At 45.4% G+C, this 238,388-nt stretch overlaps 3 protein-coding genes, 2 long non-coding RNA genes and 1 pseudogene across 20 annotated transcripts; 2 read left to right on the plus strand and 4 right to left on the minus strand.

The window, feature by feature from the left end:
* Window positions 1-62,681: 62,681 nt before the first annotated feature.
* On the minus strand, window positions 62,682-148,185 carry Pfkfb3 (6-phosphofructo-2-kinase/fructose-2,6-biphosphatase 3). 9 transcript variants are annotated; one of them, XM_076572833.1, is made up of 18 exons: window positions 148,071-148,185; window positions 87,972-88,110; window positions 83,791-83,916; window positions 82,246-82,342; window positions 79,919-79,985; window positions 79,354-79,428; window positions 78,435-78,491; window positions 76,138-76,262; window positions 74,655-74,862; window positions 74,201-74,347; window positions 73,935-74,039; window positions 72,400-72,529; window positions 72,007-72,069; window positions 71,830-71,894; window positions 71,089-71,175; window positions 70,074-70,247; window positions 68,797-68,819; window positions 62,682-65,255 (listed from the first exon to the last, which is right to left on the minus strand). In XM_076572833.1, exons 2-18 carry the CDS (start codon window positions 88,039-88,041, stop codon window positions 65,249-65,251), a joined length of 1,626 nt encoding a protein of 541 aa, XP_076428948.1. In that variant the 5' UTR covers window positions 88,042-88,110; window positions 148,071-148,185; the 3' UTR covers window positions 62,682-65,248. The 9 variants fall into 9 exon arrangements, with proteins under 9 accessions (XP_076428948.1, XP_076428947.1, XP_006990246.1 ...); XM_076572832.1 differs by lacking the exon at window positions 68,797-68,819; XM_006990184.4 differs by lacking the exons at window positions 87,972-88,110; window positions 148,071-148,185 and adding an exon at window positions 92,646-93,056.
* LOC121829541 (uncharacterized) lies at window positions 146,878-182,995 on the plus strand. 7 transcript variants are annotated; one of them, XM_076572841.1, is made up of 4 exons: window positions 146,878-149,504; window positions 149,630-149,722; window positions 152,467-152,538; window positions 177,940-182,995. In XM_076572841.1, exon 1 carries the CDS (start codon window positions 147,734-147,736, stop codon window positions 148,352-148,354), a length of 621 nt encoding a protein of 206 aa, XP_076428956.1. In that variant the 5' UTR covers window positions 146,878-147,733; the 3' UTR covers window positions 148,355-149,504; window positions 149,630-149,722; window positions 152,467-152,538; window positions 177,940-182,995. The 7 variants fall into 7 exon arrangements, with proteins under 7 accessions (XP_076428956.1, XP_076428960.1, XP_076428953.1 ...); XM_076572845.1 differs by having other exon boundaries at window positions 146,878-148,396; XM_076572838.1 differs by lacking the exon at window positions 152,467-152,538.
* LOC143273387 (uncharacterized) lies at window positions 148,800-159,317 on the minus strand. Its single transcript, XR_013051471.1, has 2 exons — window positions 159,125-159,317; window positions 148,800-149,039 (listed from the first exon to the last, which is right to left on the minus strand). It is a non-coding gene; the product is annotated as an uncharacterized LOC143273387 (long non-coding RNA).
* Window positions 180,481-204,839, minus strand: Rbm17 (RNA binding motif protein 17). Of its 2 annotated transcripts, XM_076572836.1 has the most exons (12): window positions 204,672-204,839; window positions 199,473-199,610; window positions 195,529-195,645; window positions 193,806-193,972; window positions 192,135-192,232; window positions 189,846-189,902; window positions 187,137-187,278; window positions 185,009-185,172; window positions 183,493-183,566; window positions 182,443-182,541; window positions 181,078-181,150; window positions 180,481-180,974 (listed from the first exon to the last, which is right to left on the minus strand). In XM_076572836.1, the coding sequence occupies exons 2-12, from the start codon at window positions 199,593-199,595 to the stop codon at window positions 180,871-180,873; spliced, it is 1,218 nt and encodes a 405-aa protein (XP_076428951.1). In that variant the 5' UTR covers window positions 199,596-199,610; window positions 204,672-204,839; the 3' UTR covers window positions 180,481-180,870. The 2 variants fall into 2 exon arrangements, with proteins under 2 accessions (XP_076428951.1, XP_076428952.1); XM_076572837.1 differs by lacking the exons at window positions 180,481-180,974; window positions 181,078-181,150; window positions 182,443-182,541; window positions 183,493-183,566 and adding an exon at window positions 184,440-184,711 and having other exon boundaries at window positions 184,892-185,172; window positions 204,672-204,828.
* A 3,862-nt stretch (window positions 204,840-208,701) lies between these two features.
* On the minus strand, window positions 208,702-212,509 carry LOC102913231 (26S proteasome regulatory subunit 10B pseudogene; annotated as a pseudogene).
* A 4,203-nt stretch (window positions 212,510-216,712) lies between these two features.
* Window positions 216,713-218,902, plus strand: LOC143273388 (uncharacterized). The gene is made up of 3 exons (XR_013051472.1): window positions 216,713-216,911; window positions 217,691-217,789; window positions 218,513-218,902. It is a non-coding gene; the product is annotated as an uncharacterized LOC143273388 (long non-coding RNA).
* Window positions 218,903-238,388: the final 19,486 nt, after the last annotated feature.

Here is a 238,388-nt window from a genome sequence, read left to right on the forward strand (position 1 = left end):
ATATATATATATTTCATATATTTATATATATGAAAAGGATATGACAAAATCTTGTAAAGAAATTGAGGGAAAGACAATAAAAAAAATGGAAGAAATCAATAAATCCCTAAAAGAAAGCCAAGAAAAAAACAAACTGATGACAGAAACGGTTCAAGACCTGAAAATGGAAATAGAAACAATAAAGAAGACAGAAAATGAGGGAATCCTGGAACTGGAAAATCCGGGTAAGCAAACAGGAACTACAGATGCAAGCATCATCAACGGAGTACAAGAGATGGAAGAGAGAATCTCAGGCATAGAAGATACTATAGACGAAATAAATTCACCAGTCAAAGAAAATGCTAAATCTAAAAAATTCCTGACACACAAACACAAAAACTTTCAACATCAAAACAAAAACAGAGCATGAGCCCTTCTGTCCCCAGCCCCCATGTCAGGGACTGGCGCCTCATCTTGCCCCATGTACCCCCTACCCCACCCCTGTTCCTGGTTATGTTGAAGCAAATGGCTTAGAAATCACCCATCACTTCATTCATAAATCTTTCAGTCCCTATCAAAAAACTGACTTATAAGAATATAATATTTTTTATCACACCTCCTTTAAAATAGAGTACTCCTGGGCCAGGGAGATGGCTCCACAGGTAAAAACACCTGCCCTAGTCGGGAGGGGGGTGACACACACCTTTAATCCCAGCACTCAGGAGTCAGAGCCAGGTGGATCTCTGTGAGTTCAAGGCCAGCCTGGTCTATAGAGCAAGACCCAGGACAGGCACCAAAACAGAAACTCTTTCTCGGGGCGGGGGGGGGGGGGGGGGGGGGGCACAACACCTGCCCACCAGCCTAGCCAGAACCTGAGTTTTAGCTCTGGGGCCCCCATAAAAGCAGAAAGAGAAAACCAGCTCCATTAAGTTACCCTTTGACTCCCTACATGTTCCATGGCACACACCAACACAATAATACTTTGATTAAAATAATTTTAATTTTAAAATTAAAATCAATGTCCTTATTACCAATAATTCCTAGCTAACTTTAAAAATCTAGTTGTTTCTCAATTTTAAATTGTCTCCTAAATGTATAGATTTGAATTTCTGTTTTCCTACCAACTTTTTCTAACTGTAATTGGGAGTCTATCTTGAGTGTCTCTGTTGGTGTCCCTATCCCAGCCCATCCTCACTTAGGTCATTGGTTCTGTGGGGTTTCCTATAATCTGGGTGTTACTGCCACATTTCAACATCTTATTTCTCTGCTCTGTGCATTTCTCATAAATCGCTGGCTATATTTTGTCTCAGGACTAGTTCAAAGGGATGGCTGCTCCACCTAGTTAGTGATGATTATGAAATGATCTTGTAGGAGATTCCAGAACAAGAAATTTTTTGCATTGACCAAGAGGTCAAGGTAATAGTCACAGCTAGATATATATCTACATAGTGGGGTGTGTGTGTGTGTGTGTGTGTGTGTGTGTGTGTGTGTGTGTGTGTGTGTGTGTGTCTGCTATAATGATTATAACTGAGTATCTTATAATTTCCCAATAAATTGGAAGTTTAGAGTTAAGTGCAATTATAGGCAATATTTTTTTGAGACAAGATCTCAGGCTGGGCTCAAACTCAAAATCCTCCCTGAGTGCTAGGATTGTAGGTATTCACCACCACACCTGGGTCTGTACTTGCTGATGTTCACAGCCCTGTGATGAGGTGCATTCACAAGGCTGATGTGTAGACATCTTTTGAAGTTTTAGAAAGAGATGAAAGGGTTCTGTTAGAATTGCAGCATTCCAATCAAACCATGAAGCTCTCTTCTCTGTGCTTTTTCCATTTGGAAGACTGTCTGGCTGGGACACTGATGGTAGTACTTTCATATTCTCGATTATAAAGACACACTTATGCTTCACATTGCAGAGCCATATTGTAGTTACCATCATGGTAAGGAACTAAGTTCCCCAGTTACTTCTTAATACCAATAGCTTGGTTATTTTACATCCTATTCCAGGACCTCATGGAAGAGACGTATGTCCTTGTCTTTGGATAGCCACTGGCACACACTGTCCTCCACAGGGCCCAGGCCAGAACCTTCCATGAGAGAAGTCCTGAAAAATAACCATAACACTGAATTACTATGGAATGGTCTTTCTGTGTGCTGTGAATATGTGTTGCTACCGTTGGTTAATGAAGAAGCTATCTTGGCCTATGGCAACACAGGATATAGACAGGTGGGAAATCCAAGAGAGGTACAGGGAGAAGAAAGGCGGAGTCGGGGGAGACACTGAGAGCCACCTAAGGAGCAAGATGTAATGGAACACAGGTAAAGCCACCAGCCACTTGGTGATACATAGATTAATAGAAATGGGTTAATTTAAGATGTAATAGCTAGCTAGCAATAAGCTTGAGCCATAGACCAAACAGTTTATAATTAATATTAAGCCTCTGAATGATTATTTTACAAAAAACAGCTGCTGCCCAGGCAGGACCAGGAGGGACTGAGAAACTTGAGTCTACACTGAATAATAGTTCTGTGGTAGGGGGTACAGGACCATCCTTCTTTGATCTACTGACTCAAATCTGAATTCATTCTTTTCAGGAAGGGGTCATTTTAGTTTTGCTGTTGTTGTTTGGTGTGTGTGTGTGTTGTGTATGTTTTATTTTATTTTTTGGTTTTTTTTTTGTTTGTTTGTTTGTTTGGTAGGTTTGCTTTTGGTATAGTAAGTAGAAAAATTCAGGTTTTTTAAACTTTTTTAGATTTACTTTTATGCGTATGGGTGTCTTGCCTGTGCATTTGTCGGTACACCATGTTAACACAGTACCATCAGAGGCCAAAAGAGGGTTTCATACCCTCTGGAATTGAAGTTATAGACATTTGTAAGCTACCATGTGGGTTCTGGGAACCACACTCAAGTTCCTGCGAGGGCAACAAGTACTCTTAGCCACTAACCATCTAGATCTCCAGCTCCAAATTGGTTAGATTTTAGAAAACCAAATTGACTCCTAAAGTCAATCTGAGCTGATGGACATCTATCATAGTGTTACTTTCACCTCCACCCTGGCCCACAAGCCCACCAAGATGAAAATCTGTCCATTTGTAGCTGCCTGGAGGACTAAATACTCCTAAACACACTCCCTGTGTAAATAACCAAACTCCAGGTCAATATTCAATAAGTATTTTCAGCACATCTCTGAGAGGTAAGGTATCATCAAAACCAGCTGACATCTTGAATGTCTGCTTTGATTGATGAGCCCAGGGACAGGAGATAAAGGTCCCCAAACAAGTCTGTCCAGCCCATAGCCTACAGACCATATGCACCTCGAATAACTATCAGTGTGACCCAACACAAAACTGGAAAGCTTTTTAAAACATTATGAGATTTTTTTGTGATACGTTACATTTTAATTATTTATTTAATGTGTGTGTGTGTGTGTGTGTGTGTGTGTGTTTCTAGCATGTTTGTGTGTACACCACTTGCATGACTTGTGCCCACAAGGCCAGAAGAGGGCATCACTGGAGAAACAGATGGTTGTGAGCTGCCATGTGGGTATTGGGAATTGAACCTGAGAGGAGCTAGTGTTCTTAACTACTGAGCTATCATTCCATCCCTCAGCGATTTATTTTCCAATTCAATTGCACAGTTCTCAAGAACCAACTTTGTAGATGACCAAGTCATGTCTCAAGACCAAAAGGTTAAACACACCTAGTAGAATATGCTCAAAGCAGACACAAAAATCAAAAACCTTGGCACGCCCACCCACCAAGTGCAGATCATCTAAATATGAGATGATACAAAAGAAAAGGAAACAAATCTTTGCCTTATCCCTGTTGGTAGCACGTGACTGCAACTGTAGCACCTGAGTGGCCCAAGCAGGAAGGTCCCAAGTTTGATGCTAGCCTGGACCACTTAGAGGTACCTTGTCTCCAAAAACAACCAAAGAAAAAGTCTATGTACATTGACATAAGGACTATATAGAAAGGAAAAAGAAATATAACCTTGGACAACATTAGCACAAATCAAATCACAGGCAGATTGCGTTATAAGAATTTGAATTACCCATGTGATGGGGAGAGACTCATTTGGGTATTTAAATTCAAAGCAGCCAGGGTTGGCAGTCCTTCCAGGAAACAGGCAGAAACAAATGTTTTCTGGGGAAACATCCTTATGCCAGGCCCTGAATCAACCCTGTAAATAAGTCAACCACGACAATGTACACCCCCTAGGGAAGGGTCTCTAAGCAGAGAGGAAGGCAGAGTTCAGCATGTTACAGTCCACACAAACAGCACACCACAGAATCAGACCAGACCAGCCAGCGCTTTCTATACCTGAACTGTCTTACACGGCGTCATTTAAGAATCTACTTTGCCAAAACAAATTAGTTAGAAGCTTGAAAATAAGAGCAAAAAGCAAGAGACTTCAAGGAATGACCAAGTGTGTTTGAAATGCAATGGATTCTGAAAATGTAAAAATACCTAATGATGTTGCACACCTGTGATACCAGCACTCAGGAGGTAGAAGCAGGACAACCAGGAATTCAAGGTTACCATTGCTTTTACCCCAAGCATATGAAGAGCCTAACGTACTACAAACACTGTTATTCAACGGACATTCTCGCATTAGCCTGTTTAAAAAAAAATCTAGGGGAAATATGCTCAAAGTATATTATATTCTTGCATAAAAATGACCTATATAATCCTGTATAATAACACCCCCCACCCCTTACTCAGCATGGTGGTTAATGCCTATAGCCCCAGCTCACGGGAGGCAGAGGCAGCAGGATTCCAAATTTGAAGCCAATCTAGGCTACATAGTGAGACACTCTCTCAAAAAAAAAGAAAAAGAAAAAGAAACCACCAAACAAGGCAGGCATGGTGGTACACATGTCTAACCCCATTGCTGAAGTGAAGGCAGGTGCATCCCTGGGGCTCCCTGGCTGGCAGCCAGCCTAGCCAAGTCAATGACTTCCAGACCAATGGGACGCCCTGTCTCAAACCTCAGTGTGGATGGTGCCTGAGGAAAGACGCTGCTGTACACGCTGGGTTTTATCAACGCACTGCAACATCAACCTGGGAGGCTTGAGTTCCAGCTTGTTCGCTCCCTTTGAGATCCTTTGCATGTCACTATGGCGCAGCACCTTGAGCAAACTTTGTGTTTACAAGGAAGGCACTCAAACGTACAAGCCAAATTATTTTCCAAATATTTCTGAACATCAAATTTGACTTTCTGAACTCAAAAGCCAAGAAAAGCACCTTTAAGACCCTTAAGGAAGAGAAGGAGCTTTTCGGTGTGGGGGAAAATCACATTTGTTAGCTTTGTGTTGAAAGATCATGCCAAACTACAACAATATGCACAGTTAATGCGTGTCAGCCTCTCTATATATTTATATTTATATAATAACTTCCCTATCTCTGACTCCAGAAGTAGATAAAGTAGGGTGACAATCAATCTCTAAACTATGTCATAAGACTTGAGTTTGAGTTTGGGGTTAATCACACCACAGAGAATAATCAAGCAAGTGTCCACAGCTCAGTTCTCTGGAACAAGGTGAACTCTGCGTTCCTGATAAGTAATCACAACAAAGGGGGTGAACTGGAACCTTGGCTTCTCTTATCTAGATAGAATGATTCAGATATAGAACATACTTCCCTCTGCTCTGGCTTCCAGTGTTCACAGCAGTCCCAGCACCAACCTTGACCTGAGCTGCTCCTAGGGTAAGCATGAGGACTGGCTAGGAGATTTACCACCCCGCTGGGTCAGGTGCTCACCAACAATTATATGCACCAACCTTGATCTGAGCTACTCCTAGGGTGAATGTGAGGGCTGGCTAGGGGACATACCACCCCGCTGGGTCAGGTGCTCACCAACAATTGCATTCATTCATGCTTCCCAAAGAGAATAAAAAGGAACTTTGCTGACTCTATCTGCTCTCATGGCTGGACAAACAACCTGAAAGCCCAGATTAACACAATTCTATCCAAAGCAAGGATTATTCACTTGAAGAAATGGTATATTTCCTTAAAACAATGCAAATCAATTTCACTATTTTAAAAAAAAAGTAGTTGCTTAACTCTCAACATTTTCTAGGGACATGTCTCAAATGATGGGAGAATATGCACTAAGCTTTAATCTACAATATAAGTAAGGAAAAGAATCTTTTCTCAAAAGAGTAATTTATTAATTTTTAGTGTATGTCTGTGTGTGTGTGCATGCGCACATGTGTGCAGATGCCTGCAGAGACCAGAAGAGACATCGGATGACTGGGCACTGGAATTGCCCATAGTTGTGAGTCACCCAAAATGAGTGATGAGAACCAAACTCCAGTCCTCTGCCAAGAGCGACCAACTCTCTTAACCACTGAGCCATCACTCTAGCCCAGGAAAAGGATCTTAATCAAGTCTTAAACATCCAGGGACCATAGTAGATGTCCTACATATGTGCATGTGTCCTGGGTAGAAAGTTTAGCAACCTAAGTGTGCGTGAATCTTCATGCTATATCCTTGCATCAGTACCTGCCAGCTCATCATTCTGCTGAGGTAAGGGAAAGCTCTGCCCTGGCTGCCTCCTTCTAGTCAAGGCCTCCGTAAGACTATAAAAGGGGACATAGAGCAAACATCTCCTTGTTCACACCCACATGTCCCTCTTGCGTTTGGTGTCCTGTGGCTTTTGTGCCAAGTGCAATAATCCAAATCTTCAGCAAGGTGGTAGGTAGCTTGGAAGGGCTAGGGCTCTAGCTCAGAGGCGGAGCACTTGCCACATGTGCCCGAGGCTCTGTGATCTGTCCCCAGCACCTGAAGATGGTGGCTTCAGGGTAAGATCCGCCTTCACAAGGCAACACCAAGTTAGTTTCCCCAGCAGTCTTATCTTTCTGCGATGTTGTTAGAAAGAGGAGAACAAAATTCTTTTGTTTCTGGGACCTATAGGTTATTTATTTTTATATTTTTATTAGCTCAATATGGTGGTGCAAGCCTTTTAATGCCAGCACTTGGGAAGCAGAGGCAGGCAGATCTCTGTGAGTTCAAGATCAGCCTTGTCTACATATCAAGTTCCAGGCCAGCCAGAGCTAAATAATGATACCCTGTCTCAAAACCTTCAAATATATATGCATATTATATTATTATATATTAATTATACACAGTAACGGTTTGCATTGTGCTATTTTTAGACCTGCATATAGTATATTTTCTCATATCAACCCCTGGTTGCCCTCTTGCCCCCTCCTGCTAACCCCTCTTCCCTCCTCCAGTTTTCATATCTATTTTGGGGGAGTGGGGTGGCTAAGTGAGTTTCATTAGGGATTAAGGTTATTTAGAGCAGCAGCATGTGTCCCTACCTCACTAAAGAAAATGTCTCACCCTCCTGCATTAACCCTCAACTTTGTATAAATCCCCAAGGAGGGGCCAGGCTCCATAAGCACCCCCTCCCCTGAGGGACTGTGGAGTCCAATCTCGTGCAGATCTTGTGCAGGTAATCACGGGCACTGTGAGTTTGAGAGTTTAATGGTCTCATCACGTCTGAAAATCAGAGTTGTGCAGCCTCCCCAACCCCTTCCTCCACCCCTCCTTCTTCAACGCTCCCTGAGTCTTTGTGTGTGCGGGGTGATACAATGGGACACTCTCAGATTTTTGTCCCTTTCTTAATCCTAAAAGATTGCCTTTCTCTCAAGACAATAGTATCTTCCCTCTTCTGCCTACAATACAATCCCCTTGCTAAGCCAAGGCTTCCTGAGATCAAAGCCGGGATGGAATCTGTAGGGAAGAAATCAACAGCAGGAGGTGATCAGACTTGATCTCCACCCTGTATCGTGAGCCTGGGTTTGCTGAAGTCAGGATTCCGTGGGACTGTTAACATTGAAGCAGTAGGAGGGGCTGAGGTGCTCAGTGGTAGAGCATTTACCCAACATGCCAAGACCTGGGGTTCAACCCCCAACGTGAAGAAGCAGGAGGATGAGGAGGGGAAGGACGGAGGAGGAAAGAGATGGAGACTCAGCTTTGCACTGTGTCTTAGGTCTGTTTTGACCCTAGGTGAGCAGAGGTGAGTGGCTTTCTAGGTTAGCCAGCCTCGGCATTTCAAGGTAGTACAAGCTGATAAACGTTTCACATAGATGCAGAAAGGGCCCTTGCCTGAGAACACTGAGAGAGCTTTGCTCATAAATCTAAACTTAGCCGGGCGTGGTGGCGCACGCCTTTAATCCCAGCACTCGGGAGGCAGAGCCAGGCGGATCTCTGTGAGTTCGAGGCCAGCCTGGGCTACCAAGTGAGCTCCAGGAAAGGCGCAAAGCTACACAGAGAAACCCTGTCTCGAAAAAACCAAAAAAAAAAAAAAAAAAAAATCTAAACTTGACCTTGGCTTACCAGGTCTCTAGAATCTACCACTTTGTCGATCTAGAGAAGCAGTTAAGTGCCGACCCACAGTGCTAAACTCCAACTACAATGAGAATCCTGAAAAGGCAGAAACTATTACAAGGGATCTTAATATCCAGCCCTAGTGAGACTTCAGTCAGGTGTAGGGGTGTGTGTGTATGTGTGTGTGTGTGTGTGTGTGTGTGTGTGTGTGTGTGTGTGTGTGTGTTGTACTTGAGTGTGCAGATGTATGTTTAACCATGCATGTACAGTAGGGTCATATATATATATGTATATGTACATGTAGAGGTCAATGTCAAGTGTCTTATTCTATCACTCTCCACTTGATATTTAAATTTTATTTCTCTGAGTGTGTGTGTGTGTGTGTGTGTGTTGTACTTGAGTGTACAGATGTATGCTTAACCATGCATGTACATGTAGGGTCATGTGTATGTATATGAACATGTAGTAGTCAATGTCAAGTGTCTTATTCTATTACTCTCCACTTGATGTTTAAATTTTATTTCTCTCTCTCTCTCTCTCTCTCTCTCTCTCTCTCTCTCTCTCTCTGTGTGTGTGTGTGTGTGTGTGTGTGTGTATTTTGCCTACATGTATGTCTGTGCACCATGTGCATGCCTGGTGCCAGTGGTGGCCAGAAGAAGGTGTCACATTCCCTGGGACAGTCTCCTGAGTTCTAGGACTGTAGGCCCATACCCCTGTGCCCAGCATCCACTTCTCCAGTCTTGCTCTTTATAACAGCTTGCTCTGGTAAAAACAATGAACTAACTCAACAAGAACAGCACTAACCTCTTCAGAGGGAAATGCTTCCATGTAAGGGCCTCCCACTAGGCTCCACCTCTTAAAGGTCCTATTTCTTTCCAACATCAGCACACTGGGGGTCAAGAGTCCACACATGAACCCCTGAGACACACACTCATGGAGGGATCAAGAGTCCACACATGAACCCCTGAGACACACACTCATGGGGGGGGATCAAGAGTCCACACATGAACCCCTGAGACACACACTCATGGGGAGGGTCAAGAGTCCACACATGAACCCCTGAGACACACACTCATGGGGGGATCAAGAGTCCACACACGAACCCCTGAGACACACACTCATGGGGGGGTGTCAAGAGTCCACACATGAACCCCTGAGACACACACTCATGGGAGGGTCAAGAGTCCACACACGAACCCCTGAGACCCACACTCGCGGGGGGAATCAAGAGTCCACACACAAACCCTTGAGACACACACTCACGGGGGATCAAAAATCCACACACGAACCCCTGAAACGCACACTCATGGGGGGATCAAGAGTGCACACACGAACCCCTGAGACACACACTCATGGGGCGGGTCAAGAGTCCATACGTGAACCTCTAAGACACACACTCCAATAGTATCTGAACCACAGCAGCCACAAGCCAGGTGCCTTCGTCAACACATTTCCAAGACTCCTCGCCTTGGAAATGGGAAGGATTCAGAAACGTGTCCTGCTCAGTACTGAGCAGTCAAGGAAGGACATCAGTTAGGCAGGAAAACAGAGAAGAGTTGGGGATTCTAACCCAAGCAAGAATCAAGAGTCTGGAAACCTGGGGCTGGAGAGATGGCTTTAGCTGTTAAGATTGCTTCCTGATCTTCCAGAAGAGCTGAGTTCAGTTCCTAGCACCTACTTCCAGGGGTTCATAACTCCCTGTAACTCAAACTTCAGGGGGATCCAATACCCTCTTCTGGCCTCTGTGGATACTGCACACACATGTACAGACACACATGTATACACATAATTACAAACAAACTCTTACTAGTAGTCTTAGGGGATGGAGAGATGGCTCAGGTGGTTAAAAGCACTGGCCGCTCTTCCAAAAGACCCAGATTCAGTTCGCATCATCCACATGGCAGCTCACAACCATCTGTGACTCCAGTTTCAGGGAATCTGATACCCTCACACAGACACAGCCATGTACAGGGAAAAAAATGAAAAATAAATTATTTGAAAACAAAAAGATAGTTTTAGCTGGTTGTTGTGGTACATATCATTGCTCCTAACACTCAGGAAACAGAGGCAGGTAGATTTCTGAGTTTGAGGCTAGCCTGGTCTACACAGCAAGTTCTAGGACAGACAAGTTTACATAGTGAGACGCTACCTCAAAAAACCAGACAGCAACAAGAAGGTATCTTGTTCAGCTGGGTAAACTTCTGGGAAGCCACAGTGGAACGAGCCTGCTTATGAAGCAGAACTGAGATACAAGGGAACAGCTTGAGGTCAGCAAAGCTCACCCTGTATCTCCCCTAACAAATAGGAGCTCACAATACATCCCTGTAATACACTGAGTCCACCGAGAGATTCGAGTTCACTGCCAACCAATCCATGACTCATTGCCCATTGACTCAGCTGCACCTCCACGGAGGTCCTTCAGGTCCATGAGAAGACTGCACGTGCCGATGAGTCACCTGCTGACTGTGGAAATGCCTGCCATCTTGATCACTTGAGCTCTACCTGCCTGAAAACCTTAGTCAATGGGGAAAGGGTAGGGAGGCAGATTTGTGAGTTTAAATCTTACCCACCTGAGTAGACACGAGCAAGCTCTACCTCATACACCTGAAGTACCATAGTCACGGAGAAAAGAAAATAGCACATCCAGGGCTAGAGAGATGGCTCATTAGGCAAAGTGCTTATCAGGCAGGCATGGTGGATTGAGCTTCTAACCCCGTCAACAGGGAGGCCAAGACAGGTGGATCCCTGTGCATCATTGGCCAGACAGCCCAGCCTACTTGGAAAGTTCCAGGCTGTAATAGCTGTAGAGAAATGTTTCCTTGATATTACACCACCTTCTGATGCTGAGTGGCATGCTGGCACCTAGGTCCTGCTACTGTACTTGGGTCAAAGTGTCTCACGGATGTGACCTCGCATTTCACTTCTGTGCTCAGAGTTTAGGGACAAGTATCATGTTCTGTTCTCTCAGAGCCTGCACAAAATTATGTTCCACGTGAAAGGCCCCTCCCTCATGCTCACTGGCCGAGGCAGACCCATGCACAGCTGGGTGGAGGAAGCCCGGGCTCACATATCGAACACACACACAGGAACCGAATCTCAGCTGAGACACAAGGAGATGTCACAAGGCAGCAAAAGTCCCACTTCTTGGAGCTGAATAGATGACCTCAGTCGTCAACAGCACCTGTTCCTCCTCCACAGGGCCTGGGTTCGATTCCAGCATCCTCTTGGCCTCTCACAACCATGTGTAACTCCAGTCTCAGGGACTCCAATGCCTTCTTCTGGCCTCCACCGGCACCATGAATGCACATGCTATACATATATACATGCAGGTAAAGCACTCATACACAGAAAAATAAATGATAAATTAATTTTTTTAAAAAACTCCCACTTTTTAAGTATGTCCAGGCAAGCCTGATCAGTGATGGGAAATTCAGGTCTTTCCTCAAGATTGTGTTTCTGGGGCCGGGACTGCGGCTGGATAGCTCAGTTAGTGGAGTGCTTACCTAACATGCATGAAGCCCTGGGTTCCATCCCCAGTTCTACATAAACCAGGTGTGGTAGTGCATACCTGTAATCCCAACATTCAAGAGGTGGAGGCAGGAGAATTGGAAGTTCAAGGTTAACCTCAGCTACATAGTAAGTCCAGGACCAGCTTGGGATGCTTGTGACCCTGTCTCAAAACAGGAAGAGGAAAAGGAGGAGGAGGAAAAGAAAGAGGAGAAGGAGGAAAGGAAAAATGAAATGAAATGGAAACCAAGAGGTTTTGTTGCCATTTTCCTCAAACTGTGGTCATGCACAGAAGATCTGGTTTAGTCTTCCCTTGCCTCTGGTTCTTTCTTTTCTTTTCTTCTTTTTTTTTTTTTCTTTTTTTTTTTTTTTTTGGTTTTTCGAGACAGGGTTTCTCTGTGTAACTTTGCGCCTTTCCTGGATCTCGCTCTATAGACCAGGCTGGCCTCGAACTCACAAAGATCCACCTGCCTCTGCCTCCCGAGTGCTGGGATTAAAGGCGTGCGCCACCACCGCCTGGTGCCTCTGGTTTCTTTACAACTAGGTCTTCCAGTGCTTGTGTGGGAGAGAAATACCTTCCAGGGAGATACAAACAACCCTTGCAGATATCAGTCTATAGTGGGTACAGATCAAAGTTAGGTGTACTTAGAAAAGAAAGATGGGGCCGGTCAGTGGTGGCGCACGCCTTTAATCCCAGCACTCGGAAGCGGATCTCTGTGAGTTCAAGGCCAGCCTGGTTTACAGAGCAAGATCCAGGAAAAAAGAAGAAGAAGAAGAAAAGAAAAAGGAGAAAGAAAGGAAGGAAGGAAGGAAGGAAGGAAGGAAGGAAGGAAGGAAGGAAGGAAGGAAGGAAGAAAGGAAGAAAGGAAGAAAGGAAGAAAGAAAGAAAGAAAGAAAGAAAGAAAGAAAGAAAGAAAGAAAGAAAGAAAGAAAGAAAGAAAGAAAGAAAGAAAGAAAGAAAGAAAGAAAGCAGGCCCTGGAAAGACGGCTCCACAGCTGAGAGCACACAGTACTCTTGCACAGTTGGAGACTTGTGAAATGAGCAAATGTGATGTTTGTTATTAGAAGGGGTGGAAGACAGAAACTGGGAATTCTCTGTGGATAAAGTACTAGTACTACCTGTGAAATGGTATGATGTTATTTGAAAATAAACTGGCATTATATGTAAATGTCTATTGCAATCTCAAAGGTAATTACTAGTTTTTTTAGTGTTTTATTAGCACGTTAATTGAGTAAAAGCGGGCTTCATTATGACCTTTCACCGACCCATATATAACCTACTTTGATCACATTTGCTCCCCTTTATCTCCTTTTGTCCCCTCCTACTCCTTCTGGTCCCCCTCCTTCTCTCCGCTAATCTCCCTTCCTTTCCTATCTTTATACTTTTGTGTGGACCACCCAGTGAGTTTCACTGAGGTTGCTTACTTAGGATGTGTGGGTGGTGTGGGTGGGTATGTGGGCGGTGTGTATGCCTGCGGAGGCTAGAAAAAGGCATTGGGGCCGGGCGGTGGTGGCGCACGCCTTTAATCCCAGCACTCGGGAGGCAGAGCCAGGTGGATCTCTGTGAGTTTGAGGCCAGCCTGGGCTACCAAGTGAGCTCCAGGAAAGGCGCAAAGCTACGCAGAGAAACCCTGTCTCGAAAAACCAAAAAAAAAAAAAAAAGAAAAAAAAGAAAAAGGCATTGGATCCCCTGAAGTCACGGGTGGTTTGAGCCACCTGACAGGGGTACTGGGAACTGAACTGCGGGCTGCTGCAAGAACACCACATGCTCTTTGGCGCTAAACTGTCTCTCCAGGCCCAGGGACACTCACAAAAAAAGTATATATAGTTAAGATTCTAAGAGGAGAAAATGGATTTACACAAAATTGTCGATTACAAGCAGAGATGGTGGGGAAAAAAAGAGCAATGAGTGGGAACCACAGCTGTACTGCAGATGCGATGCCTCTTTAAATGTGAAGAGTCTACATTTACCAATTATAAGACAAAGACGGTCAGAGCAGATGGAAAACAAGGCACAACCACACACTGTCTACCTGAAAGCCAAGTTAAATTTTAAAATGTAGCCGGGTGTGGTGGTGGCACATGCTACTTTCCAATTCCAGCACTTGGGAGGTAGTGGCAGGTGGATCTCTGTGTTTAGGGCCAGCCTGATCTACATAGTGAGTTCCAGGCCAGTAGAAGCTACATAGTGAGACTCTTCACACACATACACACACACACACACACACACACACACACACACACACACACACACACACACACATTGTTTTGGTAGGTTAAAAGTAAAGGAATAAGGGCTAGAGAGACAGCTCGGTGGTTAAGAGCACTGGCTTTTTTCCCAGAGGACTCAAATTCAATTCCCAGCACCCACATGGTAACTCACACACAACTCCAGTTCCGGGGATCTGACATCTTCTTCTGGCCGCTGTGAGCACTGCACCACACATAATGTGCAGACAGACGTGCATGCCAAACACCCATACATACAACAATAAATAAATAAATTTTAAAAGAACTTTTAAAAAACAATTACAGGGATGGTCAGCAGCAGGGTGGATTTAAAACATGATATCTGTATACAAAATATAGTTTGTCAGTTCCTCAAAAACAAAAGATCAAATGATCACATGATCCAGTGATTCCACTGCTAGGTTTACTACCCAAAACTGAAAAATGAAGTCAGGCATTCAAACTAATATTTCTCTACATTCATAGCATTGTTCACAATAGCGCTAAAGTAGAAACAGCCATAATATCTTCTAATGGGTGGGGGGAGGGCAGATAAACAAAATGTGGCATATATGTACAATAAGACACTATGTAAACTTAAAATGAAAAAAACAAGAGTTGTGCTGTATTATCTAGAGCTACTACTACTGTAATAAGATACCACAAGCAAGGCAACTTGTAAAATAAATAATCGGGCTTATGGTTTCAGAGGGTTCGAGTCCATGCTGCTGGAGTAGAGCTTACAGTTCAAACACCACTGGAAGCCTCAAAGCCCATCCTCGGGGGCACGCCTCCTCCAACAGGGACACACCTCCTACTGTTTTCCTAACAGTTCCAACAACTGAGGACCAAGCATTCAAACTCATGAGCCTATGAAGAGCTACCGTCAGATGTCTGCAGAGATTCCGTTTCCAAGTTCTGAAGAGAGGTACTGGTGATAGTGGCCAAACATGCAGAATGTATTTAGTGTCCCTTAATTTTATACATTAAAAATTGTCATAATGAGGTAGGCACTGGAGAGATGTTTCCGGGGCGAGATTACTTGTAGTTCTTTTAGAGAACTGGGCTCAGTTTTCATCATCCACACAGTGGCTCACAACCATCCATAACTCCAGTTCCAGGAGAGCCAATACCATCTTCTAATTTCTGTAGGTACCAGGCATGCATATGGTGCATATACATTCATATACATTCATGAGGCAAAGCACTCATACACATAAAACAAAACAAATATATGTTTAAAATAAATGGCTATACTTACACATTTTAGCTTACATGTCATTTATCATAATAAAAATGAGAAGTAAAGGGTGACATCATGTCTAGCGTTCTCTACTTTGAGGTTCATGTTTTGAAGAGGGATGATAAGACATGGCAGCTGGAGTGGAAGGCAGTGTTCCAGTCATACTGGTATTCACCAAGTGTCCACTCCCCTACTGACACTCTGCCTCTGAGGCATCCCTCTACTGGAGGCCCCTTCAGAAACCTCCCAGCATCCAAGCCATTTCCAAGTATTCAGGGGTCACGCTGCTACTTCTGACTAAAAGGAACACAAGAGTCTTCCAGAGCTGGTTCCGATCCCTGGAAGTCCTAGAAGTTTTCATCAATGCAATGGATTACCCAAGAAAATGGCTTCAGGGGGGATTTGTTTTGACTTACTGTGTGATGGTTAATCTTCTTCCTCAGCTTGATCAGATTTGGAGTCATCTAAAAAAATACACATCTGAGAATATCTTAAAGGGAGTTTCCAGAGAAGTTTAACTGAGAAGGGAAAACCCATCCTGAATATAAATAAGTAGCACCCAAACCATGAGCTGGAGTCCCTGACAGAATAAAAAGATGAAATGAGAAATCCAGACAAGTACCGCGAGTCCCCCTTCTCTGCTTCCTGATCCTCCAAGATGTGAGCAGCTCCAGTTACATGCTTCTGCTGCCATGAGCGCTACCATGTCCTCCCACCATGATAGATTCCAGCCTCTAAATCCATGAATCAAAATAAATCCTTCCTGCCATAAGAGGCCTCTCATCGAGTATCTTTCCACACCAATGAGAAAAGTACCTAACATGCAGTGTTGCAGAAGTTTCAACCCATGGCCATTTGGCTCCAACATAGGACAGAGAGCATCATGGCAGATAAGCATGGTGGGGGAAAGCTGCTCACCTCATGGCAGCTGACAGGAAGCAGAGAGACAGAAAGGGGGTCCCAAGGATAGAACCTACCTCTGGAGCACTCAGCCAGAAACCCACTTCCTCCAACCAGGCCCCACCCCCTGACAGTCCATTCAGCTATGGATGTATGTATACTGCGTTAATCTGCTGATAAAGTTGGTGCCCTTGTGATTCTATCGTTTCTCAAAATCCCACCAGCTGACAACTAAGCCTATAACACAGGAGTTCCTGGGAAATGTTTAGATTCAAACTATAAGATCTTTCTTGGAGTACCACAAGATTCTAGCCCAGGAATTGTACACAGTTTCTTTCTGGAGTATTAACTTTACCTTATTTTGTTCCCTGCTTATCCTTAGCTCTCTTTTTACCCTCCAGCCCAGAAACTGCTTTTTTAATTAGTAGGCATTAAGTAAAGGTAACCAGTCACCTTCTAGAAGTCCTGCCTCCTTGATGTTCCCATACAGACATGGGCTTTGAAAAAGAGAAGATAAAGAAACTCTTTTTTTTGTTTGTTTGTTTTTTTGAGACAGTGTTTCTCTGTGCAGTTTTGGTGTCTGTCCTGAGCTCTGTAAACTAGGCTGGCCTCGAACTCACAGAGATCTGCCTGGCTCTGCATCCCAAATGCTGGGATTAAAGGCATGTACCACTGCTGCCTGGCTAAAGAAACTATTATTCTGTTTTATGTCATGCTATGTCACCTACACACACATACAGAACTCCTACATTGATAGACCCAGAATAGCATTCAGGCAGAAAGACTGGTTCAGGAGGAAAATAGGTAGCATGGGGCAAAGTGGGACCTAAGCTTTCTAGTCATGCAAAAGCTGTCAGTACCAAATAAAGACACCCAAGTCTGACCCTAATCAAATGGATCCAGGGCTGAGGAGCTATCTCAAACCACAGAATGCTTGTCTCGCAAGTGTGGGATCTAAGATTGGTCCCCAGAATCTATGTTAAAAAAAGAAAAAGCGATGGCCCATGCTTGTAGCCCCAGTGCATGAAAACTAGAGATATGTGAACCCCTGGACTCACTGGCCAGACAGCCTGGCCTACTTGTTGGGTTCCAGGCCAGTAAAAGATACTGTCTCCCCACCTCCGAAAAAATAGGGTTCTATAGAAATGACTCATCTGTTAAGAGCACTTGATGTTCTTGCAGAGGATCCATGTTCGACTCCCAGCACCCACATAGCAGCTCACAATTGTCTGTAATTCCATTTCCACTTTCTCCTCTGACATCTGTGGGTACTACACACATGTGATACACATACATACATGTAGGCAAAACATTAATGCACATGAAATAAAAATAAATATTTTTAAAAAGTGGATAGCACCTGAGGAATGATACCCAAGGGTGTCTACTGGGCTGCACACTCACACATACATATGTACACACACATATACACACAGTCAAGAGAACATGCATTTTTACACTATCCATATACCGAAATCAAAGGGAATATTTCTGAAGTACACAGCCCACTGCATGGGTCGCACGAAGGCAGCTAGCCCACAAGGGTAAGTAACCACTTGCACAAGGATACTTGCCTGACTCCTGTCTCTTTCAGGGACTGACGTCAGCCGCTGCAATAAGCCTCTGTAATCAATGTTTTCTTAGTTGCAAAACTCCGTCTCTCTTCTGTATTTAAACACTTCTCTTGCCCCGGCAAGAGATGCGCCTTCAGTTTGATAGAGCACCCATCTCCCTGACTGCAAGCTGCCTGCTCTGACCTAACAAGCTCTTTTGGGAAAGCTGGTGTCTCTGTCATTTATTAAGGTGAACGTTAGAGAACTAAGAGTTGAAAGGCTGGAGAGAAGGTTCAGCTGGTAAAGCACTTAAGGATCTGAGTTCTAACCCCCAGAACCCACATGAAAACCAGGTGTGGTGGTCCACTTGTAATCCCAGGGCTAGGGAGGCGGAGACAGGTGATCCCTGAATGCTTGGAGGAGGGGCAGCTAACCTGGCCTATTTAGTGAAGAGTGAAGTTCTGGGCCAGTGAGAGACCCTATCTTAAGCAAAGCTGTGGAAAGCTCCTGAGAAGAATGACATCTGAGGACATCGTCTGACATACACACATTCAGACATAGAAAAATGGAATGTTTTACACTCATATAATTGAACCAAGCCTCTAAATTTGTTAAACAGCAATGATTTTGCCACTCGCTTACTTTGCGATTTTTTTATTTCTTCCCTTTTGCGTAAATGCCCGGGTTGTTTAGGGTTCACTTCTCATTTTTTATGTTCTTGGAAGTGATTGAAGTTATAACGGCCTGATTATGTTATGTGAGAGAAAAAGACACCTACTCTAGAATTGCCTTGGGTCTTTGCTGGCATTCCCCGGAGTCTATCCCACCTGATGATGGGTGCATGCCTCTGTTAGTAAACTTTGATGGTGGGCAACTGGACAGGGTCTAGAATCACCCCAGACCGTCACCCAGCTGGCCGACTTTGCTTTCCAGGCAGAGTCTGACCTCTCCTATCTGTGGCTCTGTCTCCTCCCGAGAGCCTGTGGTCTTTTCTTTCTGAGAGCCAGTGGAAGAGGGAATGGGACTTACACACAGGAAGTTGTTCTAGAGTGACTGGGAGTGATACAGACACATTCGATTTGCCGATGACTGACGCTACGGTCACAATGAACACAACGGATATGAGAAAACACCCTAACTGTACGTACGTCCAGAAGAGGAACTTTAAGACACTGGTTTGCCCTCAGGATGGCCACAATGTCCTCATCAGTGCTGGTTAACGCTAATTGTCATCTCAACAGGATTTTGAATCACCACATGTGGGCATGTAGGTGAGGTGATTTCTGGACTGGGTTATCTGAGATGAGAAGAGCCACCCTAAATATAGGCAACATCAACCAATGAGCTGCGGTCTCAGACTACATCAGAAGAAGGAAGTTAGCTGGCTGCCTGCGTTCATGGCTCTCTCTGCTTCCTGACTGTGTGCACCCAATGTCACCAGCTGCCCCAAGCTCACACTCGCATGCCTTCCCTACCACGGTAGACTACAGCCTTGAACCACAAGTTAAGATAACCCTGCCCATCCTTAACTTGCCCTTTGCTAGGGATTGTGTCACAGTAACAACAACAACAAAAAAGATAACCAGTATATCATCCAGTTGGCCCACCCAACTCCTCCACGAGGCCTGCCTTCCTTCAGGCAAGTCAAGTTGGCAAACAGTGGTTGGATGTCTTCCATGGATTTGAGACCACACACATTTTCCAGGGACAGAACGTGAGTCAGCTTTGCCATCCAGTTTGGTATCAGTTATGCGGGACAGAAGGATGGAGTACCAATCAAAATAAAATAATGTAGCAACTACTGCATACGGCATTCTAGATTTACCACAGGCAGAGAAAACCAAGCCTTTCCGCCTAGTAGAGTGAGAACGTTACTGTGGAGGAGGGGACAGCAGAGTGGATCTCGGCAGATGAGTGCTATGTCTCCAGAGCAGGACATTTTAGATACCAGAGGCAGCTGAGCAAAGAAATCACAGCTTGAAGTAAATTAGTCAGAGGCAGCTACTGTGTGAGCCACTGTGTGATAGTCAGCCATGAGGCAAGGCTCTGGAACCCTTTGCCTACCATATCTGGTTACTGGTTGCTTTTGCATCCATTTGCAAAGCTCAGATTCCTCCAAGAAGCACTCTTTATCAACTTTTTCTGCACACACTCATCCTTCAGGGTCAGGCAAAATGGCTCACTAATCTTAAGAAACCCAACAGAGCAGAGTCCAGCACCTCCCTTGAAGAAGTGCCCTGAGACGTCATGGCTGATGACTTCGGCTTCATTTATGTCCTGGCAAATATCACCAGTCCTGTCAAACAACTGGAAACTTTGCTCACCTCCTGCTACCCCGGGAGTCGATTAATGGTTAGTTTCTAACCGCCCCGCCTCATGATGCCTGGTGGGAGGTTGGTTCTCTATGACTCAGAGCGCTAATGACATTCCAGGAGGTCACAGAGAGACACTGCCTGCACCCCAACGTGACCTGAGGCATGCAGGCCAGCAAGCAAGGGGAAAGAGAGCCTCCCTCCCTCCCTGCCAATCAATCTTTTGGGGAAAATGAACCAGTGTCCTATTGCCAAAATAGAGGACTAGGAAAATAAATAAATAAATAAATAAATAAATAAATAAATAAATAAATAAATAAACTCTGCTAAACTCATTGTTTAAAAACAGATGCCATTTTCCAAAACTGACAGAAACACCTAATGGTTGTACAGAATATTGCCGTCCTAATAAATTTTTAATACTTTGAAATGCAAATATCATCATGCACATCATGCATTCACAGCAGTATAACATTAAGCTAGAGTTATTATTTTTAAAAGAAGGCAGTTCAGAATGTTAAATGTAGCCTGGGGATGTGGCTCAGCTGGGTACATCCCTGCCTCCTGCACACCGATCCTGGGTTTGGTCCCCCGCACTGCAGAACACTGGTTAAATGGTGTGTGCCTGCAATCTCAGCATCTGGGTGGAGAGGAAGAAAATCAGAAGTTCAAGGTCATCCTTGCTACACAGGGAGCCTGAGGCCAGCCTAGGTTATATAAAACCTGTCTCAAAAAAAAAGGGGGGAAATGAAAAAGAAATGGTAGCTGTTCACATAGACAAATACGAAACGTAAATACACGTTTATATAGGCTTTATAATGGTGTAGGGCTGGCGAGATGGCTTGGTGGAAGAGTGTTGGCCGCACAGAATGAGGATCTGAGTTCAGATTCCCAACACCCACATCAAAACCTGGTGTGGCAGTGCCCTTCTGTAACCCCAGCTTTGGAGGTTGGGGGTGCATCCCTTGGGGCTCCCTGACAAGCCAGTCTAGCTCCGGGTTCAGTGAGAGACCCTGCTGCAAAAAAGTCAGATGGAGAGCAGCTGAGGTAGACACCTGATGTCGGCCTCAGGCACACACAAACACACATACCCACACGTCCATGTGCACCCACATGCACACAACACACAAATAAAAATAAGTACATTTAAAAAAAAAGTTATTCGCTACCCTGTTATTATCATACTGGGTAGATTTGTGAGGTCTACTAATAGCAATAGCAACAGAATTAATTACCAATTGCTAATGACAGACTGCACTGAGTGCTTTGCATACTGCCTCCTTTAATTCAAACAATTAATTAACAGGGAGCAGGGGTTTTGATACTCACTTCATTTAACAAATGAGGAACTTTCCAGACCAGGCCTGTCTTGGCTCTCCCAGGGAGGTGCAGATAAAGTCAGGCCTCGGGTTCTAGTTTGTCTGAGTTGCGAAACTGATTTTAGCCATAGCATCGGACCATCTTCTGGAACAGTGCCTAGGGGTCCACTCATTCAAACCTCTCCTCAGTGTCTGTGTGAAAACTCTGTGCTATCCACCTAGGGGACAAAATGCTCTCTGTCCTCAGCAAACCTTTGGTCTGCAGGCTCATAACGACATTATCTTTTAAATTGCCATGCAGATAACAATTTTATTCATAATTAGCCTCAAACTGGAGTCCACCCAGATGTCCCTCAGAGGATGTGATTGAAAACAAACTGGCACATACTTAGGGAATGCCTCCTACTCACTAGCCTAAAACACAAACTACAAATACATGCAACCACTTGGACGAATCTCAATAGGAAGGATGCTCTCACTTTGTCCTCCCTCTGTGCCATACTGTGCGATGCCATTGGGAGAACATTGGAGAGCTGGGGAGCAAAGTGTCGGCTGCCAGGAGCTATGGAGAGGAGGAACAGTGGCTGGGAGGACCCCTGAGTGAGGCTTACAGGGATATAGAAGCTCTGGGCTTTGATCTGAACATTGCGGCGAAAGTCTATATATGGTAAAGCTGCACAGATCTACACATGCATACACACAGTACACATACAAAGTACATCTAAAACAAGAAGTCGGGGTAAGTGCCATCAACCAAAGTCGGTGTCCTAGTTGAAAGGGATCTGTCACCTTTTTCTGGCCTCTGGCATGTAAGTAGTGCACACACAGACAAGTAGGCACACATACATACAGACAACTAAAATTAAGCAAACTAAAATTGTATTTAAGGTTAATGATAATTATACCAGTATTCTTATTTATGAGAGACCTTTCAGCCCTGCCAATAGTTGCAACTTCTCAGCTAAGGCTGTTGTTCTAAAAAAGCCAAGATTTCATCAGAATTTGGCAGAAGTCAATTGAGATTATCATAGTTGATGTCTGAATTAACTGGTTACTGTCTTTCCAGACTGTCAAATAGCAGCCCTTAAACATAGATTGTTTTCCTCCAATAATGGGTAATGAAATCTAGATCATGCATACATGCTAAACAACTGTTCTATCACTCAGCTACATCTCCAGCCATTGGGGGTTTTAGTTGTTTGTTTTGGTCCAGTTTGGGGGTTTTAGTTGTATATATAGTACTGGCTAGCTTAAACTCTTTGTAAACCAGGCTGGCCTTGAACTCAGAGACCCTGACTCTGCCTCCAGAGAGCTAGGACTAAAGGCATACACCACCACAACTGGCCATCCCTTGGTTTTTTGAAACAAGTCTCATTACCTTGTCTCAGGCTGGGCTTGAACTCGACATGTAGCTCAGACTGGTCTCAAAGCTTGACCTACTTACCTCGGCCTCAGGAGTGCTGGATTAGAGGTGTGCACCATTATGTCCCGATAGAATTTGTCATTCATTTGTCCATTTACTGCTTAAAGTGTAGCACGTTTATTAATTACATCTTTTCTAAGTTACACCTTCCCTACGCTTCTGACCCATGCATACAAATACATGGCAGCCCCTTCCATTCCTGTGCTCTTTTCTCCTCCTGAAGAATCATTCATGTGTTCCCTTTTGTTTGTCTCACTATGCAGACTGGCTGGCCTGGAACTTGCTAGGTGGAACAGGCTGGCCTTGAACTCACAGAGATCTGCCTACCTCTGCCTCCCAAGTGCCGAGATTACAAACTTGCACCACTGTATTGGTTAGGTTATTTAAATAACATGCCACCCACAATCCTGATTCAAAGGCCAAAACTGCAGAAAACAAAGGTAGCATTTGGCTGCTGAGGTTCATTAAGTAACCAAAGATTTCTCTTGCTTTGGTCCTGTTCTTTCTAAATTTTCTGATTGCCTTGTTCGCTCTGGTTTTATTTTATGGGGTTTTTTTTTGGGGGGGATGTTGGGGGACAGTTCAGGGATAGAACCCAGTGTAGCTAGATTTTTTCGCCTCGCCCACAGTCAGGACAAACCTCTGTCACCCGCCAGTCCCACAGCCGCTCAGACCCAACCAAGTAAACACAGACACTTATATTGCTTTCAAACCGTATGGCCGTGGCAGGCCTCCTGCTAACTGTCCTTATCTTGCTAACTGTGCTTTTATCTTAAATTGATCCATTTCCATACATCTATACCTTGCCATGTGGCTGGTGGCTTACTGGCGTCTTCACATGCTGCTGGTCATGGCAGCGGCTGCAGCCTCTCTGGTCATTGTGGCGGCTGCAGCCTCTCTGGTCATTGCGGCGGCTGCAGCCTCTCTGGTCATTGCGGTGGCTGCAGCAGCGTCTCCTTCTGCCTTTCTGTCCTTTTATCCTGCCTAGCCACGGCCGATCAGGTTTTATTTATTAACCAATCAGAGCAACTTGACATACAGACCATCCCCCAGCACAGCCAAGTGCAGACCATCTCAAACACCTGCACTCAGGCCCATGGTCCTAATCATCCTCTATACGGACCTGCTGGGTAACGCCACAAAGAACCTGAGAATGGGCTCCCACAGGACATACAGAACATCCCACAGCAACCCAGGCCCCCACACATGCCAGGAAGCACTCTAGCCCTGAGCAGCCCCAGCCCCACACACACACACGCCGCTTCCCTCTTCCCGTACCTTATTTTATGAAATACAGGATGTCACGAATTTCAAAACACAACTTTATTTCAGAGATTCTGGGGCAGGGGGGCAGGGGACGGGGAGAGGAAGCATGCTCTAGACTCTCTGGGTTGAGAAACTGTAACTTCATTTCTTAAAGGGACAGAATCCTCCCATGTGCCATAAAGAACATATTTCCCTGTATGCTGATATAATCCCTTCATTCAAAACACAGGATCCAAACAAAAGCTTCTCTCACCATGCAAAGGCACTGTAAGGGCTGCATCGGGAATGAGGAGACTGTGTGGCTGCTGCATTCAAAGATGAGCTCATGGGAAAATTCCCAGAGACTAGCCCTTGGGTGACCCTGCGCAGGCAGAGCCCAGCTGATCTGAGTCACTGGTGGATGATCCATCACAAGGCATGGGATGGGGTTCCTGGGAGGGATCATTGCTACTTCCTGTCTGTAGCCCATCCAGGAAGGCTTGGCTGAGTCACGCAGCTGGTGGAATCCACTGCTTCTCACCACCCTTTCAATCCTTCTTCGCTGAGTCACAGGCAAGTTATGCAGAGAAATCAGGAGCAGCAGGATACTCCGGTCCCTAGGATACTGAAAGGTGGAACTTCTGGAATCCAGATAGGTCCTGTTGCTGTGACAACAGAGCATGCAGAGAAGAGAGTGGTTAACAGTGAGTCCCAGCCCTAGCATGAAGTCCCTAAAGCCCCAGACAAAAGGTTGAGGGGGTTGGGGGTGGGTAGAGAGAGACAGGCAAGAAAAACACAGTAATCAGCCTCATGGGGGAGTCAACCCAGCAAAACTAATGACAGATCTCAAAAGGCTCTTAGACATCATGCAGTCCAGAATGGGATAGAATTCTCTTTGCTCTCATGAACCTTTGACTTGTTCTTTGCATTCTTGACTTAGGGTTTCTATTGCTGTGACAAGACACCATGACCACAGCAACTCTTACAAAGAAAACATTTAGTTGAGGTGGTGGCTTGCAGTTTCAGAGGTTCAGTCCATTATCATCATGGCGGGGAGCATGGCAGCGTGTAGAGAGACGTGGTGCTGGAGTTGAGAGTGCTACATCTTGCAGGGAACGGGAAGTCGACTGGCTGTCACACTGAGGGAAGCTTGAGCAAAAGAGACCTCAAAGCCTGCCCCCACAGTGACACACTTCCTTCAACAAGGCCACACCTCCTAATAATGCCACTCCCTTTGAGGGCCATTTTCTTTCCAACTACCACAATTCTAATTATGAGCATAGGCAGCACACATTAGCAGCATCTATGCCTGTCACCAACCAGATCCTAATATGCTCAAGTCACATTAGGTTGGGGTAGGTACCTTAAAATGTCACTCAACCTTCTCCTTTGCTGTGACGTTATGGTTCTTGTTAGACCTGCTGCATCGTCTTGTGTGATGTGTTACTAAAGTAGCAGCATCTTCTAATCTACAAATGTCTATGTGTGGTGTTTGGGGTCATTCTTATAATAAACATCCTTTCCCTCTTAATCTAGCATATAATCCATCATACTCTATAGATTTTTCCTTTCTCTTTTGTGTGTGTATTTGCATGTGTGCATGTGTTCACGTGTGTGCCCGCCACAAATTCCAGCTCTTTAAAAATATGGATTGTAGCCGGGCGGTGGTGGCGCACGCCTTTAATCCCAGCACTCGGGAGGCAGAGGCAGGCGGATCTCTGTGAGTTCGAGGCCAGCCTGGGCTACCAAGTGAGTTCCAGGAAAGGCGCAAAGCTATACAGAGAAACCCTGTCTCGAAAAACCAAAAAAAAAAAAAAAAAAAAAAAATATGGATTGTAGGGACCAAACTCAGGTCCTTGTGCTTGCAGAGTAAGCACACTCCTGGAGAAGGTTTCTCCCCTTTCCTGTGTTATGTATTTAAAGCCCATAATCAGATGTTTGCAGCGCTGGTTCCTTTTACAACTCCGAGGAAGGACCTAGTCTCTACCTCTCCCCTGGCTGGTAGATATCATCTCCTATTTGTGTCTCTTCTCATTATTACAAAATGTCTAATTTTGTTTTGTGTTGCTTTCCAATGATCTGATTTTAATTTTACTCTGTGGGAAGGGTCAGCAGACAACAGGTAGTTCTCTACTTCTACCATGAGTTTTGGGATTGGACTCAGGTTGTCAGGCTTGGGGCAAGTGGGTGCTTTAATCTGCTGAAAATATTTATTATTTTGTATGTGTTGTACGTGTATGTGCACATGTGTATTTGGGTGCACACACCCATGTATAGCTAAAAAGTGATAGGAGGACACCAGGTATCTCTCTCTACCTTACTCCCTTACATCCTGTCTCTCACTTAACCTGGAAGTAGACTGAGTGGCCAACAAATCCCAGCCATCCTTCTGTCTCCCCTCCATCCCCCATGCTGGGGTTATATTCATACATGCATGTGTTTATGCTCATTTTTAATTTCATGCTGTTTTAAAGACATAGACCATATTGTATTAAGACCAATTAATAAGCTCATTTTAATTTAATTGCCTTTGCAAAGATCCCTTCTCCAAATAAGGTCACCTTTGGGTTTGATTCCAAAGCACCGCCCCCCCAGGCTCATCTTTTGAATCCTGTGTGGTGTCTGCCACCATGCCTCCATATTTCCCGCCATGATGATAATGAACTAAGCCTCTGAACTGTGATCCAGCCCCAATTAAATACTTTCTTTTATAAGTGTTGCCATGCTCATGGTGTCTCTTCACAGTAGTAGAACACTAAGAAGACAGTGTCATTCCTCTGGAACTGTCCAACTTGTTTCTTGACATGGGATGTCTCATTGGCTTGTAGCTCACCCATTGGCAAGGCTGGCTGGCCAGAGAGCCTCAGAGATCTTCCTGTGTCCACCTTCCCCACACTGGGATTACAAGTACATGCCACCTTTGTAAAGGAGCACTGGAGATAAAGCTCAGGTTCCCAGGCTTGTGCTACAAGCACTTTACCAACCAAGGTACCTTCCTAGCCCTCATTTTTACAGCAATTACAGTTATCTATATCTTCCATATAAGGTGGAAGTTACAGGGACACCATAAATCCAACAGTGGTTATCAAGAAAAATGCCTTGCAATCTTTTCTTCCCTTATACATTGAAGACATAGTAATACATTAAGAAGATGAAGAATTTTCTTATTCTGTATTTTACTGAGAATGTGTCTGATCACACTTGACCTCAGGCCTAGTCTCCAGATCTGAAATCCTGTCTCCTGCATATGACCTGCTGCTCACTCAAGAGCTGATATGAAATCTTTCCACACAGCCACCAGCGCGCATGGGATAAGAAACAAGTCAGGTGGAAATGAGCCCAAGCATAGATCTCTGGAGCCCAAGCAGACCTATTTCAGTACTGGCTGCAATCCATAAATCTGACGTGCTCTTCGGGGTTCAATTAACCTCAGTGTTCCAATATAATTAGGAGCCAATCAGAATGACAACCTCTACCAGAGAGCCAAAGGAAAGGACAGGGGAGACTAATTTCTGCAGGTTTCAAAGTGATATGAAGAACATTTATCATCTCAGCACCTGCCTCCACTGGCCAGTTGCCAAATCAGGTCAGCGGAAGCTGCCCATTCCACAAATGGAGTGCTCTTTATGCCTCTTCACAACATGTTCACCTGTAATACTCATGGCTTCACATCTGTCTTCTCTGCTGTTCACACATATATGAGGACAGGGCTTCATATCTATTTTGCATTCTCAGCTCTACAGATGCATGCCTGTTACAGAGACTAGTATGTAAGTCTACAAAAGTCCTGAATAAATAAATGAATGAATTCCTCTCCACTTCCACACCTACCTCTGTGATCTCTTCTTTTATATTTCTTCTTTCCCTTAAGCTTGCCAGAGTTCACTTGAACTTAGCTTTAACTATACACACACATGTCTAAAGTGTGGGAGCAGAGAGCACACAACAACTGCTTTATAGACTCCCATAGGCGACACCAACAAGCCACACCCACTCCTCATTCACTAGAGAAGGCCCTGGGCTATTTGAAGTAATAGTATTCCAGCGACCTTTACTGAACTTTCTTTTTTTTTTTTTTTTAATTAAAGGTTTTATATTCACTGACTCATTTAGTGCGAACAATAACCGTCTTTAGAGACTCTGGGCTTAGGACGTTGAACATCTTGTTCAAGGTCACGCAGTTAGAGGGAACTGAACCAGGAGTGGAGTTCAAAAGTATCTGAATGAAATATTGTGTTTAAACAGCTCTTTGTACTACCTGCTTAGAAGAGGCTTTGAGAGAACTCTTGGCTTCTCAGCCCTGCTCCGAGGACCAATCCCATGCTGTTCAGCCTGCTATTCAGTAGCCGCATCTGAAGCCTGACTTCTCGTCTCTTGGCTCCCATGCTCCCAGATAGCTGCCTTCAGAGTCCTTCAGTGGCTGAAGGAACCAGGTCTGAGTTCTGCCAACTATCGATCACCCAGAGCACTGGGAAATAAATTAACATGCGAATGCTTTTCAGCCCTCCACCCAGCTTTATCTGAGATGTGAGAAATAAAAATAACCCTTAGTTTGGTGGTTCAGAAATTTCAATAGCACTGATGTTTCCAGAAGAACCCAAACGCATTTTCTCTTGGCACTTGAAACTAGGTTCCAGATGGTAGAAGTGGATGAATACTAATTACTTTTAGTCAAGGACATTTGAAGATCATCTTTTCTTTCCCCACAATCTCAGTCATCTGTTTCTGAATTCAACTTTCTCTGAGCCTACAAAATGTCCAATAGATGAGCAAAGTATACAGTTAGAGAAAACTGATAAGACTTTTTTCTCCTTTTAGTTATTTGACAATTGTTTGCTGACGTTTACTACCCCAGGCTAGATGCTGAAGAGAGTGATGGATCTCCCTCAAGATGTTCAAGCCTAGTGAGAGAATGGAGAAGAATCAAATGATCTTACCAATGTGTGATCAAAACCCTGAGACTTATGTAAGATATGGGAGTGAAGGGTCCAGTGAATGCATTCAGAGGGTCTAAAGAAGATGTGGGTTGGGAATGCAGATGTAGGATGGGAAGACCTTCCTGGTGCCATGACCGTGAATGTATCAGGAACCACCTGGGTAAAGAGGAAGTAGGGATGCTTGTCAGATATGGGTAACACTGAGTGTAGTCGCATCCACGCAGGCCAGAAACAGCAGCATAAACCTGTGATCCCAGGGAAGCAAAGGCAGGAGCAGAAACGTAAATTCAAAGCCAGCCTGGTCTCCATAGTTAGACTCTCTTTCAAGAAGAAAAAAAAAGAAAGAGGGAATGAGGGGGCCAGAGGAGGAGGGAGAAACAGGAGGGAGGTGAGGAGAGAGGGAGAAAAAGAAAGAGACAGTGAAGTACAATGCCTAGAGCAGTATACTGTGAGTTGTGGTTAGGAGTCAGGTGAGGGCCAGACTCCCTCCTCCCAGGACACAGAGAGCTGAGTGTAGGGGTTTTATCAAGAACCCCAAGAAAAATAGAAAGCCACCAAGGGCTTTAAACATTGAGATGTCGCAATCAGCTATCTCAAAAACCTTACTCCAGTTTCCAAACAAGTATTTAAGTAGCTAACTGCACTTTTCATGTGAAATAGGAAGTAGGTAGCATTCTCTCCACCTACTGAGAAGCTACTTGTCACAGGTCATAACATCAGAGAGACAACACAGGATTCTTGTTCCATATTTTGAAATCTCTTTATATCTATATATTTTTAAGAAAATTTTTCCCCTAGCCGGGCGGTGGTGGCGCACGCCTTTAATCCCAGCACTCGGGAGGCAGAGGCAGGCGGATCTCTGTGAGTTCGAGGCCAGCCTGGGCTACCAAGTGAGTTCCAGGAAAGGCGCAAAGCTACACAGAGAAACCCTGTCTCGAAAAACCCAAAAAAAAAAAAAAAAAAAAAAAAAAAAAAAAAAAAAAAAGAAAATTTTTCCCCAAAGACCAAAGAGGAGGGATGTGAAGCAGAGAACTGAATCTTGAACATCAAGGGTCTTATCTCTGTGCATTTCAGGACTTCCAGGTTTCTTTCTTATCTGAAACCATAATCTAGGCTTCCGGAAGTAGACCTATCGCTACATCCACTGTGATCTCATCACACCTTCCTGATGTTTCCCTTAGCCAGATGTGCACAGAACAGTCTCGAAATTCCAAACATTCAGCAAGCTATGACAAAAGAGAACCCACGAAGCCCTCCCCAGATTCTCATGACAAAGACGGCAGTACTCTGCCAGTTAGTGGGACCGCTCTCTGTTTTGTTGGGCTTGTGATTTCTAGGATGCAGATCGGAGTAGAATGACACCTAGCTCCTATTGGAAGGTTTACCCCAACAGTGACCTAGAGAGCTAGCTTCTTATGTAAATGTTCTTCTGCTCGTTAAAAATAATTCATTTTCAATCCATTCAAAATACATTTAAAATATTTTTTAGAGATAAAAACAATTGCCAGATAGTGGTGGCAGGGCCACACACCTTTAGTCTCAGCACCCGGGAGGCAGAGGCAAGCAGATCTTTGAGTTCAAAACCAGACTGGTCTCTAGAGAGAGTTCCAGGACAGCCAGGGCTACACAGAGAAACTCTGTCTTGAAGAATTAAAAATAAGTAAATGAATAAAAGTAGAAACAATTGTCAGGGCACCAGAGATGTCCCAGTCAGCAAAGAGCTTGCCCTGTAAGCACAAGGACCTGAGTTCAAGCCCTAGGACCCACTTTTAAAAAGCCAGGCAAGATGGTGCATGCTATAATCCCTGCACTGGGGAGGCAGAAACAGGAAAATCCCTGGTGCCCCCTACCCAACCAATATGCCTACTATGTAAGCTCCAGGAAATGAAAGGCCCTATCTCAAAAAAACAAGATAGACAGCTCCTGAGAAACAACAGCCAAGGTTGTCCTCTGGTTTCCATACACATGTGAACACAAACCTGTGCACACACACACACACACACACACACACACACACACACACACACACACGAATGTAAGAGTCACAGCAGATGGGTCTGAGTCTTACACATTCTGACTTGCATTCTAATGTCCAGGTATCCTACCTCAGCCAGTGGCCAGACACACAGCTCACTTTACATCTGTCCCTAGGGAAGGTGAGTCTTCCCACCTCCTCTCTCCATACATTTATCCTCTCATTTCTCAATACTCAAACCCTTCCCAGCTTCTACATGCAATGGCTGAGTCCCCAAGAGACATATTACATATACAATACTCAAACTAGGACACTTAAACAAAATCTAATCATTAGACAGACAAGATAAAGCCCAAACTGGTAAACATTCAGTAAAATAACTGGACTGTGCTCTTCAAAATTGTCCATACTTGAAAATGCAGAGAAACCTTAAGGAACTGTGCTAAGTTAATAATGAATATTACCACAAAATAACAGCACAATATGTATCCTGAACCTGTACTACCGGGGAAAGAAGCTATAGAGGACAATGTTAAAACACTCTGGGCAGGGCTCACTCGGCAAGATGGCTCAGCATGTAAAGTTACAAACCTGAAGACCTGTGTTCAACCCCTGAGACCCACATGATGAGAGCAGAGAAGCAGCTCCTTCAGCTTGTCTTCTGACCTCCACATATGTGCCATGGTACACATGCTTGCACATACACTGCATGAATGAATGAATGAATGAATGAATGAATGAATAAATAAATATAAATAAAACTTTGAAAACACTCCTGACACTCAATGTTAAATTGCATTACATGAAAGAATTCTATCAAGGCTAAAGTTGCTGAATTCAATCATTTGTGGTATGGTTGTATGAGAAAGTCTCCTTATTCTTGGAAAACTTATACTGAAATACTAAACAGTAGAGTGGCCTGATCAATGCAATCTACTCTCAATTGGTTAAGGAAAAATAGACACTTGAAAGAAATATATACATGTGGATAATATGAAAAATAGAAGCTAACTAAGAGGATAGGGAAAATTCTTTCTTTATATAAACATTATATTTGGGGTTAAAAAAAAAAAAGAGCCTGGCGTTGGTGGTGCATGCCTTTAATCCCAACATTCAGGAGGCAGAGGCAGGCAGATCTCTATGAGGCTAGCCTGGGCTACAGAGTGAGTTCCAGGAAGGGCGCAAAGCTACACAGAGAAACCCTGTCTTGGAAAAAAAGAAAAGAAAAGGAAAAAGAAAGAAAGAAAGAAAAGGCTTCAACACAGTATTGTAGCTCTTCTTTAAGCTTGAAGTTGTTTCATGTTAAAAGTAAAATCCATGAGGCTGAAGAGATGGCTCAACAGTTAAAAGCACTCTTGCAGAGGACCTGGGTCCAATTCCCAGCACTCACATAGCTACTAATAATCACCTGTGACTCACATTCCAACAAATCTTGTGCCCTCTTCTGACCTCCATGGGCACCAGACCCAAATGTGGCAAACAGATATACATGCAGACAAGATAATACATAAAAAAATTAAAAATAAAAAGAATATGATATATAGGCTTATACTGGATGGGTGGATGGATGAACAGATGGATGGATAAGGTCAGTGAGTAGGTGAATATGTGGATTGATATGGGATAAATAGACGGTTATAAAATAAATGGATGAAGCCGGGCGGTGGTGGCGCACGCCTTTAATCCCAGCACTCGGGAGGCAGAGCCAGGTGGATCTCTGTGAGTTCGAGGCCAGCCTGGGCTACCAAGTGAGCTCCAGGAAAGGCGCAAAGCTACACAGAGAAACCCTGTCTCGAAAAAAAAATAAATAAATAAATAAATGGATGGATGGATGATATAAGATGGGTAGGTAGAAGGATAATATAAGATGGATAAATGGAGTGAAATAGGAGTTTCTGTAATGTGAATCTTTTTTTTAAAGATTTATTTATTTATTATGTATACAGCATATGTAACTGCAGGCCAGAAGAGGGGCCCAGATCTTACTACAGATGGTTATGAGCCACCATGTGGTTGCTGGGAATTGAACTCAGGACCTCTGGAAGAGCAGTCAGTGCTCTTAACCTCTGAGCCATCTCTCCAGCCCCCTGTAATGTGAATCTTTCAGTTGTCCTATCCTAGACATACCTGCCATTTTCTTTGCCTAGAACTTAACATGGCTTCATTTCCAGCCTCATATCAGCAAGGAAGTTGGAGACCATTTTTTGCAGACTTTCCCATGTTCTTTCTCAGCTGATTATAGACTAGGAAAAAAGATTTTGTCTCCAATCTATAGATAGCCCCAAGTAGAAGTAAGGAGAGACTATTTTACCTAAAAACGTCAGGTTCTGCTTTTCTGACTTTAGACAAAACACCAAACGGTCCCCTTTTCCGCTTAGACGGTCCCCTGCAGAGAGCAGAGGACAGACTAACAAACACCTAACAGTTATTCAAGCAGGAAGAGGAGGCTCCAGGCGAAGCATGTTTTCCCAAAGCAGCCTAAGATGACAGCCAGCCATCCAGAATGGAGACGGGTGAAGCCACAATTTCCAGTCCAGTATTATATCTAATTGCAGACTTCAGCATCTCGTTCATTCAAGGGAAACATCCGTAAGTTCACTCAGTATGGCCTGTCTGGTTTTTAGGACCAGTGACAGAGAAGTCCACCAGCTGCCCGGGTCATTGTCCCATCACGAGGCGGGGCCTATGTGCATCGCTTTACTTTTCATTCTAGTTATAAAATGAAATCTAAATGTCTCTGCACTTTCACTCTTATTCCCCAACCTTAACCCCTTCTGTGACAACAGAATTAGTGTTAGGGTTTGTTTCCTTTCGGGCTTTTTTTTTAACGTGCACAATCACGTAACAAATTTCTCATTTTAAAAACAAAACAAGATCAAGCTCAGTGAGTCTTTGTTTTTGACCAGTGTTCATAAAGAGCTTTCCCCTGGGCTAGAGAATGGCTCAGTGGGTAATGTGTTTGCTGTGTAAGCGTGAGGACCTCACTTTGGAGCCCTGGCAACTATACAGAAAGCCAGATAGAAACTATATAAAAAGGCAGTACAGGCTGTAACCTCAGCTGGGTGGGGCAGAGACAAGTGGATCCTCTGAGATCGCTGGCCAGCCCGTCCAGCTGAAACGGCAAGCTCCGAGTTCACCGAGAGACCCTGTCTAAAGAAAAGGGATAAAAACAGCCGGGCGGTGGTGGCGCACGCCTTTAATCCCAGCACTCGGGAGGCAGAGCCAGGCGGATCTCTGTGAGTTCGAGGCCAGCCTGGGCTACCAAGTGAGCTCCAGGAAAGGCGCAAAGCTACACAGAGAAACCCTGTCTCGAAAAACCAAAAAAAAAAAAAAAAAAAAAAAGAAAGAAAAGGGATAAAAGACATCCTGACATCAACCTCTGATGTCCACATGATTGTGCATGCACGCGTGTGTGCTCATGAGAGAGCATATGTGTACACACACACACATACACACACACACACACACACACACACACACACACACACACACGCACACACACACACTTTCTATGGTTATTCTCAGAGCCCCATCATACTTCTCCATGCTTACATAGTAAGAGACTCTGCCCTGTCCCCTCCACCCTTCCATCATTTCAACATGTCCCTCTCAGATTCATGGATGTTGTTTTTAGCTCTGTCTATCCCTAGCTCTTTCAAGATCTGCTCTTGGGCCTCTGGAAGTGTTTTTTTGGAAAGCACCAAGACCTAGGTAGTCTAGAAGGATTAGGAAACAGAGTTCCTGGTCTCCAGTGGATGCAGCTTGTACTAGAGCCCCCCAAAGGATTGGGTAGATGTCAAAGCTGCCTTGCTTCTTCTGCCTTCACGCTCTGCGTCCCTTCACCTTTACTAGGTTGCCATGGGAACTCTTCGTAACAACCACGTACACAGAAATTCTCATAGCAGGTGTGTCTGGGAGATGACCCAAGCTGTGTAATATTCCATGATACAGAATGTACAGGACATGCCGTGATTTACAGAGCTGGTATCCTGTGAACGGTTTGTTTGCTTGTTTCTGACTCTTCCCACCCTAGAGCACGCTGGGCATACATCTGCACACAGTCCTCTATAAAGGAGTCCTTAATTGCAACCCCATCTTGGCCACTCTAATGAGCTTGATATGACTTGGCCAAGTCATATCTGGCTTTTTGCTTTCATAGTTTCAAAATAAGAATGTAAACACTGCTGCCAGGAACCCACTACCTTTATTAGCTATGGTGAGGATGAATGACTCAGTGTGCTCGGTTTATTTTTCCTGGAGTTAAGATCAAAAAGTCCAACCCACACAACTTCCCGAACCACCCTGGTCTCGGATTCCTAGGTAATCAATGGTTATCACACGCTCTAGACTCAACAGACCAGATCCCGCTGAAGTGGGTTGGAATGTATTTGCTGGTACACATGTACACATGTGTAGATACATGTGGAAGTCAGAGGACAGCTTCAGGTGTCTTTTCTAGGGCACCGTCCATTGTGTAACTTTTTGTAATCTATGACAGGATTTCTCACTGACATAGGGTTCACCAACTAAGCTAGGCTGGCTAGATAGTGAGCTCCAGAGATCTGCAGTCTCCTCCCCAATACTAGGATTATGAGCACATACCACTATACCTAGTTTTAAAAGGGGGTGCAGGTCTTAGAAAAGGAACTCAGGCCCCATGCTTTCAGGGCAAGAACTCACCAATTTAGCCATCCCCCAGCCCCTAAAAAGGTTCAATGTTTATTTCTGAGTGAGGAGGGGAGACATGAAAACTATGGTTTCTCTTTCTCTCTCTGTCTGCTTCTGTCTTGCCACCAGGCTTCCTGCACATGGGTCTCCTGGTCCAGAATCTAGTGCAGTAAATTGACTTTGTACTTCCCGCCTTATGGGTAGCTAAGTGTGAGCAGCCTTCTCTGGCTACAGATTTGCACTCACTGAATAGTTTCTAAATGAAGTTTCAGGATTACAACAGCTTTGCTTGCATTAAATATACCTGGGAGGAACACCGCCTCGTTGTTGGAGTTTTCCTTACCAGGGCAATGATTGCATCCGCCCACTTACAACACACAGCATCACGTGAGAGAAGAGGTGTGACTATCGCCATCCCTGACTCATGTGACAGCGTATCTGAGAGACAGACTATGAGAAGGCATTACAAATCTGATGGCAATGTTATAATCCTGGGCCCAGCTGGCACAGGTGGAGGAGACAGAATTCCCTCTGTGTATTATGCACATTTTTTTTTCTTTTCTAATCAGGGATGACAAAGACTGAAACAGGTTGACTGACCTACATGTCTCACGGTCTCCTAGGGGTTCATCCCTTCCTATCAGAAGAAAAAAAAAAGGTTCAATTAGTCCCTGGGATGTCATATCCTCTGGTTTAAGAGAAATTGGGTCATGCCATCCAGGAAAAGAATTAAATTCTCTCCAGAAAAGTATTACAGATGTGTGTGTATGTGTGTGTGTGTGTGTGTGTGTGTGTGTGTGTGTGTGTTCATGTGTGTGTTCAAGTGTGTGTGAGCGAGTTCATGTGTGTGTTCATGTATGTATGTATGTGTGTGTGTGTGTGTATGTATTCACGCGTGTGCACACGGAGGCCAGAGGACAATCCTGAGTATCATCTATACAGGAAGGCCTCCACCTCCTTTGACGTAAAGCTCACCAATTGGGCTGGACTGGATGACAGTAATCCCCAAATCCTCTTGTCTCTGCCTCCTTAGTCCTGAATTATAAGCACCTACCATCCATGGCCAGCACCTTCCCATTGTTTCCAGAGATCACACTCAGGCCTTTGTGCTTACAAGAGAAGCACTTTGCAGACTGAGCCTCCCTCCTCAGCCCCAGCCTCCAGCAGCGCAGCCTCGATACTGAGACTAGGAAACAAACCGAGTTCAAGAGTCGTACATGGACCTTGGGTTCTTGAATTCAGAAGTGAGCCGGAGACTGAGTCATGATGAGGGGTAGTGAAAGACCAGTAATTTTTCTGGAGTTTACGTGGCCTACTCCAAACCAGCTCATTACTAGCAAGTCGGAGGCTGTGGCCTGCTTCCCTTACTCCTGGCCTGGGGCTCTTTCCACTAAAACACCGCAGCCAATGTTATTAGAAACACCGAGAGCACAGGAAGACAACAGACTAAATGTCAAGGCCGCCCCGCCCTCCTTGCCAACACCTTCTTTAATTATGCTGCTGCTGCTGCTGGATGGCTGCGGTCAATTTTTTAAACCTGGAGACCCTGACGAAGAGAAGCAGGGACGCCGTCACATCATGTTAGCATCAGGAGCATCATTAGCATGGCTGATGTAAAGAACGCAATGTTCTCCACTCCCAAATGTACGTCCCAACCGGCTCAGGGCAAGGCCTGTCCCATCAATCACCACCGTGACCATCTTGGCAGGAGCGAGGACACACGTGCGCCTCTCCCTTCAGGAATCAGACTGCTGAAACAATAGACTCCAAGAACTTTACATTTCTCCGTGAGTCTCATGATACCACAAGGAAGAGCCCAGGACCTGGTGTGAGCCAGAGAGGGAGAGTGCCACCCAGAAAGAGATTTCACAGTCCTGGTAACTTGTCAGAACACTTTGCGGGAAAGACTAGGAACCACGATCCTGATGGGTCCATATGGACAGAACTACACCTGACCAGGACTGTTATATATATACCTCTAGTCCTCTGTTGAGACCTAAATCTCATGTCAGGACCTCAGATATGGACTTCAAGAGTCATTTTATTTGCTCTTCTTCCCAGTGTCATCACAGTGAATAAGTCTGTTTTCTCTGCTTCTTGATAATATTTCTCTCTTGAGAATGAGTGGCTGAGTCCAGGCTGTCAGGCCTAACCATTGCCAGACACTAACAGTTCTGGTAGCTCTCAGAGGTTTGGCTTGGCCAAGTTCTGGATGCTAAACACCTAAAGAATTACTCTTTGGGGGCCGGGGAGTGAACTAGTAGGTAAAGTGTTCATTGTACAAGCATGAGGGGCTGAGTTCAATCCCACCCCATACCTAAAAAACCAGGAAGGGGTACATGCCTGGACAGCCTAGCTATACCACAAACTGCCTTCACTGCCCCCCACTCCCCTCACTGGGCTGGACCACATTTCTTTTCCTTTCTCTTCTCGACACCAGCAGCCAAGACGGAAGAGTGTAGAGAACCCCCAGCTCACAGCACAGAACATCCCTCACCAGCTGGCTGTTGGATGGCATTACCACTTGGCTTGGATCCAATCCAGACCCCTTAGGGTACCATATCCTGCTGTCCATGATGGCAAGACTATTGACCTTAACAAACGTGTACCTCACTGGATAACTAGTACCTCCAAGAGCAACTGCCTAACTAGTATTGCTTTCTAAGACCATCTTGGTCTTCTAAAAAAAGACAGCGAATTTCTTTTCTGGCTTTCAATGGGGGGCCCAGCTTCAAGAGCAGATATATAGAAGGAAACCTGCAGTTCGAGTTTCTTTCAAACGATGAAAGAGTCTATGGTTCTTAAGTACACAACAGATGTACATGTTCATAGTATAAAAGATCCTGAGAAATTCACAGAAAACAAAAAGGGCATCTAGCTGAGGAGCTTTGGTAGTTAATGGCTGCTGTGGCTGAAGATTTTCTTCAGAGCTAAGTTGTCCATGATTTAGTAAATAACCCCGCACCCTGCACATGCAAACAAGCCTAACTGAACTTAGTGCATTATAAAAGGAAGAAAACAGATATAAAACTAGGAAGAGGGGAAACCTTCTGGGTAGAAGAAGATTCAGGTCCCTAAGGGACAGAGATATAAGAGGAATGGTCGTGAATGTCATCAAAATATATTACAGACGTGTATGAAAGTAATACACAAAGTTATTTTAAAATACCAAAGGCTGATGTTACAATGGCCAACTTCAGCAAAACTAAATGAGCTCTGCTGATAGTGTGCCATGCACCTTTCTAGTCTTTTTTGCTGTGCATTGTAACGAAGACAGGAAGATGGCATCCTCCTATACAATTGAACATGTGTGTCTATTTCACTATTTGTAACTATAATATAATTTTCCATACTATAATCATAGTTTTTTTTCAGGTAAGAGGTTTGGTTGTTTGTTGTTGTTTTTCCTTGTAGTCCAGGCTACCCAGAAACTTGAAATCCGTATGCTCCCTGCCTCCCAAGGTCTGGAATTACAAAGATGGACCACCATAGCTAGCTGTACTTTATTGCTGTTTGGGGTTATTGTTGGTGGTGGTTTGTTTTTTGAAACAGAGTCTTACTATGTGGTTCTAGTTGTCCTGGAACTCACTACATAGACCAGGCTAGCCTTGAATTCACATGGATCTGCCTGCCTCTGCCTCCTGGGTGCTGGGATTAAGGGTGTGTGTTGTCATATCTGGCCTTGTAGACCTTTTTTTTTTTTTAACCCAGTCCACATCAAGGACCATTTGAATTGTTCAAATATATCTATACTATATTTGTAAATCCAGCCCTCGGGAGGAACCCTAGGAATTTGAGGCCAGCCTTGATTGCATAGCAAGATTCTGTCTCCATTTTAAAAAAAAAATCCAAAGCAAGGGTGGCCAGAGGAAAGGTCTCAGCAGTTAAGAGCACAGGGTTCGGCTAGGCAGTGGTGGCGCACACCTTTAATCCCAGCACTCCAGAGGCAGAGCCAGGCGGATCTCTGTAGTTCGAGGCCAGCCTGGTCTACAGAGCAAGATCCAGGACAGGAACCAAAACTACACAGAGAAACCCTGTCTCAAAAAAAAAAAAAAAGAGCACCAGGTTCCTTTCCAGCCACCCACATGATGGCTCACAACCATTTGTACTTCCATTTCCAAGGGACCTAATGCTGATGGGCACCAGCCACACCCGTGGTACACAGACATGCATGTAGGAAAGCCATTTTATTTTTTAAAAATTTAAGTCATTAAGGATTTGTGGATTCAGATAACTCCAGAGATGGGAGTACTCTTCCCAAGTGAAGGGAGTCAGGTGATGTTCCCTGAGGCAATGCCCAATGGGATAGATACAGATGACTAGGCCTACCACAGACTCAAGGAGAACCCTCTCCCTGCCCTCTGAATATCTGAAGTCTCCTCACACTGACTTCAAATTACAAAATATTAGTACCGGAAGGTATTTTAGGTCACTTCAGGGCAATGGTTGTTAAGCTTTGTTGCATACTAAAATCACCTAGGAAACTTCTAAAAATACCCACGAAGCCTGAGCAAAGGGTCAGCTGGACCAATCCAGACAGACTCTGTGGGTAAGGCTCAAACTCTAGAAAGATCACAGTTGACTCTGGAGTGTGACCAAAATTAAGAACTAACTCAGGTCAGCTCACTCATGCCGTCCCTCAGGCCACCTCTAGATTCCGAATCTCTGTCACCTCCACAGCATGAGGCACAATGCTTTCCAGGTAGCTGGCATCCAATAAATGGTGTTAAGACACCCCCAGAGTCAGTGTTTAAGTACTCAGTAACAGACATGAAATCATTTGGTGGTGGTGGTGGTGGTGGTGGTGGTGGTGGTGGTGGTGGTGGTGGTGGTAGTGGTTTTGTTTTTGAGGCAGAGTCTCTAGGTAGCTCAGGCTGTCCTTAAACTCACTATGTAGAACAGGCTGGCCTCAAACTCGTAAAGATCTGCCTGCTTCTGCCTCTCAAGTGCTGGGACTAAAGGTGCATACCACTACATCCTGCTGTAATATTTAAAAAACAAAAACAAAACTACAAGTCCATACATCAAGAAAAGAAAAGAAAACCAGTGTAGCTGCCCATGCTTAAAATCTCAGCACTCAGAAGGAGGCAGGAGGATTGCCAGGAGTTCCAGGCCAGGTTACAGAGTAAGACTGCCTCAAAAAAGTAATTAATAAATAATAAATACATATGTAAAATAAAAGGAGAGAATACCATTCCCAAGCCAGAAAAGGCGACACCTTACACCTTTACATCATCCCGGAATGTAAACTAGAAATGAATGATTCCCAGAGAAATATTGAGGAAAAGGAAGACACAGCCTGGGGCAGAGACCCAGGGAAGGCAGTAAAGGAGAGAGACGAGTTAGAATACAGATGCACAAAATTGTCACAATGAAACCCGTTACTTTGTATGCTAATCTAAATTTTTTTGAATAAATGAATAAGCCTGAGGGTATAGCTCCATTGGTGAAGTATTTGCCTAACATACACAAGCTGTGGGTTCCATCATCAACACCATATAAACCAGGGGTGCATGCCTCTAATCCAAGCACTGGGGAGGTGAAGGCAGGAGAATCAGATGTTCAAGGTCATCCAGCATAGTGAGTTGGAAGGCAGCCTAGGGTACATGGGACCCCTCCTCTACAATAACAATAATCAATAACTGAGACAAAAGAATAGGACAGTTTCCTCATCTCAGTAGACTCTGCTCCCCAAGGATTATGTTTCTGAAAACTTACTGACTAATCAAATCAGATCCAGCAAAACAAGAAAGACATTGGCTTCATGCTTCCCTGGTAGCTATGGTGTCATGGTTTGTTTACTGATGTACCTGTGATAACCTGTGTGATCAGAAGCAACACTTTTTAAACCCCTGAGCCTCACTTTTGTCATATCCTAAATACAACAGGCTCGAGCAAGCGAGATGATTAGCTCATAAGGTTGCAGGGAGGGAGGAACGCGGTGTTCTGAGACCAAAATATCTAGTGGGCAGCCAAATATTTATTATTATTCTTTTTCGTTCTTTAGAACCACTTCTTCCAAATCATAGGAAAGGCAAGGCAAGGTCACGTGAGACACCCCGAGTAAGAAGAGGGCCTTGGGATTCGGTCTAGAAAGTGAAACATGACAGTGGGAGATGGAGAGGCCTGGACCAGGAGGAGAGGGAAGCCACCCGAAGGCAGTCTTCCCTCTTCCTGCAGGGAGAGCTGAACTCTTGAACCAAATAGATGTGTCTGCTTTTGTTTGGCCTTGGCCTGGGCTAGCCAAAAAGCTGGGGGTGGATGGATGCCCCTGCCTATTTCCTCCCTATTGTTTTTACAGAGCAACGTTTTAGAGGGCTAATTGTTGGAGTCCTCTCTTCCCGACAAGAAGAGGGCTTTGTTATGTAGTTAAAATCAGCCATGAAGTCTTCTCATCTGGGGTCAAGATCCGGCTCTGAAAAGAAAAGAAATGTTACTTCTTTTTAAGTTTGAGGACAATGTTTCCTCCCCCCCGGGAGCTGAACTCAAGTTGTCCACCCAACACAAATGTTGGCCACCATGACGTGTGCCAGCATCCAAACACCAGGACATAAGGTCTTTTCTAGAAAAGCACAGGAGGAAGACTGGGTAGATCTTGGGGGAGAGAAGGGAGGAAGAGAAAGGAGACAGAGAGAGGAGTAGAGGGGGTTGTTCTGAAAGATAGAACGTCCTTCAGGAGAGAGCTTTATTAAGATAATTGATGCTACAGGTAGACGGGTAGCACCATGCTCTAACACAGCTGTTTTGACATCTCCCATTAAATGAGTAAAGCCAATGTTTCCCATGGTGTGGCTCTATAATTGCCTCAGCCCCCTATCTGCTTTGGGACCTATGACGCTTCCGTGTCTGTACAACCAGATGGGCATCAGCCTTTGGGTTTCATCTGCATATTGTTGCCTTCCCAGGAGTTGGCAACCAGCTCACAAAACTGACATGTTTCTCTGATGAGCTGCTGTCAAAACTGATTGTTCTGGGATTAAAGGATGGTGTTCTGTGGTTTTCATTTGAACAGAAACTGCTTCAGACTTTTCTTTGAGGGAAAAACTGCCAAAGTTTCTTCATTAAAGTACCATGGCAAACTTTTTTTTAGGTCCCCTGAGATGGGGCAATGTTCTGGGAAGTACTCCAATACCAGTTCAATGTATAGAATGGACACAGCACGCTCTTTGTCCCATTTCCCTGTCCAAAATCATTTAGTATGGACTGAGGATGTAGCTCAGTAAGTAGAGTCTTTGATTAGCATCCATGAAGCTCTGAGTTCGACTCCCAGCACATGAGGTTGGTGTGATGGGTTTTCAGATGTGTCTGGAATGCTTGCAATTGGAGGTGCAAACAGGAAGCTCAGAAGCTCAAAGCCATCTTCAATTCCTGAGTTGGAGGCCACCCTGTGCTACCTGAGACACAGTCTAAAAAACAGTAATATATTATCCTGGGACAACGGGCAGATCTGACTGATAGTAAACTAATGAGAATAGGTAACGTAGAGTTACTATTGCTGAAATACCATAACCAAAGCAACTTGGGGAGGAAAAAGTTTATTTGGCTTACACTTCCACATTGCTGTTCCATCACCACTGAAAGAAGTCAGGACAGGAACTCAAAAGGGCAGGAACTTGGGGGCAGGAGCTAAGCAGAGACCATGGAATGGTTCTCTTCACATGGCTTATTCAGCCTTCTTTCTTATAGAACTCAGGACTACCAGCCAAAATGGGCTGGACCTTCCCCCATCAATCACTAATTATGAAAACGCCCTACAGCCGGATCATATGGAGGCATTTTCTCAATTGTGGTTCCCTCCTTTCAGGTGACTCTAGCTTGTGTTAAGTTGACCAAAAAAACAAAAACAAAAATAAAAAACAAAACAAAAACAAACAAACAAACAAAACAAAAAACTAGACTGCACAGGTATTAGAGCTGACCCTAGCCAAAGGCCAGGAAGCAATTTCATATTTACTCTTTAAAAGAGAGATTTTGAGCAACCTTGGGTCTAGCCAGGTGGACAGACACCATGGAAAAGCAACCCCCTGGACCAAAGGGGAGAAAGAGGAGGCTGAAGGGATTGCGTGGGGAGTCTGTGAGAAGCAGTCCAGGCATTGGGAGCTGTCTCTTCATTGGCCAATAGCAGTTGCTGCAGGTGGCAGCCTCTGACCCATGGTGGGATGGGATACTGTTTCCAGGAAAGCTGCTCAACAAAAAGGGGGAGATCCAGAGTTTGTCGTTCAGGGACAGGTGCATACATCTGACCGGTTTCTTTGTGAGCCTTGGTTTCTCATCAGCCAAATGGGAGAATTGCATTAACAAACCCTGACGTTCTCATTTCCAGCCATCTGGACTTCTAGGACTAAGGAACGCCTATTGTGAGTATGTGCACCTTGTTAAGAGTTGATACTTTTCTTCAAGCACCCTTTCGGATATTAAGCCCAACACAAAACCCCTGTGGATGGATGGCTCTAATTCTATTTTTCAAAGTCACACAGAAAAAGTACAGCCCCTTTGTGTGTAAAATTAAGAGATTTTAAAATAAGTAACTTCTGCACGCTAAATTGCCCTAAGTAGTTAAACCTCATATACATAAATATTTGATAGACGTTCACCATCTTGGCTTTCTTGAAGCACAAGCATCAGTTTTAAAGGCTTGTTTTAATTGTAATATACAAGCCAAATAAATGTATCAGATACTACCAAAAAAAAGAACAGATACTTTGTTTCTGCTCTTATGCATTGGGGTGGGAGACGTCATGTAGCCCAGAATGACCTTGAATTTCTGATACTCTGGCTTCCATGTTCTAAGTGCTAGGATTATAAGCATATGCCCCCATATCTGGTTTTATGAGGTTCTGAGGATCAAATCCACGCCAGGCAAGCAATCTACCAAATGACCCACATCTCCAAGCCCTCTCTCGTCTCTTGCAAAAGCTCCTATTTCTTAGCACAATCGTGGACAATAGCAGGATCTCCATAAATCCTGAATGTGTGAATAAGTGGACCCGAGGGAACCCAGTTCTGACTTCTTGACGGCACCACTTTTGAGTGATGAAGGCATCTCTCCTAGACTCACATGCCTTTGCTTGAACTGCCCTCTGCATCTTCTTGTCTGAGCCTAGCCCTTTGTGAGCTCCTGATTTAAAGGACCAAGAATCGCTTGTCCAGATATGATACATCTACAATAGAATTCACTTACTCCTATGTGAGAAAGTCGAGGTTCCTGACTGGACTGAAGTATGCATTAGAGTCTAACCTGACTCAGAAGACCTGTTTTCATTCAACTTATGCCTGTTCTGTGCCCACAGTTGCAGGCCTGGTCAGAATTGGAATAGAGTTAAAATCTCTCTAAAAATGAGTGAGCCATGGGACTAGAAAAATGGCTTTGCCATTAAGAGCACTGACTTCTCTTCCAGAATACCTGGTTTGATTCCTAGCATCCACAGCTAACAACTGTCTGTAACTCTAGTTCCAAGAGACCCAATACCCTCTTCCGGCCTCACTACATGCACACATACATACACATGGTTTACACACATATATGCAGGCAAAACACTCACAAACATAAAATCTCAAAAAGATTAGCTGGGTGGCAGTGGCACACACCTTTAATCCCAGCACTAGAAAGGCAGAGCCAGGTGGATCTCCTTGAGTTCGAGGCCAGCCTGGTCTACAGAGCAAGATCTAGGACAGGTAACAAAACTACACAGAGAAATCCTGTCTTGAAAAAATATATATCTATATTTTAATGTGTAAGCCATGAAATTGGTTCAGAAAGACCAGAATGTCTACTGACATTCCCATCCACTTTTTGACCAAATGCATAGTCCTGTGGCCTGTGATGGAAAGACACCTTGGTCTTCACTGAATTTTCTTGCCCTTGCGTTTGCCATACAGAGTGTACCCACAGTCCTCCCATGTGAATTACTGTCTGCTCTGTGTTCCACACCTTGGGCCTGGAATGGCACAGACAGCTGAAAGAGACTCACTCCCCTGTTCCCTTCACGGCTGAGGACAAAATAAACAGACAATAAGCCCCCAGAATTATAAAATTACATTAACACTGATTTCTCTCCCTACATCTTCCCTAGTCCATTTGAAACCTGCAAAATGAACCATAGAGGAGAAAAAGAGGAGGAGGAGGAGGAGGAGGAGGAGGAGGAGGAGGAGGAGGAGGAGGAGGAGAAGGAGGAGCCAGAGAGTGGACCCCAACAGAAGCCTCAGCCCTCAGGAGAAACCTCAAAGGACGCAACTGTCTCCGGTTGATGGAATTCATGTGACAGCACCCACAGATGAGCTTGCTCAGAGTGACTGTGTTTCTGAAGCTGTTACGACCTGGTTTTACTGCTTTCTGTTTCTCTCAATCCTGAGTAATTTCATCCAGTGATGCATTATAGGATTTTTGAATTCCATTATCCCAAATCATGAAGCTATATCAAAGATGCTAAATTTGTTGTATCAAGACTCACTGCAAATTGACCAAACAAGGCAGGTCCATCTCTAATCATTGAGAAGTTTTGTACAAAGTATCAACACGTGTCAGACAAAAAGCCTTTGGGATTTGTTTTTGTTTTTGTTTTTTTGTTTGGTTTGGTTTGGTTTTTGTTTTCTCTTCGTAGAGCTGGGCAGTAAACCCAAGGCTTTCCACAGGCCAGACAAGCTCTGAACTATATCCTCCCACCCTTTATAAAATACCTTTTTAAAGTGACCTGCTTTTTGTTTTCCTTTAATGAGACAGAAGTTCTTGTTTTCTTCGCACAACTGTTTTGGTTGTTGACTTGAACATTTGCAGTGAATCAGCTAGATGCCTGATCTGACAAGGAATTGCCAAGTCTCTTCATATTTTCTGCCTCTAATTCTTAGTACAATGACTTGCATTCCAGAGATACTTGCTCGTGGGGGATAGCCTCCCAAGTCTCACTAGAACAACTAAAATTCACTGGTCCAGGCTGGGCAGTAACTGAATTTGCTGTGTGTGGGGGTGGGGGAGGGTGTTGTTTTTGTTTGAGACACTGTCTCACTGTGTGACCCAGGCTACCCTCTCTCTGACTAGCTCTGTCTGACTAACCTGCTTCTCTTGTGATGAGATGTCAGAGGTTTTTTACCACACTTTGATGAGTTGTTGTTGTTAAGATTTGTTTATTTATTTGTGTGTGTGTTGTCTACATGTGTACATGTGCACCACGTGCATGCAGTGCCCAGGGAGGTCAGAAGAGGGGGTCAGATCCCCTGGCACTGGAGTTACAGGCAGCAAAGAGCCACCATGTGAGAACTGGGAATTAAACCCTGCGTCCTTTGGAAGAGCAGCAAGTTCTTAACAGCGGAGCCATCTCTCCAGCTTATTTTTGTTGTCTTAACTGATTTAAGGGCATTTTAGTGAGACTATTTTTATACCACCAGACCACCTCAGCGTTCAAGAGTGTCATAACAGTTAAGCACAGAAGGACAATAGAGTGAGACCAACCTTTGTTGGTCTGTGGATCAGAACAAAATGGAGGCGTCTGCTTTCCCACTGAGAGATGACCACGTTCCCTGGCCAGGCCTGTCATAGTCTGGAATACACCTTAAATACTCCGGACGGTGGGAGCTGAGATCTTAGAAGTCAGAGAGCCACAGAGCTGATTCAGGTGTCCCAGAGCTCATCAGCAAGGAATAGTCACAAGTCCACAGTGACATGGTTAATTCATTTCCATTAACCAATAGAAAGATGAGACTATTTCCCTTAAGAAGAACTACAAAGACTAATTGGAAAAGAGGAAAAGGAAACAGAAATCACTCGGAAAGCCACAATAAGAAGGCCCCTCCTTCCTGTTGGAGGACATAGCTAACAGACACCTAAATTAGAGGGGAGACTTCATAGAGGGCAGGATACTTAGATATCCTCAAAGAAGTCTCCTCTAAAAAATACTTTCGCATAACTATAGTGGTTTTAAAACACGTCCACGGAGACAAGCTGGTGGACATCTTAATCCCAGCACTTGGGAATTATAGGTAGCAGGGTCAGGAGTTTCAGGGCCAGCCTTAACTACACGGTAAGTTTGAGGCTAGCCTGAGCTACATGAAACCCAGTCTCAAAAAAAGTGAATAAAAATACTTGCACACGTTTCTTTGCTACCGCTGTTTTCAGTCTTTGGAAAGTGGAATTAACTGTTTTCTCCTTGACAATAAGCTGAACTACACACTTCATTTCTAAAGAATTGAAGACCAGAAGGAAAAATATGTTCTTTAAATAGCAAAAAAAGAAAAAGATGGGTAAAAATAAAAGAAGTTCACATCAACTGTGAGGGGTTTTTCCCCCAAATATGATACCCTAAGATGGCACTTCCCCTCTGTGGAGTTCTCCCCACCAAAATCCATACACCGTCATTATGTCCTGACATGAAAAGACTATGAAAAGAGGAGAAAACTTGAATTGAGAAACAGTATACAAAACACCTGACTGTTCTTCAGAGCAGCAAGGTCACGAAAGATTGACTGAGAAATGTCACATTTCTCAGAAGGTTTCAGAAGAGGTGTGACAGCTCAGTCCTGAAACTGGACAGGACATAAAGAGGAAAACCCAGGAAACCTGAATAAAGTCACAATGTTGGTAATAGGATCACACTAATGTTAACTCGAAGTTTTGCTCCGCTCCTTTCTATATCGTGTTTACATTAAGTGCAGCAGGGGCGGGGTAAGCTGGAATTCTCACTTGCTTTGCAACCCTTCTGGATGACTAAGGGGATTTCAAAATAAGCTTTTTAAAAACCCAGCTCTTCTGATCTCTTCATTTTTACGTCTAAGGAATGCAACAATGAACTTGCCAGCCTGGGACACATAGTAAGTTTGCTCCCCTGTCTCAAAACAAAACACAATTGCCATTTGCTCAGGTGAGATTCGGAAAAGCTCTTAGCCTACTCCTCCCCCTTCCAACTGCCTGCAGGATCTTCTTCGATTTTAGCCCCAGCATTTATCACAATACAGTGAATGCAAAATCAGTGTGGAAATCCACCAGGGAAAGATTTAAACGTGTCCATGATATTTTTCTTACGTTTCTGTTTAGAAAATCACGGTCATTTGCATAAATGTTGCGTTTAACACACACACAAGCTTATCACTAATTTCAAATAATAATTAAGTAGATTTTTAAATTTTGTCATTTTAATTTCATATGCACTAAATGTAGATAGCAGTAGTTCACTTGTATTTAGTTCTTCAAGGTCTTTAATAACCCTTAAGAGTGCAAGAAGGGGCTGGGAGAGAAGCTTGGGGGTAAAGTGCCTACTACGTAAGCATTAGGACCTGAGAGCTGACCCCGGGCTCCAGATAAAAGGTAGAGGCAGAGATACATATTTGTAATCTCAGTGCTGGGAGCAGAGACAAGAGGATTCCTGGAACTCACTGACCAGCCAGTCTAGCCAAACCTATGTGCTCCAGATTCAGTGACAGACTCTGTCTCATAACATAAGACAGAAAGTTGGGTATGGTGGTGCATGCCTTTGATCCCAGCTTTTAAAGACAGAGGCAAGTGGATCTCTGATTTTCAGGGAAGCTTGGGTTACATAGTAAGATCCTGTCTGAAAAAAATAAACAAGCAAAAAATGAAGGAGGAGGAGGAAAGGAGAGGAAAAGAATGAAAAAGAGCTATTAAGGACAACATCTGACCCACACATGCAACATCCATTTGAACACGTATATACAACACACACAGCATAAGGAATCTACACACCAAAAGTTCTAAGAATTGAGGCACTAGCTTTTGTGGTGATGTACTGTGTCTCCCAATAAAACTTCCCTGGAGATCAGAGGAAAAAGCCAACCACTATATTAGATATAGAAGTCAGACAATGGTAGCACATGCCTTTAATCCTATCACTTGGCAGGCAGGGATCTGTCTGGATCTCTGTGAGTTCAAGGTCACACTGGGGAACAGAGCCAGGCATGGTGACACACACTTTTAATCCCCGAGCACCAACCATAGAGGTCTGGAGGTCTGTACAGACAGACAGACAGACAGAAAGTGACAGAGCTGGGCAGGAAGAGGAAGTGATGTAGCTGGGCTGAGAGAACCAATGAGAGAACAGAACAGAAAGGCATATGGGCGTGGTTAGACAGGAAGTAGCTTACTTTGGAGACTGAGGTATGGGTGAGGTGAGGTTAGTGTGTGGATTTTCCTATTCCCCTGATCTCTCTCGGGCCTTAACCCCAATATCTGGCTCCGTGTTTTTTATTTAATAAGACCGTTTAGCAATTTGTCTACAAGCTTTATTGTTTCAGTTGTTCCCAATTAAACCATCTGGGCTTTGTCTTTAATAAAGAAGACAAGAGAAAACAGAAATTCCTGGGATTTATAATAATGTTGGAATTAATAATGAAATGTTTGTCTCAAGGAGACTCCCATATTGGGAACAGTTCATTATAGTTAGTGCCTCTGGGGTGAATGTGAGGTTTACCTCTATAAAACTCAAATGTTTATTATTACACTTTTGTATTTGTGTGTGTGTGTGTGTGTGTGAGAGAGAGAGAGAGAGAGAGAGGGAGAGAGAGAGAGAGAGAGAGAGAGAGAGAGAGAGAGAGAGAGAGAGAGAGAGAGAGAGAGAGAGAGAGAAATGAGTCATATGTGGAAAACAGAAAACTTACAGAATCCGGTCTTTCCTTACACCATGTGTGTCCCTGGGATGGAACGCAACTTATCAGGTTTGGTGGCAAGCTCCTTTACCTGCTGAGCCTTTTTTTATTTTTTATTTTTGCAAAGCTGAGGAAGACTTTTCAAATGAGGGGTAACGTTCCCAGCCTGACTTTGGAAGGGGTGTCTTCAAAAGGTGAGGATACTCTTCTACAGATGAACCCCTGAAAAACATCCTAGAAAACCCAAGCTCTGCTCGGAGGTGTCAGAGAGGAGAAAACTCGGGGAATGGAGGGCAAACCTGTGCTAACCCTTTACCTTCACTTGCTTTTAGCGCCTTGCTCTATCACCAGGTGAAGCGGTCAAGTGGCTGACTCCTCTGCTCACACCAACCCGCTCCCGCAGATAGCACTCTGGTGAACCAGTCAGACCACAGTTGCTTAAGGTGTTTTTCTGGAACATAGAGGCTGCTTCTGTCTATCTCCAACTGTTGAAACCCATCTGTCCTTTGCTTCAGACTGTAAAAGTGTTCCATGGGTGACCTTCTCCTGGTAGAAAACCAAAACTGCATCCACATCGGATGCTAATGTTGACAATTTCTGGACAGGCATCCCATGAAGCTTGATTGCATGGGCCACCAATTACCTGACTTCTCTGCCCACAATCACCTCTCCTCATGTCTCAGAACACTATTTCTTCACCCATCAATGCTCCTCCGGCAGATAGGGTGGCTGCTTTCCACCTCCACATTCTTTTATGGTTCTTTTTTTGTTTGTTTGTTTGTTTGTTTGTTTGTTTTTGGTTTTTGGTTTTTGGAGACAGGGTTTCTCTATGCAGATTTGTGCCTTTCCTGAATCTCACTCTGTAGACCAGGCTGACCTCGAACTCACAGAGATCCCCCTGCCTCTGCCTCTGCCTCCCAAGTGCTGGGATTAAAGGCGTGGGGCTATCACCGCCCGGAGTACCTCCACATTCTTTCCCAAACCTGCAAGGCTCATCATGTCAATGGCTGGCATCCTGTGAGGGGCAGAACAGACTTGGGTCTGTAACACACTGGAATACTGAGAACAGGTACCTGGCCCCTGAGGTTCCACGAGGGTGCTGATTTATAACTCCTTTATGAAAATGTCTCGGCCACTTGCTGCTGACAGCCGCTCCACAGCACCCACTACCACCACCAAAAGCTTGTTGCTAATGAATATGCAGCTCAGCTCCCATTCCTGTGGTCTGGTGACTCACCAAGTGCTGCCTAGTTGGCTGTGATTTGCCTGGAAATACATCAGCCAGTCAGACCTGGGATTTACCACCAGATATGGATAGGCCAAATAAAGCAGGATCACAAATTCCACCTAGTTTCAACTGCCGTCTTTCAAGGGATAATTGTCTACCTTGGGCCGAAAGCACTTGGCACATATGATTAGGTTCTTAATTATTATTTCAGTGCCAGCTTCTGCAGGGAGATGCCCAAGAGCCTGTCATTCATAAGACTCAGTCCTCTCTATAAGTCTAAAAAATAACTTTGGCTCTCTGTCTCTCTCTCTCTCTCTCTGTCTCTCTCTGTCTCTCTGTCTCTCTCTGTCTCTGTCTCTGTGTCTCTGTCTCTGTCTCTCTCTCTGTCTCTCTCTCTCTCTCTCTCACACACACACACACACACACACACACACACACACACACACATACACACATACACACGGGGGTGGGGGTGGGGGTAGGGGAGCCTGATCTGGATTTTGGTGGCTTTTTGTTGTTATTTGGTTTTTGTTTTTGTTTTCCAAGACATGATTTCTCTGTGTAGCTTTGGTGCCTGTCCTGGAACTCACTCTGTAGACCAGGCTGACCTCAAAGAGATCCGCCTGCCTCTGCCTCTCGAACGTTGCTATTAAAGGTGTGTGTGCCGCCGCCGCCGCCGCCGCCGCCGCCACCACCACCACCACCACCAGCACCCTGACTTGGTTTTTGAAGGTGTCTCTGATTGAGGGACATTGAAGTGGAGATTAAAATGAAGTGTTGAAGGAGGTCCTTGGATATCTGGGGAGAAGTTCAGGGCAGAAGGAACTGGAGTACAGAGGCCCTGAGCTTTGGCTAAGGCAAGGTTGGCTAGAGCAGAGCAGTCAAGGTGGGTGAGAGGAACTGAGATGGCCAGCACACAAACACAAATCCACATGGAGGGACTCGGGAAGGCCAGGCTAAATTAGCCTGTGTCCTCTATCCTGAGCAAGAAACTGAGGAAGGCTCTTCAGCCAGCACTGTCACATTCTAGATCATGCTGGCTATTCTGTTAATCACAGACATTGTTGTGGGGTATCCACAAGAGAAGACTACTTGGACACAATAGAAAATCTTCATTAGCTAGCCAGCAACTACATTGGGCATTCAGGATCCCAGTGTAGCCCTGGGTCTTTCTCAGGGTGAGCTTTTAAGCACAAAAACCATATTCTGGGTTGACATACTTCGGTTAACAAGAACAGTTACCGAGAAATGGAACTACAGAAGCCAAAAAGCAAGGTTAGTACATTTAGAGACTTTCCAGAACTATGGATTTTGATGGATCAGGTCTTTGTTTCTATTTTGGCAGGTAGTGCTGCCTACGTGCTGAGTTTTATGGCCTGAATGGTGCTTCCATCATGGAGTCAGTTGTGCTAAGGTCTGAGAGCCTGTTAGGGTCTGAGGACCAGCTGATAGAGAGAGAGGAATGAACAGGAGATTAAGGTGTGGTGATTCATAACCTAGAATCCCAGCACTCAAGAGAATTGTCATGAGTTTGTCTTTAGCCTCAGTTACATAGTCAGTTTTAGGCCAGCCTAGGTTACAATGTGAGATCCTGTCTAAAAATAAAATTAAAATAAAAGACTGAATAGACAGTGGTCCAGGGAGCATGTGGTGCAATCTTAGATGAGATCACAGGTTTTCAGCCTGTGGGCTGTGATCCCTTTGGGGGGATCAAGTGATCCTTGCACAAAGGTCACTTAGACCATTGGAAAATGCAGATATTTACATTACAATTCATAACAGTAGCACAAATACAGTTATAAAGTAATAATGAAAATAATTTTATGGTTGGTGGCTACCACAACATGATTAAAGGATGGCAACATTAGGGAGGCTAAGAACCTCTGTCATGGATGAAGGCAGTAACCTTAGAAGCAGGGAAGTGCTTACTTATAGGCTGCACTCTTGTTTGTTCATTTGGGCTTTTTGAAAAGGTTTCTTGCAGCCCAGACTGGTCTCAAATTTGATAGGTAACTCAAGATGACCTTGAATTCCTAATCCTCCTACCTCTACACCCTAATTGCTGGGACTGCAGGCCTGCATCACCATGCCTGACTTACCTTAAGCAACTGTAAAGGTTAATTGTCAACAAGACAGAATCTAGCAGAACCTGAGAGCTGAGCCTCCAGGGCATGCCTATTGGGGCTATGTTGATTCCATGAACTGCTGTGGGAAGATCTTCTTGGCTGTGGGCAGGCCCATTCCTTGAACAGGAGATCCTGGACTGCATGAAGAAGAAAAAGTGAATGGAGCTGTGAGCATGCATTCATTTCTCCCTTCTCTGCTTTCTGAACATTGATATGATGTGACCAGCTTGCTTCAAGCTCCTGTGGCCCTTTAGTTTCCTGTTATGAACCTTGAGCAATGAGCTGGAATAAATCCTTTTCCCCTTAAGTTGCTTCTGTCAGGGTATTTTATCACAGCCACAGAAAAGTAACTAAGACAACAGCCTCAATGAACTTGGAGTAAAATTAAAAACTGACATTGAGGAATAATCCCAAATTCCTGGCCCCTGACTGAAGTAGAGCTGATGGCTTCTCAGTAGAGGTTGATTATTTATGTAGAAGACTCAAATTTCAGCCAAAAAGAGTATATATGTTATTACATTAGTATGATAATGTAATATGATATGATATAATAAAATGTCTAGTATTATTTTCCTCAAGTCCCCTGAAATTTGAGCCTTTTCAGCAATGATTATGCTTTTGTGAAACACAGGGAGTTCCTGCCCAGGAAATTCAAAACTGCTCAAAAAATTATTTTTTTGTTTTTTCAAGACAGGGTTTCTCTGTATAGTTTTGATACCTGTCCTGGAGCTCACTCTGTAGACTAGGCTAGCCTCAAACTCACAGAGATCTGTAGTGGGTAGCCATTCCAGCTTGGATCTGGAAGTTCCAACCCCCATTGAGACTCTGGCAACTGTCATGCCTACGAGGCGGGGCGAGGGGAGGCGCTGGAAACCCGAGAGCTGGATGGGCCAGCGCTCTCTCTGTGTGCGCTCTCTGTGCCTGGACCCTGGACAGTGGAGGTTGACTGTGCAGAGCTCCAGAGAACACCGCTGGATTGCGATACACCTTCCCCAGCAACCTATCTATTCCTTCACTTGTAAGTCATCCACTAAATAAATCTTCCTTTTAACTACGTGGAGTGGCCTTTATAATTTTCCCCAATAGAGATCCCCCTGGCTCTGCCTCCCGAGTGCTGGGATTAAAGGTGTGTACCACCACTGCCCAGCTTCAAATGATTAGAACTGAGATTCCATCTTACACCTGTCAGAAAAGCTAAGATCAAAAACACAGGTGACAGCTCATGCTGGAGATAATGTGGAACAAGAACACTCCTCCATTACTGGTGGGAGTGCAAACTTGTACAGCCACTTTGGAAATCAATCCGGCTGTTTCTCAGAAAATTGGGAATCAGCCAACCAGTGGTGGTGCACACCTTTAATCCCAGCACTCAGGAGGCAGAGCCAGGCAGATCTCTGTGAGTTCGAGGCCAGCCTGGTCTACAGGTGAGATCCAGTACAGGTACCAAAACACCACAGAGAAACCCTGTCTCGAAAAAACCAAAAGAAAAAAAAGAAAAGAAAAGAAAAGAAAGAAAGAAAATTGGCAATCAATCTACCTCAAGACCCAGTGATACTCTTGGGCATATACCCAAAGGATATTCAATCATACCATGAAGACACTTGCTCAACTATGTTCATAGCAGCTTTATTAATAATAGCCAAAACCTGGAAACAACCTAGATGTCCATCAACTGAAGAATGGGTAAAGAAATTGTGGTACATATACACAATGGAGTATTACTCATTTGTTGAAAAAAAAACAATGACTCATAAAATTTGCAGCCAGCAAATAGATGGGACTAGAAAAGATCATCCTGAGTGAGGTAACCCAGACCCACCCAGAAAGACAAACATATCCTCATAAGTGGATATTAGGTTTAAAGTAAAGGATAACCATGCCACAATCTATACCAGGCTTTTTCTTTTGGGCCACCAACCAGCTCCCAAATCATGACATGGAGACTTCTCATTAGTTATGAATGCTCGGTGTAGCTTAGGCTCGTTTTTTTTGGGGTTTTTTTGTTTGTTTGTTTGTTTTGTTTGTTTGTTTGTTTGTTTGTTTTGCTAGCTCTTCTAACTTAAATTAACTTGTTTCTTTTTATTTACTTTTTGCCTCCGGGCTTTGACCTTCTTTCTGTATGTCTTACTTTCACTGTTTGTCCATTCTGCTGGCTGGCGGCTGCCTGGCCCTGGGCATCTCCCTCATTCTCTCCTCTCCTCTCATTCTTCTGTCTTTCCTAAATTTCTCCTCCTATTTATTCTCTCTGCCTGCTAGCCTTACCTGCCCCTCTTCTACTTAGCTATTGGCTGTTCAGCTCTTTTTTAGACCAGTCAGACACCTTAGGTAGGCAAGATGAAACAGATGCAACACATCTTTACATAATTAAACACACACCCTTAAATCATTAAACAAATGCAGCATAAACAAATGTAACACACCTTTATATGGTTAAAATAATGTTCCACAACAGCAATCCACATACCCAAAGAAGCTAAGTAACAAGGAAGGCTCAAGGGGGTCAGGGGGGTGTACATGAATCTCACTATGAAGAGGAAATAGAGTAGACATCACAGTTGGACTTGGGGGAGAGGTCTAAATGAGGAAGGGCATGGGAACAGAAGGGATCAGGTTGGGGAGGATGGAGGAAGAGAGTACTGGGAAACATAACTGGAATTGGGGACATCTCTGGGATGAGTGGGTGCAATGGAAACTCCCAGGAATCTATGAGGGTGATCCTAGCTAAGACTCCTAGCAATGGGGGATACAGAGCCTGAACCAGCCATCTCCTATAACCAGACAAGACTTTCAGTGTAGGGATTGAGACTCCATCCCAGCCACATAAACTCTGGCCTATAATTTTCCCTACCTACAAGATATGCTGGGATAAAGGTGGTGCAGAAATTATGGGAGTGGCCAGCCAATAACCAGTCTAGCTTGAGACCCATACAATGAGAGGGAGCCCATCCCTGACAATGCCTGGAGGACCAGGACCCAGAGGCTGGACAACCCAGAGACCTAGGATAGAACCAAACATGACCAGCAAAAAAGAAGAAAAAAATCAATGAAATTATTCCTGATGATATTCTGCTATATTAATCAATCATTGCCAAGCCTAATTGTTAACAGAGAGGCTTCACCCAGCAACTGATGGAAACAGATGCAAAGACCCACAGCCAAACCTTAGGTGGAGCTTGGGAAATCCTATGGAAGATGGGGAGGAAGGATTATGGGAGCAATAGGGGCCAAGGACACCATGGGAAAACATACAGCATCAACTAGCTTGGGCTCATGGGGGCTCATGGGGGCTCATGGGGGCTCATGGGGGCTCATGGGGGCTCATGGGGGCTCGCTCATGGGGGCTCATGGGGGCACACAGGCCCTGAACAGACAACCAGAGAACTTGCATAGGACTGACCTGGGCTCTCTGCACATGTGTTGTAGTTGTGTGGCTTGGTCTTCTTGTGGGACTCCTGGCAGAGGGAGTGGGGGTGTCTCTGACTCCGTTGTCTGCTCTTGGGACCCTTTTCTCCTGCTGGGCTGCCTCATCCAGCGTTCATAGGAGGGAAAGAACCTAGTCTTGCTGTAACTTGATATCCCATGGCTGGCTGATATCCTGCACTTTTCAGGAGGGAAGGGAGAGGGCATTGATGGAGGGAGGAGGAGGAGGGAAGGACTGGGAAGAGAGGAGGGAGGGAGGGGAAACTGTGATGGGTCTAGGAAAAATTTGATTAATTAATAAAAAAAAATTAAGAAAAGAAAAAGACCAGAAGAAAGCAGAATAGTGGCATGTGCCTGTAGTCTCACATACTCAGAATGCCACGGCAGGGGAATTACTAGAACACAAGAGTTTGGGAAGAACTTAAAACACCTAGAGAGACTGTCCTGAGGGGCTGGAAGATGGTTTTATGCTTTGGGTTGTTACAGCTTAAAAGCATCTCTGACCACCTGACTTCAAGATGCATGTGATAAGGAAACAGACACTGGAGAAGGATGAGGTTGAGCTGTGTGGAAAGAGGCACACTGGCCTTTCAAGAAACATGTCTATGCTGTGATGAGCTCCTCTCATGGAAAGCTGTGCCCTGTAGGCAAGAAGGTTACCTTTCACATTAGAACCTACCTCTACCCTGAGTGCTCATTTGCAAGAGAATCTGGTGGGTGTTCAACAAATGTGTGTGTGTGTGTGTGTGTGTGTGTGTGTGTGTGTGTGTGTGTGTGTGTCTGTGATATAGTAGTGTACATGTTTGTGTCGTGGCGGAGGGAACAGAGGTTGGCATCAGGTGTCTTCCTCAATCTCCACATTATGTTTTGGTATGGGATCTGTCCTTGAACCTGAAGTTCACTGGTTCAGCTAGGCTGACTGGCTGTTGAGTTCTGGGAATCTATCTGTCTCTGTCTGCAGGTGCTGGGGATGTAGAGTGGTGCTGCTGGTCCAGGCTCTTACACAGACACCGGGGGACCAAACTCCAGCTCTCATGCTTGCAGAACCAGCACATTATCAAATAAGTTATTTCTCCAGCCCAGAGTCCGTTTTTGTTGTTGTTATTGTTGTTTTGGGTTTTTTTTTTTAACTTTGTGCATGTCTCAGTATTTTTTTAAACTGGATAATTGATCTATACCAAAATTTTTATCTGGGTGTGATTGTGTATGCCTACCATCCCAACACTTAGGCTGAGGTGGGAGGATCAGAAGTTTGAGGCCAGCTGGGGTCACATAAGGAAATTATCCACCTGCCAAAGGGTTTGCATACATTCCTGGTTCCATCACCCTGTCTGAGGTGCTGAGCACACCCATCTCCTCTCAAGTCTCCTTGAGCTCTTGTGGGGAACTCTGTAGAATGTTCTGTGTGTTAGGATTTTCGTATGTGTGTTAAGAAGTTCACTTGAAATCCATCTCTTTAACATATTTTAAAGTGCCCAAGCCATCGGATTGGGGATTTAGCTCAGTGGTAGAGCACTTGCGTAGCAAGCGTGAGGCCCTGGGTTCGGTCCTCAGCTCCAGAAAAAAAAAAAAAAAAGTGCACAATGTGGGACTGGAGAGATGGCTTGGTGGTTAAGAGCACTGGCTGCTCTTCCAGAGGACCCAGGTTCGATTTCCAACATTCACATGGTGGTTAACAACCAACTCCAACCCCGGTTCCTGGGGATCCAAAATCTCTTCTGATCTTCTCAGGCACCTGGGTACACGTGGTGCACAGACATACACACAGGTACACACACACACACACACACACACACACACACTAAATACAGTTTAAAAAATACAATACTGTATCATTGGCTTCAGAGACATCTTCTACAGCAGAGCTCTAGAACTTTTTATCTTCTGCAATAGAAACTTCATTCAACTGCCATCGTTCCCTCCTCCCAGCTCCTGCCTATCACCATTGTGTTACATGAACCAATGTTCTATGAATCATTCCAGATGTCTTATGTAGGTGAATACATTCCACTCTCCCTTACCTATGATGTTCATTCTGGACCAGTGATTCTGATTCTCTATCAATCTCTCTCAGAATCACACAGGACACTGAAAGCCCTCCTGCAACACAGAACACTTTGGATCTTCACATTATAAATCTCAATGGGGATTGAGGAGGTGACTCAGTGATTGCTACACAAGCCTGGGGACCTGAGTTCAAATCCCGAGCCCCACATTTAAAAAAAAAGCAGAGCATGGCTCACTGGGCCTTGGTGGCTCCTACCCTGCCTCCAGGTTCAATGAGAGACCCTGGCTCAAGGAAATAAAGCAGAGTGATACAACAGGATCCTCTGACCTCTGTGCACATGTACACACCACCACACAAACTCACACACGTAAATAAATAAATACATAAATCGCCTGGGGTGAGATCTTGCTAGGCAACTGTGTTGTGCAACTCTGATTAAAAACGACTGAATTCAAACTGACGAGCTGTGGCATCTAACCACTCCGACATAATCCAGTTTGGCTGGGATCCCAGCAGAGAGGTCAAAAAGGCTGATCAGTGGGGATTGGCCTAGTCAGGGCTGTCCCCAGGCAAGGCCCCATTAGCTATGGGGTAACGCACATTGTTCAAAGGACAAGGCACACATCACCAGGGCCAAAAGAACAATGAATACTCTCACTCCCAAAGGCAGAAACTGGTGTCCATGGCCGGTAGCTCTGGCTGACAGAATAAGATGTGAAGGCTTCAGTGAGTCAGATGGAGCAAGAGTGTGGAGTAAGCATGTGGCTGCTTAGAAATGCTCATTGGGGGGGGGGGGAGATGACGAGAGTATCTGTCTTTACTGGGAACTGAGTCTAGGCGGCTCAGACCAAGTGCTTCCTGCCCCAAGCTCGGGAGAAACCTCAGGCAAGATAGGTGCCTCATTGGATTTTCAGCCTCTCTTTCCATTCTTCACCAAGCACAACTGAGACTCTCTTTACTTGGAATTATTTAACGAACCATACTGGAAGACTTGGTCAACTACTCAGGGTAGCAGGGAGCATTGACTAGACCATAGTATCTCATAACACACATCAACGTGTGCCTGTGGGTTTTTATTTTAATCATATCAGACTATTGTTCTTTAAAATTTTAATTGGCATGTATTCATAGTACATGGTCCTGGGTTGCATAAGGACATTCTCATCTAAACATACACTTTGAGTATATTTCTCCCCTCCCCCCCCCCCTTACCTTCCTATTTCAAAGCTGCCACCTGCCCATTGGTTTTGTTTCCTTAGTGTCAGGGTTAGCGTTGTCAGATTGGTAGAATGGACACGTCTGTCAGAGATTATCTTTGTTATGTGGGAAGATTCATTTTAGCTGTGGGAGGGACCAATTCCTGGACAAGGGACCCTAGATTAAATAAAACGGGGAAAGCAAACTGAGCAAGCATCTGACTCTCCCTCTTGAGCTTGGATACAGAGGCAACGTATCCAGCTCCCTCAAGCTCTGACTTGTGCGGCACGCTGCCATAATGGACTGTATCCTGGTCAGCTTTCTATTGTTATGAGAAAACACCATGACCAAAAGCAACTTAGGGAGGAAAGGGTTTATTCCCGGTTACAGTTACAGTCCATCCATCACAAAGGGAACTGGGGCAGAATCAAAACAGGAACAGGGGTGAGGGAGTGGGGGTGGGCAGGAACTGATGCAGAGACCATGGAGGAATGTTGCTTATTGGCTTGTTCCTCATGGCTCCCTCAGCTTGCTTTCTTATATGATCCAGGATCAGCTGCCTAGAGGTGGCACCACCACCAGTAGGCTGGGCCCTCCCACATCGACCATTAGTTAAGCAATGTGCCACAGACTTGTCTAAGATCCATAAACTGGAGAAAACATTCAATGTCTGGGGCTGACTTAATTCACTTAATGTGATTTTATTTAGCCACATCCTTTTTCCTGCAAACAATATAACGTTGGTCTTTATGGCTGAAAAAAAATTCATTTTGTCTATAAGCCATATTTTCTTTATCCATACCTCTTGGGGGTTATTTATTTATTTTTATTTTTGCCAGATTCTCACTGCATAGCGCAGGCTGGCCTCAAATTCATGATCCTCCTGCCTCAGACTCCAAAGTGCTGTGATTACTCGTATATTCCATCACACTTTGCTCTTTTAAATTTATGTTAAACTTCATTTAATCAGGGAAAGAAGCACACTGGAGTCAAACTTAGGCCCTTGCAGAAGCAAAGCAAGTACTCTATCCACAGCCCTAGCAGTCTTTTCATTCTCTTGGAAGATAACCTAAACGATGGGACCAGAATGCAAAGCTCTATCTATGCCCCATATCCAACACCCAATGAGCAGCTTGGGAGCCAGAGAGCATGGAAGTCTACAGCTGTCTGTCCCACTTCCAGACGGCCACCTCAGGAGTCACTCCAGCATGGAGATGCCCCAAGGCTGTTCTCTTTGCTAGTTAGAAGAGTGGGAAGGATTTGGACATCAGGGCAACTTCTGGGGTATGTAAGGTTCACACTGGATATTCACCCTCATCCAGTCTTCAACTTTCCTCCATCTGTAAAGATGAAGACCGTTTCTCTTGGGAGTTAAACAACAACAACAAACCCTTAACTTTTGGCTATCAATAAGGACAAAGAAGTTGCTGGAGTTTGAAAAGTCATTTATTTGGGGGAAGAGGGGCACAGGCATGCTGCCAGAGGAGAACTTGGTTGGTAGGAGCTGGTCAAGCCCAGTGGGAAGCATCAGTGGTACAGCTCTTATCTAGCATTCGTGAATCCCTATTTTTAACCTCCAGTTCGAGGAGGACAGAGAGTGGAAGGATGGAGATGGGTCCGGGAATAAAGTACTTGTTGTGCTCCAAAACCAACCTGAGTTCAGATTCCCAGAACCCACATAAAGCTGGGTCCCAGTGCTCCTGAGATGGCGGGAGGGGGGAAATGGGGAACCCTTGGGTTGTGGGCTAGCTAGTTCAGCATGTTCAGCAGCAATCAAGAGACTTCGTCTCAAGCAAGGTGGAAGGCAAGGCTCATCAGCACCTGGAGTGGTCAGCTGACCTCTCTCCAGGAGGACACGCTCACACTTGCGCACACACATGAACACAGGATTTTTTTTTAATGGAGTCTAGGTGTGGTACTGTATGTCTATAATTCCAACACTTGGGAGACAGAGACAGGAAGATCAGAAATTGGATGCCAGCCTGAGCTATGTATATATTACATTACTCTGGAGAGAGAGAGAGAGAGAGAGAGAGAGAGAGAGAGAGAGAGAGAGAGAGAGAGAGAGAGAGAGAGAGAGAACACTAAACCAACAACAAAGTCTATTAATTTAAAATTAACACATTTTACTATTTCCCAAATGTATAAAGTTGACAATCTGTTGTGTCCTGTTGAAAGGAAAATACAGGTTCTGCGGGGGTGGGGGGTGGGGGGTGGCAACAGGTTCACCGGCCACGAATCTCAGCTAAAGACAAGGTGACTGACTCACCAAGTGAAGGCGCTGACATGCCTAAGGACCGGAGTTCAATCTCTGGAGGCTGGAAGAGCCCGACTCCTGCCAGGTTTTCCTTTACCCTCTACATGTGTGCACTCCTGCACACACACACACACACACACACACACACACACACACACACACACACACGCTTAAAAAGAAAACCGACACGTGTGCCTGCAAAAGGCCCAGAAATGAGTCTCGTCAGTGTATGTCAACCAGGTTTTATTGTTCTAGCAACTGCGAAATCTACACATTTCGGAAAGGCATATCCTGTTTAAAAGCTTGCATAGCTTCTTCCCAGGTCAATTGAGAGAGACAATTATACAGAACACGAAGAAATCAATCACACATTGAAAGGCCCCAAACCAATGAACAATTAAACCCAATCTATACAGCTTTCTTCTATTTTTAGGCTCCCTTATACTTATTAAATAAATAAATAGCACATCTGCTATCAAAATAATAAAAAAATAAATTTCAAGTATTACAAATGAAAATATCATTGGTGTGGTTCCAACAGTTTTTCTTCTCCCCACAGATGAAGGGTGTTGCCCACGGCTGAAGGGAACAGGAGAAATTTACCCCCAAAAACAAATATGCAAAGTTAAAAACATTGGTCCCCATTTTATTTTGTTGTTTTGGGTGGGAGTGTGGAAGTTCTGTGAGTGATGCCGCCCCATTCATCCAGTCACTGTGTTTCAAATCAAGCTGTGTCCCACCCCTTCAAGGTCTCCTGAGCCTGCTCTTAGCCACAGATCTTCACAGAGTGTGAAGTCACATCAGGCAAAGCTTTCGCTTGGTGGACTGACTTCAGTCACAGGTGACCACCCCTACCTGTGTTAGCCTTAAGTGTCTCTTTTATGTGCTAAGAGTTGGTTCTGTAACTAGAGAGTAGATATGCTCAGAAGGGAGGGGAACACCTAAAACTACCTTCAAGCTCAAAGCCACACTACCAGGCATGGTGGCTCATGCTTATAACACCCCAATGCTGGACTTGGGAGGCTGAGACAGGGGGACCGCCGTAAGTCTGAGGCTAGCTTGAGTTACATAGTTAAGATCCTGTCCATGCCCCAAATGCAATGCCGCAGGCCCCCGGGTCTAAACGTATTACCAGCCTGTGCACACCTGGGCACTGCATGTATCCTTACCAAGACTCAAGTCGCTAAGAGGAGGAAACAGTCCAAGTCTTATGTACATCGTCCTCTGGCGACCACAGGTTTAAAGGGTAGTGGGCTGGACTGAGAACTTGAGTGGTTAGCTGTGAAAGACACAAAGTGACTTTAAAGCCTCTGAAGCAAGTCCTTGTGTCCCCCCAGGACCTGTCTCCTGAGCTGGGGACGACAGGATTCCCCAGGACTCACAGGCAGAGACAGAAAGGAAAGGGACCTTCGGCCCAGCTGTGGGGCATCCTTATAAAGGCTCCTTTGGGCAAAAAAACCCACTGAGTTTCCAAAAGGTTTCTTCCAGGCTCAGGCTGGCCTCTCCTCCCCCCAGAACTTGGGTGGACAAAGGGGGAGGACAAAAGCAATAGGTAGTCACATCAGCACTGCTTTCAGCCCATGCACAACTGTCTCGGACATCATGAAGCCAACATGGACGAGTGTCTGCTCTTGGGAACCCCTGGAGATGTCCAGCAGGGTGGTATGGGGCCTACAACGGATACTAGGCTAAACCAACATGGAGGCAGTCGAGGAGCATGCGGCCTGGAACGAGCCTCTCGTGGGCCACCGCCCCCTTCTTGGGAAATCTGAGTGAAGTTGGAGTCGAAGGCTCTGGGCCTCCCCATCTCACAGACACTCCAGCTCCTTCCATTCACAGCTCCAAGCCTCCAAGGGCCAACACCCTGCCATCTAAGTTCCTGAAGGGAAATGTGACTTTCAGGTCACACTTCTGCCCAAAAAGAAAAAAGTGAAGGAAGGGAGGGGAGAGAGGGAGGGAGGGAGGAAAGTGCAAAACAAACAGCCAGCCACAGGGTTTGCTCAGGTAACTCCAGGCCCAGGGTGGAGAACAGAAGCCCTGGGAAGAGGGGGCCCTGGTGATTTTTTTTTTTTCAGCAAAATGCTTCCTTCTGCTGATGCAATCCCGAGACCTAGAAGGCATGTGGGCTTGTGGAGGAGCCAGGGCATGTCATTGCTCAGCTGACCAGTGAGCCTCAGCTCAGGAACTCCTCAGAAGGAGAACTGCCACACCCAGGGCAGCATGTGTCCAAGTCCCTTATCTTTGAGGCCTCTTCCCAGGCCAAGATGTATAAAAGCCACGTGAGTGTTTGAACATCCCTGAGCCTCTGGCAGCGGGGGGGGTCTAACTCACTCTGAATTTCAGGATTCTCTGCCAGTCTCGTCTCCCAGCTATCAGCATGCCAGGCCAGGATCCAGAGAAACAAAACAAAACAGCATGGTGCCATTCGGTACCCCCGCTTAGGGGCCTGATGCCATCATCTTTTCTAGAACTATAGTCCTCCCCATGCTTCAGAAGAGTCTGTGAGGTCAGACACCCTGGAAGTCCCAGGAGAACAAAGTGTGGGGAGGTCTGCAGCTTTGCCATGGGAAGCCGGGATCTGTACAACTTCCTAGTTGTCTCTGGCACCCCGGCGTCTCAGGGGGTGCTCCTACTTTTCACCCAGCAGACCTCCATTCTCCCCGAGTCCAGAAGTCCTTGGGGTCGCTTGGACTCAGGTAGATGAGTGGGCACAAGGAGGCCGTAGAAACGGAATGGAACCCACACTTCAGCTTGATTGCCTCTGGGAAAGGTCAGCGCCGCTCGGGGGGCTCTTCATGTTCTGTTTTCAGGAGAGAGAGGAAGGGAGAGTCAGGACCGCGTTCTGACTGTGCTTCTAGAGCAGAAGGCTCAAAGCCATGCCACAAGACACCCTCCTCCCTCCGTTCCCCAAAAGAACACACCCCTGGCAGAGGATGATCACAAAACATGTAGAGGAGCCCAAGTAGGTCTCAGAAGATGACAGAAAATACCCCAGGTTACAGAAGAAACCGGAGACAGGGGCCAGGAGTCTGCTTGGCACTGGGCTAGATTCCAGCCAGAAGGGCATGGAGAAGTCAGGCATGTGACTTGGGAGCCTGCAGCTCCAGGGGTCAGACAATGCTGCTTAGAGAGGACAAGATAGGAAAGCCATGCACCCTCCCCTTTAGGAACTGAGGGCCACTCTCCGTGCCACATGGCCGTCTCACATTGGTCACAGCCAGGTCAAGATCAGCTGGGACTGTCCGGAAAAGCAGAGCTCCTCTCTGGAATCGGCTAACAGAGCCTTGTACTCAGCTACATGGGGGTCCCAAGTCTGGGCACAGAGCTCCACAGAACGCAAGAGACAGTGGGATGCCTGGCCATCCAACGCAGGCCCAGCGGAGGCTGTCATTCAAGTCTGCCAGGCCTTAACCCGCCTACCCCTAGCAAGAAGTCTCACAAGGCATTAGCTGGTATCAAGTTCCCTTTTAAAGTGTTCTTAAGTCACCTGCCTTGAATACTACCACTGGCCAGCAGCCATCTCTCCCCTAAAACCTCCATATCTAACCCTTCAAAAAAGAAATGTTCGATAAAAGTATTCCACTTGGGCCCTCAAAACTCCAGGGGCAGGATCATGGAGAGATGGATTTCAGGCAGGCAGGGTGCAAGAACTACTCTCAGGCCACAGAATAAAGGAGCCTAACTGTGGATGTCTAGATAAGGGACACTAAGTTCTGAGCTGACTGAGACTCGGGGATCCAGGCAGTAGTGCCCTGTGTAAAATAGGGGTTCTTCTGGTAGTGCCCTGGAGTGTGTGTGTGTGTGTGTGTGTGTGTGTAAAGAGAGCCCCAGCCACATAGTGGGATCAAAGAGGGAAGGGTTATCATTCCTCCTACCACACCACAGGCCCAGGGCCTCCAGCATTCACACATGATGACAATGTAACAGTCACAATGAGGAGCTACATGGTGAGTCATGTCCACATCGTTCCCTCAGGGGCCCCTGACTCGGAACACACAGAGGCAGAGATGGATGGGCAAGGACCCCACATCAATGGCACTGCTTGAAAGACCACTGAGCACCGACACATGAGCCACATACTCCACAATGGCCAATCTGTACACAAGCCACAGTGCCCTTCGGCTGAAAGCCATGACTCAGATGCAGGAGGAAACAGAGGGACATGCACCAGCTCAATTACCTTTCCCAGGTTAGTAAGGAGAAAACTTTGAAAAAATGTGACAGACAGTTCGTCTTTCAAGCATAGCGGGGAAGAGAAAAACAAAACAGGTTGGAAAAGGAGAAAACAAAACCGACTTTCGTCTTTTCTGTTTGGTTTTTGAGATAAGGTCTCATTTGGCCCAGGCTGGCCTCAAACACTCTATGTAGTGTAGATGACCTTGATTTTCTGATTCTCCTGCCTCCTCCTGAGTGCTGGGATTATAGATGCATTCCACCACAACTCAGGGCCTCTTGCAGGCTAGGCAAACCCTCTACCAACTGAGCTACATTGCCAGCCTTAGTGGCCTCTTCATTTTAGTGTGCATCTGTGATTTTTAAAATGGAAGAGGCACTGAAAAATGGCAGGGGGTCCCTTGATCCCAACAGTTCCCAGGAAGATACCAAGAACAGAGAGCAGTGTCTGGGTATCATTCAGTTTTACCAGGAGACCAAGACGACAGGCATCATGCCTTTGGGGTGTCTCAGCTCAAGTCTGAGTGCTCTGGCTGCTCTGAGAAGTGAAAATCCAGTGGCACAGGGCAGAGGGCACAAAGGACCACCTAACTGCACACTCAAAGCTAGAGGCCAGAAGTGGTGATACTCTAGCCACCGCCCATCAGGCCCCTCCTAGGTGCCAGATATTTGCCATGAGTTATATGCATGATGAAGTTCAAGTCAGAAAACTGGTTTAACTTCCCTGATGTTCCAAAGACTGTGGCAAAGTTGGTTTGATCTGGCTTTTAAAATAAATCCTGGAAGCCAGGTAAGTTGGTGCATGCATACCTGTAATTCAAACACTCAGAGAGTGAGACAGGAGGATTGCTTTGAGTTTGAGGCCTGGGGTACACAGTAGGTTCCAGGCTAGATAAGACAACTAAGATGATACTATTTCAGTAAGACAATAATTGATTAATTTTGGTCACAGGATTGGGCTGGGCTAGATTCTGGGTCTCCAGAATAGAATCTGACCATAGCAGGGGTGATGAGTCTGTAGACTACATTTTTGCTTAACTAAAGAGATTCCAGCCAAAAGCACTATTAGATTCACATTAGAAACGAACAAGCTGAACCACAGGTCCCAACCCAAAGGTTCTGCAAGGAGAACCCTTGGTCCTCAAGCAGTCCACAATAGACACTGGATGGTGAGCATATGGTCCCTTTCTGAGAGGGCAGTTAACAGCCAGGCCTGCCCTCTCCCTTGGGAAGTGGCTGCAAGGGACACTGTGGGAGTTAGTTAACCCACAGGCCAGATGCTGCCCATGGTACCCCTCAGGCTTCAAGAACCAGATAGAAAAACAGCACCTGGGCTTTTCCAAGAAGCTTGCAGGGAGGAAGACACTAGCTTTCTAGGGCCCAACGTCTGTTTGAGGCCTGGCCCCATGCCTACCAGTTGGTGGGTGTGCCGGTCACTTGACCTTACTTGTTAGACAGGGTGAGGATTGCCCTGCCCATCTCTTATTTAAGGGCCAGAGATACAAAGGATGGGCCGTCCCGTTCTCTGTGAGTTACACAGCTCTCCTAAATGCCCGCCCACACCTGTTTCTCAAGCTTGACTGGCAGCAGTCGGGGCTGTGGATTCAGGGGCGTGGGATCCCAAGTACAGTTTCTATACGGACGTCTCCAGAGACTGTCCCTTGGCAGGGCGGACAGGCACACCTCCAGGCCATCAAGATAGATTCCCATGTTTGTTTGCTTTTTTCTATTAGGCTCTGGATAAATATTGCTTTTAGAATAAAAGGATGCTCCTCTGGGAAAGGGAGTGAAAAAAAAAAGACAGCAATCACTAGTTTCACTCGTCATCAGAATCTGACCCCAAATGGGAAACAAAATCATGTGAAGCCCCAGCCTAGGACCATTTAAGACACAACCTAGAACCCCAAGAGGGACTGGGGAGCAGCACCCCATGGCTGACGGCACTGGAGTGGGCTGAACAGTGTTAGTTTGGCCACAACACACCCCCTTTCTGCACCCCTTCTCTGTAAACTTTGGGAATTATCTCCTCCCATCTCTTTCTCTTCTGTGGACAACCTCGGAGTCTACCCAAACTGTCCTCGCCCTAAATACTTCAGCAGGCAGGAGACAAACTGGCAACAAGCAAGAGTGAATGCAAGTGACAGAATTATTGAGCAGGAAATACTTACAGACAGGCTTTCCCTAGCAAAGGCTGCAGGGAGACAAGGTAAGGGGAGAGAAAAAAAATCAGTCAGGAGGCCAGATGGCAGCTGGTGAGATGAGCCCCCCCCACCTCCCATGTCTGACCCGGCCAATAGATCCCAGACATCTGTTCCTGAGGATCTGGCAATCCTGAAGGGCTGTCCTAATAAATTCAGAAGCATCTGTGAAGGGGGAGATAAGGCTGGGTGCTTGCCAGAATCCTCCATGACCAGATCAAGGGTAGCTCTGGATGTCCCTGCCCCAGGCCCAGGTTAATGTCCTTGATCTTTCAAGCTAGTGAAATCTTGCTGGGTTCTGTTTATTTTTACTCTGATAATCTGGCTGCTGTGTGAAAAGGTGGCAATACTGGCGGCCTGGTCCTGTGTATGTATGTACACACGTACTGTGCCCACATGCATCCACGTACAGGGATGCAGATGAACACAAGCCTCACATGAAGGGATGTGAAAGGACAACCTTGGATGTCAATCCTCAGCAGCCTGCCACCTTTTGCTTAAAGGAGCTCTCCTACTGCAATCCTGGGATTTCACCACGGAGGCCAGGCTAGCTGGCCTGTGAGCCTCCAGGGATCCACCTGTTCCTGCCTCTCCTCTCACCAGTGACTTTACAGGCATGTCCCTCTGCTCTCAGCTTTTTGCCTGCGTTCTGGAGATCTGACCTTGGGTCGCCACAGTTGCATGGAAAGAGCTGTATCAATCCAGCTGCCTCTCCAGCTCTAGACTATTTCTAAGGGGGGAGGTATGCTGGTTGAGGAGAGGGAATAGGCTCTTCTGTGGGAATCTCAGCTTTTTTCTGTCAGAGAGGGGATAGCAAAGGAGTTAGCTCTGGAGTAAGGAGACATCACTCCCATGCTACGTTACAGACTCCTGACTGGGAATTGCTATTCACAAATGTACACAGGCCTGGAACATTTTACAATTTCTTTTACTCTGTCTGATTCTGCTGAATGAAGAATAAGAGCCATAACCTCGGAAAGGACAGATAGAGTCACTGTTGACCAGGAAAGACCTTCAGAGAGGGCATCTCATGTCCTGCCCAATGCATGTACACACTCTATACAAATGCACGTATACACACACACTATACACCCACAAAAACTGTCTACTGCACATCACACATACAGCCCACCCCAAACACAGGCACACATCCTCACGTGCAAACGCAAACACAGTCCCAGATCTGGGGATCGTCTCTCCCCTGTTCACTCTTCCCTGTAGGGAGTAATTAAAGCAAAATCACTGACTTGTCCGGGCAGCTGCGTGGGCACTTCCGGGGGCAGGCAGCTGGGCAGGGCAGCAGAAGTGGAAGCCACATGCTCCTCAAAGCTGTTGATGCGAGGCTTTTTGGTGGGCTCAGGGCTGGCTAGTGGCGTGACACTATTGCGTCTCATGAGCGGGTTAGGTCCCTTCTTTGCATCCTAAGCAGACAAAGACAAAAGAGAGAAGGCGACAGTTACAAGGAGTGGGTGGGGAGGGACAAAAGCCACACACACACACACACACACACACACACACAGTCCTCTGGTGATCTGTACAAGCACCACCAGAGGGACACCCAGGTGAGTGGCCTTGCCCCTGAGCTGTTGCTGCCACAGAACTTCTCGCTATGTGCAAAGCAGGGGAGGAAACAGATCATTACAACCACAGCAGAGAAGGGGGTCAGAGAAAAGATCCTTACTCCCAGCCACCCCACCCACAGAGGGCCCAGGAGAGATGGTTGGCTCCAAGATCACGGGTGTGGGAGGGGAAACGTGTCAGGGCCTACTCCCTTCCATCTGGGTCTGCGGCGCACACAAGCACCCATGGAATACATTGTGCTCCCCAAAACAGTACCCAGCCTCAGCCTAGGAGGTAGAGCAGGAGACCAAAGGTGCAGGAACCAGACAGTGGTCTGTCAGCCAGGGCGAACTGCCAACCTTCCAGTAGAGGATGACGAAACAGAAGAGTAGGCTTCTGGGGTCCATGGCATGGCCCAGCACCTCAAAGCCCAGGGCAGCTTCAGTCCCAGCACTCAGCAAGGAGGTATTCTGAGGGCCTTGGAGGCCATCTCTTGTCTAAACCCAGCATCGGAGCTGTCCTCATTCAGCTCAATGAGCTCCAGAGGGCTGGGGCCAGGAGACAGGGCGAGGCAGCCCAGGGACACAGTCCTCTTCCAGTGCCGTCCACAGTGCAAGCTGGGCAGTACGTCAACTGGCTGGCCCCCATGGACCCTTCCTACCAAAGTCTGACGGCCAAGCTCCTTGGGAATGGGGAAGTCACCTGTTTTGCGGACTCCACAGACAGAAAGTCAAGTTCGGTGTAAGAGGAAGGTCTGACTACACTGGCATAGTGGTGTGTTTTGACCGCCTGCATAAAGCAAATTTAAACCCACTTTCACAACACAGACCTGGACAGATAAGCCATCTGCCCAGTAAGGAATCCAACACAACCACACACACCCTCCCCGCAAAAATCTCAGACCTCCCTGATATGGAATACAATAACAGCAGCTGGGTACTCAAGTCTCCGAAGACCATTCCTCGGCAGCCGGTAGGATTCCCGCCTCTAGCCTGCTTCCTATCAACCTTTGCTAACTGTGAACTTGATGCATGCAGATGGTGCAGTTGACTGCCTAGTCCTGTCTGAGCCAGGCTCCTGGTACCTGAGAAGACACAGCTTTTGCTGCCGAAAGAGGCAACAGCTACTGCACTAGGGTAATATTTGAGAGAAGGAAGTAACTCCCTGTTTAACTCACTCTTCCCAGTCAAGTAAAAATGGGGGCAAGGGAGAGGGAGAGAGAGAGAGAGACAGAGACAGAGAGACAGAGACAGAGAGACAGAATGAGAGAGAGGACAGAAAGAACAGGACAGACCCATGAAGTCACAGGAAAGACAGGCTAGGAACAGAGGTTTGGAACATGGTAGCTGGCCAGTGAGCATCAAAGAAACTCAGTGAGAACCCTCTAGAAGAAAACCAGAGCCAGAGTTTCCCATGGGTCCCATGAACCTGAGCCGAACTCACCTCTGATCTCTCCCGGTGTGTGCTCACTGATTCCACATTCAAGTAGATGGACTCCACACGGCACCCTGGAGGTGAAAGGCGGGAAAGATGGCTTCTGTTAGAGAGATCGTCCTCATCGGCAGCCCCACAGCCCCAAGGGGACCTCAGGGTCGAGGCCCAGCCGGGGCTGCTACTCACCATAGGCCACAGGTGTCAGTTTCAGGACGGTGTGAAGGGGACACTTCAGGTATGGCATCTCCTCTGAAATGAGACATATGTCATCGCAGTTAAATAAGAGCCTTGAAGCAAAAGGAGACACTCAGGGGGCATCCCTGGGCTCATTGTGAGAGCCTCACGCCTAACCCAAGGGCCCTTGGTCACATGGAGGCTTGAGGGTTCTCAGGCTGGTTTATGACATGACGACGCCCACTGAGCGCCACACAGTTCAGTAGGGAGCAGGTACAGACCCCTCAGCGGGCTGTGAGGCAGATCCATATTCAGATACAAAGTAAGAAAAAGATGGGTCCCCTCCCACTTGCACCCAAGGGCCCATTTCCTCCTCCATTCCCGGGCACGGCTTGCCCTCCATACCTGCACTCTTGTCGAGGAAGTAGGCTAGTAGGCAGCGTAGGACAGCCTGGTGACAGATGACCAACACATTCTCTTGGCGTTCTAGTTCCATGATCACAGGCTCCAGGCGCTGGACAAGGTCCTGGTAGGACTGAGGACAAAGGGGTGGGACAGCACGTTAGGAGAGGGTAGGCAGGGAAGAGTCCTGCATCCCTTGCGCCTTCCTCGTAGACCAGCTTACAGCCCACCCCACCCCACCCACATGCAGCCATCCACCCTTCCTAAGCGTTCAGCTCTGCCTTTAATGAAATACTCCTAGGAAACATGAGGGAAGCCTACAATCCTGTCTGTCTGAACTCCTTCCTCTTGAACGCGGGAGAAAGACTCTATCATGGACAATTACTCAGGCAGCCATTGAAAGAAATGAAGTCCCAGCACATGCCACAGCCTGAGAGAACCTCAAAAATCTGTTATGTCGGTCAAGTGGATGGAAGACATCAAGCATCACCATCTGCATACACCAAAGGATGCCTTCAGTGCACCGTCCAGAACAGGCAACTCTAGATACAAGGAGTTTGTGGTCACCAGAGCTAGGAGCTCGGGGATGTTAGACGGGCGGCTAACATGTCTGCCATTTCCTTTTGGAATACGGGTGGTGCGTGTCTGTAATCCTCAGCACTCAGAAGGCCGAAGCAAGAGGACAGCCATGAACCCAAGGCAGCCTGGACCACACATTGAAGATCCTGGTTCAAACCACAGACACGTAGCCAGGTATGGTGGCGCACATCTGTGCCGCCAGCACTGGGGAGGACCGTAAGCAAGGTACTTCTGAGCTACACAAGGAGCGCAAAGCTGCAACATTAAAAAAGCAGCCCAAGTCCTCCTCACGCTGCACTGTCCGTGCTTTTTCTCCTTCTAACCAGAGTTACGGTGAGTGGAGACCAGAGTGAAACCAGAAGGCAGCATGGTGGCCCACTAGGCGTGGGAACTTGACAAGGGCTCAGGACACCCACTAGGTGTCCACACAGCCACCTGGCTGAACTCCCAGAGTACCACATGGCTCAGCAGACTTCATTCCAACTCAAGAGCAGCTGCCAGCTCAGCCATTCTCTCTACCAACATCGGCCCAGACCCGGGACAAGCCATCTAACGTGACATCCGCACAGCCAGCCTATCTACCATGTCTCCTGGCACCCAGGAAAAAGCTTTGGTCTGGAGTGAATCACCAGCCATCCTCTTTGCTCTCTCCCACATCACACACATCATTAGACAGATACACAAGAGTTCTCGTTCCATGTGGAACATACATCGCACTTCCCTTGGGGCTTTTTACAGGGTTCTCTTCAGTGAGATTTAAGACCAAAGTAGTAGTCGAGATGAGCTTACAGAACTGGTGAGAGATGGGGTGGGTTGTAGAGGCCGTGTGGGGACTCACCTGATCCTGCTGAGGCCCCCAAAGCCTTCTCTCAGCCACCTCCATACACGACACATGTGGCAGCTCCTGACCATTATAAAGAAAAGCCAACAGACAAAAGAATGGACCTTCTCTTGCTCACCTCGCCCGTGGGATATCGGTAGTAGTATTTGTCCTGTTCACGCAGTGCATACTCCTCAGGGTAGGTGTCTCTGATCTCCTCATAGGTTAGCTCCTCACACACACCCTGTCAGGAAGACCAACATTCATGCCAAGGAACTCCCCCATAGCACTACCTCAAATAAAGGGGGGTCTCAGGAAGCCACCAGGAAGGATTCCAGAGGCCCCTCGAGAGAACTCTCCACCCCCTGCCAGGCCTCCCCACAGCCATGCGGGCCCGTGACTCACAGCATCGATTTCGTTGAGTGCTTTCCACTGCTCATAGGGGAGCCTCAGTGCCTCCGCGGTCTGGATCGTGCTTTTCAGCTGGCTTGTCCACACACGGAGGTCCTTCAGATTCTGTTCCTCCACAAACTTGCTCAGGGCATTGGCAAACTGAGGAGACAGAGGTCACCCCAACTCTAGCTCCTTCCATAGGTTATGGTATATTCCAAACTTCCAGGGCCACTCAAACCTTATCAGAGACCAAGAGGCCTGACTCTACTTCTCCGTTTCTAGTCCACACTCCCATGTACACATACAGACACATGCAAATACCCACAGTATAGCATGGCAAAAACAGCAAAAAAATACACAGCATCCTACCCTTCTAAGGACCCTTCTACTCTACCACATGGTGGGAGCCAACCACCCTCCGGCCTCCAGTCAGTCCCTAGCCCGTTTCTTGTTTTCTCTCCTCTACCTTCTTGCCTCTGCTGGACAGGCCCGAGTCGCCCCCAATCTTGCCCTGCAGGTTGTACTCATTCTCGCCGTGCCGACACAGATAGATGGTCCGTGGCTGCACGTGGATATTCATCAGGTAGTACACAATTCGGCTCTGGATGTGGTCCTGCACTCGGTTCACCAAAAACCTCCGGCCCACGTCAATCACTTTGATGAACGACAAGTCCCTGCAAAGAAACATCATTGAGGACCACCATCCAGGCCTCCCTAGCCCTGGAGGGCAGCACACCTCACCCTAGGCCTAGCCAGCTTCTAGAATATTTGCTCCTGGGGGCCTGTAACAGTGATCGTCGTGAGTCTTCCCTAGAGTCAGTGAGTAAATGAAAGCAACAATTCCCACAGCCAGGCTGTTCAAGCCAGGCATCAGAGCTGGAGAGATGGCTCCCTCAGTGATGGATAAGCACAAGATTTGTACGTCAAGTGCAGATGCACCTTCTTAAAAAGCAAGGCACAGCCTGGTCTGTAATCCCAGAGCTGGGGAGACAGAGACAGGCTGTCCCCTGGAACTCACTGGCCAGATGGCCTAGACAAATCAGTGAGCTCCAGATTCAGTGAAAACTGTTAAAAACTATATAACTAGTTCCAGGCCCGCCAGGGCTAGAGTGAGACCCAGTCAAAACAAACAAAATGAACAAGCAAAAACCTAGTAAGTATCTTTTCAAGGAAGAGAGTAATTGAAGAAGACATTTTCTTATATTTATACTTTTTGGGGGTGGGTGGGTTGAACAGACAGGGTTTCCTGTGTAGCCTTGGCTATCCTGGAACTCACTCTGTAGACCAGGCTGGCCTCGAACTCACAGAGATCCACCTGCCTCTGCCTCTCAAGTGCTGGGATGAAAGGGGTGTGTCACCACCACCTGGTCTAAATATTTATACGTTTTAAAGACTTCTTTATTATTTTTAATTTAATATATATATATATATGTATGTATGTATGTATGTATGTATATATGCATACATCTGTGTGGGTCTGTGCACATAAGTGCAGGAACTTGTGGAGGCCAGAGGCATCCGATTCCCCTGCAGCTGGAATTACAATTGGTAGTGAGCTGCCTGATGTGGCTGCTGGAAACCAAACTCCTGTCATGCAGAAAAGCAGTAAGTGCTCTTAACTGCTGAACCTCTCATTTTGAACCTCCCCATTCACGACTATCTTCCTCTAAATGCCCCCATCTCCTGTGTTTTACTGTTAGTGCAGCCCTTTACACACAGAGGTGAGGCCACCCACTGAGGCAGGGCAGCCTAGCAGCAGTCATGTCCTCAAAGGACAGGCAGTCGCCAACAACTGCCAATAGCTCCTCCGCCAAAGGACAGGGCCTCGGGGACCCTCCCAAAGCCATTTCTAGAGTTTGCAGACATATTTCCGAGCTGTTTACGGGACCATCAAGATGACATTTCAAGCCCTCGTGTGGATAACTGAGGGGGTGAGCTCTGGGAAGCACCTGTCACATTTATCAGGGTCAAGAGGCTGGTAGCTGGCTTCATAGCAACTGATTCTCTTCATGAAGTCGTCCATGGCTTCTGCCGAGTTGCAGTCTTTGTAATCCGGGCTGGAGATTTTAACTTCCTGTAACATCACAAAGAGCAGCTGATGAATCACACTGGAAGGCTTTCTGCTGAGATTAAGCAGGATTTGGGCTTTCAAATGGGGAAAGCCCAGAAATTCTCAGAATAAAGACTATCCTACCCAGCATCTAAGAGGAAGAAAAAGAACGGGACGGTGGGGAGGGGTCAGGAGGTTTGACTGATGGCCTTACGGTTACACAGGGAGGATGTCTAGGAAGGACAGACACAGGAAACCCACAAGGTCCCATAAGGAACACATCTGGACCATACACGGAGGCGGAGGCGGGTCAGTCCAATAACTGAGTCAGCCTGGCCCTCAACTCAGCAGAACCCCACAGGAGCACACCGAGAGCAAGCCGTTGGTCCCAAAAGGCACATTAAGTGTTGCTCTTGGGCAGAGTCTCTCCACCTGTTCCAACAGAGGCAGCAGCCACCTGTGCTGGTCGGTGTGATGCCATCTAACTAGACCTGGTGCCTAGACCTTCAGATCTGCCCTTCTCGCACAAAGAGTCTCCTATAATTGGACAATTATGCCGAGAAACCCAGGTAGATGTTAGGGAAACTCAGACTGATTTTGGTCTTTTGAGGCACCGTCTTACTGTCTAGCTGTGACTGGGCTAGAACTTGCTATGTAAAGCAGGATGACCTTAGACCTTCCTAAAACCTCCTACCGCTCTCTGCCCAGTAAGTGCTGAAATGATTAGGCAGGCACCATCATGCCTGCCCTCATAACTGTTTTAATCCATGCTTCCACAACTATAAGGCAGACAGGAAGATGGACAGGCCTGGAGATGGACATTAGGGGGTTCCCAACATTTTTGCTGTTGGCTTTCTTTTGTTTGCTTGCTTTGAGACAAGCTCCCATGTACCCCAGGTTTCCCTTAAACCCACTACATAGCCAAGGATGACCTTGAACTTCCGATCCTCCTACTGAGGATCGGAAATCCCAAATGCTGAGATTCCAAGTATTCACACCACACCCAATTTATGCAGTGCAGGGAACTGAACCCACAGCTTTGTAGGTGGCAGACAAGCACTCTACACCAATAGAGCCACATCACATACACAGTTGCCCAAGAATCTGAATGTACTTATTGCTGCTGAACTGCACACTAAAAATAGCTATACAGGCCAGTTGCATATTATGTGACTTGTACAATAAAAACATAAATATAGGCCACAAATCCCTGGACCTAATCTGCAAAACTGCTTTTAGGTTTAATCAGGGAAAGATTTCTGAACACAGAGGATCAGGGCCTATAGCTAACCATGTGAATGACTAGAAAGCTACTACGAAGAAGACTCCTACCTAAGCTCAGGAGTGACCACACAATGGGAAAAGGATTTCACAGCTACACCATGCTTCACTATTAAGTGGAACAGGGAAAATAAACCCAAAGTAAAACAGTGAAGTCCTCTGTGGGCACAGCACTCCTGTTCCTCAAACTCTGAGCCTCTTCCTCCAGACCCACTCTTCCTCAAGTATGAGCTTGTTTCTTAGAAATGTTTGCAGATACTCCCACTGTCTCGAAGAAAAAGACCAATGAACGAAAGCAAAAATGTTTAGTATCCCTTTAAAAGTAAGGTGTATATTGGGCAAGGTGTAGTGGTACACACTTGTAATTCCAGCACTCGGGGAATAGGGTGCAGGATGTCTTGAGTTCAAGGCCAGCCTGGGTTACACAGTGAGATCTTTGGCATAGTGAGCCTTGGAGGCTTTGGTTAGTGTGAAAGCATTATTCCCTACTAGGGACTGGAAAGCGAAAGTGAACATCTGGATGGCCTCCCTTGTATGATGGGATGAGCTGCCCTTCATCCCTGGCTACTCCATCACCACTCACCTTTGGCCACCAGGTGAAACTACTCCGTCTGCCCCCTTTATCTACCATGCCCAACCAAGACTGTATACCTGCTGCTTGTCCTCAAAGTCCTTGGAAATGGCCTGGATGTCATTTAAGAGCACGTCCAGGTCACAGCCTATGCTAAGTTAATATCCCCATGTACTTCTACCGTCCCAATATCCACCTAAAGACACTCAGCCACACATGGAGCAGGGTGTTTGCTTCTCAGGGTGTAGTTACTATCCAGTCCTGACCTGGGTTCCCACCAGGACTGCAAATAACCTCACAGTATTAAGCGGCCATAGACAAACAGGGCTTCGTACTTGTCTTACCATGATGTTGGAGGCCACAACAGTAGGGTCATCACATACGGACTCAATGAAGAATACCTGGAGGAAGGAAGCAAGATAGAAATGTGAAAACAACCCACAAAAGGCCAACTTTGATGTCGCTGTGATACAAGAAAGGAAACCAGCAGGGAAGGGATGGGGCTGGGGAGATGCAAAGTAAGCCAGACTCAGACACTGCGTGCTTCCACTTACATGCAAAATCTAGATTTAAGTGTGTGTGTGCGTGCGTGTCACGACAGAGGAGGAAGACTAAAGGGAGGGGTGGGGAATGGCAGGTGAATGGAATACATGTACCATGAAAGCAGAATCCAAGGGACTATTTGGGGAGCGGACAAGGGCCATTATGTCAGAGAAAGGAGGGGCCAAGAGAAGACGGGAAAGCAAATAGGAACAAAGTGTAATGATGCCCATGTATGAAAATGTCTCGGTCAAACCCATTTTTTTGTGCTTTAGTACCAGAAGCACTTGCCTTGGTTTGTTAACCAAAATATTAATAAGGGGGAGGATAAGCACTGGGAAAGCATTACTCCATAAAACATCAACTTTGCATGGCCATGGCCTTCACCTTGTGCCAGGGAGGGAGGGCTCCACTGTCCCCAGGCACCTTGCCACAAGGAAGACCTTGTTTCAAAGCAGCAAAACGTGGACAACTAGCCAAAGGGGGGGGGGGGGGGAGCACCTCACACCTGCAATCCCAACGCTTAGCAGACGGAGGCAGAGGGATTGCTGCGAGTTTGAAGCCAGCCTAGGCAACAGAGTGTGTTCCAATGAACCTGGGCTACAGAGTGAGACCTGCCCCAACTACTCAAGACAGGAAGAGGCTGAAGCCAGAGTCAGGCAATCAGCTGCTCCCAAGGTGTTTTCCACTCTGAACTTGCTAGAGGAGGCAGATTTGGCTCACCTTGAAGTCATTTTCTTTGGCAAAATGAAGGATCATGTGTCTCCTCTCTCTAGTAGTGTTGGTGGCATCAAAAACCTGATAGAGGAGGAGAAGGCGGCTCAGAAAAACTGGTAAGAATACTTACCCAAGCCACAAAGAATTCAGTCTGTTGTTTCCAGAAATAAGCCCCAGATTCCTCCTTCTAGACACAGTTGTGTCCTGTCCCCTAACCTCTCCACAGTGCCCCCAGACTCCCTCCTCATCCTCGGCCCACAGCTCTCTCTGGCACAGCAGGGAAGCAGGGGTGGGGGTGGGGGTGCACCCAGGGACCTAGCAAGCAGTAACATACAAGGAGGGGCCAAAGAAGGACGCCTGGTTGCTGCTGTGGCTGGCAGCAACACAGTAGAGGCGGTGCCCAGATGCCCACTACACACGTGAGTGGCAGAGCTCTGTGCCAACATCCATCCCCGGATATGTTCCTGAGCCATGAGCTGCTCTGGGCCCTTGCTCCCTCCACCCTCAAGAACAGCCATTTGTCCCTGTTCTTACTGCACAGGGGGTCTCCACACTGCTCCCCCAGACTTACTGCAATCTGTCCTCCTTCCTTCGTCAGGTAACTCTTGACGTCTCTCAGGGCAGCCAAGGCACACTGTCTGCAAACGCACAGGAGGAAAAGCACGGGTCAGAACAGGCCCAGCCAAGCAGCCGCATCCCTAGGACACACACTGGAGCGCTAGTCCCAAGCTGCTCAGGGTATTCAGGTCTCTTTAGGTCCAGAGGCCTCCGACCTGAGCACCAGCACAGACACCCACCTCCACACAGCTGAGGGAGGCAGCCATCATGCCCGGCAACACGATGGGGTCAATGTGACCGAGAAACATTTGTATTTGGTTTTGTGGATTGTTTCGTTTTGCTTTGTTTTTCAGGCAGGGTCTAGCTGGGCTGCCCAGGCTGGCATTCAACTCTGTAGGCCCAAGCTGGCCGTAAACTCCCTGGACTCCTCTTACCTTAGCCTCTCCAATGTGGAGATTGCAGGCACCAGTTACCATGCATGCATGGCCTTCTTTTTTAATTTTTTAATCCTTTGTTCTTTGTCTTTCTTTCGTGGTACTGCTGAACTGAACTCGAGGCCTTGACAAGAGCTCTGGAGACAACAGCTCCAGACCTTTTTTCATTTTAGTTTGAGACAGGGTCTCACTAAGTTATTTAGTCTGGCTTTGAACCTACTCTGTAGCTTAGGCTGGCCTAGAATTTGCAGTCTTTCTGCCTTAATCTCCCGAATGCTGAGATTATAGAAGCAGCGCACCATGCTCAGCTTAAAAATAAAACCTGGGAGCGTTTTAAGAACTGGTGCCAAGGGCCAGGGACATAGCTCACTTGACAGAGTGCTTGCCTAACATGCATAAAGCCATGGGTTCAATCCTCGGCACTGTCTAAAACCAGGTTTGGTGGCACAGTCTATAATTTTCATACCGGAGCGTGGAAGCCGGAGGATCAGAGGTTCGACTTCAGCTACTTAGAGAGCTCAAGACCAGCCTCAGTGTCTGATCTGAGCTATATACATTAGTGCCAAGCCAGCCAGGGCTATATAACAAGACCCTAACTTAAAACAAAACAAAACAAAACAGTACTAATAAAATAAAAACGGATGCCAGAGCACACAGAGGGCCTCACTGGGCATGCCTGGGGCTGTTCCTGGCATCAGTGATTGGGACTTCTTCCCACGCCCAGCTGATGCCAGCACCATGCGGACCTGAAGAGCACCACCCCGTCCATCACCTGTAGCTTAAGAACTCTTCTGCAAATGGAAACTGATGGTTTCCAATGAAAGGGACTTTGTTCACTCCTGGCATGTGGCTGCTGCTCAACTGTCTCAGGGTGGCTCAGTTCATACTTCTGGGAGCAGATCAAAGCAGCCAGTCACAGAGAGGCCGAGAGACTTGTCCTACTGCTAGCTAGGTCTGATGGCCATCAACAAAGGACCAGCGTGCAGACTGACCTTTTCTTCCTCTTATAGAACCTGGCTTCAAAACAAAGGAAGCCACAGTAAAGCTCATAGTAAAGTGCTGGCCTTGCGAGCACAACGACCTGAGTTGGGTTTTCAGAACCTACAATGAAGGAAGAGGAAGAAGAGGAGGAGGAGAAAGAAGCAGCAGCTGCTGGATCTGGTGGTGTGCACTTGTAATCCCAGGGCCAGGGAGGTGGAGAGCCCTGGGGTTCACTGGCAGCCAGCCAGTCTTGTTAAGCTCTACAGTGACAGGCCTGGCCTCTAAAAAGAGGCCTCAGAACTGGTTCAGTGCTGCTAAGGCACTGCCAGCCTGTACACATGCATGAGGGCTTGAGTTTGCATCTCCAGCACTCACCTAAATGCCAGGCACGGTGCCACTTTCTGTAACCCTAGCACTGGGGATGAAGAGACAGGCAGAGCTCACTGGCCAGCCAAGCTAGTTCCGGATTCATCAGCAGACCCTGTTTAAGGGCTGGAGGGATGACTGAGCAGTGAAGAGCATGTGCTGCTGCTCTTCCAGGACCCAGGTCTGATTCCCAGCACCCACCTGGAAGACCACCACCTCCTCTAACTCCAGTACCAGGGGATCCAATGCCCTCTTCTGGCCTCCCCAGGCACCAGGCACTAACATACATGTAGGCAAAAGCCCATGCACATAAAAATAATTTTGTAAAGAGACCCTGTCTCAAAAGATAGAGAAGCAATACAGGAATATAGCTGATGTCCTCGGGCTTCCACACACATGGACACATACCACTTCACACTCACCTGTATCTATATATACATTGTATTGTAAAGTAGACAATGTCCAAGGAACATGCAAAGTCCTCCTCAGGCCTCCACACAATGTACACACACACACACACACACACACACACACAGGAAACACGGCAACTCAGGCTTACTTCCGGACTCTCATGGCTTCCTCATTGTCAGGGCGGAAGAAGTTGTAAGAGCTGTACTGCTTCACGGCTTCACGGCGATACTCTCCCACATTGAACACTAGAGGAAAGACAAGGACAGTCCTGGATGAGCCATCACGAACCAAAGAGAAAGCCAACCAATCCCTAGCTGAATAAGGAATCTCATATGCAAACAGTGTGGACTTCCCGCTTGTTATCCCCAGGTAACAGGGTCCAGATCAAAGGACAGCACCCATCACGCTTGCTGTACCTGAAGTTGTCTCCTAGGGACCAGACCCCAATCCCAGCCTCCCAGTGTGACCAACCAGAAACAGACTCTGAGAGCAGCCAAAATCCAGGAAAAAGCAGTTAAACTGTAGGAATAAGGATGTCACTCAGTTGTTAGAGTGCCTGTCTAGTATAGATGAAACTCTGGGCTGGATCCCAGCACCAACCAAAAACACTGGGCATGATGGTACATGCCTGTAATCCCAAAAACACTGGGCATGATGGTACATGCCTGTAATCCCAGCACAGAGATGTAGACAGGGGGGGTAAGAAGCTCAGTAGCTGTGTTGGAGACCACTGAGCTATGAAACATTGTCTCAAAATCATAGATAGACAGACAGACAGATAAAGACAAGACAGGCTGGTGAGTTAGCTCAGCAGTTAAGAGCACATGCTGCTCTTACAAAGGACCAGGGTTCAATTCCCAGCACCCACATGGAGGTTCACAGCCATCTGTAACTCAAATTTCAAGGGATCTGACTCCCTCTTCTGGCTGTCTCTTATGTCTGAGCATAAGGCATACCTATAGTACACATACATATATGTGGGCAAAACACCCATACATATAAAATACGGCGCATGCCTTTAATCCCAGTACTCGGGAGGCAGAGACAGGTGGATCTTTGTGAGTTTGAGGCCAGCCTGGTCTACAGAGCGAGATCCAGGAAAAGTACAAAGCTACACAAAGAAACCCTGTCTCGAAAAACCAATAAATAAATAAATAAATAAATATTTTTTACCTATGGTATCCCAACATAAGTCGGTCTCACTGGCCAGCCAACCTAGCCTACTTATTGAGCTATTAATTCTAAATTACCCCTGCCATGTCTAAATTAACCATGTTCCTGTTGGCACACCTATGGTGATGAGATCACATTTAATAGTTACTGCTTAGCATATGCAGACCTAGAGGCAAGCACTAGTATTAAAAAAAAAAAAATTCTTAGCACAGTGAGGGATACTAATCTTTATCCTCAAGATAATTCCCATTTAGTTGGGAAGACAGGGCAGAGGTGTATTAAAATGTCACCAATAGTACGCAGCATGAAGCTGCAGAGGACAGTCACTGAAGGAAGGCTACATGTGATGGGACTTTCAAAGAAAAAAGAACAAAGTCACCACAGGGAGCTTGATGAAGGTGAGGGTAAGTTGAGATAACCCAACTGGGAAACATGATCAGACTCCATAACTCAGGACAGTTTTATGCCTGTGAGCCACCACCGTGAGGGTACCAGCCATTAGCCTTGAGTCCTGGCTTACCTTTCGTTGGAACGCCTATCCAGTTGAGGTAGCGAGTCAGCTTCTTGGAGATGTAGGTCTTACCCCGGGCCGGGAGACCCACCATTACAATCACCGTTGGGGAGTTGGTCAGCTTCGGCCCACAGGCTGCAAAGACCAAGCCACAAGTCATCAATTAAAGAGCACAAGTTAATGGCCAGAGTCCCATGCCCAAAGACAGATTGTGAAGAATGGGACCAAAGTTGGGTATGGTAGTCCCAGTCCTTGGGAGACAGAGGCAGGAAGAAATGAGTGTTCTAGGGGATCCCAAACAGCTGAATTCCAAGCCAGCTTGGGTTACACAGAGAGTTAGTTCCAGGCCAGCCTGGGCAAAAATGTGAGCTATCTCAAAGCCAGCTTGGGTTACACAGAGAGTTAGTTCCAGGCCAGCCTGGGCAAAAATGTGAGCTATCTCAAAGCAACAAAAAAGAATAGCATTAAAGTTATGATGTCATTCCTGCCATCTGATGACCCAATGGGACTACACACTTCACCCCATCCCCACCTAGTGACCACACCCCTTGACCTTGTAGTTCAGTCTCACTTTTCAGGCAATATTTGGCAATGGCAGTTCCAAACATAAATGTACAATCAGACATGGAGGAACTGAGCCCCAGACGGTGATTCCAGTTCCTAGCAAAATAGTGTAATAACATTTCTTGGGGGTACAAGGATGGAACCCTAATGCCAGGGAGGGTAAAAATTTTTGTTTTGTTTTGTTTTGTTTTGTTTTTTGTTTTTCAAGACAGGGTTTCTCTGTGTAACAGCTTTGGCTGTCCTGGAACCGATTTTGTAGACCAGGCTGGCCTCAAATTCACAGATATACACCTGCCTCTGCCCTCCCAAATGCTGGGATTAAAGGCGTGTGCCACCACGCCCTGCCAGGGAAGGTAAAATTAGCAGTAGGGAGTAATGATTTCCTAAATCAGTATGTAAATTGAGCAAACAGGTGGGAAACAGACAGAAGTGAGCCCCAGAAACCGAGAGAAGACAACCCATTTACTAAACTCCAAAGACTTGAAAAAAAAAAAACAAAAATTAAACGGTAAGAGTTTATCAAGGGAAAGTAGGTCAGGGACCCAAAATGCTGGGCCCCCTGGCTGGGCACCATGCCTGTGCCTCTCACATCCTCCCTGACCACCCTCCTCCATCCCTCCATTCTGCTGCCAGGATCTGATGGATGCCAGGTTCAGAGGAACGCCTGAGTCTGCCAAGGTAATGGCCAGTCAGAGGAGCCTAAGTAAGCTGGTTACTAAGTCCTGGGCAGGCTCCCCAGAGACACTCTTGCTTGTGATGAATGAGTGCCCTGTCTGTCTTTAGAATCTCAATAAGATGGAACACCAGGGACAGAAGTTTCCAGAAAGGAGCCAAAAGAATCCTGCTAGACAAACTAAAGTTCCAGTATTTCCTTGGCTGTCTCTTCATCACTGAGTCTCTTGGGCGACTCCTGCATCCTGGCGACAAGTGAGCTTACAAGCCCAAGAGGCTGCCTGCCAACTCCAGCCCAGCTGGCCTTCTCCCATCCCAGACACAGGCTGCACAGCCTGCAGGAAGAGATGAGAGTCATGCCACCACCCTAGACAGATGTCAGATCTAGATAGAGGCTCATGGGAAGTCTAAGCATTAAGGGGGACGCCAATGTGGATCTTTTGCTTCAGACTAAGGTCTGATTAGAAGAAAGCATTCATGGCAAGGGGTGAGTGATCTCTTTGATAACAGGGACCTGGGTGAGGGGTGTGAGGCTATCTAGACAAGAGAATTCAGAAGCCAAAGACAGCCCTTAGGAACATTCCCCAGGAATGCATTCCAGAGGCCCTGGAAAGAACAGATACCTAGAAGACAGAAGCTCTTTCCCTCCAGCTAATGGTGGCTTCTCCTGCCCTTATGACGACACTGAGCCATTACAACTGAAAGCATCCAGAGATGCCTGGAGACAGGCAGCCCTACATGCATGTGTCCATGGGCAGTGTCTGCTGAAACTGTGTCAAGGATGCAGAGGCAGAAGCAGGCTGAGTTATCAGATCAGGGATTAAGTCTATCTACTAATCACAGGAACAAATCTCCTCTGGCAGTAGACACTCTGGAAAAGAAAAAACCATACCGTAGACTCAGGAGAGTGCTGTTGGATTTCAAGTGCAAATAAACCTAGATCACTCTCTTAGTTGACAAAGCACAAGTCACTCTTCCCATCTGCTCAAAGCTGAGGAGCTCAAAGGAACTGCCAAAGCAAGTGTAGCTTTGTCACCCAGACATCTGAGCAAGGGTCTCACTGAACAAATAATGTCCTGCCCCTGGCCACAGGTTCTTTTCTTCATAGACATTTTTACCTTTGAAGAAGAGACACCAACCATGACCCCTCACCCTCCATTTCACAACATCCCCTGGATCCAATCCTTAACTTGGATGCTTCTTCCCACAATCAACTCAATATATTGACTTCAACATAGGATTTCCTAAGACAAACATAATGCCTCCTTTCCTTTTATCTAAATGTTCAATGTTTTGTACCAGGGTTTTTAGCAATAAATCTCAGTATTAACTTAAATAAGGGTAAAGAATACACAGATGTTCCGTTAAAGTATGATGGCTGATCTCCATTTGTCAACTTGACTAGATTTAGAGTCACCATGGAAACACACCCCTGGGCTATCTATGAGAATGTCTCCCACTGGGTTACCTGATATGGGAAGACCCACTCTAACTGGGTGGCACCATTCCATGAGTGTGGGCAGGCCTGAAGAAAGGAAGAGAGCTGAACACCAACATTCAAATCCCTCTGCTTCTGGACAGAGATGCAGAGACCTGACTGCCTCACGGTCCTATTTCCACAACTTTCCAGCCACAGTGGACTGAACCCTCAAACGAGTCAAAATAAACACTTCCTTCCAGAAGTTGCTTTTGTCATGGCAATTAGAAAAATAACCAATATGTGGGGAGAGAAGCCATTGTCTAAAGAGAGCTAGGCCCCGGTGGGCCTAGATTCATACTAAAAGTATTGCCCATGGTTAAGGCCATGGTTCCTTAAGATTCACAGGAAGCCACCACATCCCAAGAGCGGAGCCAGCACTCTACAATGTCATTAGGCTTATTTGCTTATATACTCATGAGACCAGTGATCTGGATGCTTGGGGGAGGGAGGGGGAGATGACATGTGGACAAACTGAGGCCAGCATTCCTGAGGAGTCCCTTTGAGCTCAGACCTGCCTACCCACAGACTAGGTCCATCATTGTTAGTTCTTAACACAGCCTTGTAATTTATGCCAGCTTCCTGCAGGTAAATGCACACAAAGGAAAACCAGAAGACCAGCTGGGGAGCTACAGGATAGGGTGGCTGAGGGATAAATTATGGGAAGAAAAAACCTGACAGGTAGTTAAACCCCCAACTTGAACAGTGCTTGTCTAGCTCAATTGAGAGGCAGATGCACACCTGAGTCCTAACCTCAACACTTCTTCCTAAGTGATTAATATCTTCGATAACATGTGACCAAGTGGATCATTGAGACAGCCGACTTCAACCATCCCACCATCTGATGCCCACAACTTATTTTCCAAATATATACCTGGGAAGATCCTTAGCTGTGGCCCCCATACCTCATCCATGCTTGGTTCTACCCAGACAGTTTGCAAAATGTTATCATTAGAAAAGGATGATACGCCAGGTGGTGGTGGCCCACGCCTTCAATCCCAGCACTCGGGAGGCAGAGACAGGCGGATCTTTGTGAGTTCAAGGCCAGCCTGGTCTACAGAGCGAGATCCAGGACAGGTACCAAAACTACACAGAGAAATCCTGTCTCAAAAAACAAAAATAAATAAATAAATAAATAAATAAATAAATAAATAAATAAATAAATAAATAAATAAAGGATGATACATCCTCTCTATCCTCTTGTGTAAGCATGTGCATTATGCTTCACTACAAGCTCAAAGGAAAAACACAGAAGGATCTGTTTAGGACAGACAGACAGCTGTGAACTCCGAAGGGACCATCTCCCCAGCTGCTAAGAGAACTGAAGCCTTTCCACAGGAACCACCTCAGTCTACTTCCATCAAGCGAGGGGAAAACTGAGCTGTACAGAAGACTTGGATTGTATAGGTATACTACCACACTAAGACCTCTCGGAAAACGGGCTTAACCTGCCTGGCCCTCAGAACATAATAAATACCAGCAACAGGAGGAAGGCAATGCATGCCACATGGTTGTTCACTAGACGAAAGCATCTCTCCTGGCATCATCAGATCGGCCTGTAGCACCCTCCAAGTCTGATGGGGTAATATGAAGAGAGCGTGCCTCAGCAGAGCGTACTTGGCAATGTGGGAGCAAGGAAAATACAGTTAATAGATGTCTCTCTCTCTCTCTTTTTTTTTTTAAAGCTGTGATACATGGAAATAAATTGATGTTTTAAATTAAGATATTTTCTATTCATTTTACATACCAACCACAGATTCCCCTGTCCTCCCTTCTCCCGCCCCCAGCCTTCCCCGACCAACCCACCCCCCATTCCCACCTCCTCCAAGGCAAGGTCTCCCATGAGGAGTCAGCAGAGCCTGGTACATTCAGTTGAGGCAGGTCCAAGCCCCTCCTCCCTGCACTAAGGCTGCGCAAAGTGTCCCAGCATAGGCACTAGGTTCCAAAAAGCCAGCTCACACACTAGGGACAGGTCCAGATCCCACTGCCTGGGGGCCCCCTAAACAGTTCAAGCTAAACAACTGCCTCACTTATCCAGTGAGTCTAGTCCAGTACCATGGGAGTTCCTAAGCTATTGGTCCACTAGTTTGGCTAGTTGTCTCTGTACTTTTTCCAATCATAGTCTTGATATCTCTTTCTCATAGAATCCCTCCTCTCTCTCATCGACTGGACTCCTGGAGCTCTGCCTAGGACCTGGCCGTGGATCTCTGCATCTGCTTCCTTCAGTCACTGGATGAGGGTTCTATGATGACAGTTAGGGTATTCAGCCATTCGATCACCAGAGTAGGCCAGCTCAGGCACCCTCTCAACTATTGCCAATAGTCTATGGTGGATTCATCCTTGTGGATTCCTGAGAACTTCCCTAACACTCTGCCTCTCCCTATTCCCATGATGTCTTCATTTATCATGGTATCTCTTTCCTTGCTCTCCCACCCACAAGGGACAAGCTGGAATACCTTCGCTGGGCAGTTGTGGCACACGCCTTTAATCCTAGCACTCGGGAGGCAGAGCCAGGCGGATCTCTGTAAGTTCGAGGCTAGCCTGGTCTACAGAGTGAGATCCAGGGCAGGCACCAAAACTACACAGAGAAACCCTGTCTCAAAAAACCAAAAAAAAAAACCCACAAACAGCTCTCCTTCATGGTTACAGTGTACATGCTTACCATGGATCCCTTGTCCCCTAATATCTAAATAATCTGATGCCCACTGAATGGCCTTGAATTCACAACCCCATATCTCTGCCACACACTGCAATGGGGTGTCTTAGTGACTCAGTGAAAACTTTGGGAGGTAATACAATGTAAAATAGCAGTGCTAATAAGCATGCAGTGCCAAAAGTCCAGAACCCTGAGTTAAAAGCCAAGCCTCATCACCACCTTGGATCTTAGACACATTCATCTCTTGGTGTCTTCCTTTCCTTTTCTATACAATAGTGGGATGCTTCAGAAGCTGATCGTGACAATGAGCTGCCACATAACTCACCTGAAATGACTGCTATAAATATGCCTGGCTGGGCACCAACAAGATAGAATTTGGTGTATTACTCCCATGTACTTAGGAAAAATAAAACATTGAGGATGGGCAAGATGGCTTTGTGGGTAAAGGCGCTTGCCTCTCAAGTCTGAGGACTTAAATTCAATCTCTAGAACCCACTTAGGACAAAAGAACCAAGTCCACAGAGCTGTCCTCTGACCTCCACATACTCTCCATGGCATGCGTCACCCTCTTCCTCATAGTAAGTAAATAAACTCTTTTAAAGAAGACCTTTTTGTAGCTGCTGTTCCAGGCAACTCTGTGCAGTCAATTTTAATAATGTCCCTTTGCTCCTTTGTACCTACATCTACTATATCCCAAGCCACCCATCATACTGCCTGAGGCTGGGATAGCTCACGGCCCAGATGCATTGAATATACAAAAACATCATCTTCTTGAAAATGGGGAACTGGAGTTCAAAGCAGGTAACAGCACCCAACTATGTAGCAGGCTGCAAATTTTCAGTGCAGGTAACAAAAAAGGCAACTCTTTTTTTGGTTTTTCGAGACAGGATTTCTCTGTGTAGCTTTGCGCCTTTCCTGGAACTCAATTGGTAGCCCAGCCTGGCCTCGAACTCACAAAGATCCGCCTGGCTCTGCCTCCCAAGTGCTGGGATTAAAGGCGTGTGCCACCACCGCCAGGCCTTTTTTTTTTTTTTTTTTTTTTTAAATTTCAAAACCAGGCTAACCTTGAACTCAGAGATCTATTTGCCTGACCCTCCCTCTTGACTGCTAGGTTTAAAAGTATGCACCACTATGCCAGGCCTTTCAGATTTGTCTGTTCTTTATGACTATTCTTTTAGTTTTATCTGGACAATTTTCTTAATGCCCTCCAGCAATAAGCCTCAGGAGTTGGCTGCCAACCTCTGACATGGATGCAGACCGAATGGAAAGATGGTAAAAGGGCTGGAGCTGGAGCAGTTAGAAGGGTTCTTGCCCAACATTCACAAAGCCCTGGGTTCAATCCCTAGCACCAAGGAACTCCGGCATGGTGGTGCACATTTATAATCCCAGCATCTGGGAAGAGAAGGCAGGAGGATCAGAGGCTCAAGGTCATCTCCACACCATTGTGAGTTCAGTCAGATCATGTATGAAAAATAAGAAAAGTTTTAGGTGAATGAAAATTCACAAAATAGGCTGGGTGTGGCAGCACATACCTTTATTCCATCTAAGTGGAGGCCAGCCCAGTCTACATAGTTTCAGGCCAGCTAGGGCACAAAGAAATCTTGTCTCCAAAAAAAAAAAGTCCACAAGATTCTCAATGTCAACACAAAAGAAATAATTTCTCTATTGCAGTCAATTGAGTATAGGAAACATAGCACTTAAAATATGGATATGCACTAAATATCCTAGCTGTAGATATTTGTATGTGAAAGCTACACCCTAGTATCACACGCAAGAATTCCAGAAGCAGGTGAGCTGGTCACCTTAATCCGTCAGCTTTAGATACACACCTCAAGCTCTGAATAATTCTGACAGCAATTCTTTGCAAATCTCTCAACTCCGTGACAGACGTGCTAGCTCATGGAGGCTAATGATCAGGTTCTGATGCCAGGAGGAGGGACACTCAGATGCACCGTGATGTCCCTCAATATTACTACTGAGCCAGCCCCACTGAACTTAGGGTCCTTGCAAAAGTTGTCATGGTTCCTGAAGACCCCAAACAAGGGAAGATCACACACATGAAACCACCCAGCTTTACACATACATATAAAACCAGCCCTTATTTTGTGTGGCCAATTTCAGTCTGAAAAATATGCTATAATTTTAAAGGTCCAGAAGGGACAGGGGTCTAAATTTGGTCTTGGCCAACTTTCCCTGTTTTGGTTGTTGTTATTATTTATTTGTTGGGCAAAGTCTCACTCTGTAGTCCAGGTTTATGATTCTCTTAACCTCAGCCTTCTCGGTTACCCGGTTACAGCACAATGAGATTATAGGTGTGTCACCAGGTTTGACTCCTCCCTGGAGCATTTTTATCAAGGCAGTCCCAGCGCGCGCGCGCGCGCGCGCGCGTGTGTGTGTGTGTGTGTGTGTGTGTGTGTGTGTGTGTGTGTGTGTGTGTGACAGGGCTTGGAGAAAGAAGACCTGCCAAGCCCTTGCCCCTGACTTCTTTGTCCAAAAAAAGAAAAGGAGACGTGTCTTGGGGACCGGTCCCACCAACGTCCTCAGGTCCAGCAGAGAAGACCTCCTGGAGGTGTCTTATACTGCACCACAGGGAAGCTAGGGTCAGGTCAGCAGGGAAGCCAGTGACTCGCAAAAGAGCTGTCATGTCCTGTGATGGCCATCCTGTGAAACGTGGCAGTGGAGAAACCTACCCTGCAGCCTGGTGCTCAAGTGTCCCCAAGGCGACAGGAAAACACCTCCCGGCTTTGCCAGTGGATTCCATGGTTACATCTTAAGCTACAAACGTGGCCTGAGCAACACGCCCACTAGGAAGCTCATTTCTGTCTACCCCCATGCGCTCCTGGGCGCGCCGCCTAGAAGGGAGACATCGCCTTAGAGCAATTCCACCCGCCCTTTCCAGATGCACCTTTCCCCAGCTAGGGGTGGAATTGAACGAAACCTTCCCAAATCGTTTACCGACCGCAACAGGTGGGGCACGAAGGCAAACTGCCAGCAAATTCCGTGCTCGGGGTAAATGAGTGCGCCTGTGAACCACCACCAGTGTGCAGTCACCAAACCCAAAGACCATCCCTAACACCAAGAGCCTGCAATCGCAGGAGTGAGGGTGAACATGGAAAGAGACAGAGGTGCAGAGAGAGATACGAAGGAGGGAGAGAGGGAGAGAGTGAACCTGAAAAGACCCAAAGAAAAGGGGCGGGCGGTGGCGACGGCGGCCGCGCCCCAGTTGCAGTCGGTCTCCGGGTCTCTTCGGCCTCTGGGAGGCGCTGGCTCCGTGATCTCTGGCCAGGCCGGGCACACAGAGAGGTTTCCGGAGCCACAGCGCCCCTGCAGCCCAGTCCGAGAGACGCAGCCCGCCGCCACCCCCGCCTCGCCCCGCCGGCCGGCACGAGTGCGCTTCCCGCAGAGGGGAACCGGCACAAAGCCGCTGCACACACAATGGCCGGGCTCTGCACGCGGCGCGGTCTGCAGCCTAGCCCCCCGCGCAGCTGCACTCACTTCTGGGCAACGAGGGTCGATGATCGACAGGCACCCAGATCTTCTGCACCCGGCTCTGAGTCAGTTCCAAAGGCATTTTCGTAGCTGCACTCGGCGACCCGCCACCCCAGGAGGCTCCGACTTGGGGAGAAGAGCAGTTGCAGATCCCCCCCGGAACAAAGGACAGGAAGGGTGCGTCCGCCTGCACGCGGCTGGGCGCTCCCTTGCGCTGCTTTGGAAAATGTGCTTTGTGCGAAGTCTTGGAGGATCGCCTGAGCGGAGACACGAGACGGATGAGATCGGCGCGGGCTTGCGGCTGCGCGCACTGCTGGCTGGCTGGCTGATCGGCTCTGTTCAGAAGCTCAGGGATGCTCCAGCGCAGTGACAGCCGAGCTCCCGCTACCCAGCACTGCCACTTGCTCCTCTCCTGCTCTATCGGGATGCCACACGCACTGCCCGGCCTTTTAAGATCTGACCGGTAACGCGGCGCGTCAGCCTCGGGGCGGGCCGCATTCTTTGCGTCCCAGCCCCCTTTCACGTGGAGAGAAGGGTGGGCAAGGCCAAGAAACAGCCTGCTGCCGCCCCCTGCGGGCCGGCGAGGGCAGCACGCTCTGCTCCTGCAACCCAGTCGGGCTCTTTCGTCCTCTTTTACTTTCCCAAGCCGATCTATCCCCCAAGGGCACCAGGCACCGAGTCCCCAAATAATTTGAGCCACTTTCTTAAGCTGTGCTTAGAAGGGACCAGGGACCTGGTAATGTCCGATGTAGTTCGTCGACAGCCCCACCCCCATCCCCTCACACACGCAGCCAGTGCGAGGTAAAAGCATCTCCAGACGCTATGTTTAAAACAGTATCTTCCCCATTTAGCCTTGCAAGCAGTGGGGCCCCAACACCGAACATCACAGTTACAAGCTTTGGGGGGCCGACACAGTCCAAGAGAAGACCCAGGTCAGAACTGCCTCCTGTTAACACTTGTGTGTCTTCAGCCACTGCTGTCACTGCCACCTCCGGGCACGGGCACGTATTTTTTTCCTGAAATATTTGTCCCGTAGAAACCTATGCTTGGGCAGTGTTGCCACCCCCTCATCCAGTCCCCTGTTGCTAGGCGCTTGGAGGGGACAAAAATTTAAAGAAAATAAACTTTGGGATAGAGGGGAGTAATTGGTATCTTTATTTTCCCTTTCAACGTGGGCCGTATTCCATAGACCTTTCTCTCTGTGAATAGTGAATAAAAAGTAGATCCCGTTCCTATCTTCATTACTGGACCATAAGCCCCGAAGCTTATAGTCCAGGGGTAGCCAGATCCTAAATTCATGTCATTTCCTCCCGCACACCCTGCCACTTTTAGTTTGATGTGAACATGCCCTGGCTTCCTTTCCCGATATTCGCACTTTGCATAGGCTGGAGATACAAGTCAGGCATGCAGTGAACTGCCACACGCCATTCATTCAGCGACAATGTGGGGGTCTTTGGGCGAGGAGGCATGACACTTTAAATGTGCCTTTAGCGAGTGAAGCCTCTGCACAGAAGCTTTGCCCTGCCCTGCCTAGCGGCGAGCTGCACACGTCGCGATGAAGCTGGGCTGTGATTGGAGGCGCTCGCGGAACCCCACACTGCAGTGGAAAAGTCTGCGCAGAGGCTGCCACACGTCGCGCACGTCCTGCATGCTTTGCTGGGAGGGCGCCGGCTCCCAGGCGGCGGGCGCAGCTGCTCTGCTCCCAACCCAGCCTGCCCCGCCCGGGACCTCCGCCTTCTCCAGCAGCCTGGAGAGCCCAGGAGACCTGGAGCGCCCAGAGGACCTGGAGCGCCCAGGAGACCTGAAGCACAGAGAGTCGCCCACCTGGCTAGTAGATCCCGGAGACCTCCGGACTCTGACCCCCATTCCCGCACCGCATCCTCCCCCGCCACCCTCCTCAGAGCCTGCCCCCACCCCCAAGCCAGCTTTGCTGACCATCTGGTATCTGTGCTCAGGCTTCAGAAACCCGGTGCATTGCACTTGAACTTGTTTTTCTGCAGTGAGAGCAAATGCCAGAGGTGACACCCTAGAATGCCCAAGGGAGAGTCTCCACTCCTGAAATAAGAGTGGACTGACTCGACAAGGAAAATATCAAGTGTACGTGTCTCCAGGAAGTGTCCCCCTCACTGGGTTTGCAGGGTGCAGAGCAGGAAGCTGGGGGTGGGTAAAGGTGCATCCCTGCCGAGAGACACCCACTTTCCTGCTCCCCAGCACCCATAGTGCACCTGGACACATGGTAAAGTTTCCACTGGTTTTGTTTGTTTTCTTTGTTTGAGGGAGTTTTCCTATGTAGTCCAGACCGGCCTAGAGCCTAGAGCTTGCTCCTTCTCAGCCTGGTATTACAGACCTGTGCTATGCCCTTGGCTGCCCACGTGAGGTTTTGCAGACACCTACAAGCCTGTCCAGTGGCCAGGCGGCATCCCTTCACCTCAAAGCTTAGAAACAAATTGCTGGGAGTTCATGGAGAACAGGGTGGGAATGGCACCAGTAGAGACCAATCTTTATTTATAGCTTGCATCATATGTTTAAATCTGCTTTTCATTATTTTTATTAATTAATTTATTTATTTTACATCCCAACCGAAGCCTCCCCTCCCTCCTCTCTTCCCACTCCCTCCTCCTCCTCTCCTTCACCCGTCCATTCACCCCTCCTCCATAATCACTCAGAAAGCATCATGCCTCCCATGTTTTACTATGCAAAACACTGCATAGCAAGCTGCCATAAGACCAAACACCTCTCCCTGTATTCAGGCTGGGCAAGGCAATCCAGCATGCGGAATGGGTTCCCAAGAGCCAGTCAAAGCACCTGGGACAGCCCCTGCTCCCACACATAGACCCAGCTACACAACTGATCATTTTATATATATATATATAAATATATATATATATATATATATAGAGAGAGAGAGAGAGAGAGAGAGCCTAGGTCAGTCCCATGCAGGCTCCCTGATTGTTGGTTCAGACTCTGAGTTCCCATGAGGCAGGCTATTAGTTTCTGTAGGTCTTCCTGAGATGTCCCTGACCCCACTGTTTCCTACAATCCTTTCCCTGTATGCTCAGCAGGACTCCCTGAGCACAGCCCAAAGTTTGGCCATGGGTCTCTGAATCTGCCTCCATCAGTCACTGGATGAAGGATCTCCAATGACAACCAAAATCTTCACCAACTCCACATCCGACAGAAGGCTGGTCTCTAAAATATATAAAGAAATCAAGACACTAGACATCAAAAAGGCAAGTAATCCAACTAAAAAATGAGGGTACTAACCTAAACAGAGAATTCTCATCAGAAGAATCTCAAATGGCAGAGAAACACTTAAAGAATGTTCATCATCCTTAACCATCAGGGAAATGCAAATCAAAACGACTGAGATTCCATCTTATACCTGCCAGAATGGCTAGATCAAAAAAAAAATTGGGAATCAATCTACCTCAAGACCCAGTGATACTCTTGGGCATACACCCAAAGGATGCTCAATCATACTACAAGGACACTTGCTCAACTATGTTCATAGCAGCTTTATTCTTAATAGCCAGAACCTGGAAACAACCTAGATGCCCCTCAGCCAATAGTACATTTATGCAATGGAGTACTACTCAGCTATTAAAAACAATGACATCATGAAATTTGCTGGCAAATGGAAGGGACTAGAAAATATCATCCTGAGTGAGGTAACCCAGACCCCAGAAAGACAAGCATGGTATGTACTCACTTATAAGTGGATTGTAACTGTAAAGTAAAGGATAACCACACTACAAACCACAGACCCAGAGAGGCTGGGTCACAAGGAGGGCCCAAGGGAGACACTCAGATCTCCCTGGGAAGAGGAAATAGAGATCTCCAGGTTGGACTGGGAGTCAGTGGGAATGGGAACTTGTGGGATGGGGTTGGGGAGTGGGCGGAGGGGGACAGTGCTGAGAGAGATGACTAGAAAGGGGGGGCTTTACAGAGTCAGGTAGAAGCCTGATGCATGGGAAGCTTCCATGAGTCTGCAAGGATGGCCCAGGCTAAGACTCTTGGCAGCAGTGGAAGCGCGTAGCCTGAACTGGCCATCCCCTCAGATCGGACTGGCGACTGAGGAGATGTTTAAATCTCTTCCTTTAAGGTCAGCCCTCGAGGCAGGAGGTAGGCAAGCATTCTCAGCTGGGGCACTTTCCCTGCCCAGGTGCCAACAAGGTAGTGGGTGTCCAAAACAAAGACTGTTCTCCAGTCACCTCTGCTACCAGATAGGCAAGAGGAAGTTGACTTAACCCCTGTAGGGTTCCAGATAGCTAGATCTAGATGAGATGTGAAGGACACAGCTGAACTCACACTTGTTGGTTGGGTCTTTTGAAGTGGTCAGCTTGTAACCCTAGGTAAACGAGCGGGCTCAGGGAAGGTAAAATTGCTTCAATATGATACCCCGCAGGAACAACTTGGCTGCAACTACATCCCAAATTCACCTCCTTAGGTTGTTGTTTAGCCATCTTCCTGACTCCTTCCTTCCATTCTGTTAATACACCCTTATCTTTACCTCCAATGTGGCCCCCTAGGGCTTCACTAACTCCCAGGTCTCCGCGGTGGATATTATGAACTCAGCCCTTTTAGAAGAGGCTGCCAGGAATTAGAACATTCTTTAAGATGGATTTCTTATAGCCAGGCGACTCCAATTGGTAGGGCTGATTGACAATTTCCCTTAGACTCGAGTTACAATCTAGACCCCAGGAAAGCCAAAAGAAACTACTGAACAATCTAGTCCACATTCCACAGCCCCCCACCTCTTGTTTATGGGAAGGAGTAAAGGAAAGATTGAAGATTAGAAAGGTCAAGGAATTGAGCCAAAGACCAAGGAAGGAAGCAGTTAGCAAGATGGTTGGTTTGTGGCCAGTTTGTTCTGTTTTAGAAACAGAATCTCATGTAACCTGGGCTGGCCTTGAACTCCACATTTAGCCAAGAAATTACAAGCATGAGCCATCATGCTTGGTTTATTTGGTGCTGAGGACCGAACCCAGGGTTTCAGGAATACTAGGCAAGCACTCTAACAACTGAGCTATATCCCCAGCCCTGTGTGAGTGCATGTGTGCACACACGAGTGTGTGTGTGTGTGTGTGTGTGTGTGTGTGTGTGTGTGTGTGTGTGTGTGTGTGTAGGGTGATCAAATACTTGGCACAGCAGCAGATAGCTGTCCCCTCCCAAGTGGTCACATAATAGACCTACCCCAACCCAAGGTGCTGAGTACGACCCTAAGCAAGGGAAGACTTTCACCTGGGCCAGTTAAGTTGTTTGGTAGGAAAGAACAGAGAAAGGCCTCATCCTGTACATGAGATATTAGCATGGCAATTACCTAAAATGATACCCTCATACTCACACCCCACCAAACACTTGCTGGATGGAGTACTCTCTGTGCGAAGTCAGTGAGCAGGGTCTAGCCTTAGCAAAAAGGACAAGGAAGCACTTTTCCTCCGTAACTTTTGTTCCCATCCTCTGGCCAGGGTCACCCAACCCTTACCAGTGTGGCCAAGATGTGGCGATCCACCACAGCAACAAGCAACTCCATTTCCTCGCTCTTGCACCAGCTACTTAGAGTTAAACGTTTAAACCACACTGGTGCCTACACCTCCTCCCCAGGGAAAGAAGGATGGCCGTAACAAGCTCTGGCAGGCTGTGAGCAATCTCATGGTGCTAATTAGACCCAGAGTGCTATTGTTTGCTTGCTTGAAAGATGCCACGTATGAAAGAGTGAGGCAGAACATCAAATAAACAGCAAAACCAAACCTTTATGTCGCCACCCATCATCCAAAGATGGGGGAAGGTGACTTTTTGTTTGTTTTTCGAGACAGGTTTTTTTGTTTGTTTGCTTGTTTGTTTGTTTTTCCTATGTTAATAGCGCTGGCTGTCCTGAACTCCCTTTGTAGACCAGGCTGGCCTTGAACTTACAGAGCTCCTACTATCAGGTGACTTTTATCAATGAAATACTTGTGACTTGTATATGAATAGACATAGAGGTCGGAGGCTAGCTGCACAGAGAACACAGGGGGTTCCCAAATCCACTTCATAGATTATGTGTTTATTTATGGATTTTCAAAACCTGGAAGCTGCCAGGCATGAGGAACCACTACTGTAGCCCAGCACTCAAGTGCTGGGGACTAGGAGATCAGCGAGTTTCCCTGCAGGCTTGGTGGCACACACCTGTAATCCCAGCACTTGGGAGGAAGAGGAAAGCAGGTCTCTGTGAGTTCAAGGCCAAGCCTGGTCTATGTAGCCAGTTCCAGGAAAGCCAGGGCTATGTAGAGAGATCCTGTCTCAAAAAAGAAGAAAAGAAAGAAAATGAAAATCTCCTGGGGGCTATATGGAAGTCCAGGGCCAGAATGGGCTGTGTGAGACCCTGTTTCAAAGGGTGTATGGGATGGGGGGCGCACACACTAAGATTTCAACCATAGCTGAGTAGAAATGCAGACAGAGACGTAGATGGAGGTGGGTGGGCAACGAAAATCTATTTTTCCCCCATGAACCTGAAACTGCACTGAGAGGGAAATCCATTTTTAAAAAGGAATTCCTTATTTTTGTGTATATCATTACTTTTTTCTCCCATCTGAGTTAAATGTCTCACTATTACAGAGTGATGAAGGTCCACTGTGGTCACTTCCTGGCTCTGGATGAATCAACTCAGATTGTGCAACTTACACAAGTCCTACCAGGGTTGGGGATCTAGCTCAGTGGTTGAGCACTTGCCTAACCTGTGGGGGAAGGGGGGCTCATCAAACCCTCCAACAAGCTGCTCTGCCCAATCAATGTTTCCTTGTTTTCATTGCTATTCTTTTGGGGGGTGGTTGTTGTTGGTGGTGGTGGGTGGGTTTTTTTTGGGGGCGGGCGTTGGTTGTTTGCTTTTTAGTTTTTTGGATTGTGTGTGTGTGTGTGTGTGTGTGTGTGTGTGTGTGTGTGTGTGTGTGTGTTTTGTTTTGTTGTTATTTGTGACAGGTTCTTAGTCTGCAGTCGAGGCCAGGCTCATCCTCCTGCCTCAGCTTCCCAAGTGCAAGAATTATAAGAGCCTCTATGTCTGGCTTTTGTTGTTTATATTTGTTTTATTTGTTAGTCTTTAAAAGTTTTTAGATTTATTTATTATTTTATATATATATATATGAATTCCTTGTATGTATGTATGTATGTATGTATGCATGTATATGCACCACATGTGTCCTGGTGCTCCTGAGGGTTAGAAAAGGACTCTGGATCCCCTGTGACTGGAGTTACAGATGATTTCGAGCCACCCTGTGGGTTCTGAAAATTGAACTCAGGTCCTCTGTGAGAACAAGTGTACTTACCATTGAGCCAACTCTCGGGCCTAAATTTTTTGGTTTTGTGAGACTATATTCTCCTGTGTAGCTCAAGCAAGCATGGATCTCTCTTTTCTTCCTTGGCTTCCTGAGTGCTGGCTTATAGGTCTACACTGCCTCATGCCACTCTGCTACACTGTTATTCATTTACTTATTTGGTGTTTTTAGAAAAGGCTCCTATAGACCGGGTTGGCCTTGAACTCTCTATATACCCTGAGGATGACACTGAACGATCTCTGCTGTGGGATATCGTTCTGTATGCTGTGAATATGTGTTGCTCTGATTGGTTGATAAAGTACTGATTGGCTAGTAGCCAGGCAGGAAGTATAGGTGGGATAAGCAGACAAGGAGAATTCTGGGAAGAGGAAGGCTGAGTCAGGAGTCACCAGCCAGACACACAGGAAGCAAGATGTCAAGGTAGAACTGAAAAAAGGTACAGAGCCACGTGGCTGAACATAGATAAGAATTATGGGTTAATTTAAGCATAAGAGCTAGTCAGTAATAAGCCTGAGCTAATGGCCAAGCAGTTATAATTAATATAAGCTTCTGAGTGATTATTTTATAAGTAGGCCACAGGACACTGCAAGGGCCTGGCAGGACCGCAGAAACTTCTGACTACAGATCTCTCTCTCTCTCTCTCTCTCTCTCTCTCTCTCTCTCTCTCTCTCTCTCTCTCTCTCTCCCTCTCTCTCCCTCCCTCTCTCCCTCCCTCTCTTTCTCTCAGTTTTATGTGTATGGCTATTTTGCCTGCATGTATGTCTGTGCACCATATGAGCACAGTGACCACAGAGGGTGATGGATCCCCTGGAACTGGAGTCACAGATGGTTGTTAGTCACATACGGGGGTACTAGGGACTGAACCCACGTCCTCTGGAAGAGCAGCCAGTGCTCTTAACCACTGAGCCATCTCTCCAGCCCTGACACAGGACTCCTGATCCTACTGCCTCTGTCTCCTAAGTACAAAGATTACAGGCCTCCATGTCTAGTCTATGTGGTGCTGGAACTGGACCCAAGACTTCACACACAGTAAACAAACCCTCTACCAACTGAGCTATATCCCGAGAGCCTGGTAATTGTTTTACATTTTGAAATTAGCTCATAAAATGCAGCACAGACTGGTCTTGAATTCAAGACCCTGCCTCAGGCCCCTGCGTTGTAGTAATTATAGACATGCACCGCCATGCTGGGTAAGGCCTTGTCTTTGAACGACACTCTGCTTAGGTCCGTGCTCCTAAAGCTTTCTGTGGGTATTTTGTGTGCTACTTCACACATCACTCTACCCTGAGAAGGTTTTTATTTTATTTTATTTTATTTTATCTTATTTTTTTGGTTTTTTGAGACAGCGTTTCTCTGTGTAGCTTTGCGCCTTCCCTGGAACTCACTCTGTAGCCCAGGCTGGCCTTGAACTCACAGAGATCCACCTGGCTTTGCCTCCGGAGTGCTGGGATTAAAGGCATGCGCCACCACCACCCAGCGAGAAGGTTTTTAAACCCTCTGTCAACATCCTCACCCCATCAAGACACGGAGTATTTGTGTTAACAAGGGTTGGCTGGGTGGTAATGGCCAACCACCTTTGATGCCTTTAGGTACTCAGGAGGCAGAGGCAAGAGCATCTCTGAGTTCGAGGCCAGCCTGGTCTACAGAGCAAATTCCAGGACAGCCAGGGCTACACAGAGCTGTCTTGACCACTCCTCCCTGAAAGAAAAAAAGGTGTTATACCTTCAGAATAGTCATGCTTTTCCCAAACACAGTGTTGTATAGTTCAAATAGCAGTACTAGATCAATGTCAATTTCATTTTGATATTTTACTAGAGCTACATAAGGTGTCTCAATCAGAAGAAGCGGAGCAAAAAGGTCATGGTACTCCATGTGCTATTCTGCAAATTCTTGTGAGTCTATAGTTATTCCAAAACAAAGAGATAGGTTTGGTGTTTCCCCTTGCGTTTTTTTGTTGCGTTTTGTTTTGGTTTTTTGTTTTTGTTTGTTTGTTTGTTTTGGGTTTTTGTTTTTTGTTTTGTTTTGTTTTGTTTGCTTGCTTGCTTGCTTGGTTTTTCAAGACAGGGTTTCTCTGTGTTGTTTTGGTGCCTGTCCTGAATCTCACTCTGTAGACCAGGCTGGCCTCGAACTCACAGAGATCCACCTGGCTCTGCCTCCCAAGTGCTGGGATTAAAGGTTTGTGCCACCACCACCGCCGGGCTTCGCTTTGGTTTTTTTTGACAGGGTCTCACTTTGTAGGGCCAGCTGGACAGAACTCAGACAGACAAGCTGCTTTGCAGAAATAAAAGACTCTGAAAGGAGAAAATGTGCAAAGAAGACTTGGAAACCAGATCAGCAGCCTGGAAGAAGCAGAAACCAAACTTCCTGAAGGAGATTTAGACCAACTGAGGCACCTGGAAAGGACACTCTCCAACCTGTTGAGCTGCCTGCAGGCTGTGCAGTGTGCTCCAGGTTCCCAGCTTTGTGAGCTGTCACCCAAGCTGGGGTGGGCCTGGGTGATACAGCTGTCTTGGAGTAAGTAACCCCAAAGTAACTCCTTAGTTCTCCAAGTTGGACTTTGGTGGTATCTGTACTTTGGTTTGCCATGGGGAAGTTCCCTGTGTGGCGTAAGTAGATTTTTGCATCTCCCCAGGGAAAGTTTTGTCACCCAACACCAGGATAGGGCAGAGGGTGGCTATTAGAGAGAGGATGGTTGAGTCCATCTCTCAAGTTTGAGGTAGAGCTTTGAAGACAGTCAGTAGCTCTATAGTCTTCACCTCTAAGAGCAAGCTTTAAAAAGAGACAGTTGCAGGGGACTCTAAGAGATGCATGTGGAACATGGCTCACAAAGTGGGAACTGAGGTTCGGGGTATGTTTGGTACCCCCAGTTGGTAGAGTGTTTCATTGCAGCAGGGAAAACCACTGCCTCTATACTCCTGGTCCTGAATCTGTGGCTGGAAAAAAAGAAGCAGCTCCAGAAGTTGCCTCCTACCTCCACCCCATGCATCATTCTCTCTCTCTGTCTCTCTCTCTGTCTCTCTCTCTGTCTCTCTCTCCGTCTCTCTGTCTCTCTCTGTCTCTCTCTGTCTCTCTCTCTCTCTCTCTCTCTCTCTCTCTCTCTCTCCCTCTCTCTGTCTCACTCTGTCTCTGTCTCTCTGTCTCTGTCTCTCCCTCTCACTCTTGGGGCATGAGTGCACACTGGGGGCAGGGGAAGTCACAGTCAAGTCAACTGAAGTTGCCAACCCAGGCCTGGGGAAAACATGAACTGCAAAACATCCCCCTTCTGCTGAGTAGGGAAGAGTGAGTTCCAGCGCTGCTCAGAGGGATTGGCATTGAGAAAGTAGGGGAGGGAGGAGGGCGCTGTGTCGCAAGGGCAAGGCCGGCCTGCCTGTGCCTGTGGCGCAAACACGTGCTGTGGAGCAACTCCCAGCTGACAAACAGGGCTGGCATCCTTCCCCTGCTCTTCCCCTTGTACAATTCTTACTTCTCCCAGTGGAAAACAGCCTAAAAATAGAGCTGGATCACGAAAAAAAAAATAAAATGAATGTAGGTTTTGGAAAGCAATGCTAACTAGATGTTGGAAAACTTACTCCAGCTGGGCTGTATTAGATGCGTAATGTTTAGATTAGAGAATGGGACAGTCTGGAATAGCCAGAGATAAGAAAGAGCCTGTTCGATTCTGCATGGTGACTTGTAAAGAGAGTGTAAAGAAATCAATACATCTCCAGCGTAGAGCTATCAGATTGTTCCCTGCGAGGAGCAGATAAAAAACTAGATGTAAAATACAGACCATGTGGCTCAGTTGGTAGGTAGAGTGCTTGTCTGGAATGCACAAAGCCGTGGTGTTCTACCTCAGCACTGTAGATGCTGGCCATGGTGACACATGCTTGTACTCCTAGCACTGGGAAGGTGGAGGCGAGAGACTCAGAAGCTCAATGTCATCCTTAGCTACATAGCAAGCTTGGTAACTCACGCCTGGAATCCTATCACTTAGAAGAATCTCCATGAGTTTGGAGTCCATATGGGCTACATAGTGAGTTCCGGGTTAGCCTGGGCTACAGAGTGAGACCCTATCTCAACACATTACTTCCCAAAAAGAAGACTATAGCTAAATAGCAGCTAGTTACAAAGACTCAAGGTCTTATCTTTCAAATGTGGAGGTCAGAAAGCAATGTTTGGGATTTGGGTTCTCTCTTTCCAATACAGATTTCAGAGATTGATCTGGGGCCATCAGACTTGTATAGCAAATGCTTTTACCTGCTGGCCCATATCAGCAGCCCCAGGGAGCTGTATCCATTATGCTATGCCATGACCAGACATTAAGTGCTAGCTAGAAGGTAGAGAGAGTTTTATTTGGGGGAAGAGCAGCAGTGGGCGTCTACCCTATCACCATCCCCGTGGCATCCAGATCACAGATACAGCAGATGGAAGTCAAAACAGCTGGTCTCCAACCAGCCCCGCAAAATAAGAGACTCTGTGATTTCTTGGGTGGCCCCTTCTCACCTCAACCTCTCACCAACTCTGTGACCTGAACAAGAAAAGTCTCTGCTCTCAAGAATTCTTTAGTCTTTGAGTCCATGAGTGCAATCCAGAGTGAGTCCGGGTCTAAAGCTGCTGACTGAGCATGCATTGACTGTGTCCATCACTTTGCATCTCCGTGACAGAACACCAGACACAAATGAACAACATAAAAGGGGGAGGGCGTATTTCAGCTCCCAGTTCCAGAGGCTTTAGGCTCTGTTCGGCTGGATCCTTGCCTAATATGGAGCACTGCTCCTAATGGGACAGAGTGCCATGAATGAAAGGATATGGTGGAGCGGGACTGCTCACCCCATGATAGACAGACAGGAGACAAAGAGACAGATAAACAGAGACATAGAGAGATCAGAGAGACAGAGATACTGTGGGGATTGGGGACAAGATACACCCTTCCAGGACATTCCCTGGTGATCTTCCTCCTACCAGGCCCCACCCCCTAATTTCCCATTAATGGATTATGAATCTATTAATGGATTATTCCATTGATAATGTCAGAGCCTTCAGATGTCTAATCATCTGGAAAAAAGCCTTTAACACAGGAGCCTTACTGGGAAAGTGTAGATTCAAACACAACAGTAACACAGTTGATTCCCTCAGTAGTCAAGGGTATAGAAGTGACTGGGGAGACCTTCCTTTGACAAGTCCTTTGAAAAGGAATGACTCTGAAGCCATCCTTGCTGGTAGGTAGGAATTAACAGAAAGAGACATGGAACTCATACCTCAAGTAAAAATAGTAGTTTCCATTTCTAATTTTTAAAATTTATTTTAGTTTTCTGAGACAAGATCTCATGTAGCCTAGGTTGGCCTTGAACTCTAGATCATCTTGCCTCCATCTTCCAACTGCTGGGATTACAGTCCCTGACTAAGCTGTTTTCCTGTTGCTGAAAGCAACCTAAGGGAGAAAAGTTTTATTCTGGCTGAGCATCCAAGGGTACAGTCCATCAAGGCAGAAAAGCCAAGGCAGCAGGGGTTTGATGGAACTGGCTCAGCATCCAAGGGTACCATCCATCATGGCAGAGAAGTCAAGGCAGCAAGGGTTTGATAGAACTGTTCACATGTCCACGGCCAGGAAGAAAAGAGCAATGAGCTCATACCTCTGCTCATCTCCTTTCCTCCACTTACACAGTCCAAGATCTCATCCAGAGAAAGGTACCACCGCAGTGGCAGGTTGTCCTACCTCAGTTAGCGCTATCAAGGCAATCCTCCATGGACGTGCCCAAAGGTCCATTCCCCAGGTGATTCTGTATCTGTCCAGTTGACAGCTAACACTAACCATCACAAAGTTTTTAATCACACACAACAACAACAACAAAAAGTGGAGATGCGATGTATCTTAGTGGGAGAACACTTACTTCAGTATATACACAGCCCTTGGTTTGATCTCAAGAAGGGGGAGGGGAGGGGGGAAGGAGGGAAGAAGGGAGACTGGGAGAAAGAGGTACTTGCTATTTGCACATTCATATTCAAAGCACCATTACACAGGTCTTACATATGAATAACAAGGAGGCAGAGGCATAGTGTTCATTGAAAGATGAATAGACAAATAAGATGTGGTGTATGGAGATTGTAGAACATTACTCAGCCCACAAAAGAATAGAGCTTAGCGAAGCCTCCAGAACATTAGGCTAAATACAAGTGTGTGTGATTCCACTTATCTGAGATACTTAAGTAGTCTGATTTGTTAAGGCAAAAGATAGAACAGAATGGTGAATGCCAGGATCTGAGAGAGGAGAGAAAATAAGGAGAGAGTTTCGGTTTTGCAAGATGAGAACATTCTAGAGCTCTGTTGCACAATGAGGTAAATATACTTAAGTCCACTGACATGAACACTTGAAAATGTTAAAGGGTACAATTCTGTACCACATGTTTTCACCACAACATAAAAGTTTTAAAATTTCTTTTTAAAACATATAGTAATACTTTTTTAAAATACAAAGGGTGTGAGACCCACACAAGAGGACAGGCAGTTCTACAAAAAGACATGAGTTCCCCAACACTGTGATCCTGCCTAAAAGTCCCACATCTGTTGAACTGTGTTTGCCTTCGGTAAATACAGAACAATGGTGGGAAACTGGAAACTTCATCAGCAAAGTCTGCCTGGGAGATAAGCACTCTGGAGCAGACGCCTTTCCTGGTTTCTATCTGTATGCTTTGTTTTTGTTTGGTCTCACTTTTGGTTTTGGTTTTGGGTTTTGGTTTTGGTTTTGGTTTTGGTTCTATGAGACCGTTTCTTACTTTGTAGCCTCGGCTGCCCTGGAACTCAGTACATACATCAGGTTGGCATCTAACTCTCAGCAATCTTTCTCCATCTTCAGAGTGACGGAATTTCAGGTGTGCGCTCCCATGCTCAGCCCTCTCCTTGTTCTGAAGAAATACGCTGTTAAGTGTTTATGGACAAAGAGATAGGTGGGTGGACAGATGGATAGACAAAAAGACAGACAACATTAAAAAGTAAGAGTAGCATACTAATATTTGTAGAATCTGGGTAAAGGCTATCGGAAATACTTCGTCCTATTTTGCAACATTGCAGTAAATCTGAAGTGATTACAAAATGGAAAGTTAAAACTTGAAAATGTTAAAGTTCATGTGGAGCATAAAACGTCAGAAACTCCGCACATTCCCCTCAGGAGGCTCTTCCTCCACTTGGGATAACTTCGATCTGATCAGAATTCTTATGGCTCTTGAATGAACAATAAACAGAGATACCTCTGATCAACCATGAAGCCTGTAATCTCAGCACTTGGTAGGCTGGGACAGGAGGATTACTATGTATTTATGCTGGCTAGTTTATACTGTCAAATTGACATAACCTAGAACCACCTGGGAAGAGAGTTTTAGGAATTATCTAGATCAGGTTTGCCCATGGGTATGACTGGGGGGACTGTCTGATTGTTATTTGATAGAGGAAGATGCAGCCCCTTGTAGGTGACACCAATCCCCTACACAAAGAGTCCAGAACAAGGAGCAATCCAACTGAGAGCAAGCAAGGATCCATTCATTTAATTCTCTCTCTGCTCTTGACTGTGGACATGATGCTTCACTTCTTGCCTTAACTTCACCACAATCATCAAGTGTAACCTGGAACCATAAGCCAAGTAAACCCTTCCTTCTTTAAATTGCTTTTTTGTCAAGATCTTTTATTGGAACAATAGAAATGCACGTAGAGCAGCATTTAAGTTCATCCTGGGCTAAATAGTAAGTTCCAAGCTAGCCATGTCTAAACCAAATTCAAACAAGGCCAGGGATATATTTTAGCTGGTAGAGTGCTTGAATGCATACACAAAGCCCCAGGGTTCCATTTCCAGCACTGGATAGTGGTGCATGTCTGTAAGTCCTGCACTCAGAAGCTGAGGCCTAAGAATCAGGAGGTCAAGACTAATCTGGGCTTCGTGAGACCTTGTTTTAAAAAAAAAAATCAAAACAACTGAGTCTGTAGCTTAATGTTGGAGCAGCTGGTTGGCATGTACAAGGGCCCTGGGATTCAATTCTTAACACTAAAAACAAAATGTGACAGATAATCATCAATACATTTCATTGGACTTGGCTTTTGCTGACAGCAATACATAAAAGACCTTCAATGAGTGAAACCGGTGGTGTCTACTTCCACCACAGTGGCAGGGAACTTCTCACCATGGTCCCATCTCACCATTCACTGACTATCATACCGCACCATATAAGCTGGGTAGCATAGAAAACAGTGCTTCTGGCGGTGAGAGGCTTTCACATTCAATTCCCCTGGCCAGACTGAGTCATAGCCCACACCTAGCTGCAAATAAGGGGACAAAGGTTGCCTCCTAGCTGGCCCACTGCCCAGAATTCTTCTACTACAGAAAAGGGGGAGAATGAATGCTGAGTAAATGCTCGAAGTCTCTTTCAGTATCCTTTTCCTATAAGAAAGTGTTTAACAAACACCAAAGAAAGGTCCACTCCGTGAGATGGAGCCCACACCTAACCCTGCCAAAGTGGCCAAGAACCTAAGACTAGATAGGTCACAGGCTTAGGGGGAACCTAACACTATTACTCTTCTAAAGAAACACAGCAATAAGGACTCCTAATGACAAATGGTTATACCCATAGGTCACGGCCTCACTCTGCCCTCACCAGAGAAGCTTCTTCTTGCAGTAGATGGGAACCAAGACAGAGACCAATGACTGGAAAATGTGAAGAGACTGGGAGATTTTGGAACACACAGTCCTAATTGGGATGTCTTCATCAGAGCCGTGCCCTCAGGGCTCATGGATCTACATTAGAAAAGGATGTGGAAAGATGGTAAGAGCCAGAGGTGACGGATGACTCCACTCCAAAGAAGCAGTAACTCCCAGACACAACAGGACTGATGCACATATGAACTCCCAGAGACTGTGGCGGCTTTCACAAGGTCTGCACAGGAACAAGACAGACGGGGTCCCAGAAAAGGGGAAGTGGACATGGATCCCCACCCCTAACCAAGAAACTATATGCAATTGATACCCACTGGCAAAGGAAAAATCCATTTCTTCCTATGGACTCTTGCTTGGTGTATTAGCCACACTTCAGGACAGTCCCCATGCCTAGGAGTAGTTGGCCAACACAAAATGAACTCAGTGATGCTGATGCTGGGTGGTGGCAGCAGCAGCAGCGCACGCCTTTAATCCCAGCCCTAGGGAGGCAGAAGTGGGTGGATCTCTGAGTTTGAGGCCAGCCTGGTCTACAGATTAGAGTCCCAGGACAGCCAGGAACTACCCAGTAAAACCCTGTCTTGAAAAACTAAGGGGAAAAAAATGAACTCAGTGGTATGTTTGTAGACTTTTTGTCTCCCATTTTGCTTCATTTGGGCATATTTTGTCTTATTGATCTGTTATTTTATTTGCATTTTTATGTGTGTGTGTGTGTGTGTGTGTGTGTGTGTGTGTGTGTGTGTGTGTGTGTGTGTGTGTTAAAAAAGAAAGAAAGAAAGTCTTTTAACTAGATACCAGGTGATGTATGTTTGAAATCTCAGCACTCTGGAGGCTGAGGCAGGAGGATTGCCAAGAGTCCAAGGCCACCTTGGACTGCATAATGAATTCTAGTTCGGCCTGGGCTACAAAATGAGTCCCTGTTTGAAAAAATAAAACAGAACAACACCCGAAGGTGACAGGGTTGGGGGGGTGGCCCAGCTGGTCGAATGTTTGCCCCGCATGCCTGAAGCCATAGTTTGCTCTCCAGGACTGCATAAACTGGGTGTGATGGTTTATACCCGTCATCCCAGTACTGGAGAGGCGGAGTCAGGGAGACCGGAAGTTCAAGGTCATCCTCCGCTACATAGTGAGCTTGAAGCCAGCCTTGACTACATACTAGATTCTGGAACGAGCCTGAGCTAGTGTTGAGATTCAAGAATGAATAAATTAATTAATTGGAGAGAGGAAGAAAGGCATTGTTGATGTAGTACAAGGAAGTGAGAATGATCTAGGGGAGTTTGGGGGGCTGGGGAGTGACCACCGCAGTCCATATTGCAGAGGTCAGAGGGCAACTTTCGAGAACCATCGTGTCCTTTCACCTGATAGATTCCAGGGATGGAACTCAGGCAGTAAGGCTTGAGGGCAAAAGCCTTTACCAGATCATCCACCTTGTTGGGTTAGGGGTTACTTTTCTTTTTTCAGACAGTGGTCTCAAACTCACTATGCAGCCAAGGTTGGCCTTGAACTCCTGCTGCTCTTCCATCCACCTCTGAAGTACTGAGATAATAAACATGGGTCACCACCAATGCACCATGCCGCTTCAGTTTTGCTGTTGTTGTTATTGTTTTCCTTCCTTCCTTCCTTCCTTCCTTCCTTCCTTTTTCTTCTTTCTTTTTCTTTTTCTTCTTCTTCTTCTTCTTCTTCTTCTTCTTCTTCTTCTTCTTCTTCTTCTTCTTCTTTTCTCTCTCTCTCTCTCTCTCTCTCTCTCTCTCTCTCTCTCTCTCTCTCTCTCTCCTTCCTTCTTTCCTTTCGTTCGTTGGCTCAAGGCAGGGTTTCTCTGCGCTTTGTAGACCAAGCTAGCCTTGAACTCAGATCAGCATACCTCTGCCTCCCGAGTGCTGGATAAAGGCGTGCACCACCACTGCCCATCACCATGCAGTTTTTTAGCTGAGCTCTGAAACCCGCCATAGGTCTAGCGACAACAGACAGACAATAGGGAAGGCCACAGAAAGCACAATAGCCACCACCTCACCCTTGTGACGGCCTCTACTTCTGTATTTCATTCTTCCTAGTTCTTTGAGTTGTTTTGTGTGCATGTGAGGGATTTTTGTTTGTTGTTTACTTTAAAAATGTAAAATGACTTTAAAATGTAAAAGACTATTTATCGAATTGACATTTGTTTATTTGCTTTCAGGCAGGTTTTAGCTATGTAGTCCCTGGCGGTCTGGAGCTCACTATGTATCAAACTACTGATCTTTCCGCCTCAACCTCCCAATTTGAATTATAAATGTGGGGACTAGGGAGATGGTGCAGTGGATAAGAGCACTTGCTAAGTGAGCACGAGGGTGTGAGTTCAAATCCCAGCATCCACATAAAAAGCAGGGTGTGGCCAAAATAGTGACAGGGAGGTGGAGACAGGAGGCTCACTGGGGTCTGCCACCTGCCAGTCTGAGTGATCGAGCCCCTAAAGGCATGCACAGTGGAGTGCACCTGCACATACAATACACATACCTATATCACATGTACCTACATCACACACACACACACACACACACACACACACACACACACACACACACGATGAATTACAAGTGTATGTCTGTGGTGATATTGTGTTCCCTAATACATCGTGCACCCTAATAAATTTATCTGGGGTCAGAGAACAGAACAGCCACTAGATATAGAGGCCAGAAAATGGTGGCACACAAGCCTTTAATCCTAGCATTCCAAAGGCAGAGATCTGTCTGGATCTCTGTGAGTTCAAAGCCACACTGGAAACCGCCAGGCATGGTGACACATGCCTTTAATCCAGAAAATGATGGCAGGAAGCAGAAAGGTATATAAGGCGTGAGAACCAGGAACTAGAGTCTGTTAAGCTTTTAGGTTTTTGAGCAGCAGTTCAGCTGAGACCCATTCAGATGAGGACACGGAGGCTTTTGAGGAAATAGGATCAGCTGAGGAATTGGCGAGGAGAGATTAGCTGTGGCTGGTTCTGATTCTCTGAATTTTCATCGTTCACCCCAATACCTGGCTCTGGGTTTGTTTTTATTAATAAGACCTTTTAAGATTCATGTTAAATGTCATTATGGTCTTTTGTTTGTTTGTTTTTGTTTTTTTAAGGCAGGGTTTCTCTATGTAACAGTCCTAGCTGTCCTAGAACTCACTCTGTAGACCAGGCTGGCCTTGAACTCAGAGATCATCCACCTGCCTCTGCCTCCAAGTGCTGGGATTAAAGGCATGCGCCACTACTGCCTGGCTTATTATGGTCATTTTTTAACATATTTTGGCTTGGATCTTTTATTGTTGTTGTCTTATTTTGTTTTCCGATGTTGGAGTTCAAATCCAAGGCCCCGTACCTGCTAGGCAAAGAGCATTACCACTGAGCCATATCTTTGCTCTCCAATCTTGGTCAAAGTATGCTTTCAGAAAACAATCTGAGCCCTACTCCTGTTAAATCATCTACGATTGATAAACATCTTGGGAGGAAGTCCCACATGACACTTAAGAAAATAGACATGAAAGCTGCCTATGGGAGCAGCCCACCTGGATGCCTCCAGAGACGATTACTGAGGGACTGGAACCTGTCTCCATAATCCTCACCCAAACACTGGCAGACTCAACGGAAGTGCGGGAAGAATGGAAAGGCCTTGTGGGCTGCTGATAGCGATGTGTCCACAGATCAGCAGGAAAGCCACGGGCTATATACTTCAGTCATCTGAGTTCTCACAAGACACCTGCTAGGAAGCAAGACTTTGGCCTCCTGCCCATTTAATCACATTTTTTTCTGTGGTTGTTCTAGTCTCAAGTTGAGATCTATCCAGGCATGGTGGTGCACATCTGTTTTCCAAGTAACCCGTATGCTGAGGCAGGAAGATTGCTGTAAGTTGAAGGCCAGCCTGGGCTACATAACAAGACCCTGTTTCAAAAATCCAAACGAGGTGGGCAGGGGATATAAATCAGTTTGTGGAGTGCTTGCCTAGCATGCACAAAGCCCTGAGTTCAATCCCCACCAAATAAATCAGGCATGGTGGTCCAGACCTGTAATAAAGTCACCCTCAGCTGTACTTAGCTCAAGGCTACCCTAGGCTACAAGAGACCCTGTCTGAAAAAGAAAAATGGCTGTTTGGTTGGTTGGTTTTGAGAACTAGAACTGAGTTGACCTGTGAGGAGACTAGACACATTCTTAGGGTACTAAGTTCCTCGGGAGTTTCCAGAGAAATTCCCCGCTGCTTGACCCACTGGAAGTCCCCAAGAGGATGAATAGGCATGGCTGGGAAGGACATAATCTCCTAAGCAGGGCGTTGTCTGAGCCTATCTGGTGTATGGATGTGTGTGTGCTCACAGGGTCTCTGCAATTCCACACTCAGAACTTGAAACCACAGAGTGGGTCCATGAGAATCCAGGGTACACTGGCTGCACCTGCCACAAACCAAGTGGGGTCCCTGGAGAGTTAGGGAGTGCATGGCACCAGATCTACCCTCTGTCCTCCTACCCTGGCCCGAGACTGCTGACCTGGCGATAAACTTCACCCCGATTTGGGCATGATCCAGTTGAGCCAGACTGACATCTCTCCCTGAAACCAAGGCTCTTATTTTTGGCCTGTGGCAGCAGAAACAGGAGGAACAAAAGGCCCGGATGGGCTACATCTTGCGTCATACAACCAAGGCTGAGTTTCTGGGATCCAGACTGGCAATTGCTGCCCTGCTTACCCACTGTGCTTCCAAGTGGAACACAGAGCCATGGCGTAGAGTCCCAGCCTGTGAGAACCTGGGGAGGTGAAGGTCTATCCTTTTGGAGACTCCTAGTTAACGCTGCTGTAGCACTAAGACAGACAGGCTGCCAGCCACACCATCCCAATCCACGCTGCTCCTGTCCAGCATTGGATACAAAGCAGCTTGCTTCTGACCACTGGCTGCCCTTCCTCTTTTCACCACGAGCCTCAGCCCCTGCCCTACCTGGCTCTGCGCTGCAGACCTGGGAGCCTATGCCCTTCTACACAGGGCCTCAGCCTGTACATACGGGGAGGTATGCATGGACACATGTATGAGTGCTGGGGACGGAGACAGTCAGGGACGAGGGAGAAAGGAGTGAGGACTGGCTGGTCGCTGGCCAGGGAGACAACACCCTTGAAGGAAGAAAACAGAGCCAAAAGCAAGATGTGAGGAAGCCAGACGCTAGGAGCCAAGACTGCTTTTGCTTATTTGCTTGGTTTGTTTGTTTGTTCTTTCAAGACAGGGTCTCTCTACCAAGCCTGGCCTGGAATGAACTATATAGGCCAGGATGGCCTAGAATTTGTGGCAGGCCTGCTTCCCTAGTGCTGGGATTATAGGCACACCAGCATGCTTAGTGAGGAGTCCAAAATCATCCTCCATTTTGCTGTGATTCTTGTTATGAGTGGATATACAGGCATAACATTTATTGTTAAAACCATCTTTAAGCACACAGCCAAGTGGCATTGAGTATATTCACATTTTTCTGCAACAACCACCTCCACCACCCATCCCTGGAACTCTTCCTTCCAACTCACACTGTGTCCCCAATCCAACTCTACACCCCTACCCCACCCCACCCGCCACCCCTTCCAGCCCTGCTTTGAATCACCATGGAGACATTGTGAGGATGTTTCCCCCAAGGTTTAGCGGGGGAGTGGGAGAACCACCCTGAGTGTGAGTGGGCTGGGGTCCTAAACTGAATTTAAAAAAGGAAATTATGTCACTAGCCAGCATCCATCTCTCTCTGCTCTCTGACTGCAGATGAAACATGACCATCTCACACACCTTCAGCCATGGCCCTCAAGCCTTGAATAAACTTTTTCTTGCTTGTTTTGACTTTGTCATTTATCACAGCAGTGAGAAAAGCAGCTAGTAAAGCCTACTTATTCAAGTCTGACCTCCTGTCTCCTTCCCAAGAGTCATGATCAGAGACACACCATTCACCACCATGCCAATGCAATTGTTTTTAAAAGCTGAGTAAGGAGAATGGGTTGGACGTCAAGAACTTTTGCCCCCAGTTCTAGTCACAGAACCCAGGGTACTTCTCAAAATTCCTCACAGCTGAATTACATATCCTGTTCTCGAGATGGTCACATGCCTGGCTGTCACTGCAGTGACTTAGCAGTTATCTCAGGACTTAGAAATCTAGAACAAACACTGGGTTTGAGCACTCTGCGCCTTTGATTGGCCCTAGACTTCTATGTAGAGGATTCTGAGCCTGTTTGGGTAGCCTGCAGCGTGGGGGGAGGGGAGCGCCCCCACCTCCACCTCCTGAGGGGTGACAAGTGAGTGTCATTCTGCCCAGTTAACACAGTTCCTGGGATTTAACCGGAGCATCTTCATGTGTGCTAGGCAAGTACTCTGCTAACTGAGCACATCAACAGCCCTGCTGGCCTGCTCTCTATAGGAGCGCAGACAACACTGTCTCTGCCTGTCTCTCCCAGTGGCCTTCACTCCTTCATCAGCCTCTTCTGAGTGCAGACTGTAGGTAGGGGGATGGGTTCTTTCTCTTCTCCCTCTTGTGGCCGGCCACTTTGCTGCAGCCCCTTAACTGTCCTCAAAGGATGATAACATTCCTCCTATTTGCTCCATGGGTACTTACTAGGGAATTTCCCAGCATTCTCTTGTCCTTAGTTCCTTCTCTTACAGACATGAGTCTTTCAGCACAGAAGGGAACACATCTGATATATATCAGAAAGGTGGGTTTTGTTTCTTTCAAAAAATGGGGAGGAGGGATCAGGCTGGCCTTTACCTCCTACAGATCCTGCTACCAACACCTCCCAGTTGCTAAATTATTAGGTGTTTTTACATCTTAAAATAAGATGATGCCAACAACACTGCAATTCCCTACACTTGAGTGAGTTCCTGTATTAAATGCTTAGTCCTTTCTCCATTGCAACGATTCCAGGCACTCCTTAGGCACACAGAAGGTTGGCACAGCCTATGGAAGTGGCTGAGGTTGTTGCGATGGAGAAGGGGTTAACATGGCATGTAGATGCAGCATGACCAAGAGATAAAGTCAGGCACGGTGGCTCAAAAGTGTAATCCTGCACTTGAGAGGCTGAGGCAGAAGGTCTGCCATGAGTTCAAGACCATAGAACAAGACCCTGTCTACACCCGATCTACAATATAAAACTTATATCTGGCACTGCTGTCAGGTCAAAGAACCTGTGGCTAGACAGGTCATAGGCCCCAGGGGGAACCTACTACTATTATTTTGGTAAATGGGCATAGCACTAAGCTGACTCCTGTCCTCACAGATGAGTGTATTTCTCAACTCTCATAAGGGAAGACTCTTTCTGTAGTAGACGGTGACTAACACAGATCCACAGTGTGTCAAGGTGCAGAGAATAAGAGACTGTAGCATGCTCACCCCTAAAAGACATCTATATCATCTCCCTCCTCCCAAGGTTTGGGGATCATTGCAAAAGAGGGATCAGAAAGACTCTATGAGCCAGAGGCAGTGGGGGACTACAAGGAAGCAGTGTTCTGGGACAGAGCAGGGCAACTGCACATAGGAATTCAGAGCAGTTGAGATGGCATGTACAAGACCTTCACAAGCTCAAGCCAACCAAATCCCAGCATGGAGAAGGAATGTGAGCATGAAATCCCACCCTACATAAAGAGCTGTTGGCAATGGTAGCTGCCAGGAGAGGGAAAGTCCATTTTCCTTTAGGGCAAGGCTCTTGGTAGGTCAACCATGTTCCAGTGGAAGGCTATAAGTTCAAGAGGATATGGGCAGTACCAGCTGGACTCCATGTGTTTAAAAACAACAAACAAACAAACAAAAGAAGAGGACACAAAGTTGGATGAGTAGAGAGGTAAAGGTGGATTTGAGAGGAGTAGGAGAGGGTGAATATGATCAAAATACATTGGATTTATGAAATTCTCAAAGAACAGATAAAGAATGAGAAAAAAGAAAGTTATTATAAACTAGAAAGAAAGGAGGGAGGTGGGCTGGGGAATGAAGGGTCCCAGTTTTCTAGGAATTATCACCATAGGAAGAGCAGCCTGTATTTGTACTCTCTGGAAAGACACATTTACCTTACTCCTGGGAACCAGAGACACAGCTGGTATGTGCACAGAGCTCAGAGAACCTGAGCCAAGGTCACCCTTACATCCCTGATCCTTCCGCCTCCACCTCCCGAGTGCGGGATTACAGGCCTACAGCACCATGCCCTGCTCGGTTTCTTTCTGCTCTTTTCTTTGTTGTTGCTGTTATATCATTGGTTTGTTTTTTGTTTGCTTGCTTGTTTATTTTGGAGGGAAGCGAGACAGAATCTCACTTTGTAGCACAGACTGGCCTTGACGTCACAGCGATCCTCCTGCCTGCGCCACCATATCCAGCATCAGGCTTCTGCTCTTATCCATGTCTGCAAGGAAACCAAGATCTTAGGTTGGAAAACAAGCCCAACAAGGCCAGGGCCTTGGCTGGAAGTCACAGATAGCTCTAGGCCAAGGGGCCTGGGAGATGAGCCCAGGATGCGGAATCCCTCACCCGGCAGAACTTGAGCTGGATGCCGGGTGTCCCCTGACACCCGGTGTGATGTCCTCAGCCGAATGCACCCAGCATTGTGAGGCCGAGGGAAATGGAACTTGTTTATTGTTTACTGACGATGGCTTTTTTAAGAACCCTGACTCTGGATTAAGAAACAAGTTAAGGGGAGACAGGGCAGGCCAGCCAAGTGTCAGTTTCCTCTTGTAAACAGGCCTCAGAGAGTAAAGCAGTCTGTCTAGAGATGTGTTAAGCCAGCATTAACCGCACCAACCCTCACTTTTGAAATGAGAATATTAGGATCAGAGGAATCACCAGAAAAAAAAAAAAAATGGTGCTTTGGAGAAAAGTCAACCTGGTGAAGTCTGGGGCTTTTTCTGGAACATTCTCAAAGTCACCAAATCTTAGCTCATAAGTTTCTTTTATAAGCTGTGCGGTGGTGGCGCATGCCTTTAATCCCAGCACTTGGGAGGCAGAGCCAGGCGGATCTCTGTGAGTTTGAGGCCAGCCTGGGCTACCAAGTGAGTTCCAGGAAAGGCGCAAAGCTACACAGAGAAACCCTGTCTCGAAAAAAAAAAAAAAAAAGTTTCTTTCATAAATTATCTATATTCTACTGTCTCCATGCTGTGGTGTTTTGTTTTGTTTTGTTTTGAGACCCGGTTTCACTGTGTATCCCTGGCTGTCCTGGAACCACCTCTGTATATCAGGCTAGCCTTGAACTCACAGAGATCCGCCTACCTCTGCCTCCCGAGTGCTGAGGTTAAAGGCGTGTGCCACCACCACCTGGCACACTGCTGGTTTTTTAAATAAGGTCTCACTTTGAAGCCCAGGCTGGACTTGAACTGACAACCGTTCTATCTCAGGCTCCCAGGTGTCTGCTCAGACCTTAACTCTGAAAGCCTCCCCTCGCCCCAGGTTTCCCATCACTTTCTCTATGGCCTCTCCAGTTCAGCTAAGTTCCTACGCCTTACCTTCTCCTTCTCACGCCCTGGAAACTAACACTGGCTCCCTACTGCCTCCATCACCAATGTGAAACTTCAGTGTTCATCAAATGGACTCTACAAGGGATGCTCAAGCCTGCCTTCCTACACTCTCTCTCCCCACTCCTTATTCCATTTTATGTTTGAGACAGAGCCTCCCCGCGTAGTCCCAACTGAGAATGTTGCTCCTCTACCTGAGTAACCAAGAAAGGCTTCCTGAGGGATGTACTGTGAGGTGAGTTGGGAAAGATGGAGTGAGCAGAAGCATGGCAAGGATAGGACTGAGGGAATGTTCCCAGCAAAAACATACAGGTAGTGTCAGGGTCATGGGAACAGCTGCAGTGGATGGTATCTAGTGGACCCTTAAGTGTCTCAGTGGGAGTGAACAGGCAGGGAAGGTACAGGAGCTTGTTACACAGGCTTGTTTCAGGGAGAGACCAGACACGTGTCCCAACATTACCGTCACACCATGGGAATCTACCAATCAGTTACTCCAGTCCCAACACCTTCGCTCTTTATTTATGTATTTGCAACATGGCCTCACTGTCTCAGATTGGGCTCAAACTCATTATGATGACTGTGGTGGTTTGAATAAGAATGGCCCCCACAAGCTTATATATTTGAATGCTTAGACAAGAGGGAACAGCACTATCTGAGAAGGGTCTGGAGGTGTGGCCTTACTGGAGGAAGTGCTTCACTGTGGGTGAGCTTTAAAGTTTCCAAAGCCCATGCCATGCCCAGTGTCTATCTATCTGTGTCTGTCCTGTCCATCTGTCAGTCTCTCTCTTTATCTGCTTATGGATCACAGTGTTACTTTCAGCTGCTGCTCCGGCTCCAAGTGTACCACCACACTCCCTGCACAATGATATGCTAAACCTCTGAAACTGTGACAAGCCCCTGATTAAATGCTTTTTTAAAAAAAAATCGGAATTGCCTTGGTCATGGTGTCTCTTCACAGCAATAAAAAAATAACTAAGACAATGACCTTAAACATTGATCCTCCTGCCTCCACTTTCCAAGTGCTGAGATCATTCCCAAGTTTATTCAGTGCTGGGGATGGAACTCAAGACCATGTGCTAGACAGGTATCAAGGGGGTTACATCTCCAGCCCCAACCTCAGCTTTTTGGATGAATGAATGTTCTCATCCCTTTTCCAACAGACCACAAAAAGACTTTAAGAGAACTGCATACGGTTTAATATCTGAACAGGTGACTCATGATGTAATAACATCTCTGATCCCTGTACTTCTGCTGCATTTGCAATACACCACGCTGGAAACCGGGCTTCTCAAGGCTTGTTCACAAAGGAGGGAATGGACTCCTAGGTCTCTTGAGGGAGCTGAGAAACCTGTTGGTAGAGGAACTGCCAGATCTGCCTGGTGGCAGGGCATGTCACCAGGACATTCAGGTGTTTGCCCGGGGAATGCCTTCATCCGGATGATGTAAACACAGAAGGGGAGAGTCACATTCCCCAAATCCAGGATAAGCCGGGGATGGGTGAGGGATGAAAAGTGATGTGCTGAGATTCTCTGGGTGCTTTGTCGGCCTGCCAGCATTTTTCCAGCCTTGCGGAAGCCACTCTGAGATAAGACAGTTTATCAGTAAATCCCTTGGAACTTCACAAGTTTCTCATTATCTTCAGGGGTCATCAAGGTATCAGTGTGCTTTACCAGGCCAGAAAGAGAGTGGAGGAGAAAGGCCTGAGGCCCTGTCTTAGGTCAGGGGTATGAATGCAGGGCCGATCTTCTCAAGGCTAACTCTAACTACTAGCAGCGCCCCCCTCCCCATACACCCCCCCCCCTTTTTTAAATGAGTGAACAGTATATCTCATATAGCCAGGCAGGCCTCAAACTCACTATGTAGATGAGGATGACCTTGAACCTCTGATCTTACGACCTCTGCCTGCTGACTCTGAGATACAGCCCTCAGTCACTTCACCCAGTTTATGTGCTGGGAATGGAACCCAGAGCTTCACACTAGCTTTGCACACATTATACTAACGGAGCTTCGTCCTCAGCCCTGGTTTTGTTGGAGTTTTTGGTTTTTGTTTGTTTGTGAAATGGGGCCTCACTATGTAGCTCTGGTTGGCTTGGAACTTGCTATGTAGACCAGGCTGGCCTTACAGAGCTCCATCTGCCTCTACCTCCCAAGTATTGGGAATAAAGTCATGCCCAAACTTTCAGGCTTCAGCGTGAAAGCAAGCCTGTCCTTGAACTTCCCCTGTCTCTACCTCCTAAGTGCTGGGAGTCCATGCCTCGAGTACCAGCCCCAGAGCAGTGGGTGCCCTGCTCTATCCCCCAACACCTTATTACTGGGAACTAGGTCTCTAGCCAAAAGTGGGGCTAGACCAGCAGCCAGCAAGTCTTAGCAACCCTGTCTCCACTCCCCACAGCACTGAAGTTACAGGAGTACTCGAGACTCACCCGGCTCCTTCTGCAGATTCCAGAGCTTTGAACCCAGGTCCACATGCTTGTTTCCAGTGAGCCATCTCCCCAGCCACCAGGCCCTTAAAACGTAGAGATTTGGGGTTTGGGGATTTAGCTCAGTGCCTAGCAAGCGCAAGGCCCTGGGTTCAGTCCTCAGCTCCTGGGGGGTGGGAAGGAGGTACAGATTTGGGATGACCAGTGCCCCAAATCTGAAGATTCCCCTTCACAAGCTCCACACTCTGGGGCCTATCACCAAGGAAATCCTCAGGGAGCAAGCCATAGCTAAACCCAGACTAACTTGGCTCAGAACAGACTGACGGACACATTTCACTCTGAGAAGAATAAGGACAGTCAGAGCTTTGAGGTTTTGTGTATTTAAAGGTAGTTAATAAATGCATCAATAAATGATCTAAACACTCTAATTAAAAAACATAAATCTGAACAAGTATGGTGACAACAAGCCTGTAATCATAGCAGTCAGAGCCGAAGGCAGAAGGAATTGTGTATTCAAGGCCAGCCTGTGCGACATACTGAGTTCCAGGTCATCAGCCTAATTACACAGTTTAAAAAAAAAAAAAAAAAGACTCTATCTCAAAATAAACCCCAAAAAGCACAGTTTTAATAACAAGTCTAACTGTATAAAACATACTTTAGATAGGAAGAGATAGTTTTTGAAGTAAAATAGATTAAAAAAATACCATTTAATGCTAAGCAACAGAAAAAGGAGTCACTGTATGAATAGCAAAGAAATTTTCAGAAGAATATCTACCAGTTAAAAGAGGGATACTTGGTGGTAAGTGGTTGTCTGGAGCTGCATCAATATTACACTGATAAAACACTCAGACCAAAAGCAGCCTAGGGGAGAAAAGGATTTATTTGGCTTACATTTGCTGGTGACAGTCTATCACTGAGAGAAATCAGGGCAGGAACTTGAAGCAAAAACCTTGGAGGAACACTGCCTGATGGCTTGTTCACAAGTTCATGCTCAGCTAGCTTTCTCACAGCCAAGGATCACCAGCCTAGGGGATGGTGCTGCCTACAGTGGACTAGACCCTCCTTTACCAATTAACAATCAAGACAACTCCCCACAGACATCCCCACAAGCTATTCTATCAGTCTCTCAGTGGAGACCTCCTTCTCAGATGACTCCAGGCTGTGTCATCTGAAGACCTAACAGTTGACTAGCATAAGTAACTGAAATTATCTTTACTCAATTTCAGATGTAGTATCGTTCTTGTTTTGGTTTTACTGAGTTATTTCTGATGTTTACATTGACTTCTAACTAGTAGCACCGCCACCCCACCACCCCCCAACCCCACCCCCACTCTCACCAGTTAACCTTCTTAAACTTCCCTTGAGGGTGATGAAATCCTAAGAATCCCCGGGCTTACCCCACCACAGCACCCAACGGTCTAGTAAGTTTACTCATCTCTCCCCTTCCATAGATCATGAGCTTCTCACAGCCAAGGTCTGTGTCATATTCATCAGTGAATTATTTTTCTTTTTCTGACAAGGGCTTACTATGTAATCCAGGTTGGCTTTGAACTCTTAAACCTCTTGCCTCAGCCTTCTGAGTAATGTGCCAATGCTTGTCTCAAAATTCTGTTCTTCCTAATTTGTATTTTTAAATTTTTATTTGTTTTGTTTTAATGTGTGTGTGTGTGTCTGTCTGTCTGTCTGTCTGTCCGTGGTGCATACGTTGAGGTCAACACTCAAGTGTTGGTCCTTGCCTTCCACCTTGATTCTTTTCTTTATTTGGTTTTTGTTTTCTGGGTCAATTCCCACCTTGCCTTCCACCTTGATTCTTTTCTTTATTTGGTTTTTGTTTTCTGGGTCAATTCCCATCCTATAACCTAAGGTAACCCTTGAACTCATGAAAATCCTCCTTGTACCTCCACCATGCCTGAATTAGAACTCTTTTTTTTTTTTTTTTTTTTGAGCTGAGGACCAAATCCAGGGCCTTGCAAGCACTCTACCACTGAGCTAAATCCCCAAATCTAAAAGTCAAGCCTTGTAACAGAATTCCCAAAGAGATGCCTATTACATCTAGGCTAAGTGTGGTAGCTTGTGCTACCTGGCACAGAGACAGAGGCAGGCAGATCTCTGAGTGAGTTCAAGTCCAGCCTGGTCTATACAGAGAGTTCTAGATCAGCCATGGCTACAGAGTGAGACCCTATTTTAAAAAGAAAGGGAAGGGGGAACAGAGCTGGAGGGTATGGGCTCCTGACAACCTGAATCCCATCTCAGGATTCCATTGGGTGAGAGAAAAGAACCAACTCCCCCAAGCTGTCCTCTGCTTTTCACATGAGCACCTTGGTGTGTACATGCCTACACACACACACACACACACACACACACACACACACAAGCATGCACACAGGCAACACACGCATGCATGCACACACAGACACACAGAGGCACACTCACAATTAATTAAAAGAGATTAAGCAGTGATCAAATGATTTGTGCCTGTTTGTTGTACAACAGTTTCCTCTGAGATGCTAACATTTAACTCCTTAAGCAAGGTTGTAAACAGCTATAAAACTCTCTGAAACTGACCGGATTCACTAGGCCCCACCATGCCAGAGTAAGCAGAGCCCAGGCAGAGGAGACTCTCAGACAAGAAAAGCGGCCAAGAAGACTCTCACACCAGACCTGCTGCCTGGAAGCCTCAGAAAGCAGCCCAGCCTGGCGATTAGAGCACCTGGGGGTGGGGGTGGGGGTGGGGGGCTGGAAGGACACTGTCAGACCTATTGAGTGCCTGTTGCCTGTGCAATGAGCTCCAGGTTTCTCAGCCTTCATGGCCTGTGACCATGATGGTGGGCTCTGATGATGCAGCTGTCTTTGAGTCGTTTCTGCTCTTGTAAGTCACCCCTCAGTGACACTCCTGTAAGTAACCCCACCCAAACTCTGGGTTCACCAAGTTGAACTATGTGGTACCAGTACTTTGGACTGTCGTGGGTTCCTTTTCTGGAGTAAGTAGATGAGTGTGTTTTGTGTCCCCAGGAAAAGTCACTTCGCACAACACTGTTGTGTCACTTGGCGGTTAGATAAGTCACTTAAGCATTCAGTATCTCAGTATCATCTGAGAACCAGTAACGAAGAAACAGCGTTTGCATGCACTCCCAATGTCGGTGCCATAGGAAGCGGGGGGGGGGGGGGGGGGGGGGGGTGGGGGGGGGGGTGGGGGGGTGGGGGGGGGGTGGTGCATTCTACTGTCTTCTCACACTCTTGCTGATTCTGCGGCAGAGAGGAAGAACAAGGCATCCAAGTGACCCAACACAGACTGGTAAGGGGAACGCCATTTTGTTCCTGACTTCTCTGCTTCTACTCTGTGGTGGTATTGTGTTCCCCGAAATATTGTGCATGCTAATAAACTTATCTGGGGATCACAGAACAGAAGAGCCACAATATTAAACATAGAGGATAGGCAGTGGTAGCACATGCCTTTAATCCTAGCATTCCAGAGGCAGAAATCCTTCTGGATCGCTGTGAGTTCAAGGCCACATTGGAAACAGCCAGGCACGGTGACTCACGTCTTTAATCCCAGGGAGTGATGGCAGAAAGTGGAAAGACATATAAGGTGTGAGGACCAGAAACTGGAAGCATGCTGCTTAAAATTTTAGGCTTTGAGCAGCACAGTTCAGCTGAGATTCATTCTGGATGAGGACTGAGAGGCTTCCAGTCTGAAGAAACAGGATCAGCTGAGGAACTGGCAAGGTGAGGTGGCTGTGGCTTGTTCTGCTTCTCTGATCTTCCAGCGTTCACCCCAATACCTGGCTCCAGGTTTGTTTTTATTAATAAGGCCATCTAAGTTTCGTGCTACACTACTCCAAGGAGACCTACCTCCTTCCTCTCCCTGTAGCAGAGTTCAATTCTCCTTGACTGCATGAGCTCCTTTCCCTCTGCTGAAGTGGGCTACAGAAGCCATCTGGACCATGATGCAAAACAACATTGGGAAATACATGAACATCCTTGATGGGAACAGTACCAGCAAATGTGCTGATGATTTCACAAAGTGAGCAAGCAGGGACTTCCTTACAGTCTCAAATACAGGACCACAGTGTTCCAGCAGACATCACAGCACCTGTCCCTGACACCCAGTGGTTTTTAGGTTTCCCTCAATGACTCAGACATGGCAGAAGAGGCAAAGGTAACCAACTCACGCTTTCTGAGTCAGCCTTCCAACTCTGGGAAGTCTGGGCTCCAGCCAGATCTATGGAACACTTGCAGTTGAAATGATACACGAGTGATTTCCACACATTCCGGCTCAGGAAGAGCTGGCTTGTCTCTGCTATCTCACCCCTGCTTTGAACAGGCTATCTGATCTTTTCTGATAACAAATTGCTACCTCCACTAAGATGAGTGCTACTGCACCGAGTGATTGTGTACACGACAAACCTCACAGCTGAAAAAGAGCGAACTTAAAAAGACGAGTTAAGGATAATGCTGGCACATTCCCATACTGTCAGAACTCGGAGACTGCAGCAGATGAATTGTGAGTTCCAGGACAGCCTGGGCTACACATCTAGTTCCACGACATCCAGGACTGCATAAAGAGACCCTGTCTCAAAATAAACAAAACAACAACAAAAACATACGGGTGGTGGCACATGCCTTTGATCTCAGCACTCAGGAGGCACAGGCAGGCAGATCCCTGAATGTGAGGCCAGCCTGGTCTCTAGAGCATGTTCTAGAACAGCCACCACTACACAGAAGATCCACCTGTGTCTACCTCCCTGGTGCCGGAATTAAAGGTATGTGTCACCACACCCAGCTGTTTGTTTCTAAAACAGGGTCTCAATCTCCTCTGGCTGGCTTCGAACTCTCAAGATAGTTGAGGGTGACTTGAACACCTGATCCTCCAGAGTCCTGATTTTACAGCCATGTGTCACCACTCCCAGGTGTAGCAGTGCAAGGGATGTAGCCCACGGCTTCCTGAAGGCAGGTACTCTAGCAGCTGAGCTACATCCCCAGTAAGAGTCCATGGTATCTGTAAGTCTTTCTACAGATCCCAACAGTTCCCTCCTCTCTTCTCACCACGACTCCAAGGCACCAGTGAGAAGTTTCACACATTCACTCTCAATACAATCAAGTCTCTCAAGCAAAGGTCTACTCTGCGTTCAATGATGATACCAGTCTCCTAGACTCCCAATGACCTTAGTGTGGAGGCTTAGTGTGGAGCTGCCTGTATATACCCCTCCGCTCACTAAGGTCCTGCTCTACTTGGAACCCTGGAGACCCATTAACTTTTCCAGGCCCAAGAGTAAGAATGGAAAATATATTCTCCCCAAGGCCCATCTAATGCCCAACAGGCCAACACTACTTCCAGGGCTCTTGAAAAAAAAAGTACACAGCCAGGCCATGGTGGCCCACGCGTTTAATCCCAGCAGAGGCAGGCAGCCTGGTCTACAGTTCCAGGACAGTCAAGGATATATAGTGTCTTGAAAAAACAAAAACAGTACTCAGTACAGAGAAGCAACCAGGTATGAATGTTGCCACAGGTAAATTCTTCTAAGCAAAACAAAACAACAACAAAACAAAAAAACAAAAACAAATTTTAAAAATACCTTTGGTATTTTCAGGATGGGTTCTTAATTGTTTAAAAGTCTGGGCTACATGAGTCCCTGTCTTAAAAACAAAAAGAACAAAAAAAATCTATCTAAAACATTTATCTCTAAATGTTCATGCTTCGTTCTGTAGCCCAGGCTGGCCTGGAATTCACATTTTGTAGCCCATACTGGCCTCAACTCATAATCCTCCTGTTTCTGCCTCCTGAGACCATGATAACAGGAGCAGGACCAGGCCTGTTTGTGTTTATGTATGTGTACATCTTTTTAAGACAAGGTCTCATGTATCCCAGGCTGGTCTCTAACTTGCTATGAAGCCAAGACTGGCCTTGCACCCCTGACCCTCCTGACTACCTGACAAGATTATACACGCATACCATCATACCTAGATATCCCTTCAAGTCTGAAATACGACAGACAACCTAGGGACCACAGGGCTGAATCAGACCAGCACCTCCCTCCTGACTTTTTAGAGTACTGGATTTGGTGTTGCCTTCCAGGTAACACATACTCAGGTCCAAGTCACTCCTCCTTCAGCCCCAGCTCTTGCAGATCTCATCAGCTGTGTGGAGGGAAGCGGTAAAAAGTTAAAGCTACGGGGTAGCGGGAACAGTGAACAGCTGTGGGTATCATGATCCGGTGGTATCCGTTAAACCCACACTCTGGATCATTCTTTCAGTAAGTGTAAGGGCAATGGCCTGAGAAACCACCACAGAAGAGGGCTGTCACGGGTGAAGTGGAGATGCTCATCCTTTCTTAGCACTGGGCAGTCCTTTTCCACCTGTAAATAGATCAGCCACATAGCTCAAGAGGGCTGGACAAAGCTTCCAGGCCAAAGCGATATAATCAGTGCAGAAATCCTCCTGGCAACATGGCTTTTTACAAGGTCATCTATTCTATAAAGATAGATGTTTTATGAAGACACAAAGGCTTGGGGTACAGAAGATGAAAACTGAGTCTTAGCTACCCATCCCTCATGAATGAACGTGAACATCTAGCTGGACCTGGTTCCTGAACAGAAACCTATATACTTTTCTGTAACAGACCTCAAATTTGCCTCCTATAAATTTACATCTAAGACCAGCGAAACTTTCTATTTACACAGGCTACCAAATAGTAGCAGATAAAAGTCGTATGCCTCCTCTATCCTGCCCTGAATAGAACATCCTCAGTTCTTATAAGGGAGCCTCAAATGACATTTCCACCCTCACCAGCTCAACAATTCTTCCCGTCCTCTTAGGTAAGTGCTGTGTGTAATCAGACACAATGCATTCTAGGTCCTCTGAACCTAGAGGGTAAGGTAAGGGGCATTCTCAGGGTTCTCAGAGCTGATGCCCTACCCTAGAGATAGCTTTGGCCTTGTCATTTCCGGTCCAAAATGAACATCGATGGTCGGAGGCCGTCTTCCTACAGCGGTTTCCGTGGGTTATTTACACAAATGTTCTGCAGAACATCGCGTCCGTGATCAGGGGGGTTGGCACGCCCTGCTGCCAAGCAATTGTACTACTGTCTAAGATTAAAAACACCTTGTGCTCTTAGGCAATCGCCCAAGTTCAAGATTTAAAAAAAAAAAATAAAGGAAACAGATTTTAAAAAAAAGATCTCTCCCAGTAACTGTTTTCCTCTTGTGGGGTTTGCACGCCCACCCCGGCCGCACCCAGCTCCGGGATTCCTCCAGTTATTTACAAAGCACTGCGGCTCCCTGGGCTTCTCGGAAAACTCTTTGCTAGGAAAGCGACCCAGGCTGCGAGTGGCGGCGGGAAGCCCCGGAGCTGCAAGCCCTCGGTCCCCGCGGCGCGCACACACGTGCATGCGACAGCTGAGAGCACCGAGGGGCACGTGAACTCAGCGTGCGGCTCGGCCCCGGAGGGGAGGGGCGTGCGCTGACCAGCTCGTGGGCCGTGCGCCGTGCGCCGCAGCCAATCCCCACGGTCCTGCCCTAAGCCACGCCCCTGCTCTGCCAGCTTCGGGGAGTCCCCGGCTGACCCCTCTAGGATGCTGGGGCCAGGGACGGTCTCTACCTAGGCTGCGCAGTGGTACCCAGCGCTTTTCTGGAGGCGAATACGGTGGAGGACCGAGTCCCGGTCTCCCCGTATGGGGTCTCTGAGACCGAGTTCCTCACCTACCCCAGGCTGGGGCGTCTGTCCGGTTCTCCCGGGTCCTCTTCCCTGTAACCACTTCAGGACATAAACCTACCTTCTTCATCGCCCCCACCCCGATACCTACACTCGGGGGGAAAAAAAATCAGAATAAAAGTGTTCCATGTGTTGACATTCAATCTACAAATGGGTTTGTTTTGTTTTTGTTTTCTGAGTTACTTTTTGAACGAGACACGCCTTTCATCCTAACACTCTAGAGGCAGAAGCAGATGGGTTTCTAGGAGTTAGAAGCCAGCCTGGTCTACATAAGGAGTTCCAGATGAGCCAGAGTTAGGTGGTGAGATTCTGTCTCTAAATAAACAAATAAATAAGTAAATTAAATTAATTTTTGGAAGCCAGATGTGGTGTCCCCAACTGTAAGCCCAGTACTTGGGAAGTGGAAACAGGAAGATCAAAAGTTCAGGATCATATTATATTGAGTTAGTCTGGGCTACATGAGACTCCTCAAAAAAAACAATTTTTTTTAAAAATTAGATTTTTGGCTGGGCGGTAGTGGCGCACGCCTTTAATCCCAGCACTCAGGAGGCAGGGGCAGGCGGATCTTTGTGAGTTTGAGGCCAGCCTGGGCTACCAAGTGAGTTCCAGGAAAGGCGCAAAGCTACATAGAGAAACCCTGTCTCAGAAAAAAATAAAAAATAAAAAATTAGGTTTTTAATTTTTAGTGAACATGCAAAATAATGGATTTCATTGTAACATTTTCATACATATATGTTATTGTGGCTTGCTATTATTATTATCTTTATGGAGGGGGGGCAGGATCTTGCTATGTAGCCCAGGCTGGTCTCCAAACCAAGGTTTTCCTGCTTTAACTTCCTTGGTGCTGGATTATAGATGTGCACCTCCATGCCCAGATACAAAAATTACTTTCTGTTTTTTAAAGTAGTACATGCCCACTGGGCAATGGTTGAAAGGACATTAAATATTTGTGGTGGTATTTCCTTCTAAACTTGCCTATCTGTGTAGATACTTTATGAGGCCCCAGGAACTCTGGTATTTGACCTCACTGATTACCCTTTACAAAATGCCATTGTTCGTGGGGGTCATCAGATGTTATCATTAGGAATCTCATTTTCCTAATTAAAATAGCTAGAATCTGGTCATGGTAGCTGGGCTGGCCTTGAACATACAAGTAATCCTCCTGCCTCAGAATCCTAAATCCTGGGATTACATGTATTAGCTACCATGAGATAGGCAAGTTTAGAAGGAAATATCACCATGAATATCTGATGATCTTTCAACCACTGCACATCTAAATCGTTGTTTGGAAGATAGCACTTCCATCTGAATCAGAGGCCTGATACAATCTCATAGACTCTAACCTACAGCTAACCCTGAAACTAGCAATTCCACAGAAATAAGTGCTGTTGCCGAACAAAAGTCAGATTAGCCTGGAACTTGCTATGTAACCCAGGCAGTCTTTGAACTTACAGAAATCGTCCTACTTCATCTTGAGTGCTGAGATTACAGGCATGGACCACCCTACCCAGATCACACAGCATGATTTTTAATTTTTTGAGCATTTCATGTAATGGTCATTCAGATCCCTATTCACTCTCAGCTCCTCCAAAGGTGTAGCCTGGCATGAAACTTGTGATTTTTACCCTGCCTCTGCCTCTTCAGCATAGCCTACCGGCACACACCACCCAAACTGGGGAAGTGTTGGTTTGTGTTTTTAACTGTTACTTATGTTGGGGTCAGGAGAAATGTGCCCAAAAGGACACAAGGAGGTCTGAGGACAACATTCTCTCCTTCTACTGTGCGGGAGTCAGGGGTTCAGCTCAGGTCATCAGACTTAGCAGCAATGCCTTGACCCACAGAGCCACCTCACCAGCCTAGGGCCTGGTTTTTAAAAGGTCTTATCGGTCATTCAGTTGTTTCTGACAGAAGCCAAGAAGTACACAGCCACAGATTTTAAAGAAGGACAGTCTCCTTGCTCAGTTTCCTAACATGAGCCCGTGTTGTTACTTATGGGAATTCATTCTGAAGTGAGTGGTTCGGGAGTTTTTATAAGGTTAGAGAATAAATCAGTTTCCTATAAAGCAGTAGAGGCCACATGACTGTGCTGGTTTTTTGCTTTGTTTTGTTTTGGTTTTGGTTTTGTTTTGAGACAAGGTTTCTCTGTATATGCCTGGCTGTCCTGGGGTTTCACGATGTAGACCAGGCTGGCCTCGAACTCACGGAGATCCCTCTGGCTCTGCCTCCCAAGTGCTGGGACTAAAGGAGTGCGCCACCACCGCCGGGCTGACTATGATATTTTGCTCAGTCTAATGAGTTAGTAACAAAGCTTTCATATAAACCAGCATCTAACAAAATGGTGATCTCTGCTAGACACAGGCTCCCTCTGGCACTCTCCAGGGACATCGAAGCTACTGCAAATGACATGACTGAAAGTGTGACTCCTGGCAGAGTGCACACTGGCTTTCCTTTAAGAGGGTTATGTTGTCACTGTTGTTTGAAACAGTCTCACTGTGTAGCTCTGGGTGGCCTGGAACTCTCTGTGTAGACCAGGCTGGTCTTGAACTCCTAGAGATCGGCCTTTAAAGATATGTGACACCATGCCCAGCCGCTATTATAAGGCGATTATCAGGCAACAAGTTGGTAAAAAAAAAAAAAAAAATCTTGTTTTGATTTTGTTGTTATTTATCTATTTATGCGTGCCTCTGTCTTCCAAGTGCTAGGCTTACAGGCACTCATCCCCGTGTCGAGCCAGTTTCTTCTTTAAAAGAAGGCCAGGGACTTAGTGCTGTAATCGGTGGTTAAAGCGCTTACTGGACACACAAGAGGATGAGCATTCAGATATGCAGCACACACATAAATACCTGGTGTGCATGGCAGCGTAACTATAATTCCGGTCTCAGAAGGCTTAGACAGAGGATCCCCAAAGCAAACTGGCTATCGACACCAGCCATACCAGAGAGCTCTGGGTTTCACTGTGAGACCCGGCCTCAATGAGTAAGGTGGAGTGATCGAGGAAGATTCCTGACATCACCCTTAGTCCCCCACATGCATGCTTTCGGACAAGCATACATGCCTGCACACATGTGCACCAACACATATGTAAACACACATGTACTCACACCCCACACATATATACAGGACAAGAATAATGATGCCAACAAAAAGAAGTCTGCGTGGAAACTGACTCAAAGCATATCAGTTCTCTCTGGAAGGCTATCTGCTGAATCTCCGTCCTTTTGGACCACAAGCTGAAGCTGCTCAGGCAGGTTATAGTGACCTCGTGTGGGCTGTTCAAAACATCTATTAGACATAGGACCTCAGAGGCATAGCTGCTCAGAGACCTCATGGTGACCTCACACAGGTGACTGAAGGCAACCCCAGAGAGGGCCTGAAAACAGTAGGTGCCTGTCTTGTAGTGAAGGCGTCACTCAGCACACTGTAGTCTACCACCTCGACTCCAGCGCAGCTGCTAAAAAAGAAAACAGTGGCCCCAGCACTTCTAAAGTTCAGGTAGGAGGCAACTGTGGGAGGGATTGGTGAGTCACTCTCTCTCTCCCACTCAGATCCATCAACGAGCGCCACCATCTCTGGCCTAAGCCATCATCTGCTTGCCTGCATGGTGCCTGAAACTCCTACCTGATTGAACAGCTTCACCCTATGACTCAGGAAAGTGGTTCCCGACCAAATGTATATTTACAACTTCAAGTGACTCCTCCATCTTAGCTACTGTTCTATGGCTGTGAAGAAACACCATGACCAAGGCAACTCTCATAAAAGAAAGCATTTACTGGGGGCTTGCTTACAATTGCCCAGGACTAGTCCATTATCACCACGGTGGGAAGCAGAAAGGCCTGGCATTGGAGCGGTAGCTAAGAGCTTTACATCCTAATCCACAGGCCATAGGCAGAGAGAAAAGGAGAGACGCTGGGTCTGAGATGAGCTTTTGAGACCTCAAAGCCTACCCCCAGCAACACACCTCCTCCAACAAGGCCACACCTACCAATCCTTCCCAAACAGTTTATCAACTAGGGAATGAGCATGCAAGTGTGTGAGCCTGTGGGGGCCGTTTTCATTTAAACCACCACACCTGCCTTCATTAAAACCATCCCAGGCCTTCATATCCATTAAGATCCACACCTTTGGGACTGGAGAGATGGCACCTGTACACAAAAGGTGAAGAAGGTTTTACTGTGGTCGTGGAGAACCTGTTAGCTGCCCCCTGCCTTCCGAGGCCACCCCTGCTCTGCTCCCATACCCACTCTGGAGCAACATAGCTCCTCAGTGCTCAGCTGCCCACTCCAGCCACGAGGCCTCTGCCTGGTGCTTCCCCACATGTAACACCCCCTGGTCTTTCAAATTATGTTGTCCTGTGTGTGGGTATGTGCAGGAGATTGAAGGTATACTAGAAGGCCAGGAGAGGGTCTTACACCTCAGTGTTCACTTTCTTACCTGTTTTTTTGTGGATCTTGTTCCCACTCCAGCTCTGCCATGATGTAAGCTCCACAGGTATGGGTTTAGTCTGCTACATGTCACTGTTGCACCCTCAACATTTACCCTCAGTTCATACTGGTTTACTAGTCATTCAGTGTGCTAGTCAACATTTCATCTCTGTGACAAAATGCATGGGTCAATCAATTTATAAGGGTATCATAAATTTATTTTAAAGTGTGTGTGTGTGTGTGTGTGTGTGTGTGTGTGTGCGCGCACACGTGTGCGCACACGCGAGCGCCCAGAAGAGGGTAATGGATCTCTTGGAGCTGGAGTTAGAGGTAGTTTTGAGGTGCCTGAAATGGAGCGGGGAATGGAAGAGGAACAAGTGATCTTAACCGCTAAGCTTTTTCTCTAACCCACCTCCCCACACACACACCTGTCCATGCCCCCACCCCCGTATTATACATTCACAAGGAAAAAAGCCTTATTTTGGTTTAAGATTACAATTAGTTGGTTCAGTTGCTTTCTTGCTTGTGATGTACAAAGCCTCATGACTCATCTCATGGTGACCAGAAAGCAAAGAGTGGAGGTGGAAGAAGCTGAGCTTCCAATATCCCCTTCAAGGGTGTGCCCTCGGCGACTTAACTTCCTGCCATTAAGATCCACACCTTTGGGACTGGAGAGATGGCTCAGCAGTTAAGAGTACTGGCTGTTCTTCCAGAGGACCTGTGTTCCAATCCCAGCACCCTCATGACAGTTCACAACTGTCTATAACTCCAGTTCCAGGGGATACGATACCCTCCCACAGACACACATGCAGGCCAAACACTAAGGCAAATAATAATAATAATAATAATAATAATAAATTTTTGCCACATATTACTAGCACCACAAGGTAGGAATCAAACCTTCAAAATACAGGCATTAGGAGACCATTTACTTTGGGCTACATAGAACTCCCCACAGTACCTAAGCCATACCCAGAACTTTAGCTGCAAGGGAGCTAGGAAGGAGAGCTAACACTTCCAACCTCTGCAGATAATCTGGTACATGGAAGAGTGACCTCAAAATCATGGATTATAGACGACTGTGGCCTTGGAGTCAACTTACTGAAGCAAAACCAGAGTCTTTTGCAATGAAACGGAATACACTAGAAAATAGCCGATGTGCTGTACATACAGCCTAAGGATAAGTTGTTTCAGGAAGCAGCTTTCCAAATTAGCAAACAAAAGTATTCATCGGAATTTCTGGGGCATCAAACTTTTTTAAAAGTTTTGCAGTGGGCTGGAGAGATAGTTCAGGAGTACAGAGTGTGTTTGGCTCTTCCAGAGGATCTATGTTCAATATCCAGCACCCACATCAAGCTGCTCACCACTGCCTGTAACTCCAGCTCCAGGGATCTGGTGCCCTCTCCTGGCCCTCCTGCACGTACCCACACAGAGAACAACATAATAAATGGTGGCACATTCACCTAATCCCAGCACTTGGAGGGCTGAAGGAGGAGCTTTGTGAGTTCCTGGCCAGCCCAGTGCACATGGCAAATGAGTTCCAGGCCAGCCAGGTAACAAAGTGAGACCCTGTCTCCAAAATTAATTAATTGATTGATTGATTGATTGATTGATTGATTAAAGGCTTGAAAGTCAGCTGATTGGTGAAGAGCATCAGCTAGCTACCCACAAGGGCCTAACAGCCATCTGTAACTCCAGTTCCAGAGGATCCAATGCTCTCTACTGACCTCTGCAGGTAATGCACACATGTGGTGTATAGACATAAAACAAAATGTTTAAATGTTTTAAAATTTAAATTACAGGGGCCAGAGAGGTGGCTTAGTGGGTAAGAATATACTGGCTGCTCTTTTAGAGGACCCAGGTTTGGTTTCCAGAATCCATATGGCAACTTCTGTTTATAACTCCAGGTCCGGGGGGGATCTGACACGATCTCCTGGTCTCTTTGGGCATTCCTTGTACACAGTGCACAGATGTACATCTACACGAGACACCCATAAAAGAAAAACAAATAACATCTCAACAAAGTGGCTTTTTAAAATTAAATTACCAGGCATGGTGGCAAAAGTCTTGGAAGGCAAAGGGAGGCAGATTTCAGTTAGTTCCATGCCAGCCTGGTCTACATAGTGAGTTCCAGAACAGATAGGCTTATGTAGAGAGACCCTGCCTCAAAAAAAAATTCTTAATATAAATTAATGAATCTCAAAACGTTTTTTTTTTCTTCAGACAGGGTCTCATTATGTATCCTTGGCTGGTCTATAACTCACAGAGATCCACTTCCCTCTGTCTCCCAAGTGCTGGGATTAAAGGCATGTGTCACCACACCTGGCCTGAAAAATGTTTTTTAAAAAGCTTTGCAATAAGATGAATCTAACAACACGAGCCTATGATGCCAGCTTTGAGGGAAGACTAAAGCAGAAAGATTGTGAGAACGAAGTCTGTCCAGCCCATAGAATGAGTGGAAGGGCAGCCTGGTCAACTTAGTGAGACCCTGTCTCAAACATTTTAAGAGTAAAAATGAGGCCTGGAGATGTGTTCAGTAGAAGAATGCTTTCTTAGCATGCTTGAGGGCCAGCAGCACCAAAAAGAAGGAGGAGAAGGAGAAGGAAGAGGAGAAGGATAGGGGAGAAGAAGGAGGAGGAGAAGGAGAAGGAAGAAGAGAGAGAGAGAGAGAGAGAGAGAGAGAGAGAGAGAGAGAGAGAGAGAGAGAGAGAGAGAGAGAGAGTTCCCCCAGTAAAATTGGGCATGGTGACACATGCCTCTGCCTTCAGCACTTGGGGAGGTGGAGGTAGGAGTTTAGGGCGGCCTTAATACATATTAAGCTTGTGACCAACGTGGGTTACATAAGACACTGCCTGAATTAGTTCTAAAGTGCAACTAAACAAAACCATCAGGGATGCAGTTTTGTCCTTCGGCTACCAATGCTTCAGTGCCCACTGATCTAAGTTGGCATCCGGCTCCCAGCAGGCACAGATCTCAGTACAAAGGGCAGCCTTTCCCTGGAGCCTGTCTGTATCTTTCTCAGGCCCACAGCGGACCTTCACTTTCTCTCTTCCGGTTTCAAAGTCCACGCTTCCTTTGAGGTATCTTCCCAACTTCCCCTTTGCCTCCCACTAAGTACCTAGCCCTTTCTCATCCATGCAGGGCAACTGGATGAACCCCTAGCCTGGCCAAATTGGCCTAAGGGAGAGAGGTTACAGAAAGTCTCGAAACGCCACCATGGGAAAGAGCAGCTAACTTCAAAGCATTTGGTATCTCAGTGTCTCTGAGCATCAGGGCACTGGAGCCTCTGGAAAATCCTCCTCGGGACAGGGGGTCAAAACATCATTCCTTCTGACAGAGTGCCTGCAAAATACAGACGGAGGTTGTCTGCTGAGTGGTCCATGAGGAGGACTTCTGAAGAAACCTGGAGAAGGAGCTCCAGGAAGGGAGGGGCAGGATAACTCTAAGCTTATCTACTCTTATGAAGTACCTTGACTGCCAGGCACGAGACACCCTGGAGCCAAGCCTCCTTGCTTAGACACAGCCCCCGCACCCTCCCCCCTGGGGAGGGGGGGTTGTATATACAGTTACAGGTCAGCAGGAGGAGAGACAGTGCTCTGCAGACCTGAGCTGTTCCTCTCCAGCCTCTTCTCACTTTCTCCCCCATCCCCAGTCCATTTTGGAGGGAAGGGGGGGGGGTTAGTTAGCTTCTTGGGTTTTGAGACAGGCTCTCATGTAGCCCAGGCTAGTCTCAATTTCTCTATGTAGGTTGGGGGCATGGTGCGGCACCCCTTTAATCCCAGAACTTGGGAAACAAAGGCAGGCAGATCCCTGTGAGTTCAAAGCCAGTCTGATCTACACAGTGAGTTTCTGGACAGCCTGGGTTCCACAGAAAGACTGTCTCAAATAATCATTATAATAATGATAATAATAATAATCCTTGTATGTAGCCAAGGATGACCTTGAACTCCTGACCCTCCTGCCTCCATTCCTGAAGTACTGGGATAAATATACACCACCACTCTCAGATTATGAGGTACTGAGGATTGAACCCAGGATTTAGTGCATCCTAAAAGAAAGCACTCTAACATCTGAGCTACATTCTCTCATCCTTAGCCCCAGTCCCAAGCAGGAAATCTTTGGCAACTGATATCTTCCAAGGACAAGAAATGCTGAGCAGTTTTGTCTTTCTTATTTTCTGTAGATTTCAAGTTGCCTGCCATTGGGCATGTAAAGAAAACACGAGGGCTTCCAACCTTTTAGCCAAGTGTACAAACGCATAGTCATTTTCTCCCTAGACCGCAGGAGGGACTTAGACTGTGGGAACCTATCAAAGAGTGTTTTGTCCTGAAGCCACCTGAAGAAACAACAGACCTGTGCGCAGGGCAGCCTGCTCTGAGAGACAGAGAGCTGCAGGCAATCTCAGTGAAGGGAGACGGTATATTCGCGACACACATTTCAGTTGTCAAGTCAAAGCCAAAGGAATCCAGAGACCAGAAGCAGGACGTTTCGTATGACATTTGCCTGAAAACTTAGCTTCTCACCTACAGATGCTGACAGACATCCAGCACAAAAATCTTTGGAGGACAAAAGTGCAAATGGAATTGCACCCCCCCCCACCCTTGAGACAGTCTCAAGTAGCTCAGTCAGAAGTTGAACTCTTCTTGTAACCAAGGATGACCTTGAACTCCTGATCCTCCTGCCTTTGCCTCCCAAGCGCCGGGATTACAGATAAACACCAACACACTTGGCACTGTGGCGCACGCCCAGGGCTCTGTGTGTGCTATACAGGCACTCTACCAACTGAGCTCCGTTACCCACTGAGTCCCTCCGTTCTCTTCTCGTGTTCAGTTCAGCCAGTGAGCTCTGAAGGCCAAGGCAAGCACTTGGTGTATGTATGTGACAAGCATCCAAGCAACTGGAAAACACGGACCTCAGAATCAGGGCTGGGAGCACATTAGCACATCTTCTTCTCTGCCAGTTAGGTAAATGGAGTCCGGTGACCTTAGTGGCTTTCTTGAGATCACTCAAACAGTGCCTGATTGAGGTGACCATCTCACAGGAGCACAAATGATGAAAGCATATTTACAGACTGACTGGTCTGTGAACATGTCCATCGGCCTGTGGAATAAGTGGTCCCTCTAGGGGGTCACTCAGGAACCCTTATGTCAGAGGGCTGGGTTAGTAGACGGTAAAACAGACATGGAGCTACTGCATTCCCTCCGACCACACAGCTCCTGCAGAATGTCAGGAAGAGGAGAGTCTTCGCCTGCCTGCTCCTGCTCTTCTTGTACGACATCTGTGATTATTTGTGACTTCTTTCTCTGCTGTTACTTTTGGGGGAGTGTCTCATGTTTCCCAGGCTGGTCTTGAACTTGATGTGTAGTCAAGGATAACACTGAACTTCTGATCCTCCTGTTTTGCCTTCCTGAGTGCTAGAATTAAACCCAGGGCTTCATGCATGCTAGTTGAGTACTGTATCAACTAAACTACATCCCGAGTACCATGATACATATGTGGGGGTCGAGGACAAAATTTGCAGGAGCCAGTTCTCTTTGTGGGAATCCTAGGGCTCCAAATCAAGTTGGCAGACTTGGTGGCAAGGACCCACTGAACCATCTCACCAGCCTCTATAAGGAGAGGAAGACACACGGTGAGGGGCATCTGCCACAGATACTGAGGCAATGGCGAGACTATGAGTGTCTGTGCTGAATGCTGGGGTGCAGAGAACAAACGGCTCTCCCCAAGGATGTTCTCAGTGGCTTGGGACCGTGAAAGGAAGGCTCCATTCACAGCAGCTTGGAAATTTTCAAGGCCCACAATCCCCCCAGGATTTATGAGCAGTTGGTATTTTAACTCTCTACAAGAAGAAAATCTACCTGAATGAGTTCCAAGAACTAGGTGTGTCCAACCCATGGCGCATGCTCCACATGCAGCCAAGGATCACTGTGAATGTAGCTGGACACAGGATCATAAACTAACTTAAAACATCACGAGAGTTCTTGTGACATTTATTTCTTTTCCTAATTTGATTATGTGGTTCTCAGATGTGAACTCTGTAGATGACATTGTCATGTCAGGTCGTCCCCACGGCTGATGTCATTCCTCAGACTCCTTCTCTGGGGGAAGCATGTCAAAGCTGCTGTCAGAGACAGTCTCTGAAAATGGCCAGGGAGGGGTTAGGGGTACGGCTCCAAGCATGGATACCTAAGTTTGATCCCCAGAAACCACCTATTTTTTTTTCTAAATAACAACAAAAGGCTGCTACATAGCTGTCATCCCAGCGTGGGGGGAGCAGAGACAAGCAGATCTGTGGGGCTTACTAGACAACCAGACTAGCACACTTGGAGAGTTACAGGCTGGTGAGAAATCATCTCAAAAATGAAGATGGTCAGCACCTGAGGAAGGACACTGAGCATGTTCTCTGGCTTTCACACACACACACACACACACACACACACACACACACACACAAATCTAAGGAGCTCAGTTCATACCCAGAAGGCTCTTAGGCACCAAATAAGAAAGCTCCCTGAATGCATCCACCTAGGGAGCCCTGAGTGGAGGACAGCAAGCGGCACTTCACTGGAGTCCAGGATCAGATGAAAGACTCAATGGCTAACACAGCTCCCTCCTTAAGGATATCTTGGGATTTGCTCTTTGGACCATATTGGGAAGACAAAAGAAGGAGTCCTGAACTGGGATGCAGAGCCATAAGCACCTCTCATGGGCTGGCACACATCTCTCACAGATGCAGAGGGACCCAGCGTCTGATGCTGTTTCTCTACTTCTCTCTGTATAAAGAACTTGATTGTTGAGCCGGGCGGTGGTGGCACACAACTTTAATCCCAGCACTCGGGAGGCAGAGTCAGGTGGATCTCCGTGAGTTCAAGGCCAGCCTGGCTACAGAGCGAGATCCAGGACAGGCACCAAAACTACACAGAGAAACCCTGTCTCAAAAAAATAACAACAAAAAAGAACTTGATTGTTAATGGAGGCTTGGTGCACAACTTGGGTCTGCCTGACATGGCACACCACACCACACCATGGCACACCACACCATCCCATGTCATACCAGATCAGACCATGCCAGGCCACGCTACACAACATGTGACAGTTCTGCCTTTCGTCGGAAAGGCAGAAGGCAGAGGTCTCTGCCCCCACTCTGTTCTCACATAATTTGCTTCGAGGCTTTTAGCAACTTACCTAACCCTTCTCAGCCTCTTCTTATTTATCTTTCAAACAGTCATGCTAATATCAGGGCCTCTGAGGGTGGAGATGAGATCATGGACTCACACAAAGTGTCTTAAGTTTAGTTCCCAGCACTTGGGAAGAAGCTGGGAGAGTTTGGGGGTTCATGTTTGTTTCGCTTTTCTTTCATTTGCTTTGTTTTTGGAGGAGTTCAAACTTGATGTGGTTTTCAAAAATCTACTTATTTGCTTTTTTTTTTTTTTTTTTTTTTTTTTTTTGGTTTGGTTTTGGTTTTCAACTTTGTCAGACAGGGTCTTATATGGCCCAGGCTGCAACTGGATATGCAGTTGAGGACAATCTTGAAGTCCTGATCTCTTATTGGGTCCTGATCTCGAGCACTGGGCTGAAGGTGTGAATCACTTGTCCAGCCTTTGATTTTGTTTGGGGGGAGGTGGTCATAGTTCTTCCTCCTCCTCCTCCTCCTCCTCCTCCTCCTCCTCCTCCTCCTCCTCCTCCTCCTCCTCTTCCTCCTCCTTCCCCTCCTTCTCCTCCTCTTTTCCTTTTGAGACAGGGTCTCTCTGGTGTCCTAGGGCCCTGGTTGTCCAGGAACTCACAATGTAGACCAGGCTGGCCTCTAACTCAGAGATTTGCCTGTCTTTGCCTCCCTGCATGCACCACTGTGTCTTGAACAGTTCTAATTTGTAAGATTTACTTAGCATGCTTGTCTGTGTGAGTTTACGTGCAGGAGCCCATAGAGGCCAGGAGAGGGTGTCAGATCCCCCTGGAACTCAAGTTACAGTGTGGGCGCTAAGAACTGAACCTAAGTCCCCTGCAAGAGGAGTGAATGCTCTGAATGATCCAGCCCTTAACTCTAATTAGTGTGTGTGTGTGTGCATCTCTCTCTCTCTCTCTCTGTGTGTGTGTGTGTGTGTGTGTGTGTGTGTGTGTGTGATGTGTATGTGTGACATGAGTGTGGAGATTACAGGGCAACTTTGTGAAGTCAGTTTTCTCTTTCCACCTTTATGTACGTGGTTCCTGGAGATCAAATTCAGGCCACCAGGCTTGTGTGGCAAGGACCCCCTACTCACTGAGCCATCTCCATGTTTTTATTGGGGGGGGGCTGTTGTTTGTTTTATATTTTGGCAGAGTCCTGCTGTATAGCCTAGGCTGACCTTGAACCTCACTACTTGTCAGCAATCCTCCAGCCTCTGTGTCTTGGGCGCTGGAGATTCCAGGTGTGAGCTGCTGTGCCTAGCATTCTGTTTTGTTTTCGTGAGGCTGTGGATCTAACCCCAGCCTCAGGCTTCCAGGCAAGTGTCCTACCAGCGCACCAGGTCCCCAGCCCATCACTACTATTGGAACTTTCACCTGCTATTTATTTGTTGTCCCTTCTGATGACAGGCCCAGGCAAGAACACTTGAAATACTTTTGTTTTGATGGACACTAGGCCTGAAAGGGAATTTAGTCAAGAACCCAGGCTCTAGGCCAGGTTCTCAATCTTTCTAATGCTGTGAACTTTTAACATAGTTCCTCATGTTGTGGTGACCCCCAACCATAAAATTATTTCATTGCTACTTCATAACTGTGATTTTGCTACTGCTGTGAATTGTAATGTAAATATCTGATATGCAGCTCAAGTGATCGTGACCCACAGATTGAGAACTATTGCTCTAGACTAAGCCATACCCTGTCATCTATGAGACTCAGATATTTCCCCCCTTTCCCTCCCCGCCCATATCTCCTCCTCTGTGGTGCTGAGGATGAAATCCCAGAGCCCAGAGACTTTTGCCTGTGAGACATGCACTCTCCTGCTGAGCTATATAACCAACTTCCCCATCCTGGAAGGTGTCAAGTTCTTGCAGAAGTGAGTGCCACCTCACCTCCCTCCACAGTGGCTCCCTGACTTAACCACAACTTTCTGACTTCCTCCCTGTGTCTAGCTGACGTCTTTCCTGTCCCCCTTTTTGTTTGCTCAATTCTCATGTAACGGGGACTATGGGGGTCCAGCCCCTCGACAGCCCTCTCCCAGGGTCCAGGAAGAATCTACAACCAGTTGATAATCTAATCTTTGATGACAAGAAATGAATCTTCGTACAGGAAACTCTTTAGTCCGCACACTTTATTCTTCTGAGTTGGTTCTCTCTCTCTACACAGCTTCTTTTCTGCTCTCACACTTAGCTCCTTTCTTGTCTGATTCTCTCTACATCTTTCTGCTGTTCCCTCTAAGACTATCTTAATTCCTTCATCTAATTCTGCCCCATCTCAGTCGGTCTTTCTCATCTCATTCTTACCCACCTAGTTCTTCCCCATCTGGCTCTTCCTCATCTTCCATCCTGTTCCTCTAGTCCTCTCTTCTAGCCCTTCAACCTAGTTCTTCCCCATCTCAGTTCATTTGTATCCAGTTCTTCCCCATCTAGTTCTTCCATTCTCTTTTCTCTTTACCTGTCTGGTCCTCTCAAGTCTCTGAGGTTTACAATTATATACCCATGCAATAGCAATACTCTGGTTAAAGCAAGGTCACCAGGCTTGAATTCCCTCAGGGTCAAAAGGAGGGGCAATAAGATCCACACAAAAGAATAGTAATTGCCAGCCATCAGCTGCAACCCCAAAGGGAAGTGACTAATGAGGAATAGAATCAACTGAGGGCTAAATTTGGTTAATATCTGAGCAAGGGGGATTTTATGTGCTCAACTATATTCTTAGAAGTGATTGGTTAGAGTGTTGGGAGTCTATCAGTGATGAGTGAAAATAAAACTGCCTTATTTTCCTTTGGCCCCTTATCTGTCCACGCTATCTTGGCTACTGCTTTCTGGCAGGGTGGGGGGAGTGTACTCGGTGGCCTGGCAGCCTGAGTCAGCTTGATGTACCTGTAAGTAGAAACCCTTTAGCTCTGAGTTAATAGTTAAAGGTAGATCTAAAAGTAGAGATAAGACTTTGGAAAGGGAAAGGTTAAGCTTAATTAGCACATCTGCCAGGCCTTCACAAACAGATAGTCTGGATGCTTAAGTCTGTTCTTAGAGAGTACAAAGGTATCTCTGATAAGATACTTTCGTCCGTCCGGGGATGGTCCTGGCCGGATGCTGCTAATGACGATAATTACAGAAAGACCTGAAATTAGGGATCCTGGCTGCATTACTGCACAGAAGGTTATCTAAATATTCTTTTGGTAGAAGGGAAATGGTGCCCAATAAATGATGGAAAAGCCACAATAGCACATGAGAAACTCATAGCAAGAAATGGCTAAAAATCAAAAGCCAATATCACCAAGACTCCTTGAGCCCCAGCTTGACCTCTGGAAGGCCCTTGGCTTCTTCCAGGTATTATTAGCTTGTCATAGCAGCTGAAATCCTACTTCATATTATTGCGGCTTGCAGCACTCATGTTCCCTAACTTCTCCTTATTCAAGCCAACCTCAAGCCACTTTCTACAGCCCTGCTTCTTCAGTCAGTCCTGGGACTGAAAATCTTCCCTCGCCACAGCCGCAGTCACCCTGGAGACCAAGCAAGAGACAAGATGCCTAGCCGATGCCAGCATCCGGACGGTCATTTATTGCCGGAGCCACAGAGGGTATGAGGGGCTATCCCCTTCACCAATCACTCCACCTGTATTACAAAGTGCCAAAACGACAACATGCCATACACTGGAGTCCACGTCAGAAAGGTGGGATGCACAGGTATAAGTACCTCACTACCACCACAACACCAAATCCAAGGAGAGGCTGTGTCTTCATCTACCGCAGCTGGCCAGGCCACAGCCCTCTCTGTCCAGAGTCTCATTTCCTTAGTAGGTGTGGGGTGGGGGCGGAGGGCTTTTATCCTTCAAAAACAGAAACTCAGAACTGGCTCTCTGCTAGGGATTCTTTTTATTTTACTTGTTTGCTGGATTTTTTTTTTTTTAAACATTAGAGGTAGTGTTAAAAAGAGTAGAGAAAGACAGCAGACTGTCGCTCCTTTATTTGTTTGTTGGTTTAGAGACAGGGCTTCATGTCATCCAGGCTGGCCTCAAACTTGCTAAAATCCGACTTCCGTTGCCCAAGGGTTGGAACTGTAGTATTGCACCACCGCACACCGGTTTTGATTTTATGAGACAGGGTCTTGCTACGTAAGCAGGCTGGCCTTGATTTTACAAAGATTTGCCAGCCTCAGCCTCCTGAGTATTGAGATTACAGACATTTGTCACCACACCTCAATCTGTGTTCGGATTTCTCCTCCTCCTCCTCTTCCTTCTATGGGGTCTCAGACAGCTCAGGCTAGCCTTGAACTTGCTATTTAGGTAAGCATGATCTTGTGTGATCCTCTACCTCCCCAGTGCTGGGATTACAGGTGTGTACTATCACACTCAGTTTTTGTAGCGCTGGAGATTGGACCCGGGACCTAGTGTGTGCATGCTCTGCACGAATTCTACCAACAGAGCCAGCATCATAGCCCTGTGCCAACCTCTGACCTTCTCCTCTTGGCACTTACTGGATATCCTAGGAGGTGCGCTCCAGGGAGGGAGCCCTATGTCTACCTGGAAAATGCTGGCGCACAGTGTCAAGGATGAAGGGATGACTTGGCAAGGGACTGCTGAACTTTGCCCTAATGGAATTCAGGTGATATTACTGTCTGCTTCCTGTAGGGGAGGCGTAAAACCAGGGCCTAAGGTTGATATGTGTGGTTCCAACACATCTACTGTCCACCACCGGGTACGTCTACCCTGCACTATAGCCAGGCAGATTGACCTGTAGGGACAGTGCCATCAGGCTCTGGGCTTCTTAGCTGTCAGTGCCATGAGAACAGAGACAGAGGACACCAGGGTCTCTCTGCAGCCCACCAGATGCCTGCATCCTCCACAAGAAGCCAGGACTTCAGTCAGCCAGCCACACTGCCCCCTCGACATCTCTTGGGCCTGAGGTGGATACACAGCCTTCTTGCTAACCTCTAGGGGTTTCCTAGATCCTACCCAATCTTTCAGAGAAAGCTCTTTACCGAACTCTCCTCTGCTTACCTGATTTACGTTTCCTCCAGGCCCCTACAATGCTGGTCCCAGGCCTTATGATTGTCAATCATAAAAAGAGGGCCAGGGATGTAATTCAGCAAGTAAAAGCACTTTACCACACAAACTTGAAGACCTGAGCTAAGTCCCTGGAACCCACAGGAGAAGGAGAACCAACTCCGAAAGTTGTCCTCTGACCTCCATGCGCATTCACACTTATGCACACACATCATACACAACCACACACAATAATAAAAAATAAATATTAAGGACAGAACTATATCAAAGGATAGGCTTCCTAGCCTCTGGCTCACTGAGAAGCCTCCTCCATCCGGCCAACAGAAGGAGCCTCCTCCATCCGGCCAACAGAAGGAACCTCCTCTATCTGATTGCATTTGGCTTAGGGTGGAAAACAGCAAAGACTTCTTCATATCTTAATTTTCACTGTACTCTGAATGGTTGATATGTTCAGATGGCTCAAAATTTTAAAAATATAGGTATGTGTGCACACATATGTTCTCCCATGTCTGCCCAGGGTTAGGATGAGTATCAGTGGTCCCTTTCCTAACTGACCATGTCACAGAGCATGGTTAAGCAGGATGCCAACACAAACCACACCCCAGCTCCCAGAGATTCCTACTTGTTGGATATTGCTAAGAGTTTATAACTCAGAACTAGTTTATAACTCAGTTACTCAGTGGGTAACGATGCTTGCAGCCAAACCTAAGAGCCTGAGTTCAACCCCCAGCACCCACATGGTAGAGAGAGAACTGGTTCTTGAAATGACTTCTACATGTGTGCCATGGCGTATATGTATTTGTATATTCACATACACAAAATAAATAAAATTTAAACATTTTAAGCTCACAATTTAACATGCAAGAAGTTCTGCCTCAGACTCAAAGCCCACCGGAGTCTATTCCTTGGCTCAAATCCAAGCGTCTGGGAGATTCAGACAGCATGACCTCCAAGCAGTTTCTCACACACTGGGACCTTCCGAAAGTAACCATGGAATGGGAAAGCGATACTTTCCTCAGTTTGGCAATGGTTCTTCAGATTAAAACTAGGAACAAATGTAGAGCCAAATTTGGTTGGCAGTTGACAAATACTTTGCCTTTATAATCTAATAATGCACTAAATAAGCTAATTCTTAAAAAAAAAAAAAAAAAAAAAAAGCTGCTAGCTGGGAATGGCATTGAATGCCTGCAAATCCCAGCACCCGGGAGGTGGGAGGATTAGGTCAAGGCCAGTTTTCGATGTGTATCTAGTGTGAGGCCAGCCTGAGTTACGTGCTATCCTATCTTTAAAAATCTGAACTCCTGATCATCCTGCATCTGCCTCTCAAGTGCTAGGATAATGAGCATGTACCACCACAACAAGCTATAAAGCAAAATCTTATTTTAAAGTCACTGAGAGCCAGGCGTGGTAGCTCATGCCTTTAATTCCAGCACTTGGGAGGTAGAAGCAGGTGGATATCTGCGATTTCGAGGCCACCCTGGTCTACATACTGAGCTCCTGGCCAGCCAGGACTACACGGTGAGACTCTATCTCGACCCACTCCCCCATCCTCCCCCCCCCACACACACACAAATGAAGAGCATAATTACTTCAGTTTGGAAGGCCATCCCCTAAGCTCTGTGATGGCTAACAGACACCTTTGACTTCTTTTACTTTGCCCACCGGAGACCACAAGGTCATAATAGGAGAGAGAGAGAAGTGAGTAAGTGGGTGATCAATGACTCTTCACACTGCAGTTAATGAGGTGAGATAAGGACTCTGACACCCTCAAGACAGGCGGTCCGGGGACAAAGTGGTCACATTATGCATGGGGCAACAGAGGCCCCGAGGACAGTGGCTGTGGGCTTACATCACCAGCTGACCAGAGAGAACTTATCACTCCTGCTCTTTGACCGAGTTCTTTCGTTTGCGGATCTCCAGCAGCACGGGAGTGTGAGCCAGCCCTCTTCACAGCCCGGAGCTGGGAATGGTACCTTAGCACTCTGCGCTTATGAGGGACAAAGGCCACCATAAGCTCCCAGCAACCACAGAAATAACCTGCCCATGCACCTGAATTATGGAAAAAGAGAAGCTTGACGAGAAAGGTGGGTGGAGGCAGTTCCGAGAGCCACACTGCACAGCCCCAGCACCTGGCCAGCCAGGCTTTCTTTCCGTCTCTACCCACAAGTCCGCAGGCCCAGTGGGAGAGCCTTAGGCGGGTTTTGTTTGTCTCGAGCAAGGTCTCCAGTCGCCCAGGGGACCTCCTACTTGCTTTGTAGTTTAGGATGGCCTTAAACTTCTGATCTTCCTGCCTCCATCCCTCCCCCATCAGCCCAGGCACCGGGATTACAGGCACGTGCCACCAAGCCCTGCTGAACCTTTCATGACGTTCCTCTCAACACAAACAAAACTGCAGAGGTCAGAGAGTCCCAGTTTGAAAGTCTCCCAGTCACTCTACCCTTCTGCAGCTCCCACTTCCATTTTGTGACTTGAGCATCGTGGCCCGGGGTCCCGCCCAGCTCTAAACAGTGGCTTGGAGACTCACTGGGCCTTCATAGCCCTGCCTGTAAAATGGGACCAAATACTCCGGCGACCCCCCGCAGTGAGCCATGGCAATCTCCTGGCCTCCGGGGCAGAATGCCAAGGTGAATGAGCTCAGATGCAGCAGTGGCAGTGGGCAGAGCCTGCAAAGCCTAGACGGGCACTGCGTGTTGCTGCCAGACCGACCTCAGCGGGGCACCGGTTTGCTTCTTTATACTTGTCTGCCGGTCCTCCCACAGCCGGCTCTCTTCCTGTGCCCATTTTGCCGCGGAGGAAACTGAAAGTGCGGGGTAAAAAAAAAAAAAAAAATGACTTCCCCAGGGTGACAATGCGAAGGCAGAGCTAGCCTGGGATCTGCCTTGCACACGCCGCGGCCTCCCCTCTGCAGTCTCCCTCCTATCCGCCCCAGGCTGCCGAGCTCCGACCATCACAATGACCCAAGTTTCCCAGAAACAAACGCTGAAATTCCCGGCTGGCTGTTCTGCCTGCTTTCCGGGGCTGGGACGCCGTAGGATCCTGGGGTTCGCTAGAAGTACCTCCACTAGCACTGCGCTCTCCGCCTCCCAGCCCAGTGGGGGTTCCCGCATCCACGTGGTGCAGCCGCGGACTCTACGAGGCTCAAGGGGACAGCGCAGGGCTGGAGGGGACAGCGCCGAGCGAAGGGGCGTAACGCGCGGCAGGATGGCCAGTGCAGGATGGGAGGAGGCAAGGCGGAATCCCCGAGGGGACAAGGGTCTCCGCACCTGGGGAGAACCCGGGAACCCCCTACCTTTCCTGAAGGGCATCGCGCCGAGGACGCTGCGCGGGGGGGCTGGCCCGCGACACCTGGGCAGGCTGACGTCCAAGTGGCAGCCCCGAGGCTCGAGGCGGCCTGCGGGCGATGGGGCCGGCGAGGGAGGGGAAAGGGACATATTTGGTCACAGCCTGGCACGTCACAGTGCGGAGGAGGCCCCGCCGCGGAGCAGGAAGCGCGGGAGTCGCGTCACCCGTGCGCTCTGGGCGCCTGCGGGCGGCGGCCGGGACGCCAGGGTGGGCGACCGGGTCCCGCCCTGAGCCTAGAGCCCTGGAGGTGCCGCCTGCCGGTGCAGATGCCAAGTATGGAGGAAAACCACCTGGAAGGGGATGGAAATTAGCACATCCATCAGCTCCTTCGGGCTGTGTAAGGAAGGAAGGGACTTGGAGGAATTTTATCTTTTTTTGCCTTAATAAAGTTGAGGCGTTCAAATGCCTCGTTGACTTGTATAGACACTAAGTAGAGGCTGAGAGGAGCAGCCTAGACAAACTCATATTTAACAGTATTCGTACTAAGCTAGTTTAGCACCCTTCCTGCCCCAGTTTCCTGCCCCCAGCACCTACACCCAGAACACCCGATGAAAGTGTCCATCTTTAAGATCCACAGGAGTGAATGAATGGTTTGTTTCTCCAGAGTCTGAAACAGTTCCTCACCCACCACTTGATAATCTGTCAAGAGAAAGTGTCGCTTAGGGAAGGAGAAGGAGGAGGAGGAGGCAGCTTTATTCAGTACATTTTGCCTCTGGGAGGTCGACAGTAAGGCAAATGCCTTGATAGTTGGTCGATCCAAATGTCCCAAGGCAGGATCCTGTTTTTGGTTAATTAAGGCTTTCCTTACTAATCAAGCCTGGTATGGTGTCTTCAGGCTGGTAATTAATCCTAGTCCTTGAGGGCCAGAGGCAGGACTACTGCCTCTTCTAGGCCAACCTGGCCTACACAAGAAAACCTGGTAAAACAAACAAGGAAAAAAGAATAAAAAATTAATTCTCAGTTTGTAGTCAAAGCACATAGAAAGCTCTGGCTTGAGTCCAGTAGTTCAAAACCAGCCTGTGAGACACTCCATCTCAGAAAGTTAATTTCTGTCATAGGAAGCGGGATACTTTCTCTTTCCTTTTCTTTTCCTTTCCTTCCTCCCTCCCTTCCTTTTTCTGTTGTTGTTTGTTTGGGATAGGTTCTCCAGTATCTAGGCTGGCTTTGAACTCTCTAGTAGACCAGGCTTGGCCTTCAACTCTTGCTCCTCCTGTCTCATACTCCCAAGAGCATTCCTGGAATGCACCACCACGCCTTGCTGGAAAATGTCATTTTATGTTGCACTCTGAAGAAAGCAAGAGTCACCTGAACTCCTAGAATTTAAAACATCCATTCAAATGACAAGAGGCTGCCTCTCCAAGCAATGACCAGACCTGTCCAGGTGAGCTGAAAATTCCAACAGGCTGGGAGTGTGTGGGGGTGGAGTGAGTATGGGGGTGTCCTTCCCTTCTTCCCTTCTTCTTCTTCTTCTCATGAATCAAGGTCTTAGTCTGCTGTGTTTAACAGGTTCTCACCAAAACTCCACCCTTCATTTTGAAGAAAGAAAATGCCACACAGAGGAAGTAACCATCCTGAGGTGGAAACTCGCTGCCCTGCTAGGTAAGTGAGTCAGGGTCAAATTCTTAAACCAACGTACCTTCAAAGGGTCCTGTACTGTTTCTTTCCAACTAAATCTTTACAATGAAAGCTGTGCACGCCCAAAGGCTTTACCCCACCTGCCGCCTTTATGTCCCCAAAGTGTTCCTGCTGCCATTGTATGCTTTTGAACATCTGCTCCATCACCTCGAGTTAAGCACACACCCCAAATGTGTCCACCATCTTTACTTCTTGAACAATGACCTTAAACTGAGCATGTTCAAGACTGTAACCTATAACTGAGAACGCTCAGGAGTGTGCTTGCCCTGAAAGTGCCCTGGCCCTGAGGAGGCTGAGGCAGGAGGATGGTCAGAACCTCTGTCCCAAGTTCCCATGCTTCCATTCTTCCAGGAGGGCACTGCTTTGGAAATGACTCTTAAGTGTTCTTTATCTGCTGCTATAGAAATCTTTCTCAGTGGGTGGTGGGGCCGGCGGCGGTGCATGCCTTTAGTTCCAGCACTTGGGAGGCAGAGGCATGTGATCTCTGAGTTGGAGGCCAGTGTGGTCTACAGACAGATCAAGTTCCAGGACAGCCAGAGTTACACAGAAAAACCCTGTCTCGAAAAGCCAAAAAACAAAGGAAGGAAGGAAGGAAGGAGGGAGGGAGGGAGGGAGGGAGGGAGGGAGGGAGGGAGGGAGGGAGGGAAGGAGGGAAGGAAGGCCTTTCTCTCTCAGGCTGTTTTGATTTTTCTTAGCCTTTGTTTGTTAGTTTTTGCATTTGTGTCGTGGCCTAAAGGGTTCCACACCCTGTCTGGCTCCCCTAGTACAGTCTAGATTTCCCACGAAGAGCCTTGGGTTACCTTTGTTATAGCTAGAGAGAAATATTGAATTTTACTGAATATTAGAGCCAAATACTTGTTTTTGTTTTTGTTTTTCAAGACAGGGTTTCTCTGTGTAGCCCTGGCTATCCTGGAACCCATTCGGTAGATCAGACTGGCCTCAAACTCACAGCAGTACACCAACCAAAATCAGTCAGTATCTTATTCCTGTCTTAGAAGTAGATCTACTGGCCAGCAGCGGTGGCGCACACCTTTAATCCCAGCACTCGGGAGGCAGAGCCAGTCAGATCTCTGTGAATTCGAGGCCAGCCTAGTCTACAGAGCGAGATCCAGGACAGGCACCAAAACTACACAGAGAAACCCTGTCTCGAAAAACCAAAAAGAAAGAAAGAAAAAAGAAATGGATCTATTACTTACACTACAGGGCAGTCACTGACCATCTAGACCCGGGCCAGGTTCTCAATCTTCTAAAGAAAGACAACCATCTAGTAGGTAAATGTTATAAGACCAGGTACAGGTACCATCTGACTTTAAGCACATTGCCAGATACTTAACCTAAACATTCTCTAAACTTGTATGTGTTAGATGGCAGGGTATTTTTTTTTTTTTTGAGGATAGAGTTTCTAACATAAGATTGCTTGGAGCTAATAATTTAGACACGCTCCAGCCAAAGGGTCCTTCATGGTGTGTTGACAAGTGCAATTCCACAGCTAATGGTAAATATCAAGTACATCGATCTGACCAAATTTCTGTTCAGCTGAGGTAACAGACCTGACTTGGGCACCAGAATTAAGAAAAGGGAGGACATTAACTGTATAGGAAGACGTAGATACACTTTCTTGTGGTTCCTGTTCGTTCTGGAAAGAGGCAGATTTCCCTAGTGCCGTCAGAAGGAAACTGAATAAGGAAAAGGAAGTCCTTACTGCTCCAGGCACTAACGAACTGTGAAAGCACCAGCCGGACATGGCAAAGGCATCAGAGGGGAGACTTAAACGGATATGAGAAGACCCCCTCTCAACCATCATCTGGGGGACATTGAGGAAGAGGGGGTGGAAAGAATGTAAGAGTAGAGGATGGGGAAGAGCACTGTGAAATGCTGCCTTCAGGACACAACATGGCTGTGACACGCATAAACTCATAGTTACCTGCACACGACCGACCCAAGTACCAGCCAGAGTCCCAGCACAGCTGGGGGGATGAGATCATACTCAGGCCCCACTCCTTAATGAGGAGTTACCGGCAGCTGACAGTTCCTTGGGGAGGGAGACTCATTCTGTCCGGGGAAGTGTCACTGGGAGGATTCCTAGGCTCCAGGGGATAGTCCCACACCTGTGCACACACCGGCAGCATTGACTGGGTTATCAGGAAGAAGAAAAGGCGTGGGTGGGGAGGAGGACGTCTAGTGGGGATAAAAAGGGAGCCGGAGGCTGGAAATCACACTAGAAATGATCGTCTGTCGTTGTTCAAGAATAAAGGAAAGTGTACATTGTGAGAGACCCTGCCACTAAGCTTGCAGCTGGGACTGGAGAAAGTCTCCAGCGGCCTTTGCGTACACCTCGGCCCCTCTGTAAGTTTGCTACATCCTACATAGAAGATGATAGAATGAAGGCAAAAAGATCAAGGTCAGCTAGAAAGGTTGGCCTAAGCTGTTGTTAAATCTGCTTATAGTTCAACTTCTACAGAAAAGACACGCTGCACGGCCAGCTTCTCGGAGTGATAAAGATTTCACATTTAAAGAAGAACAGAGCAAAGCTCACACACGCAAACTGTTAGAGCGCATCAGCGAGCCACCTGTACCCGTTGCAAGAAGAGACGATGCAAGCCAAAGGCGTGCTGCCTGGAAAGAACTTGACACATGCTGTTTACAGTCCTGCCATCTGCCCCAGGAGAATTTAATATCTCTTCCATTTTATGGATTTTTTTTTCCAGGAGTAGAACAGGGGTGACCTACGACATGGAGACCTCAGTCATCCAGCAGAGCTGAAAGAGCCAACTGTACACGTAAGGCTACAATGGCCAAACTGTGTCAAAAGCTCATGATAATTGATTAACACTTCTATCTCCTGCTCTAGTTCGCAGCAGAGCTGCTCCCAAAGAGAAACTCAAGCTCGAGCCCTTTAAGATGCTGTATGGAAGGTCCTTCCCCAGGGAACACGTGCTAAAGCACAGGCTAATATGGAAACCGAGCCAGCGATAAAGCACACTTAACTTAGGACAGAGGTGGCTTCCGGGGTCAAGGCCTTGCTGCCAAGCCTACCGGCCCAAATTCAGCCCCAAGACCCACATTCCAGAAGGGGAAAGCAAATTCCCAAAAGCTGTCCTCTGACTTCCGCACACGTGCTATGGCACACTTGCCAGCACATATAGAAATAAATATGTGTAACTTCAGAAAACACGTTACATTCAATTCATTATGAACGTGCAAGGGGCTCCCTCCACTGCTAAGTAGTTTCAGAAGAATGACGTCTATCCTGAACCCCTCAAGAAGGAGGAGCGAGTCTTGACAATATGAGCTAAGCATGCCCAAATGTGCTCCTATGCGCCAGAATAACTTTTCAAATATCTGTGCTAGACCTTAAACTAAGAATGTCCAGAAATGCGTGTCCACGATCTTCCCTGGTTGAACTATGACCTTTGGGAGCATGCTCAGGAATGAGCCTCTCATGAAGTCCTTTCTTGAACATGTGCGCCCCTTGGATAAACCTCCACACTTGCTTTGCTCAAGGAGCCTGTTGCTCTAGGCAGCGATTCTTTTTCTGCTCTCACCTTTTTGTTCCTACTTGCTTGGCTTTAACCCACTGCATTCAGTTGTAGAACTTCCTCAACCAACAGCAAAGGGATCTCACCTGAGAACAGGTGATGAGCTCTCAGACCACTGTTGTTGGAAACGTGGATTCCAGTCTGTCTCAGGAGTAGGGAGCTGAGGTTTATGGGAAGAGATCCAGTGTCCGGGCCATGGGTGACAGCCTACTCCCTCTGACCTTTTCCCTGCTGTGATTGTGATGTGAAGTGGATGTGGACTTAGCCTCATGGACTTGGTTGTCACTGAAGACTTCATCAAAGGCCAATTGATCCAGATAAAGAGTATGTCAAGAGCCAGAAAGATGGCCCAGGGGATAAAGGGACCTGCTGCCAGCCCTGACTACCTAGGTTGGATCTCTGCCACTTGGTAGATGGAGAGAACTGACTTCCACAAGTTTTCCTCTGACCTCTACACACACACACACACACACACACACACCAAATGTTTTAAAAAAGAGTATAACAGATAGACTGTTTTAGAGTATCCACCAGAGAAGGCTACTTGGACAAGGGTTTAAGCCAATAGAAAGTCTTTATTAGCCTCCCAGCAACAACACTATTATTGTTCAGGATCCTATTGTAGCCCCAAGCCTTTCTCAGGGTGAGCTTTTAAGCACAAAAAAACATGTCCTGCATTGACATACTTCAGTTAACAAGAATAATTAGCGAGAGGTGGAATTACAGAAGTAAAAAAGGAAGGCTAGTACATTTAGAGACATTCCAAGAAGAATGGACTTTGATGGATAGGACTTTGCTTTTGTTTTGGCTGGTGGTGCTGTCTGTGTGCTGTGTTTTACAAACTGAATGGTACTTCTGTCATGGAAGTTTTGCTAAGGTCTGGGGCCTGTTGCACAGAATACACACGTCAGGTGTGTCATCCCAGTTATATCCCAGTAGTAGAGCCAGAACAGGTGTCTGCTGAGATGCACTATTCCTTCCTGTTGGCACCTCTACCCCAGTGAACTCATTCATTCACAGACTCCATCACTGACGGCCACACTGCAAGGCATACATACATATTGGGTCTTCATCCAAGTTCTCAGCCTAAAGCTTCAGGCTGATGAGTTCGTGTCTATGACAATGAAATGGCTGGGAACTGAGGCTCCAAGCTGGAAGCTGGGGGCTGGAAAGTCTAAGATATGATTAGGGGGTTGGTCCCCTCAGCCAAAGTCCCGGGACCAGTGGGGAGAGCAGAATTGATCATCCATGATGAATGATTTAATCAACTACGGCGGTACAAGAAAGCCTCCATTTAAATGCCTAGGGATGAAATTCCATTTGATTCCCCGTTGGTAAGCCCAGAGGACAGAGAAGCTCCTTGCATCCCCACACACTTAGCTGTCCTTATACATCTCCCAGTGGCCGCTCCTGACTCAAACCTTTCTTAATAAAAAGTTGTGATACTAAGTAAATGGCCATCTCCAGTTCTGAGTTATTCTAGAAAGTAAAAGAACCCTGAAATGAAGGCAGGAATTTAAGAAGAGTCAGGCATCCTGATTTTACAGCCAGTTTGGACAGAAGTGTGGATAAGCTAGGTACTCAACACTCTTCCTTCTTACATTTATTTTACTGGTGTTTGTGTGTATGTGTGTGGGCACACACATGCCACAGACATACGGAGGTCAGAGGACAGTTTGTGGGAGTTGGCTCTCTCCTTTTACCATATGGGGCCCAGGGATAAAATGTAAGTCATCAGGCCAGATGGTATGTGCCTTTACACACTGCCCCAAATAACTTCAAGTTCTTTTTTTTTTTCTTTCTTTTCTTTTTTTTCTTTTCTTTTTTTTCTTTTTTGGAACTGAGGATCGAACCCAGGGCCTTGCGCTTGCTAGGCAAGCGCTCTATCACTGAGCTAAATCCCCAACCCTTAAAGTTCTTTAAATTGTATTATTTCATGTACGTGGGTGTTTTGCCTGCATCTTGTCAGTACATCACCTTTTACAGTGCCTACACAGGCCAGAAGAGGGACATCAGCTACCCTGGGACTGAAGTTACCAAAGGTTGTGAGCTGCCGTGTAGATTCTAAGAATTGAACTCAGGTCTTCAGGAAGAGTAGCCAGTGCTCTCAACCTCTGAGCCATCTGTCAGCCACCCCTTTCCGTAATACTTTCTTGGGCCTTATGCTGAGCCTCTCAAACTGTGGCTTCCGTCAGAATGGGACAGGATCGTAGGATGACCATCTGGCGTCCGGAGAATTGGAGACTGAGTTGTTGGAGGGGAACCCACACACAATTAGTATTCGAAGGGTTATGAGTGAAAACAGGTCTGACTGACATATTCTGACCTCTCTTGTTGTTTAATTGGGAACAGAAGACAAAGAACACCACAGCTGGCTTTGTTCCATTCCATGTTCAAGTGACGACAGCACCCCCTGATTTCAGCTGTTGTTTAACAATCCTGGGAACATTTGTTCTCCTGCTACCAACTCGAATCGGCCAGTAAAGATGGTTGGCAGTGTTCTGGGTGCTTCTGGTGTGTCCTCGAAGAAAGCATCGAGACACCTGCTAGGAGGGGCTGGTGGGAAAACACCCAGTGATGACTGGGGATGGAGCTGTCTTGGTAAAGTGCTTGCCTTGTACACACAAACCCTGGGGTTAGATCTCTAGTGCATATAAAACAAACAAACAGGGGCTGGAGAGATGTCTCAGAGGTTAAGAGCACTGGCTGTTCTTCCAGAGGTCCTGAGTTCAATTCCCAGCAACCACATGGTGGCTCACAACCATCTGTAATGAGATCTGGTGCCCTCTTCTGGCCTGCAGGAATACATGCAGGCAGAACACTAAGTACATAATAAATAAATAAATCTTTAAAAACAAAGGATAATAATAATAATAATAATAATAATAATAATAATAATAATAATAATAATAAAACCCAAGCAGGGTGTCCAATGCCTGTAATCCCAGCACTCCATAGGCAGAAACAGAACAATAGTCAAGGTCATTCTTGGCTACACAGTGAGTTCAAGGCCAACCTAGTTATGTGAGACAGAGTCAGAAAGAGACAGCAGAAAGGAAGGAGAGAAGAGGAGAGAAAGGGAGGATGGGGAGTGGGGAGGGAGGGAAGGAGGGAGGAAGGGAAACCCCCGACAATGGGGTGGGCCAAGGAGGGGTGAGTTTGCTGAGCCATCCAGAGCTGAAGAACAAAGTTAGCATGGCCAGCACTGGAGGAAGGCAGCAGAGGTATGGAACACAGCCTGTGAGGATTTTCAGACACAGAGAATGGATCTGAAGCCATTTTTAATTGGGACAGTGTCCTCAGGCTTTGACAATATAGTATGAGTCAGAGAATGTAATTTCATCATTACCCACTAAACTTTCAACTGTGCTGCTGCCTCATTGGTCCTGTCTAATGTGTATCGATTAGAAGGCTCCTCAGGCCATCTTGGCTCACCACAGTGGTGTTTTAAAACTCTAACCTAATTGCCAGGGATCTGGAGGAGACACGGCCAGGCTCCAGACTTCCTCCACCTTTTCTTTGTCTATCACCACAGAATTGTCACCTTCGGTGAAATCATTGTGTGCCCTGAGGGCCATGATTTTTTGTTTTGTTTTGAGACATAGTCCAGGCTTCTCTAACCTGCTGTGTTGCAAGGACGACCTTCAGTTTCTGATTCTCCTGCCTCCACCTCTTGAACACTGGGATTACAGGCAAGTGCCACGACACCCTGTTTATTTGGTGTTAGGATCAATTTTGCACACACTAGAGCTAGGCAAGCACTCTACCAACTAAGTGACATCCCTAATCCTTCGTGGTTTTGTTTTTGGTGTTGTTTGTTTTGAGACAGGGCCTTACACCATGCAAACTGGGCTGGCTTCAAACTTGCAATCCTCCTTCACCAGCCTTCCAAGTGCTGGGATTACAGGGTCTCTCAATCTGGGTGGACATTTAAATTACTTCCCTAAAGTTAGCTGGATCACACACACACACACACACACACACACACACACACACACACACACACACACACACACACACACACACACACCAAGTATCTGCATTCCTAGCCTTCCGGTGAGATTTTAGCTGATGACATTGCTGTTTTTAGGCCACACAGAGGACTGGAGGGAGACTCTTGATCACCTCTAAAGGGCATCCCTCGCTTGGGTGGGCTAATCCACACGACTGAGCACAGCCCTGAGATTTGTTTGGCCGAAACAGAAGAGCGTCTCACTTCCCTCACCCTTCTTCTTCTGTGCTGTCAGCCCGACGCCACCCCTGGAAGTTGTTTCTGGCCACCATGTGGTGTTCTGGTGGCCAGGGTCAGGGATTGAATTCATCCAGGGGTTTTACACTTTGACTTCTTCTAGAGAAAAATTTGCTCTACGGGACTCAGACTCCCCTCAACATTTTTTTTTCCCTTTTAGACAGAGTCTGTAGCCCAGGCTGGCCTCCAACTCATTTCTACCTCCTGCACTGAAGCTGACTTGATCTTCTCGCCTCTACCTTCCAAGTGCTGAGATTACAGACATGGGCAAGCTATACCAAGTTGATGAGGTGCTGGGGACGGAACCCAGAGCTTTATGCCTGCTAAGCAAACACTCCACCAGCTGAGCTATAATTCCCAGTCTACCCTCGCATCTCTCCAGTCCTCTGTCTCAGAAAATCTGAAAGTCAATTGTTACTTAATTGACTTTAATTACATCTGCAAAACCCTGTAGGTCAGTTGATTTGTATGCAAGAGCTGGGAATGTGGAGTTCCTATTAGAATTCTACCCTCTTCTGCTAGTGATTTATTAAAACAATTAGTGATCAATTGACAGCTAGTTTACATTGGGAGGGAATGGGCCTAATGCAGCAATGGCTTGTGGGCGTGTCCATGGCCTCAGTCAGCCTGACCTGGCTTCACAGACAGCATACCCTTTCTCTCGCAAATAATCCTCCTGTTTAATTCAAATCCTGAGCCCAGTGTAGTGGCATGTATCTGTAATGCACATATCTGTAATGTACATATCTGTAATGCTCATCTATAATGCACATATCTATAATGCTCATATCTGTAATGCTTGTATCTATAATGCACGTATCTGTAATGCACGTATTTGTAATGCACATATCTGTAATACTCATGAGTGTGAGAGCAGCCTGGACTACATAACAATTTCAAGGTCTGTTTGGGATGCATTTTGAGACTGTCTCATTAAATCAATTCATCCATATTATCTCTATCTATACATATCAACTTGTATGTACATCACTGATGGGAAGGATTCAATTAGTTATCCTTTCTCCTCCTCTGCTGAAGTCAGCATTGGATTTGGTCTCCAAAGAGATTCTTTTTTTTTTTTTTTTAGATTTATTTACTTGTGTGTATATATGTGTGCCTGCCATGCGTTTATGTGCAACCCATACATGCAGGGAGCCCTTGGGAGCTGGAGGGTCGCCTGAGGTGGGTGCCGGGAACTGCCTGATTAAGATCCTGCAGGTGCAGCCTAACCCTGTGCTTCTGGCAATGTGTGCCCCTAGACCACACACTTGCTTCAGAGAGAAAGGGCACCTACAGAAGGCTTTTGAGAAGCCTTGACAGCGCTTCCCTGGACCTCTGAATCACACCAGACGACAGGATGGAGCCACTGTAAAGATGGAGCCACGGGAGGAATAGGGCACACAAGACCCACGGCTGAACTTCGTCTACTGTATGAAACCCTCCTTAGGTCAGAATGCAATCAAGTTTCTCTTTTTCTTTATGAATCAACAATGAACAGAAATATAAAAACATAAAAATTGCACATATTAATGGGGTTGCCTGATGTTGTGACCCACACATACAATGTGTGATGCTTACCCCAGGTTTAATGTGAATGCCTCCTCTTCAGTTTTCCAGTTCCATGGGAATATCTTGAAACTCCTGGCAATCCTTCTGCCTTGGCCTTCTGAGTGTTGGGATTACAGACATCTACTTCTATGTCTGGGTCCTCCTTTTCCGTCTCCTCCCCCTCTTTCTCTCCTTCCTCCTTTCTCTCTCCTTCCTTCCTTCCTTCCTTTCTTCCTTATTTATTTATTTATTTATTGACCTTTTCAGAGCTTTATTGGGAAGGAGGGAGGGAGGGAGGGAGGAAGGGAGGGAGAGAGAGAGGAAGGAAAGGGAAGGGAAGGGAAGGGAAGGGAAGGGAAGGGAAGGGAAGGGGGAGAGAGAGAGGGAGAGAAGAAGACAGACGGAAGGAAGGAGCGGAATGGAAAAAGAGGGGTTCCTTTTTTATTTTAAAACAGGGTCTCACTATGTACCCTTAGCTGGAACTCACTAGTAGACCAGGCTGGTCTAGAATTCACAGAGATCCACTCACCCCGGCCTCCTTGCTGGAATTAAAGCCATGGGCTGGTGTGCCCAGCCACTTACCACTTCTTTGTGATGAAAACTTTTATGAAAGGTGCAGTCATTGTTACTGGACTGATGTAATCACAGACCAGAACCTCTTGCTTCTAACTATTATTTTCATGTTGATGAGCCTTCTCCCATCTCTTCCCTCACGGCTGGAAAGTATTCAGTTGTGGATCTATACCACACTTGCGTTATGTGCTCATCAGCTGACAAGTTCTTTCCATTGAATGTCTACAGGAAATAGGACTGCAGAGAGCGCAGGAGGGTGAGTGTGGTTATCTCTTCTACTTATTTAAGGGTGGGAAAGATGGCTCCGTGGTTAAGAGTATTTGCTCTTCTTCCAGAGGCCCCAAGTTCTGTTCCCAGCACCCACAGGGTGGCTCACAACTATCTATAACTCACAGATGCTGGCAATCACTCACATGCATAAAATAAAAATAAATACATCTTTTTAAAAATTAAAACATTGATTTCAACTAGCTGTAGTGACATGTGCCTGTAACCATAGCACTGGAGGTACAGGCAGGATAAGGAGTTTGAGACCATCCTTGGCTGCCTATTGAGTCCAAGGCTAGCCTGGGCTACATGAGACCCTATTCCGCCCCCCCCCCAAATTACCAAGAGCCAGGAGTGGTGGTACATGCCTTTAATTGGGAGGCAGACACAGGTGGATCTCTGTGAGTTCAAGGCCAACCTGGTCTACATAGTGAGTTCCAGGCCAGGCAGGACTGCAGAGAGGGATCCTGTCTCAAAAATTAAAATTAAAAAAATCACCAACAATAGAAAATAACAACAAAAATAGTGATTTCAATAGGGCATAGTACATCTATAATCCTAACACTCTGGAAGCTGATGCAGGAGGATCACTAAGAGTTTGAGGTTATTCTGGACTACATAGTGAGTTCCAGGCCAGTTTGGACTTCATAGTGTAAATTTGTCTCAAAAAACAAATAAGGCCCGGACTATAGCTTAAAATCCTTGTCTAGCATGCCCCAAACCCTGGGTTTGACCCCTAATATCACATAAATGGAACATGATGGCACCTACCTGCAACCCAGCATTTGGGAGGTAGAGGCAGGAGGATCAGAAGTTCAAAGTCCTCTTCAGCTACAATAAAGAAACTGAGGCCAGCCTGGGCTATGAGTCCCTATCTAAAACAGCAGAAACAACAAACCAAGTAATACACAGTGCAAATATACTGCTTTCATTTTCATTGACTAGATATACCTGGTAGTGGGAATACTGGATCATATGACAGGTCTATTCTTCGTTTTTAAGGAACCTCCACACTGTTTTCCGTAACGGCTGACTCATATTCCCACTAACAACACAGAAGGGTTTCCTTTCCTGTGCATCTTCACAGGCACACACACAACAGTCATTCAGACTGGGGTGAGGTGGTGCCTCCTAGTGGCTTTGAATTCATCTCCCTAAGGTGATGTTGAACGTGTCGCATCTGCTTGTGGGTTATCTGTCTGTTCTCTTCTGAGAACTGTCTCCTTGGCTCTACTGTCTGTCCACTGTCGGTTGGCTGACTGCTTGCTTGCTTTTGCTGCTGTGGAGTTTGTGGAGTTCCTTCTCTATTCAGATACCTACTTCCTGAGGAGATGTTGGCATTGCCTCCTCTTCTTGTATGGCTTGCCTCTTGGCTGTTTTCTTCGCTGTGCAATATTACAGAAAGACTTCACAGGGTTACTTTCATAGCCTCCCAACGACTTTTAAAAATTGTAATTATTATTATTATTATTGTGTGTGTGTGTGTGTGTGTGTGTGTGTGTGTGTGTGTATTTTCGCCGTGATAAGGACCCCCCAGGGCTTTGACAAGGGTTTCTCCCACTGAACCGTAGCCCTACACTACATCCTCTACATTCTTTTCCTTTTGAAAAAAAAAATTTTTTTTTTCCCCGAGACAGGGTTTCTCTGCAGCTTTGGAGCCTGTCCTGGAACTCGTTCTGTAGACCAGGCTGGCCTCGAACTCACAGAGATCCGCCTGTCTCTATCTCCTGTGTGCTGGGATTAAAGGTGTGCACCACTAATGCCCCCTCTTTTTGAAATTTTGAGATGGGCACTTATTTTTTTTTCACAATTATAGTATTATTTATTGTGCTATCAACACATTGAGTTAAATAGCTGTTATTGTATGTTACATGAAATAAAGAATGACTATACTGGATTACTAAGTTTTCTATTAATACCACGTGGTGGGCAACTCCACAAGCCTAAGCATAATATGATTGTATCAAAAGTAAAATTAGCAGTGTTTCTCATATTATTTTCTTTCTAATGGGTAAGAATCATCTACTGCCTTGGATTGGGTTTTTAATGCTGTGAAGAGACACCATGACCATAGGAACTCTTATAAAGGAAAAACATTTAATTGGGGTGACTTACAATTTCAAAGGTTTAGTCCAATATCATCATGGTGCAACAAGGAGGCATGCAGGCAAACATGGTGCTGGAGAAGGAGCTGGACATTGTACATCTTGACCCACAGGCAACAGGAAGTAGTCTGGGACAATGGGTGTGGCTTGACCATATAGGAGACCTCAAAGCCTAACCCCACAGTGACACACTTCTTCCAACAAGGTCATACCTACTTCAACAAAGCCATACCTCCTAACAGTGCCACCTCCTATGAGCTTATGTTGGCCAATTACATTCAGACTCCCACAGGTACTAAGTACTAATTGATTAAGTATTTTGAAATTCCTGGTTATGGATTTCTTGATTGATGCAATAAGTCAAACCAAGCCAAATTAAAAGTCCAGGTTTAATGAACAAAGCATCCCTGGGTGACCTCAGGGGAAGAAGATAAATCATATGGCACATCTATGGACCAGATCTTAAATACCCTGTAGGAGAGGTCTCGAGTAGCTCCAGGGGAGAGCTGCTGCTTGGTGGGCTTTCTTTGGACATGGTCTGGAGAAAGCAGCTCCAGGGGAGGAGCTGCTGCTTGGCAGGTTTTCTGAGGGTGGTGTATGGATAGAGGGTAGGGCTGAAGAGGAGTTCCTAGCTAAACATTAATGTTCATAAGGAAGTATGATATGTCCTCCTGTATGAGCACACAATGGACTCATACTATTGAGAAAGAATAAAAGTGTAAGTTTGTTTCCAAATCATAATTTATTAGACCATGAACTTTTCACTGGGACCCACCCAAGTCCCCATGATAAATGTCATGAAGTACTCAGTTTACATTTAACCCAATGTAGGCATAATGATAAGGTTGCTCCTTCTCTTCCAATAGGTCAGGGAGACTAGTGAGGCACTTCTTTAATACCAGCTATGTTTATGGAGATGCCTGTTTTAATAACTTTGCTTCCTATGGTGGTATTTTTTTTAAGGTTCACCAAAGTCATTTAATCTGTCAGTTTCTCATTCATTTTTATGTCTTAATAATATTCTATTGTATGAATAAGCCACATTTTATTTCTCTCCAGTATTTGATAGCTATTTGAGTTGTTTTAACTTTTTTACTATTAGCAACACATTGCTGTAAACCTTCATGTACATGTTTCATAGGTGCACATTTTCAGTAGTTTGAGGATATATTCCTAAGGGTAGAATTGTTGAGTAACAGAGTAACAATGTTTTGCATTTTGACCAACCACCAAACTGTTTTGCCAAAGTGGCACACCATTTTACAATCTCACCAAACCCTTGTTTTTAAGGCTCTGATTTTTGTACAAAAGCATTCAATCATTCTGTCAGACCAAACCAGGCAAAGTAAGCTATAGTTCAGAGCTGTTCTATTCCATTTACTATGCAAAGCCATTCTTGGCATTTGCAACTCTCAGCCCTTTTGAGTATTCTTGCAGTGTTCACCTTTTCCTCCACCACTTTTTTTTCTTCTTTCTTTCTGGTTTATTTCTATCTATTACAAATGTATAAAGAATCCTCCATCAATGCTGCTGATAGCAGCAGAACCTTGAGAAATATACCTTTGGTTTGCCTCAGAAAAGGAACACATATTGCATTGTAAAGTTTATAAAATTGGTGCAAAACATTGTGATAATGTTACAATACCAGTTTTAAGAGTTCAGTGACTAATGGGGAGCCGATGGGATACATGAAGAACTGTGAAAGCGATCTCACTTAGCCAGCTGTACACGTAGACTGTAAATCTACATTCAGATCATTTCTGAACTAAGACTATCATCTCAGTTTATCTGTTGAGGTCAACCAGGAAACCCTAGAATATACCTTGATTTTTGCAAAAAACAAAATAGGGGAAGGGGTTTCTTCAGCATTTCAGTCCACGAGTAACAGTATCCTAACAGGCAAAGTGTTCTCTCACTGTCAACATAGAATGAACTGCTGCTAGAGGTCAACTTGGGCTTTAATTTGCATTAGCACTTACATGCATAGTAGTCCAAGTTGTTGACCTCATGACTTGAAAAAGTAACTCTAAAAAAGTAAAATGGCCCTTCTTGGAAGACTAAAGAAAGACATCCAGCCACAGTTGTAAAAAGTCTCATCAAAACAATATACCCTTTTATGAATTATGCCTCAATTAATAAAAAAAAAAGTAGCCCCAAATAAGAAGCAGCTCTGAAAAAGAAAATATAACTTAAGATATTTGAAAAAAACAAGGTGAATACAGGTTCAAAAATAATTAAGATACATTTTCTTAAGGCTACCTAGAATTAGGCTTTAAAGAATTCTACTGTTTCAAGTTTACCACTAGTTACTAGATACCTGTTTACAAACAAGATGTTCACCTTTTTTGTTCCTTTATCAAGAGAAAAATCTACCTTCAGACTATGAGGGTGGTGATGGGGAGGGACTAGAAAACAAGATTCAAACAATCCCATGCAAATATCTCATTTTTCAAATGGAAGAACTCCAAACTGCACTAGAAGTTCCAATCACTAAGACACTTTCAATTGAAATGATTTAAGTACAACTACATGGCACCAAGGTTTAGGCCTAATATAGGCCTGACAACCAAGTCCTTGTTTTCTGGAAGAAAGGCCTCAAAAGTCCCACTCAATTCCACATAACAATACTTCAAAGATCAATTAGGTTTTCCTTTCCTTAATATTTTTGTTTTTGACTTCTAATCTTAAAGACTAGATTAAAACTTAGCTCATTTCCCAGAAGGCATTGCTTCCCTTTGCTCTATGAAAGAGTCCACCAAGACCTCTTCCTCAAAACCATCTAGCCCCTAGCCTCCAGCCTGTGCTTGTGATGCATCTTTCTCAACATCCTGAAAAGGTAATGTAGGTAAAATATGCTCATAAACATTAAAACTAGTTGTTAGAAAGACGTAACTAGCTTTATAATTTAAGTTTTAAAACATAAATACTTGCAGCTTAATCTGCACTGACAATGATTGTTGAAGCCTAGAATTCAACATTTACAAATTCTCATTCACACACACAAAACACACTATTATCACACAACTTGTGTCTTGAGAGAATCCTCTGCTTTTTAAATCTTTGGCCTCCCAGTCAATCCCAAGTTCAACCAACTTTTCCGAGTTCTGGTAGTTACCTGGACCACTGAGGCATTGCCACAAGACTTCTTCTCTTTTGAAACATCCTTTTTCTCTAGATATTAGGATAGCTACACCAGCTTGTTTCTTCTGTGGTGTATGTTGGTGTGGGATTATCTATTGCTTGATTTTTCATGCATGTGTTTAGCTTCTTTGGGTTGAATTTTCCCTTCTAGTGCTTTCTGTAGGGCTGGGTTTGTAGACAGGTATTGATTAAATCTGGTTTTATCCTGGAATATTTTGTTTACTCCGCCTATGGTGATTAAGAGTTTTGCTGGGTATAATAGTCTGGGTTGGCATCCGTGGTCTCTTAGTGTCTGCATGAGATTTGTCCATGATCTTCTAGCTTTCATAGTCTCTATTGAGTAGTCTGGTGTTATTCTGATGGGTTTACCTTTATATGTTACTTGGTCTTTTTCCTTTGCGGCTCTTAATATTTTTTCTTTGTTCTGTGTGTTTAGCGTTTTGATTATTATGTGGCGAGGGGACTTTTTTTTTGGATCCAGCCTATTCGGTGTTCTGTAAGCTTCTTGTATCTTCATAGGTATTTCTTTCTTTAGGTTAGGAAAGTTTTCTTCTATGATTTTGTTGAATATATTTTCTGTGCCTTTGAGTTGGTATTCTTCTCCTTCTTCTATCCCTATTATTCTTAGGTTTGGTCTTTTCATGGTGTCCCAAATTTCCTGGATGTTTTGTGTTACGACTTTTTTGTCTTTAGTGTTTTCTTTGACTGTCGAATCTATTTTCTCTATCGTGTCTTCAGTGTCAGAGATTCTCTGTTCCATCTCTTGCAATCGGTTGGTTATGCTTGTTTCTGTAGTTCCTGTTCGTTTAGTCAGGATTTCTATTTCCAGCATTCCCTCAGCATGTGTTTTCTTTATTGTCTCAAATTCATTTTTCAGATCTTGGAATGTTTCTTTCATCTGTTTAATTGCTTTTTCTTGGCTTGATTTGATTTTTTCCCATTTTTTGTTTGTTTTTTCTTCCATTTCTTTAAGGAAGTTTTTTATTTCCTCTTTAATGGAGTTTTTCATTTCCTCTTTAAGGGAAGGTTTTATTTCCTCTTTAAGAGAGTTTTTCATTTCCTCTTTAAGGAAAGTTTTTATTTCCTCTTTAAGGTAGTTTTTCATTTCCTCTTTAAGGAAAGTTTTTATTTCCTCATTGAGGGAATGTTTTATTTCTTCTTTAAGGGCCTCTATCACCTTCTTAAAGTCATTTTTAGGGTTGATCTCTTCTGTTTCTTCTGTCATGGTATGTTTAGGTCTTACAGGTGTAGAATCACTAGGTTCTGATGTTGCCATATAGGTCTTTATGTTGTTGCCTGTATTTTTGCACTGGCGTCTACTCATCTTTTCCTCTGTGCGGTGCAGGTGGTGTCTGTGTCTGAGAGTGCCTCTCTTGTTCTAATTTTTAGTCTTGGTTTAGTAGGGGTTCTTGGTTAAATTGGTGCTATTGGGCTGTTTCTTCAGGGACAGCTGATTTCAGTCAGTGAATTATATACTTATGGTTCTGGTGATCTGGTTTAGTGGCTGGGTAGCGCTTTCTTCTGTGTTCCCAGGTCATGTTTTGTTCATTTGTCAACTCCTCAGCTGATCTTGTTTCTTCAGACTTCAAACTGTAGGCATCTGAATCCTCTCCCAGATGGGTTTCAGCTGAGCAGGGTAGTCTCACCAACACCTCCAAGTTGTTGGGTTTCACAGGATCAGCAGTTGGGCCCTGGGTTGTCCCCAGATGGAGTGCCCAGACTCGCCCTGGTTCCGACCCACAGAGATAGCCTCTTCCCCAGGTGTTGGGGCTAGGGGCGTCCCCGTTCCAAGCTGCGTTCGCCCCTCTCCTTCCCCGGGCCTGTCCACCGCTGTGGCCCGCCGCCACAGGCCCACCTGCGTCCACTTGTCTCCGCTGCTGCCAGGCCTGTATGTACCTGTCAGCTGCCGCTGGGTCTGTCTGCCTCTGCAGGCGGCCAACGGGCCTGTATGTCTCTGCCGGCAGCCACTGTGGGCCTACCTACCTCTGCTTGTCACTGCCGCCGGTCCTGTCCACCTCCGTCTACTTATCTCCGCCGCAGGGCCTGTCTACCTCTGTGGACCTCTGCTGGGCCTGAATGTCTCCGCCAGCTGCCGCCGGGTCTAAATGTCCCTGTTGGCCCCTACCTCCGCGGGCCGCTGCCACAGGCCTACCTGCGTCTGCTTGTCTCCGCCATCTTGAATCCCTATCGAGATGGGCACTTATAAGTCACTCAGGCGGTCTTTGAACTCCTGATCCTTCTGCAGCGGCTCTCAAGTGCCTAGGATTACAAGTCTGCCCCATGAAGCCTAGCCCTGAAAACTTTTGATTCAGAGGCAAGACTTCATCCTATTTTCACTGACAGCAGAGCTGCCCTCCACTAGAGGAATGGCTTGACCTGGATATTAAGGCAGACAAGGGCATAGCAGAGTCCCACCTCTATGTCTGTTTGCTTGCTGTTACCACAGCATCCTTCTCTGGGGCACTTTGTCCTCTCCCCCAGCCGCATGCTAAGGTAAAGACGTCACAGTCCTTTGGGGTTAGTGCCCCTGGGAACCCAGAGCCTTCAGTCTTAGCAAATTGAGTCTTAATGACCTATTTACAGCTGAGGAGCCCCGCTGTCTTTTCCCAGAAATCAGGCTCACCATCTCCGGGTGGAGGCTGCTCTCTCTGCTGCCTGGCTTCTGGGGAGGGCAGCCCCGCGGGCTTCATTCATGTCACCTCATCATTTTCACGAGGAAAAGACAACTCTTTATTGTGAAGTTTCACCCCACCCCAATAAGGACACTTCAGTGGCCAAACTGACAGATAAAAACCGGACCAGCCAGGCATGTGGCTTATGTCTGTCATCCCAGGACTCAGCCGGTAGAATCCAGAGGATCAGGAGTTCAAGACCAACCTGGGTTACATGAGGCCATTTCAAAACAAAACAGAAAGAAAACAAGAGAATCAAGCCAGTGGGGGGAAGATTGTGACCAAGTCCATTCTGGTGACAAGACCAGTATGCCCTGAGGCAGCGTTTCTCAACCTGAGGATAACAACCCCTTTGGGATCAAATGACCCTTTCACAGGGGTTGCCTAAGACCATCAGAAAAGCATATAAATTTATATTACAATTCATAACAGTAGCAAGACTACAGCTATGAAGTAAGTAATGAAAATAATTTTATGTGGGGTTATCACAAGGAACTGTATTAAAGGTGGTCGCATTAGGAAGGTTGAGCACCACTGCCCTGGGTATTCCTGGGACCTCTGCTGTGGTCAGTTCTTTCTAAATTTACCAGTGTTTCTTTCCCCGTAAGATGCAAAGAATATTTGTCACTGGCCACATGTCATGAGCAGGTTATTTTTAAAACATCTAAATGGGTTAAACTATAATTTTCATTACAATGGAGGGTGGCCTTTATGTAGACAAGAGTGCTCAGGATTAGTTTCATCCAGTTAATATTCACTTTATTCAAATTTAGTGCAGTGATTATTTTAAGCCTTTAGATTTGACTTGAACTCCACTGTTTCTACCTTGATTAGAAATAACTTGATTAGACAATGCTAACATTTTATCTCTAAGTATACTTAGTGAGCATGTGTGAGGCCCTGGGTTCCACCCCCAGTACATTAAAAACCACTTTAAGAGTCCCTATTAAGAAAGACATTGGTGAACAGTCCTATTGAGAAATGTCGTTATTTAGTCCTATGGGGCAGGGCATGCCCTTGGTCCCAGCTCGTGAAAAATGACAGGATCAGGAGTCCAGGGTCATCCTCAGCTACACAGCAGGTTCAGACCAGCCTGGGCTACAGGAGAAGGAGGGAAAGAGGGAGGGAGAGAGGGAGAAGCATCACTCAGCACTCAGGAGGTAGAAGCAGGGGGATCAGGACTACAAGGTCATCCGCAGCTATAAAACAAATTTATATGAGTGTGGGCTAAATAAAAAAAAATAGTCAACAAACTTCCTTTAAAATTTTAAACAAAAAATAAAATTAATTTCTAAAAATACTTTTTCTCAAAGCATTCTTAAATATTTACAGGGAATTTTAACTCCTTATTTTTCCATACTGTTGATCTGAACTTTTCAGCTTTATCGAAAATCTACATCAGTTACCCAGTTATACATTTTAAATTTAAATATGACCATAAAGCCTTCCAATGCATACTCAAGTCCCCCCCCCCTCTCAAATAAGGTCTCATTCTGTAGACCAGGCTGGCCCCAAACTCACAGAGATCCACCTGCCTTTGCTTCCCAAGTGCTGGGATTAAAGGCATGTGCTACCACCATCTGGCTACAACTTCTTTTTTTTTTTTTTTTTTTTTTTTAAAGAGATTTATTTATTTGTTATGTATATAACATTCTGCCTCCATGTATGCCTGCAGGCCAGGAGAGGGCAACAGATCTCATTATAGATGGTTGTGAGCCATCATGTGGTTGCTGGGAATTGAACTCAGAACCTCTGGAAGAACAGCCAGTGTTCTTAACCTCTGAGCCATCTCTCCAGCCCATGGCTACAACTTCTTAAAATGCTACACAGACACAGACACACACACACACACACACACACACACACACACACACACACACACAAGATCTAAATTTAGCCCTCAAATATCAAAACTATGAGTTTCCTTCACATTCTTCCACAGTAAAGGAAATGTTTCCAGGGTCATAAGCAACTTCTGACCCAATAAAGAAGCAAGTACAAGATGGGGGCGCAGTGCAGTGGCAGAGCACGTGTCTGGCACATGTTGGGCTCTAGGTTCAGTCCCTAGAATCATAAAAGAAAAGTGGGTGGGGGTGGGGGGGAGAGAAAGAAGGTGTAGTGGCACATGACAGCATTCTGGAGGTACTGGCAAGTCACCCTTTGTGTTGAGAGTTCAAGGCCATCTGGGGCTACCTGAGACTCTGCTTCAAGACACCAAAACAGAAAAGAAAGAAAGAATCCTATTAGGACCAGAAAGCGAGGAGGTCCTGTCCCAAGAGCTGGGTTTCTTATGTATTAGAAGACCCTGGGTCAGTCCATTTGAGGAGTTCTTGTTCCTCAATGGAGAAACCCCAGCTACTTCCAGAGCCTCCTGACCTTCATTCATGCCCTGAGGCTGGCTGACTTCACCAGGCACTAGGTCAGGTCTTAGCCAGTGTGGATTGTGCCTGGATACACGCTACAAACGATGAGCTGTTGACAGCAACCCTCTGGAGAGCACACGGTGTGAGGGCTCACACTGAACCACGCTTGCTTGCCACAGGGCTATTTCAGTCAGTGCCCAGTCACCTCTCTCTAGTAGCTACAGACCCATAATAAAGCCTGGCATAACTAAGTCATTGCCAAAAGCCTACATAAGCTGAATTCTGTCTAAATATTCTCCTATTTTGATCTGGAATTAGGAGAGTACCCTTCCTCACTGACTATACTAACTGGAGCAGGACCAGTTCAACTTTCCCATTCACAATCACCCGAGAACTCCTCACACAATGCCAGATATACAGGTATATAAAATATGGATATAAATTAAACATTTACTGATAATAAATCATAAGAGATTTATTTTAAAACACATATAAACACTATATATACATAAATTCATAATTTATTAAAGGTGAGAGTAAATTTGCATACTAATGAGACCAGTGTGCTAATTTCAATTTAATTTTACAATGAAAAATTAAATATCTGAATATTTGATACTGTAGAGACTAGAGCATCTTCAATGCTTTTCAGAGTTAATCAGTATTTCGATTTGTTAATTAGAGATGTTGAAGAAGCTACTTTGCATGAGTGTGTAGTTAAGGGCAGAAGAATGCTTAGGCCATTTCAGAAATGGTTAGAGGCCTGAGAGAGAAGACTCAGAGGTCAAGAGCACTGTCTACTCCTGCAGAAGACCTGGCTGTAATGTAACGATTATGTTACTGTAAGAGCTGGAATTTTCCCATGTACAGTAAACACTGCAGTGTATAGCATACAATAATCTTAACTCCAAGCTACAGGGTTGCAGCAGCATTGGCTGTCTTGGCTGGTGTGAGGGCATAGAGTGTGCAAACTGAGCACACCGTGGTGGTCGGAATCAACCTTGCAATGCAGTTGTGTGCTGCAACACCAACAAGCCTGCTAGAAACCCCTCAAATCCATTACAAGTTCGACTTTAAATACATTTTTTTTTCTGGAGCTGAGGACCGAACCCAGGGCCTTACTCTGCCACCGAGCTAAATCCCCAACCCCTTAAATACATTTCTGGTTGTTGTGTGGTCAGTGGCTATTGATCACTGCTCTTTTGTGCACTTCTTACATCCAGTTACACAAGACCAAGTACACCGACAGTTTAAGACGGGTAAGGCAATGAAGTGAGATGAACTGAGCATGAAGACTAGAGCTAGGAAGTGTGCGGGGGACTGCAAAGGGGCTTCCCACCTCTTGTGATCTTCCCTGTCCTAAACTCCATGATCTAGGCCCAAGAAAGAAACAGTAATTTTAGCAGGAAAAACAACAAAGAAACAAAAAACAAAAACAATAAAGAAAAAAGAGACCTCCCCACCCTCCTCTACAGTCTCAGATGCTGGAACAGTCGTTCTCAGCCAAAGTAGCTGTGGAGTGTCCACTGGTTCCCCCAGCAAGATGCAGGGTCCCTGGCTCATTCTCACATAGAGTATCTTCCTGACTGTCAGTCATCACCAGCCAGATGCTACAGCAGCGGCCTTAAACTCCCGGAGGCTAGCAGGTCGGCACTGTTGGTGAGCTAGAACATTGCCGAGTCACCGCACCAGCTCTGGTCTGCTAGCCTTGGGCTTATTTATCTCCAGACAGGGTCTTGCTGTGTTATTGTCTAGCCTGCCCCTAAACTTGTCATCCTCAACCTTAGGCTCCTAAACAGCCGGGATTACAAGCATGCACCACCATGTCTAGCTCAGACTTCCCGTACAAGAAAAACAACCTCCGTTTTGTTAATAGGAAACAGTGGGGGTTTTGTTCCATCCTTGGCTGGTAACAGAATTTGGTATCTTAAAATGCATGGAGGCCTGTGAGATGGTAAAGGCGCTTGCCACCAAGCCTGATTCCCTGAGTTCAAGTCTCAGGACACACGTGGTAGAAGGAAAGAACCTCCACATGCACACCATGACACACATGGACACACACATGCACACAAAGCAAATGAATAAATGCAGTAAATGAGGGGCTCTAGAGAACAGCCCCTGAAGTGTGGAATAGACTGTGGAAGAGGCAGGAATTCTACCATGGAAATCTATCCTCAGTGCTGCGTCTGCTAACATTAGATAAAGCAAATTGCAAGACGACCCCCTCACCCGGTATTTTCACATTCATTTGAAAACTGATTCAGTGTCTTATGGCAACCTCTTCCCCTCTGCACCCTGCAAGGAGGAATTCTCTCAGCACACGGAAGCTTGCTCTAAGCCCTTGACCAGCACAGTAAATGCAATGGCACTGCTCAATTAAAAATGCTCTTTCAGTCTTGGGATGCAAGATCTTCGGGGTTGCCCTGAAGGTGTCATCAGCAGGAAGGAACTTGCTTCAGAATAAGAGGCTGTGTGGGTGACTGGTGGGAAGCCTGAAGGACACAAGGAGGAAGTCTTACTTTAGTTTGAAGAGAATGCTTTGTCCAAATGCTGGGGGTGGGGGTGGGGAGTGTTGCCTCTTTCCTGCAGTCGTTGTTATAAAAAGTATGGCTGGTCAACTGCAGCAAAAGTGGGAATCGTACACCACCTGAACTGAGCATCACAAGCATCTCCCCATGAGGAGGCCCACAGGGAACCTGAGACCCTTTTTATGGCGGGAGTTGAGACAGGGTCTCATAACTAGCCCAGGCTGGCCTTGAACTCAAGGTCCTCCCATTTCTGCCTCAACTGCTGCGATTAAGAGCATAAAATACCACCGGAGACTCTATAAATCCATCATGGTGGTATATACCTATAATCATAGCTAACAGGGAGACTGGGTCGGGGGTTACAAGTTCAAGGTCAACTTGAGCTATGTATTAAATATAAACAAAAGGTGTATTGCTGGGCGGAGGCATGTTCCTGCAGTTCTAGTTTCTACAGGTGCTGAGGCAGGAGGTTTCAACTGTCACCAGTTTACTTCTGAAATAATTTGACATCAACATGATTTTGCTTCTTGATTCCTGACTGACCCTTGGGATTGTAAGTTACTCTGAAGTATGTCTTCCACAGTTTAGTTTTCTTCCAGGGAGGAGGGGGGAGGAGGAGGACAAAGTATCAGAATTTGATTCCACTTGTTCCTTAGTTTTCTGAGAGAAAGCAGCAATGCACATAGCTTATGGATTCCAGTCTTCCAGTTAAGGTCAGGGTTTAGCAAGCCAGGGACCCATGAAGATTTGCCACAAACCTATCCATGGGTCAGTGCTATCTTAGTGTTTCAGAACCTTTGAAATGGTTCTCTTCTTAGAAAAGCAATTTAAGTATTTGAGAAACATACACTAGCATGAAAAGAGGAAAATAGAATTTACTAATAGGTATTTGAATATTGTGTGAGAACAGGAAAAAAGTGATCACGAAAGAAAAAAATCCCAAACATTATCAAACCCAGAAGTTCCTGTACCCTAAAAACATTAAAAGTATCACAGCTCATGTGACTTTTAAAAGAACATGAATATAACAGCCTTTCTGTTATCCCGAGTGTGACTCTGAAGCTGCAGGCCCCAGGGCAGGGGGCAGGGAAAGTGGGTCATTTCTCTTCCCCTGTAGCAAATTTCTCTTTCCCCATTACACCATAAAGAAAAGGGAGGTTGGGGGCCCACCCAGATTAGTGACAAACTCCAACCAACCAGCAGCTGTTTGTGTTCATGCACCAAGATGGGGGCTGGATCAGCAACTGAACAGCCACAAGTGAAAACAGGAGACACAATCCTCATACCAGAGGCGGTCAGGACACCTGAGGAACAACAGGTCATTAGGAGTGGGAACTAGAACCCAAGAAAAACCCGGATCCCGCATCACAATCAGTGGATTCCCAGTCTGGGGTCCTTCTTGCTCAAAGAATTTGTATTCCTTGCCAATAATCTTAACTGTTGCTTTGCCTCCCTCCCTGTCTTTCGGTTCTTTAATTAATAGAGAAAAAAAAACTTAACTACAACAAACCCAAGGCATCCTACACACAAAATATTTCTCTGATCTTTTTCTGCTGCCAATTAAAACAAGTTTTAGTTTATGTCACTTGCAAGGGTCACAGCTCCATGGCACACTGGCACACATGCAACTGCCTAAGCAGCATTTATTTATTTATTTATTTATTTATTTATTTATTTATTTATTTATTTATTTATTTTTGAGACAGGGTCTCACTATGTAGCCTTGGCTGGCCCAGAACTCATTATGTAGACCAGGTTGGCCTCGGACTCACCGAGATTCTCCTGCCTCTGCTCCCAAGTACTGGAATTAAATGCCACCATGCTTGACATGAGGTGTGAATTTCAGAGGCCTCCACCCAGGCAAGACTTAGGTTTGTGGCTTCCACAAAGACAGCAATTTCAGGATGAGCCACGTTAGGTTTACTGAAAATAGAAAGGCGCTCCAAGAGAGACACCTGACAGGACAAGGGAGTCATAGTTGGGTTTCTTTAAGGCGGGTGTATACTGGATGTTGGAGGCATCATTTTATACATATACATACATACACACACACACACACACACACACACACACACACACACACACACACACGTGTATGTTGCTAAGAAATCACCTTCCTTCTTTCCAACCTTGTCCAAAGAATGAATTCTTTTTGTTTTTTGTTTTTTGTTTTTGTTTTTTCGAGACAGGGTTTCTCTGTGTAGCTTGTATTCATTTATTTATAGGTTTCTGTGAGACAAGGTCTCTTTCTACATAGTCCTGGCTGGCCTGAAACTCACTATGTAGACCAGACTGGCTTCAAACTCACAGAGATCTGACTGTCTCTGCCCGACAAGAACTTTTTTTAAAAAAAGATTTATTTATGTGTATGAATGTTTTGCCTACATGCATATTTGTGTACCACATGCATGCTTCTTGCCTGCAGAGGTCCAAAGAGGGTGCTGGATCATGTAGAACTGGAGCTACAGATGGTTGGAAGCCACTGTGTGGGTGCTGGGAACTGAAACGTGGACCTCTGTAAGAGAAGTATTCTTAAGGACTGAGTCATCTCTCCAGCTCAAGAATGTATTTTGCAACAAGGCTAAAAAAAAGTAAAAGGTTTTAGATGCTGGGAAGGGGCGTGTTCAAAAGAACAGGAGGCAGATTGTTGGGGAGTAAGATTGTTGGATATAAGAAGTTTATTAAAGAGTTACTAATCACTAATCGTAGGTCACTCTGTAGACCAGGCTGGCCTCAAACTCACAGCAATCTGCCTACCTCTGATTCCCGATGTTGGGATTAAAGGCCTGTTGTATTCTCAACAAATTCATTCCTTCATAACTAAAGATTGGCTCTCGCACATAATTTTCTGAACTGAACAAATTTACATGATGCCGGGGATTCCTTTTCCTATTCTTGAGTCAATGTCTCTTTTTGGATCTACTCTTTGGGTTGTACTGGTTTGAAGCATGAATGGAAATGAAGTCTGAGTACAGACTGACCTTAGACACCTGCTCAGAAAGAGGCAGAAGCCTCACAAGGATAGATCTAGAAACACAGAGGCAGATGTCTGAAGCAATCCAGCAAAAAGTTAAAAGTGGGGAAGTACAGGGTGGGGGACTTTCTTCATTATGAGGCTTGTGTTACCAAAACCCTTGAGTAGCGTCTCCCTAGGTACAGGATGGAAGAATGGAAGGAATAATATCCTAGGCTGAGGGAAGGAGGACCAAAAAGAGCCAGTGGTTTTTCTTGCCAGAGGTGAGGGTGTCACAGGACAGAAATAAGCCAAGGGTAGTGAGAACCGCTCCACTTACACCGTCTGTACACCCAGAGCTGGCTATGGAGAATGAGATTCTTATGCATAGGAGTGGTTTGAACAGCCCCTGCATCACTTGAGCAGACTGGAGGAATGCAGTATCAGAACAGGGAGAGTAGCAGAGGCTCTGGGCCGAAGCCTGGCCCAAGACCAGAGATGAGGAGGGTCTGCAATAAAAGCACTCCACTGGGTTAATAGGAAAGACGGGAAAGAAAAGCAATGTATCTCAACTGCCACCTGGACTGGAATAAAAGGGAGGATTCCTAGGTTTCTCAGATGAAGAGATGCTTTTCTCCAAATCAGAGTTTACGAGAAAGCTTATAAAGAGAAAAACTAGCCAAGTGTGGGGCATGACGGAGTTAATGAGGGGCTGAAGTCTACGGCGCAGTGAGACCTCCTTTTGTAAGGAGGACTGGGTAAATGAGACTGAAGGTCAGGAGAGCAGGTGGAAGCACTGGGTCAATGGTGACAGACACAGTAACAGGAATAGAGGTCACACCTCAAGGAGGCAGTGGCCAAGAGTATCCAGGGCAGGAAATGGTCTAAAATGAACGGGCTCTGTCAGACATGGGTCATACTAATCTTTAACAGCAATTCGGGGGGCCTAGGGGAAGACATTTAATTTGTAACCAAATACAACAGAAGAGGCAATCAAAAATAAAGAGAGGCAGGGAATAGATGATTCTGAGAGGATAAGAAAAGACATTTAAAAGAGCTAAAAATTCAAGAGTTTTCCCCTAAATGGTTTCTGCTAAAAATTGGTGAAACTTGGGTATGCGTATATACCCAGAGTGAAAACAGAGAAACAGTCTTAACAACACAGCCTGACAATCACGGTTCTAAAAAACTCCAGCTTTGGAGGTTGGAGAGATGGCTCAGAGGTTAAGAGCACCAGCTGCTCTTCCAGGGATCCGAGTTCAATTCCCAGCAACCACAGGGTGGTTCACAACCATCTATGAGATCTGGTGCCCTCTTCTGGTGTGTAGGCATACATGCAGGCAGAGTTCTGTATACATAACAAGTAAATCTAAAACAACAAAAACTCCAGCTTTTTTGGTAACTGCCAAGAACCAGAAGTAATCAAGACGTCCTTCAACAGGTGAGTACATACAGTGTAGGCTACACAAAGGAATACTGCTCGTGATAAGTTAGTTCAGGGCTTGGTGACAACTCCTGTTAGCCCAGAAGCCCAAGCAGAGAAAGATCGGGAAGAGTTCAAGACCAGCTGGGCTGTATCAGACATTGTCACAAACAAACAGCAAAACAAAAATAAACAAGCTATCAAGCCACAAAAAGATATGGGCGAATTTTTAAAGACAGAATCTCACTATACAGTTCAGGCTGTGCAGGGATGGGATTTCTGACACATGCCAAGCCTTTACAGTGCTAAGTAAGAGGATAGTATGAAAAAGGCATATGCTATGATTCCAATTATATGACACCCCAGAAAATGTGAAACTATTCATGGTAAACACATCAGTCATTACCAGGATGGAGGTGGGGTTGGGTCTGAAAACAGGAGGCTTTTTTTAGGGCAGCAAAGTGAATCTGTATACCATGATGAATACATAGTACCGAACGTTTGTCAGAGCCCATTAAAACTTCACAGGATGTTTAATGCACTTAATGTGAGTAAATGGGGGGGGGGGTGTTGGGGGAAATCCCAGAATGGAATGGAGAATGACATACAATGCTAGTCCTTCACACATGTGGAAAGAAGACAGCCACTGATGAACACGGGGCCAGGCCAGATCATAAGCTGGCACTTTGGCCTTTTATTTCCACCTCCAGAATCATGAGGAAAAACAAAACTTAACTGTTTAAACAGATTATGAGAATACATCACCTACTGAATCTTTCTAATAACTTTAAGCAGACATGACTATTATCTCCATTTTCAGGTAAGGCAACAGTGAGCAGACCAGAGAGAGCCCTGCAGTCTGAGTTCGACACACACCAACACTAGGCTCATTTCCCCAACACCACTCTTAACTTCAGAGTAAAGTAAATTTGGCTAAATGTTTGACCAAGTAACTGGGGTTACCAGATTTTCTGGCTAGGGAAGGTGAGTCCTTGCTAATTTCACCTGCATCTTTCAGGATTTGTCATTTGGAATTGTAGCTGTCAATCACTTCTTACAAGTCAAAGCGAGGATAGATAGATGCCTTAGAGCAGCAGTTCTCAATCTTCCTAATGCTGCAGCCCTTTAATACAGTTCCTCACATTGTGGTGATCCCCAACTATAAAAAATTGTTGCAACTTCGTAGCTGTAATTTTTGCTAGTTATGAACCATAATGTAGATATCTGATATGCAATTCCACAAAGGGGCCGAGACCCACAGGTTGAGAATCAATTCCTCAAGCTTTATCTAGCTGAAGTTCCAAGCTAAGGGGAAGATTCCAAATTCTCTCCCTGATATAATGTGTAGGCAAGCTGGAAAGCCAGTGTCTCTCTTAGGAAGGGGGACTGAAAGAAAATTCCCCAAACTCAGGAAGGGTTTTCAAGAGACTACAAATGGGACATCCAGAATGACAAATGGCAGGGCCAGTAAGGTGGCTTGCTGGGTGAGGGACTTACTCTGGAGTCCGAGTTTGATTCTCATTCCCCACAAGGTAGAAGGGAGAAACAATTCCTGTAAATTGTCCCCTCACCTCCACTCTTATGCTGTGGCATGGGATGCACCGCACCCTCAAAAATGGTAACTAAAGAATGGCAAATATGCATCTCACTGAACCTCTCTGGTTATATCCTCCTGTCTTTTGTTGACTTGTCATTTTCAAATCATTCCACTACCAGAAATTCATCACAGTACCTTCTGCTGAGCACAGTAGCACCTCACTGCAATCCTGGCATTTGGGAGCCGAAGGACAAGGCACTCAAGGTCATTTTCCAATAGAAAGTGAGTTCAAGACTAGCCAGGACTCATGCAACTAAGAACCTGTCTTTAAAACAGCAAAACCAAACAAACAAAAATCCCCAAAAGAAGAAAATACAAAGAATGTACTCAATAATGCAGTTAGGGATGATTTATACAATTACAAAGAGACTGGGGGAAAGATCATGTCATACTGGTAAAGAACCTCTTACATCATCAGCATCTTTTAGTTGCTGATGAGAATGCCAGGGAAAGCCACTTAACACAAAGGACCAATATAAAGCATGAAAAGGCAAGCACTCAAGACTGGAGCTTGCACCTTCCATGCCTTAGAGATGACACCGAACTAGCCATCATTCAACAGTTGGGTACTTTGAAGCTCAAAAGGGCTATTTAAATTAATATTCATATGCCTGACTCCATAGGTAAAGCAGTTGCTTTTGACCTAATGTCTTATACAGATTTTTTTTCATTTTTATTATTTAATCCAAACTTACACAATATGTACTTTGATCACAAAACTCATCTTAGTTCAGTTTTGTTTGTATAGATTCTTGCATTCACTTGTGTGCACTAATGTGCACATGTGTAGAAGCCAGATCTTGACTCAGTCTTCATTGGCTCTCCACCTTATGTTTGAGAGTAGTCTCTCAAGGAACCTGGGTTCATTGATTTGGCTATTGCTGCCTGGCCAGTGAGCCCCACAGAGCTTCTGGTCTCCACCTCTCCAGGCTGAGGTTACAAATAAATGCATCTAAGCTTTCTATGTGTGTTTTACAGAATGAACTCAGGGCTTCATGCTTGCCAGCAAGCACTTTACTGACTAAATCATCTTTCCAAACCTTAATTCAATTGTACTCACGAAATACTCTAAAACATAAAATCCTATTCAAGTAAAAACACAAGAAAATATTTTTTAAAAAGGTTCTAGGTCTCCAAACCAAGTCCATGGCTATAAAGAAATTGAGGTTCCCCCACCCCATCCCCCAGGCCATAACCTGAAGATGGAACAACACAGGAATATGTACTTTCCTAAAGTACCTCTTGCTCTGGTACTGAACTCAGTACTAAACATTTATTTTTTCCTTCTTCTGTAGTCCAGCTACTGTTTTTTAAGCACCTTGTACCACTGTGCTTCAAGAGTATAACTTCCCACATTTACAGAATTATATTAGTTGACAGTATCATTTAAATAGCTAACATGGCAGATTTTGTGAATTTTAAGACTACATATACTAGAACTAACAGTTTCAGATTTTGCCAGTATACACAACTCCAAGGAGCAGCCACTCCCAAAATGTAACTGGGCACACTCTTATAATGCAGGTTCTAGGTTTTGAATTAACTTGATGTTTCTAATCCACCCTCAATGATTTCTATACCCATATACTCCACAAAACCACTACAAACCCTATAGTCTGGCTTAGCTTAAACAGCAAACAACTCAACCCAGCAGGTAGGCCACATGAGCTCTTGATTCTGCAATCTTAATTCAGGCTAAGGTTTTTTTCTGACTAGAGGCACTGAACTTCACTATATAGAAAGCAAGCATGTTCACCTCCAGCAGACCGCCAAAACGTGACTTTATTGTACAATGTATAAAGCTACAGCTCTGTAACTTCAATGCTTTATTAAGGAGGAAGAGGACGAGTTAATACAAACTCCACTCTCAGCCTTTCTAGATCTTTTAGGTCCAGACATGCTGCATGGCATGAAATCCCAGTGAAAGCAACCGACACAGAAGCAGCAGCGAGAAAACAACCAGAGGCACACAGGTTTTTTTTGAAGGATTTTTATACTATATTAAAAAAACCACAAAATAAAAAAGGGATCCATCAACATATATCTCAGAAGTCCGTCCAAGAGTCTGTGTCCAACAGCCATGGAGGCTGATGCCAGTGTCATTGCTCAGTCTGCAGCTCATATAAAGATCATGGAAGTGACTTTAGGTGACAGTCAAACTTGTTCTGCGAGATCCAAGACTCGGAATTTATCCAAATTGTAGAAACATGCCTTAACCACCCGTCCACCAAAATACCTCCCATTCAGATCAACAACAGCTAAAAAGTAAACAAAAAGACAACCAGTTAATACAGGTATCCTAAAGACATCAAAACAAGCAGTAACTTTAGTATTTGTTAAAATCTTTAATTATCAGTATACCTTTAATTGCTGATTCAACTCTCTCAAATTCCAAAAATATCCGTACTGCTTCATCATCAGGGGCACCAGGAATCTAGAATGGAAAGGACCATAGGAGTAAAGTTGTGTGTCCGAGCACATATTCTAATTATTATCTCTCTCTCTCTCTCACACACACACACACACACACACACACACACACACACGACAAAAGTGGTCAACCATCAAGGAAATAAATATAAATTGCACATATCAAAATGTACAAATGCTTTTGGAGGGTACTGTGTTAGGGGCTGGAAACACATCTAAAGCTAATCGATTGTAGTCTTTTGACTTCCTGGAGGACGCTGCCCATGGCAGCCAGCATATAATCAAATGATCACACCATCAGGAAACAACAGGGTGAAGAGCAGCAGTAGCAGCAGCAAAAGCAGAAACTTTAGTGCACAGCACTACTCCAGCTGCTTTCACACAGGTCTGCATTTTGACTTTAGCTTTTCAAGCCTTCCATAATACAGCTCCATTCCATTTATGTAAGCAGAACTCTCAACTAATTCCCCAAGGAGTCCTCAGTCTCCTATCTATTGATTTAGTCTGAACACCCGCCTCCACCACTCCCCACATATCCTATCAAAGCTAAGCTCACACCTGATATTGTTCATAAGGCTCCTCTTGTTTTTGCTGACCCTTTTCTAAGATCTATACTTACCAACACTACCAGGTCTACTATTTTATATTTCCCGGTTATTTGCTATGTGCTATGTCTCTTCAACTGAGCATATTCCTCAAAACACAACACGTTTCTGGTATCTTAAATGTTCTCATTTAAGGGCTCTCTGAGAGAGGCTAAATACTTACAAAATGATGTAATAAAATATTTGCATTATATTACCAAATAAAATCTACCTTTTTATTATTATTATTTTTGGTTTTTTTTTCAGACAGGGTTTCTCTGTGTAGTTTTGGTACCTGTCCTGGATCTCGCTCTGTAGACCAGGCTGACCTTAAACCCAGAGATTCGCCTGGCTCTGCCTCCCAAGTGCTGGGATTAAAGGAGTGCACCAGCCCCCCCTCCCCCGCTAAAATCTACTTTTGTTTTTACAATTAAAACTAACACATAGCTGGCAGTGGTGGCACACGACTTGAGTCCTAGCATTGGGGAGGCAGAGGCTGGCAGATCTCTATGAGCTCAAGGCCAGCCTGGGCTACAAAATAAGATCTTGTCTTAAAAACAACCAACCACGAAATAACAACCTAGCACATATGAGAAATGTAACCAATATGCATTGGCTTTTGTAGTAAGACAGGGATCAATGCCAATGCTACTTGTGGAAGAGGGTTTATAATCTGTCAATTACAAGTTATATCAAAAGAAAATCTTCCTACCTCAAATATCACACATTTCCCAACTTTGCCGTATTTTTCACATTCTTCCTTGGTTTCAACTTCCAAGTCTTCATCGACCTCTCCTGCACCAACCATGTTCTATACAGAAACAGACAAACAACTAAGTACCAAGCATAATTTACAAATGTGTGAGGGTTTCAGAAATAACAGTTTCCTTCATAATGACAAGTGCTCTCTCCCTTCACTCACCCAAGATTAGAACCTTGCACATGCTAGGAAACATCTAACACTAAGCAACACCCCAGATGTGGGGTATGTTCTAATCCCCAAAACACAAGGAAAACTCTGACCCTCAAGTACTCAAAGCTGGCATTCCTGTAAATATACATGAAGCTTGAAAAGTGCTACAAGACTATGTACACAGAACTACACTTAAGAGGATGTTCCATGGCCGGGTGGTGGTGGCACACGCCTTTAATCCCAGCACTTGGGAGGCAGAGCCAGGCGGATCTCTGTGAGTTTGAGGCCAGCCTGGGCTACCAAGTGAGTTCCAGGAAAGGCGCAAAGCTACATAGAGAAACCCTGTCTCGAACCCCCCCCCCCCCCGCCCAAAAAAAGAGGATGTTCCAGAAATTTCCAACGCTTTCAACTAATTACTTCAATGTCACACTTTACTGAGAGGATAACCTAAACCATCTGTAAGGCTGTACCCAGTATCTGTACGACCTGCAAAAGTATCATTTTCAGTTTTTAACAGTTTATTGATTAATATATGGGTGAGCATTTTGCTCGAATGTATGTCTGTGTACCATGTGAGTGCCTGATGCCTTCAAAGGCCAGAAAGGGGTGGATCCCCTGGAACTAGATAGTTCCATATAGACAATTGTGAACCATCCTGTGGGTGCTGGGAACCAAACCTGGGTCCTCTGGAAGAGCATCCCATGCTCCTAACCACTGAGCCACTGCTCCAGCCCATATTTTCAGTCTTCTTAGCTTTTAGGTCATCAGTGGGACTTTGTGAAAGACCACAGAGACAGGTAGATCAGGGTAACACAGAATCAAGGGGGACAGGTTTCTTTTACTTCTTACCCTCAGCAGGACCACTTTAGTAGGGCACTTAAGTATTTCAGTTAATGGATTTGAATCCGACTTCTTGGATGCATCTGTATCAAAACATTATTAGACACTATGATGGTTAGTTTTAATTGTCAGCAACACAATCTAGAAGCACCTAAAAGGGCCTCTGAGAATGTCTGTGAGATACTATCTTAAGTACATTCATTGACATGAGAGGGTCTCTGGGTTTGGGGGCCTAGACTACACCAGGCTGGGAAAGCCAACGAGAACTAGCTCGCATGCATTAATTCACTGCTCCCTTCTCCAACTACACGGCATGTGACTAGCTGCTTCAAATTACTGCTGTCACCCCTCAGTAACAGACTGCAACCTGGAATTGAGCCAAATAAACAAACCCTCCATGAGGTTCTTCTGTCCGTGTACTTTACCACAGCAACAGGAAATGGAACTAAAACAGAAGTGTTAGAGAACTGAGTCCCATCACATGTCTAATTCAATTACAATAGCAATTTCATTATTTGTGCCTTCAAGTCATCTATAAAAGCATCTATATGCAACCAGTCCCTGCAATAAAAACGTTTTTCTTTGATACATGCTTCTATGGTATTTTCTGAATGTTTCTAGCTTCGACCATTACCTTTTGCTCGTTTCATTTCCTGAAGGCTGGCAGAGCACACAGATTATAACATTTACTGATGGATGACCCTTGTCCTGGAGTAACCAGCTAACTGACTTTAGATACTACTGTCAACTGGGATAACTATTGTTTTTGCAACCAGTACTCAGCATTCAGGTAACTGGCTACTGCTGAGGCTGTGTATTAACAGGGCTGCCAGTCAAGTTGTTACTGTATTTTAGGGAAGGGAATTCAGATAAGCTGATTTATAATTAAACCACTTTTTTTCTACTTAAAATGCTAACGCTAAGATATGCCTCATTCCTATTTTCTATACACACAGAACAAATTATAAAAATTAAATGAAAATAAAATAGCAACTCGGTACTACAAAGCAACAGTAGACCTCAACAAATGAATGGTCAGTAAGTAAACCAAAAACCAAAAACATCTATATTGGAAGGGTAAAGGAAGATCCACTGAAGATGTGAATAAAGAGGACACTGAATATTTATTATCAAGGTATGGAGATTCTTGGCCTAATCAAAGCAGCAGGGTAACTTTGCCACAAGCATATTTCATCTCTGTCTTGGCTCTGAAGAAAATAAAGATGAGGCCGGGTGGTGGTGGCGCACGCCTTTAATCCCAGCACTTGGGAGGCAGAGGCAGGCGGATCTCTGTGAGTTCGAGGCCAGCCTGGGGTACCAAGTGAGTTCCAGGAAAGGCGCAAAGCTACACAGAGAAACCCTGTCTTGAAAAATCAAAAAAAAAAAAAAAAAAGAAAAGAAAGATGAGTCTCAAGGCTTCCTGGTTTCATGAGACGAAGTGGAAAACGTGTCCTAACAGAAATCACTGCACCGAAAGGGAGAGCACACGTCCCTCTGGCTGAAGGACCAAATGCTGTGAACTTACCCTGAGACTCGCCCTTCTCCGTCGCATCACCCACAATGATCTTGCCGCCCCGCTTGCTGGTCTTCTCCACTGACAGTGCAGTACTCAGCCCTTGCTCATGTTTCCCCAGCCCCTGGCCTTCCCGGAAGCCATACTTCTGCATGATCTTATGAGCCACTGTGCCACTAGGAGGAAAGGAAAAGGGTCCTTAGAGTCGATGCCATTGACACAGGAACACAAGGGAGCTATGGCAGCAATGCCTTGGCCGGAAACAGTGTGCATACCACAAGGCTTCAAGACACACAGTTAGTAGTGGCTTCTAGATGGAAACCTTGGGGATGGAAGAATTATAAAAAGCTAATAAATGCAACTCAAGATAGCCGAGTTTATCTCTGTGGGGAATGATAGCTTCTTTAAGAACGGCTTTGTCGTGTAAGACAAACTGTGTCTCCGTGATCTGCCTGTCTGCACAGTTACCTCGCTTAAGAGAAGTTGAAAATGGTGGCCTGTCAAGTTCCAAGTACGAGGTTTCAGATAAAAAGATTGTATTTTTTCATGGCACAGCAGAAACTACAATGAAAGAGCCTTAGAAAGCATCTACTGAATGGACAGGAAGTAAAACAAGGCCAAGGTTAGATGGCTAGTTTAAGGTCAAATGCACAGCAAGAAAGCAATGGAAACGCTCTTTCCAGGTGTTAAGGGCACAAATGGAATTGGATTCTTGGTCTGCTGCGTTCTGTAAGAGCACACAATTTCCTCCTGGTGTCCAAGGGTCTCAAGGGCACCCCAGTGACACCATCTGCTTGCTTTGATCACGAGCCCAGCTTCCACCAGAGCTGCACCTGTCTGTCTTCTGTAACTCCTTTCAGGTTTTCTTTGAACAAGCTATTCCAGGGTAAAGCAAACTACTACGAAGGCTAAACTATACCATGTTGGATCCCTTTGAAGTTAGAAAGCCAATTCTCATTTAAATGACAGTTTTTATGGTGAGTAGGAAGGACAAGAACCAGAAGCACGTCCCCGCTACCTTCCCCTTCAGTGTCGGGCTGTGCAGTGAGACGAGACACTGTCCGTAAGACAGCCGTCCTGACCTGCACCAACACCCGCACTGTTAATTGTACTGTGTGCTTACCAGCAGTTGAGACCAGTGTGACCGAAGAAAGTCTTTTCATCATTTGAAAAGCCCTCCCACTGCATGGAGCCAGCCACCTATCTACTCCAACTCTTTCATCAGTACCTCCCGAGGGCTCTCAGAACTCAGTGGGACTACCACATCTGCTGTATCACTAACAGCATTTCTACTCCAGCAGCATCCTGCTAAGCAGCACAGAACAAATCATTCAGGGCAATGCCACTTGAGCAGCCCTTCACAGCATAGAGCTGAGCTAAAATACAGTGGCACATCCCTGCAATCCTAACATCAGACTCTGGAGACCGAGGCCGGCGGCCAGAGAACAATGAGTTTGAGGCCAACCTGGGCTATATAAGGAGAAACTACCCCAGAACCAATGAATAAAATCTACCAGTCATACTCAAATGTTAATCTTAAAACTCATTTGTTCATACTATGACAAACACATGTCTATATAGTTAGGATGAGAGGAGGTGTTTTTTGTTTCGAGGGGAGTAGTTAGGGTCAAAGCCCAGGGCTAGTGCACAGCAAAGCAGCCTTCTGCCACTGAACTCCACCTCCAGCCTGAGCAGTTCCTTAAAACCAAAGGTGTAAGACCGCAATCTAAGGCAAAGGACCATTTCTTCAGGAAAATTCAGTGTCTGTTAAAAAAAACAGTGTCATTAACTATCAGAAACGTCTCCTATGTATAGAAATAATGTGTCTAAATCAGCCATGACTTGTATTAGAAAGCTGTTTTGTACAAGCCCTCAGCGGGGTGGAAAACACTCAACATGATTTGAAGACTAATCCTTTAGAGAGCAACAAGTGACAGTCTTCATTTTTAAATGAGTTCCACCTATAGAGAGTGACAAACGCTTCATACTGTATTTCAGTCTCACTGTGTAGTCCAGGCTAGCCCGAAACTCAATATCCCCTGCGTTCCACTTTCAAAGGACTGTGCCACACCCACACCCTGAGTCTCAAGCCACTTGTGATATTTTTTTAGCTGGCTAGGACACTTAAAGCTCTAATTACCCCATGTTAGCAAGGAAGGAGTTGCTGGGTCCAGTTGGAGATCTTGGTCTATCCGGTTCCTCATACACTGGGGGAGGAATAGCAGCTTTGGAAGACTGAGATCGAGGTCTTGAGTCCTCTTCATAAGGAAAATCTCGGGGTACTGTTGGAGAAAAGTAAAGTAGGCGGCTCACCACAGCGCCACAAAACAAACCACACCACCGTCCAAAGCTTCACTAGCTTCAACTGTCCACCATGAGCTGATTTCACCTACATTTTTGGTATGTTCTTTCTTTCCGAAACACTGTCCCTATTTCAGCAGTCTTCACAGCCAGCATGAATTGTTTGGAGATGATTTTTTAGACTCATTTATATACCTTCTGTGTATGCCTGAGTGTATGTATGGACAGGTGGTTGATGCTAGGAACCTAACCCATGGCCTCTGGAAGCAGCAAGCCCTCTTAACTGGTGAGCCACCCATCTCTGCACTCCTGGCATTTTTTTTTTTATAACAATTAAATAAAAACTATATAATTAGCATTCAGAACAGTAGGCTACATTATTCATTCACATGTTTTGCTACCTTCTGTCCCTCTGATTTTTCTGGTCTACAGCATCTATGTAGATTTTTAAAAAACCAGAGAAGACGACTCTGAGTTCTACTGCTCATATCTTCCCAGGCATACTTTTCCCCATCTTACTGAAATGCTGCTCACCCACTAAAGCACTCACTTAGATGTCAGCAGCTCTGCTTGACTGCAAGATCTCTGTATGCTCCATGGAGATGCAATGTAGCTCTCATTGGAGTCCCACAGCATCAGAGTACCTGCTCTAGACTCTAACTTAGCTAGCTGCAAAGACCATAAAAAAATAACAAAAAAAAAAAACCTGTCCTGTCAGGACCATATTCAGTTGCTTTTTAATGTAGTTGCATATTAGCATCAACAGGAAACTTTAAAGACATCAGATGCATGGCCCTCCTGTCAGAAACTGGTTTCAACTGCAGTTTGTTGTCTGTCAGGTATTCTGTTTAAACAATATATATTTGATGATATTCTTAAATTATCTTCTTTTAAAATATAATAAACAGCATACTACATATTAAAAAATATTAGGGCTGGAATGATGGACCAGTGGTTAAGAGTATTGGCTGCCTTACAGAGGGCTCAGGTTCAGTTCTCAGCACCCATATGGTAGCTCACAACCTTCGTAACTCCAGTTCCAGGGAATACAATGCTCTCTTCTAGTATCCACAGGTATCAGGTATAATGCAGGCAAAACACTCATATACATAAAATTAGAATAAATAATAAATATTTTTAAAAGATTACTGATGGCTTTTATTTTTATTTTTTTTTTGTTTCATTTATTTTTTGTGTGTGAGTCTTCTGCCTGCATTTATCTCTATGTACTAAGTGTATGCACATCTGGGACCCATGAAGGACAGAAGAAGGTGTCAGATTCCCTGGAACTAGAGTTATAGATGGCTATTAGCCACTGTGTGAGTGCTGGGAATCGAACCTGGGTCCCCTGGAAGAGGAGTCAGTGCTTTTGAGTGCTGAGCCATCTCTGCAGGCCTAGCCATTTATTTTTAACGATAGGTTAGGTATGGCTCAGCCTACAGCATGGGACAAAGCCCAATTACAACTTCCAGATTTTAGAAGAGGTACAGAGGAGAATCAGCAGTGGGTGGGCATGTTTTAGCAACATACGTATGTAGAAAACTGCTGCTCAGTAACAAAAATTAATGGAAAAATTTTTAATCACAAAAGGCATGCCTCCTTGTGAAAGATCACAAAATACAACAGGCTCTAAACCTCTGAGTTACAAAATCTGTTATCTATTTGTGATTTTTAAGACAGGTCTCACTCTATAGCACAAGCTAGCCTGGAAACACACTATCCAGCACAGGCTGGCCTTGAATTTGAGTAATTCCTGCCTTTGTCCCCCATGCTGGGTAATGGGCATGAGCAACTACTGCTTTTATTAACTTCAAATGAATCTCACACAAACATGAAATCTTGATGAAAAAAATTTAACAATTTAACAACAATAAAAACCAATTTATCTTCCTGTATAACAACCTGCGCCGGGCGGTGGTGGCGCACGCCTTTAATCCCAGCACTCGGGAGGCAGAGCCAGGCGGATCTCTGTGAGTTCGAGGCCAGCCTGGGCTACCAAGTGAGTTCCAGGAAAAGGCGCAAAGCTACACAGAGAAACCCTGTCTCGAAAAACCAAAAAAAAAAAAAAAAAAACCTGCACTCGCTGGGTGGTGGCGGCACACACCTTTCATCCCAGTACTCGGGAGGCAGAGTCAGGTGGACCTCTGTGAGTTCGAGGCTAGCCTGGGCTACAGAGTGAGTTCTAGGAAATGCACAAAGCTACACAGAGAAACCCTATCTTGAAAAACAAAACAAAATAAAACAAAACAAATCTGCACTCAGATCCTGATATTAAAATATTTCACGTGCAGGGTGGGGCATGGTGGTACATGCCTTTAACCTCAGCACTCAGAAGGCAGAGGCAGGTCAACATAGTTTCAGGTCAGCCAGTACTACACAGTTGAGACCCTGTTGTAAAACAAAACAAAGCAAAGCATCCCAGTTTAGCAGGTAGCAAGGGCCACTGTGACTTCAGGTGTGGAAACTAGAGATTCAAGCTTAGGATATCCACAGTTCATAAATATCTGTATGAGAATAAGAGGATAAAAGAAGAAAGCAATGTACGTACACTCCTTGTCTTTCTCTACAAGAGAAGTGGGCGGGGCGATGGCGGCTCCTCCCATACCTGTGAAACCACAAGGACTACGATTAAAGGACAGCACACTCAAAGGAACTACTGTTCAGCACTTGCCCATCAGTTGTATCACCACCCTTCTCTCCAAGAAAGAGAATCATTTCATCCCTCACGGCAACATACAAGCAATTACAGGTCTAAACCTGGTGTCAGAATGTAAAAAAGCAGGGGCCCAGGAGCTCCACGCCCTAACTGAGTAGCTAACAACTGACAGTTTCTGGGGACTACATACATAGTAAGACTGTCTCAAACACCACCATTACCAACCCCACCACCAAATTACAAACCACCACCACCACCACCAACAACAACAACAAAACCCAATACAAATACATTTAATTCACACATCCATCTAAGTTCTAAGATATTTAATTGTAAACTTCTTTTCCACTTGGCAGGTATTTTTAAATTTTAAATTATACTGTTGTAGAATATTATTTTAAGATGTGTTACATTTGTTTACACTGTGGAACATTTGTTTAATGATGAAAAGATGTGTTGCATTCTTTTATGTTGCATTTGTTTAACTGTGAAGCTGTGTTACTGTGCCTGTCTAAAATACCTGATGGTCTAATAAAGAGCTGAACAGCCAATGGCAAGGCAGGAGAAAGGATAGGCAGGGCTGGCAGGCAGAGAGAATAATTAGAAGGAGAAATCTGGGAGAAGATGAAGGAATGAGAGAGGAAAGAGGACTTTAGGGGCCAGGCACCCAGGCACCCAGCTACACAGCCAGACATGGACTAAGAAGGAAAGAAAGGAATACAGGAATAGAGAAAGATGCTGTGGATATCACTCTATATAAATAAAACACTGATGGCCAGTGACCAGGCAGGAAGTATAGGCGGGACAAAGAGAGAGGAGAATTGGGGAAACAGGAAGAAGGAGGAGAGACACTACAGCCACCGCCAGGAGAAGCAGATGTAAAGACGTCGGTAAGCCACCAGCCACATGGCAAGGTATAGATTTATAGAAATGGGTTAATTTAAGATATAAGAACAGTTAGCAAGAAGCCTGCCACGGCCATACAGTTTATAAGTAATATAACTGTCTGAGTGATTATTTTATACGTGGATTGTGGGACTGCGGGGCTTGGTGGAGCCTGGAGAGAAGCCCTCCAGCAACAGAAAGATAAAAGCCCCGAGGCCAAAGGCAGGATAATTTAAATTAAGAAAAGCTGGCAAGAAAGAAACAAGCCAAGCAAAGGCCCAGTATTTATAATTAAGAATAAGTCTCCGGCCCCCAAAAGATCAAAGAGCCAAAAGTAAAAAAACAACAACAAACAACATTATACCCTACAACAGGCTTCAGCATATAGCTGGGGGGACCATTCCTGCCATAAAACAGAACTACTATACAGAATAATACACACACACACACAGAATTACTATACAGAACGACAACTATCAGGACACATAATCCTTAGGGTTTATGTTTAAGACAACAAATTACAATGAGGGCTTCAGGCAAATAAAATCAGGGATAGACCAAAAGTGGGCCTATCATATCCAGAATGCACTGAGCCCCGAGACTCACACTAAAGTTAACAGACCCTACTAGGCGTTGTGAAGGTCTGAGATGCTTAGAACAGAGCCTGTTAGGTAGTAGAAAAGTAGAAGTTTCTGCCAACCAAAGTCGTGGCAAGCACATCACCATGAAGTCAAAAGATTATTCTATTCTTCCAAGTGCCATTAGCTACTGCTTGTAATTGCTAGGAATTTATTTTACACACAACTAAACCTCTACTCACAAAACTGTTGGTAGAATGTTCAAAGTCCCCAGTGCAGGTTTGATCTCCCTGCTCTCAGGAAGCAGTGAACATGCAGAGAGGCATAATGGGCTCTCAAATCTAGCTGAGTTAAAGACAAATGTGCTCTGAATATGGGTCTTCCCTCTCTACCTACTGCTGACTGGAAATGCACTGGGCTTGAGAAGCAAGAGATGACCATGCCTCAAGTAAAGGTAAGTGCAGAAATAAAACTAATGCTATTTTCAAAATATACAGCAAATGTCTCCAAGTGCTCATGAAGTTCAGAGTGGAGTACACATGAAAACAGTATAATCCAAAGCTGCTATGGCATGTGGACTGGTGGGAATCTAAAGCACCTCCCCCGACCCCTCAACTACCCAAACTAATGTAAAATAAACCATGTCTCAAACGAAAGCAAGAGCAAAGCCTGGGATAGCGCTGAGTCTAAAGTGTGCACATGTCTGTTTACGCCTTACTTCTTTTCCTCCGCTCTCGCTCATAATCTTCATCTTCATCGGAATCTGGGTCTGGTCGTCTTGAAAACCCGCTGGCTTCATGCCTGTCTTTACGCCTCCTGAAATGACAAAGTTGTAGATGTAACCAACCGTCTTATTAAATAAGAAACACAGAACCAATGTAAAAGAGAAAGCCAAGAGATCAGAGCTCAGAGCTAAAATCTCACCCTTCCTCCTGCGGTGGTCCTAGCTTCCCGAAAGAGCTATTTCCTGTGTGTCTGTCTTTTCATAGTATTTTGTTCTGCCTTCTCAATGGTTGTAAACCCAAACACGTGACTGCCTCGTCACTGTCTGTATGTACAGCCCTCTAGGTCTTAAAGGTGTATGTCTCTAATGCTGGCTGTATCCCTGAACACAAAGAGATCTATGGGATTAAAGACGCTCTGTCTATGGCTCTAATAGCTCTGACCCCCGGGCAACTTTATTTATTAACATACAATTAAAATAACATTTCAGTACAATTAGAATACCACCACACAAAGTAATGAATGTTCATCACAGATAAATTAGTATAGAATATGAAGCTTAAATATCATTGTGACTGCCTCTTGGCAAAAGAAAAAAAAAGGAAGAAAGAAAAATGTTCTTTGAGAATAAATTGTTAATTTATGTATATATGCTGGGGATGTATACAACAGAAAAAATTCAAAACAAAAAATGAACAAGTTGAACAGATACATGAGGGTAATCCATAGGAAGAAAATTTTGACATCTAACTTTTTATTTTAAGGCATATGGATATACAGTTTAATGATCTCAATTTTCTAGGATACACATTCACTCATTTAAAAAAAACCCATCCAATAAAAAGAACTGCCATATTAGTATAGAATGCATATTAATTAACAAAATTAAACATTTTGATAAGCTAGGTATGGTGGCTCATGTCTTTAATCCCTGCACTCAGGAGGCACAGGCAGGCAGATAGATCTCTTTGAGTTTGAAGCCAGCCAGGGCTACATGAGACCCTTGGCTCAAAAAAAAAAAAAAAAAAATAAGAAATAAATCCTATTGCCTATAATTTTAAAAAGCAAATGAAAAATACATGTACTTTCGCCTGGCTCAAAAATAGGAAAGGGAACCAGATAGAGTGGCACACACCTTTAACCCCAAAACTTGGGAGGCAGAGGCAGAGGCAGGCAGGATATCTTGAGTTCCAAGCCAGACTGGTCTACAGAGTGAGTTCTAGGACAGCCAGAGCTACACACAGAAACCCTGTCTCAAAAAACCAAAACCAAAAAGTTGTAAGGAATAACACTAACATCGTTGTGATTCTAGCAGACACAGCCCTGCAACAATTTCTGTTGTGTTTTGGTTTTCAGACAGGGTCTCATGTAGCCCTGGTTAGCCTTGAACTCTGCAGGTGGATTCTAGGAATGCACCACCACACCAGGCGGGTTTTCTAGGTTACTTTTCTAATTCATGCAAAGTCTACACTTTAAGGTTTTCAGGGTCTATAAATAAACTTTTTCAAATGCACTGTCCCAGGGGGATGGAACAATTACAAATTCTTAAAAACAAGTCAACTCCTGCTGATTGAAACCCTAACTCCAGCCCTAGAGACAACACTGAAACCCACTCATATGCACATCAACTGCAAGACATCTGTTCCCAAATCAAGATGAAGCTTACTTTTCTCTTTCTTCTATTTCCTTCTGTCTTTCCAGCTCCCGCTGCCTCTGTCGCTCTTCTCTTTGGCGCTTTACTACTTTCTCATAATCATTAGGAAACATAGGGTCATATTCATCAGCTAACGGGATCAGAACCTCCCCTGCAGAAAACCCACTAGGGACAGGGTCCTGAGGAAGAAAAACATCCAGGTGAGTACCATCTTCATATCCTGCAGGGTTATGGTCAAAGGATGACCAAAGAGAGGTCATGCAGGTTATCTTCTATTTCCTAGATGAGTAACAATCATAGCATACTACATCTCACCAGGTGGTGGCACAACCTGGCAATCAAGCAAAGCTTAATTATTCACAGAAAAGTACTGCAGAACTTAAAGACTAAAACAATTCATGAACACAATCATTTCTTAAATGTTTTTTTTTAAGATTTATTTATTTATTATCTATACAGTATTCTGTCTGCATGTGTCCCTGCAGGCCAGAAGAGGGCACCAGATCTCATTACAAGTGGTTGTGAGCCACCATGTGGTTGGTGGGAATTGAACTCAGGTCCTCTGGAAGAGCAGTCAGTGCTCTTAACCACTGAGCCATCTCTCCAGCCCTTAAATGAGTTTTAAACTACCACAGTCACCATTTGAATGACATCTGTAGAAAAATACATGTGAAAATGGATTATCATTTACTACATAGTGTCTTGCTCCCTCCAGATAGTATCTCACAGAGCCACAAACTAGACGCATAGCCAAGGATGATGACCCCGAACAAGTCCCAATCCCCCTGTAAATCCTGGAGCCCTGTCCTATTAAAGACATGCAGCACTATGCTCTATTTTTATTTTTAATGCTTTTCTCTAAAATAAGCTCTGACACTGTTAATAGACAACAATAGAAACAATTATATAGTTTACACCAATAGAATTAAATTATAGGTAATCTACCAAGGCAATACACTAAAGCCATTAAAAATGACTACATAGGGGCTGGAGATATGGCTCAGTAATTAACTGCACTGACTGCTCTGCCAACAAACCCAGGTTTGAGTCCCATCATGTGACATGGTGGGTCACAACTATCTGTAACTCCAGTCCTGGGGGATGTGTCCCCACAGGCCACAGGTACACATGTAGTACAGGTAAAACACTCAAACACACAAAAAGATTTTTAAATATTTCTGTATTTTTGACAGAGATGGATGAACACTCACTGAGATATTAAGAAAAGCAAACTAGAGAACAGAAGGTAGAACTCATACAAGAAAGGCAATCTAAAATTACGTAACTTTTAATGCGTGGAGAGTACGGTTGAAAAGATACCTGCTTTTCTCTTTTGCCCATCTTTCACTCCTGATGAATGATTTACCTAAAACTATTTTAGGTAATAAAAGTTTTGATGGTGACCAAGTAGACTTGAGCTGCAAAGGATACTAGCTTTCAATGGCTCAGGGGTTGAGAGTGCTTACTGCTCTACTAGAGGACCATGCTTTGGTCCTCAGCACCCACACCAGGGTTCACAAATGTTTAAGTCCAGCCCTAAGAGATCTAATGTCTTCTGGCCTCCATGGGTACCAGCACATACATGTGCACAATACACATACGTACATATGTACACACACACACACACACACACACACACACACACAGTCTTTAAAGAAAAAACCAGAGGAACATATGTGTGAAATAAAGAAAAGAGGAAATGCAACAAGAAAGCCGCAGGTGTGTGCAGGCTTACCTTCAGCCCAGCTGCTACATGAGGGGGCGTGTCTACGATCTGCCGGTCGTCTGAGGAGCCTCCTCGCTTTAGGTCGATGACTGGGGCAAGGACTGTACTTTGTTTTGTCCGTTGGCTCTGACATCAGAAACAAGAGAAACACACCCATGTTCCAAATTAAAATTCCTCCTACTTGCAACAGACATTTTTTCTGGTCTCTGTAACGAACCTGCAGCTGTGATAAAATCACAGTCTGAAACAGTAACAGTCTTTAATACAGTGTTTTCTGAGGCAGGGTCCTATGTAACCCAGGCTGGCCCCCTGTGCCCTATGTAGCTGATGATGAACTTGGACTCCTGACCCACCTCACTCCACATCACTGAGTGTTGGCATATACCCAGACCCAGTTTATACAGTGCTGGGGATTGAACACAGGACTTCCTGAAGACTGGGCAAACACTCTCTGAGCTATATCTTCATCCTTTTTGATCTTTCTTTCAAAGCACAGATTTCCTCCACTTTTCTATAAAGTTTACAGTAACTATGACCACTTTCTGGTTAGCCTTAACTTCTCTATCTCCCGAGTACAAGCTCCTACCCTACTTCTTTTAGTATGACCTTACTCTGGCCAATTAAAATTACTTATATACTCACTTGGGTGTGTACACATGTGTGTTTACATGCAAACACCACGTGTCTGTATGGAGGCCAGAGGACAACAGAGGGACTCGGGTCTCTCCTTCCACCATAGGGTTCTAGTCAAACTCCTGTCATCAGGCTTGACTCACTGAGCATTCTCACCATCCTCAAAGTGCACTTTAACCAGCTGGTCTTTGGTTTTTCAAACAAAGACCCTGCCCATTTCCAAAATGTACTTCTGGTCTGTGGGTGTCTTAATCTTAGCAGTCCCTCTTCCCCGGCACCATCACCATCTTTGTTTTCTCCCTGGGATGTTGGTCTTTCGAACACTGCTGCTTCTAGACAGTTAACTTAGACCTCAGTGACCCAGCATTTCTAAAATCTGGTAAGCTTATAGGCAAGAATGTGTCTCACCGTGAGCTGGTGGACTACATGAGTTCTCAGGTTGCTAAGAGGCCACGGCTGATCAAATGGAATGACTGGGATCATGAAAGTTTAACTTCTCATTCTTACCATTTAAAGTGGTACAAACTTTCATTCCTATCAGGAAGTCTGAGCTCTCTGGACTTTAACAGTGCTTTAAGCAAACAACATGCCATGCAGGTATCAAATGCAAAATCACAACATAAACCCTGAAGTTTCCACAATAGGGGTTAGGATAATCATTTATTTGCTCATTTTTAAATTTAATAGGTATTTTCAAAAATGAAATACAAATGAGACCACAGGTTCATCTTTCAGGTACAGGTAAAATTTTTCTTTACCAAACATTTTTGACAAGTTTGATTAGTACTCTGAGAAACTCCCTGAGGAGCCCAAGAGAAACAACATAATGTAGTTTCACTTCTTCATAAGAAATTAAGCACAGAGAGAATCCTCAAAATTCATGTCAGAAGGTTATCAGACATGATTTTTTTAAAAGTAATGTTCCATTTTGACCGATTAAAATCTATCTGCAGTATCAAGATATTTGCTAATAGCTGACAATAAAATATCTGGATAGCTAGGTGTGATGGCGCACATTTTTAATCTCAGCACTTGTAAAGCAGAAGTGGATGGATCCTTGAGTTCCAGGACAGCCAGGGCTACACAGAGAAACTCTGCCTTGAAAAACATATAATATATACATATACATTCATATATAAGTGTATATATCAATAAGCAAAAATAAATATAAATTAAAAAGACTGAGGCAGAAAACCAACATCCTAGATTTCATACGAAAATATTAATTTCTTGCTCCTAAACAGCAACTTGTTAAAAACTAACTTTGTATTTTCACACACACAAAAAAAATGTCATTAAACAAACAAACAAAAACCAACATGAGCTGGGGCAGTGATGGTGCACACCTTTAATCCCAGAACTTGGGAGGTAGAGGCAGGCAGACCTCTGTGACTCTGAGGCCAGCCTGGTCTACATACTGAGTTCAGGACAGCCAGGGCTACACAGAGAAACCCTTTCGTCTTCACCAACACTACCAGGCTTTCTGCCACTTCAAACACGTACACAATGTATTCCATCATATTCATCCCTCAACCCCATCACCTTCTCCACCTTCTCCCATTCTCAATGATCCCCCTCCTCTTCTAAGCTAATGTCTAAGATGGTTTTGAACCTATAGATTTGAACCTTTAGTTCATGAACAGATTTATGAGCTGGCTAGATAAAGAAAATGACAAATTAGACATGGCTTAAAAAGTCAGTTATACAGCCGGGCGGCGGTGGCGCACGCCTTTAATCCCAGCACTCGGGAGGCAGAGCCAGGCAGATCTCTGTGAGTTCGAGGCCAGCCTGGGCTACCAAGTGAGTTCCAGGAAAGGCGCAAAGCTACACAGAGAAACCCTGTCTCGAAAAACCAAAAAAAAAAAAAAAAAAGTCAGTTATACATAATCTATAAAACTGGCTTTTTTTTGAAGGCAGGGTCTTATCATATAGCCCAGGCTGATCTCAATCTTCTGGGCATTCCTCCTGCCTCAGCCTCACAAATTCTGGGATTAAAGGTATGTACAGGTATTTTTATCTGGTAAAGACTATTTTGGGGGAGGGAGGTGCTGAGGATTGAACCTGATGACTCACACAAACTAGACAAGCACTCTATACACACACAATTTTAATTTTTGAGTGTTTTGCCAGTGTGCAGTCTATGTACCACATGCATGCCTACAGAGCTCAGAATAGTGTGTCAGATTCCCTGGAGCTGGAGTTAGAGGTGTTTTGTGAGATGCTTAATGTGGGTGCTGGGGTCTGAACTCATTCTCTACAATAAATGCTCTTAATGGACAAGCCATCCCTCCAGCCACCAATGGAGTCATTTCATTAGCAACCCTTCAGGGTCTACTTCCAAAGCAGCTTTTCTAAACCCCTCCACACCTTTTCTCATGCTACACACCAGACTGATACTCCCACCTCCGCCTCCTAAGTGCTGGATTACAAGTGTTGTGCTACCATGTTCAGCCTCAACCTTTATTACTTGCCTCTTTAAGGAGCCACAGTAGAGATACAGTATACATTGTCTGTGTGTCTATACTTCCTACAAGAGCAAGACCTTTACCTAAGAAACAAACACTGAACAAATTATTCTTATTCCTAAAATATACTGCACATTTTAGTTAAGAAACATCCAGTTCACAACTATACCTTCCATATTTTAAGTTTTGTGGTAGCCCACACCTTTAATCCCAGCACTTGGGAGGCAGAGGTGGGTTTCTATGAATTTGAGGCCAGCCTAGTCTAAACAGCCAGCTTCAGGCCATGTATTGAGATCCTGTCTAAAAAACAAAAACAGAAACAAAGAAATAGTGGAATTATTCCAAAGATAATGCTCACGTCTAATGCATATACCACACAGACAAGAACAATTCCCACCTGTAACTATACATGCTGGACATGTTCACAAATATGATGCCCTCTGAGATGTGCACCCTGGATCTGATTATTCTACTAAGCTGCTTCCAAGCTTCCTACAATAAAAACCTAACAATGTACATTCCTGGGACCCTGTCTAGAACCAGAACCACCAGAACATTAGGACTCTAGCTATGAACGAAGCATCTGAAACAAGTTCTCAGTCTCTGACACACTCAAGTCTAGAGCCAGCCTCATGGATAGGAGTTGAGAGGACTGCTTTTCTTCACTCCTACTCCATGAAATAGTTCTGCTGTTCCCAAGAGCCAGCAGAAGGAAAGGAACCTCAGCTCTCCATTCCTCTCTCCATCACTATTTCACATTGACCCAACAAGGAGCCAAAAGAACAAGTTTAAACCAAGGTATTCTCAAGAACTCGAGTGGTAGACTTGCCCACTCCTGCTCTGGCCCGTTTTTACCTTCGCTTGAGTGAGCGCTGCCTTCTTCACCTGAAGCTGGGACTGCAGAAGCTTGAAGTTTTTGGACCAGCCTTCGGTTTTTGAGTCACTGGTCTCCACTCCCAGGTCATCATATAGGGACATCTTTTTGGTTTAATGCTGAAAGAAAGCAAGGACAGAGACTAAATAATATGAAACAGAAGCAAATTTTGAACATCTGTGTGCTAAAATAGTTGCACCATGGACCTGTCATCACAAATGCAGGGTTCTTTCTAATATGCAAAACTATACCCATGAACTATTTTAAAACAGTCCTCTAGAATTAATTTTTCTTTTAAAACTGGTTCTCATGTAGCTCAGGCTGGCCTTGAATTTGTGATTCTTTTAGCTACACCTTCTGAGTGCTGGGAAATACCACTATGTCCAGCCTAGAATTAATTTCTCAACCTAAAATACTGGTGAAGTGATTCATGAGTAAAATCGGTTCTAGAACAATGAAGTAAGATGGAAACTCTACATTTGCGGCATTATTAAGTATAAAGATCAGTTTTAAAACTTTTCATCTCAATGACAGAAAGTAGAAGCCTTATAAAAGCAGTTTTAGGCTGGATCAGCATAGGCAGCTGCTCTTTTATAAAGAAAACATGCAAACCAGGTGTGGTGGTACATGCTTGATATCCCAGCACTTGGGAGGTGGAGACTGGTGGATCTAGAACACAATGTCATCTAAACTACATAAGGAGTTATTTGAGGTTAGCCTAGGACACATGAAACCCTGTCTTAAATAAATAATTAAGAACCACATAGTCACAGAAAAAAAAGGGTGGTAAAATGATTCTGTGGTTTCATAAACATGACTATTGAGGGAAGAGTAATATAATAGAGGGGCTGTCTCTTAAACACTCCTGTTTCTCTATATCCACCTGTGGGGCTGCGGATGGAGCTCAAGCGGCAGACTGCAGAGCACACAGAAGCCCTGGGCTTGGTCCCCAGCTCTTAGAAGGTACAGAGAGGAGGATCAGAAGTTCATGGTCATCCTTGATGACACAGTGAGTTCTAGGCCAGCTTAAGCTACACCAAATCCTAGCTCAAAAAAATCTTTTCTGAAAAAAGGCAAAAAGTTGAGCAATGTTGAATATATTTACCACCTGCCCTAGGTTTCTTTCTATTGTTGTGACAACACCATGACCTAAAGCAACCTGGGGAGGGAAGGGTTTATTTGGCTCACATGTCCCACCATAGTCCATCACTGAGGAAAGTCAAGGCAGGAGCTGAAGCAGGGCAGAAACCTGGAGGCAGGAGCTGAAGCACAGACCATGGATTACTGCTTACTGGGTGCTCTGCTTGCTTTTTTATACAACCAGAACCACCTACCAAGGGTTGGAAATACCCACAATGGACTGGGACCACTCACATCTATCATTAATCAAGAAAATGCACCCACAGACTTGCCTACAGGCCAATCTGATGGAGGCAATTTCTCAAGTAAGGTTCCCTCTTCCCAGATGACTCCAGCTTGTTGACAAAAAAAAAAAAAAAAAAAATTCAAACCAAACAACAACAAAAAACTGGCCAGCACACTGCCATAGAAGTGTATACTTACAAATAGCTAAAATAATAGTGTATTTGTATCACATTTGTTTTGCCACAGGGCAATCTCACCAGGGGGCTAAGGAACATGAGTTCCAAGTCAGCTGGTGCCATATAGCAGTTAAAAATAAAAAGTTAAAGAGGAAGTTCTTGGGATAGCGATGGGAGTGAACTAACACTAGAAAACACTGGTATACCACTTTTTCAAAATGTCAACTCTGACACATGTATTTTCACAAATTTTGGGGTTAAAAAACAATCAAACACTGTGAAGGATCTCAGCACCCAACAGAGCCCTTCCATCTGAAAATTCCTATTTAATACACACCACCTCTCTGTCTCTGTCTCTCTCAGACAGGGTCTATGTAGCTCTAACTGGTCTGGAATTCAATACATGAACTAGGGTGGCCTCAAACTCATAAACCTTCTGCCTCCCAAGTACTGGGATAAAAGGCATGTACCACCACTCAAGGCTAACGCAATCTTCATTGCTGAATTAATGAGGTTTTGTGAACTACTGTGATTTCAATCCACTTCTCTAAATTGAAGATGGTCTGTTGACAATTCTGACTAGCTCTCCTGTGCCTTAAAAAAAAAAACTTTAAAATATTAGAAACCAAAGTCATCTCTTCAGCATTTGATAGTTTTCTGTAACAGCTCACAAAATTACACCTTTACATCTCAGCAGATATGGAAGAACGGTCTTCTGATTTTCTGGGTTTCGCTGACCTTTACATTCACAGAACTGGACTGTCACAGCAAAGAACGTTTGTCACCCCCACATAAATGTATTGATTACTTCAATGATAACTACTACAAGCTCCTGTGAATTCATCAACGAAAACAGAAGACAGGATCTGGACAAGAAATCCCTTGGCTCCTCAAGCCAGCCAGGTGATTTTTCCCTAAATACTGCTCTATTACTCCCTTGGTTTTTACCTTAAATAATTTTCCTTGCAAAGGACCTATTCCTTTTAGGGTGTATATATTTACATTTGAGCTATTTTAAACACTTCTGAATATATCATAGTTTAGTCATTAATCTCCCTATAAACACAGGGCAAACACTGAAGTAATACATTATTAAGGAGACTTTGGAGAGATTCAAACTTAAAATGTTTTGGTATCACTTATATAATACATTTAGTTCATGAAGTCTGATGCCAGCTGATAAGAAGCAGCATTTTCTAATATTTAGACATATCACAACAATTAAGACTCAAATGTAAACACAAGCAGAAGCTGGCCTCTATAATGTAAAATGTTTTAATGAATTCATGTGTGTCGAATGCCTGCAGAACTATGAGCATCTGAGATTACAGCCTTTCACCACCGGGCCGCCATGCTCAGCCACTGCCTGTGTGCTATACGTATACATATGCACGCCACCATGCTCAGGCACTGCCTGTGTGTGTGCTATACGTATACATATGCACGCCACCATGCTCAGTCACTGCCTGTGTATGTGCTATACGTATACATGTGCATGTGGAGGCCAGAAATGGACACTCTTCCACAGTCACTCTCCATCCACCTTATTTTTTTTAGACAAGGTCTCTTATCAAACCCAGGACTCAATGACATGACAAGACTAGCTAGCATGCCCCAGGGGACCTCCCGTCTTGGCTTCCTCAGAGCTGGGATTATAGGCATGCACCTCTGTGAACAAATTTTTACATGGGTGTTGGTGATCTTAACTTAGGGCCTCATGTTTACCCAACAGTAATTTAGTAAGCCATCTCCCCAGTCCTTAGTTCATTTTTTATGACAATATTATACTTTGATCAGCCTACCTTATTGTATTAGTTGGGGTTCTCTAGACTCTAGAGGAAGAGAACTTACAGAATGAATATATATACATACATGAATTTATATAGAGAATTACATATATAAGAATGAATATATGTGTATATATTATATAGATTTATTAGAATGGCTTATAGGCTGTGATCCAGCTACTCCAACAATGGCTGCCTACAAACTGATAGAGTCCAGTAGTTCAGTAGTTGTCCACGAAGCTGAATATCTCAGCTGGTCTCCAGTGTACACTGGAATTGAAGAAGTGGACTACTTACTAATGAGAGGAAAAGCAAAGAAACTGCTTTATTCCACACCGAGGCTGCCAGCAGAAGGTATGGTCCAGATTAAAGGTGGGTCTTCCTACCTCAAAGATCCAGATTAGGGACTAGAGAAATGGTTTAGCTGTTAAGAGCACTGGCTGCCCTTCCAGAGGTCCTGAGTTCAATTCCCAGCAATCACATGGTGGCTCACAACCATCTGTAATGGGATCTGATTCCCTCTTGTGGTGTGCATGAAGACAAGTCACTCATATACATAAAATAAATAAATATTTAGCCGGGCAGTGGTGGTGGTGCATACCTTTAATCCCAGCACTCAGGAGGCAGAGGCAGGCGGGTCTCACTACTACTAATGTAAACTGTTCCCTGCTGGATGTGTGAAAAAGCCATGCACAGGGGAAAATATGTAAAAACAAATAAGGGGGTCACTAAGGACCCACATAATAGGAGAAAAGGGACTCCTGCAGCCTGTCCTCTGATTTCCACATGTGGCTTGTCCCTGAACCCCTAATCTTCCTGCCTGCACCTCCCAAGTACTGGAGGAGTTCAAGGCATGTGCCACCATCCCGGGCTAGATTATTCATATTTACTATAATTCGCTTTCTCGAGATGTTTACAGCTCACCCCAGTATGTGTGCGCTGCACTGCATGATTTAAAAGAGCCACCTGTCGCAATCACACTTTCCATCCTCATGTGCCCTTACCAATAAGAACGTAATGTCAACGCCCCTCCCTTCCTGACTTAACAAAGGGTGGTCAAGATCTGATCACCCCTCTACATCCCTCTTAACTGCCTTAAACTGCAGAATACTCTACGGTGTTTCGCTGTTGATGCTTTTTCACTTCTGCACGTCTAATAAAGTCCTTCTAAAACTGAGTAGACATCAGCTCCTCTTTCAGGTCTTTTCAGGTTGTACTCTGGTTCTTTTACATCAACCCAGGCCTGGGTTTTAAAGCCTGCTTCTTAGAGCTCTAACTCCTGGAGAAGTACCTCACTGAACTTGCAGCACACACTCATAGCACACCTAGTCCAAGCAAACGAAGCTCAAGACCTAGGGGAGGGGCACGAACGATAAACTCCCCTTAACCCAGAGCTGAGGATGCCGGATTTACAACTGTCTCTACCTGTCCAGGTGAGACAACGCCCTCAACCCTTACTTCTGGGGCCCCGGAAGGAAACAAGGTTTGGGGGGTTTCGCCCCTCCATTCCGTAGGCCGGACGCACTCCGCGTTACTGGGGTCTAGCGACCCAACAACTTGCGTCTGGACATGGGCCATGAAGAGGAGGAAGGTACGTTCTTTAGTGTCAAGGCGATCAAGACAGGTGGAGGGGAGATCTAGGTGGCCCGGTCGAGCCTGGCAGATAGAAGAGGCCCGCAGTGGAGGGCTGGGAACCCCCGGACAGCTCGGGGTGTCGCGCCCGCATCCCCGTGCCCCTCACGGCGCGGCCTAGAGTCGCGGCCTCGCGTCCAGCTCCTCCGTGGAGGCGCGCTCACCCAAGTCCCCGTTCCGGATCAGACCGCCTGCCCGGGGCCGCCACGGCGCTACTCACCCGGCCTTCCGAGACGATTCTGCCCATGGGCCACGGCGGCGGCAGCGCGGAGCCCGGCCGCCCTGCGCGGAAGCCCGCCGACCGCCGGAGCCCGCCGCGGCGCCGACCCTCCGCCGATTCCGCAGGGTGATCCACCGCGCGGGGTAAGAGAGCGGAGGCTGCCGGGAGCACACGTCTGCGCCTGCGCGTGACTCGCGGGCGCAAAGAGGCACGGCCCAGCTCGCACTGCACCCTGCTGACCGGAGGACTACACTGCACCGCCCCTCCGCCTGCCTCTTATTTCACCAAGAGATGTCGCTATTGGTGCAAGGTTTTGAAATTACATAGGGTTCAAGACTTAAGAGTAAGAGCGATGAGAATCCCCTATTAGGCTCTAGCTATTCATTCCCAACCACTCTTCTATAAACTAAAAGCTGGGAGTGAATCTCTGTAGGCGGTACGTTGCAGAATAGCATTGAAAAACACGCTGAGATTAGGGCTTCAGAGGAGAAGGTAAATACTATTAACCTTGCCCGCTCAAAAAAATGAAGCCAGCCGGGCGGTGGTGGTGCACGCCTTTCATCCCAGCACTCGGGAGGCAGAGGCAGGCGGATCTTTGTGAGTTCGAAGCCAGCCTGGGCTACAGAATGAGTTCCAGGAAAGGCGCAAAGCTGCAGAGAATTCCTGTCTCGAAAAACCAAAAAAAAAAAAGTGTTCAAATAATTCTGAAAGTTTGAAAACTGGCAAAGATGTACCACTTTATGGCAGATAAATAAAAAGAAAACAGATACTTAAACTGCAGAATACTGTACGGTGTTTCTCTGTTGATGCTTTTTCACAGTGTGTACAGGCTGATTTCTGGACAAAAGTTTTAAATGAAATTTTATAAACACAATTCCTAATGAAAAATAATGGAAAATCTATGCACCAGATAGCATAATCTCATTATTTATAGCAAACACTGTAGGAAAGAGGAATTGGTGCGTTCTCTCTCTCTCTCTCTCTCTCTCTCTCTCTCTCTCTCTCTCTCTCTCTCTCTCTCTCTCTCTCTCTAACACACACACACACACACACACACACAGAATAGTTGAGATTTTGTTTTTGTGGGGCTGGAGAGAGCAGTTAAGAACACTGGAAGCTCTTCCAGAAGACCTTGGTTCACTATCCAGCACCTCCAGGGCAGTTCACAACATCTTTAACTCCAGTCCCAGGTGATCCAATGGCCTCTGTGAGCAACAGGCACACAGGTGTCGCATAAACTTAGATGTAGACCACCCATACTCATAAAGTAAAATACATTTTAATTGAGATTTTAAAATAAAATTAATTTGTTAGGTCTAATATGTAGACTTTCATCTTTTTTGTTTTTTTTAACTTTTTGTTTGTTTGTTTGTTTGCTTGTTTGTTTTGGTTTGTTTTGGTTTTTTGAGACAGGGTTTCTCTGTGCATCCCTGACTATCCTGGAATTCACTTTGTAGACCACTAGGCTGGCTTTGAATTCAGATATCTGCCTGCCTCTGCCTTCCAAATGCTGGGATAAAGGCATGTGCCACTGTAACACGAATCTTAAAAGGTCTCATTAATAAAAACAAACCTGAAGCCAGGTGTTGGGGTGAATGCTGGAAAATCAGAGAAACAGAAGAAGTCACAGGTACCTCACCTCACCAACTTCTCAGCTGATCCTGTTTCCTCAAACTGGAAGCCTCTGAGTCCTCTTCCAGAATGAATCTCAGCTTAGCTGCTGCCAAAAGCCTAAAAGCTTAACCAGCTCTATTTCCTAGTCCTCACACCTTATATACCTTTCTGCTTCCTGACATCACTTCCTGGGATTAAAGGCGTGTGTCATCATGCCTGGCTGTTTCCAGTGTGGCTTTGAACTCACAGATATCCAGACAGATCTCTGCCTTTGGATGCTAGGATTAAAGTTGTGTATGCCACCATTTTCTGGCCTCTGTATCTAGTGGTTGTTCTGTTCTCTGACCCCAGATAAGTTTGTTAGGGTGCACAATATTTTGGGGAACACAATATCACCACATGCCACCATGCACAGCTTTTTAAAAACTTTTGTTTTGTTCTATTTCTAGCTTCGTACATAGCCTCTTAGATCAATGAACTTATTTCAAACTTTCAGTGAACACAAAGGTTTTTAAATGAGAATTTTCTTCTCATTTAAAAATAAGGGACAAAGGCTGGTCAGTGCTGGTGCACGCCTTTAATCCCAGCATTAAGGAGGCAGAGCCAGGCAAATCTCCGTAAGTTCGAGACCAGCCTGGTCTACAGAGCAAGATTCAGGACAGACACCCAAAATACAGAGATAAACCCTGTCTCAAAAAAAAAAAAAAAAAACAACTACCTCCCCCCAAAAAAAACCCCAGAACTCGGGAGGCAGAGGCAGGCGGATCTCTGTGAGTTCAAGGCCAGCCTGGTCTCCAAAGTGAGTTCCAGGAAAGGCTCAAAGCTACACAGAGAAACCTTGTCTGGGGGGGGGGGCGGGGGGGGGGTGCAATATGAGAGAGGTGAGCTGCAGAGCAAGTGTACAAAGGAACCCCAACACAAAGAAGTCCTGTGAATTTTTCTAGCATTGTTCAGCAGCCTGGAGTCCGGACACAGGAAGCAAATGGTAGTATTAATAAAAAAAAAAAATAGGACATTAGTTAATCCAAAACAAAATGTTAGCAGGGCAGATGCTCCAGAAGAAAGCAAGACCAAGGGGGCATTTGGGGCCAGAAGGGAAAAGGGTAGATCAAATGCTCTGGCATAAAAAATGGACAGAAACAGGCTGGTGTGAAGGGAGAGAACAAAGGGGTGGGTGCTCCCAGAGGAAAACAACTTTATGGTGATATTTTATTTGTGCTGAAATGTGATTTTATTTGTATGTTAATAAATAAAGTTGCCTGGAGACCAGAAGTAAAAGCCAGCCATTAAGCAGAAGTCCCATGGTGATAGCACACACCCTTAATCCGGATCACATGGCGGGCAGAGTCTCTGTGTGGTCAAGGACACAGCCAAGCTGTGGTGACCCGAACCTTTACTTCTAGTACCAACCATAGAGACCTGGAGGTCTATATAGATAGGCAGTGACAAGGAAGTCATGTGGTTGGGTTTACAACCAATGAGAAGGCAGAACAAAAAGGCAATTAAAAAGACAAGTCGAACAGGAAGAAGGTCTCCCCCTCTCTCTCTCTCTCTGTCTTTCTGTCTCTGTCTCTCTCTCTCTGTCTCTCTGTCTCTCTGTCTCTGTCTCTCTCTGTCTCTCTCTCTGGAAGCGACGGCAGTGAGGTGGCCAGATAAGGTAGTTGTGGTTCTTGCTCTGATCTCTTTGGCTATTACCTCTGTATTTGGCTCTGTGTATCTTGTTTACTAAGACTGTTTAGAATTTCATCTACACAACTTAGTTAAGGTGAGAATTTGCTTAAACTTATAATTTGACTATAACTTTGTGTGGTGAGTATAATGATATTTTTGTTGTTGTTTTGAGACAGGGTCTCTCTATGTAGTCCTCGTCTGGACTTGAACTCACAGAAATCCTCTTGCCTCTGCTTCCCAAAGGCTGGAATTAAAGGCATGTGCAACCATGCCCGGTTAGTGATACTACTGATATCAAGTCATGAAGGATAATTTTTGTTTCCTGGAGTATATCTTTTTTATGCATGTAGCATATTTTTGTCACTTTTTATTTTTTATAGGACAACTAAAACAGATTTTATTCCTTTTTTTTTTAGGACAAGGAAAACACAATATAAAATAAGTCCTAAGAAATGCTCTCCTGTGCTATCTTAAACCATTTTGACTGTTGTTCAAAATGCTCGCAAAGCAAATATGAAAGACCTCAACATGTCTTGGAAATTCTGCTGCACTAAATGCAAAATTCATAAGTATACAACTTTTTTTCTGTACCAATTTTAAAAGAATTACTGAGTTACATATTATTATGTTGCTCATATACATGTTTATTCACTCTTAATGAGATCACTGCCAATACATACATTGTTTTCCTTAACTTTATTTTTATATTAAGCTAATGTGCAGCTATCAAAAATGTCACAGTAAATTACACAGATCTGTAGTCCAATTTGGACTCTAGGTTCTTAGAATCAGCCACTCTTCTGAATGCTTTCGGGAAGTCTTCCTGAACTACAAACTCATGATCGGCATGAATTGCAAATATACGTGCTTCGGTTCAAACATTTCTCAGGTCTGATCCATTAAAACCATCTGCAAGTTTTACAACCACTTCATAATCTATTTCACTGTGCTTTGTAATAGGGCCTGCATGGATTTCCAATATATCAATTGTGTTTGTTCATTTGGTAAATCTATATGTGCTTTTCTATCTAATCTTCCTGAATGTAGCAAAGCAGGATCCAGTGTATCTGGTAGTTTGTAGCCATGACCATTTTAACTCTATGCAGATTATCAAATCCATCCATTTAATTTAGTAACTCCATTGAATTTCTCTGTTAACTGATGTACCCTCAGAAAACCGATGGCCACCAACAGCATCTATTTCATCGATTAAAAAAATCATGGCTGGTGGTCCCTGGAATAAACATTTCTCTAATCAAATGACCACCTTCACTAATGTACTTGTCTACAAAGAACTAGATACAGTCTTTAGGAAGTTGCAGTCCAGGTGGCTGGCAACAGCTCTTGGCGAGTGTTTTCCCAGTGCCTGGTAATCCATAAAGCAAACAGCCTTTTGGAGTATCATTCCTACATACTGGAATAATTTTGGGCTTGTAAGAGGTCATTCTATTACCTCTTCTAATTCTTGAATCTGGTCTCAGAATAAGAAACACTTCCAGGATCCTCATGAGACATGTTGTAAACCAACAGGTCCACCTCTCTTGGCAAATACCTCATGATGCTTAGTGTGTCGCATCCAAAGCAACTCTCGTTCCTGGCTTCAGCTCACTTTTATCAAGCTGCCAACGATAACTATGACATACGTTGGTCCATTTGTTGCTTTAACAGTGAATTTTTCTTCTGTTAACTGTTTAAGCACTTCACCCACCATCTGCCCAGCACGTTGTAGTGCCTTCAGATCATTTTCAGACTTTTCACACCGCTTGGTAAGTTCTAATTGTTCCCTAAGCTCTTAAAGGCGGCAGTCAGGCTCCTTGCGTTCTAGCCGCTTCTTGTAGTAGTCCGGAAGTGCCTCATCGCTAGGGTGTGGTGATATTGTGTTCCCCAAAATATTGTGCACCTTAATCAACTTATCTGGGGTCAGAGAACAGAACAGTCACTAGATGCAGAGGCCAGAAAATGGTGGCACTCACGCCTTTAATCCTAGCATTCCAGAGGCAGAGATCTACCTGGATCTCTGTGAGTTCAAGGATACAGCCAAGCATGCTGACTCACGCCTTTAATCCCAGAAAGTGAGCCTTTAATCCCAGGGAGTGATGGCAGAAAGCAGAAAGGTATATAAGGCATGAAGACCAGGAACTAGAAGCTTTTGGCTAGTTAAGATTTTAGGCTTTTTAGTAGCAGTCAGCTAAGATCCATTTGGATGAGGACTCAGAAGCTTCCAGTCTGAGGAAAAGGGATCGGCTGAGGAATTGGCAAGGTGAGGCGGCTGTGGCTTGTTCTGCTTCTCTGATCTTTCAGCATTCACCCCAATAACTGGCACCAGGTTGGTTCTTATTAATAAGACCTTCTAAGAATTCATGCTACACTGGGGTCCTCCATGATGAGAAGCCATCGCTCATCCTGCTTTTTATTTTTGAAACAGGGTCTCCCACTGAACCTGGAGCTCATGGTTTTTGTTAAGCTGGGTGGTCATTTCTTGTACTAGGGTTACAGATATGTGTGACCATGCCCAGATTTTTGCATGAGGGTCGTGGATCCAAACCTAGGTCCTCACGTTTGTGCATCAGGTGCTTTACACACGGATCCATCTCCCCAGCCCATTCCCTCACACATCTGTAAACACTTTTGTCCACTTTCCAGAATGTTTTCAAGTGCTTTAACTACATTATTTTCCAAGTGTGTGTGTTGTGGGGGTTGTTTTTTAAATTTAGACAGTTAGTTAGAGTCAGTTGTGAGCCCCCCATGCAGTTGCTGGGACTCAAACCTACATCAAACCTCAAACCTCTAGAAGGGCAGCCAGTGCTCTTAACTACTGAACCACATCTCCAACCCCTTTCCAAGTCATGTTATACACTCATTGCCAATCTGTGATGTTTATAATAGCAAAGCTGTAGAAGCAAACTGAATAAATAGCCCACAATGAAAACTCACAAAATTCAATTGTGTTGCATAAAAATAATTTAATTGAAGGATCCTGGTTTTGTTTTAAAACTACAGAGAATATATCTAAAAGATATTTGCTAATGTTGTTGCTTTTCTAGCTAGATGGATTTATAAGGATTTTTTAAACTTTGTGCTTGCCTATATCTTCTAATTTCCTATTTTTATGAAAGCATTACTTGCATAACAAAAATAATGAAATAGATGATCAATATTCAGAGATGCAGAGTTCTCTGTAATTAAATTAAACTTCTCATCTATCAGTCAATGCTTCTTTTGCTTGTTTAACAATATTTTCATTAATCTTTAATAACATTGATTGGTTGAAATTTAGTCTTCTCAAGTAAGATTTTGTCTTCTGTTCTAGCTTCATTTTTTCGTTTCCTCTCCCTTCTCTTTTCCCAGTCCCTCCCCCCAACCTCCTCTCTCTTCCAGATCTACTCCTCCATTTCCCTTCAGAAATGAGCAGGTCTTCCAGGGATATCAACTAAATATGCCACAACAAGTTGCAGTAAGACTAGGCACCTCCCCTCATATCAAGGCTATATAAGTCAACCCAGTAGGAGGAAAAGGGTTCCAAAAGCAGGTAAAAGAGTCAGAGACACCCCTTCTTCTACTCTTAGGAGTCCCACAAGAATATCAAGCTACACAACCACAATGTATATCAGAGGACCTAGCTCAGACCCGTACAGACTCCCTGATTGTCACTTCAGTCTCTGTGAGCCCCTGTGAGCCCTGCTTAGTTGATTCTGTGGGCCACGTTCTTGTGGTGTCCTCTCCCCCTCTGGCTCCTACAACCCTTCTTCCCCCTCTTCTGCTGGATTCCCTAAGCTCCACTTAATGTTTGGCTGAGGGTCTCTGCATCTGCTCTTCTCAGTTCAGTTGCTGGATGAAGCCTCTCTCATGACGGTTGTGCTAGGCTCCGGTCTACACAGCAGAATGTCGTTAGGAATCCTCCCACTGACTTTTTTTCTTCCCCTCTCCAGTCATGTTTGATTCTATCCTAGGTCTCTGCACTACGCAAACTCTGGTTCCTGGCCATCCAGGCAGTGTCAGGCTTGGGCTCCCTCTTGTGGCAAAGGCCTCAAGTTGGACGGGTCAAATTGGTCAGCCACTCCCACAAGTTCTATGGCTCCTGTGGCTATTTTCACTTCCAAGTTTGTGTATGCATACACCTGAAGTGACATGATAATTGCCTTTATCCTTTCAGCCGTGAGGTTCCCACCCCTCAAGCAGTGAAGGCAAGCGCTTGGTCCTGGTGATGTCGGCTTGGAGAACTGTCACAGTCCTTTTCATTGTGTCCTTTAGTTCATACCCAGTGTACGTGAGTAGAAACAAGTCTTTGATGGGGAGTACAGCTCTGAGTGGTGACCTTCATGTGGTCCCCAGTGTGTGTGATCAGGTCATCAAAGCCATATAAGCCAAGGAGGGGCACGATCGGGAAATGACTTTATCTGTGATCTGAGGGTTTCAAGGGATTAGTAACCCTTTCGAGTCACACTCTCTTCTCGTTCTCTGGGGCAGAAGCGATGCAAGGTGACAGGGCTCAGCACAGATGTGAAGACATGGTTAGGACGGTAGAAGAGGATTGTAGCGAGAAATCTTAGCATCGGACATCGTGTTTATTCCCAATTATGCAGGAATTATGCCCACTTTTCATAATGGCAAAGGGAGGCTCACAGAAGTTAGAGAATTTTCTGAGGCTATACAACTGGTGAGTCACTGAGTTGTAATGAGAACTGAGGTCTGCCTGGCAGAAGTTGGTGTGGTTTTTTTTTTACATTCCGCTGCTTATGGGAAGACAGTTTAACGAGGGCATGGCAGTGATGCTCTCCACCAGGCATACTTCTGACTTTGGCATTTAGTTTCCAATTTAGAATCTCACTGAAACATTCTCCTTAGCCCCATCCTAACAAATAACGGCAGTTGTCAAACCCTCTGTACACACCAAACACTGGAAGGAATCAGTTACATAGCTACTCTAATTTATTCCTTCTGAGGTCTATACGCTAGCTGTTGCATACCCATTTGCAAGTGAAGAAATGACAACTTCAGGAAGTTTTGCCAACGTTCATAAATGTTCAAATCCATAGGTCTTTCTCCCACCAAGGAAAAATAGCAGTGATCATCAGCCTTTTGTTACTGTAAACAAATACCTGAGATAATAAGCTTATAAAGACAAAAGGTTTGCTTTGGGTCACAGTGTGGAAGGTCTTCATTCCTAGTTGGTTGGCTTTGGTGTTGCAGAGCAGTACTAATACAGTTAGTTACATATTGGTAGATGCTTGGCAGAGGAGGTCTGTTCACTTCCTGGCAGAGAGGGGGAGGGTAGATTAACGTTAGGTGCCTTCCTCTTTACTCTGCACCCCCACCCACCCCCTTTTTTTCTTTTTTTGAGACAGGACCTCTCACTGACCTGGAACTGCCAATTCAGCTAGAATGACTGGCAGACAACTTCTCCTGGCATGGGTATGGCAGGTGACTACCACCACCCTAGGCTTTTTAGTTGGGTATAGGGATGAGTTAGGTCCTTAAGCTTGTACAGTAAGCTCTTTACCTGCCCAGTCATCTCCCTAGCTCTATTTATCTTTATTACTAATGATATTCTAGTATGACTCCAAAATATTGATATGGGGGGCAGAGGAGATGGCTCAGAAGATTCAGCACTTGCCACGAAAGCATGATGACCAGAGTTCAGATCCCCAGCTTGCATGTAGAAGCCTACTGTGTGTGGTGGCCTACGTGTAATCCTAGCCCTCGGGAGGAGACAGAGGATCCTCTAGGACAAGTCAGCTAGCTTAACTAGACTAATCAAAAGCTCCAGGTTTTCTAAGGTTTACCAAGACTCTGCCTTAATAAATAAAGTGAAATACAATCAAGTAACACACTGAGATTATAGGTGTGGGCTGCCACGCCCAGATAATGATCTGAACTATTTGAAATCCTAAACCAAAATAATCCTTGTCTCCCTTTAAGCTGCTTCTGCCAGGTACTTTGTCACAGGGACAGGAAAATGAGCTAAAGCTGTCTTCAGTCCACACTCACCCATGGCAAGTGAGGGACCCTTTACACCCACTTCAGAGGAGGAAAGGATTTAGCTGCCATCAGAGAAGCCAGCTTATTATACGAGGCATGCTGCAAATAGAAGTCCTTACAGCTGTACCCAGGGAGGCCTGGAAGGACAGTGGTGACAGTCCTTCCCATGGGCCTATTGATGGAAGCTCTACTGTGTGTGGAGAGGAGACATGGCCTGAGGATAGACTCCTACTCATCAGGGTAGATGATCTGACTGACTGGTTATGGATATGGAAGGAAAAGCATTGGAAGACTGGGATGAAGCAATCTCGTGGACACGAAGCATGAACACTTTGTGGCTCATCTCTTTGATTCCAGAAAGCTTCCACCACCAAAGAGGGACTAAAGATTTAGCAGATAATGCCATGGGGAGATGACATCAGTCAGCCATGGTCGTGAATCACCCAAGTGCTGACATGTCGTCACTGAGTGAAATGACCAGTATAGCAGACAAGGAGGCTCTCCAGGAGTGCAGGGGCACACACTCCCACTTCCCTGGGCTGATCATATCCCATCCTGCACCACTGAGCTATAGATGTAATTCTAAACCGTCTTATTAAATAAGAAACACAGAGCCAAATAAAGAGTTAAAAGCCCAGAGATCTGGCAGTAGCCAAGAGCTAAGACTACCTTATCTTACCACTAGCTGCTGTTCTTCCCCTGAGAGAGAGACCTTCTTCCTATGTCCTGTCTTTTTAATTGCCTTTTTGTTCTGCCTTCTCATTGGCTCTAAACCCAACCACATGACTTCCTCATCACTGCCTGTCTATACAAACCTCCAGGTCTCTATGGTTCGTACTGAGATTAAAGGCATGTGTCACCATGCTGGCTGTGTCCTTGAACACACAGAGATTCTGCCTGCCATGTGATCAGATGAAGGGCATGTGCTACCACTACCAGACTTCTGCCTAATGGCTTGCTCTTAGCTCTGATCCCCAGGCAACTTTATTAACATACAAATAAAATCACATTTCAGCACAAATAAAATATCACCATACTTAGCAGCTCCTGGCCAAAGGGAACTAGAATAGTTTGCCAAAGTTTGTCTTCAAAATTCCAACTCAGAAGTGATTCTCTGCAGTCTTGTCTTCTGTGTACTGCAGGAGGCAGAGTCACAGGGGCATGGCCACCCAAACCTGACGTGTTCTAGAGAACAGACACAGAATTTGGGGTTTGGGATCTGCCTGTGGGATTTGGTCCTGCTTTAGCTGGCCAGTTTTTGATCTGCCTCATTTCTCCCTGTTAGAATACATTGGCTTTATTTTTCTGTGTCACTGTATATTGGAAACACGATACTTTAAAATATTATATTTATTTAGTTAGTTATTATGTGGTATGTGTATGGTATGTATGTGAGTGTGTGTGTGAATGTGTGTGTGTAGTCCAGAGATCCGAATCAGATATCTTCATCAATTAGTTTTTACCTTTTCATTTGACTCCGTCTCTCACTGAGTCTGAAGCTCTCTGACTCAGATAGCCTGGCTATCCCATGACCTCTAGGGATCCTCCTCCTGTCTCAGCCTCCTCAACACTGGGATTGTTGAGGTACACTACCACTCCCAGCTTTCTCCGTGAATTCTGGGCATCCAAACTCAGGTCTCCATGCTTGTGCAAACATTTGACCAACTGAGCCATAACCCTAGCCCCATTAACCAAGACTTTTGTTTTTAATGCCAATCGTAGCGGTGTTGGAAATATTTAGAACTGAATAGAAGCGAGGTGAGGTCTCTTATCTTTGCACTACCCTGGTAGTCAGGTATGGGTCTTTGCATTTCTCTTTGCATTACTACAAAAATGGTCTATGCAAATGGGCATGAGGCACACAAAGGGCTCTGTGGGCTGCAGGAACCCCAAATAAGTCAGATGGGTGATTGAAGTGGGTATGTATAGCACACTGAGATACACCAAAGCTTACATCACACATATCTTCAGTGATGGCCACCAGTTGCAACTTTACTTCCTTTTTTTCCCTCAAAAGAATTACTATATGAAGATCATTTAGAATGGACATATGAACATAGATTGAACATAACTTCACCTTAGTTTATGGAACTGGCAAATGCTGGGAACTTTGTGACTAATAACTTGCCCCGTTCATCAATACTGGTAAAGAGTCATCAGCTGTTCTGGATAGACCTTTCATCATGGATTAGATTAGATGCCCTAAGATTCTGTCCACCGTTAGGCTCCTGATTTACAAAGGAATGAGAAACAAGAGGAGGGGTTAGAAGAGGATCATTGGCACCCAGGAGGATAAGGCAAGGCCAGTCAGTGGTCACATTATCTTGTACTGACCACTAGACCTTTGTGGGGTCCCCTTTATTTTTGAGTTCCATGTGGCCACCAGCCCATGAGACAAAGGGGCTGACAAAGGGATGACAGAGATCCCTGGACAGCCCATGAACAGAATGGAGATAGCCCTCTGGGAGATGACTTTGGTTAATAAGCTCAACTTTATTCCAGGATTGGGGAGCCTGGGAAGAAACCCTAATTTGCACTAAGGGGAATGCTGCTCCTATCATAAGGCTTCCTATGTGGCAGCAGAGTCCTATACAAAGTTCCAAGCCCAAATCTTAGTTACCATATGCGCAGCAGGGGGAAGGCTTCTGGCAGGAAACTGTGCCAAGTGTCACGCTAGAGATAAATCAGGCATCCAGGCTTAGAGACAGCTTTCAGATAAGGTCAGTCCTCCAGGCCCAAGGACATTCTCCGGATAAGGGCAGGTAGAGAGCAGGAAGTCTCGCTGGGGAGGGAGTCCCCCATGTTGTCAAGCTTTTGGAGGAAACTGCCAGGCCATGGTAGACTTCGACATCTGACCAGCAGGGCCTCTCAACAGAACTTCGTTTGTATCAAGCCTCATTTGGTAACAGAATGACGAAGAGCCAGTGTGGGATGGGTGGATCATCCTTGCCCTTGGACAGCTGGCTTGATCTTGAGGTACCTTTCAGAAACTCTCCAGAGGCAATCATCTTCCTTTTAGCCTTTCTTTCCACAAGCTACAGATGCCTCATGAGATCTCACTTTTAGTATCAAAGCTTTGCCTTTCTCTTACACATACATCATCTTCATTGGACATGTGTTCCAAGATTTCTCCTAGCACTCATGGCAATATTAAACATGTCCTTTTTTTGTCTCTTTGAAAGTTCATTTTCTACCGTGAATTTTCATTTCAGAAGATCATTTATTTATGTCTTCTAAGGTTTAGAATTTTGTGTGCTGGACACATGCATACTATTTAGACTCTTATGAAAATGTCTTGTGTACAGACTTCCTGAAGTCATCTCTTATTATTTGTCATATATGAAATTATACATTAATTTGTGGGCCTCTGATTTATTGAGAGATCTTTATGATCTCATTGGAATGTAGGATGCAATGTTAATTCTTTTGTCTAGTTTAAGAATTCTAAATAGCCATTCCTTGAAGACTACTTTCATATTTAAAAACACATTTTTTTCCTTTTTTGAAAAAGGTTACAGTTTAATTTTTAGAATTTTGAAAAAGGTTCTAATTTAATTTTTAGAATTTTTAAAGTTTTTAAGTTTCTTAGACCATATTAATTATGTATATGACAGACTTCATTACGATATAGTCATAAATATATATCACATATTTCTTATTCCACTCCTGGCTAACACTCTTCCTCTTCCCAGCAAGTCCCTATTTTCATATCTTTTTGTGTGTGATTCAGTGAGTTTCATTCTGGTTACTTACAGGAGCATGGGCAAGTGGTTATTTAAAGGAGCATGGACAGCTTACACCACGGAAGAAATGCTTCTTGTTCCCCCAGTGACTACGAACTGCCTCTAGCTGCTGTGAGTGTGGGCATCCAACAGGCACTTACTCTCAGCCCTTGGACAGATCATGTGTCTCTGAAGTTAGCACTTCCCACCGCAGAGGAGCAAAGACTCTTCTCCAGGCAACACTGATGGCAGCACCCTTCGCTGGGCATAAACAGAATATTTAGAATTCAGCCTGATGTCCACATAGCAGAGGGGAGCCGTAGCTTCCACACTAGGGTTTGTGACCTCCCTAGGCATGGGCTTTAAAACTTTATTAAACCAGACTCTTCGATAGTGGGAGCCTGAAAGTCGACATGAAGAGTGTGAAGTCCAGATAAATGGGTGGCTTGGAAAGTGAGGCCCTCAGGACAAATGGGGAGAGGCTTTGCTTCAGTCTCCCTTCACCCCCACTCACCAGTGAGGTTCAAGGAAGGACGGTGATGCTGTGACTCACAGCACCATCTACCCATCATGCACCAGAGAGGATGTCCTTATCAAAACATCTGTCAGTGTGACCTTCAGAGAAACAGTGAGCATGGGTGAATTTCTTGACTTTTCCCCTTAACAGATATTTTCTTTCCCCTTCTTCCCTTCCTTTCTTTCATTTCCTTTCTGTTTAGATGTTTTCCTTGAACAAAAGTAGATGTCATTTCTATCACCAAAAAAAAAAAAAAAAAAAAAAAATCAGAATTTAATGTTTGTCTGTCTGGGAGTTTTGGTTTTCTGTGCTCCAGAGAAGACATTTTGTTTATCTAGACATAAACACTGTTCCAGAAAAGAGAGCAAATCTTCACACTCAGATGGGGGCTGTCAGAAACCATGTGGTGGCTTGACGCTGGGCTGTCAAGAATGAATGAAGGGGATGAAGTCGAGCAGCCTCCATAGAGTCACGCCATGTTAAGGTGAAAAGCACCGGTAGACTCCATCATCTAATTCAGTGTGAGATCATTTCTATTCTACCCATGAGACTGGAACTTCACTGCGCCGTGCTTTCATGTGGTTTGTCCTCTCCAAAACCCATGTCGAAATCTGGTTGCCATTGTGGTGGTAGTGCTGGGAGATGGGAACTTTAAGAGGTGGTTAGACCGTTAATTGTGACTAATGCCATTCTCGTGGGAACACTTGTCATAAAGTAGGCTGCTCTTATCATTTTGTGGGCTCCAAATATATCTGTTTGCCCTGCTGTTTTCCTCCATGAGTTGAAGCAACAGGAAGCATTCACGAGAAGCTCAGGACAGTCTGGCACCATGGTCGTAGATTTTTCCAGCCTTCCAAATCATGAGTCTAGAAAGATAATGTCTGCTGTTTTTATTTTGGGGTAGTGGAGCAGGGGGTTGTTGAGACAGGGCCTCATGTAGCACAGGCTGACCTTCTGCCTATGCCTCCTAAGTGCTAGAATGACAGGTGTGCACCATGATACCTGACTTTGTCTCTATTAGAGTCTCAAGTTTGAGGTTACAGCAACAGAAAATGGAAGAAGACACGAAGCTAATTAATCTCATCTCCCTCCTTTCTGACTACCAAACCTGTTAGGAAATAAAAGGAACATAAAAATTAAAGTATTATCCTTACTGGTGGTAAATCTAGATTGGAATGCATGGTGAATTTGAAGTGTGAGCCAAACTGTAGGCTTGTGACTCACGTGTGGAGAGTTGAGCGTACAGAAGGGACTCTTGTCTAGAAATTCCATGGAGGAAGAGGCTTGCCTTGACTTCTTTCAGAGCACAGAGCCTAGACAACCCTTTGCCCACTCATTCTGTTGAGAGCAGAAAAGTAGACCGATGCCCACTAGACTTAGCCCATCAACTTCTTCTTCTTGGAGGAAGGGTAGGGAGAGGGTAAAGAAGATGAAATTTTCTATTTAATATTTCCAGCAGCTAGAATTCAATATGCAGATGTTTTCTATACCCGAATTTCTATTTCTTGCCCCAAATCATTGACTTCTAGGAATGTGGCTTTAAGGAATTGTGCTTAAAGACGTTGAGATTATAAAAATGCTACCAACAATTCTTCATATATAGAACTAGGAGTTGCTGCGGACTATGGACTTATGGACTACAGCTTAGTGATACAACACTTGCCAAGCATTTATAAGGTCTTGAGTTCTCTACCTCGCTTGGGAATATGCCAATGCTTGTAATTCTATAATTAGAGAGGCTGAAGCAAGAGGATCTTGAGTTCAAGACCAGCTTGGGCTTCCTGTCATGACCCTGCCTCAACAAAAGCTGGGGTAGGGCAGCCACATATTTCAGTTGTTTTTCTTTTCTTTGATATTGAGAGGGGTTGAGAAATAGTCTCCCTGGAACTCACTATGTAGACCAGGCTAGCTTCGAAGCTGCTGTGGTCCTCCAGACTCTGACTCTGAGGTGCTAAGAATATGGGCATACAGCCCCATGCACAGTTTCATTCTTTAAATACACAGTATGACTTTTATGTTAACATTTTTTAAAGTTATTTTATCACTTTTAATGTGTATAGATGTTTTGTCTGTATATAAATCTGTGCACCATGTGTGTGCAGTGCACATGGAGGTAAGAAGGGGGCTTTGAGCATCTGGAACTGGAACTACAGATGTTTTTGAGATTCCGTGTGAGTGTTGGGAATTGAACCTGGGTCCTCTGGAGAAGAGATCAGTGCTCTTAACCACCTAGCCATTTCTCTAGCTCAGCAGTTCTCAACCTGTGAGTTACAACCCCTTTGGGAGTCCAACAACCCTTTCACAGAGGCCATAAGACCATCAGAAAACAGATATTTACATAACAATTCATAACAGTAGCAACCTTACATTTATGAAGTAGCAACAAAATAATTTTATGGTTGGGGGTCGCCACAACATGAGCAATTGTTTTTAAAAGTCACAGCATTAGAAAGATTGAGAACTGCTGCTCTAGCTCCTAGCTTTTATATTTTTTAGTTAATCTTATTCTCCTTTGTGTACTTACTCAGCCTAGAATCACTGTCCTTAAGAATCACTTATACACACACACACACACACACACACACACTTTCCTGTAACCATAATCAGTCTGTGTGACCAAGGCCCTTGGCACTGCTGGCTGTTTAGAGGAGGTTGTGCATCTTCAGGATGGTATGCTGGGAGTTTTGACTGCATCAGAAAGCATCAGAAATGGGGCCCTGGCTTGGGGAAAATCAGATCCCTTGGTTGTTTATGGCCAATCCCATGCTTATTGAGAGTGTGAATGAACAACACTGGGAGTTATGGGCAGAGCCATTGAATGTTTATTCATCAAAAGCCTCTACTTCTTTTCCTTCTACTCCTCCAAGCTACCATAGCCCAGTATTTCCTCGGGTCTTGTGAAAAACTCCTATATCCTTCCACAAACTGCGCCCCACCCCCCTCACTTAAGTGGATTTCTGTTAAATAGAACTACACAATTCAAAATGCACTTTGAGAAGGCTTAATTAGTAGCCCTGACTTGTTATCCTAAAAATCAAACCACATATCCCTGCTACCCTCACATTCTGATGTATGTGTGTCTGTGTGTGACTCTGTGTGTGGATGTTTGTGTGTGTGTTTGTGTGTGTGTGTGTGTGTGTGTGTGTGTGTGTGTGTGTGTGTGTGTGTGTGTACATGCCTGTGGAGGCCCAAAGACAATCTCATGTGTCATCCTCCAGGATGTCATTCACCTCGTTTTTTACTAGAAGATCTCTCATTGACCTGAAGCTCACCAGGGAGGCCACGCTGGCTGGTGATGCGAGTTCTGGGGACCCAGTTCGGGCCCTCATGCCTATGCAGCAAGCCCTTATCACCCAAGCTAGCTCTCGGGCTCTTCTCTCACTTCTTTTTTATATAAATGTATTTATTTCATATTCTCACTTCTTAATCTTAAATATCAGTTGCCAATTAAAACTTAATTCTTGCTTTCAAAGGAGACTACACTTGAAAATTATCTGAGAGAACTTGATGATGCCTCAAACTTGTGCAGATTGGAGCCTGAAACTCATGTGTAGAGCTCAGTATAAAAAGATGCTAATGTTATGCAGAAAATTCTCAGAATCACCCAAGATTGAAAAACATTAGCATGTGACACATCTCGATCCCTGGGTGCACTCAACAGCTTAACGTACAGCCAAGTTCATTCGTGCCACACACCTTACCTGCCAACAGTTTCAGTTTTAAGCAAACCAAACACAGAACCATAATGATGTGGCAAAGTGGGCTCATGAGCTGCAGAAGATGGCTGGTCTGACAGGGAGGTAGTGAGTGTGTGACACACACACAGAAGGTAGATGTGACAGCTGTACCATCTGCTCACGTGCTGTTCACCCAAGTCTGCTCTGAAAAATACACTCTGTGTTTTGTTGTTTTGTCTTGTCTTGTCTTGGGTTGTGTGTGTGTGTGTGTGTGTGTGTGTGTGTGTGTGTGTGTGTGTGTGCACGTGTGTTTTGAGACAGGCTTTCTCTGTGTAGCCCTGGATATCCTGGAACTCAGTCTGTAGACCAGGCTGCCCTCAAACTCAGAGATCTACCTGCCTCTGCCTTCCAAGTGCTGAGATTAAAGGCGTGCGCCACCACTGAACAGCTACATATTCTAGTCCCTCAGCTCCTTCCACTTCCTGTTTATATACTCTCTGCTCTACTTTAGAGCACACTGTCTCCACTGAGGTGGTTATTCAATTCACACAGCATCTCCATTTAGATGCCAGTTGCTGTGGCCCCAAACAGAAGTCCTGGCTCTACATCTCCCTCATAACCACACACCAGCTTCTATTCATCTCCCTCAGGAACCAGCAGCATCTTTAAAAATACTCCTCGTGGTCTAAGGAGATGACTCAGCCCTTAAGAGCACTGGCTGCTCTTCTGGAGGACACGGGTTCCATTCCCAGCACCCACTTGGCAGCTCCCAATAACCTGTAACTCTAGTTCCAGGGGATCCAACAGCCTCTGAAGGCATGTGGTACATAGACATACATGCAGGAAAAACACCTATACACATGAAAAATGTAGAAAAGTATTTTAATTATGTATACAAGTGTGCATGCTTGTGCAATGTGCACCTGAGCACCGGTACCCATGGGGTGTCAGATCCCCATAGAGCTGGAGTTACAGGCAGCTGTGAATTCCCCTACATGAGTGCTGGGACTGAACTTGGGTCCTCTGGAAGAGGAGAAAGCTCTCTTAACCACTTGAGCCATCTCTCCAGCCCCAGCAGCAACATCTTTCATTGGGGAGTCAGGCCAAAAATTTGAGTCAGAATTGATTTTTGTATTTTCCTTATACACACATCCCATTTGATCAATGAGGCAATATACTGGGGGGATTGTGTGTGTGTGTGTGTGTTTTGCTGGGTTTAGAACCTGAGCCTTGTAGATGTTAAGCAAGCATTCTACCACTAAGTTACAACCCCAGCTCTTGCAGGTTATACTTTCTAAAACAGAGCCCCAAATAGCTACCACTTAGCATCTCCCAGCAGTGGCAGACTATACATGACCCCTGAGTTGAGCAACTGCAGTAGCCTGAGTGCCTTTTTCCTCAGCTTTCATCTACCTGTAGCTTCTCCATACGGAATAAAATCTCAGACTTCTACCCTGCAAACTTTTAAACAATCGAGTCCTTCACAAATTCCCAACCTGCATTGATCTCCTGTGTGCCTGGCTTCTCTCCCCCACTAGTCTGATCACTGCCTTGCAATATTAGTTACCCTGAACTCCTTGGCTCGGAGATACTCTTTCCTCGGAGAGGGATGTTTTGTTCCATGTCAGAGTACAACTTCTCCAACGAGGTGTTTATCCAGCATGCGTATTGTAGCTCCATTTTGTTGTTCAGTGGGGTCTCATGTATCCCAGGCTGGCCTTGAACTCCGTATGCAGCTGAGGAGGCCTGGCTTTACATTGCTTCCATAACCCTAGACCTAGGCCAGCTTTACTCAGCTCTTTCCCAGAAGGAGTTTCTGACCCGCCTGCTTCTCGATCCAGGGTGCTGGAGTTACAGGACTGTGCTACCATGCCTAGTTTTATGAAGTACTAGGGATAAAATCTGGAGCTTCATACACATGAAGTGAGCACTCTGTCCACTGAGTTACATCCCCAGCCCAGAACTGCCAAGTGTCGACATCAAAAACAGAACTCTTGCCTGTATGTCTTTCTCATAAACCCAGCTTCTACTCACTCCAGCTTAGCAAATGGCACCTTTTCTGGGTGACTTTTCACTTACAAGGGCACCCTCTCCACCTTATCTCTGGCATGACTTGTTTACTTCCATTACTTTTCTTTATAATCCATATCACCATGGAACGTTATGCTCACATTGGTTTCATTGCTTCTTGTCTGTCAGCCTCACCCCAACTGAAAGGCCATAGTGACAATATGAAGGATTTTATGTGTATTTGTTTTCCCAGTGCTTAACGTGCACCTGGCACATAGTAGCTACTTCATAAATAGTTGGGGGTCACAAGGGTTCAAATCTGAGCAGAAAGTATTTTTGCATAAAACAGGTAGGCCGGTCAACAACATGGGGAAATGTGGATTATGAAAACAGAGACTGCTTTCAGCAAGTAACAGACAGGTGAGACAATTAGAAGTGTGTCCTTTCTGAGCTGGATGTGATGGTGCACACCCATAATCCCTGCTCTGGGGAGATAGAGGCAAGAGGGTCAAGAATTCAAGTTATTTGCAGCTACATAGCAAATACAAGGCTAGTCTAGCTACGTGAGAACCTATCATGAAACAAAAAAAAAAAAAAAAAAAAAAAGGAAAGAAAAAAGAGAGAGAAAGAGAAGAAGGATGGAAGGAAGAAAGGAAAAAAGGAAAGAAAGAAGACAGTTCTTTTTCTACTGTGGATGAATTCTCCCAGTCTCAGTCTTTTCCTGTATCAAATAAAAAATATTTCATGATTTGTTGGGCAGGGAAAATGAGGCTATCTGAACAAAAAGTTTCTAGCTTCTCAGAAAAAATGAATATCATTGATTCAAGGTATTCTTGATATGCCATCCTGCCGTAGCTGATGAGACAGATATTTGATTCTGTGAAACGAACCACTTGGAGCGCTGCTTCTGGGTGCAGCAGAGTTTCTGCGAGATCGCCCTCCCTTCCTTTTAATGTTCTAGGTGCTGTATGAAAAACATTGGCCTCTGAGGAGGCAATCCTCTGGCATCACTGCTGAGAATAATTCCATGTTTTGTTTTTGGTTTTGGCTTTGTTTATTTTCTCAAGATTTGACACTAGAAGTAGGAGACGTGTGGGGAAAGCCGAGACCCAGAGGAGAAGAACAAAGTTGCTCGGAACCTAGAACGGACAAGACGTTACGCCACTGTCCTCTCTGGTCTCTCTCTTTTCAGGAAGTAGTCTCGTGTGCTCAGAACACAAGGCTAGTGTGCTCCACTCCTGTTGATCCACCTTCTCTGAAGGAGAGGTAGGTCTAGAGTCAAAGGAGGGCTTTTACGAGTAAGAAAAAAATATTTGCATCAGCAGGCCCAACTTTTTGAATTTATGGTTGAGCCTATGACTATCCAACTTCACTGAAGTTTTCTACCAAAACATTGTTTTGATTTTTAATTTTAAAAAATAAAGTGTGTGCTGTGGGATGTCTTTCTGTATGCTGTGAATATGTGCTGCTCCCACTGGCTGGTAAATAAAGCTGCATTGGCCTATGGCAGGGCAGGATGGAGCAAGGTGGGAAAATCCAAGAGAGATAGTGAGAAGAAAGGAGAATGGGGGAGATGCCAACCTGCCGTCCAAGGAGCAACATGGGACGCATGTAAAGCCATGGAACACGTGGCAATACATAGATTAATAATTAATCCCAGCACTCCGGAGGCAGAGGCCGGTGGATCTCCGTGAGTTCGAGGCCAACCTGTGCTGCAGAGTGAGTTCCAGGAAAGGCACAAAGCTACACAGAGAAACCCTGTCTTGAAAAAAAAAAATAACAATAATGTAATGGGTTGAGTTAAGTTATACAAGCTAGCTAGCAAGAAGCCTGAGCCATGGTCATACAGTTTGTAATTAATATAAGCCTCTGTGTAATTATTTTATAAGTAGCTGTGGGACCGCAGGTGGGAGAGATTTTGTCTGGACTGTGGGCTGGGCATGCCTGAGAGACTTCTGCCTACAAGTGTGTTGATTTTTTTTAAATGTTATGTATTTGTATGTTTTGTTTGCATGTATCTGTGCACAACATGCATGGCTGGGAGCCAGAAGAGGGAGGTCCCGTGACTAGAGCTACAGATGGCTGTAAGCCAAATAAATCTGTTGATTTTATCAGGATTTTGTCACCGTGACAGAAACACATCTGTTTAACACATCCAGTGGGGAAAAGAAAAACAAGTAAAACATTTATGCAGAAGCCTTTTAAATGGTTCTCCATAGAATACTTAATTCAACAAATAGTGAGTATGTATCATGTGCTAGGTCCTCCACTCAGAACTGAGACTAAAAAGGTCATGTTAGAAGACAGATCCTTTTTCTAAAGACACACAGAGTACAGTTGGGATTCTTGGGCATGCATCCAGTGATGAGATCAGCTTTAAGTTGGTCAATGTCTTGACAGTGATGGGATGGTGGCCCATTTGAAGGTTACGTTTGCAGACACCACTCCTTACAAGCTGTGTGAGAGTACACATTTGATAACCACAGTAATGCAATATCTTCATCAGTAAATGGAAATCGTCATACACAGCTGCTGTGTAAAAGTCAGTATGATAAGACATTCAAAATGCTTGGCACAGAGCCTGCCATGTAGCAACCATTTACTCAATGCTAGTGATTATTTCAGTACTGGAGAGGTAACAGCTCAGAGAAGAGAACATCACCAGGTGGTGGGATCTGATGAGACATTTTTAAAGAAAGTGGTATATGGATTTGGACCTTAAAAAGTAATAGGGGAGTTGGTACTCAAACCACATAAGGACCCAACAATTAAAGAGAATTACATATTAATTCCCCCATGAACATAAATGCAAAAATCTCAGTAACATACTTGCAAACCAAATCCAAAAACACGTTAAAAATATCATCTACCATGACCATGTAGGCTTCATCTCAGAGATGCAGAGATGGTTCAATATATGTAAATTGATAAGTGTAATCTACTATATAAACAAACTGAAAGAAACACACACACACACACACACACACACACACACACACACACACAATCATCTCATTAGATACAGGAAAAGCTTTTGACAAAATCCAACACCCCTTCAAGATAAAAGTCTTGAAGAGATTAGGGATACAAGGGATATACCTCAACATAATAAAAGCAGTTTACAGCAAGTCCATAGTCAATATCAACTTTAATAGAGAGAAACTCAAAGCAATTCTATTAAAATCAGGAATAAAGCAATGTTGTCCACTTTCTTTATGCATATTTAATGTAATATTTGAAAGCTTAGCTAGAACAACAAGACAACTAAAGGAAATCAAGGTGATACAAATTGGAAGGAAAGAAGTCAAGGTATCTTTATTTGCAAATGATATGATAGTTACATAAGCGACCCTAAAAATTCCACTGGGAAACTCCTTCAACTGTAAACACTTTTAGCAAAGTAGGTGGATACCAAATTGACTCACAAAAATAAGTAGCCCTCCTGATAAACAATGACAAACAGACTGAGAAAGAAATCAGGGCAACAATGTCTTTCACAATAGCTTCAAATAATATAAAATGCCTTGGGGTAATTCTACTAAGCAAGTGAAAGATGTATATAATAAAAACTTTAAGATGCTGAAGAAAGAAACTGAAGAAGATATCAGAAGATGGAAAGATCTCCCAAGGTCATGGATTGGTAGGATTAATATAGCAAAAATGGCCACTCTACCAAAAGCAATCTAAGGATTCAATGCAATCCCTGTCAAAATTCCAACACAATTCTTCACAGATCTAGAAAGAACAATTTTCAGCTTCATATACAAACACACACACACACACACACAGAGAGAGAGAGAGAGAGAGAGAGAGAGAGAGAGAGAGAGAGAGAGAGAGAGAGAAACACAATCCTGAATAATAAAACAACTGCTAGAGGTATTATATCACCATGTCCAATTTCAAGCTGTGCTATGACAGAGCTATAGTTTAAAACAACAACAACAAAAAAAAAACAAAGAAAGGAAGGAAGAGAAAAATAAATAAACAACACCAGTATGGTATTGACACAAAAACAGACACATTGATCAATAGAATTGAATTGAAGCCCTGGGCATAAATCCACACACCTAGGATACCTGATTTTTTATAAAGAAGCCAGAAATACACAATGGAAAAAAGACACCATCTTCAACCAATAGTGCTGGTCAAACTGGATGGCTGCATGTAGAAGAATCCATACAGATCCATACTTATCACCCTGTTCAAAACTCAAGTCCAAATGCATCAAAGACCTCAACAGAAAACTAAACCTGGTAGAAGAGAAAGTGGGGAATAGCCTTGAACACACTGACACAGGAGACAACTTTCTGAACAGAACACCAATAGTGCAGGTACTAAGACTGACAATTAATAAATGGGACCTCATGAAACTGAGAAGCTTTTTTACAGCAAAGGGCACTGTTATTTGAACGAAGTGACAGTCTACAGAATGGGAAGAGATTTTTTTTTTTTACCAACTATATATTTGATAGAGGGCTGATATCCAAAATATATAAAGACCTCAATAAACTAGATATAAAAGCCCCAAATAACCCAATTTTAAAACAGATCTAAACAGAGAATTCTCAAAATAGGAAACTCAAATGGCTGAGAAACAAAGAAATGTTCAATGTCCTTAGCCATCAGGGAAATGCAAATCAAAACTACTTTGAGATTCCATTTTATACCTGTCAGAATGGCTAAGATCAATAACACAAGTGACATCTCATGCTGGCAAGGGTATGGAGCAAGGGACCACGTTTCTGCTGCTGATGGGAGTGAAAACTTGTACAACCACCATGGAAATCAGTGTGGTGGTTCCTCAGGAAGATGGAAATCAACCAGCTTTACCATGCCTGGGCATATACCCAAAGGATGCTTCATCCTACCACAGCGACACTTGCTCAACCATGTTCATTGCTGCTCTATTCATAATAGCCAGAAACTGGAAACAACTTATCTGTTTCTCAATGGAAGAATGGCCAAAAAAACATGGTGCATTTACACAATGGAGTATTACACAGCCATTAAAAGAAGAAGAGGAAGAAGAAATCATGAAATTCAGAAGAAAATGGATGGAACTAGAAAAAAATCATCCTGAGTGAGGTATCCCAGACCCAGAAAGACAAATATGATATGCATTTGCTTATATGAGGATATTAGATGTTAAGTCAATGATAACAAAGCTACAATCCATAGAACCATAGAAGTTAGACATAGAGTAAGGGACTAGGGGGTACAGACAGATCTCATTAGGAAAGGGAAATAGAACAGTTAGAAATGGATGGGGAACTAGAACAGGAGGATCAAATGGAGAAGAGGAGGAGAGAGGGAGATGAGGGAGGGAATATGAGGAGAGACAGTTAAAATTAAGGGCCATTTGAGGTGTAGTATGGAAACTTAATACAGTAGAAGCTTCCTTAAATATATACATATATGAAGGTGATCTAAAGGAAATCACCAAATAATGGGGGGGGGGCAACAGAGCCCCAACTAGCTATCTCTTGTCACCAAAGGAAGCTTTCAATACCAGGATTGGGTTACATTTAATTGAGTTGTTGGCTAAAGGAGTCCCTTGGGAATCCCCAAACAACCTAGGCCATTGCCAAGATAATAGGTTGCTTTCCACAAACTGACAGTATGACCTCGTTAAGACAACACTTACACAGCTCACTGAACATGGAGAAGTTGAGCTGGTGCCTGCATAGATAGAGCCTTTACCACCATATTCTGGCATCTTTGGTACAGGAAGGTACTCTGCACATACCAAAAGATAAACACCAACTGAGCCACAAACCCTCGGATAGACAATGTTGTCCAGCCTGTAAGATATGCTAGGGCAATGGTGGCACAAAGCTTGTGGGAGTAACCAATGTCTAATTTGACTTGAGACCCACTCCACAAGACAGAACCGGTACCCAACACTGCTTGGGTGATGAAGAGTCTAAGACTAGATACCCCAGGGACCCAGAGTAAAATCAAATACTACTGTTTTAAAACAGAACAAAACAACAATAGTAAAAATATAGCAATAAAATGGCTCCTAATGACATTGTGCTATACTCATAGATCAGTACCTTGCTCAACCATCCTCAGAGAAGCTTCCTCCTGCAGCAGATGGGAACAAACCCACAGCCAGACATGCAGAGAATGAGAGACCTTGTAACAGTAATCCCTAAATGGGACGTCTCCTTCAAACCCTTTCCCTCAAGGCTCAGGGAATCCTGTGGAAGTGGAGACAGAAAGAGGGTAAGAGCCAGAGGGGATGGAGGACACCAGGAAAACAAGGCCCTCTAAATCAGCTGAGCAAAGCACATATGAACTCACAGAGACTGGGCAGCAGGCACAGGGCCTGTATGAGTCTGCACCAGGTTCTTTGATTATATATTATGCCTTCCAGTTTAGCATTTTTTAATGGTATTCCCAAGTGTGCGAACAAGTCGGTCTCTGATTCCTGTGCCTTCTCTTTACCTCTTTTCCTTCTGTTTGTTTTGCTCAAATCCAATATGTTAATTTTTGTTTTATATTTATATTTTATTATTATCCCTTAGAAGCCCACTTTCTTTCTAATGAGAGACAGAAAAAGAGTGGATGTAGATGGGAAGGGAGGTGGGGAGGAACTGGGATAAGTAGAGAAAAGGGAAACTGTAATGAGGATACATTGTATGAGACAAGAATCTATTTTCAAAAAAGGAAAACATTTAAAAAGTAATTGAGGAGTAAATATGGTCAAGTATATTATATAAATGTCTGAAAATGTCTTAATGGAATACATTGCTTTGTATAATTACTATACACTAACTTTTAAAAAAAAAGAGTGAGTAAGATTTGGAATTACAGATTCTTCAAAGACAACTAAGAAAAGAGGAGACCATTTTTCTTCACAGAAGGTGTGAAGAAAAAGTGGCAAATGCACATTGAAGAGGTAGGCTGAGGCCAGGTATGAAAACTTGTAAATATCAGGCTAGAGACTTTGGGATTAATTTCAATGGTGTTTTGGCCATTTCTAAGATGAATTTGGAAAAAGGAGGGAGAAATGTGTTCGTCAAGAAGGGGAGACTGAAGGAGGCAGTAGGGTAGAGCCCAGTGGTGAGAAATGTGTTCTTCAGGAAGGGGAGACTGAAGGAGGCAGTAGGGTAGAGCCCAGTGGTGAGGCACTTGTTTAGCATGTGCCAGGCCCTGCATTTGATCACCAGCACTGGAAAAAAAAAAAAAGAGAAAAAAAAACATAGCAGAGGGCAGAATGTCTGAGTCAACGAAGTCAGTTGGAAAGCTATAGGTTACATAGATGTCTAGACAAAAAGTGACAGACATGACTTCACCTTCCTCCAAAACCCCACAGCCCAGCAATACAGAATCTCACAATCTTTGCCTCCAGAAGCTGCTGGAGTTCATCATCACTGGCTTGAGAGACTAAGCGGTTCTATTGTCCATCCTTGAGCTAGAACAAGGGCAGAAGGGGTAAGGGAGCTTTTCCTGATAGTCACGTGGCAAACACTCACTAGAAAGGGGGATCGTGGGCTGGGGAGGTGGATCAGCCAATAAACTATTTGCCACACTAGCATGAAGACCAAGGTTTGATGCCCAGTCCCAACATAAGTGGTGCCCTAGAATCCTAGTACTAAGAAACAGAGACAGGGCTTGATAACCAGCTAGTCAAGGAAAATTTGGCAAGTTCCAGGTTCAGTAAGAGACCCTGTCTCCAACTAAAATGAGAGTGATTAAGGAAGACACTCAACACCAGCCTCCTCTGGTCCTACACATGCAAACCCCTGCATGCACCCCTGAACACATGCATGCTCATACACACACACACACACACACAGAGAGAGAGAGAGAGAGAGAGAGAGAGAGAGAGAGAGAGAGAGACAGAGACAGAGACAGAGACAGAGACACAGAGAGAGACAGAAACAGAGAGACACAGAGAGAGACAGAAACAGAGAGACACAGAGAGAGACAGAAACAGAGAGACACAGAGAGACACAGAGAGAGAGAGACAGAGAGAGAAAGACAGAGAGGAGAGAGAGAGAGAGAGAGAGAGAGAGAGAGAGAGAGAGAGAGAGAGAGAGAGAGAGAGAGAGAGAGGCAGGAGAGAGGGAGGGAGGGAGGGAATAGGAATCTGACTGGTTAGCATAAGCTGCAGATGACAGCAAAGTGGATGTTCAATTTTCAGCATGGGGACTGAACTTGTGAGTTTGACATAATGGTCCCCCAGTACTTTATTAGAGGAACATTTCACAAGTCGGGGAGCTCCTTGGGAGCTCAGCATTTTCACAGAGGATGGTTCCTTGGTGCACAGTGGATTCTGGTTTTCCACAGGACCTTGTCTAGCAAAACCTAGTGGAAATTACAAGCTGAGAAATTCAGCCCCGTGCCACAATAACAGGATGCACCTGTAGATTTCACAGAATTAGCCGCCGTCTTCTCTTAACACCAATTTGAGAGAAAGAAGCCTGTTTGTCTGCTGCCAAACAGGGCAGAATCTCAAGTGTTCCCATATACCTGCCAACGCTGGAAGTTATCAACCACAGTGACACTGTCTTTCCACCAGCCACCTGACAAGGGCCGCGACCTGCTTGCCTCCCTTCCCCACCATACTCCCTCTTTTTGGCTTCCGTGGGGGTGATCCATTTGGAATGCTTTACTGTTAATAGGGGCTTGTCTGACCCTGCCTTCCCATCTCCATGGTTAGAACGCCAGCTCTTTGAGAACAGGAATTCCTCCTTTCGATTCATTTTTGATTCCACACTCTGGCACAGAACCCACTTCCTAGATCCTTAACTGGTATTTATTGAATTGAATACTACAAAATGATGCACACACGAGCACACGAACTGTGTAAAGGTAAATGGTGGGGACTTAGGTGGACATCCAAGCCCCCAGGTCTAAGAAATAAAGGCTTGATGCCCCATAGGCTGAAAAATATATAAGTGATGGGTTCCCTTGGCTACTCCTAGCAATCCTCCAAGAAAACGAGGGCTCCTTTCCTCCTCACATCTCCCCTTCCCTTCTTCTTGACTTTCCCCTCTCTCCTCCCTTTAATTCTCCTCTCTATGCACCCTCTTTCCCATCTTCTCTCCTACCCCTCCCCTCTCTATCCCTTTCTTTCTCCTCTCGCTTCTCTCTCCTCTCCTTTCTTCTCCCCTCCTTTCCTACTCTTCCCTTCCCTCTTCCCCGGTCCTCTTCTCTCTCCTCTCTTGTCTTCTCCCCTCTCCTCTCCCCCTTCTACTCCCCCTCCATACCTCCTCCCTCACCTCTTCTCCCCTCTCCTCTTCTAATTCTGAGACCACAGACGAGCACGTGGCTCTTCAGAGAGAGGAGTGGAATGACAGGGTGAGGCAGCTTTCATGTGGTGTCGCCCGGTGGTACAGGTGGGTCTGATAGAGTAAAGGAGCAGTGAGCAATTGCTTCCTTTTCCAAGGGCCGGTTTCTTCTTCTCCTGGAGTAGATTCGGGGCAGTGACGACCTCTTCACTTCTTGACTTCAGAGCCCAGTGTAACAGGTTGTTTAATTGCAGGTACTCAGCCAACATGTGTCCGCGGACATCTTGACAGAGATGAAGGGCTTTGGTCTGAGTTTCAGCTTTTGTTCCCCGTGGACTTCCTCTGTAGCCATACTGGACAGGAGGGATGGGAGGGGAGGGAGAGGGGAGCTGGGAGACTCTGGGCTACACAGCTCCCTCTCACACCTGCTCGCAGAGAAAGCTGTGCTCAGAATGTTAACACATCCTCAAAGCTAATTCAACTCCAGAATGTATGACTAAGAAAAAGGAATTTAATCAGAAAAAGTTTTGGAGTATTGGGGGAAAGGTTAATGTCACAAAAAGAACCATGAACTATTTCCTTCAAATGAAGTTCAGGATTTCTTTTACTCTCTTGGTTGTGCCCCCGAAGTTGCCCTAGTTTTCCACTCTATCTTGATCCCTGTCTGTCGTTCTTCCTTAAACTCTGTTCTACTGTCTACTGCGTTTCTTTTCATTAATTCACTTCCTGTGTGCATATGTGGCTGTGGAGTGTGTGCATGTTCGCATGTTTACATGCATGTGGGCACCTGAGCTCCTGGGTGTGCGTACATGTGCACATACATGTTTGCCATCAGACGTCTTCCTTGGTCACTTTCTACTTCATTCTCCCAGGCAAGTCTCTTGCTGAGCCCTGAGCTCCCCTGATTCAGAGTCTAGCTGGCCAGCTTGCTCTGAAGATCCCACTCCTACCATACGTGTGCAAGTTATAAGCAGCTGCCATGCCTGGTTGGCTTTTGCCTGGGTTCTGGAGATCTGAACTCCAGACCTCACACTTATGTGGCAGGTGTTTTATCCATTGATAAACATCTCCAAGCCCTTCCTCATCTTTTCTAAAGTGTAAATTTTCTCACTCTGCATCTCTAATTTGTGAAATCTTGCCTACCACATTAAACATGTTAGAGAGACAGGGATATGCTAGGGACCACAGCCTCACACATGCTAAACAAGTACTCTGCCACTGAACTGTTCCCCATCCTGAACCATTCTTAACAACTGAAAACAATGATAAAATAATTCAACTGATGCCTTTTGAAAAATTATTTTTATTTTTTATATGTATGGGTCTTTTGCTGCGTGTTTGTAAACACACCATGTGTGTTCAGCAGCCTTGGAGGACAGAGGAGGGAGTCAGATGCCCTAGAACTGGAGTTATGGCTGTAAGCTGCTATGTGGGTGCTGGGAACTGAACCCAAGTCCTCAAGAAGAGTGGCTAATGCTCTGGCTCCTGAACCATCTCCCCAGCCCCTTGGCAGATGTTTTTGAAAGGTAGATAATAGGTACCAAAATGCAGTTAGAAGGAAAGAAGTCTGTTCTAATGTTCTGTAACCTGGTAGGATAACTGTAATCTACAACAACTTACGAGAGAAGGACCTGCATGTTCCCAATACACAGGAATGAAGAAATTCAAGATGGAAATGCTATCACCAGACTACATGATTACACACTGCACGTATGCTCATAAGTGAACATAGACATCATCTTTCAGCTTTTAGAAAAAGAAGGCTTTGGGTCTGGAGTTATATGGTTCAGCATGGGACATGTACCTAACATTGATGGGACATGTATTTAACACATTGTGAGGCCCTTGGTTCCATCCCCAGCCACAAAACAACAGAAAGCACAACTTTTTGAAAATGTTAAAGGAAAAGATTAGAGTAGTTTTGTTTTTGTTTTTGATTTTTTAAGTAGGATATTGGGCCTTTCAGAACCAGAGAAAATAAAAGCAAAGTTAACTAACATACAGAATAGAAGATAAAACCATGGTAATAGGATTAAAAAAAAATCAAAGATGGCTACTTCTACAAAATACCTGTGTAAAATTGTTCATGTGAATATTTTTTTTTTTTTTTTTTTTTTTGGTTTTTCGATACAGGGTTTCTCTGTGTAGCTTTGTGCCTTTCCCGGGACTCACTTGGTAGCCCAGGCTGGCCTCGAACTCACAGAGATCCACCTGGCTCTGCCTCCCGAGTGCTGGGATTAAAGGCGTGCGCCACCACCACCCGGCTCATGTGAATATTTTAAACTTACCTACAAAAAAGTAATGGGAATGTAAGCTGGGCACGGTGATGCACGCCTTTAGTCCCAGCGCTCAGGAGGCAGACAGTGGATCTCTGTGAGTTCAAGGCCAGTCTGGTCTACATAAGAAGTTTCAGGACAACCAGGGCTACTCTGACTCAGAAATATTAATGGAAGCAGTAACCGTCTGTGGGCAGGATGAAAGCATCTGCAATAGAAAAGAATGACCAAATGCGGTCCTCACCAGCCAGGAGAAGGCGCCACCCTCCGAGCAGTTCTTCCTTAGCCCATTCATGCCTCCAGTCTTCATACCATCCTGCATGCACACACACACACACACACACACACACACACACACACACACACACACACGCCTTTTCCTTCCTTTTCTGGGTCCATCTATGCTCTCTGGGGCTGGAGGCTTTTCTGAGATTGCTATGAAAAAGCAGGAGGGCCAGGGAAGGGAAGGGAGAGGAGATTTGACTTCCCTCCCCACCTTTCTCCCTCAGTTCCTTTCCATCTTCCTCTCTAGTCTTGACTCTGATCAGCAAAAATGCTATGTTAAAAGTTAGTGAGGTGGGGTGGGGGAGACTGGGAATCAAGCGTTAGTGTAGATGGTAAAAAGACCATCTTCGGCCGGGCAGTGGTGGCGCACACCTTTAATCCCAGCACTCAGGAGGCAGAGGCAGGAGGATCTCTGTGAGTTCAAGGCCAGCCTGGTCTACAGGGCAAGATCCAGGACAGGCACCAAAACTACACAGAGAAACCCTGTCTTGAGAAACAAAAACAAAAACAAAGCAAGACCATCTTCAAAGACTATCCCATACAGTGTGAGAAAGAGAATGAATGGCCCAAGCAGAGCATTAGCTCCTCGATGTAAGCGGAACCATCTTTCTACTGCTCACTTAACACCAGCCTCAAGCATCTGGACTCAGCCCTTTCATGCGGTTAACTCAAGCCAGTGAATTTTCCCCCGACTAAAGCCCACAACCTCTGTTCTCTACCTCCCACATTCAGGTATTAAAAACTGCATTTTCCCATGTACAAATACTCTGGCAGCGAGCTTCCATGTTATTTGGATTATAATAAACTAATTTAAGTCTCTATTATCTCATGCCTAGAGAATATTTTAGCATCTCTCAGCCTCCATTTCTTTTGAAATTTAACTTTTCCCAGCATACCATACTAGTTTTTGGCATTGTTGGGTATCTTAGGGTTACTATTGCTGTGATGAAATACCATGACCAAAAGCAACTTGGAGAGGAAAAGGTTTATTTCACCTACAGTTCCATATAACAATTCATCATCAAAAGCAGAAAGGGCAGGAACTCAAGCAGGGTAGGAACCTGGAGGCAGGAGCTGATGCAGAGGCCATGGAGGGGTGCTTCCTGGCTCATCATGGCCGTCTCAGTCTACTTTTTTATAGCACTCAGGACCACCATCCCAAGGATGGCACCACCTACAATAGGCTGGGCCCTCTCCCATCAATCATTAAGAAAATGTCCTACAGCCCCATCTCACGGAGACATTGTCCCCATTGTCTAGCTGCTGTGAATTTGACGTAGAACTAGGTAGGACACTGGAATCACGCTCCACCCTGTTTGGACATGTTTGGCTCAGATCTAATCATCTTATTTTAGCTTTCAAAATCCTCTTCACCATTGATACAACTGACGTTTCTGCCTTCACTTTCTTCTAGCCTCCAGCTCAACCATACTTCTGGTTAACTGTTGACCACAGTTTGCGCCTGCAGGATCCATATATGAAGACTACATTCACCTTTCAAGGACAACGCTTATGTCTTTCCTGAACATATCTGTTTATTACTTTTCCCTTGCTAAATCTCTCCTGCTCTTCTGCATCATGGTCGCCAGTCAACTGCCACCTTGTACTGTTAGAACGAGCAAAGCCTCACCTCCTAAGAAGAAGCAATCTGGGTCAGATATTTTTTGGTGTCTGGTATGACAAGCAGTTTCTTCTGAGAAATACCAAACATTTCTGATAACAGAGTTGAGCAACTTCCTGATATTCTGAGACTCAGCTTTATACAGTTGACCAACTACCTGTCCTGAAGGAACATAGTGACCTTTAACCAAATGTTTCTTAAATTAATCTATTGGGGTCATCTAGACTATCGTTTCTCCCTTAAAAAGTCTTTGCCAGGGAAGAAATATTTGAAATGGACTTAGTGGAAACTACCTATTTCCAGCAGGTTTGACACAAAACTTTGAAATGTGCTCACAAGAACTTGTCTGAAATGGCTTAAAAAGTCTGATTGTTATATATTCATGTTTACATGTGTCTTAGTGTATCATGGTTAAACACCCACATGTGTTATGTACTATTCCAGTGGTGATGTCAAAAATACATTGGATATAACCTGTCTCCAGAAGCCCACAGTACCTTGAACCTAAGATTCTCAGACTCTTAGAGTTCAAAGTGCCTGTGACACTCATGAAAATGTCTATAGATTTCCTGATTACATGCCGATGTGCATTTCTCCCTCAAGGGAGGAGATCAAGATTTCATCAGATCTTATTCATAAACCAAGATGAACAGCAACTAAACTCGAGGTAAAAAGGCATATCAATAGTGGCTGACAACACAGCATAGTCATGCTATGAGAGAATCCAGAGGGTTCTGAGAGGCCTCCTGGGAGAAGTCATACTCAAGAATCTTCCATTGCAACTGCAAACTCATCTGGGTACCAGTCCGGCTTCTTCTTTGTGTATCCTACACCCATGGTGCAATGACCCATGCTTCAGAATTCAAAAATCTCATACATGGACTGAACACGTTTGTTTGTCATATCCTCTAAGCACAGAGCAGAGCCTGGAACCCACTTAGACTCCTAAGAGGGCTCCAGGGTCAGGCCAGTTTACATGAAATGTCCATCTTTGGCCAAAGCTGCCTTTCCATGTCCTTGCATGACCTTGCTCCTCCATTCTTCACAGCCTTTGTTGAGTCCTCTGGGGGGGGAGTTCCCCCCCCCAGAGGACTCAGTTTACA

The sequence above is a fragment of the Peromyscus maniculatus genome, chromosome 5 (assembly GCF_049852395.1).
Source record: "Peromyscus maniculatus bairdii isolate BWxNUB_F1_BW_parent chromosome 5, HU_Pman_BW_mat_3.1, whole genome shotgun sequence".
Taxonomy (NCBI): Eukaryota; Metazoa; Chordata; class Mammalia; order Rodentia; family Cricetidae; genus Peromyscus; species Peromyscus maniculatus.

Bases quoted from the DNA above. Each gene is read 5' to 3' on its own strand.
- Pfkfb3 (XM_076572830.1), bottom strand. From the start codon at position 92,721: ATGCCTTTGGAACTGACTCAGAGCCGGGTGCAGAAGATCTGGGTGCCT. The intron at 79,986-82,245 runs GTAAGCCTGAGT...GTGCGTTTGCAG, and splicing joins GAAGCCATGAGAGTCCGGAA to ACAGTGTGCCTTGGCTGCCC. The intron at 79,429-79,918 runs GTAAGTCTGGGG...CTCCTCTATCAG, and splicing joins AGGAAGGAGGACAGATTGCA to GTTTTTGATGCCACCAACAC.
- LOC121829541 (XM_076572841.1), top strand. From the start codon at position 147,734: ATGACCCAAGTTTCCCAGAAACAAACGCTGAAATTCCCGGCTGGCTGT.
- Rbm17 (XM_076572836.1), bottom strand. From the start codon at position 199,595: ATGTCCCTATATGATGACCTGGGAGTGGAGACCAGTGACTCAAAAACC. The intron at 192,233-193,805 runs GTAAGCTTCATC...TTGTCATTTCAG, and splicing joins GAAATAGAAGAAAGAGAAAA to GAGGCGTAAAGACAGGCATG. The intron at 180,975-181,077 runs GTATACTGATAA...TTTACTTTTTAG, and splicing joins AGTTGAATCAGCAATTAAAG to CTGTTGTTGATCTGAATGGG.